Source organism: Panthera tigris, chromosome C1 (assembly GCF_018350195.1).
Source record: "Panthera tigris isolate Pti1 chromosome C1, P.tigris_Pti1_mat1.1, whole genome shotgun sequence".
Taxonomy (NCBI): domain Eukaryota; kingdom Metazoa; phylum Chordata; class Mammalia; order Carnivora; family Felidae; genus Panthera; species Panthera tigris.
Window position 1 is genome coordinate 200770929 of NC_056667.1, and position 284633 is coordinate 201055561.

The window sequence follows — 284633 nt, forward strand, 5'->3', positions numbered from 1 at the left end:
AGAGTTCAACTCAACCACATATATCCGCATTTCCAGGGTGCCAGGCACGGTGCCAGGGCCCAGGGACACCCCATGACTGGGCCATGCTTCTGCTCTCAAGGAACTCACACCCTAGTGCAGAGAAAGACACCTGAGCAGGCTAAAACCTGAAAGCCTGCAGGTGCACTGAGACAGAGAGACAGAGACAGGGAGAACACGGAAGGCGGGGAGCACAGTGGACACTTCACCCCTCCTGGGTTGGTCTGGGAGGTTTGGAAAATGCTTCCTGCTGGCTTGCATCTCAGAGGAGTTTGGGAAGGAGGAGCAAGTCAGGTAAAGGTGGCCTAAGCAAGGAGGTGCACCCGGGAAGGAAGCAGAAGCATCAGGGGCCTGCCACGGTAGGGAGTGTGGGAAATGACCATTTGGAATGGCCCACAAGGGAGGAAGGACAGGAAACGAAGCTGCAGAAAGCAGAAGAGGTCACATATTGCAGGTCTTTGGGCAGTCCAAGGGAGTGGCTTTCTTCTTGCAGGCCGTGGGTGTCATTGAGGAACACTGAACGGGAGGGCACAGTGCTCAAAGCCAGCAGGTGTACTTTAGAACCTAAACCAGGGATACGGAGGAGAACGGACAGGGAGATCACAGTCATGGTCCCGAACATGGAGGGTGAAAGCCTGAACTGAAGCAGAGGCAGAACAAAGCAAGAAGAGGGTAGAAGGGATGGATGTGAGAGAAGAGAGAAACTTGGTGGGAAGCTATGGCTGGCTGGCTTTGGGGGTGGGGGCAAGGATGGCCTGGAGGGAAGAAGGCTTTGGAGATGCCAGCTGTGAAAATGTATCTAACGGAGCCTGGTATGGGCAGATATTCACTATTTGCTTGTTACACACACAGGAGTAGAGGGTGTAGGGCAACAGGCACCAGATAAAACGCTGCTGGCAGGGGTGTGAGCTGGTGCAGCCCACTCAGAGAATGATTTGACGGTCAACATTATTTTTTAAATGTTTTTATGTTTTATGTTTTTGAGAGACAGAGCACAAGAAGGGGAGGAGCAGAGAGAGAGGGGGCAGAGGATCTGAAGCAGGCTCCTCACTGTCAGCAGAGAGCTCCATGAGGAGCTCGAACTCACAAACCTTGAGATCATGACTTGCACCAAAGTCGATCACTCAACCAAATGAGCCACCAGGCGCCCCTTAAAATTATTTTTTAAATGCAGATACTCTGATCCAGCAATTCCACTTTTAGGAATTTATGCTGTATATAGAATATATGAACATAAGGGTGTTAATTGCATCCTTGTTTGTAATAGCAAAACACTTGAAATAACCTAAGTGTCCATCAGTGAGGGACTGGTTACATATTGCTCTATCACAGAGAACACCACGCAGCCTTGAAAAACAGTAAGTTGGAACTACTCAAGCAGATATAGGATGATCTCCAAGACAGACAGCCGGTAAATGAAACTATTAAAATCGAGTTCTAACAATGGTGATCGTGTATTCCCACAAAGCAGATGTATAAAAACAGACACAAACATATGCGTACTTTGGGAATGCTAGCTGGTGCAGCCGCTCTGGAAAACAGTATGGTGGTTCCTAAAAAACTAAAAATAGAACCACCCTACGAACCAGCAATTGCACTACTAGGCATTTATCCATGGGATACAGGTGTCCTTTTCGAAGGGACACATGCACCCCCATGTTTATAGCAGCACTATCAACAATAGCCAAAGAATGGAAAGAGCCCAAATGTCCATCGATGGATGAATGGAGAAAGAAAATGTGGTAGGGCACCTGGGTGGCTTAGTTGGTTAAGCGTCCGACTTCAGCTCAGGTCATGATCTCACGGTCCATGAGTTCAGGCCCCACGTTGGGCTCTGTGCTGCCAGTTCAGAGCCTGGTCCCTGCTTCAGATTCTGTGTCTCCCCCTCTCTCTGCCCCTCCCCTGCTCATGCTCTATCTCTCTCTGTCTCAAAAATAAAGAATTTAAAAAGCTAAAAAAAAATGTGGTATGCACACACACACACACACACACACACACACATATACACAATGGAGTATATATGTGTTGTGTATATATATATATATACACACACACAAATATATATATATATATATACACACACAATGGAGTATATATGTGTTGTGTATACACACACACACACACACACACAATGGAGTATTACTTGGCAATCAAAAAGAATGAAATCTTTCCATTTACAACTACATGGATGGAACTGGAGGGTATTATGCTAAGTGAAATTAGAGAAAGACAAAAACGATATGACTTCACTCATATGAGGACTTTAAGAGACAAAATAGATGAACATAAGGGAAGGGAAACAAAAGTAATATAAAAACAGGGAGGGGGACAAAACAGAAGAGACTCATAAATATGGAGAACAAACTGAGGGTTGCTGGAAGGGTTGTGGGGGTGGGTGGGCTAAATGGATAAGGGGCATTAAGGAATCTACTCCTGAAATCATTGTTGCACTATGTGCTAATTTGGATGTAAATTTTTAAAAATAATAAAAAAAATTTTTCATAAAATAAATAAATAAAAGTTCTTTTTTGAAATAAACCATTTTGAGCCTTAAAAAAAAATATATGCAGGGGCGCCTGGGTGGCTCAGTCGGTTAAGCGGCCGACTTCGGCTCAGGTCATGATCTCGCGGTCCGTGAGTTCGAGCCCCGCGTCGGGCTCTGTGCTGACCGCTCAGCTCAGAGCCCGGAGCCTGTTTCAGATTCTGTGTCTCCCTCTCTCTCTAACCCTCCCCCGTTCATGCTTTGTCTCTCTCTGTCTCAAAAATAAATAAACGTTAAAAAAAAATTAAAAAAAAATATGTATACTTTCTTGCACTTTCTTATCCTCCAGTCGGGTACACAAGAAATGAGAGCTGCTGCTAGTCCTGGGGAGCAGGGCTGGGGGACTGGGTGGAAGTCATCTAAGAGGAGAAGGACACATTTTATTATACATCTGATTCGAATTATTTTACCAGGTATATTTATTAACTTTAAAAAATAAATTATTTTAGGGGTGCCTAGGTGGCCCAGTCGGCTGTCTGATTTTGGCTCAGGTCATGATCTTACTGTTGGTGAGTTCAACCCCCACATCAGGCTCTCTGCTGTCAGTGCAGACCCTGCTTCGAATCCGAATCCTCTGTCCCCCTCTCTCTTCTCCTCCCCCACTCATGCAAGGTCTCTCTCTCTCTCTCAAAAATAAACTTTAAAAAATTATTTTAAAAATTAAAAAATAAAACTCAGTTTAAAACTTAAAACACAGCTTCCTAAATATAATGTCAAAGATAGAAATCATAAATTCCATTTCTTTCCTTCAACATTCATCACATGCCTACGGTGTACCAGGCACTAGGATTCAACAGTGAGCACAACAGACACTGTGGGGAAATCAGACATTAAAAAAGTACAGAAGTAATATTACAAAAGAAGAAAAAGGGGCGCCTGGGTGGCTCAGTCGGTCGAGCGTCCGACTTTTGATTTCAGCTCAGGATCCCACGGTTGTAGGATCGATCCCCTGAGTAGAGACTGCTCGGGATTCTCTCTCTCCCTCTGCCCCTCTACCCCACTCTCTCTCAAAATAATAATAATAATAATAATAAAAGAAATAAAAAGTGGTAAATAAAGAAAGCAAAGTTTTTGTGCTTCTAATACCAAACTGTCACCCCAAGATGACTTCTCATTGCAAAGGAGGGAACGTGCCTTTACAGTGGGGATATCTGGCAGTCACCATTGTCACCAAGGGGTCAAACTTCACACCACTCATGCTAGGACAACGTGACGTTTTATACCTCCTAATGCCACGCAATGTGAAACAACAACACCTTTGCCCGTGCTACTCAAAATGGGGTCTGTGGACCGGCGTGGCGACATCACTGAGGAACCTGTTAGGAATTCAGAGTCTCAGGTCCTAGACCTATTGAATCAGAATCTGCATTTTAAATAGATTCCCAGGTGATTCTTATAATATTACAGTTTGAGAAGCACTGACCTTTTCCAAGTATCCTTGAAAAGAGTGTTTAACCAGAACCCAGTCAAGACTTTAGATGTACTTTCGGTTTGTGGGAAATATAGGGGAAAGAGGAACAAATTAAGTAACACACAAAGAAAGATTCAGACAAATCCACAGTGTGAACACACAACAGGGCATCTGTCCTGGACTCAGGTAGGTCAATATAAAAAAAAAAAATTGGAAGACTGTTCTAGATTTACAAAATACTGAAGAGTCATAACACTCAAAGGAAATGCATGATCTTAATTTGATCATGCGTCAGTAAAACCAGCCGTCAGAGTCGTCGTGGGGACGATTGGTGAAATTTTAACTGTGGACTAGATAGACGATATTAGAAATTATTCTCAGATGTGAAAATCATATTACAGTTATGGAGAATGTCCTCATTCTTAGGATATGTGTGATAAATATTTTGGGCTCAAGTATCATGATCTACAAATTACTTCCAAGTATAATTACTTTCACTAATTCTTGAATCCATGAGCGTTTATTATTGTACTATTGTACTATTATTTATGTGTTTCTATTTGTTTGACATTTGCCATAATATAGAAATTGGAAATGATTTTTTTAAAGGGGCACCTGGGTGACTCAGTCGGTTAAGCATCCGACTTCGGCTCAGGTCATGATCTCACAGCTCATGAGTTCGAGCTCTGCAACAGGCTCTGTGCTGCCAGCTCAGAGCCTGGAGCCTGTTTTCAATTCTCTGTCTCTCTCTTTCTCTGCCCCATCCCTGCTCATGCTCAGTTTCTCTCTCTCTCTCTCTCAAAAATAAATTTCAAAAAATTTTTTTAATTAAAAAAAAAAAAAACATATGTTCTCCCAATAGGAACCCTCGTGCATTGTTGGTGGGAATGCAAACTGGTATAGCCATTGTGGAAAACAGTATGGAGGTTCCTCAAAAAATGAAACATTGAACTACCCTATGATCCAGTAATCACGCTGCTGGGTATTTACCCAAAGAATATGAAAACACTAATTCAAAGGGATCCCTATGTTTATTGCAGCATTACTTACAATAGCCAAATTATGGAAGCAACCTAAGTGTCCATCGATAGATGAATGGGTCAAGAAGATGTGGTATATCTATACAATGGAATACTATTCAGCCATAAAAAGAATGAAATCTTGCCATATGCAACCACATGGATGGAGCTAGAAAGTACAAATGTGAAGTAAGCCAATCAGAGAAAGACAAATACCATGATTTCACTCACATGTAGAATTTAAGAAACAAAACAAATGAACAAAAGGAAGGAAAAAGGAGACAGACCAAGAAACAGACTCTCACCTATAGAGAACAAACTGATGATTACCAGAGGAGAGGTGGGTGGGTCGATGGGTGAGATTGGTGAAGGGGAGTAAGAATCCACTTATCCACTTATCCTTATCCTTGGTGAGCACCAAGTAGGGTGTAGAATTGTTGAATCACTATATTATACACTTGAAACTAATATAACACTGTATGTTAACCACACTGGAATTAAAATTAAAAAGCAAACAAACAAACAAAACATATATTCTCCCCCAAATCTTGAGGTTAAATTAAAAGGCAAGAAGCAAACTGGAGAAAAATACAGCATTAATGACAGGCAGGTTACCAAACTCAATACATCATACATGTAAACAACGAACTCAACAAATTAATAAAAAATTCGCAAAAGAAGACATAGCCAATAGGTATATTTTTAAGTGGTCTATTTCACTGGTAATCAAAATAACATAAATCAACGCACACAATGATTTTTCTTTTTGGCAATCAGACCGACGAGAGATTTTCTTAAAAAGCCGGAGCCCAGTGCTGGAGAGGACGTGGAGGAACAGACACTCTTCTGTGCTGCAGGTGGTACTAGAAATTAATGGGACTTTTCTGGAGGCCGATTTGCCTGTTCTCATCTTCGATCCAGCAGTCCCAGTTTTAAGAAAGAAAGAATAAGGGATATAATCGAATGGTAAAGATACTCACCACAGCATTCTTTGTAGTATAAAATAAATGGATGTAATTTGGAAGTCCAACAAAGAACTATCGGTTATATAAACTATGCTATCTACTTCGTGGATTGCCGTGAGATGATTCAAATGCAGTCATGGGGGGCCTGGATGGCTCAGTCAGTTAAGCGTCCAACTTTGGCTCAGTTCACTATCTCACGGTTCGTGGGTCCGAGCCCTGCGTCAGGCTCTGTGGGGACAGTTCCGAGCCTGGAGCCTGCTTCGGATTCTGTGTCTCCCTCTCTCTCTGCCCCTCCCCCACTCTCTCTCTCAAGAAATAAACATTAAAAAATTATATATACATATACATATATATATATATATACACACACACACATACAGTCATAAAATGACATATAACCTGTCACAGTAAGGATAGATGGAAAAATAGATACATGTAGATATTATACACATAGAGTGTACACACACATTATGTACTGAAAAATGAAAGACCTACTTCAAAATAAATCACTAACTGATTTATTTGTAGATTATTTCTGTAGTGAAATTATAAACGAGTTTTTTCTACCCTTCTCGCTCGTCTGTACAACTGAATGAACACAGACTCCTTTTTAGGCACAAAAGATATTCTTTAAAAACAAAGTACTCCCCAAAAAAGGTTAAAAATATATAAATAAAAAACCAAAGTAGAACCTGCCGTGTCTTTACTCCTTTTCCCAGACTGGGCACGAGCATGCTCACACGTGCTCACGTGCATGCACACACACAGACAGCGGGTCTCCAGAACTCCTGGGAAGGTGTGGTCAGGAGGAGGGGCTGCCCTCACCCAGCCTGCTTCATCTCGCCCTCCAGAGGACCAGGTTCAGAAGGCCGGAGAGTTTCCGCAGGGGCGGGAGGCTCGGGGGCAGCCGCCCGAGGTGCTGAGTTTGCAGGCAAAGCCAACTTCAGAGCAAGACCCACAACCGAAAGGGCCGTGCTTCTTTTCAGTCCTCAAGGAGATGGGCCCCCTAGGATCAGGGGTCGGAAATCGAAGCCTTTGGCATCTGGGAGAAAGTGGCAGAGCAGAGTCCAAAGGCACTGGTTTATGGCAGCTAATAAAAAGTCCAGGTGGAGCCAGTGCCCTTGAAACAGGGCGGCGGGGGGGGGGGGGCAGATAGGGAGAGCACCTGTGCCCCCTCTAAGAAGTGTCATGCCCAGTGAAAGAGACCTCTAGGGGTGCCAGGGTGCCCATCTGTCCAGGAGGGGCCGCAAGTGTGAACCCCCCCCCCCCCCCCCCGCCCCACTGTACTGTGAGCCATTCTCCCGGGGAAGGAGGGAGGACAGCTGAGCCTCGTTGTCTGGGTTGGTAGGAGGAAGGGTCCAGGCTCCCCTGCCTTTCCTGGCTGGTGCTGTCCACCTGCAGTGAAGGCCTGGGCCTTGGGCAGAAACGTACCCTATCCCTGGGAGTGTGCTCACTGGGTGTCAGGGGTGGGGCACATTGGCTCCTGCTGTCAGGCTGTCGCTGGCTCCGCTGGCTCCCAGGGACCAGCGTCCCTGGCGGGCACCTGCGTCCCCACCCCCTCACCCATTCTCACTCTCTCTGGGGCCCTATCTTCCCTTATATGGTGAAGGCAGTTCCTAAGGGGGGGGGTGGTGGGGACAAAGGTCGCTCTCCTGCCGCCAGCTTGCCACAACTCCCTGAGACCTCCCAGGTGGCAGCTGCCTCCCCCTGACAGGTAAGGCAACCCTGCCGGACACACCAGACGGACACGCTCGGACGGGACGGTAGGTGCAGGAGAGGACGGGACAAGGGCCCCTGCTTCTTGCTGGCAGCCTGGGGCTTCCTGTAGCACCTTGGAGCGGACGTGAGGGAGAGGCTTGGCACTCTGGAGCGTCTGGAAAGAGCAGGGAGCCCAGTGTGGCTTCCTGGGCCTCCAAGGAAAGAACTGTACAGGCTCCACTCCAGGCAGCTGCTCTTTCAGACTCGCACCTGCCGTTAGCACCCACCTGACTTCAAGTGTCAACCATCCCGGATTGCCCTCAATGGGGAGATTCTGGAGACACTGGGCTTTTAGATTTAAAACTTGGATACTCCTGGGCAAACTGGGACTAGCTGGTCGCTCTAATCTCATTCTGCCACCCCCTTCCTGCACCTCACCCCATCTCTTTGCATATTTGTTCCTCATATGAAATGGTTTCTTTCTTTGTGCGGTCATTCCCCTGACACTCCTGGGGCCTCGGGGCTCCTGCATCCTAGGGCGTGAGCAACAGCCATCAGGAATTGAATGGGCAAAGGCAGAGAGAGGCAGGGGGCTGGTGAGGCAGGGCCCTTTTGGCCCCAGTCCATGCTCCCCGGCCACCCTAGCATGCCCTTCTGTCCCCAGGTCCAGTCCTCTGGCCTTACCAGCCACTGTGGCCCCATTCAGCTGAAATGGGGAGGAAAAGAAGTGGGAGCCAAGTCCAGACCAGGGTCTTGGGATGTACTGACCACCTCTTCCCACAAAGCCTGCAAAGACATTCTCAGGGCTTCGAGAGACAGAGTCTGTAGGATGGGATGCTGGGTTGTGTCCTCTCTCCCTGCTCTCATGGGCCTGGGGAAGCGGGAGGGTGTCCTGGGTTTCAGGAACGGCCATACCCCTGTCCAGCTCAGACCCGCATGACTGGGGACTGAGAGCCGGGATGACAGCATCCCGCAGCTCTCTGGAGCTGGAACCCTGAGGACAGGACAGCAATTAGAAAATGAAAGGTGGGACCTGGATGGAGCAGGAGCCCTAACTCCCGCCAGGGCTCCAACATGGTCCACCCCTTCCATCCTACAATTTCGTCTTTAAGTTTTATGAATATTTATTGAGCATCTACTATGGGGGCTACGCAGACCAACTGTCTAGGTCTTTGACCTCGGAGACCTGGGATTTATAAACAGATCCTTTCATTGCCATGTGGTCAGGGCGCCAAGAGAGGCACAGGTCCAGGATGCTCTGGTGCCCTCGAGGAAGGGCCTCATCTAGCCTGAGGATTCTGGGAAGGTCTCCTGGAAGAAATGAGACCTAAACTGAGTCTAGAGGGGCATCTAAGTGTGAGCCTTGTGAAGACAGGTGGGGAGGCCATTGGGTAAAGGGAAGAACAGGAGCACAAGGACATGGCGGGGAGGGGGAGAAGGCGCCTGGGGGGCAGGGCATCACTAGAAGGCAGCTGTGAGCAGAGAGGGAGGGGGGTGTGGCAGGGGGCAGATAGGAGAGAGATTCTGGTGGAACAGAGGGGCAGGAGAGGGAGGGGTCCAGGGTGTTGCACACATAGCCGTATCTGGGGTCTGGGAGTAGTGGTGCCCATCCTCAAATTGGGGGCAGAGAATACTGGGGATCAGGAGTGAGGGGGGCAGCCAGAGAACTCAAGTTGAGGGAGAAGGAGGCACACATCCAGACCTGGGGCCATGCTGTGCGTGTCGTGGGTAGTGAGGAGCCCATATCCCTCCCACCAGGAAGGGAGAGACAGCCTCTCTGGGGAGAGCCCACCAGGGTTGGGGGGGGCAGAGGCATCTGCTCTGACCAACATGGATAGGAGCAGGAGCAGGGCAGTATCTGTGGGGATACCATTGCGGTATGAGTATACCGCTCAGGGCCATCCCCTTTCCCCCGGTTCCCTGGCCCAGTGGAGGTTCCCCCTCCCCAGTTCAGGCTGCTGGAAGTTCCAAATCTAGGGGGAGGAGCATGCTGGCCTTTTCAAGTCCCTGCTCCCCCAAATGTCCACTCATCTGATGGGCAGGAAGTGTCTCTTCCTGTCTACCCTCCATCCTCTTGCTGTTCACCCCTAAAAATCAGAGCCTGTCCCTAGAGATCATCTAATTGACCACCTCCCACATCATAGATGAAGAAACAGGGCTCATGTTCATACAGCTAGTGGGTGTCAAAGAGTCCGTCTCAGAGAAAGGAAGATGTAGGCCAAGGTGGCAAATGAAATAACACAGAAAACATTTTTCTCCTTTGTACCAAAACTGGTCCTACTGACCCAGGTGTCCTGGGAGCCCTGGGGTCTCTGTCGGTTGAGAAATATCTCACGAAGGGGCCATGGCCAACAGGGCATCAGACAGGGCCCAGGCACAAGGGGCTCCTAAAGGCACATGGAAGGTGACCCGACATAGCCATGATCTGCCAGAAGGGCCGCTAATCAGAGGCTGGGCAGGGAGACCTTGCCCCAAACTCCAGAATGCCCGGGAGAGAGGTCACCCCTCAGGACTCAGAAGAGGGAGTTTCCCAACAGTAAAATGCCAGGTCATTGTTCCAAGAGGTGATTCAGAGTCAAGGTGCCATGAGAGATTAGATAGCGAGGTTTCAGGCTGACAGCTTGTGAGGCCTGACCCTCTAAGCCACACGACCTTTCATTTATTGTTCATCAGTTCAAGGAGCATTCCTGGAGGGCAAATCTGTGCCAGGCTGGGTGGTAGGCTCAGTGGGGAATGGGGGTGGCCTCCAGCCTGATAGGGAGAGGCAGGAAACCAGGGAGGAGAATCACTGGAGGCAAGCCGTTCTCTGCCCTCACTCATATCAGAATCTCTGGGAAGTTTTACAAGCACCCATGCTGTGCTCCCAAAAGTCAGAAAATAAAGTACCCATGCCTGGGCCTGCACCCAGCCTAATTAAATCAGAATCCCTGGGGATAGACCTGAGGAGCAGCAAAGCATTGGTATCATTTAAAAGCTCCCTAGGTGATTCTGATGAGCAGCTGGAGTGGAGAACAGTGAAATGTTCTACGGGTGAAAATGGAAAGAGCCATAAAAGATACCATAAAAGAAGCTTGGCAAGGGGAGGTTTCTTTCAGTTCGGTGGCTGGAGCCTGGTTCACACTGGAGAGTTCACTCTGTCATTCACTCACTCATCCATCTACCCATCCATCCATCCATCCATCCATTCACTCAGCAAAATGCCCACATGGTTTTAGACGCTAGGGATTTAGTACTGAACCAATAAACATGGTCCCTCTCCTTGTAGGATCTCCTTGGGCGCCACCAGAACAGTGACTGGGGGGTGTTTGGGGGCAGCTAGAAGGAACAGGAAGCCGCTGCACAGACTTTTTCTATTGTGGTAAAATACACATAAGATTTACCATTTTAACCACTTTATACAAGTCAGTGGCATTCAGTACATTCACAACATTGTCCAGCCATCACCACGGTCTAGTTCCAGAATTCTTTCATCATCCAGATGGAAACTCTAGTAGGCATCCTCCCTTACCCCTCCCTCCAGCCCCTGACAACCACTGCTCCACTTGCTATGTGTATGGATTGGCCGGTTCTGGATGGTTCATAAAAATGGACTCATCAATACATGGCCTTTTGTGTGTGGTTCCTTTCACCAAGCGTAATGTATTCAAGGGTCATTTGTGTTGCAATGTGTGTTAGCCCTTCATTTCTTTTCATGGCTGAATAATATTCCATTGTGGGGATATAGACCGCCTTTTGTTGATGGACATTTGGACTGTTTGTACCTTTTGGTTATTGTGAGTAGAGCTGCTATGAATTTCAAGTTCCAGTTTTTGTTTGAACACCTGTTTTTTCTTGGGGTACATACCCTTTTGGGCCCTTATTTATTCTTTGCTTTCTTTTAAAAATTTTTTTTTAAAATTGGGGGCGCCCTGGTGGCTCAGTCAGTTAAACTCGGGTTCAGCTCAGGTCAGTTCGTGAGCCCACATTGGGCTCTCTGCTGTCAGCTCAGAGCCTGCCTTGGATCCTCTGTCTCCCTCTCTTTCTGCACCTCCCCAGCTCATGTTCTCAATCTCAAGAATAAAAATAAATGTTAAAATTTTTTTTTTAATTTTTAGTTTAGAGAGAGAGAGCACAAGCAGGGGAGAGAGGGCAGAGGGAGAGAGAGTGAATGTTAAGCAGGCTCTCTGCTGAGCGTGGAGCCCAACATGGAGATTGATCCCAAGACTCTGGGATCATGACCTAAGCCGAAATCAAGAACTGACTCTCAACTGACTGAATCACCCAGGTGTCCCTGCTTTCCTTTTTTTTTTTTTTTTAAGTCCGTATGAATTTTTTTCAGTCAGCATGGCTTTGATAAAAAAAATTCTTAAAAAGAAAAATTGGGGCTAAACAAAGGGCCTTGAATGGAAAGCTAAAGAGTGAGGGCTTTATTCAGTAGGTAATAGGGAGTCAGGGTAGGGGTTTGAGCAAGAGAGTGACAAGATCAGAGTTGGGTGGGAAGACTGGACGCTGGGCCCTTGGCCAATCAGGGCCCAGGGTGGAGCGCCAACCCCTCCCCTCCCCAAGTTCCTGAGCCCTGGCCTCCTGGTGGTGTTGGGAGCTCTCTGGGGCTGTGCTGGAAGGGCAGCTCCTGAAACCCAGGGCGCTCCCAGCTCCTCAACCCTTGTTCCCGCGTCCCCCTCCCCTAGGCTCCTCACCATGACCACACTGAGCGCCCAAGTCAAAGGCTCCCTCAACATCACCACCCCAGGGGTGCAGATATGGAGGATCGAGGTGAGGCCCGCCTGGGTGTGTGTGTGGGCAAGGGGGGCGGGGGGCCTGCAGGCTGGGATGGAGGGAGGGAAGGAGGGAGCCTGAGATTACTCTGTCCTCAAATCCTGCCCTCTGATGTGCGAGCCCCTGCTGCCTGTCCCCAGGGCCACCCTCCTCCTGCTCCTATTCCTCCTCCTATGGTCACATCCCTTCTTCTGGTCCACTTCCTCAGGCCCTCCTCCTGCTGGTTCTTCGCCTCTCCCAGCTCTCCCTGGGGTCAAGGGAGGCGGGGCAGCTGGGGGTTCTGGGTGGTCCGGGGCAGCCCTTCTAAGCTCCTTCCTCTCCCTAGGCCATGAAGATGGTGCCTGTTCCTTCCAGCACCTTCGGCAGCTTCTTCGATGGTGACTGCTACATAGTCCTGGCTGTGAGTGCGGGCGGGTGCCAGAGGGGCCCGAGCAGACAGCAAAGCCCACTGTGGCATTAGGGAGGAAACCTGAAGCTGGGGGCAATAAGGAGGGCTGGCCGGGCTTCACCCCTAGACAGTATTCACTGGGTGGGCCCAGGTGCCCAGCCTTTGGTAGCTCTGCAGGGTCAGAGATATAAGAGGCTCTCCCTGCCCTTGGTCACTGAGCTCCAAGGTGAACGTCTTTGAATGTACAGTCTTGGGGACGCTCTGAGCCAGCGGGATGTCACCCGACCTCAGGTGCACATTTCTGGAATCCATAGTCCCCTTCATGTTGCCACCTTGGTTTTTGCCACATCCTGTACGATTAATGCATTTTTATCTTTCCTTACACTGACTCGCTTTTGAAATTTAAATCTATTGACTAAAAACATAACTCTATATCAGTACCATAAGTGGAAAGCGGTGTCCCATGTCAAAAGCAGAAAGTAGCTATACAGTTTTTACATAATCATTTCCTATGTACATTTGTACACCCCAGTTCATCACCTCATAGACCTGTGATGGTCCATACACATCACTTGGGACGATGCTGCTATGTGCAACCCACTTATTTCCAAGACCCAGAGGGAAAGCTACTCGCCCGATGTCTCAGCGAGTCTGTGGCAGAGCTGGGGTCATTACTCACGGTTCCTGACCACCAGTGCCGTGCGCTTCCTGGATACCAAGCTCACCTGTGGCCCAGGCCCCTTGTGTGTGACAGACCATGCAAAGCAGGGAGGCGGGGAGAGGGCTGTGGGAGCCCAGGGCCTCGGGCACACTGCACCTCCCCTCTCCCTAGATCCACAAGACGGGCAGCAGTCTGTCCTATGACATCCACTACTGGATCGGCCTGGCCTCGTCCCAGGACGAGCAAGGGGCGGCTGCCATCTACACCACACAGATGGACGACTTCCTCAAGGGCCGGGCCGTCCAGCACCGCGAGATCCAGGGCAACGAGAGTGAGGCCTTCCGAGGCTACTTCAAGCAGGGCCTCGTGTATGGAGGGGTGCACTGCTGGCGGGGAGTGGGGCCTGGGCTGGGGAGGGAGCCTGAGGCTGTCGGGGAGCTTGTGAGGGGGACCCACCATGGGCTTTTGGTGATTTTCGTTCTTTCCACTTCCCCACCCCCATTTCTGTTGCTGCCCTGTCCTTGGTCTTCATCCCTCTGAGTGTCTTTGGCTGCCCTAGGGGCCATTCGGCAATTAGGTGCACCATGAATTTTCATAAATCAACCCCTGTTTGAATGTCCTGGAGAGCTCAGTGCCAAAGGAAGCCTTCCAGGGCCTCACGGTCAAGTCTTCCCTCTGGCCAACGGGCAAATAACTGCTCCTCCATTCTCTAAAGCAGGACTTTCCCACTGAAAACCCAGGTATCTAGCTTTTCTTGAAAAGTCTGAAGCTCTGGCCTTTGGGCTTTTCCCATGGAAACACGGTCAAGAGCCATGTTGCTACTGACCAGTAGGATAGGCCAGAAGCTCTCTGGTTAGCCACAGCCCCCACCCCTCCCTTTGGTCTTGTTCCTCTTCTTCCTACACTTCTAGCAACAGTCCGCCCCTTTGGCATTTGAGCTGCCACCTCTCCTGTCTTAGTGTCCTTGGGCTGCCCTAACAAAATACCGTAGAGTGAGTAGCTTAAACAACAGAAATTAATGCTCTCACAGTTCTGGAGGTTGGGAAGTCTAAGATCAAGGTGCCAGCTGATTTGGTTGCTGGTGAGAGCCCACTTCCTGGCTTGCAGACAGCCACCTCCTCACTATGTCCTCGCATGGTGAAGAGAGTGAGCAAGCTCTCTGGTGTCTCTTCCTATGAGGACACCAACCTCATCACGGGGGCCCCACCCTCAGAACCTCATCTAAACTGTATCATGGGGCGCCTGGGTGGCTCAGTCCGTTAAGCCTCTGACTTCAGCTCAGGTCATGATATCATGGCTCATGGGTTTGAGCCCTCTATCAGGTTCTGTGCTGACAGCTCAGAGCCTGGAGCCTGCTTTGGATTCTGTGTCTCCCTCTCTCTCTGCCCCTCCCCCACTTGTGCTCTCCCTCCCTCTCTTTCTCTCTCTCTCTCAAAAATAAGCATTAAACAAAATTAAACTGTATCAAAATCTACTACCTCTCAAAGGCCCCTCTCCAAATACCATCACAGTGGGGTTAAGGCTTCCATACATGAGTTTGGGAGAGGACACAATTCAGTCCACAGCCTCTCTCCTCTTCCCCTCCACTGTGGTCCCCATCCTCGGAGTCCCGTTCTGTCCTTCCACATTTCCACATTACCACACACCCGTCTTAGTGGGCCTCTCAGCAGGGCAGGGAGGCAGTGAGTGAGGCATCTAGGGTGCAAACTGTGGGCTCCTGAGATACCTCGCGCACCTCAGCCTAGTCCCAGGCCCAGCCCTCAGGTGGCCCCAGTGGCAGCGGGCACCCGGGCTCTGTCACACCTCCCAGCCCACTCCCTTGGGTCAGCTCCCTCTCTTCTCAGGATTCAGAAGGGAGGCGTGGCTTCTGGCATGAAGCAAGTAGAGACCAACTCCTACCAGGTCCAGCGGCTGCTGCATGTCAAGGGCAAGAGGAACGTGGTGGCCGGAGAGGTGGGCATCAGCCAGGGCCCTGGCATGTGGCCTCCTGTCCTCCCTACCTGCTCCCCCCTCTGCCCCCGGGTGCCGGGCAGAGGCCCAGGAGGGGTGAGGCGGGGAAGACATGATGGACTGTGGAAAGTATCTGAGTAGAGGCCACACCTGCCCTCTGGCGCTCCAGGTGGAGGTGTCTTGGAAGAGTTTCAACCGTGGGGATGTTTTTCTCCTGGACCTGGGGAAGCTTATCATCCAGTGGAATGGGCCGGAGAGTAACTGCATGGAAAGACTCAAGGTAAGCCCTGCCCATGCACCGCCCCACTCCCCATCCCACCCTGCCCTCACCTGCCCCTGCACACCTGCCCCTCTCCTACCAATTGAACTCGCCAGACCTCTGTCGCCAGTACCCCCCCCCCCCAGCCCAGTCTCCAGGTCTCAGCTGACTGCCCTGGATGGTGTGTTGGAAGGTAGATCTGAGTCTCCTTGTGTATGTGGAGAGGCATGCATGTTGGGATATGGGTGTGTGTGTTCTCATGGCTGATCCACTGAGGTTTAATACATCCCTGCTGTGCGGTAGACCCTGTGCCAAACGTCAGGGAGCCAGTGGTGAAGGAAATGGGCAGAGCACCTCCCTGGGTCTGGCTGTCAAGTGGGGGAGACCGACAGGAAGAGGGTAATTGAGAGATGAGGGGTGGGGGTGGCAGTGGGGGTTCTGGAAAGACTTCTGAGAGGAGGTGGGGTGGGGCCGGAAGAAAGTGGCTGGTTAGGGGTCTGCCAGCAGAGCCAGAGCACAAGATGGGGATTACAGGGAGTTTGGAGAACAGAGACCTTGGAGAAAGCCTCGCTCGCAGGGCATGTTACACGGCCAGAAGGCTGAGTAAGAGGCTTGGGTTTTGTTCTCGGTGCCCAGGAGGCCACCGAAGGTTATTCTGACTTCTGAGTGGAGAAGGGGTGTGGGGGCTGCGGGGACGCAGGGCGCCCTGTGGCCATCTGGGTGAGGATGGGAGGAGGCGCCCTGGCCCCTTGGAGGGATCCACACACATTATGTGGGTGGCGATGGGGCTGAGGAGAGAGGGGCGTTGCACTTGAGCGGATGGGGTCCCATTGCCCGAAACGAGCAAGACCAGGAGCAACAGATTGGGGGAGGAGCTCAAGTTCAGTTTGGGGCATCTTCGTGGATAACGTGAGATGACAGCAGGGAGCTGGGCTGGAGACAGAAATACGGCCTCCACAGTCTGCAGAAGCCCAGGGCCTGGGGCTGAAATGCCGGTACCCAGAGGTACACAGACATTGGGCTGAGGAGGGGGAGCCAGGGTGTGTGTGAGTGTGCGCGCACATGTGGGCACATGAGGAAGTGTGTGCACGTGTGTGTCTCTGCATGAGCACATGTGGACTGTCCACCCTGGGGGGGGGTGTGTCTCCGTGTGAGGACGGTTGTCTCCGTGTGTGTGTGTGAGCACACGTGAGGCCGTGTGTGCACGTGTGCATGGGTGCACATGTGAGCTCGCTTTGGGGCAAAAAGACCGAGTGCTATGAGAGCCAGGGCTCAGCTCTCGTCCAAAACTATGAAGGAAAATCACAAGTTTCAAACGCACCCCAAACCCCCTCTTGCCAACGAGAAACCTGCTTTCCCCATGGGGTTCACTTGGTCTCCTCACATGTACCTTAAAAGCCTGGTCCCCCCCGCCCCTGGTCACCAGGGTAAAGGCAGGCAGGCACCTCACCCCTTGGGGCCGTGGCAGGGTGGGCTGGGCTCTCCCGGCAAGGTGTGGGGTGGCAGACACGGCCCTGTCCCCCACCAGCCTTCATGGGTCACCGGGGTCTCCCTGCAGGGCATGAACCTGGCCAAGGGGATCCGAGACCAGGAGCGGGGCGGGCGCAGTTACGTGGGCGTGGTGGACGGGGAGAACGAGAAGGAGACCCCGAAGCTGATGGAGATCATGAACCACGTGCTGGGCCAGCGGAGGGAGCTGAAGGCCGCGGTGCCTGACAAGGTGGTGGAGCCGGCACTCAAGGCCGCCCTCAAGTTGTACCAGTGAGTGTCCAGCTGGGCTCTTCGTGGGTGCGGGGGCTCCCTGGGGGCAGGGCACCTGGGTGACAGCTGTGAGAACCCCGCTCGTCTATGCTGTGCCCTTCGTCCTGCAGCGTGTCTAACTCAGAGGGAAAGCTGGTGGTTACAGAAGTTGCCACGAGGCCACTCACCCAAAACCTGCTCAGTCACGAGGTGAGAGGGTCTGGAGACCCCCAGCCCCACCGCCTGTCCCCCTGCATCCAGCCTGCTCTCCCCCCAAGCAGGTGAAGCGCTGGGGGCCTGGGGCTGGCCTGGAGGGAAGGAGTCAGTTTTGTGCCTGAGACTCTGTAGCCCCGCCCCGCCCGCACCCTCAGGCTCCCACCCTGGGTCTTTCTCTCCCACCTGTAGGACTGTTATATCCTGGACCAGGGGGGCCTGAAGATCTATGTGTGGAAGGGGAAGAACTCCAACACCCAGGAGAAGATGGGGGCCATGAATCAGGCACTGGTGGGCATGGGGATCGGCGGGGGGAAGGGGAGAGAAACAGATATAGCAGGGAGAGAGAAGGGGGATCAGACTGGGCGTCCCACCAGGCAGAGGCCTCCAAAGCTCTGGGCCCAGCTCAGCTGGGGGTGCTGAGGGTCTGCTCTGTAGCCCCCTGCGGGGGTCGCTGCCTGCTACCAGGGGCCCACCAACAGGCAACCTGGGGGCCTCCTCAGGATGTGAGCTCCCACCTCAAGCTCAGTTCAGAGAAAGGAGGGAGAAATGGAAGCTGACCTTTTTACAAGAGGGGATCGGGTCAGCAGGAGGCTGGGGCTAAGTCAGAGTTTGGGGTCATTACTGGGGTTGGAGTCAATAACCCTAGCTGGCTTGGGGTCAGAGTGAGAATGGGGATTGGGCTCAAGGTTGGAGATGGCAGCTAGGGGTCAGGGTCAGAACTGAGGTCTCATTTGGTTTTGGGGCTGAGGCCAGAGCAGGCCTTAGCTTTGGGTCAGCCCTGGGACTGGGGTTGGGTTCTAGTTTGTGCTTGGGACCTGGGGTAGGTTTGTGGTTGGGTCTGGTTGGGGTTAGAGCCAGGCTGTCACTTGCATTGGAGGGCTATGGGGGTTCAGAGAGGGACACAGACCCAGCCACCGCTTTCTCTTCCCAGAACTTTATCAAAGCGAAGCAGTACCCCCCGAACACACAGGTGGAGGTGCAGAACGATGGGGCCGAGTCAGCTGTCTTTCAGCAGCTCTTCCAGAAGTGGACGCTACCTAATCAGACGTCAGGCCTGGGCAAAATCCACAATGTGGGCTCCGTGGGTGAGGGCCCGCCCGAGGCAGGGTGCCCCCTGTCCTCCTTCCCAGACACGCCTCTGCCGTGCGCGCTTTTACCCTGGCTCTGGGCTCCTGACTGGGGTGGGGACATGAGGCACACGGGTAAACTTCGGAGCTGTCACAAAAGGGGAGCTGAGAAGCACCTGTCTCTCCTTTGGAATGGGATCGAGTCTCCCTGGGAACCAGACGGCTTCAGTCTCTCGCCAGACAATAGTTGCTGAAGGCAAGCTCAGTGCCAGGCACCTGCAGGAGGGAAAAAGTGTTGTCCCTCTCCTGGCTCCTCTGGGAGGCCCTGGCGAAGCCGGAGTCTTAGGGGTGGGAGATAGGGTTTCACATTATAACTGCCACTCTCTAGCTCTGTGACCTCTCTGGCCTCGGTTTCCTCACCTGTGAAATGGATCTAAGAATTCTAGCTATCGGGGTTGTTGGGAGGACCTGGGGATCTCAGTTGGTGACGGCCGGTGTCACGATTCCCCCCTCCCTCCAGCCAAAGTGGAGCAGGTGAAGTTTGATGCCATGTCCATGCACATCCAACCTCAGGTGGCCGCCCAGAAGAAGATGGTAGACGATGGCAGTGGGGAGGTGCAGGTATGGTGAGGGTGGAAAGTGGGTGCTGGGGAGGTGGCGGGGGCGGCGGAGCCCGTCCTGGACCTCACGCCGGTCTGGTGCTGGTCCCAGGTGTGGCGCATTGAGAACCTAGAGCTGGTGCCGGTGGATTCCAAGTGGCTGGGCCACTTCTACGGGGGTGACTGCTACCTGCTGCTCTACACCTACCTCATTGGCGAGAAGCAGCACTACCTGCTCTACATCTGGCAGGTCAGGCCCCACCTCTCCCTGCCCAGAGCACAGCCAGCTCAGTTCCCACCCTGCTCTACCCCTTCCAAGTGGCCATCGCCCCTGAGTTGAATACCTCTGGTGATGAGGAACTCACCCGTTTTCCATCCTGGGACTGCTTTGGCTATGAGACCCCAGTGGCACAGAGTACCCCCATATACAACCCTTTCCCCTTCTCTGAGTTCTCAGAGCCTCCGATTTCCATGGCTTCCAGCACATTCCCTTCATCTGGGCTTCTGTGTCCAGATGTGAGTGAGCAGGGAGATGCTTGGGTGCTGGGGTAGTGGTATGGTAGCCATGCTGTTTCCCCCAGTAAGAAGGAGAGGAGGTCTGGGGTTAAGGCCGGGGTTGCAGGGGAACTACGGGTAGGGGGTTGCTGGGAAAGGATAAGGCATGGGGATGAGACCAGAAGAGGTCTGGGGCAGTTTGGGTTTGGGCTGTGTCCAGGGTAGGGTTTGGTGGGGAGGACAGTTGGGTTTGGGGCCGGGTGAGAAGCAGGGATGGAGTTGTTGCTGCAGCCGGAGACGGGGTCAGAATTGGAGCTGACTTCATCCCACCCCTTCCATCGTGCTCGTCCCCAGGGTAGCCAGGCCAGCAAGGATGAAATAGCAGCCTCTGCCTATCAAGCCGTCATCCTGGACCAGAAGTACAACAATGAACCGGTCCAGATCCGGGTCCCGATGGGCAAGGAGCCACCACACCTCATGGCCATCTTCAAGGGACGAATGGTGGTCTACCAGGTGTGGTTGCCACCTGAGGCACTTGGCAGTCCCCGCATTTGCGGTGGGGTGGGCGTCAGGAGATGGGGGAGGGGCTCTGGGGGGGGCCGGCCTGGAGGTGAAGGGCAGTCTTCATGGGGGAGGACTGTTTGAGGCCCCATCAGCCATGTGGAACCGGCGATAGAAACAACCACCCAGTACTTTAAGAATACGTAATGAGTATGTGACATGTGCAAGTGCTGTTTCTCTGCTCACCCATCTCCCTGGATCCTCTACATGAGAAAGGCAGTTCTTGCGCCTAGATTCGCCCAAATGATGAGCCTGTCCAAACTGCACTGGTGCCTTCCAACGTAATGGAATAGACACCTCCTGTTTGTTGAGCACCTATGAAGTCTGCGGCCCTCTGCAAAGGGCCAAGGCTGGAGAAGGCCACGCATTACTGTTTATGGTCCTGTTAGGAGAGCAGTGAACTCACGGCCCGAGGCCCTGTGTGCTTAAATGTCAGAAACTCAAGCTGAGTTCACAGGAGAGTGTGAATACAGTAATCTGGGATAGGCAGGGAGTTCACGGTGGAAAGGGGGTTTGGAGGAGCCCTTGACATCAGGGTCGGAGCAAAAGGGCTCAGCAGAGGTAAACTGTAGGGCAGGAGGCACAGCAAAGACAAAGGCCCAGAGGAGGGGACCCACATGGGACAGTGAGAAGCCTGGCGAGCTACATGGGAGGGTTTGGAGAGAGCAGAGTGGGTCTGGAAGGGTAGTTTGCGCCTGAGTCATGTGGGGCCTTCAAAGGCTGGGATGAGGAGCTGGTTCTAGTCTGTAAGCAGTGGGGAGCCACTGAGGACTTCTGAGCAGCGGAGTGCCATGACCCAAGCAACGTTTTGGAAAGGCTACTCTGGTGATGGTGCATCAGAGGACCTGGGGGCGGGCAACCGCCACCCCCGCCCCCAGCCTCTCTTCCTCTCTATTTTCTGTGCCCTTCGAGAATCTTCCATGGTCTCTACTAAGTTGCTCCCCCTCTTTCTCTCTGCCGTCTCCCCACACCCTGCAGGGAGGCACCTCCCGAGGCAACAAAGTGGAGTCGGTGGCCTCCACACAGCTGTTCCAGGTCCAGGGAAACAGAGCCGACAACACCAAGGCCTTTGAGGTCCCAGCCCAGGCCAGCTCCCTCAACTCCAATGATGTCTTCGTCCTTAAGACCCAGTCCTGCTGCTACCTGTGGTGTGGGAAGGTGCGTGCAGGGCCTAGTGGCCTCCCCCGCTCTTCAAGTGGGTCTTCGGGATCCCCCCGCCTCAGGGAGCCTCTGGCCAAGTAGGTCCTTCTTGTTAATTTCCTAGTTGGTCTCCTTCCCCTGCAGCTCTGGGTCTGGCCACCCTCACATTTTCTGCCTCTATGTCTGGGTCAGTCTCTCTCATTCTGTTTGTCTCTGGCTACCCCTGGCTGTCTCAGTGTTGGTCTGTCTTTGTGTCCAGGCTCTCTCTCACTATCCCTGTGCCTGTCGCTGCCTCTCCATTTATCTCAGCCTCTTGGATTCCTTTTCCTGCCCTGTAAGGATTGTGCAGACTCCTGTCCCCTCTGCCATTCTTTGGAGTGTCAGACAGAGGAGGGGTGCACATGGGGTCCTGATCCAGGCAGAAGAGCCCTCTCAGATGCAGGAGCTCTGTGCCAGTGAATGTGACACTAGAGATGTTCTCCCCCAACACAGCTGACCCCTCTTTCCCCAGGGCTGTAGTGGGGATGAGCGGGAGATGGCCAAGATGGTTGCTAACATCATCTCCCGGACGGACAAGCAAGTGGTGGTGGAAGGACAGGAGCCGGCCAATTTCTGGATGGCCCTAGGTGGAAAGGCGCCCTATGCCAGCAGCAAGAGGTAACTACAGGGTCCCTCTGCCTCTAGCTCACCTTCTGAGGTTGGAGAGCCTCCCAGCATCTCCATCCCATGGCCCAGAGCCTGCAGCAAGCATGAATTGGGGACTCTGTATACCAGGTCCCCAGGGCTACAAGATGAGTCAAGGGCAGCCCGTACCCTCAGAGCCTCTTGAGCAGTGCAGTGTCTGTGTGGGTGTGCCTCGGGCCTGGAGGGAGTGTCTTCATGGCAAAGGGAGTTCACAGCCATAAGAAACAACTCAATGAGAGGGGCAGGCTTGCCCTTTGGGAAGAAGATGCCAGAGCCCCGACCTTTAGCGCTGACACAGGACCTGGATGCTGAGAAGCCCCAGCTGTACACACTCTTTCAAATGGTTTTTCTGAAGAATACCCGTGATCCACCATTCCCCGGTTCAGAAGCAAAAGGGCATATATTGCAGTAGCCGTAGGAGGGCACGGAGGGAAGACAGCAGAAAGAATTTCCCAGTGGGCCCATAGAAGAGCCACTGGAATGGATGTCCTAGAAAGGCAGTGGGGATTTCTCCCTTGGAGCACTCTTAGACTCTTGGGAGGAGGGGGGACTTTATGTGTGAGCAGAAAAAAAAAGAGTATTTTCCTAGAAGTTAGGCTTTCCATGCCAGAGTTCTGTATCCTCTATTCTTCTGTCCCCCTACCTTCTTCTTGGCAACACAATTTTCTCTCCATCCTGCAGATTGCAGGAGGAAACCCTGGCCATCACCCCCCGGCTCTTTGAATGTTCCAACAAGACCGGGTGTTTCCTGGCCACAGAAATCCCTGACTTCAATCAGGATGACTTGGATGAGGATGATGTGTTCCTGCTAGATGTCTGGGACCAGGTAGGACAGAGGCCTGGGGAACCTCCCTTCCCACCATCTCCATCTCCAAAGCCAAGAAATAGTGGCTTAATGGACAGGCTCCCTTATAGATTCTTCCTGGGAGTAGTATTATGAACAACAGGAGCCTACGGAAGAAGGAGGCAGGTAGAGAGGAATGTGCCCAATGGGGCTGCAGGGCAGGATGTATTTTCCCAAAGTCCAATTTTTTTTTTTTTCCACGTGGCATGTCTATAGCTCTGGAGAGGCTGGGAGTCACACATTGGCAGAATATCCCAGTACAGGACATCTGTCCAACCTCTTCATTTCCCAGATGCAAAGTCAAGACCAGACGGGACCTGCCCAAGGTCACTTAGCACGACTGTTGGTCATCGGAGCCTGGGTGAACCGAGGCAGAGCCCTGTGGGCCAGGGAGGACGGGAAGGACCGCCTGAACCCTGGATTCTCCACAGGTCTTCTTCTGGATCGGGAAGCGTGCCAATGAGGACGAGAAGAAAGCCGCAGCCGTCACGGTGCAGGAATACCTCAAGACCCACCCCAGCGGCCGTGACCCCGAGACCCCCATCATTGTGGTGAAGCAGGGATACGAGCCCCCTACCTTCACAGGCTGGTTCCTGGCTTGGGATCCCTTCAAGTGGAGTGTAAGTGGCCAGCCCACCCTGATCCTTATAGCCCTTCACATCCTCCTCCAGGTGGCCGCTCGTGGTACACCACAAGGGCAGGGCAGACTCCCAGGCTTTTCTGTTTACTGCGATAGATGACCAGTGATATATTTGTAAAGGGGTCTGAGGGGGCCTAGAATAAAAAGTAAGGCTGCATAAAACCATTAACCCCCCTGGTGAGGGAGAGGAAAGAAGGCTATCAAAAACCCAGGCTCACTCAGTTCAGTGCCTTGCCTTATGGATCCAATGTAGCTGAAGGCTGTTGGACATTATTGGTTAGAACCGTACTATTTAAACTTAACTGCAGTTAAACAAAATTAAACATTCAGTTGCTCACTAGCCACAAGCTAAGTGCTCTGTAGCCCTATCGGACAGCACAGAAAAAGAACATTTCTATCATCACAGAAACTTCTCTGAGGCGGTGTTGGTGGATCCGTAAGCCAGGTGAAATGAAACCTGTCAGTTCTCAAGGACAGATAAATATCTTCCCGGCACTGAATTCTAAGCAAAATGGGTCATACACGTGGTCCTTACCTGAGGGACAGGGAGTCAGACTTCCACAGGATTCTCTGGAACTGGTCGCACATAGAAGCAGAGGGCAGGTCCTCAAAATGGAAGGTTTTCTGCAGGAAGGAGGAAGGCTAAAGTAGAGAGTGCCAGCCCAATGGCTTTGGGTGCACTAAAGTGGCAAAACAGATGAGTTTAGGGAACCAGAGCTTAATTTCCTCAAATACATTTCCTCAAATACATTTTTTGAAAGCATTCTTTCAGTGGCTGATGGGCTGAATTTAGTTTTGAGGATAAACAAATCTCAAGGCTGCAAATTTAGATGCCAGAACTTTTCTTTCTTTCTTTCTTTCTTTTCTTTCTTTTTTTTTTCTTTTCTTTTTTTTTTTTTTTTTTATGAGCAGCAGGCAAAAGTTTATGAGAGTATAAGATCAGAAAGTAAGAATAGTAGGAAAGCTCTCTTTTACAGAGAGGGGACATTCGAAAGTGAATGCCCCGACTCTAGGCGAGGGTCCTTGTTTTATAAGGTTCTGGTCAGCCCCCCTCCCTTCCCCCTTGTTCCTTCTCAGGTCCTACCCTTATTGGCTGGATAACTCTGCGTTGTCCAGTCCTGATTGGCCCGATTCCATCGTGTGAGGGGTGGTCTATGGCCATATCATTCCTTGTGGGTCGTCTGTTTTATGGTCTACTACTTATTTTTAGTCAGGTCTTCCGTCAAATTCCTGAGGGGAACCTGAGGGGGAGCACATGGTGTCTGATACACTCTTAAGAGGAAACTTATGCCTGAGGGGGTAGATGCCAGAACTTCTAAAATTCCTATCAGTGTCCTGAGTCAACACCTCTGACGGCCCTCCCCTCGCCCCAGTCTGGGGGGCTTCTCTCAGGCTCACGCGTGGGCTCACTCCTTCACTCAGCATAACTCCAGTAGGGTGCGCGATGCTTGGTGCCAGGCCCTGGGGATATGGAGACGGGGCTCCTCGTGGAGCTAAGGTCCCTTCTAACTCCCTTTGCTCTTTGGCGGCAGGGTCCCCCCACCAGGCTCTGGGAGGAGCACCCCCCGCTCTCCAGGGCCCCCATGTTCCCCAGAGCCTGCAGGGTGTAGGCAGGTTCTCAAGGCTGCATGTGGCTGCTTGCACTGCCTCTGAGTGTGGCCTCCGGCCCCACGTGGGGCTGAGCAGGGCCTCTTCTGACTGTCAGCCCTTTGGGTGCCCATCCTCGCCATCCAGCCTCCTTTTTCAGGGTCCCCCCCCCCTCCAGCCCCTGAGCCCCCTCTTCCCCCTTCCCACGCCCAAGCCTTAGACCAACCTTCTTCCAACTCCTGAAGGAAAAAGTTCTTCCATTTCCTCTGCTGAGAACCGGGTCTAACTTGTTATTTACTTTCTGTGCAGAACGCCAAATCCTATGAGGACCTGAAGGTGGAGCTTGGAAACTCCAGGGACTGGAGCCAGATTACTGATGTGAGTACAGGGCAGGTGGCCGGCTGACGATGGCCAGCCCTGCGGGAGCTGAGAAAGCTCCAGAGAGGACACCAGCATCCTGGGCTTTACTTTCCACCATGAACCGCCACCCCCCCCCCCCCCCCCCCACTGGAAGTCCTTGCTGTTTAACTTCAAGGCCTCTGGCTGTTTTTTTTTTTTTTTTTTTCTCCTCCATTTCCTAGTGTATGGTTCCCCCATCTGATCATACATGAATCTGATGGGAGCTGGGAGTGAGGGGCGGGGGCAGCTGATTAGAATGCAGATCCCAAAGTCCCACTCACTGCCCCAAATTCTGGCTTGTGGAATTGGGTTGAGACCCAGGAATATTTGCCCGTTCTAAACGAAGAGCCCAGGTGATTTGATGCAATTAGGCCATGGACGACACTTTGAGAAAGAATGATTTCTCTGCCGTGGTCATCCTGGGATAGCCTTCTCCAGATACAAACTGCAGTCTCTGAGTTAGTTAACAGAAACTCATTTAGCCTGTCGGCCTGGTTGATAAGGAAATCTGAAAGCGAAACCTTTCCTTCAAGAAGTTCCCAGGCTTGCAGGGGAACTGAGTCCAAGCAGACTCTGCAAAAATGTATCCAGAACATGAGAGCAATTCCACAAGCATGCTGGGGTAATCAGATAATACACCTGGCTCCTTGGCCCCACCCTCAGGCTGAGTACCTCGTGACACTCATTAAGCCCTTCTCGGTGGACTGATGGTGTACGTTGGAAGGCATATATAGGTCAAGGCTAAGTGAATTTACTGATCACAATTTCATAACCGATAAGAGAAAGAGGATCATAAATGTCCAAGGTGGACCTCAAGCATCCACCGTGAGAAGCCATGAAGAAGTTTGTAAGTCAAAGAACAAAATAATCATCTCGGACCAATTGGCTTTGGTTGGACACAATCCACCAAGTTTTAGCTCATGGGTCCGATCAAACGTTGTGTTCTTATGAGGAGTGTGTGTGGGTGGTGGGGTCATGGAAGGCTTCAGGAAGGAGGTGCCCTAGAATCAATGTTGACTCCAGAGAGATAAGCAGCCTGGGAGGTAGCCACAAGCCAGCAGAATTAACCGGTGGTTTCCTTTTCTTCCCTAGGAGATCACAAACCTCAAACCGGATGTGTTCAATGCTAACACCAACCTCATTGTTGGGCCTCTACCCATCTTTCCCCTGGAACAGTTGGTGAACAAGACTGTGGAGGAGCTCCCTGAGGGTGTGGACCCCAGTAGGAAGGAGGTAGGTCAGACTGGAAGAGGAGGATGAAGAGATACGGCTTGCCGGTTGCTGGACAACACTAATTGAAGCCCAGATTGTGCCCTGCAATTGATTAGGTGCTGGGGGGATGCCAGAGAACAAAAGCAGACCTGGTCTCTGCCTTCATGTGAGGTGACATCTCAGTGGGGAGAGAGGGCTCAAAGGACCCTGATTACACTGTTATTTCATTTCAGTGATGATAAGTACCACACAGGTGAAGTACAGGTGCCATGAAAAGTATTCCCAAAGGAAACCTGTTATAGTCAGAGCAGAGTTCCTTCTGAAAGGTGGACAGGAATTATTCAGGCAAAATGGGTTATTCCTGGAGAAGGGAACAGCATACATGAAGCCCAGAGGCAGGGAATAAGTGTAGCATGGGGGTGAAACTGCAAGGTGGCCAGAGTGGCTGTGGTGTGCAGAGCTGGGGAGTGGCAGGCCAGGGGGCCAGGGGCCCAACTGAGCAGTGCATGCTACGTCACCTTAGGGAATGTGGTGTGTTTTTTTTTTGGGGGGGGGGGGGAGAGCACAAGTGGGGGAGGGGCAGAGAGAGGGGGACAGAGGATCTGAAGTGGGCTCTGTGCCGACAGGCTGACAGCAGTGAGCCCGATGTGGGGCTTGAACTCACAAACTGTGAGATCATGACCTGAGCCAAAGTCGGATGCTCAACCCACTGAGCCACCCAGGTGCCCTGGGAATGTGGTGTCTTTTTAAAAAGTGGACAGGAACCGGGGCGCCTGGGTGGCTCAGTCGGTTAAGCGTCCGACTTCAGCCAGGTCACGATCTCGCGGTCCGTGAGTTCGAGCCCCGCGTCGGGCTCTGGGCTGACGGCTCAGAGCCTGGAGCCTGCTTCCGATTCTGTGTCTCCCTCTCTCTCTGCCCCTCCCCCATTCATGCTCTGTCTCTCTCTGTCTCAAAAATAAATAAACATTAAAAAAAAATTAAAAAAAAAAAAGTGGACAGAAACCATTATGGCTGAAGCAGGGGAGTAGCAGTTAGATTTATGCTTTTAAAAGATTACTGTAGGGGCACCTGGGTGGCTTAGTCAGTTAAGCATACGTACAACTAATGTTTTCGGCTCAGGTCAGGATCTGATGATTTGTGAGTTCGATCCCTGCATAGGGTTCCGTGCTATGTCAGCATGGAGCCTGCTTGGAATTCTCTCTCTCTCTCTTTTTCTCTCTCTCTTTCTCAAAATAAAGGATTTATTCTCAAAAAAATTTAAAAAAGAAAGATCACTATAGGGCCACCTGGCTGGCTCCGTTGGTAGAGCATGTGACTCTTGATCTTGGGGTTGTAAATTCGAGCCCCATGTTGAGTATAGAGATTACTTAAAAATAAAATTTTTAGGGACACCTGGATGGCTCAGTCGGTTAAGCGTCCGACTTTGGCTCAGGCCATGATCTCATGACTCGTGAGTTCAAGCCCCACATCGGGCTCTCTGCTATCAGCTCAGAGCCTGCTTCAGATCCTCAGTCCTCCTTTCTGCCCCTCCCCCACTCATGTGTGCACGCGCGCTCTCTCTCCCTCTCTCTCTTTCAAAAATAAATATTAAAAAAATAAAATGAAACCTTTAAAAAAGAAAAGTGAAGAATGGAAGGTGCAGAAGCAGCAGCCCTGGGCAGACTGAGTGTGTGTGTGGGGGGAGTCTACAATAGGTGGTGGCTGGGGAAGTAAGGGAAGGAAGTGGTTTAGAGAAATATTTAGGAGGTAAAGTCAAGGACACTAGGTAATTACTGGATGAAGGGGGTGAGAGAGCGGCGGTGGGGGGAGGGTAGGAATTGTGTCATTTTCCGAGATAAAAAAAAAAAACACACAAAACCCTGGGTCAGACTGAGCTTAGAGGGGACAAGCATGAATTGGGTGGTAGCCATGCCATTTGAGGCCCCCTCCGCCCCCGCCATGAGACATACGAACAGATGCACGTTTGGTGGGCAGGCAATTCAGAGGAGCGCCAGGGAGAGACTCACCAGCGCTCGGTGCCTCTGGTGGCTGCAGCTGTAGGCCCGCGCTGTCACCTGCAGGGAGGGAGTATGGCAAGAAGAGCTTGTTAAAAATACATTTCCAATATTTATTCCCACTACAGGAAGATCCAAAAGACATGGCAAATCTAGCTTGATGGGGGTATTGAGAGAAAATGTACTCTGGGTATAATAATAATAAAGTCTTACACATGAATTAAGGACTCTACAGAAGAGAGATGCCTGATTTCTCCAAGAAGTCTGTTAGCGATCTGGGCCCGATATACGTTTAAGTATATTGTTCCCAAAGCATTTGTATCCTGCCCTTCACCTTGGAGACCATGTCCGTGCATTCTCTCCCAGATCTGCCCACCATCCGTGTCCTCACTGTAATAGTGGGATGATCCTAATATATTTTCTGTAATAGTAATACTACAAATTATTATTTGCGCAGCACCTGGTACATAGAAAGCGCTCTGCAAATGTAACCTGCTATTTTCACTGCCTGCTCTACACCTGAGAAAACTGAAGAGTGGGGAAGTGACTTGCCTTATGTGACTGGCAAAGCTACTTAGTAGCCACGTCAGAGCAAGAACCAGGTCTTTTGGAGCCCTGCTGTTACCCTCGTATCATCATGTGGCACCAAGTATCTCTAAAAGGAGGGGCAGCCAGTGTTATTGAACGAGGTGATCAATGGGAGGCTGCAGGGATTGCAGGTTTTGAATGGGACAAACAGCATCAAAACAACCCTACCACGGTAGACACAGTCTACAAAATCTAAGATCCTTTTTAAAAACTCAGTTGTCTGTTGCCGATGTTTTTAATCATGGGAGTAACATACATTCTTGTGGGAGAGCTATAGGTTCATGGTCAAGTGGGGACAGTAGGAGAGGTCTTGAGGCCTCGCTGGCTGCTCCGAAGTCGGAAGGGGAGCCAGAGACAATGGACAGTGGTGTGGTGGGTCTGGCTGCAGGCAGTAGCAAGAGGATAATCCAAGTGTTTGAGCGCAAGTGAGTAAACCACAGAGAGGCGGATGTGGGTATGGGTGAGGCCAGTAATCAGCTGGCAGGACCACAGAGTCCAAGAATAGGACTAGGGAAAGATACAAGGCCACTGGGATGGGCAGTTCCTGCTATCTAGCCTAGGGGTCAGAGTCCAGAAGTCTCCACCAAGCAGCGGAGCCAGCCTGACTGGGGCTGAGAGGGCACCTGCATCCATAGCTGTGAGGGACCTGGAGCGGGCGTTTGCTACAAACCAGTTTGGGGTAGGCAGCTCTTCCCCATCCACTGATGCCCAAACCGCCCACCTTTACTCCCTTCCTCCCTGCCTGGGGGAGGGGGCAGTGCTCTCAGGATCCTTGAGGACAGAATGCCCAGGGGTGGGAGGCAAATCTAAAGACAGGTTAGAGAACTGAGGCATCAGACCTACCTGAGCTTGAGGTCCATCTGCGGATGTTTGCCAAGCGGTTCAATTAAGGGCTCTCTGCAGGAGTGGATAAAACACTCTTCTGGGGTGGCAGGGTGGGCTAAGATTGAAAAACAAAAAACAAAAACCTTGCTCTCACCACCCCTCCCCTCTGGGTGCCTGGGGAGCAGAGATGAAGGTTGGGAGATGCTGTTTTATAGCAGCTTCAATTTGGGGTTCTCACATTGAGTGTGCCTTGATAGCACTTAGCTTGCCTTAAGCAGCACCACTATTATATTGTATCAGCTGGGAGCAACAGTCATTTCAGGCAATCTCCTCATCTAATGGAGAAAGATACATACTCCAGGCCTAGAAAGGTGTCTCCCAGTCATGATCTCCAAGCTGAGAGTAAAAAGGTAGAATTGTGCTAACCTTCTAGACCCTTCATAGGACTGGAGAATATAGGGTAAGTCATCCAAATGTTTTGTCTCCTGCTCAAATTAGCCAGCTGTTTTGTAAGTGCCACGGCTGTACACGCTTGCTCACTTTGCCCATTGGGGTGGGGCGGCTGCCGGGTGAACTTGAGCCTGAGCAAGTCAGGGCCCAGGAGGGCAAGCCCTCAAGGGCTAGGGGCTTCTGCCAGAAGAGCTGTGCCTCCTGTGGTAAAGACAACTTGGTCTAGATCAGACCCGGGTAGATTCCCTTCTGCAGCTCATCTGCTTCCTCCATGGGCCAGACTCACAGAAAGAAGGGTCCCCTGGCTTAGGTTCACTGCTTAGTGAGACAGATGAACAAGATACTTTCTTAGGGAAACATATGCCCTTTCACATGTAATGTCACTTTCATCCCCATAAAAACATTACAGAGAAGCAAATATTGGCCTTTAAAAAATTTCCCCCATTCTACAGAGAGGAAAACTAAGATGTTCCCCCAAGTTAGCAAATTCTTAACCAAGCTAAGCCAAGTTCTTATTTCAGATCTAGGGTCAAAAGAAAGGAGCTCAATCTACTTCATCTTGAACTCGTTCCAAATTCAGGGATCAAACCTCTTGCACCTCAAAATGCCACCTGACTCCTCCCATTTCTTTCTTGGTTCTCCTGACGTTGCCTGTATTTGCTTTTCATGTGATCGCCACCCCACACCCATAAGACTCATCAAAGTAAACCCTGGGGAAGAGTGTGACCTTTGTCCTCTGCTTCCTCTCTCCTTCTAGGAGCACCTGTCCCCCGAGGATTTCACCAAGGCCTTGGGGATGACGCCCACTGCCTTCTCTGCCCTCCCTCAATGGAAGCAACAAAACCTCAAGAAACAAAAAGGCCTGTTTTGAGAAGCAGGGGTAGCTGCTAGCTGGAGGGCAGTACCCTACCCTGCTTGGTTTTTCATGACCGGGATGGGAGTCCTACACTAATTGAGGTGAAATTTTAGTTACCGGTGAGCGGCCTTCTGTGGCACTGCCACTTTTATCGAGTAACCTACCTATTCCAGAATGATACCTCCGTAAAGACACTGTGATCCCAATTTGAGACATGAGGGTGGGGGGTCACGTTGTTTCTATCCTCAGGTATTGCATCACTTTTAGTATCCTGTTCTAGAGCTTTCCCTCCTGAGAAGAGCAGGCACTCCACGGGACATCAGAATTCTGAGGAGCCGTTGCTAGCTTTTCCTCTCTTGTGACACTTTTATCTACAGGAAGTGGGCTGAAGACCTTTCCCAGCGTAATGGCTTTTCCTCTTCACTTTCCTGATTTAGGCGAGACGTTAAAGGGGACTCCTCCTCTGTAGGAGTTGAATGGCCTGGGAAAAGGACCTGTTAGGCAATCTCACAACACTAACGGGTACCCAGTGAGAGCAACATATCCACTGGGTTTTAAATGCAGGCTATTTCATCCCCTTCTTTGGTACTAATAAGGCAAAAGAGCTTAGCAAAGGCCAATGCTGAGTTTACAAACGGTTATCCAGAACCTCTGTAAAGCTTCACCGGCTCCTCAAATGAAAACGAGAACTCCGTGCCGACCACAGCCACTGGTTGGGTTTGCCCTTCCGTTTCCTTTAAGTTGTAATGGGGCTGCACGGAAATCCAAGTCAGAAGGCCAACAGAAAGGGATCTCAGAACCTCAACACGTGATCGGTTAAGAATGCAAGTGTCTGCAAGAATATGTCCTTTTTAGAAATAACAGTCGAACCAACAGAAGGTTAATAAAGGCTTTAATTTCACACACACAAAAAACTCTATGCATAATTTAAAAAGGAAACAAAAACAAGGAAAAACCGTAAAGGATACAGAGGAACAGTTCTGCTAAAACACAGATAAAGTGCCGCTCCATACAAAACAACATAAAGAAATCAGAATCAAGTCACTCTGAGCACAAAGAAAATCACCTCACAAATAATGTGGCCAAAGCTGCCAGCAAATCTGGTAGTGGCTCAATTAGGCAAAGTGTAGGACCTTTCCTTTTCTGTCTTCCTCTCTACAGCGTAAGTAAGCAACACTGACAACAGGCCAGAGGAGTTGGGATGCAAGGACAAAAACTCAAGAGAGGGCGGGAGACCTGGGGAGGGGATGTGTGTGTGGGCTCAGTCCCCGCAGCCCCTCTGCTTTTGAAATAGGCCAGTCAGTTGATTGCTCTTACTGTTTTGGCATTTGACCTACTGAACTTGGGTCCTGATCCAGACCCTCATTCCCCTCTATTGTTTTGCCAGTAAACATGCCTATACTTTGAATCTCTTAAGGTACTTCAAGAAAAGTTCAATGTTACTAAAATCAACTGCTTATATTCATACTGGCACACTGTTTTAATTAAAAACTTCAAAACCTCAGACATATAGCACACATGGAAAGAAAAATTTACTGTGTATAAATATGATACAACGGAAAAGACTGCCTGAAGTCTAGTAATCAAAGCATGCCGTAAAGGAGTCAAGGATTGTGGTGACACACAGCAAAAGAATTGTCACAAAACTCTCAAGGCCTAACAAACTCTAGTTTCCAATCATATATATGTTTTTCAGATGTTAATAAGACATACCAATAGAGACAGAATTTTGCAGTGATACATGAGGAAGATGTTAGATGGCAGAAATCTGTTCAGGTTTGGTACACACTTAACGAGAGCATTACTCAGTGTTAAAGCAAGACGGAGAGGAGGAAAAGGACACACCTGTTTTGGGGGGACACTTATGTGACTTGCATCTGGTACTGGGTTTTGATTTTTCCAAAAATCTCATATATATACAAGATTCAAATATACTTGGGAGATGTAGCTGTTTCTCTGATTTAAAACAAAAGACCTCCTGAGAGAGGTCAGTTAAATCAGAGAGAAAAAAAATAAAGTGTGGATGACTGAGAGCGTCCACTGCAGTCACTTCAGAGGACAAAGAAAGAGGGAGAAGAGTCATATTTATTCGTTTTAATATAAACTCTTTTCAGATCACAAACTCTTTTCAGATCACAAAAAAACAAACTACTTTTCTCCTGTAGGTTTCCAATCCCCACTCCCATGCTCTCTCTACACTCCTAACACTCAAATATAGTGACATGGCCAAGAGATCTTCACTTTAGGTGTTTCCAAATAATTTTCATTATACAACCGTATCTGTAGCTGTACATGCGTCAAGCTATGTTTACATAGTTACATAATGGTAACTGCAATATGGAGGAATAAGTAAACTCACAAATTCACCTGCTGAGGTTTTAATTCTTAAAGTTTCTCTTTTGGAAGAATTCTACACTTGAACAAGGAGAGAAGTAAAGAAATGTATAGTCTAGTATTTGCCTCCCAGAGTTAATCAGCTGATTTGTAAGTATCACTGTATACTTTAAAAAATGTAAACACATTTACATTTGTTACATCTGTTACTGAGCCATTAAATTAGGCCTGCAATTAACAGATCACCTCGAGTAAACATAGCTTTTGGAATCAAAATATAAATAGAAGAACAATTCATGGACTTGCCTCCTACTCTATCCTGCTGAGACAAAACTTAGATTTGAGTGTGCACACACATATAAATACCCCCACAAAACAGAGGCTATCTCCTCATAGGCCTAAATTACAGTCATGGCTACTAAAGGGACAGCAGCCATCTGGCCACATGCAACTTCCAATTCTCCATAATATTAGGTGATAAGAGTCAGTAAGTCTGGATTTTAGGTTAGTTTTCTATTCAAAAAAATTTCAATTAAGATCAGTTGTCTGCAGAACTAAGTGCTGTCGAGTTCTAATTCAATGTCGTTTAAAGTAGTGTAACCCTATTTGGTAATTTTCAACAGAAAGGTTACTGTGTAGGCTGCCTGGGACTGAAGCACTCTGTCCCTATCTAACTTGTCCCTTCCGGCCCCAACACCCCAATGCCCCATCCCCCTGATTGTGAGCAAACTGATCAGACTGTGCAAAAAATATATATATATATATATATATATAATATATTATTATAATTTTTAAATATATACAGCCAGCTCAAAAAACCAATAAACCCTTTCAACGTGGTCCAGCTGAAATCTCCATCTGTAGTCATGAACCCTTCACTGAACCTGAATGAGAACACGTAGTGAAAGGGGGGATGGATAAGGAGCGCAGGGGGAGGGGAAGGCCGAACAGGCCATAACAACGCACAGCTACCAAAGAAAATTCAAGTCCAAAACTTGCAAGTGTACAAGCGGTGAGAGAAGTCATCTACCTCAGTAACCTATTTCCAACTAACAAGTTCAGCCCAAGAAATGAAGATCAAATCAAATCAGGTTTCTGAGCCACGTGTACTTCTAAACCACACACACACACACACACACACACACACACACACACACACACACTACCAAAACAAGTCAAATGAGGGCACTTCATGGGCAATCAGGCTTATGGCATTTCTATTTTTTTTATGCCCTAATGCATCCATCCCCCATTTCAAATCATTTCCAACCATTTTTAACAGTACCTCTCAAAGCTCTCAAATACAAACACATGGAAGAGAAGTCCTAAATAGCTACAGAATTTGATCACCACTTCACTCATTTTTGAGAAAACCAGTTATTTCCCAGCAAAAGCTATAATTTTTAAAACAAATATTTTCCTCTGCTCTATATTACTCTTGCACAACTTACTGGCATACCATTTTGGAACGTTCACTATGGTAATGCATAGGTAAATGGCAGGAGGCAAAGCTTTCATTGGTAGTTAACCAAAAGTGCTGGGGCCGTTTACAATTTGGAAACTGAACATTTTAGAAACAGGTTACTATGTCAGAACACGTCCAAGCATGGGGCTGCAGCTCTCATAAGGCCATCTTCCAGAAAAGATGTTGCACCTTCTGTGATGGCGGACTTTAACATGTTTACTTCCCTTGAAAAACTGATGTTTTGTCCCTACCTGAGAGCTAAGAGTTACCTCCTTGTTTATAATAAAAGAAAAACATGAAAGAAAATACTGAAAGTTTCATTTTGCTATACTTAACTGTGTGAACCTAATGATTCCTGGGCTTACAAAAATTATTCTGTGGACAGAATTCTCCTCTGAAACTCATTCTTCACATGGTTTCACAAGCTGCTTACTAACCAAGCTGGTTGTGGCAGCCGAGCGACTAATGCAGCACTTAATACTGCACTCCCATTCAGCCTCAACTCAAAGCACCTAAAAAGATAAATCCATTACACACCTTTGTTATTTGTTAGCTCTTGGGATCACCTAAACCAATCTCATTCTAACTCTCACCTGGTTTTAAGGGCAAAGCCAGGCAGCAAATGATTTAAATGTTCTTTACCCAATAGCTCATGTACTTAATTTCCCATTTGCAGCAGGGCTTCTAGGGGTCCAGAGTTTTTAGATTTCACGCAAGAATCCTCATCTTGACCTATGGATGAGGGACAGATGCTAGCGTTCTTTCTTATCCCTAAGTATCCTTGCTGGGGAATCCCAACCTCCTAAAGTTTTGGTTGCAATCTTTTAGGGTAACGTTTGCTCCATGGAAGAATGACACGTAAGAAAAAGAAAAGATTCTATCTTCACTACAATAATATAGATGATATACAAAGAATATACCTTGAGAAGGAAATTTCTTTAAAGAAAATGCAAAGTGTAGAATGAATACCAAATGGGGGACCACAACACATTCCAAAGCACCAACAATCCATTTCTTGGGACTGCATGTAAACAGCAAAAGCATTACAAATCCATGAAATAATTTTTTTAAAAAAGCTCCTCATGTCAGGTGGCAGAAATGCCTCTCCTTCCCAAGGAGGACACACTGTCATTAGTGTAACATGGAGAGCTGGCTTTCCAGTGAACTTTACTAATAAGAAACAAACATGAAAGAGTGTAGACTCGAGTGAAACTACTCAAGGAACAGAAAAGCTAAATGCCAACTGATATGTATATCTTTACACATTTCTCAGGTGAATGGACTCTTTGACGCCTTCATTTCTTCTCAGAGTGCTGTGCTATTAACTTTGAGCAGGCATACTCTGGTGACTCATCCTAACTCTTTAAGGCTCCATTCACTCCACATATATGTGTGTGTGGATGTGTATGTACATATGTATATATTTACAACACGTATCCCTAAGACAAAAGGAAGCGCCACTACTGTAGGAGAAAAAGAGGATAATCAGCTACAGATGTGAGACCAAAGTTTCCATAAAACAATTAGCAACGGAGCGTTCCACATAATTGCAGTTTTCATCTTTTGGTTTGGCCCTGAGCTGTTTGTTGCTCCCGCATCAAGTAGAATTCCGAATTCTCCTCGGGCAGAGGAAAGGTGAGGCGGGCGGCAGTGAGAGGGAATAATACTCAGTGCGCACTGCCAACCCACGAGTTTGTTCCTCACAAGGCCTGACGAGCGGTCTTCCCCACTTCCATGCTAACTGCCTGAGAGTTCTTTTCCGTTTCCAGCAGCTCATCGAAGATCTCCCTTAAAATAAAACAAACAAGAAATAAAACAGGACATTTAGTAAGTAAAGCCAAAGGATAGAAGACAGATACCGACAGAGCCTGCACAATCCCATTTGGTGCCTAAATTTTATTGAACAAGCAGCTCGTTCATTTGATCACTATCTTAACCCCATGTGCCAGTTTTTGAGAAAGCTGGGTGGCGGTGGGGGCGGGGGGCGGCAATGGCACTAGCTAGCCTTGACAACAAAGCCATGTGATTCCCATCTGTAATTCAGATCTTCCAGCTGATATAACTGGAAGACAGACCAAGGTTTACGATAGGACAACTTTATCATATAGAAGTCTTAAGTTCCATACTTAGATGCTACTGTGAGATAATTAACATGAAGTTAAGATATCAAGATATAAGCCCTAAGCAAAGAAAACAAAAATCAAAAACTGTCAACCAACAAGTGATGGGAATACTTTGTCCTTACAGGGGGAAAAAATAGTTTCAGAGATTTGTAGCCCACAGCTCCAGACCTGGCAGTTTCTTACTTGTGCATATAAAAGAAGATGTAACCACTCCGGTCCCGATCACTCTGCACGGAAGCCTCTTGGATTTTAGATACCTCGAGATCATTGTAAGTAAACCATGCCTGCTTCTTAATGTCGTACACATCACTAATGTAATGACCTAAAATAAATAAAATCTTAACATGGTTTGTTTTTTTTAAAGCCCAACGCGGGGCTTGAACTCACAATCTTGAGATCAAGGTCAAGAGTCAGACACTTAACTGACCGAGCCACCCATGTGCCCCTTAAAATTGTGGTTTTTAGAACACACTGCATTTTTCTCAGGTACAGGAAGTTTTGGAGAGAGAGAAACAGCCTTCCCATCGACCCTACCCCCAGCAATGTTTCTAAAAACCATTCCGAAAACATGTACAGAAACTCAAGGGAGTAATATAGTACAGCAGGACAACTTTTTGGATATAGATATATGTATGTATATGGAAATTTGGGTCATTTATAGAGAAATTAAAAAGTTGTACCTTTAACACAATTCATATTTAGTGTGATCAAAGAAAAGATTTAAAACCTTTTCTTGATGCATTCAACCTACAGCTCATGATACTGGGCACAGAGCCAACTAACAGGGAGTAAATGCTGGCAACTTCATTTATAAAAAACTGAAATCACAATGTTCATTTACCTGAAGATGAGGTGCTACCAATGTGGCTGACAACACTAATGAGCCGGTAAGAATGAGGAAGATTCCCTGTCTGGAAAACAGAAGTGGGCGTGATTTTTAACTCTTCATTTGAATAAAAGTGAAACACTAAATTTAAATGTACTATCAAAGCCGACATGACAGTTTCAGTGTGTGTAGTCAAATTCAATAAAAAAAATCCAGTGGTTCTATTGTTCACATCTTTTGACCCAAGAATTCTACTCCCAGCTAAAATTTATTCTAGGAAAATAATTCAAAAGGAAAAAAGAATACGTGTGTAAAATTATTTACTGTAGCATCACCTATAATAATGAAAAGTTGGAATTAACGAAAGACTCAAAACTAGTTAAATGATCAGTGGTATACCAACTCAGTGCAATATTATTCAGTGGGTCAGCAATACGTTAACTTGTTTTCCCAACCCACATGAATGCACACAATAATTACAGCTCTATAAAAACAAGCATGTTAATGATTAAGTACTGGAAAACAAAATGAACAAAATGAAAACAGTTGCAGTGGTGCTGCTGGGATCATGGGTAAACTTTTACATTTTTAAATATTTTTTTAAATGCCCTTAAAATATTATTAATAGAAAAAAATTTTAAAAACCCTGAAAAGTGACATTCATGCACTGCAGGGAGCACCATAAGGTACAATGTGGGGAAGGAATACAGCTGTATGTAAACCAGAACCATTAAAATGTTCATAAACTTTGAGGCAGTAATTTACTTCTGGGGATTTAAAGAAGAAAATTCTAAATATAGAAAACACTCAATCATACACAATTCCTCAGTGTATTATTTATCACAGTGAACAACAGAAACTTAGATGCTCATGGTTAAAACCTAAATGAAATGAACAGTATGTTGATTTGAGGGAATACAGTACATACAACAATTAAAAATAAAATGCTTATAACTAATCTTTAATAAGCAAGCAGGATAAAAACTGTACTTATGACTTAAAAAAAAAATTTTTTTAACGTTTATTTATTATTGAGAGAGAGAGTCACAGAGCATGAACAGGGGAGGGGCCGAGAGATGGAGAGACACAGGATCCGAAGCAGGCTCCAGGCTCTGAGCTGTCAGCACAGAGCCCAACGTGGGGCTCGAACCCACAAACCACGAGATCATGACCTGAGCTGAAGTCGGACGCCTAACCAACTGAGCCACCCAGGTGCCCCTACTTTTTTTTAAAGCACACTTGGAGGCAGAGATGACAAAGTATGTCAAAATGCTAACAGTAGTTGTGTTAGGACAGTGGACTCCTAGGCAATTAAAATTACAAAATTGGAAAATGGAAAAAAAAATTATTTCAGAAAAAAAGAAGGGTAAGAAAAGGTTACAATGTGCTCTAGTTTAATAGTGCAATAGTTTTTACTGAGTAACAACCAGCTAGTTTTGGTATATAACTTTAAACACAATATAGTTTTGGGGCGCCTAGGTGGCTCAGTCGGTTGAGCGTCCGACTTCGGCTCGGGTCATGATCTCAGTGGTTCGAGCCCCATGTCGGGCTCTGTGCTGACAGCTCGGAGCCTGGAGCCTGCTTCGGAATCTGTGTCTCCCTCTCTCTCTGCCCCTTCCCCACTCGTGCTCTGTCTCTCTGTCTCTCAAAAATAAATAAAAATGTTAAAAAAATTTTTTTAAGACAATATAGTTTTGGCAGAACTAAAGGTGAGTTAATATTAATATATGACATCAAGAGCCATGTTACTCATTTACTACCTAACATGTACACGAGGGAGTCAGTTTTGTTTCAGTCTGTTCTGAAGCTTGTGTGTAAGAAACGAGGAGCAAAGGCAAGAGAAAGTGAAGGCCATCGGACAGCTGCCACAGGGCACAGATGAACCCGCAAGGGACATGGACAGGGAGGCCTTTGAAGACAAACGGCAGGAGGAGTAATCCTGACAATGTGACCAGTTCTACTCATGGAAGAAGGTCACCTACCTCAGCATTTCTTTTCAGCTCCTCAGCCTCAGCTTCTGTGTACTCCATATCTAAAACATCCTCATTTCCAGAGTCCTCATCAGAACCCAATGAGTCCAGAAAAGAGTTGTTAAACTCTGAAGAATACAAAAATGTTGTAAAAGTTCTTAGAACAGACACAAAGAGATAGGATTAGAAAAGTAAAAAAACAGCTTGGGGTACACATTTTATCATCCTATGGAAACATACAACATATTATCATTAGGGTTCCAATTTACCCAGCCCACTCTGAGGAATAACAATTCAGGTACCAGGTATCTATAAAAGAAATGTCCCTTTTTCTTTTAAATATATTTATATGAAAGGGATAGGACTCTAATAAGAAAGGAATAAATCTGAAAAAGAGAATATGATTTTACAGATAACCCAATTTCACTACATTCCACATTCTATAAACTGTATGTTAGGTTTGAAGTACTTGGTGCATATTGTGGATGCCCCAGCAAATACAAACCACCTCACAGAAGAGAGACCATAAAAAATTAGTATCCTTTCACATTCTTCAACATTAACTCTTTTGAAATTTAATATAATGGTATCTAACCTTGAATTTAAGGTTCACTTAAAATATACTACACTAATAATTAAATCCAAGATCCACTTTTTTCTTTAATGATGAGTTTCTACTGAAAGAATCCATCTTTAGTAATGACTTAAATAAAGAGTCCCAGAAGCATTCGTAGGTGTCTCTTTGCTTTAAAATACAATTAATCCCACTTAAAATCATAGTATAGAGTTATTTAAAAGACACGAACACTTATGAATGGGAAGAACAGAGAAAGAGACTATAGAATCAGAATCCTGAAAACTACAAAGTAGATGGTGACTGACTTAGCAGACCTAGGAAAGCCAAAACCAAATCTTAAGCCAGTAACAGAAAAGTTGAGAACCAATCCAATTTAAATCACAGACTCTTGTTCAAAAGACATACAACCTGCAAATATCATGTACCCCTGAAATTGGAGGCTAAGGAGGAAATAAAAAAAAATAAGGATTTGGTTAAAAGTGTTTTGAGAAACAGACCCCCAGGATCCCCTCCCCTCCACTTTATGCTGCTAAGCAGTGACAGAAATCTGGAGTTTCATCCTCTGGAGGGGGTAAAACACTCTCTGGACTGGGGGAACTCCAGGCACACACAGCAAATGGGGAAGCAGGCCACAATTTGCAGAGCAAACCCCTCTACCCCAGCCCTATTCCTATACGTGGCTCTCAGAACTCTGACAGCCTCATCTTTTACCTTTAGGCAAAGGCAATAAATGAGAAAACTCTTTTTTTTTTTTTTAAGTTTATTTACTTATTTTGAGACAGAGAGAGAGCAAGTGCACAAGTGGTGGAGGGACTCAGAGGGAGACAGATAATTCCAAGTAGGTTCCACACTGTCAGTGCAGAGCCTGATGTGGGGCTTGAACCCACGAACTGTGAGATCAAGAGTCGGCCGCTCAACCAACTGAACCACCCAGGCCCCAGAGAAAACTCTTTTTTTTTTAGGAATCTGACCAGCCCATGACAAAGTCCTAAAATATTAACATCATCTTCAAAACAGTCCCACCCTCTAAAACTCAGAGTTGATGAACCCTAACTATTCATGTGCTCAGAGCTTCCAACCATCTTTTTACTTTTTTTTAAGTTTATTTATTTATTTTTGTGTGTGTGAGAGAGTGCACGCTTGAGTGAGCATGTGAGTGGGCAAGGGGTAGAGAAAGAGGGGGAGAGAATCTTAAGCAGTCTCCATGCTGTCAGGCTGTCAGCAGAGCCCTATGCAGGGCTTGGACTCAAGAACTGTGAGATCATGACCTGAACCAAAACCAAGAGTCGGACACCTAACTGACAGCCACCCAGGTGCCCCCAACTATCTTTTTAGTCTCCTTTTCTTAACAATGAACGAACAACCAAAGATTACTAGACACTGAGGAAAGCCTCTAATAAGTAATATAAGACCATAAGAACCACACAGGACAGGGCAGTTGGAGGAAACAATCTATTCAGGGAGAAGAAACCTTCAAATAAACAAATCAACTATATTTAATATCCTCAGAGATTTGAGATGGTATTACTTCCATGACCACCCCCCAAAAGCTTACGAAAAAGAGAACATACACAAATCAGTTCTTGAAAAGTAGAAATATGATAGAAATAAAACACTCAAAAGAAGGTTTGGAGCTAGAGATAATGTTAGAGAACTTTCCCAGGAAGCAGAGCAAAATTACCAAAAGATGGAAAACTAGAAAGAAGAGATGAGAAAATTTTAAGAATCAGACCAGAAAGTCTGGATAACAGAAGTTTCAAAAAGAGAAAAGAGAGTGAAAGGGAGGAAGTCAGTGAAAATTTCTTATAATTGAAGGACACAAGTTTCTCTATTAAAATGATCTTTTAAGTGCCCAGTAAAATGGATGAAACAGACCCACATCAAAGCACATCGGTATGAAACTTCATCATAGTAGAAATAAAAAGATCCTACAAGCTTTCAGACAAAAACGGGGTCATATCAGGATAAAGAATGGCTTTCATACGGCAACTCTGCAAACAAGACTTCTATCACTGCTCAGCAGCATGAAGTTGGAGGGAAACAATGCTTTCACAATGACTGCAAACCCAGAATTCTATACAGCCAAACCATCAAATACTAGGTACAGTGAAACTTGCAAGGCTTCCAAAAAAACCTGAGTCACAACCCCTCTTTTCTAAGAAAACTACTAGGACATTCTCCATCAAAGCACAAGTAGAGGGGTGCCTGGGTGGCTCAGTTGGTTAAGCATCTGACTTCGGCTTGGGTCATAATCTCATGGTTCATGAGTTTGAGTCCCACATCAAGTTCTGTGCTGTCAGTGCAGAGCGCACTTTGGATCCTCTGTCCCTGTCTCTCTCTGCCCCTCCCCCGCTTCACGTGTGTTCTCTCTCAACAATAAACGTTAAAAAAAAAAAAAAAAAAAAAAGCACAAGTACACAAGTAGACCAAGAATGAGGAAGGGTGAGATACAGGAAATGAGAGATTCAAACAAAGGAGAGAATCAGAGGGAATCCCCAGGAGAATGGTTAGGGAGCTCTCAGGGTATCTGTGCATGGATGTAAAGGGCAACCAGTCCAGACTGGAGCAATGTGACTTGTGACAGCCATTAATGCCACCACTATACCATCTTTCTAATAGAGCACAGAATGCCTGGGTGAAATCTAGCTTCAATTCTTATTTGTAATTGCCTCAACTATGTGCCAGCAAAATTCAGGCTCTCTGCTCTATGCCCTGGTGTCTAGATCAGCCTAGAGCACTCAATTTGTACCAAAGTGTTCTGTTTTGATCTATTTCTGAGAACCAGAGAAAGACTAGTGATCTTGGAAAATAAAAGTGAGCCTGCTTCCCATGACTACATGTCCCTATGGACCTCTAGTATCTGGTCCATATATTAGTTCTGCCACATGCCACAACTATGGTGAGCATTATGTTTCTAAATACTCATGATTTTGCCCACTGATTTGCCAAGAGCGAACTCTTGTAAATTCACAGGGAAACTGAGGCCACATTATCTTCTAGTAGTTCTAATCATGGCAAAATGCTCTTTCACATGTCCTTGTTATGTAATTTTTCAAAAAAAAAAAAAAAAAAAAAAAAGGAGGGGTGATATGGATAGAGATGACAAATTATTTTTTTTAAAAAAGCTACCGGGGTGCGCCTGAGTCACTCAGTTGGTTAAGCGTCCGACTTCGGCTCAGGTCACAATCTCACAATTCATGAGTTCAAGCCCCGCGTCGGGCTCTGTGTTAACAACTCAGAGCCTGGAGCCTGCTTCAGATTCTGTGTCTCCCTGTCTCGCTGCCCCTCCCTCTGTCTAGTTCTCTGTCTCTCTCTCTCTCAAAAATAAGTAAAAACATTAAAAAAAATGTTTTTTTAATAAAAATATTAAAAAAAAGCTACTGATGGATACAAACATTAGAACAGTGGTTTTCTCTTGGGGTGGAGGGAAGAAATGGGTACACAATTTCTAAGGTTCTATTTCTTTACCTTGAAGGTGTTAAAATTTGTTATTGTCATTAAAATAATACTTTACATGTTTTTCTGTGTGCAATACAGTTCACCATAAAAACAATGTAATTAAAATAATCTCCACACCTTGAAGACTTAACTCTGTTGCTCTTTTGAGGTCATCATCTTCTTTCTGTTCCCAAGCTTCCTAAAGGGACAAAAACAAAACTAAGGTATTTAAAAAGGTACTGATTAAACTTATTTACCAAGGATGAGATCAGCCACGCTAGAAGCATTTGCTCACAATGTTTTCCATAATCTTACAAATGTATGGAGTATGACCTTTCGAGGGATGTGGAGAAATCCTTTACTTTTTTCAACCCTGTTTTCCTAAAACACAACCTCGGGGGTTAAAAAGGCTTACATGTTATCTCTTCTAGTCAGTCACATTTGGCTTGCTAACCAAAAGCTATTCACTGTGACAGTGTGATCTAATTAATTCCCTTTCTTCTTGTATGTATGAAATGCCTGGCACACAGCAGAACCTACTTAGCAAGTTGCTCTGTTTTCTTTCCTCTGATTTACAGCATCTGCCCATTTCCGTGGTATAAATACTCCCACTGTGGCAAAGTTTAAGCTACCAACGTGATACTGAGTGCACAGCTGGGAAGAGGTGGGCACGCCTGAGCTGACGGTGAGCTAGTGTATTGCTGTCCCTAAGTCTATGACAGCAACAGAAACAATTTCCACAAGATCATTATTCAAACATTCCTATTTTATTCTTTTTTCTATTTTTTTCTTGCTTAAAAAAAACCCCGACACACGTAACAGATACTTGGTGAATACTAAATGAATGCTGCTGTTACTTTTCTAATACATCTGAGGTTCTCTTAGAAAGACAAGAACCTGTGAAAATGTCAACCTGATGACTAATTATAAAAATAGGGAAATGTTGACCCTAAAAAATTTTTCCCTCTCATCTGCAGAGAAATTTATAAACTTCATGCATAAATGAAGAAAAGATGTAATTTAAGCAGAACCGTTTTATACTTTTCCCAAGTCTAGACTTGTTTTTAGTTACTAAAGTATATAAGAAGCTTAGAATGAGCTATTCTGCATTACAGTCCTGGGAGCAATAATACTGTATTCAGGAAAGAAACAGATATTCTCTAAGAGGAAATATGATTACTTAAACTCATCCAGCATATAAAGTCTGTGCTGAAACCCAGATGGTAAAAGATACTTTTAGCTATTAATAGAATGATGCAGGTATACCAAACTGAAGAGACCTCATATTCTATTCTCAGATGTGAAGATAGGTTCTTAAGATAGTTTTAACTGGGTAGCTGACAAGAAAGAGGATATATGTCCTTTGTGCATGAAAAAGAGGTATGCTGAATTTTTTCTTTCTCTGCACTATAAGGAACTATTGTTAAGAAATCAGACCTTGGTCTTTTAGATGAAAAATAAGTTTTCTAAAACAAATGATTACTATCCATTATTTGCAAAATAGCTGACATAAATACATCTTGATGATGAGGCAGCTAGGGAGATACTTCTCACAAATAAAAGGATACAGAACAGCTGGTTCTGAAAGCATTTTAAAGCAGCAGTTCTCAGCCTTGACTGAACACCAGAATCACTGGGAGGTTTTAAAAAATGGAGGAAGAAGTAAGGAGGAGGGAGGAAGCAAGGAGGAAGGAAGGAGAGAAGGGAGGCTGAGAGAAGGGGGAAGGGGGAGAGAGAGGGAGGAGGGGGAGAGAGAGGGAGGAGGGGGAGAGGGGGAGGGAGGAGGGGGAGAGGGGGAGGGAGGGGGAGAGGGGGAGGGAGGGGGAGAGGGGGAGGGAGAGGGAGGGAGGGAGAGAGAGGGAGGGAGGGAGAGAGAGAAAAGGAAAGATATCTAGATGCCCAGACCATACCCCAGGATCCATTATATCAGAATTCCTGAGGGGAAGAACAATGCAAGTATCAGTATTTTTTAAAGCTCCCCAGATGATAGTAATGTGCAGTTAAGAATGAACCCCACTGTTCTAGAGAAATCAGATTTTAAGATTTTATTTTTAAGTAATCACTACACCCTATGAGGGGCGTGAACTTACAACCCGGAGATCAAGAGTCACATGCTTTACTGACTGACCAGCCAGGTGCCCCCAGACAAATTAGATTTATTAATCTGATTATTTGTAAACACTAAAATGGTGTGCTCATTCTAGGGAGTTTTGGTAAATTTTTATTACTAACATGACGTGGATTGCATAGGATCACACAACCATGAAAACATCACCTTTTAGTCAAGATACCTTCGGCAACTGCAATACCTCAGGCAAAAGCAACAGCTTTGGCAAATATAAGTATGAAGAACTAGAAATTTAAGATTAGATTACTATATAAGAAAAGAGCGGATAAATGGTCATCTTTTCCAGTCTATGACTGAAAGCTGAAATTTCAGATATTATTCAGATAATAGCCCTGAGAATTTTATGCTCAAATAATTCACAGGAAAGAATTCATATTGTGAGAAAGTGACCAGAACAATGCCTTAAAATATTAAAAAATCATGGTGGTATGCTGGCTATTTCTAAAGCTTGTAAAATAAAGTTGGACAGGGGATGATGTGTAATAACCCATCCTGCCTTAGCATGCAACGAATTACACTAATGGGAAGTAATCAACAATACATTTTGTTGCATTTGGAATTTCAAAAAAAGAAAAACTATCACTGTTTCTGTTTCAGAACCAAGGCAAAGTTCCAAACAAGTTTGTGTGTTTTGCTGGACCAATGCCTTAGTGTATGTAAATCACCTGGAACAATGCTTGGCACACAGTAAGTGCTTAATGCATGTTAGTTGTTGTTATTGGGGAAGACAGGTAAGGAGAAAACAGCAATAGAAGTATCTCTTACTTGTTCCTGAAGGCTCTGAGCCAATGCCTGCTGAAGTTCTTGCTCTTCCCTTTCACGTTCCATATCATACTGCTGGAGCCAATCAACCTCTCCTTGAGATCCTTCTGGAGTTTTATTTTCTTTATTCTCATCACAGTCTTTAGTTATCTCAGTAAAACTGGCAGGATCTGAGGAAGCAGAACAAGACGTAACTGGGAAATCCTCTCTAATAAACTGAAATCTCTGGACTAGAGTGACACCTACTGTTCAGAGAGTAACTGACCCGAACCTCATATATGACTTGCTTGGGACACACAATTTCATCTTGCTACATTTAGATCATGGTTTCTCAATCTCAGCACTACTGACATTCTGGGTGGGATAATTTTTTGTTGTTTGAGGGGGCTGTCCTATGCACTGCAGAATGTTCAGCAACATCCTTGGTCTCTACCTACTAGATGTCAATAGCAACCCCCTTCCCCAGATGTGACCACCAAAAATGACAGACATTGTCAATGTCCCCTGGGGGGCCAAAACTGTCCTTGGTTGAGAACCACTGATCTACAGCAATGTTCTGAAACGTAACCAATCAGGAAGCACTATGGCTGAGGATGGAGAAAAATGAACAGCCATATTCATAGCCGGTCACAATGTCACATAGCCAAGTATTAGGAATAAAGCATTGTTTAGACTAAATGAAGAATTAGGCTAGAATGATTAAGCTAACATTGAGATTTTTTCTCATTATTAAATTAGGTCAAATGAGTGTGTGTTTTCATTAATAATCAAATAAACCTTGTACATATCCTAAATCAAAAGAGCTACATGAAATACGTAAACACTTCATGTACTGCACAAGTATATGACTATATATGTTTAAAACATCCACACAAGGAGATAAGAAGAAAAAATCTTTCATTTCTTTCTGTTCCTTCTCAATCTCTAGACCACAGCTAGCTGGGATAAACAGTATGGTCATGATTTCGTTCTGGTTATTTGAACTGTGAGAACAAAAACATCTCATTATGATTTTTAATATAGGTAAGAGTGGGTAGACAGAGTTCAATGCTTTCTTTTTCTCAAACACTACAAAAGCAAATATTACCATCTTAACAAGTTAGGGAAAGTCTCATAAAAAGAATTTAACTGGCAAACAAGAATTACCTTTACAGATTCATTTTATATAGATTGTGTTAAAATTAGCATATGCTCTTTATCTGCCCTAATACTGTATCTTAACCACTTAAACGATAGATTTTCCACAGCACTACCAATTAATCTAAGGTTTACAACATCTTGACTTTAGACTCTAAATCAGTAAGTTGTCATCATTTTTTAATTGTATCAAATTGTTGACTGAATACTTACCATTAAAACTCTGAATACTCATTAAAAGAGAAAAACTCTTCGAATATATTAAGTGCAAAAGCAATATGATCCCAATTAAAAAATTATATAAAAGATGTAATTTCTGGGGCGCCTGGGTGGCTCAGTCAGTTAAGTGTCCGACTTCAGCTAGGTCACAATCTCGTGGTCTGTGAGTTTGAGTCCTGTGTCAGGCTCTGTGCTGACAGCTCAGAGTCTGGAGCCTGCTTCGGATTCTCTCTGCCCCTTCCTCGCTCACATTCTGTCTCTCTCTCTCTCTCTCTCTCTCTCTCTCTCTCTCTCTCAAAAATAAACAAACATTAAAAGATATAACTTCTTCCTTTCCTCTATTCTTGGAGAAAGTCATTTCCACAAGCTGGAAGGGGGAGCTCTGAAGTCTCTCTGACCCTGCCTGTCCCTCTGGCCTTAGCTTATTGGACCAGGAATGGATATTTGAGTCAACCAATCTGATTACTGCTGGAAATGTGGAACTGAGACATTCAAAATTAGCTGATGTTGAACATTTTAAGTGGAAGAAAGATTTGGGAGTTGAGGCTGCTATTTTAGACCTAAGATAAATATTATTACTTTTATTACCAAAATATACTCATTAAAAAAAGGTAATTTTTCTTAACCAATAATTTTCTGCATTCCAGGTACTGATGTGCCCCACAAATCCTAAAATCATACTACCAATTAATCCACGTGATAGAAAACCAAAGCATTACTTTGAGATGCTAAAATCAAGATAGATTTGTTATCAGGACAAGATTATCAGATGGATACAAACATTACTTAAGATCTATGGGAACAAATATGACCACGGAATAATAACACTCTTGTAAGGAACTTGATCAATGGATAGAAGGAAAGCCACATGTCAGAATTTAACATTTTTACACTGAACACATATCTTCTGCTTCTTCCCCTACACCAAATGAAACCTGCTCCTTTCCTATAGTCTATGTTTCAGTGAAAGGGATCACTATACACAGTTTTTTTTTTTTAAGGTTTATTTTTATTTTTTGAGAGTGAGTGGGGGAGGGGCAGAGAGAGAGGGAGATGAGGATCTGAAGCAGGCTCTACACTGAGAGCAAAGAGCCCAATGTGGGGCTCAAACTCACAAACTGAGATTGTGACCTGAGCCGAAGTCAGAAGCTTAACCGACTGAGCCACCCCTGCACCTTATGTGCCTTTTTTAAAGACAGAAAGCTGGTGTCATTTTTTACTTATCCCTCATATCAGGTAAGTCATTATTTCCTAACTATCTCTTCAATCCATCGACTTTTCCTTCAAATGCCAAAACCTTGGCCTAAGGCATCATTAGTTTTTGACCTAGACAACTGAAGTAACTTCTTAACAGGTCTCACAGGATTACTTTGAATTTCTTCTCTCATAAATGTGCTATAGTGCAGCCAGAATGGTCTTTTTATTTTTTTAAACTTTTTTTTTTTTTTTTAAATTTTTAATGTTTATTTATTTTTGAGAGAGAGAGAGAAACTGAGTGGGACAGGAACAGAGCCTGACATGGGGCTCGAACCCATGAACTGCGAGATCATGACCAGGACACTTAACCAACTGAGCCACCCAGGCACCCTTTTTAAAATTTTTTAAAAAGTTTATTTATTTATTTTGAGAGGGAGTGAGAGCGAGTGAGAGCGACAGAGAGAGAGAGAGAGAGAGAGAGAGAGAGAGCGCGCGCGCGCGCGGTCACATGCATATGCAAGTGGGGGAGGGCAGAGAGAGTGGGAGAGAGGGAATCCCAGTGCAGAGTCTGATATGGTGCTCAAACTCATGAACCATTAGATCATGACCTGAGTCAAAGGTGGATGCTTAACCAATTGAGCCACCCAGGTGCTTTGAGAATGATCTTTTTCAAATATAAATTTTTATCAAACACTTGTTTGCTTATAACTATTCAATAACTTTCTAATGGTTCTGAAATAAAAGTCCAAACTTCTAAAAATGGGTTTAGGCCATGTAAAAACTAGAGATGCATAGCTTTTTCTCTTTTGCTTTTCTTCCTCAACACTATGCTCCAGTCATGCAGATCATTCTGAACTTTTTTGTTGCCTACTAACTTGCCATGGCCTCTCTCACATCTCAACCTCTGCACATACTCTTCCCTCTGGCTGGTGTCCGGAGACAGTGAAACCTTACTTGGCAGTCTTCTTGCCCCTCCTCAGTTGATTCATGAGACAATGTGCTGGGCCCCAAATAATTACTGAGAATCTACTATGCACCAGGAATTGTTGTGGAAGGTGGGACTACAGCAACAATTAAAGCAAGATGGCCCTTGTCCTCAAGTAGCTTAAGTGCAAAGACTCTGAGACGAGAATGAACTTAGCATATTTGTAGGAACAAAGAGAGACAAAGCCAGTATAGCTAAGTGGAGTGAAAGAGGGGGAGAGTGGAGACAGGCCATAGTAAGAAGCGTGGATGGGGGTGCCTGGTTGGCTCAGTCAGTTAAGTGTCTGACTTTGGCTCAGGTCATGATTTCATGGTTCGTGAGTTCGAGACCTATATCCAGCTCCCTGCTGTTAACACAGCCTGCTTTGGATCCTCTGTCTCCCTCTCTCTGTGCCCCTCCCCAGCTTGTGCTCTCTCTCTCTCTCTCTCAAAAATAAACATTCAAAAAGAAAAAAAAGAAAGAAAGAAAGAAAAAAGAAGCTTGCATGAAGTGTAATGGCAAATCATAATAAGTTTTAAATGTTTACTTATTTATTTTGAGATGCAAGGGAGGGGGGGAGGGGCAGAGAGAGGGAAGGAGAGAGCATCCCAAGCAGGTTCCACCCTACCAGGGCAGAGCCCAAGGTAGGGCTCAATCCCATAAACCATGAGATCATGACCTGAGCCCAAATCAAGAGCTGGGTGCTTAACTAACTGAGCTAGCCACCCAGGCGCCCTGCCAAGTGGACATTTTACGTAGGCATCTCAATACCAAAATTTAAAGCTCAGCTGAGAGATCCAAGCTAGAGGTATGAATTTGGTAGTTCATCGGTCTGTGAGGCTGTGGTAAAATATGAGATCACTCAGGGAGAGAGCTTCAGTAGCAAAAAGACAGCTAAGGATGGTATTCTGGGAATACTCCGACAATCAGAGTTCTGATGAGGGGAGGGAAACTAAAGTGACTTGGTTTAGTAGGAAGAAAACTCCCTGACAAGCATGGTGTCATGGAAGCTCAGAGAAAAAAAAAATGTATAAAAGTTTTGAATGTTAAGGAAGGAGTGGTGAATTATGTGAAATACTGCTAATGTAAACTTGATAAACCATTTCAGGGGAGTGATGGGGAAGAAAGCCCACTTGCAGAGAGCTGGTGAGAGAATGGGTGGTGGTAAGAAAGTAGAGAGAATGAATAAAACACTTTCAGAGAATTCTGTTGTGAGTGGAGCAAAGAAAGAGAGCAGTAGCAGTAGGGGAATGTATGGTAACAAGAGAGTTTTTTAAAAATGGATTTTTACCCCATAACCAGTAAGGAAATCGAATTCGTAATCAAAAGTCTCCCAAAAAACAAGAGTCCAGGGCCAGATGGCTTTCCAGGGGAATTCTACAAACACTTAAGGAAGAGTTAACACCTATTCTCTTGAAGCTGTTCCAAAAAATAAAAATGGAAGGAAAACTTCCAAACTCTTTCTATGAAGCCAGCATTACCTTGATTCCAAAACCAGACAGAGACCCCACTAAAAAGGAGAACTATAGACAAATTTCCCTGATGAACATGGATGCAAAAATCCTCAACAAGATATTAGCCAACCGGATCCAACAATACATTCAAAAAATTATTCACCACGACCAAGTGGGATTTATACCTGGGATGCAGGGCTGGTTCAGTATCTGCAAAACAATTAACATGATTCATCACATCAATAAAAGAAAGGACAAGAACCATATGATCCTCTCAATAGCTGCAGAGAAAGCATTTGACAAAATACAGCATCCTTTCTTGATAAAAACTCTCAAGAAAATAGGGATAGAAGGAGCATACCTCGAGATCATAAAAGCCATATATGAACAACCCAATGCTAATATCATCCTCAATGGGGAAAAACTGAGAGCTTTCCCCCTAAGGTCAGGAACAAGACAGGGATGTCCACTCTTGCCCCTGTTATTCAACATAGTATTAGAAGTCTTAGTCTCTGCAATCAGACGACACAACGAAATAAAAGGCATCCAAATCGGCCAGGAGGAGGTCAAATTTTCACTCTTCGCAGAAGACATGATACTCTATATGGAAGACCCTAAAGATGCCACCAAAAAACTGCTCGAACTGATTCATGAATTAAGCAAAGTTGCAGGATATAAAATCAACACACAGAAATCGGTTGCATTCCTATACACCAACAATGAAGCAACAAAAAGAGAAATCAAGGAATTGATCCCATTTACAATTGCACCAAAAGCCATAAAATACTTAGGAATGAATCTAACCAAAGAGGTGAAAAATTTACACACTTAAAACTATAGAAAACTTCTGGAAGAAATTGAAGAAGACACAAAAAAAATGGAAAAAGATTCCATGCTCCTGGATAGGAAGAACAAATATTGCTAAAACATCGATACTACCCAAAGCAATCTACATATTCAATGCAATCCCTATCAAAATAACACCAGCATTCTTCACAGAGCTAGAACAAGTAATCCTAAAACTTGTGTGGAACCAGAAAAGACCAAGCAATCTTGAAAAAGAAAACCAAAGCAGCAGGCATCACAATCCTGGACTTCAAGCTATACTACAAAGCTGTAATCATCAAGAAAGTATGTTACTGGCACAAGAACAGACACTCAGATCAATGGAACAGAACAGAGAACCCAGAAATGGACCCACAAACGTATGGCCAACTAATCTTTGACAAAGCAGGAAAGAATATCCAGTGGAATAAAGACAGTCTCTTCAGCAAGTGGTGCTGGGAAAACTGGACAGCAACATGCAGAAGAATGAACCTGGACCACTTTCTTACACCATACACAAAAATAAACTCAAAATGGATGAAAGACCTCAACGTAAGACAGGAAGCCATCAAAATCCATGAGGAGAAAGCAGGCAAAAACCTCTTTGATCTTGGCCGCAGCAAGTTCTTACTCAATGCATCTTCGGAGGCAAGGGAAACAAAAGCAAAAACTAACTACTGGGACCTCAACAAACTAAAAAGCTTCTGCACAGCAAAGGAAACAATCGGCAAAACTAAAGGCAACCGACAGAATGGGAGAAGGTATTTGCAAACGACATTATCAGATAAAGGGTTAGTATCCAAAATCTATAAAGAACTTATCAAAGTCAACACCCAAGAAACAAATAATAATACAGTGAAGAAATGAGCAAAAAACAGGAATAGACACTTCTCCAAAGAAGACATCCAGATGGCCAACCGACACATGAAAAAATGCTCAACTTCACTTATCATCAGGGAAATACAAATCAAAACCACAATGAGATACTACCTTACACCTGTCAGAATGGCTAACATTAACAACTCAGGCAACAACAGATGTTGGCGAGGATGTGGAGAAAGAGGATCTCTTTTGCATTGTTGGTGGGAATGCAAGCTGGTGCAGCCACTCTGGAAAACAGTATGGAGGTTCCTCAGAAAACTAAAAATAAAATCACCCTATGACCCAGCAATTGCACTACTAGGTATTTATCCAAGGGATACAGGTGTGCTGTTTCGAAGGGACACATGCACCCCAATGTTTATAGCAGCACTATCAAAAACAGTCAAAGTATGGAAAGAGCCCAAATGCTCATCAATGGATGAATGGAAAAAGAAGATGTGGTATATATATACAATGGAGTATTACTCGGCAATCAAAAAGAATGAAATCTTGCCATTTGCAACTACGTGGATGGAACTGGAGGGTATTATGCTAAATGAAATTAGTCAGAGAAAGACAAATATCATATGACTTCACTCATATGAGGTCATTAAGAGACAAAACAGATGAACATAAGGGAAGGGAAACAAAAATAATATAAAAACAGGGAGGGGGACAAAACATAAGAGACTCATAAATATGGAGAACAAATTGAGGGTTACTGTAGGGGTTGTGGGAGGGGAATGGACTAAATGGGGAAGGGGCACTAAGGAATCTACTCCTGAAATCATTGTTGCACTATATGCTAACTAATTTGGATGTAAATTTTTAAAAAATAAAAATAAAAATGGATTTTTAGGGGCACTTGGATGGCTCAGTCGGTTAAGCATCGCCTTCGGCTCAGGTCATGATCTCGAGGTTTGTGAGTGGTTCATGAGTTTGAGTCCCACATGAGGTTCTCAGCTCTCTGCTGTCAGCACAGAGCTCACTTTAGATACTCTGTTTTCCTCTCTTTGCCCCTCCCCCTCTCCCTTCCTCCCTCCCTCTCTCTCTCAAAAATAAACATTAAAAAAAAAAAAGATGGGTTTTTAATCATTTTAGAGATTAAGGCACACGAGAGTAATTTACAAGAGAGGGAAGACTTGATGCAGAAGAGAAGGTATAATTTCAAGACAGAAGGTCAAGAAACAAGTGGATGAAATTCTGAGTATGAATGGAGGGACTGGCCTTAAAGAGCAGGGATATTTCCTCCATAACAAAAGTGAAGGCAGAATGTTCATCTGATTACATCTATTTTCTTTCTTTCTTTTTTTTTTTTTAAGTTTATTTATTTTTGAGAGAGAGAACAAGCCTGAGCGGGGAGGCGTGGAGAGACAGAGAGGGAGGGAGAGAATCCCAAGCAGGTCTGCACTGCAGTGCAGAGCCCAAGGCGGGACTTGACCCCATGAACTGTGAAATCATAACCTGAACCGAAATCAAGACACTTAACCAACTGAGCCACCCAGGTGCCCATGACTGGAAACCGTAATGAGATCAAGTCATCACTGACAACAGAACAGGACACTAGGTTAAGCTGGACGGAGAGAAGGTATCTGAAATCAAGATTTCAAAGGTGGCACAGTTACTGATGACGACAAAGTCAAGGGAAGGGTTTCTCAAACATTAGCATGCATCAGAATGACTTGGGAGTCAAAACACAGAATGCCAACTCCTACATCCAGAGTTTCTTATTCAGTAAGTCTGGGGTGGGGCCATTAATGGCATTTCCAGCAATTTCCCACGTGATACTGATGATCTGTGAAAATACTCTGAGAACCACTGGTCTAAAACAGGACTACTGTCAGTGATCAAGATGGGGTAGGAAAAAAGATCTTTGGAATTAAGATCAGGAACTGAGAAACCAGGATTTTGAAAGGATCATTTATGAAGATGCTGAGGGCTCTACGATGTTGATGAGAGAACCTGAAAGGTAAAAGACAGCTATAGGAAGAGATAGATAGGTGGCAAAGTTTAATGTCTTACACTTCGAGAAGCTGGGATTTTTGTAGAATAAAAAGAGGCAGAGGTCTGGTGATGGCAGTGAGTAACAAGAAAAAAACTCATCCCATCTCCAAGGTCTGAAGTTTTATGGTATGGGAAAAAACGACTTATGCTTAAAGAACAGTAGGGCAATCCACAACGGGAGCCTTTCAAAGAAAAAACTGGCCGTGAATACATACTAAAGACACCTAACAATCAAATGCAGTGGGTAAACTCTGGGTTCTAGGTGGGGAATAAAGTATAAAAAATATTTTGGAGAACAACTGGAGAAACGTGTGTGGCCTCTACACTGGAATTATATATGGACACAGCGTTAATATTGCTAAGTGAGATAACTGTTACGTAAAATAATTTCCATATATTTAGGAGACTGAGGCTGAAGTGTTTTAGGGTGAAGAATCATGATACCTGCAATTCCAAACAGTTGCTTTAAAAAGGAAAAGTGCACAGGGCATCTTGGTGGCTCAGCTGAACGTCCAGCTCTTGGTTTTGGCTCAGGTCATGATTTCGGCTCAGGTCATGATTTCATGGTTGTGGGTTTGAGCCTCACATTAGGCTCTGTGATGACAGTGCAGAGCCTGCGTGGGATTCGTACTCTCTCTCTCAAAAATAAAAAACAAAAAACTTAAAAAAAAAAAACCAAAAAGGAAGAAAGAAAAAAAAGTGCATACATACATGTATGTAGTCTGCAAAGATGGCCTCCAATGAACTACGCAGTACTCTTACTACCAGTATTCTTTACTCTGGTGTAGGCACCCCCACAGTGAACATGGGAGTGCTTTAAGCAACAAAATGTGGTGGAATTGATTCTGTGCTGATTTTAAGCTTAAATAAAGGAGACCTGGTAGCTTCTTCCCCTTCTGTGCTTTTGGGAGCCCTGAACTGTAATGTAAGAAGCTTAGCTATCTTGCTAGAGAGAACACAAGGAGAAGGAGACGCCCTGAGATTACATGAAGAGATGAAAAGATGAAGAGGGGGAGGGGAAAAAAGAATGGAGAGGATATCTAGCCATCCCAGCAGACTCTTCTAACCAACATCACCAAGGTGCCTAGATGAGCCATCTAGGATGTTACAACCTAGTCAAACCCCAGCCAACATCACAGGAAGCAGAGGAGCTACTAGCTAAGACCAGTCAATCCAAGAGTTATGAGAGATAATGTTATTGCTGTTTTAAGGTACTAATTTTGGGTAACTGCTGCACAACCATACACACACAGACACACACAATGACACAATGACACACAAACAGATAGACACACACACACACACACACACACACACACACACACACACACACACTGTGAGGGAAGAAAGCAAATGTGACAAAATGTTAAATAATGTATCTATTCAATTTCTCTCTAGATTTGAACATTTTTTTTCTTTTTTTTTTTTCAACGTTTTTAATTTATTTTTGGGACAGAGAGAGAGAGACAGAGCATGAACGGGGGAGGCGCAGAGAGAGAGGGAGACACAGAATCGGAAACAGGCTCCAGGCTCCGAGCCATCAGCCCAGAGCCTGACGCGGGGCTCGAACTCACGGAGCGCGAGATCGTGACCTGGCTGAAGTCGGACGCTTAACCGACTGTGCCACCCAGGCGCCCCTAGATTTGAACATTTTTAAAGCAAAAAACTTATGGAGAATATGATCATATTTCATACTGCTAATTTTTAAAAGTATGATAATGGGATTGAGGATATGTTTTCTTAAAAAGGAGCTCTTTTAGAGACATTGAAATCTTTACTGATGAAATGATCTAATATCTTGTAGATCTAGGGGTGCCTGGGTGTCTCAGTCGGTTGAGCGTCTGACTCTTGATTTCAGCTGAGATCATGATCTCACGGTTTGTGAAACTGAGCCCCATGTCAGGCTCCATGCAAACAGCGCAGAGCCTGCCTGGGATTCTCTCTCCCTCTGCTCACGCTCTCTCTCTCAAAATAAACATTAAGAAAAATAATCTAGGGGATGGGGTAGAGAAGGAAGATAGGGTATAGATGAAACAAGATTGACTTTTTGATAATTACTGTTGATAATGGGTACAAGGGTGAAGATTCATTATACTCATCTCTCTACTTCTGTCCTTGGTCTATATTTTCTAGAAATTAAAAAAAAAAAAAAAAGTTTGCAGGAAAAGCAAGGTCTTTGGGTTTCGGTTATAGTAAGAAGGTGAATGGAACCATGACATTAAAGAAACGGGAAACACAACAAAGGCTTGCCTCCAATTGGGGAAGACAGGAGCTAGAGAACAGACAGTTTTACAAAAAGGATATAAAGTACTTACTAACAAGTTTGCTCTCCCCAAAGCTCCTATACAGTTGCAAGCCACCTGTGGTTATTAATGATTTTGATAACTCAGTGTTCTCCCTCATTGGCACAGATAATAAGGTAGAACTAATTGTATAGAAGAATAACTTCCTTTGTTAATTTTAGGGAGATGTAAGACGGAGCAAAGAAGTGGAAGGAAGAGGTGAATGCAGGAATTACTGGTGAAAGGTAAAAGCACTGATATTAACCAATAATATGTAAGGGTGGTGACTATGAGTTTAAGAAAAGAAAGGGATTTCCTAAGGATACTTGCATCAAGAAAGGGAAAAAAAGGGAACACTCAGATCCAAAAACCATCAGCTTTTTGTTTCCATTTAAACTGAGAATATACTAATTCTTATTTTCACTTGCACATAAACTCAGTTGATGAGACTTAACCCCAAAGAATACAGAAAATAATTATGATATACTACTGTTCTCTTCATCTCCAAAATTTCAGGCTTGATGTACTGAAACACATCAGCTACACAGATATAGATAATGTGGATATCAGGAGAAAAATATTAGATTGTTACAGGAAGAGACAGTAAAAGTTTTTACACCTATAACTGTTAAAATACCCACAGTACAAGGCAAGGAGGCTCAGCTCTGTTGTTATCATTGACAGATTTGAGAAATAACAAAATAGAAATAATTAGTACAAAATAATTTTCTATCCATATAGCCCTTTACAATATATGTATATTTGATCTAACATTCTAATCACAACTTTCCAAAGCATGCCTGGTGTATCCCCATACAGTGATCAGAAAGCTGACTGTCAAAGTGGTTAAATCTCCTATTTAGAAATTCATAGCTAGTCAGTGGTACAGCCAAGATTAGAGGCTCAGGGGTGCCTGGGTGGCTCAGTGGGTTAAGCATCTGACTCAGGTCACGATCTCAAGGTCATGAGTTTGAGCCTACTTGGGATTCTCTCCCCACCGCCACCCCCCCGCCCCCGCCCCGGCCTTCTGCTGCTCATAGGTGCTCTCCTTCAAAATAAATAAGCTTAAAAAAAAAAAAAAAAAAAAAAAAAAGATTAGAGGCTCAAAACTTGACCTCTTAGTTCAGTGGTGTTTCTATCATTATAAAGGGATGAACCCAAAGAATGGAGAACTCAATCTATACACTAAAACTCAGTACAAATTCAAATACAGAAAAATGAGGAAAGAATTATACAAATTTCTGAGAGAGCAGTGGTGAGGAAAAAAGTGGCCAAAAAATGACACATTTACTTATGTGCACAAAGGAATCCTAACTTTTCTTTTGATGTACACTTAAAGGGATAAGGCATACTTTACCAGCAGCCTCTGGATACTACTCAAAATATTTACTCCTCGTTTTTTAAACTGCTTTGGGGGGGGGGGGGGGGAAGCATGAAAATATTATTAGCCTTATTACACAGATTCATTTCACCTCCCATTATTGAGAAGCCGCTTGTCCCGATAAGGCTACAGAACACCGCTGTGCCTTAACAGATGATTCTTTTCATTAAACCTACCAGGCTCTGCAAGTGTTTTGGGCTTCTCCGTTTCCACAGGGTCTTGATTTTCAGGCATTTCTTGAATATCATCTTCTGCAAATCCAGTATCTGGGCTGCTGGTTGGTTTATCATCATCTTCATGACTCAGGGATGGTGAAGCTTCTCTCTTACTTATCTCTAAAACGGCTGCTAGAAGCTCTTCTTCACTCATCCCATCAAATCCAGAGTTTTCCAATTCAGACTTATCAGGCTCTATTCTGCATGATTTGGAATCCTGAAGAAGAGAGTTACTTTTAGAGGAAACCAGAATGCCTATGAATATAGCAGTCTTAGAGTTTAAAGTGAGAAGTTTATTTCTAAAAAGTTTCCTTTCTTTGAAGTTTTAGGTTATTTAACAATCAATAACCAATATATAAATTCACTGGCAAGCCTAATTTTCTTTTAAATAAATACACGGGCATACAGGTTTATTTTATTAAGTATGCTCTTTGTAGAAATTTAGAAAATACCTAAAAATAATAAAACAAATTCACTCAAAATTCATCACTCAGGGATAATTCCTACAGGTATCTTTGGTGTATTTTCTTTCAGTTACACGTGTACTACACTAGAAATGTTTTCACTACACCTCATATTTACTTTTATTCTTATTATAATTAAAAACTTTTTTTCACGTTTGAGAGAGAGTGTAAGCGTGTGCGCATGCACAAGTAGGGGAGGGGCAGAGGGAGAGAGGGAGAGAGGGAGAGAAAGAAACCCAATCAGGCTCCACGCTGTCAGAGCAGAGCCCAAGGTGGGGTTCGATCCCATGAATCATGAGATCATGATGTGAGCAAAAATCAAAGGCTTTCATTTCTCATTCTGACTTTCATTTCTCATTCAGGGTGAGCAACCACAAACTATCTTTAGCTTTGAAATTAGATGGGAAACAAGTCAATAAAAAATAACTATTAAATTAAGTGTTACCTAACCAAAAGGGAGATTTAAAATCAAACATTCACACGAGATGATGCAAACTCCTAGAGAAGCTTCAAGGTATTAACTATTATTATGTGTCAAGATTGAAAATGATGAAGTTACACCTTCTCACATCCATTATTTAAACCTTTAAATTAAAACAAAAAAAATTTTTTTAATGTTTATTTTTGAGACAGAGGGAGACAGAGTGTGAGTGGGGAGGGGCAGAGAGAGAGAGGGAGACACAGAATCTGAAGCAGGCTCCAAGCTCCGAGCTGTCAGCACAGAGCACAATGCGGGGCTCGAATTCACGAACTGTGAGATCATGACCTGAGCCGAAGTCGGACGCCTAACCGACTGAGCCACCCAGGCACCTCAATTATTTAAACCTTTAGATGACCTGATTGGCCTGTTGATGTAAAACGTTTACTAGAGTCTCCCATATATTAAAAATTAGTATTAAAAAAAATGAGTAATTATTTCGGGACCAGTATGTGAAAGTAGCTCTGAACCTGTAACAACTTTCATTTCTTAAGTCTCAATCCTGGAAACAACTTAAGTGTCCATCAATAGATAAGTAAAAATGTGGCATATACAATGGAATACTATTCCACCACAAACAAGAAATGAAATCTTGCCATTTGTAACAACATGGATAGATCTTGAAGTTATTACACTAAATGAAATAAGTCAGAAAAAGACAAGTACCATATGATCTCACTTACACGTGGAATCTGAAAAACACAAAAAACTTCCCACCAAGCTCATAGATGTAGAAACAGACTAGTGGTTGCTAGGGACCAGAGGTGGTGTGTGCGAGTGTGAGAGAGAGAGTGTGTGTGTGTGTGTGTGTGTGTGTGTGTGTGTGTATGCACGCGCGGGTGCTGGTGTGAAGTGGGTAAAGCAGGCCAAAAGGTACAAACGTCCAGTTATAAAATAAATAAGTCATGAGGATGTAACGTACAGAATTAGGCTATTGTTAATAACCTGTTGTGGGGCACCTGGGTGGCTCAGTCAGTTGAGTGTCTGACTTCAACTCTGGTCATGATCTCACAGTTCGTGAGTTTGAGCCCCGTGTTGGGCTCTGTGCTGACAGCCCAGAGCCTGGAGCCTGCTTTCAGAATCTGTGTCTTCACTAGTCTCTGCCCCTTGCGTACTCACACTCTGTCTCTCTCTCTCTCTCTGTCTCAAAAACAGATAAACATTAAAAAATATATATATTATATGCATATTTGAAAGCTGCATAAGAAAACAGATCTTAGAAGTCCTCATAAGAAAAAAAATTGGGGGGAGGTAACTGTGTATGGTAACAGATGTTAACTAGACTTACTGTGGTGATATTATTGCAATACATACAAATATTGAATCATTATGCTGTATGCTTGAAACAAATATGTCAATTATACTTCAAATAAAAAAAAAATCCCAGGGGCATCTGGATGGCTCAGTCGGTTAAGCATCTGACTTCAGCTCAGGTCATGATCTCAGTTTGTGAGTTTGAGTGTCGTGTCAGGCTCAGTGCTGTCAGCTCAGAGCCTGGAGCCTCCTTCGGATTCTGTGTCTTCCTCTCTGTCTGCCCCTCCCCTGCGCGCTCTCTCTCTCTCAATAAATAAATAAACATTAAAAAAAAAAAAAAAAGAATAACTTAAATCCCAATCCATTTTTAAACAGACTGGTTTTATAGTTATAGAAAGTACACTCTTTAAAACTAGTGTTTCAACAGATCCATTAAGTTTATGATCTACCCTGTGTATTTATTATGTTTGCTGATGCTGGTTATAAAGGCACGTGTTTGGACAGTAAGAGCTATACAAATATTTGCCAAGTATTTTGATGAGAAATTACTTACTTTTTCTAAGTCTTCCTGCTGTTGTTCACAGCCTGACACTTCACAAAGTCTCTGGCTAAGGGCCACAGAGCGTTTTAGCTCATCCTCACTGTCGGAATCAAGGCATAAAGCCAAGGAACTCTTGGATTTGAAGGTGAAATTCCTGTAATTTAAGAAAATAAAAACCTATATGAGTCTGATAAATAAATACTTGTCCTTGTTATTTCCTTGATGCATATAATACCAAAATAAAACAAAAAACTTTTCCATTATGGAATGATTTACAGAGAAAAAAGGATACAGAAGAGATATATTTAAGCATTACCTTTGCCCCACTCCAAAACAGCCATGCTTTGAAAATTAGACAATTCTTACGCTATTATATATCATCCGTAAACCAATCACTTTGTGCCTTTTTTCTTTTAATGATCAACCCCAAAGTAGTTTTTGTTTTTATAAAGCAAGTACTCTACTGAATGCATGCAGACATGGCAATGAATAAATGTTTTTGACAACTTTGTGCATGAGGACTAATTTTTGATCTTTTTAATTATGATCCATGTATTCTAAAATTAACAGTAACATTCCACTTATCCAATTATATGTAAGTCAGACTTCCGGCAACCTCTAGTTTCTAGAACGCAGGGATTCAAAACTAAGAAAAAAGGCTTCTCAGGAAAGCAGTAGTTTCAAAGCCCATGCACTTTACTCTTTAGACAGGGACCCTTTCTTTCCCAGGAAATGGTGCATAAAATAAGGTAGCAAGTTCATCAAGAAATGAGAGCTAGGAAATGAGAGAGAATAACCACAAAAAGGGCAATAAAGAACTATAAAGTCATTTAATATAAACTGTTTTGTAAGAATTAAAAGCCTCTGAGGGCATGATCATATTAAAACACAGTGTAATAGGTGATACTCATAATGCTGATTCTAAGTCATTAAAATATATTTAAATTACCTTCAGTTTATTTTATTTAAGAATATAAAGAATTCTGTAAGGTTACAGAGTACAGAACCATCTAAAATGGCTAAGCATTTTAAAGATCGATGCTTAAAAAGGCAAGCTTTGGCTACGTAAAATATCATTCTTCAATGATACCAGATAAGTAAGGTGTTACTGCATTGTCTTCTAAGTGAGCTGAAAATAAACTAAAAGAAAAAGTGGAAAAGGTCAAAGAGCACGAATTTTCTTTGATGAAGGTTAACGTAAATTTGTATACTATACTAAAAAAAAAAAAAAAAAAGTAAAATGGAAATTGGAAAAATGCAATTCATCTAAATGTAAAAATTGTAAATAAACATATAGAATGATGGCACCAAGAAATAAGAGGCCACAATGGAAACCAGGAGGATCGCATAGCAATGTAGATCAAAGAAAAGAGGCAAGTGGTCAGTGATAAACCCAAACATAGTCTGTGGCTGAGAGCACCCAGGATATCACTGCACTCCAGCCTACACACTTGAATAGCCTCCCATTAGGTGTTCAAAAGGGTTTTTAGCATAACTTAGAAATAGCCAATCAGCCGTCTTAATTCCTCATTTCTGATTTCATGCTCACCAAGCAAAACTGAATGTATTAATTTGTTTATGCATGTAAATACTTTGCTGAAGGAGGGTGACACCTGGCCACTAAAATACCAGGGTCAAATGTGACAAAGGACATTGTAGAGGAACCAATGGTATTCTTATTCATAACTCAGCCTCTTTTAAGTTTGATCGGCATGACAGGTCTTCTAGGGCCTAATTAATTATCCTTTATTGATCAGCTCTCAAATTCTCATACCAGTAGACCCTGGAGAACAGATGACCATGCCAAATATAATGATGCCCAATGAAACCATCTCTTTCTTGAAACTATAGTGACTTGGTACATAAAGAGTGCATTCCATTAATAATTACTATATTCACAGAAGGCAGCTTGCCTGTAGTAAGGAAAAATATTCATCCTGTAAATGCATCACTTGCTCACTTTCTAAGCAGCCAAGTGGTATTGCTCATTTGTATCTTGAGAACGGGCAAGAGTATTCATATCGGTACCATTTCAGATTTCTAGTCATGTTAGTCATCTGGTTTTAATTGCACTGAAAAATAATTAACAGGAGGAAAAGAAAATAGCAGTTCCCAAATGTCATTTTATGGTTATATTAGCCCCCCAAAGCCCTTAAACAACAAAGTGTTTAATTTTAAAGATAAATGACAACCAAGTCATTTAGAATTGTCTAATCAGGAACTGTGGTTCTAGTTAAATCACAGAGGAGATATATTTAAAAAAAGTATTTTCTTCTCTTCTTGGACAAACTTTTCCATTGTAAGTAAAAAATATAAAACATTTGTAGAATAGCTACATTTCACTGTGTGTTTGTTTTCTTGCTCCCTATCAGAACTGCGCCAGTTAAGTGTCTAAAACAAGGAAGTCCCAGACTGGCTAGCAACAGGCGAAAGATAATTTGGGATTTCCAGGTGTATTTTTGAGGAATAGTGCTTTACACCAACAGGGGTTATTTTATCTCTTCAATCCTTAAAATTCCTTGTCATCAGTTAATTTCTACAGTTGTGGGATGAAAATATTACATATTAACAGATGACTTAAGTTTAAAAACAAAATTTTGAGAGGCTCATCTGAATGTGCTTCACTATTAAAGACTTTGTTATACCCTACATTACAGTTTAAGGCAGATTCAGGAAAATTACAAAGTATAGTAATACAGAGCAGTTATCATGCAAAGAGAAACAAAGAAAAGGGGAAGGGATAATCTCAGAAATTAGGGCAAGCCAAATCCTTAAAAATACAAATTTTGGGTACACAAGAAATATAACTCACTTTGAAGGTGTAGAAGGGCTGGTGATGCAGGAATTCACCATTTGAGAGGCTTTCAATGGTCTAGAACTATCAGAAAATTAGAAAATATATAATGTATATAATTACATTACTAAAATATATATTTAACTTACAAAACGAATTATTCTATACTATAGTCCCTTATGTATCCTTTTGAAAAGCAAAAAACTATAATACTTCTACTAGCAATAGAAGCCAAAAGAGAAAACAAGATACCATCTCTAGGCTCTTCCTGATCCAATGATCTAAATAAACAGCATTGGAAATGAAGTCAAAGGGAATGCATATGAAGAGGACAACTTTGGAAAAATTATCTTGTCTCAGTTCTTTACTTTTAAGCAATAAAATAATAATAGCTCTCATTTATTGAGGACTTACTGGCTATCAGACACTGTAGTAAGAGCTCACGTGTATTACCTCATTTAATGTTCACAACCATCCTGGTATATTCCCTACAGACAGGTCAGAGAATGTGTCCAGTCTTAAAGCTATTCAATTGTGGAGTCAGTCATGCAGCCTGGTTTCAGCCTGTGAAATAAACCGCCTATACTAATGGCCAGAAAGAGTAACAGTTCTACCAGCAGTGGGCACTTTGCATGAAGCAGAAACAAATTCTGAAGAAAGGCCGTAAGAGAAAATCCAGAAACACTAAGACTCTGGGAAAATGTCTTTATTAGTAAGTAGACCCATTGAGGCCTTTAGGATAAACTTCTATGATGTGGTATATATGTCCATTTCTAATCCAAGGGAAATACATTTTATAAAAAGGCATCAATTCATGTTAGCAAACGTTCATTCACTTTCTGAAAGGTCTATTCCACTTTAGCCAAGAGACCTGGTCCTTCCAGTTGCTAACTGCATAACCTTAAGAAAATCACTTCATCTTCTTGGATCTTCTCTGTAACATTAAAAATTTAGACAAAATCTCTACGATCCTTTTTCACCTCTAAAGTTTGACAACTTTATGATTCTACCAAATTAGAGTTCAAGCATAAAAAAGAACTACAGTACATGGCTCCAAAGTAATCCAAGTATGCAGAAGGAAGAGCTACATTCAGAGAAGTCCTATGGTTTTCCCAGCATATGTGATGAAGCAAGATCAAAAGTAAAGGTTACTACTTTTCTCATGGAAAAACTTCTAGGAGCCACAAAAGTTCTTCACTCACACTGGTGACGATACATTTATGAAGACCCAATCAATCTGGGGGGCCCTGGCATAACATTTAGTATACTGTTTCTCAAACTTGCATATTCCAGACAGTCAGCAAAGGCATTGTTAAAAATACTGATTTTCTCAGATCTACTGAAACAGAACTTCTAGGGAAAGAACACAGGAATTGGTTATTTTTTATTTATTTTTTTTTTAGTGTTCAGGTGACTTTTATGAACATGCAAATTCCAATTTATATTCCTAAAATGTATCAAGCTTATCTTCTAGTAATCTAAGAGAGTAAGTGTACTCTCTAAAAAGGTAACTTTTTATGAAAGGCAATTAATGCGCTTGGAAAAATTTTGTTTAAGCATTTTATTTAATTACTTCCATAAGGAAGTAACTTAACACAAAATCCTAAAATAAAGCAAAATTAAAATCTCCTTCTTGGTCTGATTTTACCGGGGAGTCATGTTATCTAGTTCAGTCACTGTTTTGATCAGATATTAAAGCCCTTTAACTTCAAAAGGGAAGAGAAAGAAATTCTCTCTCAAGGACTTACATTGCCGTATGTGCACTCCAACCAAGGGTGAAAGGCGGTTTTGTACTTTCAGTGCAATGAGAGGACAGGGTCAGGTATCTTGGAATGAAGACTTGCTGCCCAATCTTGTTGTTAAGTGAGAGAGTGACGTTGAAGCTGTATCGTTTCAAATGAAGAATGAGAATCCTGAAAAACAGGACATGATGACATTACTAGCTGACACCTAACAGATACTAGCTAGCTCTCTTATAGGTGAAAAGAGATCACTGTAACTAATCATGTGACATAGCTTTTGACTTAAAGAATACATTTGGCTAAACTAAAGATCCTTCAAAAAACATTTACTGAATATCTGCCATGTGCCAGGCACCACTATATAAGTAAAAATAAAACATGGGCATAAGGTGGATAAGTGAGGTTTGGGTAAAATATTTATAATGTTCCCAGAAAAAAAGAAAACAAAAACACCAAATAAAACGCATTTTATTTTAAAATGTGGTACTGGGTTAAATCCTTATTTACTTCAATGTGATGTAGTTTACAAAAAAAATAGGTGTTATATAACCATTACTGGTAATTTAATTAAAGTGTTAAACAGCCCTTATGTTTGAGGGTGAACATTAAGTTTTTCAAAATGATTTCTGACAAGAACTACTCTTACTTCAGTGTAGCACCTTCTCTGGAGAGAGCTAAGAGAGAAAAAGTTTTCTCCACTTTTTTCTCTGCAAAAAGTTCTACAAAACGTACATGCCAAATCTGGCTTGTGGGTCTGAAAAGGCTTTTTAGCTCTGTAGAAGCACTTCTTTGTAGTTACTATTGTGCCAACCTTTTCACCTGTGATACAGACCATAATCTCTGCTAGATGGACTAAATATATCTCACAGCCCACAAGAACACTTAAAAATTTGAATTTCAGAACTCTTATGGGAATAAACCTCAATTTTAGGCAAAATGTCTGATTTATGGAAATCTGTTTTCTTTCTTACCGTACATAGTTTTTCACGGAAGCCACAAACTAAAAAAAATTATAAACTGAAGTTACTGACTGCATTCCTCTTTAAAAAGTATGCTAGAACTCATAATCTTCAAATTCATAACCTAAGAGAACATAAGGATCCAAATGATACGAAGAAATTAAAACTCATGTCATATGTCAAATATTTGGACTAAAGTTTCATATAATCCTACCAAAAAAAGGTACTATGAAACAGATAGATAGATGATAGTCAAAATCACTGATCTATAAAGTAGACTAAAACTGAACATATTTGATAAAGACACCAGGCACATCAAGAATAAAAGTAGACTGGGGCGCCTGGGTGGCTCAGTCGGTTGAGTGTCCGACTTCAGCTCAGGTCACGATCTCACGGTCTGTGAGTTCGAGCCCCGCGTCGGGCTCTGGGCTGATGGCCCAGAGCCTGGAGCCTGCTTCCGATTCTGTGTCTCCCTCTCTCTCTGCTCCTCCCCCGTTCATGCTCTGTCTCTCTCTGTCTCAAAAATAAATAAACGTTAAAAAAAAATTAAAAAAAAAAAAGAATAAAAGTAGACTGGATTTAATACTGAAATGAACAAAAACAGAGCAAGTCCAATAATCTGGATTTATGATACAAAGGCTTCTAAAGTTCAGAATAAATTATCCTGTAACATAAGTGACCTACCAGAAAAAATAGAAAACCAAGGAAAATAATTCCCGTATTTTTTTTCCCCTTAAAAGACCAAACAGCTAGCCACTGGAAAAGGGAACAGACATTCAGCTTGCCAGGTCAAATGAGTATTTAAAACTATACACTGCTTTCCTTAGTTAATGATAACTGATAACAATCAATCCCTTGCCTTAAGGTTTGCTCCCTCCCACCTCCTGCCTCAAAACACTCACAAATAGGAAAAGACTAAATCTCTTGAGTAAAAAATGGTCAACATAACAATACTGCTGATTTAGAAAGTCATTCCTTTAAAAGAAATTCATTTTCTAACAAGAAGATTATGGAATGTAAAAGAACTAATCTCTAGTCTCTAGGGGCTAGGTTCCAGAAATCCTATGCTTACAGAAAAGAGAAGCTAATAAAAGAAAGTAATGCACTCTGCAGGCAAAGTGCCACATAAATACTTAATAATAACCTTGTTTGTGGTTGAGATCTATTCTTGGAAAGAACTAAAAGCTGCACTATCATCACATCACATTGTGTCTAACTAGTTTGGTTTTATGTATGTTTACACAGAGCTGATACAAGTTAATTTCGTTCCTAATTCAGAACTGTTTAGATCATAGGAAACTTACTAACTTACAAGATCCTTTGTAGAAAATTACTCTTCTTGTTTTATGTTCATGCACACCCTATCATACGTTTGTGGCAGATTTTCACTGAAGGCTCAGGATAAGAGAGGGAGACTAGCACATAACCAAACAACAAATTACAACTGAATGTTATACATTACCAAATTAAAAATGTACTAGCTGATCCCTACCACTGGTCCAAAGTCTCACCAGCCACATCCTCTTCCTGCCATCTTCTGGGGACTCTCAAGTGACTTCCCTTCTTCAGCATTCCAAATATTCTTCCTTTATAATGGAAGAGCATTCTAACTTCCCTCCCCCTACCCTCTCACATCTCCGCTTTGCTTTACCAATCCATTCTGGTGAGCCTCGCTTATTCAGTAATATCTGTAAATACTTCAAAGAAGAAAAACTGAAGAGCAATTAATTTTACCTGGGTAGCCTGTTAAATTTGTGCCTGACAAGAGCACACTTCCCACCACACTTCTCACAGGAATACTCAAGTTCTTCTGCCTGTAAAAAGACGAGAGGGAAAAATAAAGAAGCATGAAGTTGAATCAGCATTACCCCATTCAATGCTAATACTCTTCTCTAGTCATACTACTAGTTCAGTGCAATGACAACTCCGACCAGTTTAAATTTTGTGTCTAGAGCCACAAGCCTTACTAAATTAAGACCTAATCCTCAAAACAGTCATCTTATAATATCATGCCCTATTTCAGAATTCCTAATTTCCTTTTTTACCATGGAAACATCTCAATTTATGATAGCAACTAGACTCTACAGTAGCAGATTCTCAACCTTTTCCCCATGGATGCACAAGAACCACTGCCAAGAGTATATCCAGATTTTAACATTTGGCCATAGCAGAGATAAGATCACCTTCAGGTTAGGCGGAGTTCCTGGTCTGTTAGGTGTAACTCTACCCCTTTCTTATAATGGAACTCAATCTTCTGGTGACAGCCCACTAAGAACAACTGCTCTAAAAGGACCAAAGTTTGGGGTGGATATCATTACCTAGAGAAAACTGAAACAAGAAATCCTTAAAAAACGGGGGTAAAAGATACACAGGAAAAGCTTCAAATTCTATGATAATAACAGGAATAGTAAGGAATGATAAAACAAAAAAAGCAGAGTATTTATCTTTGGGTGGAGCTGAATGTTCATCATTTAAAGAATAGAATTTTTTTTTTTTTAACCTTAGGAAGACAACGCTGCCCATTTGCTACAACAAAACAAGAACCACTATTAAATAGACAAAGGGTGATCCTGGCAAATTTCCATCAGTTATAAGGACAGCTACACAATAGGTCCAATTATGCCCCCAAAACTTGCTGAATATCTCTAAGAGTAAATCACAGAAACATATTTATCTATAGCCTTGGATATATATGACTTTTCCCTTTTGTTTCTAATAGGGTACATACCACCTAAGGAAAAGCAAAGAGTATTTTTTCATTCCTCAGATCTTAGATACAAACTTACACCGTGTCTCCAATTTTTACCGCTACTACCAAATTTTAGCATATGCTTCAAGTTAGTACTTGTTTACAAGTAACTGCTTGTAAGGTGATCTAAAACACCTGCTATTGAGTTAAATGTATAATCTACTTAAGCAATCAACAGTCTTCAACAAATTAACAACTAGGTTTATCAAGCTTTTAAAAATACTTTTTATAAATATTTCTTATTTGTTTTCCCTTCATATTTGTTGAAACTCTGCCTTAAAGAAACCAATTTCAAATACTATTATCTATGATATATAAAATTTAGTTATGTGAAAATACCAAAAGATATTACTTACCCTAAAGAAAAGATCAAGAGAATCTTGAATTGAACGAGGAGGGAGTGGCTTTTTCCTTCGAGGAAGGTCAATGGAGAGGTCATTAAACTGTTCTCTTTTGGGAATAATCTCTCCACATCTGTATGAATAAAAGACAAATGGAAGCATTTAGAAGTCTAACTATGCAATACAAAATAAATACAACTAGACTTCAGAAACACTGTTTCCCTCATCAGGTACCAATAGACTAGGACTAGGCATAAGCAATGTACAACACAGTGGACTTCACCTTTATGAAATCAACACAGGAAGAACCTCAACTGCAAGTGTTTAAATACTGCATTAGAACGCTAAGTTTTTACATTTTATTTTTTTTAAAAAGCCCCAAAAGTTAAAAAAAAAAACCAAAAAACTGAAGTATAACATATAGAAAAGTGAAACAAAGGTGTACAGTTTCATGAATGATCAGTTAACACCACTCAAATCAAGAAATAAAATATTATAAGGTCCCTAGAAGCCCCCTCACATGCTCCTTCCCAATCACTATCCCTTTCTCCCAAAAGGTAACTATTATCCTAACTTCCAACACAACAGATGAGTCTCGCCTGTTTTTGAACCTTATCTAAATGGAACCATACAGTACGTTTTCTGTAGTCTCTCTTGTTCAACATGATTGTAAGTTCAATCATGCTTACTGCATGTGGTTATAACCCATCTTTATTGCTGGCTCACATTCACCTGTTTTGAGCATGCCACTATTTATCCACAATACTACTGATGGACATTTGGATTGTTTCCAGCTTTTGACTACACAAGCAGTGATGCTTCAAAAATTCTATGTGTTCGGATACTCTTTCTGCCCACAGGTCCTGTCCCTGTGCTTTAACAAAAATACCTTTTTGCACTGAAAAAAATAAATACAATAAATAAAAATTCTATGTGTTTTTGGTAAACTTCTGTCAGACCTGTTTGATTATTGGATATATATGTGTGTGTGTGTATATATATATATATATTAATGTTTTTATTTTATTTGCGGGGGGAGCAGAGAGAGAGGGGAGGGACAGAGGATCCCAAGTGGGCTCTGCACAGACAGCAGAGAGCCTGATGTGGGGCTCGAACTTGTGAACTGCGAGATTATGACCTGAGCCAAAGTTGGATGCTCAACCAACTGAGCTACCCTAGGTGCCGCTATTATTGGATGTATTTCTAAGAATTTTTAAAAATGGGCTCAGAGATCAAAACTCTGTATCTAATTTATCTGGAAGTAAATTCACTTCCTTTAAATAGTTTTAGCTGATGTTTTTCCTTCTATCTGCATATCAGCATTTTTAGTAATATTCAATCTCCTACCCTAGTTCTCTACTGCCATAGTTGAAGACTGGAGATCATCAGAATATATTTGTTCATTCAACAAATATTTGAGTCCCTCTCTAATAGGCAGAATTCTAAGACGACCCTTGCCTTTGTATAACTCCATCCCCTTTAAGAGAATGTGTGACTGTGATGAGCTATCACTCCCAAGATGATGTTACTTTACATGACAAAGGGATTTTACAAATATGATTAATGTTACTAATCCTAATGTTGAGTTGATAAAAAAGGAGATTATCTGAGTAGCTCGGATCTAATCACATGAGCTCTTTAAATCTGGATCTAGAGATATGAAATAGAGGAAGTCAGGGATTCAAAGTCAGAGACACTACTGCTGACCCGAAAGAAAGCAACTGCTATGAACTGCCTAAGAAAGCCACAGAGCTTGAAACTACAGGCAGCCTTTAGGAAATTAGTAGTTCCAGCCAACAGCCAGCAAGAAAATGGGGACTTCACTGCTACAATCATAAAGAACTAAATTCTGCCCACAACCTTAAAGAGCTTAGAGGGGGATCCAGATGAGAACATGGAACACCTTGATTTCAGCCTCTGATACCATGGGCAGAGAACATGGACACACCTTGCCTAGACTTCTGACCTATGGAGCTGTGAATTAATTAGCAGATATTGTTTAAAAGCTGATAAATTTGGGCAATTTCTTATGCATCACTAAATATGCCTATCTGCCAGAAACTGTTCTAGTAGCACTGAAGTTGCAGCAATGAACAAACCCAAGATAGAATACCTCCTGCACAAAGCTATACTGGAGGAAAAGGGCAATAAAAAATATGTAAGTAATATGTATAGTATGTTAGTGATAAATGCTAAGGGAAAAAAAAAAAGTAGAGATCAGAGTAGATGGTTAGAATTTAAATAGGGTAAATTCCTAGAAAATGCCTTACTGAGCAAGTGGCCTTTACATAAAGATATAGAGGAAAATATGGGGAAAGAGAATTTGAGATAAAGGTAAGTGAAAAAGGCCCTTAGGTCCCAGGATCCTGGTTTTGGGGACAACAAACAAACAAACAAACAAACAAACAAACAAGGAAGCTAGTTTGGTTGGAACAGAATAAGCAAGGGGAAAGACTGGTAGGAGACAAAGCCACAGTTAACTGGGGGAAAAGGGGCTGCTGACAGATCATATGGGATTCTGCAGATCACAGTGAGAATTTCAGCTTTTATTTTATAGGTTATGAGGAAAAGCCTAACATGAACTAACTTACTTCTACTTCATATGGATCACTTTGGCTAATGTGTTTAAACTAGACTACAGGGAGACAGGACAGAAACATAGAGACCAGTTTAGAAGGTACTCCAACAATCCCGGCAAGAGATGATGGTGGCTCTGATCAGCTGGTGGCAACAGGTCAGATCCTGGATGTACTCTGAAGGAAGAGCTGAAAGGATTTCCTGACACATGAGATGCAGGGGTGCAAGAGAAAGAGAAGAGTTAAGAAATACACCACCCTTTTGGGCTGATAAACCCTACGTATGGAACTGTTACTACTGAGATAGGGAAGACCACAGAAGGTTTTATAGAGAATATTAAGTACTTAGTTTTATATAATTTAAGTTCTTTGAATGCAGAATTCTTCATATTCAATATTACTATATTGAAATACCTTATAACTGAAAACAAGTCAAATTAAACTACAACGGCTTAAAAAAATAAGTACTTTTGGTAAACTGGCCACACTAACTTACAGCAAGATGTATCAGAGGCTAAACAATGATAATTACAATCTGAGGTGCATGCAGTCTTCCTTCAGCCACAAACTATTTTGTGTTTAAAGAATGCTCTTGGGGCACCTGGGTGGCTCAGTCAGTTAAGCCTCCAACTTCAGCTCAGGTCATGATCTCACGGTTTGTGGGTTCGAGTCCCGCTTCAGGCTCTGTGCTGACAGCTCAGAGCTTGGAGCCTGCTTCGGATTCTGTCTCCCTCTCTCTCTGCCCCTCTCCTGCTTGCACTCCATCTCCCTCTCTTCAAAAAATAAACATTAAAAAAACTGGAAAAAAAAAAAAAGAAGTCTTAAAGAAAAAATCCTAATAAAGCAACTAAAGCAAGGCCTTCAAGGAAGTAGTACCACAGCTGTTGTGGCCTCATAGAGCCTTTCTGCCTCCCAGACTTGCCACATTCTTGGGCCACTGTTCAGCCTGGCCACCTGGCATGTCTACATCCCATGAAATATGTCACTTCATGCATGGTGCACACACCCCAAGTGTACACCCAACATCTGGATGCTGCACAAGCGAAGTGCCTGATTGCTGCCATTGGCACAGTGCAGTAGCCACTGCTCTGATATGACTTCTTTCTTCTTGTGCTACCTGGAGCCATTTCTATCAGAGGCAACTGAAATTCACCTATGAAAAGAAGTTTGGTTGGCACCCTCACAATTAAATGATACAATCACAAATAATCATCAAAATTTTATTTCTTTAACTTGAACAGATTTTGTATGGAAGTGCATTAGAAGAAAGAGAAAGATGACTGGCTACCATATTATTAACTGCTGGTGGGGCTTCCAGTTTGTAAAAAGAGATGGGCTGTATTTATAAGACCTGGACTTTTTCTTTTAAAATAATTTATCCACTGGGGGAAAAAGATTGAAGAAATTACGATGGCAAGAAATGTCACACATACTAGTAATATAAATTATCTGTATAGTGTCCATCTGAATGTTCAAAATTCTAATCCAAATTACTGGAATGTTATAGCTGGAAGAGACCTCATGAACAGTCTATGAAAAACAGAGATATGGAAGACAGAATGGATAATGGACAGCCAATATATGGGTGTTGAGTATTTCTTTTTTTTTTTTTAATGTTTATTTATTTACTTTTGAGAGAGACAGAGAGAAAGGGAGGGAGAGAGCACTTGTGCGCATGCATGCACGTGCATGAGCAGTGGAGGGGCCGAGAGCGGGGAAAAGAGAGAATCCCAAGCAGAGAATCCCAAGCTCGATGCAGGGCTCACTCACGAGATCATGAGTGAGATCATGACCTGAGCTGAAATCAAGTCAGATGCTTTAACTCACTGAGCCACCTAGGTGCCCCAGGTATTGACTATTTCTAAAGAAAACTCCAAAACAGATGGAAGAGAAGCACTATTTAAAGAATAGTTTCCTTGAGTCGAAGAAAATCCCAAATCTTCAGATGAAAAAGCTGTATCACGTTTAAGGGAAAATTAAACAAAATATTTAGATGTAAACTTGTGAAACTGAATTTCAAAAATAAAGAACACCACGGGTTTTCAGAAGAAAAACATTACCCACAAAATCAGGTTTCTCCCAAATGTCACAGAGTAATAGGATATGATGGGAAAGTGTATAGAAGATATTAAGGGGGAAAGGTTATGTGTGATTCAATAGTTCTGTATTAAGTCATGTGCGAAAGCCACAAAACTAATTCTTACCTATATAGAAGAATTCCACTCTCTCTGAAAAACATTCAGAGATGTACTATCAATAACTAGGAAACTAATCAAAATAGAACCTTTTGATGTGAAGTGCAAGGTACAGAAGTCCTGACAGTGAGCATGGAAATTAATTAAATGTAGAAAGTCTGAATAATGAATGGAAAATGGTTAAAAACCACTGCAAAAGTTAAAATAATTCAAATTCTGATCCTGTAAAAAAAATCCCATTTTTAATACAAACAATTTGGTTTAATAAAATAAGCAATAAGAGGGAGTCTTTCCAGGGAAAAAGAACAAGTACTCCCAGAGTACTCAGTATTCCACGCAAAGATTAAAAAAAAAAAACAACCAAAACCAAACTTACAGATCAAAATTAAGTGCTTAGTCAGCACTAAAGCACATGACAAAATAGTCCAGTTCTCCTTAGTTCTCACCCTACAAAGCATTTTTACAGAAGATAAAGACACTGAAAAGAGATGTTTGGTAGAATCTATGCATTTATGTGTCCTTATGACATAGAAAGGAAGAATTAAAACCTTCTCAAAGAATTTTAATCACCTGCCATAAAGAATTAAAAAGGCGGGGCGCCTGGGTGGCTCAGTCGGTTAAGCGGCCGACTTCGGCTCAGGTCATGATCTTGCGGTCCGTGAGTTTGAGCCCCGCGTCGGGCTCTGTGCTGACAGCTCAGAGCCTGGAGCCTGTTTCAGATTCTGTGTCTCCCTCTCTCTGACCCTCCCCCGTTCATGCTCTGTCTCTCTGTCTCAAAAATAAATAAACGTTAAAAAAAAATTTTAAATAAAAAAAAAAAAAAAAAAGAAAGAAAAAGGCAAAGAGTTTTCCTAGAGACTACTTACGCTTTACAGATGATGGAGTGCTGAACCTCAAATTCCAAGTTAGTAATAACAGGGCAAGTGTATACCCTGGTAGCTGAAATATCTGATGAAGTTTCTTCTCCAGGAACAGGTTCAGTCTTCCAAGTTTTATTTAACTTTTCCATGTCCTCTTTCAGCTGGTCTAAGCACTGACTTAAAAATTCATGAGCATCCTAAGAAGGCACAATATCTTTAATTATAAGATCAAAGCCTTTCTTGTCACAAAAATAGCTTGCTAACATTGTGATCTATACAACTAAAGCATTTGGAGGTTAATTAACACAAAAAAGGTCAGATTTATTCTAACAATTTGGGGGTACATATTTTGCGAATAAGAATAAATGACGGATTTTATATTTTTAACTACCAGGGGGACTAGCATGAATAAATAAATGAATCACTCCTACTTTAAGAAAAAGTATGTTAGCTTTTGTAGCTAAAATAGCCCAAGTTCCCGTAATGGCAAACGATATCTGTATTATTAAAATACGATAAAATACACAGAAGAGTCATATTAAACCTTACCCTAAGTCCTCAGGTTTTACAACCTGTGATGAACACATGTACACAAATCTCATTTTAAAATAAAAATCAGGTAACACACTGAAATCATTTCAATTTCCCTTATCTCTAAAGTGTTTAAAAACAATGAGTACTCACATTCTGCATATAACCAGAGAATCTCTCTGCTGTGGCTGAAATGGCATTTTTAACCTTCTTGAGTAAATCTTTTTTGGTCTCTGAATTACAGATATCTTTTTTAACAAGCAAGTGTGCAAAGCGTCTGTTAAAACAAGAGACAAATTTAGTGAAGTTTTACAAAAGTTTGGATAGCATGATATCTGAAAGACTATTACCAATAAAACTTTGAACTTTAACATTTATTTTTGAGAGACAGAGCGTGAGTGGGGGAGGGGCAGAGAGGGAGACACAGAATCCAAAGCAGGCTCCAGGCTTTGAGCTGTCAGCCAGAGCCCGACACGGGGAGCTCAAACCCACAAACTGTGAGATCATGACCTGAGTCGAAGTCAGATGCTCAACTGACAGCAACCCAGGTGCCCCTAAAACTTTAAGCTTTAAGTGTCTAAGGCACATAAAATTTTAAGTGTCCGCAACTGTTATTCTATAATTAATAAGGTAAAAGTTTATTTAGTAAATATGTAACAATTACCTGATAAGTGCATTGAGTGGAATTTTCTTCCATGGGATACCTTGCTTAAGCAAGTCATTTGCAAATGATTGGAGTGAAAACAGAGATTGTAAAATAGCATTCATGTAGCAGGTATTTCCCAAATTGGAGAAGCTGAAAATGAAAAAAAAAAAAAAAAATAATAATGCTTTTGAAGACAATAGTAGTTCCTGACATATGTTCATTAAAGCAGGGGTTCTCCACTACAGCATGCTTCAGAATCACATAGAGGGCTTGTTAAAATACATATTGCTAAGCCCTGTAGGTCTAAACAGAGAGGGTGCAAAACTGCATTTCTAACAAGATTCCAGTTGATGCTGATGCTGCTGGTCTGAGGACTATACTCTGAGAACCACTGCATTATAAGATTATAACAAGTAAAGCTGTACATTTTCAAATGAATGTTAAAAAGAACTGGGGACTTATTCAAAGAGTAATCTGTTCTTATTTATAATTTTAATTTTTCATTGAGATATAACTTACTCATTACTCTTCAGGATATGCCCAGAAGTAGAACTGCTGGATCACAGGATATATGTATTTGGCTTTAATGGGCATTGCCAAACATATTCTAAAGCACATATTTTAAAAAAAAACTTCTATTTGAAAATATTCCCAAACTGTCAGAAAAGTTGCACAAGAATATTCTTTGTCCAGATTCATCAACTGTTAACCTTTTGCACTATATGCTTTGCCATTTAATGCATCTCTCTCTGTATTTCTTATGACGCATGTGAGAGTAAGTTGCATAAATCGTAACTCTTAAGCCCTATATACTTCAGGGTGTATTTCATAAGAACATTCTCTTATATAACCAAGGCAGAGTTACCAGCATTATAAAATTTAATGCCGATATACTCTTATCTAACATACTTCAATCCAATTTTGCCAACTGGCCCAATATGTTTATAGCATCCGCCCCCTGACCCCTGGGCTAAGCACAAGATTCAGTCCAGAATAGGATGATGCATTTAGTACTCGTGTCTCTTCAGTTGTTTTTTTTTTTTTTTTTTTTAAATCCAGAGTACTTCTTCAGCTTTCTCTTTCACGACATTGACATTTGTGAAGAATACATCCTCCCCCCCATCACTATTTTTTAATGGACTGTTCTTCATGTTGGGTTTGTTATTTCTTCATGAGATTCAGCCCAGGCTGGAAAAACACAGTGACATATAGTGATACTGTCTCCTTCCAAGGGTATCACATTCAGAGGTACATGATATTACTGTACTATTCATTGGTGATGTCAATTTTGAATACCCTGAAGAACTTCCACTTCAGACTATGAGAAAGTATCAGGGTCTGGAATTATCCTACCACCATAAACAATGGGGGGGGGGAAAGGACAAAATATTGGACAACAGGCAGCGCAGGACTGTGACTCTTATGAGAAGGGAAGCAGTGTGAATCCTACCATTATGCAGGGTTTCTGGCTGCAGGCAATTTGTGAACTGCAGTCCAGGGAGGCATACCCAAACAGCCCAGGAATTAAGCTGAACTGAGTTGAAACAAATCAGAGTTTGATAGGCTGAGATTGCTTAGATGTCTGGGACAGAGTACCTGAGGGGAGGGAGCTGTGCAAAGGAAAAGCTCCAGAAATAGGCACAGTCTGTTGAGTATTCAGCTAAATACCAACCTGTGCATGTTTAGGGTGAAACCCTGTGACACCAGGCAAGAACTTCAAGGAAAAGAATGATTATTGGGGATTTTTTTTTCTAATGTTTACTTTTGACACAGAGAAGAGAGAGAGAGAGAGACAGAGAGAGAGACAGAGCATGAGCGGGGGAGGGGCAGAGAGAGAGGGAGACACAGAATCTGAAGCAGGCTCCAGGCTCTGAGCTGGCAGCACAGAGCCCGACGCAGGGCTCAAACCCACAGACCACGAGATCATGACCTGGGCCCGATGTCGACGCTCAACCGACTGAGCCACCCAGGTGCCCCATGGGGAACTATTAGCAGAATAATTTCCAGAGCTCTTGCAGGACCCAAAATTGGTTGAATTCCAACCAGAGGAGAGAGATCTAGATGAACTCAGAGGGCATTAGCAGAAATACCAGAAGACCCATGCTTTAGGAAATGAATTACATTAGCCTTAGAATAAAGTCTACTCTAGGTTTAACACCAAAGAGCTTAAACAAAAGTCTCAGAATAATCAAACCCAAGTTGCAGATATTAAAATAGCTATTATAAATATACTTTTTTTTCACATTTTTAAAAATTTTTTTGAGAGACAGAGAGAGACAGACAGACAGATAGAGTGCAAGTAGGGGAGGGGCAGAGAGAGGGAGTCACAGAATCCAAAGCAGATTCTAGGCTCTGAGCTCTCAGCAGAGCCTCAAGCAGGGCTCGAGCTCACAAACTGCGAGATCATGACCTGAGCCGAAGTTGGATGCTTAACCAACTGAGCCACCCAGGTGCCCCGCTATTATAAATATGCTTTAGAGGTGCCTGGGTGGCTTGGTCGGTTAAGCGTCTGACCCTTGATCTTGGCTCAGGTCTTGACTTCACGGTTTGTGGGTTCAAGCCCCACATCGGGCTCTGTGCTGACAGCGTGGAGCCTACCTGTGATTCTCTCCCTCTCCCTCTCTCTCTGTCCTTCCCCTTTCATGCTGTCTTTCTCAAGTTAAATAAACTTAAAAAAAAATACTTCGTGTGATCACAGGTGCAGAGAAAAACATAAATATAAGAGGAAAGAAATGAAAAATATAAATAAGCCCCAAACTAATTTTAGACATAAAAAACACAATAAATGAAAATATTATTGAATGAGATTAATAGCAGATTAGACACTAAAGGAAATACCACTGAACCTGAAGACACACCAACTTAAAACATATTTAAATATAGTATTATATTCCAATTTAAATAAAATATAATTTTACACATTCTATTTTATATATTTTAAAAATATTTTATGTATACATATAAGCAAACATGTATATTTTTATTTCTTTTGTAAAAACAGAAGATAGATGGAATGCTATATGGTATATACTTAGTAACTTGTTTTTTTAATTTACCAACACATACTTCGTTATTTTCATGTTTCTTTTTTAAATTTATTATTATTATTATTTTTCATTTTTAGAGACAGAGTGAGTGAGTAGGGAAGAAGGATAGAAGGAGGGAATCTTAAACAGACTCCACCCTCAGCAGGGAGACTGACTTGGGGGCTCAATCCCCACAATGCTGGGATCATGACCTGGGCTGAAATGGAGTCAGATGCTCAACCAATTGAGCCACCCAGCCACCCCGGGTTTCTTGTTTACCACTACTAGGTGTGAAACAGTATTTCATTTTGGCTATGAGTTTATATACCTTCTTCAACTTTTTACACTTTTTTTTCATAGCTGCACAATTCTCCTTTGTTTCTAGAAATCTATCCATTTCATCTAGTCACCTAATTTATTGATGTAATCATAGAACGGTCTTAAAATCCTTTTTATTTTGGTAAGATTGGTAGTAATGTACCCACTTGTGTTTCCGATTTTAGTTATGTGAGTCTTCTATTTTCGTCAGTTTAAAGGTTTGTTGATTTTGTTGATCTTCTCAAAGAAACAACTTTCGGTTTGGATGACTGTCTCTTGTTTTTCTATTCTTTATTCATCTCTTCTCTAATCTTTATTATTCTCTTCCTCCTGCTAGCTTTGGGTTTAGTTTGCTCGTCTTGCGCTAGTTCTTTAAGGTGTAAAGTTAGATCATTGATTTGAGGTCATTTTTAAAAATATCATGAGAAAATATACATAAAACTTACCATTTAACCATTTTATACATTTTTTTTAAAAAGCAAACTCTATGCTGAACGTAGGGCTCAAACTCACGACCCAGAAATCAAGAGTTGCAGGCTTTGCCGACTGGGCCAGCCAGGCACCCCACCATTTAACCATCTGAAGGTGTACAGTTCAGATGCCTTAAGTACGCTCATGCTGTGGTGCAACTATTACCACCATCTATCTCCAGAACTATACTGTTTTCCACAGTAGCTGCACTATTTTACATTCCCACCAGCAATGTATAATGTATAATGTATAATGGGTTCTAATTTTTCTACAGCCTCACCAATGTTTCTTTTTTAATGTAAGTGTTTCCTGCTATAAATTTCCCTCTGGGTACTGCTTTTGCTGCATCCCGTTAATTTTGGTATGCTGCTAGGGCTTTCATTCATCTTTAAGTATTTTTAAATTTCCCTTGTGATTTCTTCTTTGACTTCATTAGTTAAGAGTGTGTTGTTTAATTTCCACATATTTCGGGTTTTCCATCTGTAACTGATTTCCAGCTTCATTCTACTGTGGTTGAAGAAGATACTTTACACGATTTCAAACTTTTAAAATGGAGACTTACTTTGTGGTGTAACATATGGTCTGTCCCAGAGAATGTTTCATGTGCATTTGAAAAGAAAATATATTCTGTCGTTGATGGGCAGAATGTTCTATATATGTCCCATACATCTAGGCAGTTTATAGTGTTGGTCAAATCACATGTTTTCCTTAGTGATTTTTCTGTCTATATGCCCTATCCATTACTGAAACTGGAGTATTGATGATACTTAGCTATTATTTTATAATGTTTATTCTCTCTGGTTTATTATTTATTTAAAAAAAATTTTAATGCTTATTTTTGAGAGAGAGTGAGCAGGGGAGGGGCAAAGAGAGAGGGATACACAGAATCTTAAGAAGGCTCCAGGCTCTGAGCTGTCAGCACAGAGCACCATGCGGGGCTAAAACCCACAAACCATGTGATCATGACCTGAGTCGAAGCTGGTAGCTCAACCGACTGAGCCACCCAGGCGCCCCTCTCTAAAGTTTATTTAAAAATTTTGTCTATTAAGTCCAATGTCTATGTTTCCTTAGCAATAGTTTCCATTAATTTCTTCTACCAATGGGCCATACTTTCTTATTTCTTTGCATGTTTTTAAGTTTTATGCTGAACATTTTGAATATTATAATAATTATGGAAACTGGATTCTTAACTCTCCTCAGAATTTGTTTTTGTTATTTACTGTAGTTACATGTTTAGTCAGTTTTCTAAACTTTTTGTAAAGTCTGTAATTATTTGTCATGGGTGGTCCCTGAAGTCGCTGTTCCTTTGGCTTGTGTCCAGCTAATGTTCTGACAGATTTCCTTGAAATCTGGATGAGAGAAAGTGAAGAAAAAAAGGAGAAAGAGGGAAGAAGGAAAAGAAGTAGAAGAAACAACAAAATGAAAAAACTTCTCCCAGGCTTTGAAGATTGGCATTATGCTGGGGCACACTTTGAGTGCTTATCTGGGTCATTTATAAACTCTGTCTCAGCCTTCACTGCCAGCTTGCACTGATCTTACAGACTGGCCAGAAGTGAAAGCTTCATGTCTTCTTAGGTCTTTTCTGAGCATGAGTCTTGGGCATGTGCATGTTTTTCAAAATTCCTCAGCATACACAGGAGTTTTAAAAAGTCCCAATTTCCTATCGTTTTTATTTTTAATTAATTTTTTAATAAAAAATTTTTTTTAAGTTTATTTACTTTGACAGACAGAGAGAGCACAAGCAGAAGAGGGGCAGAGAGAGAGAGAATTCCAAGCAGGCTCTGCACTGTCAGTGTGGGGCCTCATGCGGGGCTTGAAATCACTAACCTTGAGATCATGACCTGAGCTGAAGTCAGAAGCTCAACTGATTGAGCCACCCAGGTGCCCCCTATCATTTTTTTTTTTAATGTTTATTTATTTTTGAGAGAGAGAGAGAGAGAGAGAGAGAGAGAGAGAATCTGAAGCAGACTCTAGGCTCTGAGCTGCCAGCACAGAGCCCAACATGGGGCTCGAAGTCACAAACCGTGAGATCATGACCTAAGCTGAAGTTGGATGCTTAACTGACTGAGCCACCCAGGCACCCGCCCCGATCATTTTTTAAATTGCCTTTTTCTTGATTTAGTGTTTGCTTGATTGCTGTAAACCTCTGTTTTCCACAGAGTTCTGACAAAGTTGATTCTGACAGTTTTGCTTGATTTTTCAATGGCTTTGTGAAGCAACAGAACGCGGGACCTCTACCACTTTATTGAGATCTTCTTCCCCTGTCAAGTTTTTAAATTCTTTGTATTTCAGAAAGATCAGCATGATATTTATGATACATGTTGCAAATATTTGCTCCTAATTTTTCTTAGTTTATGCTTTTGGCCATGAAAATTCTAATTTTTTTTTTTTTTCAACGTTTTTTATTTATTTTTGGGACAGAGAGAGACAGAGCATGAACGGGGGAGGGGCAGAGAGAGAGGGAGACACAGAATCGGAAACAGGCTCCAGGCTCCGAGCCATCAGCCCAGAGCCTGACGCGGGGCTCGAACTCACAGACCGCGAGATCGTGACCTGGCTGAAGTCGGACGCTTAACCGACTGCGCCACCCAGGCGCCCCGAAAATTCTAATTTTTTTAATGTTTATTTTTGAGTGAGAGAGAGGGAGAGAGATTTAAGCAGGGAAGGAGCAGAGAGAGGGAGACAGAAGATCTGAAGTGGGCTCCGTGCTGATAGCAGAGAGCCTAATGTGGGAGCTTGAACTCACGAACCACAGATGGTGACCTGAGCTGAAGTCAGATGCTTAATGGACTGAGCCACCCAGGGGCCCCAAATGTAATTTTTATGTACACAAATTTATCAATCTTCTACTGAATCTTGATTTTGAGTCACAGTTACAAGCCTTTCCCTACACTAAAATTATAAAGAAATTCACTCCCAGTTTCTTTTAGTATTTAAAGTTTCATTTTTAAGGGTGCCTGGGTGGCTCAGTCGGTTGAATATCTGACTCGGCTCAGGTCATAATCTCACAGTTAGTGGGTTTGAGCCCCATGTTGGGCTTTGCACTGACAGCATAGAGCCTGCTTCAGATTCTCTGCCTCTCTCTCTGTCCTTCCCCAGCTTGTGCCCTAGCCCTCTCAAACATTAAAAAGTTTTTAAAAAGTTCCATTTTTAAAATTGAGGACTGTAATTTTGAATTTATTCTTGCATACAGTTGAGATGAATCTAACTAAATTTTTCAAAATAGCCATATAGATATGTCAACCCCATTTATTAAAAGAAAAATACTTCTTGTCCCTGGACTTTCTATTCTGTTCCACTGACCTGTCTATTCATGTATCAGTACTAAGCTATTTTATTTTAGTCTAAAAAACCACTTTTTTAAATGTTTATTTATTTCTGAGAGAGAGAGAGAGAGAGAGACAGAGTCTGAGCAGGGGAGGGGCAGAGAAAGAGGGAGGCACAGAATCCGAAGCAGGCTCCAGGATCCGCACTGTCAGCAAGCACCCAACGCGGGGCCCAAACTCACAAACTGTAAGATCATGACCCGAGCTGATGTAGGACACTTAGCCGACTGAGCCACCCAGGTGCCCCAGTACTGAGCTATTTTAATCATAAGGACTTTATAATATTACAAATATAGTAAGACTATTTCCCCCTTTATTTCTTCCCAGTATTTTCCTAACGTTCTGTGTTTTTCCATATCAACCTTTTTTTTAAAAGTAGGCTTCATACCCAGTGTGGAGCCCAATGTGGGGCTTGAACTCATGACTCTGAGATCAAGACCTGAGTGGAGATCAAGAGTCAGACTCAACCAGCTGAGGCACCCAAGCGCCTCTCCATATGAACCTTTGCACACAAAAACATCAACTAGCCTAGCTCCATAAAAAAGCTTTTCAGTCTTTTTATTTGGATCACATTAAACTTACAAATCATTTTAGGGAGAACCATATCTTGATCATGCTAGGATGTCCCCCACCCCAAGAACATGGATGTTTCACATGTATTTAAGTTTATTTTATATCTTTTTGAAGCATTTTATAGTTTCCTTCATTCAATTTTAAGTAACTCTTGCTAAGTTTCTTTCCATGTATACACACACACACACACACACACAAAACCTTTTTTTGTTGCTACTGTACATGGGGCCTTCTGTTCCATTATCTTCCATCTGATTATCTGTATTAATATACCAAATTGTTCTGTATGTTAATTTCCAATCCTGTTCTCTGCCTAAGGCTTTAAGTTAGTTTCACCATGGTTTATAGGTCTTTCTTTTCCAATGCTTATGTTTCTATTTCCTTTCTCTTGTGTAACTGCATTGGTTAGTACTTCCAATACAAAATTAAATAGAAATATAAATAGCAGGCATCCTTGATTTCTTCCTTACTAAACACTGGTTTTAAAAGTGAGGTATATATTTATTTATTTTTAATTTTATTTTTAAAGTTTTTATTTATTTTTGAGACAGAGAGAGACAGAGCATGAGCAGGGGAGGGGCAGAGAGAGAGGAAGACACAGAATCCGAAGCAGGCTCCAGGCTCTGAGCTGTCAGCACAGAGCCTGACGCGGGGCTGGAACCCATGAACCGTGAGATCATGACCTGAGCTGAAGTTGGACACCCAACCCACTGAGCCACCCAGGCGCCCCAAAAGTGAGGTATATATTTAATCAGGTTAAGGAAGTATTCACTGATTCTTATGTTTTCAAGTGTTTTTATCAGAAATGAGTGTTATATTTTGTCAAAGATTTTTTCGGTATCAACAAAGAAAGTCATATGATTTTTTCTTTGGCCTAGTAGTACAGTAAATTATAATAATAGGTTTCCTAATATCGAACTATCTTGCAATCTTGGTATGAACTTGTTCGGTCACAGTTTATAGATTTTCTATATTTTTATTATACATTTTATTATATTTTATTATTTTATTTATATTATATTTTATTATATTATAATATAATATATAATTAATATAATAATTATATATTATATATTATATATATAATATAATATACTATAAATATATAGTATATATATTTAATATTATATATAATGTATATTATATATTACATATAATTATATAATATATAATATACATTATATATAATATGTAATATATAATATAATATGTATTATATTATTTATATTATATTTTATGTATATTATAAATAAAATATATATTTATTATATTATTATTATTAATTAATTATATAATATAATATATAATAATATATAATATTATTATATATTATTTATTATTTATTATTATATTTTCTTAATGTGATACTGGAATAGAAATATGTCAGTATTTAACTTAAGGTTTCTTGCATCAGTATTCATAAATGATACTGGTTTGTAACTTTTTGTGTGTACTACTTGAACAAACACATACAGTAAAACCTTGGATTGTGAGTAACTTGTTCTGCAAGTGTTCCAGAAGAGTGAACATTTCTGATAAATTTTAACTTGATAAATGAACGATGTCTTGCAATATGAGTGGTACGTGATGCCGAATCTCACATGATCACAATTGAGCTAATGGTTCTCTCTCTCTCTCTTTCTCTCTCTCTCACACCGCAGGATTGTGGGTGATCATCCCCCATGCTCAGATGCTCAGGTCCAGGCCCTGGTGTTTGGCAGAAATCAGTGATTTCAGTGATTTTTCAGGATGTTGGAAGGTGCCCACAACTGGCACTCGTGTATTTTTTGTCACATCAAAGCACCTATGGACAGTCCTTTGCTTTTCCATACAAGAGTAAGCTCAGGAATGCTTTGCTTCATTCTAGGTCAGGCTGTCTGCGGATATAGATCCTTTCCTCTGCAGCCTTATTGCCAGTTATATTAAATACAGTATATGACAAGAGTTTATTAATACTGTACTGCAGTCAACATCTGTTACTGAAAGTTGTCCTACACAACAGTCCTCCTCTCTCTTATCTCCCTCACACCAGCCACAAAGGTTTTCAAAGATAAGTGCAGGTTAATTTATTTTTCTTTATATTTTGTATTTTCTTTATTATTTTGTATTACAGTAATCATTTTTTTAAGTTTATTCATTTATTTTGCGAGATACGGAAATCATGGGTGGGGTAGGGGCAGGGAAAAAGAGGGAGAGAGTGAGAATCCCAAGCAGGCTCTGTCAGCACGGAGTCTGATGTGGGGATTGAACTCACGAACCATGAGATCATGACCTGAGTTGAAATCAAAGTCGGGCACGTAACCAACTGAGCCACTCAGGTGCCCTTATTTATACTTTTTTATGGTGCCATTAACTCTTACTTCTTAAGCTTTTTCTTTTACTATCTAGTCTGTCCATTTTAAAAGGCAACCTTTGACTCATACCTATTACCTCTGACACAATTATTTTATTCTACTTTTTCTTTTCTCTCCCTTTCCATTTCCTTTCAGATGCAATCATACTCCTTTGACAGAAGACGTAATGTTTATATACCATCTTTCCATGTGTTCCCACCATTGTTTTAGTCTTAGCTCTACAACCAAATACATGAAAGTTCATCACCTATGTCTTGTCAATGTCTCCCTTGTCACCTCTCGGTTGGGCGAAGCTCACACTCTGCAGATTCCTCATGAAGAGCATATGTATACAGTTTTTGGAGTTCTTCCACTTCAAAGCTTATTTTCTCTAGCCTGCATACTTGGCCGCTTGGATTGGCACAATCTTTGTGCATCCTTTCTTTCCTCAAGTTTCTTCAAAATTTTGTTCTTTTCTTGTCTTGCTTTGAATGATGACTTGAGAAGTCTGGTATCGGTCTTCTCTTGCCCTTGCAAATAATTTCATCCTTTTGACTCAAGCACTGAGGATTTCTCCGTATCTTTGAAGTCTAATAAAACTTAATCTAAAGTCTAACAGTTTTCTTATCTTTAAAGTCTAGACTGTTAGACTCTAATGGGACCTTCCTTGCCTGTTTCCGAGTTCAACTCTTTCTCCCTGATTGTTTATTATTTACTTACTTATTTATATCTGATTGTTCATACTTCTCCATCTCATCTCCACTCCCCCTTGGGTGGTTCTTCTGTTTTCCTTCAAAGCCCCTTATTAAATTTTCATGTAAACTTATTTTCCCTTGGGGACCTTTAATTTAGCCTTTTGATATGATGTCTTTCTTCTTTTTTCGGAGCATAAGCAACTGCCATTTCTTCCTGTTTGCCCATTTTGATTTAGGGTTTGAATTCCTGATCCATGGTGTTTTCTTCATACCTTCAAATGCTTGTCTAAGGACATTTAATTCAGTTTTGGGTGCTATACAACAGTTTTCTCATGGTTCACGGTGATTGCAGGGGTACAATTTTTTTTGGTCTAAATATTTTGAATCATGTTTTTTTTCCTTATAATTTTGTATGGCAGTGGCCTGCTTTTTACATTCCTGTTCATTTCATGGACAGGGTTCCTAAGTATACCTTCTTCTGTTAGTTTAGGAAAAAGCCATTTCTTTAATGGAAGATGGTAGTGGTGGTAGAAGACAAGGCAGGGTTGGCATGTCTTGTTTGCCCTTTATTTCAGCACAACTCATAATTTTTCTCTCATTTTTTTCTTTTGCTTCTAAACCAAGTCTCCAGGTTTGGATGATTCCTTCCCCACAAGTAATGCTTCTTTGAGACTGTTACTTCTGACACCAATTACTTGCAAGTTCCTTTCCTGTAACCAGAGCTGTGAACTACCAAGATCCAGACTTATATTCAGTATTTCAGCAGATGGTATCTGAATTTCTCTGACAGTGATTTTTCTTTTTTCCTATGCTTCATCTAAGCCTTCTACCGCCTATATATTTTTGTTTCACGGAATCTCTAAAGCCTCCTATCCCCAACTCAGCACTCACAGGCTTAAAGCAGTAGAAAATAACACTACTGGCATTTGGTTTGCTTCTCTACCCAGAAGGTAGTTTGCAGGTGATAGTATTCTTTCTCTCCTAGTAATGTTAATGGTTATGTGTGCTTTTCTTTGCACTACTCATTCATTTTATATTTTTTTGAGGATTTGTAAGGAACAATGGAATTAGGTGGCCTCCTTTAACCTCTAGATCTGGCAGTTTTCCACTGTTTGTTGTTGTTTTTTAATTTTTTAACATTTATTCATTTTTGAGAGACACAGAGAGAGCGTGAATGGGGGAAGGGCAGAGAAACAGGGAGACACAGAATCTGAAGCAGGATCCAAGCTCTGAGCTGTCAGCACAGAGCCCGACGTGGGGCTTGAACTCACCAACTGTGAGATCATGACCCGAGCCGATGTCAGACACTTAACCGACTGAGCCACCCAGGCACCGCTGTTGTTGTTGTTTTTAAGGAGTCCTTAGTCCTGAGTACTTAGCCTACTTGAAACCCTACAGTCTAATTCATGAAACAAGTCTGAAAAAAAGAAAGCTATATTCCTAGAGATGGGTATAGGTATATACCAAAATTAAAGAAACACTAGAAGTAGACAGGAAGTCTGGAGCATCAACAGTGGGTAACTCATGAGAATTTCAAAGGACTCTGCAGGAAGCAAATGACAGAGACCAGAAATGGAAACAAAGACCAGAAAACAAAGACCACATAAGAGAAGACAATAAGAAAATGAGACAAATATGATGAAGATAGAGACAAGATCTGGATAAAAAATGGTCACAAGAGGGGACAGGTATGACTAATATAACAAGAATGTTGTCTAGTAAGGAGAAAGCAGGGTAATAGTTTGAGGCAGACCAAAAATTTGGTGAAAAAAGCACAGGGGAAAAAAAGCTCAGAGAAAAGGAACAGGAAAACAGAGAAGAAAGTGAAATGTCTTCACTGTAAATTCTATATTATTATCTGCTATGACATGAAGCATATAAATCACTATGGATAAGCCAAATTGGGAGATGCCACTCATTCAAGTAAAAAGATTACCTTAAAGCGAGTACAAAAGCAATAATTTGAGCAACACTGAAAACAAACTGGTAGATGTGAGGAAAGCAGTTTGGTAAGAATAATACAAAAATTTCAAAACTTCAAAATTGTAGTCTTAACAAAAATACACTTCCAAAAATTTATACTAAAGTTCCAATAAATATTAAAAAGATACGCATGAGAATCTTCATTCTAGCCTAGATGGTAATGGCAAAAAGGGAAATCTAAATGTACACTAACATGGTTAAAGGTTATGTCATAATATAGGAGGAAGCCCATGATTAGTATGGAGTGAAAAAAAATCAAGGAACAGAGAAGTAATAGAGCACAGGGGTTAAGAATGCAAGTGGAGCCCAACTGACGAAGTTTACTACTGCTGTACCACTGACTATATCACCTTGAGAAAGTTAGTTACCTTATCTAAGCCTTAGTTACTTCATTTGTAAAAACCGATTTTTTAAGTTTATTTATTTTGAGAGAGTGTGAGACCACCTGTGCCAGTGGGGGCGGGGGGGGGGGGGCGGGGGGGGAGGGAAGATCGAAGAATCCTAAGCAAGCTCTGTGCTGTCAGTGCAGAGCCCAATGAGGGGCTCGATCCTACAAACCATGCATGAGATTATGATCTGAGCCGAAATCAAGAAAGAGTCAGATACTTAACCAAATGAGCCACCCAGGCACCTCTAAATGCAGATATTTCATACGTCTATCTCACAGAGCTGCTATGAGAATTTAAAGAAAAAAAATCTATTTAAACACTTAGTACACAGTATTTGGCATGTAACAAATACTTTAGGTAAGAGCGCTACAATTATTATTAGTTATTACATTGTGATCTCTCTCTCCTTTTAAGTTTATTTTGAGAGAGAGTGCATGTGCAAGCAGGGGAGGGGCAGAGAGAGAGGGAGAAGGAATCCCAAGCTGGCTCTGGGAGCTGTCAGCACAGAGGCAGAGCCTGACACAGAGCTCGATCTCACGACCGTGATAATCATGACCTGAGCCAAAAGCAAGAGTTGGACGTTCAACCAACTGAGCTACCCAGGCGCCCCTATGATCTCCTTTTTATGTGTTTAATAAAACTCTAAGCATAAAGAGGCTGGGGAGCATATAAATAAAATTTAGTGCTGAAATATCTCAGGAGAAGGATGAAGTGCATGTGATTAGAAAATACACTTTTTTTGCCTTATGATTAGTATGTTATACGTATGAATTTTTTTCAAAGTTCAAAAACGGGAGATCAGATAATGGCCTGATATATCATTACTAATGGATATGATAAATCTTTAATAAGGGAGTATATATTTTAAAACTGTAATTAATATGACTCCTTTCATTCTTTTTTACACCAAGCAATATATACTTTAGTTAATCACTTTACAAAAAGAAAGTAAAATACAATGAATTTACTTACCCCTGCAGTTGCTGCTGTTGGTGAGAGGAAAGGGGCACTCTTGGTTTGTTCCAGCCAGCATAATCCTGATTACACCTCAGCTTTTTGACAGAAAGAGGAGCTGGCTGTGGAAGAAACCCCAAACTTCTTTTGGCAGAGGGAGTTTGGCTTGAAACATTAGTCCTATAAAAAAGAACAGACAATGAGGAAAGCAAAACAATTTTGAATATTATTTTCCCCCCTAGTAGATTCAGAGCAGTCAATGTCTGAAAAAAAAAATCCTAAATTTGGGGAAATATCCATAATGATGATCACTTGGAAAAAATTCCACAAATGTAAATTAGCAAGTCTGTCAATAGCTGAAGAAGCCTGTGACACTGTACCTACTTAACCTATAATCAAAATAATCCAAGTTAATGGCTTGAAAAAAACTATAATACAGTTTTACTTTACTATTTACTTTTATTCACTTAATAGATATATTAATTTACCCAGTCTTGAAAACATTTAGGCAGTTAACTTTTTCCACTACTGCAAATAATGACACAACAAATATTCTTACCCAGTTTCCTGGAGAACTTCCTTTAGTTTACATGCTTAGAAGCAAAAATGTTAGGAATAAGTATTTTCAATTTTTAATTTTTAGTCTTCTGAAATCTTGTCACTGTTTTCCCAAAAGGCTGTACCAATTTCTATTTTCACTAATAGTGAATTTCTATTTCTTCACATGGTCTCCATCACATTAACGAGTGAAACATGATCTCATCGTTATTTTTCACATCTTTCTGATTACTACTGAGGTTGAACATATTTTTATAATTGTTCTTCTCTGAACTGCTTTTGCGTACCCTTTGTTTTATACGGGGTTCTTAATGATTTGCAGTTTTTTAAATATTCCACATTCTAATTCCCTTTTTTTTTTTTTTTAAACGTTTATTTATTTTTGAGACAGAGAGAGACAGAGCATGAACAGGGGAGGGTCAGAGAGACGGAGACACAGAATCTGAAACAGGCTCCAGTCTCTGAGCTGTCAGCACAGAACCCGATGCGGGGCTCGAACTCACGGACCGCGAAATCATTACCTGAGCCGAAGTCAGCCGCTTAACCGACTGAGCCACCCAGGCGCCCCTCTAATTCTTTATTATATATTCTAAGTGTCAAGCTTTGACATAATCAAATTTATCAATCTTTTGTAGTTTCATATTTTTTTCTTTCATAACTGAGTTTTTATTGGTTGTTCTGAGGATCAGTACAGACACTTCAATTTGTATACAATTCTTAATGTATATACCAAAAATCTAAAAAATCATGTAGCTGTGATTCTTTTCTAAAAGTTATTCCAGTGACCTTCCAGCTTAAAATTTGGAGGCAAATTTCCCTTAACAGTATATCAAGCACCAATATCTTCAAAATGTTGATATGCTGTTACATTAAGTCCTATTAACTCACAATATCATATACACTACATACTTAAATTTTGAATCCTATAAAAGCTCATTAACAAAGTTACTAAGAAAACTAGACTACTATGACCAAGAAGTTACAGAGTACACAATTCTGACAGGGAGAGCCAAGATCAAGGAGTGGTTTTCTTTAGGAAATAATTCCACCAAAGACAACATGGGAATAAAAGTAATTTTAAAATGTTCAAGCAGTGCCTGGATGGCTCAGTCGATTAAGTGTCCAACTTCAGTTCAGGTCATGATCTTGCGGTTCCTGAGTTTGAGCCCCGCGTCGGGCTCTGTGCTGACAGCTCAGAGCCTGGAGCCTGCTTCAGATTCTATGTTTCCCTCTGTCTCCCTGCCCCTCCCCTGCTCGCACTCTGTCTCCCTCTCTCTCTCTCAAAAATAAATGTTAAAAAAAAAATTTAAATAAATAAATAAAATGGTCAAGACAGGGGTGCCTGGGTGGCTCAGTTGGTTAAGGGACCAACTCTTGATTTTGGCTCAGGTCATGATCTCACGGTTTGTGAGATTGAGTCCCACATCAGGCTCTGCACTGAGAGCACTGGAGCCTGCTTAGGATTCCCTCTCTCCTGCTCTCTCTCTCTCTGCCCCTCCCCTATTTGCACACTCTCATTCTCTCTCTCAAAATAAACATTAAAAAAAACGTTCAAGATCTATTAAAGGCATATCTGACTCCAAACTGCTATTTAGTATGCTTGGTATCATAGTATATAAAAACTACCCCACCTATGGAATGTTAAACTGACACCCAAGACAATCAAAGCCTCTCAAATTTAATATCCTATTATTTTCTGGTTATACCAAAAAATAAACAACCAGCAAATTATTTTACCTCTTACAAAAAAGCATTTATACTTTAAAAATGGGTTGAGATGGGATTCCCTCCTTCTTAAAAATATTTCCAGAGGTACTAAAAAATTTACATTTACAAAACAGTTGATAAAAATATTCCTCTGGATTGTACAAGAAGGGAGACAGGGACCACTGATAAGACATGGTAATGATACTAATACAGACTTGGCTTCTTTCTCTCCTGCTTCATCAGAGGCTGGACTCTCATTTTTATTTTCTCCATTTTCTGCAGGTAAGTCTTTTGTTTCTTGGTTAGCCACTTCAGCCTGTTTTCCCTTTGCTGCACTTCTGTCTGAAGACTTATCCTTTCCTCCCTCTTTGGCTTCGTTTCCACTTTTGCAGAAGCAGGTTTCTCCTCCTTTGCTGCCCCCAGTGTGAAGCTGACCTTCCTCTGGGCATCATGGCAGTGGGCCATGGCACACCGAGAGCCTTCGTGAAGCTGGGCTGCCTGGCCACTGTGCTATTAATTTTATAAGTCTATAATTTAAGGTCACAGAAATATTTTCCTATTATTTTCTCCGAAAAGTCTTAACTCTTATTTTCTTCCTATTTAGGTCTTTAATCTGCCTAGACTTTTTTTTTTTTTTTTTTTTTTTTTAAGGATTTTAAGTAATCTCTACACCCAATGTGGGACTTTAACTCACAAACTCCAAGATCAAGGGTCACATGCTCTACTGACTGAGCCAGCAAGGTGCCCCTACCCTAAAATCTATCATTACCTTTCCATCAGTTGTATCTCTTACGATGCATTCCTAAACACTGTAGTTTGAATAATGCAAGGTGTATTTGTTTCCATCCTTTGGCTCTCAACCTTTTTTCATCTTTATGTTGTATTTGTTTCTTTTAAATAGTATATAGATTATTTTTCTTCCTTTAATATCCAGTCTTTTTTAACAACAGTTAAAACAGTTTGTATTTATATTTAATGTCATGACTGATTCGGACTAATAACTTTTAATTTCCATATGCTAATTCTATCACCTGTGTCAGTATTTATTAACTTTTCTCCTCCATAAAGGCTGAATTTTCCTGCTTTTTTGTATGCCTAGTAAGTTTTCTTTGGTGCCAGACACTGAGAATTTTTTAAGAGAGAAAGAGCATGTGTGAGTGGGGTAAGCGGGGCTTGGTAGGGAGAGAGGGAGAGACTCTTAAGGAGGCTCTGTGCCCAGTGCAGAGCCCAATATGGGGCTCGATCTCACGACCCTGAGATCATGACCCAAGCCAAAATCAAGAATCAGAATGTCACCCAGGCGCCCCTGGATATCTTTGGTTTTTATAAACATTCTTGAATTTTGCTCTGGGATGTAATTAGGTTACCTGGAAACAGTAAGATCTTTTTGGGTCTTGTTTTTAAGGTTTGTTATGTGTGAACAGAGCAGCAATTAGTCCAGGGATGGTTTTCCTCACAAATGAGGCAAGGCCTTTCTTAGCACGCACACTGCTGCTATCAGAAACAGGAACTACCTCTAACTTTAGGTGAACTCCAAGTATTATTCCCTTAGATGCTTGGGGTGATTCTTTTCTAGGCCTTGGCTAGTTTCCTCACCTGAAAAATTGATCAGCAGTCAACTGAATACTCAAGGGGAACCCTCTGCAGATCTCTGCAATTCTTTCTCTGTGCAGCTATCCTCTCTGCTCGTCTGCTCTGTGAATTCCTGATGTCTTGACCTCCCAGAACTCCTAGCTTCATTTCCTCAACTCAGGAAGAGCACAGGGCTCTGACTGGTTTCCCCTCCTTGTGTGGCAGCCTGAGAACTTTCTCCACGAAGCAAGGTAGGGCAGTCATAAGGCTAACTTCATTTGCTTCCCAACTTTCATGGATCACTGTCTTTCACTGCCTCATGTCCAATGTCATGTCCATACTGTTTCATATATTTTGCCCAGGTTCTCAGTTGTTTCATGACAGAAGGCAAATCTGGTCCCTATAACTCCATCTTGGCCAGAAGCAGAAGTCATCTTTAACTTTTTATTATGTATAACTTAAGTTCTCAAAAGGAACTTAAAATGTTTTAATTTCCCTATATTCTTCCCCACTCTATTTCTCTTTAGTGTCTAAAATTTTATTAATTTTTTGCTTTCAATCCTATTGTCGCCTCATTTTATAAAAACTACCGAACTGTATTTAGATGTACAGAATAACCCTGAAAGAATATTAGCAATAGTATTTGCCTCTGGAAAGATAAAATAAACAACTAGGAATTAGAAAAGAAAGGGAGATTTACTTTTCACTGTTTGCACCCTGTAACTTCTGGAGTTTCTATATACATTTAGCATACAAATGAATAAATTTTAAAAGTATTTAGATTTTTAAATATGGTTTTATAATTTTTTGCTCAGGTATTTATTTTCACTCCTTCAATTTGCTTCTTGCTGAATTGTCTCTGTATATCTAAAAACAGCATTACTTGTCTGCATTTTTTTTTTAATGTTTTTAAATTGTATTTATTTTGAGAGAGAGTGCGAGTGTGCACAAGTGGGGGAGGGGCAGAGAGAGAGGTAGAGAGAATCCCAAGCAGGCTCTGCACTGTTAGTGCAGAGCCCAACACGGAGCTCGATCTCACAAACTGTGACATCATGACCTGAGTCGAAATCAAGAGTTGGGCTCTTAACCAGCCAAGCCACCCAGTTGCCCCACCTGCATTCTTGAATTATAATTTAGCTGGGTAGAGAATTCTTTGATGCTATTACTCCAGTGTCTTCTGTTTCTATTGTTACTAATGTCCATCTCCTTTCCTTTTATAAATGATGTAATTCCTTCAAGTAGCGTTTACAATTTCATCTACAATGTAGATTTTTTTTTTTTCAGTGTCTGCTGTTTGGCATTTGTTGAAGCTTTTCAACATGTGGACTTTCATCACTTTCATCCATACTTCTTTGGCAAATTCCTTGTCTTTATTTTCCTCAGTCTTTTTTTCTCCAAAATGCTACTGAGATGTGGAGGATAGACCAATGGAGCCCAACACAAGTCTCTTCATTTGATTTACATTTACCACCTTCTTTCTGTGCTGCATTCCACAATCCCACATTCTTGACATGTTTAATAGCTGCCTCACTGTGGGCCTTTAATCTGCATGGGACTTTATGTTAGAGATTCAGAATTCTTGCCCCAGTGCAAGCAACACTAAAACAGACACCAATCACTAAAATTCCCATTTCTGTGTATTTGATCTCTGCTCAGAGAGCATCAGGCAAGCAGCACATTTTTGGTTCCAAACCCAGGTAGTGCTACAAAAGTGTTTTGCCTTGGTTTATTAGCACAGAAAGCAGTTCTAGATATGTAGCTTCATATAACAAACCAAGTTCTGGCCTGGAATTATGTTCAATTCCCAATCCCATGCTGGTTTTGAAGACCCAGACCTAAATACTTGACTCTAATCTGTGTTTTCCATGTGCCCATGGCTTCAGCCTATTTACTCAGTATTAGTTTTTTTCTCAATGATTTGGAAATCTTCACCTCATCGTTGAATTGCAGCTTTGCCTTAAAAATGTTTTTTCCTTCAGTCATTCCTATGTGTAGTAAATATACACATTCTATTATCTTGAGAAGAAACTTGTACTATAATTAATTTAGGATTTTTAAAAACTTGGATTCTTTTAGGATTCTTCTAATAAGCAAAAATATGTCTCTCTTTTAAATTCAAATAACTTAGTTATCACTGTAGTTATAAAGTGTCTGAAATAACCACCCAAGGCTGAATATACCTAAAGATACAGGATCAAATTCTTTACTTCACCTCATTTTATCAAATAATCAAAAAAATTTTTTACCACTTTGAATTAAATTCTACTAAAAAAACCCAAAATGTCACTTAATAGGTCATCATATAGCATATCTATTATATACCACCATTACCCACTACCCTTACCTTTTACATTTACCACTGCCCCTCCAGGCTACATTCCAAGATAGTGCTTTCTTGACAAGCACTTACCAGTTGTCTAATATATTTATGTTCAGTAAATCTCAAACAAAAAAAAAAAATTTTCAATCTCTATAGGATCAGCAATTAAGTTTCTGACTAGTCTTTCCCAGTAAAAAATACTAACGTGCAACTTGTTTTTTAAAGAAAATGTCCTAACTTTTGGTAGTAGCTGAATACACAGGCAACGAAGGCAATTTAAAAACGTCTGAGGAGGCACCTGGGTGACTCTTGATTTCACCTGAGGTCATGATCTCACTGCTTACTAGTGAGTTCAAGCCCCCTGTCAGGCTCTGCCTCTGTGCTGACAGCGCAGAGCCTGCTTAGGATTCTCTCTCCCTCTCTCTGCCCCTCCCCTGCATGTGTGCTCTCTCTTTCATAAATAAATAAGTAAAAAGCCTAAGGAGAGATCTTGATATGTTCATCACTAGGGATGATGGAAAATACACTGGTCAAGAATCTGATCACATAGTCACCACCTGTGGCCTCAGCACATTTATTCATTTGTCGAAAACATTAAAAAAAAAAAAAAAAGCATCTGAAAACTAAAACATTTCCAGTTTTTAAAATAATTTTTTAAAAATTTATTTATTTATTTTGAGAGAGAGACAGAGAGAGAGTATGCGAGTGCACACACATGCATGAGAGGGAGAGAGAACCCAAGCAGGCTCCATGCGGTCAGCACAGAGTCTGATGTGGGGCTGGAGCTCATGAACCATGAGATCACGACCCGAGCCAAAATCAAGAGTCAGATGCTCAACCAACTGAGCCACACAGGTGCCCCTCCAGAATACTTTCTAACTAAAATATCGTGAGTCATGATTCTCAGCAATTTTGTTATTTTAAATTAGGATATTCACTTAAGACCTCACAGCCTAAACCATCATTCAGTATTCTGAAAATGAGAGCTCTTCAAGTTCTTCACGAAGCATAGAGCCAACGCATACCTGTCTAGGTTAGTGCTACCAGAAGAGTAGTCCTTGGATCCAGCTCTGCTGCCATAAAACGATGATGACTGTAAAGGTAAAAGCCCTAAAAAAATGAAAAAAACAGGGAAATGTTAATTCCTAAATCAGCCAAATTCATTTAATAATAAAATTACGCATTAGGCCTGTTTATATTTAACTGTTTCTCCCCCTTTCTTTGCATCGAAGTAGTATATATGCATGTTAAAAGATCAAACACTGCAGAAAGGTTATAATACCAAGAATTCTCTCCTGCCCTAAAATTTTGCTTCTAATTTCTGACCAGTTTTAAAACTTAGTTTTCCTCATTTCCTTCATAATGCTAGATAATGTTTCTACTATTTCTTGCTTTATTCATTATAAGTAATATCTCCCTGTTATGAAAAATTAGCAATTTCTCCTTTACATCACTCGTTCTTGTTCTCTTCTCTCCAAGTATTGGTTGTGTTAACTTTACTTTTACTGATTAACTCTGTAACTTTAACACACTTAAAACTTCTACATTTTGTTCCATGAACCTTATCACTTGACTACTTCATTCTTTCTCTCTCCTCCTCTTCCCCATCAACTTTTCTAAGACACACCTTAACTTCAACATTGTCAAGGTTTATTACATCTTTAAGCATTGTTTCCTAACTATAGGTTGATTATAAAAGCTGAAAACCAGTAAGTGGATGTTACAAAATATATTATTATTTCAGAGGTAAGAATTATATTGGAGATACTTCTTTCTCTAGGAGTCCAATGTCATAACCCTGAACCACTAAAAAAAAAAGAACATTCCTGAAGTCCTGATCAAATGAATTCTCTTAAACTCAACACCTGGCCATATTTTAGCTTGCTTCAATTTAATTTCCAGTTGACATAATATTCAAATCAATACCACATAGCTGATTCTCTAAGGAGTTGAGAGGATCAGAGAGATATTAAATGTGGGAAACACTGACAACAACTCGTGGACAGCGTAACTTTTAGTTTTTGTAAAATGGGGTACAAGCTGAGCTTAAACAACTGCTTCAGGCAATAATTCCAAGACCTTCTGGAACTTGTAACAAGCAGCAACACTGATAAAATTCAGTTTCAACCACTTTAACTCCTTGAATTCATTCTATGGTTCAGGTACTTTGACAACGAAAAAGCTTAACTGTAGGCAGTGAAATAGGGAAGAAGGTAAAGGTTAGAGTCTTTCTTAAAAGAATAAAAATCCCTTATATCTAATACTTTCGCCAAGTACTGGATACAAATTGGCACCTGATAACTAGCACTGAATCATGCACCGAATAATGTAGAGATACGTCCCAGTTTAGGTTTTTATTTCTAGCATAATACGGTATGTCATATAATAAATTAGCATTTTATATGAAGACCAAATACTTACCTGATGTTCTATTCTCTTCCGACTGTTTCAAACTCAGCTGCTTCTCTCTACTGCTGGTTAAATACTTTCTGGAGGGATCTGTCATAGCCTTGTTGTTCCTACAGTTAATAATTTAATTCAGTGTGTGTGTATATATATATATATATATATCCATATATATATCCATATAGATATAAAAACATACTTCTTAATTTTAAATACTTATCATTTCAGAAAATTTACATTTCACACACAGGTCAAAATTTCTTAAGTGGCATTTCCCCCATCTATTATTCCCAAATACCTAAACCTTTCCAGTGGAGTGGGTTCAGTTGGAGATATGCTCATGCTTTGATTAAAAGTACTAATTTTAGGAGATCCATCATGCATAAAGCCTGTAGCACATAACACAGATGGCTCTACCCAGATTCCCTCTGACCCGGTTTTTGTGTCTTCTCTTCCACACCAATTTAGGTTATGTTTTTGACAGCCAGTACCTAGGGTTCTTTTTCACAGGTTAACCTCAAGCTACTAGAGATAATTTGCTTGCACTTTGAGAGACACAAGTAAGGTCAAGAAGCCAAGCTCCCTTGCTTGGATGAGAGAACAACTTTAAGGTGAATTTTATGTAACAGGTTTTCTCTCTGGAATTAGGATGAAGCCTAACCTCTGCTTGATTTTTGTATGAGACCACACTCAAGCTTCATTTCCTGCACTCACTGACTTGCTTTCCCTACTCCCCTCCTGGTATCCCCTGGGAGTACTTTCTTAATAAATAACTTGAGCACAAATCTCCATTTCAGCGTCTGCTTCTGGAGAACTTGATCAACAACAGCTAGTTCTAGAAATGGGCCTAGGAAGCACACCTCTAAGGCCAACATTCTGGAACTGAACCACTTGTTTGGCAATGGCAACAGAAATCCCACTGCTGGTGATAATACCTCTGGGACCCTATCAACTGTAATTATTAAGATTTTCATTTGTAGTGAATTGGGATGGGATAAACTAGAAAAGAATATGGCTCATGCAATATCTCTAGCATTTGAGAAATATGGTAGATTACACAATGGATCTTACTGGGGTTATAGAAACATTCTAAAACTAGATTAAGGTGATGGTTGCACAACTCAATACAATCACCCAAAATTATTGAATTGCACATTTAAAATAAGTGAATTTTAGAATATGCAAATTGTATTTCAATAGTTTTTAAAAATGTGTCCCAAATCATTCCTTTCCTTGTACCCAAATCCCCCATCAAGAAATGCAGTCTATTTTCCCATGCCTTAATGGGGCTGGCTTTGCGATTTCCTTTTCCTAAAAGAATGCAACAGACACAACAGTGTATAAGTCCTAAGGCTAAAGGCACCTTGCAAATTTACACTCACTCTCTTGGAATCCTGACACTGCTATGTGAATGACTCCAGACTAACTTGCTAGATGATGAAAGACACATGGCCCAATCACCCTCTTTACCCAACCAGTAGGAAGCCAATGGCAATCATGAGTGAGGCCATTCTGGACCAACTAACCACTAGCTGCCTCAGCAAGTGACCATGGATGCATGAGAAAATGAGAGTACCCGGAGACAATCGGCCAATTCTGGCCCAGATAAAGTAGAATCACTTAAGTCACCATCAACTCACAGGCAATAATAGTTACTATTTTAAGTCACTAAGTTTTGGAGTGGTTTGCTATATAGCAACAGATAACTGATCCAAGTGATACGGAATAGTAATCATAAAGACTATGGAATTGGTTGGCTGTTGCTATGAGTACTGATCTGCTCAAGAGAAAAAACAATAGAGTCAGTTGAGCCATTGAGCCAATTACCAACTTAAGACACCATGTAGAATTGCTCACCCAAAGAGAATTGCAGCCTGCATCTTTAGGATTTGAGAGCAAGACCATGCTGTCTGCAGCAAAAAAAGTATACATTACTTATAAAGTATCACACACTACTCCTGGCATGTTACTAATGCCTGGAAGAGACCCTTGAAGTCATCAGACCAGACAGTTACAGCAGCAACCCATCATAAAGTGGAAGTAATTTATCTAGGATGAGTTCTAAGCAAGCAGGAATAGATAAGAGGAATAGGCCTATGAGTACTCTCTATAACCAACCTGGCCTGATTCACAGACAGATCATCTGCTATCTTGGTACAGGATAAAAATGAACTGTTGCTGCACTATAGACCCATTAGGGTACTGCCCCAAAACAGAGTGGTGAGAGGAAATCCTCCATGGTGCAGAGTTTGAGAGGCACACTTCTTTATCCACTGTGTGTGGAAAAAAAAGTGGGCCATGATTTCCGGGACAGCAGCAAATAGTTTGGATGGATAGTAAGAAGCCAGCAAGTAGCAAGTCTGGAAGATCAGGGAGAATGATTTATGGAAGAAGTATATGAACAGCCATACAGAAGTGTGTACAAACAGTGGGGATCTGTTTATTAATGCACACCAGAGAGCTCCACTAAAGAGACATTAAACAATCAAGTCCTGGTTCCCAGAAGGGGAACTTTTTCAACCGTGGGGACAGTAAGAGTCCCATTTAATCTAAAGCTATGGTTGCTACTCATCTTGGGCTCCTCATGTTGGCAGAGGATCAGGCAAAGAAAAGAACTGCTATACTAACAGGGGTAACTGACTTTGGTTTTGTTTTGTTTTGTTTTGTTTTGTTTTGTTTTTTGAGAGGGAGAGTGCGCGAGAGCGGGTACACACATGAATGAACGGGGGAGGGGCAGAGAGAGGGAGAGAGAATCTCAAGCTAGCTCCACACTATCAGTGCAGAGCCCGATGTGGGGCTCAAACTCATCAACGGTGAGATCACGACCTGAGCTGAAATCAAGAGTTTGACACTTGACCGACTGAGCCACCCAAATGCCCCGACTCTGATTACTATAAGGAGGCAGGGTTGATACTATACAATGAGGACATGAAGAATATCTTTGGAATAAAGGGGATTTACTAGGGAATTTCTTAATGCTGTCACGTTCAGTTTTAACTACGAATGGGCAATTTTTGCACCCATGGACTGCACAAGTACATAGTGACCAGGGGCTCATCCCCAGAGGGATGAGGACTTTAGTCATACCACTAGGCAAATCACCAAGACCAGCAGAAGTATTAGTGGAGAATGCAGCAAGTCTAGAACGGATAGCAGAAGAAAAAGATGACAATACCAGTTATAGCCTCAAGGCTATTTATAGCAATAAGGACAAATAGCAGCTCGTCCCTCTAACCCTCTTTTGTAAGATTTTCACCCAGAAATTGAGTAGCATCAATGTGAAGAATCTGTGATACCATGGAATGAACTTAATAGTTCTGCTCCATCAGAGCCCCTCAGATCCCTTTTTATACTTTTCACACATCCCAGTTGTGTGTTTTCAACAGCCAGCACCTGCAGTTCTTTTTCAGAGAACTGCCTTTGGGCTACTTAAAATATTTTGCCCATCGGGGCAGAGCCACAGAACCAAAGGCTGTGCAGTATGGGAACATGAAAGCCCATCTTCCTTGCTTCAAGTTGGAACAGGCCCAGAGACCCTGCTGGATCAAGATAAAGTCTACTCTCTGTGGGACTTTTCGCTAAGATCACACCCCTGGGTGGCTTCCTCTCCTTCCCTGTCCTATTTCCTCACTCTGGTCTGTCCTATAAGCACCTTCTTAACAAGTCACTTATACAAGTGTAGTAACCTAGAGTCTCCTAGGAAACCCAAACTCCATACAATCTGACTGTGATGTGTTTAAAAGTATTATTAGCCCAAAACAAAGATCAGAAATTTAGGGCTCACTACACAGAATTCTAAGTAGAAAAAGTGAGATGTCCCACAAGTACAGTGAATATGGTGAACTGACATGCAACAGTCCATTAAAACCACCTTTTGGTGTATCTGTCCTGTAAAAGCCAAAAAACAAAAAAACTACATTTCCTAGTTAGTGTTCAGGATGGGAATTAAGATAAATTACATGTAATTGTGTAAGATCTGAAAAGTGGAAGTAAGGCAGAGGTAATGTGTTCTGCTCCTTGTGATGACAAACATCATTTTAGAGGCATCCGGTTTTTCTGTAGAGATTTCTAATCTTGGCAATGGCAGCATGGTCCCAGAGGTGACAGCTTCCAATGCAGCTATTAGCTTCAGCAACAGCCAGGGGCATCTTTGGTAACCTGATCCGGGGGCATAGCTCTTAAAATCATTCTGAAAGCTTAACCTAAAGCCTATCTTTTCAGCTCTCCTAACGATTCTGTAAGTCTGTTAATACTCTCTGAAGGCAAATACCTTTGTGTATATAAACTAGCTGAAATGAATTTTGTTCCCTACAACTAGACACTGAATACACAAATTTTGTTACTAGAAGTATGGTACTACCCTAACAAACCTAAAATATATAGCACTAGCTACAGTTGGAAGGTGGAGGGTCAGGACACAGGTATTACAGACTGGAAAGCTGGTGAATATTACTGCTACATCTCAGCAAAATGTTCATAAAACTGTTACTGTAATGTCTTCGTATCAAACCTATAACTCTAAGTGAAAAGACTGAAGACGATAAGAATACTGGTCTGTGTTTCAGCATGGTCCTATTCAAGACAGGTTAAACCAGGCAAGGGGCTAGCCAGCTTACAATCAGGGATGAAAAGGAATATAGCCCTCTGTGCCAATGGCCTAGAATTGAAATCGTCTAGTAATTTGAGACCATATGGAACCAAAAAAATCCAATTGCTTTTGATTGTCAAACTGAGGCAATGATAGAAGGTTAACTAAGGAAATAAATTTATGAAAAAAACAACTTGATGTTACTATTAGGAGAAACTGGGTGAAGGGTATACAGGAACATTCTATATTGCTTTTGCAACTTTTCTGTAAATCTAAAATTATTTCAAAACCTAAAAAAAAATTTTTAATGTTTTATTTATTTTTGAGAGAGAAAGAGAGTAAGTTGAGCAGGGCAGGGACAAAGACAGAGAGGGAGACACAGAATCCGAAGCAGGCTCCAGGCTCTGAGTTGTCAGCACAGAGCCAGACACGGGGCTCGAACCCATGAACTGTGACATCATGACCTGAGCCAAAGTCGGACACTTAACCGACTGAGCCACCCAGGTGCCCCTTCACTTTTTTTTTTTTAATGTTTATTTATTTTTGAGAGAGGGAGAGAGAGGCAGGACAGGAGCAGAGAGAGGGAGACACAGAATCTGAAGCAGGCAGGCTCCAGGCTCTGAGCTGTCAGCACAGAGCCCGACGCGGGGCTTGACCCTATGAACCACGAGATCATGACCTGAGCCAAAGTCAAATGCTCAACTGACTGAGCCACCCAGGCACCCCACAACTCTTGATTTCAGCTCAGGTCATGATCTCATGGTTCATGGATTCGAGTCCCACGCTGGACTCTGTGCTGCTGATGTGAGCCTATTTGGGATTCTCTCTCTGTCCCTCCCTTCCTTGAGGATGCTCTCTCTCTAATAAACATTAAAAAACAACAACAACAAAACCAAACAACAAAAATATTGGCCCAAATTCTTTCTCAAGTCTATAAAATCTTTGTTCTATATTTAAATAAACTTTTGGACTTCTAAAACTCCTAGGTTTCTGGACACTTCTACACTTGATCTTCACCAAAAGGCTGAGAAGCAATGATTTCTGGATACTTCTAACTCCCAGAACTTTTATCAGCATGAAGCAGGCTACAAAAGCTGTACAGCCCCAAGAAAGAACACAGTCTTCAAAACCCATTTCAGCTATGGCCTTGAAAGATAAAAGACAAAGGAAATCTATTAGGGGGCAAAATCAGGAGTCAAATGAAGTACAATGAGGGAGTTTCTCCCAAAGGACAGAACACAGACTGCTTGCTACATGGGCTAAACTGCCTTCACTGTCTTCATACCTTCAGCCTACCAAGATTTTTTTGCTGCTGTAGAGCAGTGACTCCTTCAGTTTCCTATTCTTGTCTTTTCTAAATAGAAATTTTTATTGTGGTTATAACTATGCCAGCAATGTATGATAATACATGTATAGACTTGGGAGTGGGGAATACAGGTTAACTTGCCTTTTATTTTTTTAGGTATCAGACCATGAGGCACATGGTCCAAGGCACACTTAGACATTATGGAGAGAAATGCACATCACCCAGAGATCCTGGGCTCTGAACTGGATACAATGACTAAATGTATGCGAAGAATGATGAATAGGTATATTTCTATGGCTAGAGAGGTAAACTACAGCAGACTATTAACTGTCCCCAAATAATCATTGTACACTTCTGCCATAATAGTATAATTTGGGCTAGGCTAAGCATATTTCCCAGAGTTCCTCATAATTTGGTATAACCATATGACCAAATTCTGGCCAATGTGCACAGAAGTGGTGTGTGCGATTTCCGGCCTAAAGGAAAGCAGTATGCCTTCCCTTTGTTCTTTTCTCCATTCCCATCAACAGGCATGCAGACATGAGAGTGGAGGCTGAAGCATCTATCTTGGTTCACAAAAAGAAAGCTATTTATTAAGAATTGTAGACCAACAAGATAGAAGGAAGCTGAGTCTATGGTGATTGTAGTTTCAGATGCCACACCAGTCCTATATCACCTACCCAGTTTTCCATCTGTTATAGCAACAGAACCAAGACCCCAATAAATATATAAAGTTTCTTTAGCTTTTTCTCAACTCTCTTCTGCTGACCCTTGACCTTGAGTATCAGTTAATTGATTATCAACTGATTTCTGTCAAGGTATTAATTGGCCATTTGCAATGATGTGGACGGAGCTAGACACTATTACGCTAAGCAAAATAAGTCAGTCAAAGAAAGACAAATACCATATGATTTTACTTGTATGTGGAATTTAAGAAACAAAACAAATGATCTAGGGGGAAAAAAAGAGAGAAAACAAAAAACAAACTTTAAAAAAAAATTTTTTTTTTAATGTTTATTTTTGAGACAGAGACAGAGTGTGAGTAGGGGAGGGGCAGAGAGAGAGAGAAAGACACAGAATCTGAAGAGGCTCCAGGTTCTGAGCCGTCAGCACAGAGCCCGACGCGGGGCTCGAACTCACAAACTGCAAGATCATGACCTGAGCCAAAGTCGGCCACTTAACCGACTGAGCCACCCAGGCACCCATTCTTAACTATAGAGAACAAACTGATGGTTACCAGAGGAGAGGTAGGTCGATGGATTAAACAGGTGATAGGGATTAAGGAGTGCACTTGTGATAAGCGCCGGGTGTTGTACTGCTAAATTGTACACCTGAAACTGACATTACACTGTATGTTAACTGACTGGAATTTAAATAAAAACTTTTTAAAAAGGCACTAATTGAAGTATTTCATTAATTGTGTAATAACTATTCTCCCCCAAACAACAAAAAATAAACAAAAACCCTCCATGATGAGGAAGAGACTGTGAGCTGGTGACTGTCCTGTTGCAGGTCTATTCTCTTTTGTTGAAGCCAGAAAATACCTCTAAAAAACTGAAGCTCCTTGCCTAGACCCTATGTCAGGTTCACATCCTTTTACTCCCAGGCTAACTTTTCACATGAATAGGATTAAAAAAAAAAAAAAAAATCACAGATAAAGGGAAGGAAAGAATTCACACCAAAAAAAGCAGCCAACAAGAAACATCTGTTTAGAGTTCTTCAATCTTATTCTTCCTCTAAGTATTGCAGATAATAAAAAAGGCTAGGATGGGAGAAGGGCAATGATCAAAGCAACAGCAATGGCCAAATACTCTATGGAGTCTATAATCTACTGTCACCAAAATACTTTAAATTCTGTTCTATCTTTAGAATTCTCATAAACTGAACACCTCTCCCCCAATCTTCCTTAGCGACCGTAATTACCAATATATAAGAAACACTGATCTAGTGCCTTAAGTGTTCTTTAAGCAACTTACGATGATGAATCATTTTCCTTAGGGTAATCTTCATTCAACTCTGAGCCAGATGATAGCATTCTTTTCCTCTTTTCAGTCCTGTAGAGGACAAAGAAAAAAAGTTATTTAAAAAAGTCATAATTCATACCATTAAGAAATATAAACCAACATATTCAAGGACAGGAACTATGACTACTACTGCTTAATTCTCTAAACCACATTTTAATTAATATACTGTACATCTGCATGCTCAGTATGTGTCACTGATGTAAATCATAAAAAGCCAACACTAATTACCTACTAAAATAAATATATGCTCTATATGTTCTTTTTCTAACATATTTTACTCACTGGACAATCTCTTTTTTCTCAAAGTCCCTGTCTTTCTAAAAGGCCTAAAAGACATTTATAAACAGGCACAGCTAATGACTAAGAAAAAAAGTCTTTCATACCGATTTTCTAATGACCCTGATCTAAGAGGTGTTGATGTAGATGTCAAAGAGGGAATTGTTCGGGTGACAGCTATTCCACTTCCTGCTGCAGTCTTAATTGATCCTCTACCTGGATTACCAAGAACTTTTCGAAATGGAATATCATCTTTAGTTTCCAAACTTCCTCTTTTTGAAGGTGTCTGTAGGAATAAAGTTTAACATAGCTAAGTATTCAAATTAATTGGCATGCTTTTAGATCATATTCTCACATGGAAAACTTTTTAAATTTTTTTAAAGTTTATTTCTTTTGGGGGGGGAGGGGGAGTGTCGCACAAGTGGCGGAGGAGCAGAGAAAGAGAGAGACAGAATCTGAAGCAGGCTCCAGGCTCTGAGTGGTCAGCACAGAGCCCTATGCGGGGCTTGAACTTACAAAGCGTGAGATCATGACCTGAGCTGAAGTCAAACGCTTAACCAATGAGCCACCCAGGCACCCCTCATATGGAAAATTTTTATGAAAATAATTCACAACTAGAAACCCATCTCCAGAGAGTCGAGCCTAATTGGCTTGGAGTGAGGCGCATTCACCAGTAGGCTTTTTTGAAGCACTCTAGCTGATTCTAATGTGGAGTCTGCATCAGAAATTGAACTTGACACTCATTTTCTTCTAGCACTCCCATCAACTTAAAATTTCCACACTATAACTGGAGGCAGAAAGGAATTTGCTTTGAATACCGGACTTAAAAAAAAAAGACTCAGATACATAAGATGTGATTCTAGTGATTAGCATGAAAATAAATCTTCAGAGAAAAACATTCAATGATTATGATCATGTGACATAAGTATGAGAAAAAGAAGCAATGATGATATTTCGTTGCCATAACTTAAATACCAAGTCACATATGCCTCATATGACTTTTGAGGGGTTCTAGTCTGGAGGAATCAATGAAACAAATACATCATGATGGGGAGAATGAGAGTGAGACAGAGTCCACTGGCAGAAGATCACTCGAAGAGTCTACCCTAAAAATATAGCAAGAACATTCAAAGTGAATACAACAATTTAAACATCTTAGTTGGGAAGTAGTGCTTTTGGCCAGCATTCTGCCAGATAAGTTCTACAACTAGATTAAAAGCAATGTAATTTCTCTGTGGAAGAAATTTCTAATTTTTTTCTTTCTACAGAATTACAATCTTAGGATAGGAAAGAAAAAAATCTCTGAGATCATCTGAATGAACAATTTTAAAAAGTTAGAATTTATTTTCAAATGGGTGATACATTCTTAAGACTCAAAAATCAAAATACTAATATAAAAGCCATACACTAAGAAGTCTCCTTATCATCCACTGCCATCCATCCAGTTCTTCCGCTTGCCATTCTCTTATCCTCTAGAAGTATTCTTCTTTATGTAAATGCAAACCAACTTCATTCTTTTTGTTACACAAATGGTAGTATACTATACAGTATACATATGTATACTGTTTTGCATTTTTTAACCCTTTTGACCATGATCTCTACTTAGAAATATTTTACATCATAAACTATGATACATACATAAAATGACAATAGAAATTTCAGAAATCAATACTTATCCTTACTATGTATAATACTTCCTCTATTATTTTCTATTTTGTTCCTTTTTTATTTAATGCTAGTTATGACCCATAAAATTGATTTTACAATCCCACTGACAGGAATCATTACTTGTGAGAGTATAAATATTTGTTTCTGCTACGTATGTTAACATTTACATATTTAAGTATTCTAACAGTTTGAATTTCTATCTATATGTGAATCTCCAAATAATTATGCTAAATGAAAAAGACAAAAAATATATACACTGATTCCACTTATATAAAACTCTAGAAAATGCAAACTAATCTACAGCGACAAAAAACAAACCAGTTATGGTTTAGGGGATAGATGCCAGAGAGAAATCAGGAAGGAAGGATTACCAAGAGGGATGAGGAAACTTTTAAGGGTTATGGCTTATGTTCACTTGGTTGATTATGGTGATGATTTTATAGGTATATACCTAAGTCAAAACGTGTCAAATTGTACACCTCAAATATGTGCATTTATAGCATGTCAATCATATTTCAGTTAAAACGTAAAGAAAAAAAACCACCCATAACCTATTAAAAAAACTAACAAAAATAAAATCTCACTGCTTAGTCCAGCAAATGGACTAAGTAATCACCTCTCCCAGCCAAACAGAACTCATCTATTTACTTACAGAATAGTTCAAAGCTTTTCTTTATGTCTGGTTTCCATTTATGAGATAAATTTTAAAAGACATAGGACTCCTAAGTTGTAATAGTACACAGCAAGACTCATGGCTATCTGAATGTTTATGAAACAAAAACTACTTAAAAAGTAAATAGAGAACCTCAACAAAGCAGGTTGGTATCATATAGTATAGAGGAAAAGTTCATAATGCAGAACAAAATCAAAGGACGTCACAAAAGTAATAGCAACAAATATTTATAGGATTGTTAGTATATGGTACCATGAGCTAAGCACTTTTACAGGACTATCTCACAGCAACCCTTAAAATACTACTTCTGTCTCAATTTTACCGATGGAGAGTAAGGTTCAGGATACTCAAGGAACTTCTCCAATGACCCAGGACTAGTAAGCAGCAGCACCAAATCTCAAACCTACATCTAATACCAAAGCTATGTTTGTAAAAACTACTCTTTGGGACACCTGGGTGGCTCAACTGGTTGAGTGTTCAATTCTTGATCTCAGCTCGGGTCTTGGTCTCAAGGTCGTGAGTTTGAGCCCCACATTGGGCTCCACGCTGGACCCAGCCTACTTAAAAAAAATACATATATATTAAAAAAAAAACACACTTTACTGTGGTTCACGATGACCATGAGACACAGAGCATAGGTCACATTGGGTTCAGTAAAACTACATGTAAGAAGGGGAATTTGTGATAAATTATGGAAAAAACTTGCATAATAATAGTTGATTTTAACTTTTTTTAAAAGCTAGAAAAGTCAAATGAACATACCTGATTGTCTGAGTAAGAAAGCTGCCTGTTGGTTTCCTTCTGTGAGGTCCTGCTGCCCAGAATAGCTCCAAAACTACCAGACCCCTGAGGTTTCATGGCTGGTGGGGGAAAAAATAAATGAATAAATCCCAAGTCATTTACTTTAATAAAGAGATTTACCATTATTACAGAATACTGAAAAAAAAAAAAAAAAAAAAACCAGAAGAAACATTAAAAAATCAAAGTGCTGGGGTGCCTGGGTGGCTCAGTGGGTTCAGCCTCTGACTCTTGATTTCAGCCCAGGTCATGATCTCATGAGTTTGTGGGTTTGAGCCCCAATACAGGCTCTGCCCACTGAGAGTGTGGGGCCTACTTGGGATTTTCTCTGTCTCTCCCCCTCTCTCTCTGCCCCTTCAGCATACTTTTTCTCTCTCAAATAAACTTAAAAAAAAAATCAAAGAGCTTATCAACCGATTCTTTCTGAAAATATATCTGCTATATATAGTAATTGAAATTCCAAGCTAGAGTCTCAAGCAAAAAATGAAATAACATGCAAAAATCTGGGAAGATGTAATAGAAAAATAAATTTAAAAAAAATCTTTTTTAACGTTTATTTTTGAGAGAGAGAGAAAGACAGAGTGTGAGTGGGGGAAGGCAGAGAGAGAGGGAGACACAGAATCTGAAACAGGCTCCTGGCTCTGAGCTGTCTGCATACAGCCTGACATGGGGCTTGAACTCACGAACCATGAGATCATGACCTGAGCGACAGTCGGATGTTTAACTGACTGAGCTACCCAGGTGCCCCAAAAAATAAAATTTTAAATGCAAAATCAAAGTGCTATAAAGTCTCCTCTATAAATATTTGGTAATTAACACTACAGAAAAATTAGTCACTATGTGTCAATGGCATGAACACTGACACTGGATGCTAAGGAAACATGTTAGAACCAGTGACAGATATACTTCCAATAACCTATATACTCTATTAAGTTCAGCAAGCAGCATAAATGGTTTCTATTCCAAAGAAATCAGTGCTAGCTTAAAATACATATGGTACTGGGGCACCTGGGTGGCTCAGGTGGTTAAGCATCTGACTTTGGCTCAGGTCATGATCTCACAGCTTGTGAGTTTGAGCCCTGCACTGGGCTCTGCCCTGGCAGTGTGGAGCCTGCTTGGGATTCTCTCTCTCTCCCTCTCTCTCTCTGCCCCTCCCCACTTGTGCTTGCTCTCTCTCAAAACAAAAAAAAAAAAAAAAAAAACCATGAGGGTACTGCAGAAGTGTGAATTTGTATATACTTTAGAAGTATTTTATACTTCAATTTCCCACAGACAATCCTTTGAAATGTTTTAACTTTTAAAAAATGCAAATACTGAGCATTTGCATATCTTCTTGCATGAATAAAATTGTTTTTGTAGAAAAGGAATTCTAAGAACTTGTTAGAATAAGAATTGCTGGAGTAAAGGATGTACAGTTTTTGTTTTGTTATTTTTTGTGAGAGGGAAAGAGAAAGAGAGGAAGAGAGAGGAAGAGAGAGGAAGAGAGAGGGAGAGAGAGGGAGAGAGAGGGAGAGAGAGGGAGAGAGAGGGAGAGGGAGAGAGAGGGAGAGAGAGGGAGAGAGAGGGAGAGAGAGGAAGAGAGAGGAAGAGAGAGGAAGGGAGGGAGGGGGGGGAGGGGGAGGGGGGAGGGGGAGGGGGAGGGGGAGGGGGAGGGGGAGGGGGAGGGGGAGGGGGAGGGGGAGGGAGAGGGAGAGGGAGAGGGAGAGAGAGAAAATCCCAAGCAGGCTCTTTCCTTAGCACAGAGCCCAACATGGGGCTCGATCCCACAACCCTGGTATCATGACCTGAGCTGAAATCAAGAGTCGGACCCTTAATGGGGCATTGGGTGGCTCAGTCAGTTAAGTATCCGACTTTGACTCAGGTCATGATCTCACGGCTCATGGGTTTGAATCCCACACACGGCTCTGTGCTGACAGCTCAGAGCCTGGAGCCTGTTTCGGATTCTGTGTCTCTCTCTCTCCGCCCCTCCCTCGCTTGTACTCTGTCTCTCTGTCTCTCTGTCTCTCTCGCTCTCAAAAGTAAATAAACGTCAAAAAAAATATTAAAAAACAAAAAAAGAGTTGGACACGTAACCAACTGAGCTACCTAGGGGCCCCAGGGAAGTGGTTTTAAACTAAACTGGTATTACCAGTTATTCCTCCAAAAAATATCTCTAAGTTCCTACCAAATATATGAAACTATCTTGTTCTCCTCATACTATTGCTGATGTGATACTAAGAACTTGAATTCAATTATTGGTGAAGTTGAGATTTTTTCATGTATAAGAGCCATCTGTTTATCTTCCTGAATTTCCTATATACAGTTTCTACTACTCTACTGAATTGTCCTTCTCATACTGATTTGGAAAATAGGTCTTTGTTTATTAGCAACATTAACTCTGTCACTGTGGCTAATATTTTCATTGTTTTTTTTTTTTTTTTTTTACTCTTGCCTCAGAGATCATTTAAGTTTTTTACAGTCCATTATTAATCTTTTCCTTTACTGATTCTGTTTTTATATCATAGTCAGAAAGGTCTTTTCCATCTAGATATTATGTTAAAATCCAGTGTTCCCCTTTAATAACACTTTTATCATTTTACTTTTTTATATTCAAATCCTTGATCAATGTAAAATCTATTTAGATGAATGAAGTGAGATAGGGAGCCAGCTTTATTCTTCTTAAATGGTTAGTTATCTCATTTATAGATAACACGTCTATCAAATTTAGTCTTTTTTCCACTGATCTGAATTGCCACACATTATATATTAAATGTGCTATACTTTTCAAAGTATCTTTACACTCATTATCCTACTCTAGTCTCTGTAAAGTACATATTACTTTTGGGCAGCAAAGGCAACTAAAGTCAAAAGATTAAAATAACTTGTCCAAGAGCAGCACAAGACAATTCAACTCCACAGCCTGCTCCTTTTGACCTAATTACTAAGTGTCTCTCATACCAGTCATGCTTTCTATTTATGAGATTTTATTCTTTAAGACCTGAACTTAAGGTAATATAACCTTCATTTTAGAGATGAGAAACTGAAAGTCGTTAAGTGACATATTGAAAATCACACAGGAAGTAAACAGAGGTAGGATTCAAACCCAAATCTGTTTAGGTCCAAAATTCACATTTCTCCACTATATCATGTTGTTCAGATTTAAATATGGATTTCCAGAGAGTCTATTGTGCTTTCCATTCCAATTTATTTAGAGACATGCTTTTCTTACACGTGTCAACTTTTAAAACAGTGGGTCAATTAACATGATGGGTACAATGAAATAAAACAAAAACAGAAAGGTATATAGACATAGTCCCTGACATATTCTAAAAATTTTAAACAGTATTCAATTCTTTGATTCTAAAATTCAACAGTTATTTAGTAAATTGACATAGCTCAGATTTGGTAACATGAACATATGAGTAGGTACTACATAGCAATCAATTTTTTAATTTTACAAGGAATATAGTGTATCAAATAGATATTAATTAAACACAAGCAAAGTAGCACTCCTACATCTTCACCTTCTAACATTTTTATGTGTCATATTTGAGTTAAAAAACCCCAAAATTTGTCAACTATAAAATATTAGTAATGAAGTTTTGATGAGAATATAGCTGAACACTAATTGTAATAGTGGAAAACTCATTTTAAGCACTAGATTATTCCTTTAAAAATGTGTATAAATACATTTTTTAAATCAAAATATTTTAAATGAAAGGGATTAGGAAAGGGCAGGGGAACCTAATCATATTGTATGATTTTTGTATAGTACTTGCTATCTTCATAGCAAGAGTAAAACCTCAGAATAAGTCTCATGTAGAGAAACACAAATACCTAAGATTTAAATGACAAGGTAACTCTTCCCAATAGTTTCTCTCCTCCTTTGCTAGCCATAGTCTTTTGTAGAATCTTTAAGGTTTTCTACATATAGCTTCATATCATCTGAGAACAGATATAATTTTCTTTTCTTTTTAAAAAAACTTTTTTTTTCTTTTAAAGTAAGCTCTACACCCAACATGGGGCTTGGAACTCATGACCCAGAGATCAAGACTCATACACGCTACAGTCTGAGCCAGCCAGGCACCCCTACTTCTTCCTTTCTAATTTGCATGCATTTCATTTCTTTTTCTTGCCCAAGTTCTTTTGCTAGAACTTCTAGTATTATGTTGGGCAGAAGTGGTGAGAGAAGGCATCCTTGTCTTGTTCCTTATCTTAAAGGAAAACCTTTCAGTTTCTCACTGCTGAGTATGTGAATTGTGTGTTTTTCATACATGGCCTTTTAGGTTGAGGTAGTTTCTACTCTTAGTTTGTTGAGTGTTTTTGTCATGAAAGGGTTTTGAATTTTATCAAAGCCTTTTTCTGCATGGAAAAGATCATGTTTTTTTTTTTTCCTTCATTCACTCTCGGTGTATTACATTGATTTTTCATATCCCAAACCATCCTTGCATTCCAGAAACAAATCCCACTTGGTCATGGTATATAACCCTTTTATTGTGCTGTAAAATTCAGTCTGGCAGTATTCTGCTGGGGATTTTTATATCAATATTCATCAGAGATACTAGTATACCATCTAGTAATATTCTTTTTTAATTGTTAATGGCAAACCCTGGGAAGATTTAGTGCTCACCTGTATGAAGTCTGTTTTGATGGACTGCATCTAGAAACAACCTCATTTCCTCTGCATCCTTACTTGGTACTTTGTCAATAGACAAGAAGCTATTATCTTGTAGAGTTAACATTAAGCGGCTTTGTTTCGCTCCACTTGGTCGAAGCACCACATTTTTAATGTTATGACTTAGCTAACCAACACAAAAGGAAAATTACATTATTATTAAAAATGCACAATAAAGTAAAATAAATTGTATAAGGAGCACTTTACTTCATACTTTCTAAGTTAGATTTCTTAAGTCTTTCCCATATTAATTTTAGGGTTTTTTTCCCACCAACCGAAAAGAGTTCCCATTTCTTGATACACTTAAAGATTTCACTTTCAGGAGAGGCAAACACCTACTATTAAAACTTATTTTACAAAGTAATCCTAGAATTCTTGATTTTATGACAGGGAATTGAATATTTTCACATATAGTTATAAAGCTATAAAAGCTAGTGAGTTAACAATTAACAGAGCCTAGGTGGATATACCAGCACTACTCTAGAAAGCCACATTATGTTAGAGGCTTTCTTTTTCTCTCTTCCTTTTCTTAAATAAAAGCTTATAAAATATCTGACAATTGGTTTAGGTAGCTGTAATGTAAAAGGATACATTAATCCAAACTATAATCTTCAAAAGAATTCCACCTCTCAAAAACATGGCAAAATAAAATTTACCAATTTGAGACGTCTTTTTTTTCTTTCAAATATATATTTTAAGATTTTATTTTTAAGTAATCTCTACACCAACATGGGGCTCAAACTTACAATCCTAAGATCAAGAGTTGCATGCTCTACTACTGAACCAGCCAGACACCCCCATCTTTCTTTTCTAATTATCTAAGCAGGTTCATTTAACTTTCTTTCAATCAGGAAGATCATGAGTACTCTGGAAACCCTCGTAGCTTACTTCTTCCACTCCCCAGAATGGTCCAGTAATTTGTCCTATAATTTTCCAGACTCTGGATATGTGTTATGAAGTGATAACATTTATTTTCTCTTGGCTGAAATTTTTCCAAGACTAAATTAATAAGTCTTCCAGTTTATTACCTAAGTAATTCTTGCCAAATAGGCATCCTTATTCTCTAATGTTCTCCCTCAGCAGGCACATACAAAGGTTTCAAAAGCTGCCTTTTGCTGAAGATATACCCTTTGAATAGCAGAAAAATGTAATAGTATTTCATAATTTTTTAAAACTAGAATTGATCTTTGTCAATTTTTACATAAGATTAAAAATATAATTTTACCAGACTTCATTTACATTCAAATTTTAAATAATATATATACACACACACACACACACAAATATATATACATAAAAGCTTCCTAATAGGTCTTAAACTCATGTCCTTCAGTAAAAATCCTATCATAAGGGGCACCTAAGTGGATCAGTCGGTTAGTGTCCGACTCTTGATTTCAGCTCAGGTCATCATCTCAGGGTTCATGGCATCGAGCCCTGCATCAGACTCCTTGCTAACAACGCGTAGCCTGCTTGGGATATTCATATTCTCTCTCTCTCTCTCTCTCTCTCTCTCTCTCTCTCTCTCTCTCACTCTCTGCCCACCCCCCACCTGCTCACACTCGCACACCGTCTCTCTCTCAAAATAAATAAAAACAATTCTATCATAGAACACAATAAACAGTTTCAGAGGCTTTAACTCTGAAATATTTAAACAAGGAGTTTAACATGCAAAAAAAGAGATCACTTAAAACCATTATTTCAGTCCACATACTACTTTTTAAAAATCAAAGTTAACTACAAAAGGGAAAAGTTTATTCACTAACAAACAGGATGAGAATAATCTGAATTTGATGTCTCTAACAAGTGAAAATCCTATTAGCCCCGCAATTTTTGTTATTACCCATATGGTGAGGCCTTCCAGCTTTAAGCTGAAGTACTCTATTGAAGCCTTCCAGTACTCTATTGAGGCCTTCCAGACCTCTCTGCTGGAGCTCCAGTCCTGTTTACCTAATGCCTACTAGATACCAATATCTGAACGTCTGACGCCTACAACAACTCATCTCTCCCCTCCCCACCCCAGTTCTTCCCCTCTGCTCCCTACCAAGACATGAAAGGGACTACCATCCACTCAGAAATCTGGGAATCTCCCCAGGGTCTTTTCTTGCTTCTATTGACTTTTCCTTTGATTAGGACATTCATTCCTCACCTAAACTCCCACAATGACCTCCCATATGTCTTTATTCTCCCACTATCTCTTGTAATAAACTCATCTGCCTAGCCCCTAAATGAATTTGAACTTGAGATTCTTGGCTTCTTAGAATCTAAGCTCCTCTTAGTATGACAAACAAGATACTTCAAGATCTGGTTTCTATCTAGCTCTTCAGCCTCTACTTCTGCTACTCATTCCTTACTGTCCGTTTATTTTAAAATACTTTTCTGGTTCCCTGAGTGTCGATTCACATTTGCATGTGTTTGTCCATGTATAGAAATCACCTCCGCCCTACCTCCACTTGTTTGGCAAACTCCTATTTACCATCTAAATGCTCAGGGCACAAACCATTCTCTTCTTTGTGTTACTTCAGTGTGTCTGGAATATTTTTACATCTGAAAATGCATTTGATTATGCTTAAGTTTGAGAAGAAAAACAACTCATTCAGCTCTGTATTAATAGCCCTTAATACAGTATCCACCACATTAATCTGTAGGTGGTTAACAAATGAATGCTGAATGCAAATTGATCTAGAACTGAGATGAGGCCGGAATAACAAGCAGAATCTTCATGCTCCTAAAGACGTAAGTTTGCTTAAACATTTAAGTATTTACTCACTGCTAATTTGGGCTGAAAAACTGAATCTCCATTTGAAAAGGAATCATTTCATCGAGATGAACAATTAGTAGATATACATTTGTGGGAGAAACTACCACTGTTTCTATTACCCATGTTACCACCTCCAATCTATTTAAGAATATCTTTAATACACTAAATCATAAGCAATTTATTTTCACAGTTCAAAACCAAACAGGAATGGAAATTTTATCCCAGGTCTAGGGTTCTCAAGCATAATATTTCATAAATTATTATTCAATAGAGTACTTCAGCTTAAATGAATATTATACTTTTGTATTATGTAATTAACAAATACAGAATTTTAAAGTGCAGAAAATGTTGACATTATTTTCTTAAATTTAAATCATAACAAGATGAGTAATTCAGGATAAAAAGTATAGAAGTGAAAACAAAATTTACTATTTTCTGCAGTGATGAAATAATGAAATTCTTCAAAAGTTTACAGCTAGAAGAAAACTGCTGTAAATATGACTTCGAATAATCATCCTTGAATGGTCCATACTATAACCTTTGGTAAGACTATTTGGGAAGTAGACATTTGGTTTTAGAAGATACTAATAAGTTCTCTTAGAAGCTAATACTAAATAGTGATGAATCTATCATTTTATGCTAAGGAAAAAAAAGGAATAACTAAAGTTATCCTAATGTGGTTTTCAGAATAGCTTAGAAATAGTATCCAAACCCAGTTCCTCTCAGCTTCCTCCCAGTTTTCTTTCCAATAATGGTGACTACTTCCCGCTCCTTATTCTACACCATCAACAATGCTGTTGAATAATTGATAAAAGATATACACAGAACTATAAGTGTCCTAGAAATAAAAAAGAAATATTAACCTAGGAGGAGGGCTACCACTATACTTACTATTATACAGGGAAGCTACTCACTACAGGGTGTGAGTCAAGATCTATTCCACATCAAAATCTGGTAATACCTGAAATATCCTTGGAATTCCTCCAGTATTGTAGTGAACTACCAGGCTGACTTTATTCTCTTTTTCCACAATTTCAAAGGATCCTTCTTTCCATTTTGTAATTCCAGTCTGCATACTTCGAATTCTGATAGGACCGTGAATCTTCAGAGGAGACATACTTTCTTTAAAAATAAATTGCTTCTAGCCAAATTAAAAAGCAAAAATACACCTGACAGATTCTAAGGAAGAAAAATAAAATAGTAAGTTACAATTTATTAAGAGTGATTAAAATAAGAGTCACTTAAAAGAGAGCATTTAATAAACCATCTTGTACGTCCTTTTCTCTGTTTCAGTAAACCACTTTTTATTAAGCAACCTCAAAGGCCTTGATTAGCTAGCTGGTAAGCAGAAGAAAGACAACTAAAGCAGTCACTGAGTTCAGTGACTGAGTCTACCTACATTTTATTTCTTCTCTACCACATTCCCTTCTTTGCCATGTGTCCGGTATCTGTGCCCTAGCAGTGCATGAATTTTGCATCTGGCACCAGTAACAACCATATTGCTGCCACTAAAGGCATGTCAATCAGGAATACTAAATTGTCAATGTGACTGCTCACAGCAATATAACCAACTTTTACCATCCTTCATGAATGTGAAAGGGTCTTGAATTTCAAATGTAAGTAAAAAAAATATTTTCAGTCAGCTGACTCCATTTCTTAGAATGGAGTACCTCTGAAAATATCAAATCATATCATAAAACAATTCCTTCTACCAATCAGTAGTCTAAGCATATCCACATGTATAGACATTAGAGGAATAAAAAAATTGTAAGAATAATCAAATGAGTTTAACCTTCAGAATTATATTGAGAAAATAATTTATTCTTTAGGCAAAAGAAACACACACTAAAAACCTCTCTTCCTAAGAACCACCTACCATTTGTTTAATATTACCATAAAGCGGAAAGAATCTTTACCAATTTTATCTTTGACAAATACTCAAATTTCTGAAAGAACTTCTACTTAAAAATTGCTTACAGCAATAACAGAATATCTAAAACTTTCAAACTAGCTTACCAAATGTCAGCAAGTAAACACAACTGTAATAGTAAAGAATGTTAGTGTTATGTATTATCTACATGTATGTACACACATACAATCATCTAAAATTAAAACAAATTTTCTGTATACTGTTTTCAAATCTCTAAAAACATTGCTAATACAGATTCTTGCTTATAATTTAAGAAATTAAAAATCATCATACTTTGCCTAAACAACTCAACTGGAAAAGCTTAAAAAAAAAAAAAAGTAGTATACAAAGGAAAAACACAGGAGGCCTAGATATCAGGAGCCAGCTGTCACTAATTTATAACTTACCTTTCTAACCATTAGTTTTCTCAACTGTAAATAGGAATAGCAAATGCTATAGCTTTGCAAAACTAAATGAAATAACATACATTAGGCACTGAACAGACAAAAGCTTTAATATGAATGGAATTAGTGTGTACTTTCTGTATTTATTCCTTGCCCACAACACCTCTTTCTTGAAAGACTTCAGATAAATAAGCTGTTAAAAGGGGTCAAAGTCAACCGCCTATAGGAGTCATGCAGGTGACATGACTTAGGCAGGCAAACTCTGAAAACTGCTACTGAAATCTAGCCAATTTTACCATATACAATTAGTGAACCCAGCTACTTGCCTGATCATCTAACTTTTCAAGAAAACGAGCTCCAAATGTTTATGTAAAACTGCCCATTGTAAATTGTGGGCAATGAATTAAAATTTATTTTTAAAAGCTACAAATCAAGCAAAACCCACCTATAGGTAGGATACAGGCAAGATAGACCCTGGAGGGCCTCTAGTTTAAGGCTTCTAGGTAGTATATATCAAATAACAGAACAAAATTTCAAAAGAGATGTGAAAACACTTTGAATAGTTAAAAGGTGTAATGCATTTTAAGTCCTCCATTATTATTCACTCACCTCATCAAAATTTTTGAATGCCTACTGTGGTCAGATTTAGATAGTGTAATTTGGTAGGTACATGAATCCATCAGAGTAACAGAGTCCTGCTACTGTTTATAGACCTATTAACATGGCACTGCTCAAAGTAGTAACTACAGAATTTTGGACCAGCAATGTGTGTTTGTAATACTTTTTTTTTTTTCTTTTGCAATTAATAATTTGGTGCTTCATTGTTTGGACAGGTCCTTGAGACTTTCTTCCACTAGGCTCTCAACACTGCCAAGAATACATGACCCCTCTCCTACCCCAGTTGCCCTTGCTAGAAACATGAGAGTTATCTTTGACTTCTCTCTTGATGATTATTGGTATTGGATTGGAAATGGAAGATCACAGTAGAGTCCTGTCAAGTCTATCACCATACACCTTCCAGACATCTTTATGATGAACTGTAGATCAAATCACATCACTCTTCTCCTTAATATCATTCAACAGCTCCCCATTGCCCTCACAATAAAATCTAGACTCATTAACATGACATAAACACTCTTCATGATCCAGGCCCTATTTACCTCTCTATCCCCACAAGCCCACCAAATCCATCCATCTGAATTTATAATTTCCCCCCAAAAACTATGCCAGTATACTTCTGCATACACTGTGGTCTATCTCTGGAGGATGTTCATGTATTCTCTCCATGCCCCCACAACCCCACTTAATTTCTCTTGGCTATAAAATCAAGGCTTAGCTTAGATGTTATCCTGTTTAAGAAGCCTTTCCCAGCTACCTTTCACTTTTTCTCTCAGCTCACATCCACAGAGACAGTTTCATGCTTCTGTATTTTCCTGTTACATATGTTGTGCTTACCACTAGTGTAACATTTGTCACATTGTATCACAAATTGTTCACTTCTTTGTCTCTATCTAGATTTTGCTATTTGAAGATAAGGAATATATTCTTTAATCTCAGCATCCCCATTTTGACAGTGTCTGACACACAAGAAACGAAATGATTAAGAATGAACAAATCAGCACTAACAATTTTATTCGATTTGCTGTTAATATATACAAAAACAGAGGGGCACCCAGGTGGCTCAGTCGGTTGAGCTTCCCACTTTGGCTCAAGTCATGATCTCATGTTTTGTGAGTTCAAGTCCCACACTGGGCTCACTGCTCTCAGCACAGAGACTTCTTCATATCCTCTGTTTTCCTCTCTCTGCCCCTCCCCCACTGGCACACACGTGTGCTCTCTAAAAAATAAACATTAAGAATATATATACACATATATGTGTACATACATATATACACACAACAGCAGATACTGGAACCATAAATCCCTCTTATGTGACCAATATAGGATTATATTTACTAAGCTCTTTATAAGTATCACTATGCAGTGGACGACATACAAGTCATCTTTTGAACACTGCATGTAAGTCTTTTCTACGGGCACCTGAACTTCACTAAATGCAAAGCTGTCCTCACATCTTACCAAGATTCAAAGACAAAAAATCATTTGTGGAAGAACAAAATTAATATGCAATTACAGAATACATTAAAACAAAAACATTAGTAAACTTGCCTAAACTAGGATTCATATTGTTCATTGCTCAATGGAGAAACTCCATTTTCAGAGTTCTGTCAAATTCCCTTACCTTTCCTTATATGTCATTATGGATCAGGGTACCAAATTGAAAGAGAATAATACAAAACCCCATTATCTTAGCGTTTTCTTCACAGACCAAAAGTAAGGTCAATGACCCTGAATTCCTCCAACAAATTTTTAAAAATTAACATTATTTAACAAAATTGGAAGTATAGATTTCAAAGTTCACTAAAGCATATGAAAAATTAAAAAAAAAAAAAAAACCTTTAGTGTTATTTCTGTTTCTCTCTATACAATTTCTCCCTATACAATTCTAAAACATTTTGATGCAGTTTGGATTAAGTACATGAAATTTTACTTCAGATATTGAACATTTCCTTAACCATTTCTACTAGCCATCTCTCTTTCCTCTAAGGAAAAAAAAAAACAAAACAAAAAAACACCCTGACAAAGTACAGGATGTAAAATTTGCAGAACCAACAAAACTTTTCTTTAATCCCTCAATTTAGTCCATTCCCAGGTCTTGCACTAAACAAATTAACAATTATCTACTTTTGTACATTCATCATAGTATCAAGGTTTGCCCTATTCTGTTAAGAGGAAAAAAACTAAGTTTCTTTTTCAGTATGTAGCACTAATCAGTAACAGTTAAACTTTCTATGAATGTAGGACAATGAGGTTTCTTTGAACTCTGTAATGCTAATTCCCTATCAAAGGAATATTGGTAAGACAAGGTATAACAAAACCAAATTATTCTTTAAGCATATCCAAAGAGATTTCTCTTTCCCTAACTTTTTTCACAATTATTAAAATTACTGGTTCAACTTTGAGAATTCTATGAAACTCAATCAATAATATTGGTAAAAATGTTTCTGTACCCTGTACACTTATTTACATGCACATATTTTAGGTACTGCTTTAAAAACATCTTCTCTTTAAAATTTTTTTAATGTTTATTTATTTGAGAGAGAGAGAGAGAGAGAGAGAGAGAGAGAGTGAGGGAGGGGCGGGGAGGGGCGGAGACAACAGAATCTGAAGGAGGTTCTAGGCTCTGAGCCGTCAGCACAGAGCCCAACGTGGGGCTCGAACCCACGAACGGTGAGATCATGACCGAGCTGAAGTCGGATGCTTAACCGACTGAGCCACCCAGGCACCCCTGCTTTAAAAACATCTTTATCTAGAGGGTGTTCTGTGGTAAAGAAAGCATGCTAAAACATAAAACCACTACTATAAAATAAAAGAAAGAAAACTGTTAATTCCTGCCAATTTGCATACTCTTGGAAACACACATCCAAAATAAAAACATTACTTACTTTTCAGTGACTTTTACTGAAAAACCCTATGTAATAACAATTCACCTTTATTCTGATCCTTGTGCCAAAGGCAATGCACTCTTCTTGGGGAACTACTCATATTCTGCAGCTATGCCCGTTCTCCGGAAGCCATCACCTCAGCTAAAGAAAATATAAGTGTGCCTTTTTAAAAGAATCCAATTTACGAAGTTAAAATTAAAAAAAGAAAGCAATCATTTATACAAAAAGATAAACTCTTTTTGATTATTTAAAAACCACAACGTATCTTACTGAAAACATTTAAAATGTAACGCTCAAGATACACACATATACACACAATCAAAATGAGGGACTTCAAGGCCTACACCTTATCAATTTGTGTCTTGGGATAGTTCTCTCTGCTACATTTTGAAACTAAGAAGGCAGTGAAAAAGAGTATATTCTTTGTTTACTTTATAAACATTGTTACATAATGATGTCCGAAGTCTCAAAATACCATTTCCATGATGTGTTGATACACATTTTGAAAGGTGAGTAAATCTGGAGTTTTTACTTTTCTTACAAAACTAACTTCATGGGTTTGTTTCTCAAATTTAGGCTAAGCCTCAACTTTCCCTGAAGTTCTACCCAAACATCTTTCACGATCTCCTTGAACGCTAGCTACAGTACCAACTGTAAATTCATTTGTTCCCTTACTAAAAAATGATTGAGCCACTTTAATTTGATGGCACCGTGGTAAGAATACAAAATGAAGATGATACCATTCATGCCCTCATTAAGAGGCTCCCAGGCTTCTCTACATATTCCTTCTATACTCATTTAGGCAAAAAAATTTAGAATCAGCTTTACCCTCAATCTCACTCATCTAAAACCCAGCCTTTTCATAGCTGCTATCCTAATTCAGAAACTCCTCATTCTGCCATCACTCTCACCTAATATTTATTATGCAACACTTACTAACCATAGTGCTAAGTGCCACGCATGAATTATCTTATTTAATTTTCACAATAATCTTAAAGGCAAGGATTATTATCTCTATTTTACAGATGAGGAAACTGAGGCTTAGAGAATTTATCCAAGGATACAGATTCATTAAGAGACAAAACAAAGTCTAACACCAAAACCCATGTTTTGTTTTGTTTTTTTTTTAATTTTTTTTAACGTTTATTTATTTTTGAGACAGAGAGAGACAGAGCATGAACGGGGGAGTGTCACAGAGAGAGGGAGACACAGAATCAGAAACAGGCTCCAGGCTCTGAGCTGTCAGCACAGAGCCCGACGCGGGGCTCGAACCCACGGACCATGAGATCATGACCTGAGCCGAAGTCGGACGCTTAACCGACTGAGCCACCCAGGCGCCCCAAAACCCATGTTTTTAACCACTATCACAATGCATCCTCATCAATGATTTGCAGCAACAATCACTTTTCAGTCTCCATTGTCTCAGGATTTCTCCATCCAATGAATCCTCTACTCTATAAATACCTTTTGTAAAGAACTACTCTTTATTTCTTAACAAGTAAAGCATGCACTATTTGTCTCCTTAACTTTCTCCTGGGGCGGGGCGGGGGGGGGGGGAGGGGGGAGATGTGCAAGGAACCTGTCTTACCTTCTTTTGTACTAGAACAAATACAAGCACTTAGTAAGTGCTAAATATTTACTATTGATGCCAATTCCCTATCATACATTTTTTGTAAATTTTATTCTACCATGGTAAGAATACTTAATATGGTAACAAAACGAAGTGTACAATATGATATTGTTAACTATGGGTACAACATTGCACAGCGTATCTCTAGAACGGCTTGTCTTCATCTTGCTTAACTGAAACTTTCTCCCAAACATTAACGGCTCATCACTAAGTATAAAATAAATCCAAATGTTTTTCTGTATCTGGTACTCATATGCTTCCTGTATTTATTTCCTCTTTTTCAACACAAATACTGTTCTACACACACAAATTATTAAATTTTAGTATTTTCTCCCACATCCACCACCAACTTACTTAAATATGGAATTTTCCTTTAGTTTTTGAAACCTCATACCCTCCAGTCTCGTAGTTTAACCTGCTGTTAAAATATATAAACCACTTCTAAGAGCTTTCTTTCCTAAAAAGATCTATAAAACAAATGCACAGAGATAAAATTAATGTGTGACTAAAAGACAGGAGTTGACCTAAAGTTTATCTCCAACTCAGAGTCTAAAATCTGAATGATTTTATAACTTAAGAATGAGTAAAATCATCCACAGCTGGAAAACTCTTGGGTTTTTTTTTCTTTTGTGTCCTTGAATTTGCCTGAAGAGTGAAAAGGTGCTTGTCATCAGATGACAAGGTATAAGTAAGCTGGTGTTTCTGAAAGACAAGATGTTCCTAAAACAAGCTCCAGTTTACTTATTCACTCGAATTCTTGAGAAATAGAAATGAAATACCTCCTAGCATATGTTCTAATAAAAGACAGGCTTTAAATAATCACACAATATATAATTACAAGTTCTAAAAAGTGATACAAATATAAAGCACAAGGCATGATGAGACATTATAATAGGGTACCTGATTTAAGACTTGGGGGTAGAGGGTAGAAAGCATCGAGCAAAAGTTAGGCTAATACTGAAGAACGACTTAATTGGGGATGGTCATGCTCGAACAAACCAGGCAACTACAACAGCATGTGCAAGGGCCCTGTAGTGGAAAACAACTTGGTGTGACTAAGGAAATGAAAAGTAATGTAGCTAGAGTTTAGTGAGAAAGAGGAGGCTAGAGCAAGATGAAGCTGGTGAAGCTGGAAAAAATCAAATTATACAGAATCCTGTAGACCACAGGGATTTTTAATTTTACCCTAAATTTAATAAACGTTTAGTGACAGGAAATCCACAGAAGAGTTTTAAGCAGAGAAACAACATGTCACTGTTGAATGCAGAAGTGATATGGTTTATTTGGGTTCAGAGAGGAGAGCAAAAGAAGGAAGAATGAAAGAAAATAGGGCAGACAAGAGAATACTGAAATGATTCAGCTTATAACAATTACAATAACAATACTTATTAGCTATTTATCGTGTGTCATGTGCCATTTAATTTTCAGAACAATACAATAAGGTGATTATTATTCCTATTTTACAGATGAGAATACAGGGAACCAGTGACATTAAGTCCAAGTGAAAGAAGATTGTGGCTTGAGGGGTGCCTGGGTGGCTCAGATCATCATCTTGCAGCTGGTGGGTTCGAGCCCCATGTTGGGCTCTGTGCTGACAGCTCAGAGCCTGGAGCCTGATTTGGATTCTGAGTCTCCCTCTCTCTCTGCCCCTCCCCCACTCATATTCTGTCTCTGTCTCTCTCTCTCTCTCAAAAATAATAAATGTTAAAAAAAAATGTTAAGATCGTGCCTTGAACTGGAAAAGTGATACTGAAGATGTACAGAAATAGATTCGGACATACAGATGACCCTTGAACATAGGTTTGAAATGCACGGACCTATGTATACGTGGATTTTTTTGATAAGCACGGTACTGTAAGTGTATTTTCTCTTTCTTACAATTTTCTTAATAACATTTCTTTTGTCTAACTTTATTCCAAGAATACAGTATGTAATAAACACAGCATACAGAATATGTACTAACTTTATGCTATTAGCATTCCACTCAACAGTAAGCTATGAGTAGTTAGGTTTTGGAGAAGTCAAAAGTTACACATGGATTTCCAGCTGGAAGGAGTCAGTGCCCTCCACCCTTGCATTGTCCAAGGGTCAACTGTATTGGATATAGAATAAATAGAACTTAAAGATTCATGGGATGAAAGTCAAGAATGGATCTCAAGTTTCCAGCTTATGTAAGTGAATAAGTGAATATGCCGTTAATGAAATGGCATACTGAAAGACAAAGAATTTGGGGAATGGAGATCGAGACTTTGGTTTTAGATATATTATATTTGAAATTCCTAAGAAAAAAATCCAGTGGACATATCAAGCAGACAATTGGTTATTTAGATCTTGAACTGAAAATAAAGGGAAAAGCCTAGAAGTTAAAATTCTTAATCATCAATATATAGATGGAATTTAAAGCTTAGGGCAGAAGAGGTGAATAAGACCCTAGCACTAAACCCAGATATTCCATTTGACTCCATCGAACATCTCTCACTAATCATAGATTACTCTGATGTCACCAGGCTTTTTAGTCCTCATTCTGTTGAATTCAACAGAATTTAACACTACTGATTGCTTCTTTCATCTCGTTTACAAAAGACTTGTCCTCCTCTATACAGTTATTAAACACCAAGAATCCCTCAGTGCTCTACCCTAGATGCATTTTTTTTTTCCAGTACTACACTCTCCATAGGCAATTTCATCCATATCCATAGCTCCAGTTAACTATCAACACGCCAGGTGACATATATACATTAATTCACATATTCTGCCCAGAACTCTCCTCTGAGCTCCAACCCAGTACATCCAACTGCCTCCTTGACACCCTGTCTTAGACATCTTGTACAGTTAGAGACTTGTAGACTTGTCACATACTGCCACCCCAAAAAGGCATTTACCCAGAGCCAACATTTTGAAAAGGATTACCACAAAACCACTACAGGCCAACTCTCCAGAACACAGGATTTTGTTATCAATGATCATTTCCTTTCACGGATCAAGACCTAAAGCAGGTAAACCTGACAACCTGATCTGATAGCTAGAAGATGGAGAGCAACCAAATGCACGACAAAAATACAATTCATGTCTTTTAGCGAGAGATGGTTAGCAGAGAGAAGAAGATGAAGAATGGTCAAGAGTGAACGTCCAAGGCCTGATGGGTGTACGGCAACGGAAGTCACCTGAAGAGACAGCAGGCCCTGCTAAGGGGCGAGTGGCGGACGACGACAGCCCCCAGCGAAAAGGGGCCAGGTTTGGATTGCGGAGGAAGAGCGTGACAGTAAAGACCAGGTCAAAGGAGAGGAAAAGCCTGGGGGGGAACCCAAGAGGAGTACCTGTGAGGCCCAGGGAGCGTCCTGGGGGTGGGGGTGAGCTAAACAGCAGCGGGGCGAACTCCAGAAGAGTGAACGCCGAGTGGGCGGACCGCAGGGGGCGGGGGGAGGAGGGACCTGGGGAAAACGGCTCAGTTGAGAAGCTCGCCGCCGGGCCCGCCTTACCTGTGCTTGCGGGTCCGGAGCCCTGCAGTAGCCTGCCGGAAGCACAGAGTCCGCGCGGAGGGGGAGGAGCCGGGGGGAAGGAAGGAAGGGACACCAGGCACGAAGGAGAGGGGCCGCTCGCTCCCCCTACTCAGGGAGAGCGGCTGATGGCGGGAACTGTGACCACACGCAAACACGCACGCACGCACGCACACTCGACGCGACCGGACGAGGCGCGTGCGTGCAACCCTGCAAACTCCGCCTTCCCTACGCCTTCGCCCCGCCCTAGCACGGAGCGAAGTCTCGCCGAGACAGTCCCGCCCCCGCCTGAAGTAGTACGCGTGCGCACTTTCCGCTTCAAGCACTTCGGACTTTCCGTCATTTCCCCTCCTACACAGCCCAGTTGGGCATGCGCACTGCTTGTCCTCCGAGACGGCCAGGCTTTTCCCGCCCTTCCCTGGCCTCCGGAGGAGAGTCAGAGTTCACGCTCCTCTCTGGGGCTACCTGCTCGAAGCCAGAGGATGCGGGGACTAGTAGGTGGCGGACGTCCTTCTGGCCAAGAATCTTAAGGGGCAAAGGACAGACTTTGGGACTATTAACTCCACCAAGAGCCAGGAGGCGGGAAGAGGTGTGTGGGCGGGGTCAGGGGTGAAGGGTCACAGGGCTGCGAAGGGGGCGGAGCGAGCCGGAGGCGGATGGCGGCTGCGGCGGCTCTTCATCTTTGGCGGCAGAGTCACTGAAGCGGGGACGCGGGTCAGGAGCGTCCGGCAGTGGGAGAAGAGCGGCGGCCGCTCTCAACATGCACAGCCTGGCGACGGCTGCGGTGAGTGGCTGGGCGTTCCGGCCTGGGCCCAGACCCCGTCCTTAGCCCGGCTTTTCGGCCTCCTCTCCCAGGTCCCCGTGTCGGGCCCGGTGTCCCAGCTCCTCCTGCCCTCAGTCTGCGAGGCCCGGGCCCTTCCCTCTTGGCGCCTTCACTCTGGTGGAGCCGGCCCCCACTTTCCTCTCCGGTCGGCTCTCGCAGCCTCCTGCGCCGCGTATCGCGCGTTCTTTTCCGGCCCCGGGGCCTGGTCCCGCGCCGGAGCGCCTCCCTCGCGGCCGGGGCAGGCCATTCATTGATTCATTGCGCTGACCAACAGTCTCAGGGTGCCGGTTGCGTGCTGGGCGTCGGCGGGGATGAGGGGGAATTCCGTGGTCAATCTGACACGGCCCTTGCTCTCGGAACTCGCTCGCTGCCTGGGCGCTTCGCAGCGGGAAAGACATGGCTTCTAGCTCACACCACTTGTTTTACAGGTGGAAAATCTGGGACCGGGAGAAGTGAACACCTATTACGTCTGACTTACGGCTCTCTGCCCTTAAAACCTTTTTCACACATCTCATTTAACCAGGGCGATCTTTTAATAAGAAAAACGGATCGTGTAATTCACCTGTCTGAAGTAGTTCTTGGACTTTCCACGGCGTTTAGATAAAATCCAGACTCTTTGCTGTGGCCTATGAGGCCCTGCCTATACGATACGGCCCTTAGGTTTGCGGTCTGGTCTTATGTCATTTGCTCCGTAGGCTCCAGCTGCGTTGGCCGCCTGCCCCTTCTTATACCTGCGCTTTTCTACTTCACTTGCAGTTTCTGATTCTCTATTCTTGGGATGCTCTTCCCACGTACCACCCCCCATTGCGCGCGCACGCACACACACACACACACACACACACACACACACAGCCGGCGGGTGTAACTGGCTCGGCTTCCTTGGGTCTCTGCCTAAATCTCCCCAGAGTATCCTTCTCTTGATCACTCTCCTTAAAGAGGTTTTGTAACCCCTAACTTTTCTCTCTTAAAATATCCTTCTCAGCGTTTATCTCAATTTGTAATTTTTGTATTAACTTACCTGTTTGTCGACTGTCTACTTCTTGAGGGCAAGGACAGAGATCCTATGGATCTTGTTTACATGGTTACCCCAAGTGCCAAGACAGTTCCTAGCACAAAGTTTGGTCTCAAATACTTAAATGAATGAAAGAGTATAGATGAGGGAGGTGACTACTGAGAGCACATAGCCATAATGGGGAAATGAGATCATATGATTTGAGCACACTCTTCTGAATACCAGTTGTACTTTTTTTGTTCCACTAGGGTGAAGTGACTTAAGATGATAATACACTGGAAGTGCATTATCAGGCAAAATGACATAAGTACTAAATAGAGAGCAAAAAAAAAAAATTGCTTTAACTTTAAATATAAAAAGTGAGGGGTGCCTGGGTGGCTCAGTCGGGTGAGCGGCCAACTTCAGCTCAGGTCATGATCTCGCGGTCCGTGAGTTCGAGCCCTGCGTCGGGCTCTGTGCTGACAGCTCAGAGCCTGGAGCCTGTTTCAGATTCTGTGTCTCCCTCTCTCTGACCCTCCCCCATTCATGCTCTGTCTCAAAAATAAACATTAAAAAAATTTTTTTAAATAAATATAAAAAGTGAAAAAGTATGCTGAATGTGACTCAGCTATAGTAAACATTGTCACTTCTGGGGCCAGTGACATCTCTGCCTCCTCTCACTGTGTTTCTAAGCATTTGTAACTACTCAGAGTATCCACTCTCTGCGTTACATCTTTCTATTAAGTGATTGCAATTTCCCCAGCTTTTTTGTTTCTTCTCCTAAATTACACATGTAATTTGGGAAGAAGCAAGTCAGAAGATAAGGTTGCTGCTAGTAGGGGAGGGACAGGTTACCCAAGGGATTCTTGTAAGTTTGGCTTGTCCATTTCCCACAATCTGTGTCTTCTCCAGGCTTTGGTACCAAACTGCTCTTTTCTCTATGACTATCCAAACTCTGTACCTATTCAGTTCCTTTTATTTTCACTTATCCCCTAATGCATCTTTTGAACAATGATTAAGGTTGTGATTCATTACTTATAATAGACACTAAATATATGTTTCTTCAAATAAGTTACATTGCTTTACATTGATTTAAAATCTGAGCTTTTAGGGGCTCCTGGGTGGCTCAGTTGGTTGAGCATCTGACTTCGGCTCAGATCATGATCTCACGTTTGTGGGTCTGAACCCCATATTTTTGTGAGTTTGAGCCACACATTGGGCTCGGTGCTGACAGCTTGGAGCCTGAAGCCTGTTTCGATTCTGTGTCTCCCTCTCTGCCCCTCCACTGCTCGTGCTCAGTCAAAAGATAAAATTTTTAAATAAGTTAATAAATTTAAATTTAATTTAAAATTTTTTAATTAAAAAAAATCTGAGCTTTTAGATACATTTTCATCTGTTATGCTATTGGGAATCACACAAAAGATCTGACAAGTTGCTTTGTACCACTCATTCACTAGACTGTTTGATTACTGAGGAAACTGAAGCATAGAAAAGTTCAACCACCTCTTTCCCAATCTTTCATGCCTTCTATTAGACTAAACTGCCTGTATTATTCTGATATGCGTAAAGGAATAGTCATGGTGTATATTACTGGAAATTGAGAAGAGTTTAATGCAACACTACCTTTAATCTAAGCCCACTGAGAAATTTTTTTTTTGCTGAATGATGAAAACCTATACCTGTGTATGCCTTTATCTCTTTTTTAAAATAACAGGTAAAGCATTAGTTCAGCTAGGGAGATAGTACTATCAAAGGAGAATGTGATCACATGTGAATGCAGGATTTTATTCACTAGAGGGAAGAATTGAGATAATTTGGAAAGTATCTTAAATTTTGAGTCTTCAGTAGTGTATTATGCTAGAGATGTACAGTATGGTATATTCTTGTCATACTTTACAGAATACATTTTAACATTGTCATTATTGCCACCATAAAATATAATTTCTTTCTCACATCTGTGAAATAGGGACAGAAATGCCACACAGGATTATTCTAAAGATGAAATGCGAATAACAAAGTGCTCAGTTGTTGGCCAGATACACTCATTGGTTAAGTGACTTGCTCCCAGACTTCAGCCTTGGGACTATAATTCCTGCCTCAGCAAAGTAACAAATCACCTTGTTGTGGACCTTGGAGGTTGTTTCAGATTAGTAGAACTACAGATTTTCACATATTGTGGGTCTTTGATGACTGTTACGCTAGTGATCTAAAATAAAATAGCCAAAGGTAAGCCTTTATTTGAGAGATGCATTGGGTATGAATTTTTTTAAAAATTTCTCCACTAACTTCCACTGGTGGTCTTAGTATCCTTAAACCCATGTTTTTCCCCTCACTTTCCACGTAACCAGTAGCATCATCAGTCAGTTTACATCTTTTTGTTGAAGCTGTGCTGGATTCCCAGGTGCTCTCCTGTTTGGCCAGTAAAAGGAACATTGTGCACTCTGAGGGATCTGATTTAAATGCTGTCTCCTCCCATGTCTCCTGTTGAAGTTTTAAGCAAATTGCCTAACTTCTCTTTGCTTATTCACTTCAATTTTTAAAGGGGTGTTTTGAAGAACATCCTGGCCCTTCTAAAAATATGAAGATAATTAAGCTAATTTAATATTTCCTTTGGCACTGTTTAGAAAGTGTGTTTTCTTGGAGTATCATCATTATGCAGACACCAAAGCCACATGTTAAGTCATCTCCAGATTTAGGAAAGTAATCTCTTTCAATCTTGTGACATTTTTCTTTATTCACTGTCCCATAATTATTGGTAGCAAAACCAACAGGTACTTTGGCTCTTGAATATAAAGTTACATTGAGAGGTTTGGTTATTTTCTGTTTTAAAAAGCCATCAATACCAATTTTTTAACTGATGATGGGGGAAAGTCTTATTTTGCTCCCACTTAAGGATAACGTGGGTCTTTTTTTTTTTTTTTTTTTTTTTTGAAGTCTGAAATCTCTTTCTCCTTTTCACGTGGAGTTAAGATCTTTCAGAGATAGATGACGAACTATCAGTACCCTGTGTGACACTTAAGAGTTTAGCCTTTGATGACTGACTTTGGTAAGTGTCTTGCCTTGTTAAGCTTTGTTGAAAGGAAAAATTTACTTGAAATACATTTTTCATATCCAAACCATTAAACAGAAGAGAGGAGGGTGATTCTCTCCTAAATTTTGGTAATATAAACATTTTTTAAACTAATCTGTTGAAAGGACCACTAACTTTAAGGAGGTTATACCTAAAAATGTACAGTTCTATATGATTTCTAATCTTGGAAGTAAGTGTTGAGGATGATAACTAATAGTCCAAATCATACTTCTCATAAATGACTTTCTGGTTTCTGTAATTGAACCCACTGTTTATCCAAGTCCAACTATTAATGACCTGTATTAGAATAGAATGTTAAACTCAAAGTTCTGTATTGAGTTCTTAAAAAATAATTTCTTCAACTTGGAAGGATCATTGTGATTTCAATCCTACAGACTAGGGTAGGGCTTACTGATTGTATAAAGAAGTAGACTACAGTTTGAGTTTAATTCCAGCATACACTCACAGTGTGAATTTGAGTCTGCTAAACCTCCCTGAACCTGTTTCCTCTTTGAATTCTGAGGTAATCCTCAGTGACTGGTACATTGGTATAAACATACTATGTTTTGGGGTGCCTGGGTGGCTCAGGCAGTTAAACGGCCAACTCTGGATTTCATCTCAGGTCATGATCTCTCCGTTTGTGAGTTCGAGCCCCTGTTGGGGCTCTGTGCTGACAATGCAGAGCCTGCTTGGGATTCTCTCTCTGCCCCTCCGCTGCTCGTGTGTGTGTGTGTGTGTGTGTGTGTGTGTGTGTGTGTGCGCGCGCGCGCGCGCTCTCTTTCTCTCTCTCTCTCTCTCTCAAAATAAATAAACTTTAAAAAAAGTGTGTTAAAAAAAACCAAAGTATGTTTATGTTCAATATATGTTACCTCCTCTATAATTTCTAGAAAAGGCAACCCTATTCTATAGTGGCAGAATGCCTATCTGTGATTGCCTAAGACTGGGTGTGTGGTTTACTGAAAGAAGTACCAGAGAACTTTTGGGGATGGTGGAAGAAGTCTGTCTACATGTATATATATATACTGTTTATTTTTGAGACAGAGACAGAGCATGAGCAGGGGAGGGCAGAGAGAGATGGAGACACAGAATCCAAAGCAGTCTCCAGGCTCTGAGCTGTCAGAGCCACCCAGGTACTCCTAAAGAAGAGGTCTAGATCTTGATTGTGGTGGTGGTTACTCAGGTATATAAAGTTCTCAAAAGTCATTGAAACATGGGGTGCCTGAGTGGCTCAGTCGGTTAAGCGGCTGACTTCGGCTCAGGTCATGGTCTCGCGGTCCGTGGGTTCAAGCCCCACGTCGGGCTCTGTGCTGACAGCTCAGAGCCTGGAGCCTATTTCAGATTCTGTCTCCCTCTCTCTGACCCTCCCCCGTTCATGCTCTGTCTCTCCCTGTCTCAAAAATAAATAAACGTTAAAAAAAACAAACAAACAAACAAAAAAGTCATTGAAACATACACTTAAAATGGGTCCACTTAAAATTTTATGGAAATTAACCTCAATAAAATTAACTTTTTAAAAGAGCTCTTAGATTAGTTTCTCAGCAATAACTAAGAGCTAAATAAAGTAATTTCCAAGATTTGAGAGCTGCCTGGGACTTTATGGTAATTGTTCCCTTATTTTGCCAATGATAAAATTAAGGCTTGCCAAAGTAAATGACTTATACTAGGTCACACAATTATAGAAATGGCAAAACTGTATTTTGAAGCCATTTCTGGCTTCCAGTGCAGTGTGCATTCCACTTATTGTGCTTGTGTAGTTACATGTAAATTGGGGTCTTTTCTATTCTTTCACTTGATAAACAAGTTCTTAATTCTGGATCCATGCATAGGTTACATGGGGTCTATGAATTCTTTTAAATTGTGTGTAAATTTTGTGTAGAAGAAATTATGTGCAAAACAATTTGCAATTGCATGTTTTCCTGAGGAAAAGATCCATAGATTTCACGTGATCCAAGAAGTGTTGACCTGGTTAAGTAGCTGGCTTCAGTTCAGGTCCTTCAGCTCAGGTCATGATCTCACGGTTTGTGAGTTCAAGCCCCACATTGGGCTCACTGCTGTCAGCACAGAGCCTGCTTCTGATCCTCTGCCCCCCATGCCGTGCCTCTGTGCCCCCCACTCTCTCTTTCTCTCCCCCCACTCAAAAATACATAAACTTTAAAAAAAAAGTGTTAACTTCAATTCTTGTGGCAGTATTCTGCTATTATTTTTAATGTGTTTAAAGTAGTCTACAGTAGAGAAGTTATGGATGAATGTGCTTATCTACCACTGGACAGTGTATGCTCCTAGATTGAGTTCTATATCATCCACAGCCTCCGAAATGGATTAGTAAATTATAAAAGAATTGTAGCAATCGCTTTAGGAATCTTTAGTGGTGATGTTTAAATAGAGAATGGCAGGAAGAGGAAACCTACCATCCTTTACTCATACTTTCATCAGTTGTAAAATGAGGATAATAACCGTGTTCTGTTCAGTAAATGAAACCATGTTTTAAAAAATGTCCAGTACAGGGGCACCTGGGTGGCTCAGTCGGTTGAGCGTCAGACTTGGGCTCAGGTCATGATCTCACAGCTCTTGAGTTCAGTCCCGCATTGGGCTCTGTGCTGACGGCTCAGAGCCTGGAGACTGCTTTGGATTCCATGTCTCCCCGTACCCTTCCCCACTCACACTCTGTCTCTTAAAAATAAACATTGAAAAAAAATTTTTTAATGTTCAGTACGGTTCTGTCTCCTTATCTACCCCACCCCTCTTTCACTTCCCACACTCTTAGGAAGACATGACTTTTCAGATTCTAATATTTTTGTGAAAGGTGTGCCTAAATGATCCTTGGGATTTAGAAAGAGGGTAAGATACATATTGGGGTTTTATTTCCATCAAGATCTACTGAAATGCTAGAATTGTGGTTTGGAGTTTTATTCAAGGATAATGTCCAGAGGATTTTGTCAGTCATCTGATAATATTAATACGGATGACCCTTGAACAGGGTAGGGGTTAGGGGTGCCAACCTCCCCCATGCACAGTTGGAAATCTGCATAAAACTTTTGATTCCCCCAAAACTGAATTCTTAATAGTCTGCTCTTAACTGTTAGCCTTACTGATAACAGTTGATCCACACATATTTTGTATGTTATGTATATTATATACTACATTCTTATATAGAAAAAAGAAAATGTTAAGACAGTCTTGAGGAAGGGAAAATACATTTACAGTACTGTAGTTACTGAAAAGAGTCCATGTATGAGTGACCTGTGTAGTTCAAACCCACATTCAAGTCACCTGTACATATATCAATATGTAAATCAAAATGTAAAAATATTTTCCCTTTTATTCTCCACAATAACTAAACTTCTGCATGTGTTATAAAATTCCCTGTTGATGTGTGTGGTGGAGGTGTGTGTGTGAGAGTGAAGTAGCTATCCCTAGCTAGATTATTCCTATGAGAACCATGATTTGACATGGGGAATTAGGTCCAACTATCTCACTGACTTTCTCATTAAAATGATGGTTATTGAGGTGCCTGGCTGGCTTAGTTGGTAGAATATGAGACTCTTGACCTCTGGGTTGTGAGTTCAAGCCTCACGTTGGGCATAGAGCTTACTTAAATAACATTTAAAAAAAATATTTTGTTGATGGTTATCATGTGCTTTGTAGTCTCAATTAAGTCGAGAATATCCCTTCACATCGACAGTATTGGGTATTGTTCATGGTGCTGATTGTTTTTCAGATTCGGCTGAACTAACAGCAGTAACATTTTAAGTTTTTGTCTGAGCTTTTTATATATATGTTCCCTGTCTCTATTGTCCAGGTCACAGGACAAAGCTGTTTTGAGCATCATCTTTATTATTTTTTTAATGTTTATCTATTTTTGAGCGAGAGAGAGCGCGCACGAGCAGGGGAGGGGCAGAGAGAGAGGGAGACATGGAATCCGAAGTACGCTCCAGGCTCCGAGGTATCAGCATAGAACCTGACGTGGGCCTTGAACTCAGGAGCCGTGAGATTATAACCTGAGCCAAAGTCAGACACCTAACCGACTGAGCCACTCAGGTGCCCTTTGAACGTCATCTTTAGATCAGACCTAATCTTTCAGTCAGGTGAGAAACAGCATTAGCAAAGCAAAGAGTATGGACTCTGTTGCCAGGCTGCCTGGATTCAGATTTTGGCTTTGGCAAAATAACAGTGTTTCCTCCTCTATAAAATGAGAGTAGTGACAAGTATTTGTTTAGGACAGTGCCTGACAGAGTAAGCACTATGTGTGTTAGCTCCCATTTTTGTTTTAAGAAATAATTGTATTCAGGGGTGCCCGGGTGGCTCAGTTGGTTAAGCGTCCGACATCAGCTCAGGTCATGATCTCGCAGTTTGTGAGTTCATGCCCCGCCTCGGGCTCTGCAGACAGCTCGGAGCCTGGAGCCTGCTTCAGGTTCTGTGTCTCCCTCTCTCTCTGCCCCTCCCCTGCTCGCGCTCTGTCTCTCTGTGTCTCTCAATAATAAATAAATGTTTTAAAAAAATTTTGTTTTAAAGAAATAATTGTATTCATCCCATAACAAATAGATATTCAGTAGGGTTAAACTAACTCCTGTTAAATTGTAGGCAAAATTCACTGGGGGTGATGAAAAAGAGGGTTCTTATCCCAAGTATTTCCTGGCACCAAACTGCCCTCACTGCCTTCCCTTTGCTAGAATGGCTACAGAGCCCATAGGTCCAAGCTAGTGCCTGAGAGGACATTACCACCCACCTGACATCCCTAGCTCTCTTAGAACCAAAGCCCCACAGAGGCTGCAGCTCCCACAAGTAGCCTTAAAAGTTGGAGTATTGCTGGCAGCAGGTGGCCATGACGTTAGATACCCAACTAGGCACCAGGCCCTCTAGAGTGTTAGCATCGCTCCAAGGACACCATCTCCTTGCTGAAGTTAGGCCAGCTCTGGAAATAGAATATGTGGGGGTGGGGCCTGGTGTTCAGAAGCCATGATATGCTGATCGGTGGCTACAAGTGCATCCTGCTGTTATACACCCAGGGCTCCCTGGGGCAGCATGAGGCATAGGAGTTCCAGATACAGGTTGCAAACTGGCTGTACTGGGGGCAATGGAGCTTAGTGGTTTGGGGCAACAGGACTTTAGGGGGAGTTGAATGAGTAAAGACTAATCAGTATAGATACTGTATTAATGGAGCAATGAGTATCTCTGAGACCCCTTTAGTTATTGGATTGTGGGTCATCCAGGAGACTGTGGGCAGGAAACTCAAAGCTAAAATTTTAGCCCTTGTTTCCGCAGAGCTTTTTAAGGTGATATAATACTCTATAAATAAACATACCCTGTCTTCCTGGTGGGAATTACATTTCCAAAAATAATTTTTTTTAAGTTGAGGGCCTATCTGTAGTAGCCTGGAAAGGGCAAGTGCTTGGACAATACTGCTTTTGCTATTGGGGGGTGGGGAGGTAGGACTACCCTGTTACTTCTTCATATTGCTGCTGTGGGAGCCTGGGCTTCCTTGAGGACCACCACTGATGGGAGTTACAAAATACCTTTCAACAGATTGAGGCACTTAAAGAAGACTTAAGCTGCATGGTATTTCAGTCCATTTAGCAGAACACTTTGTGGTTCATTCTGTCAAGCAAGTGAAATGATAAACATTAAGCTAAAAGCTTATAATCAAGCTTCCATTTATAGAAGACTGTTCAGCTTGGGTACAGTGATTGTGAGTGCACCTCAAAGTCTATCTTAGACTTTTGTTCTTCAACAAAGACAGTTGTCCTTTCTGTGCCTCATCTTTCCATCTGTACGATGGGTAGGTCATTCTATCACACTAAGCTGTAGTGGGAACATATAAATACCATGGGAAGCTGTGTAATGCAGTTCAGGAAGGCGCTGGAATATGCAAGTTCATACTTGGGTGAATTGAGCAGGTTAATCCTCTGAGTGATAGTGATCTCATCTGTAAGTATAGTTCTTTTTCTTTTTTTTTTTTTTTTTTTTTTTTTGCCTACCCCTCCTGCCCCCCATCTACCCAATAATTCCCCTGGTTGGGGTAACTAAGTGAGAAAATATTGGGCATAGGGATCGAAATCTTGAATCTATTAGGACTTTAGAGCTAAAAATAGCAATGGTAATCATTTTTCTACTCTATCATATTTTCCAAAGAAGAATAATTAAGGGAGTTAACCGAAGGCACAGGCTGTTTGACAGGTGTGGAGAATTATAGAAATCCTCAAATTTTTTTGAACATTGTGATGCTTTAGTGCAATAATAAAAGAATGTTGTCCATCTTGCCCCTATGTGAGTAAGTAATGGATGATTCTCAAAGGGGTAGAGGTAGAGTATGTATAAGAATCATTAGAAGGGGGGCTTTTCCAAATTACATATGTTTTCTGCTCCGTGGAAGGGGATGCCAGAATTAATGGGGGAAGGACCAGAAGTGGGTGGGGAGGGTGTAACTTTTTTCCTTTCAAAAACTTACAGGGGCACCTGAGTGGCTCAGTTGGTTAAGTGTCCCAACTCTTGATTTCAGCTCAGGTCATGATCTTGTGGTTCATGAGATTGAGCCCCGCATCAGACTCTACACTGACAGCGCGGAGCCTGCTTGGGATTCTCTCTTTCCTCGTCCTTCTCTCTCTCAAAATAAATCAGCATTTTAAAAATATATCAAAATAATAAAATCAAATAAACTATTATAGATATATGCTTAAGAAAAGTAAACTATGCAGAAGATTTTATTGTTTACAAGGAAAAGTAAATTTCCCATGTAGATTCCAACCTTGGCAGTAATTACTGTTAAGCTTCTTTTTTTTTTTTTTTTATTGTTACTGTTAAGTTTCTTATGTGTCATTCTAGAAATGTTGTATGTAAATATATAAGTATATTTACGTATATAAGTGGAAGGGTCTATACTATTCTGTACGCTTTGTTTTTTGGTTTTATTTAGTATCAACACATGTAAAGCTATTTATTTAAAGACCTACATAGTATTACAAATAAAGATGTACCCATAGGTAGCTAACAGTTCCTAGTTGATAGATTTTTACAATTTCAAGTTTTCTGCTTTTATAACAGTGCAACAGTAAACATCGTTGTATGTCCTCAGTACAGCCCAGGTATACCTCTTGGATAAATTTCTAAACATGAAATTATCGAAAGGTGTGTGTGTGTTTTAGATTTTGAGAGATTGAATTTATTTACATCAAGTGTACGGATATAGAAAAGCTCCCCTGGTATTTATAAAAAACACATTCCCTCTAAAGCAGAGTAAAACTTGGTTTGACTCTAACAAAACATGTTTACTTTCTTTTTTCCACTTGAAGCCTGTGCCTACTGCACTGGCTCAAGTAGACAGAGAAAAAATCTATCAGTGGATCAATGAGCTGTCCAGTCCTGAGACAAGGGAAAATGCTTTGCTGGAGCTGAGTAAGAAGCGAGAATCTGTTCCTGACCTTGCACCCATGCTGTGGCATTCATTTGGTACTATTGCAGCACTTTTACAGGTGGGTACATACCAGTGAGTTGCAGGTCATTCCTGTTTATCATGCCTCTCTCTGTCTGCTCAATTGATTTCGAAGACTTTGGTAGAATAGTTCTTTAAATGTTAGCATTTGTAAGAATCTGTTTTAGAAAAGTCTAAGGTGCTTGTTAAAATGCAGATTCTTGGGTCTTACCCAAAAGATTTATTTGGTCTCAGATTAAAAATCTTTTTTTAGAAAGCACCTGCCCTGCTCTCAGGTGATTCTGATGCAGGTAGTCTGAGAACTACACTTTGAAAAACACAGCTTTAGGAATACTACAAGACACTTCTACATGACAGAAGAAAAAAGGTAGAAAGTAAAGTATAAGAACTGCAGGGTATATTCTGGCAAAAGGAAATATTAAGATAAAGATATGATAGCTATAGGATTAGAGGTAGGTTACATTAAAGGGTAAGTAACCAAAATTTGGTTCTGACTATAATGATCATTGGTGGGAAATAAATTGATATGGTATAATCTTACAATACCAAGATAATGGAATAATCATCCTTTAAAGTATTGTCCAAAATTCCTAATAATTAAATTAGTTTTTCAAGCCTGTTAAGTAAATTTGCATTCATTTCTTATATCATGTAACCAAGAAACTAATCTTTCCTTTTTTTAATGTATAATTAACATACATACAGTGTTATATTAGTTTCAGGTATACAGTATTACAATTCAGTGATTCAACAATTCTGTACATTACTCATTGCTTATCACAATAAGTGTATTCTTTTTTTTTTTTTTTTTTTTTTTTTTAATGTTTATTCATTTTTGAGAGAGATTGCAAGCAGGGGAGGGGCAGAGAAAGAGAGACACACACAGAATTCCAAGCAGGCTCCAGGCTCCGAACTGTCAGCACAGAGCCGAACGTGGAACTCGAACTCACAAACCACAAGATGTCATGACTTGAGCCAAAGTCAGATGCTCAACCAATTGAGCCACCCAGGTGCCCCACAATAAGTGTGTTCTTAATCCCCAAAACTAATCTTTCTTTCAGGAACTTTTCCTATAAAAGTTTTACAATTTAAAAAAAAAAAAAAAAAAAAGGAATTGTATACAGCATATCATCACCTTTTGACAGAGTACATATGTTCACTGCTGTTTGAACATATCTCTATGTGTATACCCACATTCTTTTTTTTTTTTTTTTTAACGTTTATTTATTACTGAGAGACAGAGAGACACAGAGCATGAGCAGGGGAGGGGTAGAGAGAGGGGGAGACATAGAATCTGAAGTAGGCTCCAGGCTCAGAGTTGTCAGCCCAGAGCCCGATGCAAGGCTCGAACTCACAAACTGCGAGATCATGACCCGAGCTGAAGTTGGTCGATTAACCAACTGAGCCACCCAGGTGCCCCATCCCACGTTCCTATCTCTCCCTTTTTGCAGTTGCTACCTGACCAAATTTAGACTTCTTAATGAGTCACTGTGGTTGATCTACTGACACTTGCTATCTGGCCAGTTATCACTATAACTTAAAGCAGGGTACTGACAAAATGGAGGATTATAAATATAAGAGCCCCTCAAGTGAAGGCCTCAACAGATGCTGGATATAAAGAGGGAAGTGTAGGTGACCACAGTTGCCTCCAGACAAATCTTCTAGAAACCTATGTAGAAATTTCTCATAGTCTCAGGTATCTTTGGGATGAAAAGATAGCATTGTTTATTTCTGCTCCCACTTTGATAGTTCAGTTCTTACAGGATATGTGGAATCAAAAGTTGTGGGAGTTTTGGGGGGCCTGGGTGGCTCAGTCGGTTAAGTGTCCAACTTCGGCTCAGGTCATGATATCACAGTTCGTGAGTTCGAGCCCTGCATCGGGCTCTGTGCTGGCAGCTGAGAGTCTGGAGCCTGCTTTAGATTCTGTGTCTCCCTCTCTGTCTGCCCCTTTCCCGCTCATGCTCTGTCTCTCAAAAATAAATAAATGTTAAAAAAAAAATTTTTTTTAAGTTGTGGGAGTTTTTAGGGTTTTTGCTTTAATACCATGGGAATTCATTTTGTAATAAGTTCTTTATTCATCTGCTGCTGGTTTCCATTTTTTAGGAAATTGTAAATATTTATCCATCCATCAACCCACCCACCTTGACAGCACACCAATCTAACAGAGTTTGCAATGCTCTGGCATTACTGCAATGTGTGGCATCACACCCAGAAACCAGGTCAGTCCTTTGATGCGTCTGTTGATGGAGGTTGTATTGAATATGGTCTTTTTATGAATGAGAGGAAGAGGCATGCAGTGGGGTGCATGTGTGTGGGTGTGGATCTCCAGGATTCTCATTTGCTTTGCTTTTCCTGAAGAATTTCTGGTCTCTAATTCACCAAGTTTTCATGTAGTAACAGCATAGTATTGTTTAATATGTTCTTTTATAATTTTTTTTGCCTTTTTAAAATTGCAGTAAAGTATACATAATATAAGCTTACCATTTCAACTATTTATAAGCATAGAGTTCAGTAATAAGAATACCTTTATAATTTGCAACCACCACCACCATCCATCTCCATTACTCTTTTCATCTTGTAAAACTGAAACTTTACCCATTAAACCATGACTCCCCATTCCCATAGCCTCTGGGAACCATCTTTCTACTTTCTGTCTGTATGATTTTAACTACTCTGAGTATCTCATTTAAGTGGAATCATTCAGTATTAGTCTTTTTGTAATTGGCTTACTTCATTTAGCATAACGTCTACATTGTAGTATATGTCAGAATTTTCTTTTTAAGGCTGAATAATAATCCGTTGTCTCATTTACTTTTTACTCATTTATAACACTGAACTTTAAAGGAATGGCATTCACGGGGCGCCTGGTAGAGCATGTGGCTCTTGATCTCAGGGTCGTAAGTTTGAACCCCACGTTAGAGGTAAAGTTTATTTAAAAATAAAATAGGGGCGCCTGGGTGGCTTAGTCGGTTGAGTGTCCAACTCTTGATTTCGGCTAAGGTCATGATCCCAAGGTTGTGGGATCAAGCCCCACATCAGGCTCTGTGCTGAGTGTGGAGCCTGCTTAAGATTCTCTCTCCCACTGCCCCTCACCCCCACTCGAGTGCATGCGCGCGCTCTCTCTCTCTCTCTCTCTCTCTCTCAAATAAAAAAATAAAAATAAAGGAGTGGCGTTCACATCTCAAGAAAAGTCAGGTATGTAGATACTTCTCCCCCCTTAACCCATGGTAGACATCACTGTGCCATATATGAGGCACAGTGCATGGCATTTAGCAGGAGTTCAGTAAATATTTGAACCCAGCATTTTTCCCCACTGAACCTAGATTTGGCTTCAGAATCTTTCTTAACCAAGGATTCTAGGCAGCCTTGTAAAAGATTAGAATTGGCATGCAAGTTGGCCTGCTACATCTGACAGGAAAAGGAAAATCCTGTTCAGGTATCTGCTTTGTGACTTTTATGGCTCTGAGGCACTTAATGACATCTTATTGAAGTCTTTCCTCTTTTTCTCAAGTTTCCTTGTGAAATCTGAGTGCTAGGTTGACACGTTTTAGAACTCTAGAGAAGTTACTATGAAAATTATTTTTAAGCACTTAAGAAAAATGCAAGAGTACTGTGTTAAAAATTTAGAGTGTTTGCTCTCCCATAAGGTGTAACTATAAATAATACAAAGTAATGGATTGGTTCCACATTAGTTGCCTGACATATTAGCTTCAGATTACAATGTTTTTAGAATATCTAGTGTATCTGAAATGCTCTAACAAAAAAAAGAACAGTGTGCATTTAAACATAGCAGATAAACCTGATAACGGCTCCTTTGTTTTCCTGTCTCGGTTTATAAGGTTTTGTGTGACTGTACCTGTGAATAGGTGAGGGAAGGCATCTAGGAGAATTTCTCGGGCACTTAATAGCATTTTATGACCTACTTTTTTAAATCTGCAATTGGATATTTTATCAGTTTTTCAGGTACTTGATACTGATTACAGGGAAAATGGTGTATTCTCTTAACCATTGATCTAGACTAGGTTTTTTTTTTTAACCTTGACATTGCCATTTTGAGCTAGGTTTTGTGGTGGGAGGAGGGGAGTGAAAGGGGGCTGTCCTGTGCTCTGTTGGATGTTTGGCAGCATCCCTGGCCTCTGCCCACTGAATGCCAGTAGCACCCCCCTCAGTTGTGACAACCAAAATTATCTCCAGACATTGCCGCATGTGCTCTGGTGGGCAAAATCATCCCAACTGAGAACCATTGGTCTAGACTAATGACCGTTGACCCTTTTCTAGAGGTTTCTTGGTTAGGCAATGTTATAGACCTTACAGAATGAACTGCCTGGAAATTGAATGTTCACAATCCTTAGAAATTGAGTCTGGGCTCTGAATGTGATTATCTTTTTCTTTCAGGTCAGCATTTCTTGCAGCACACATCCCACTTTTTTTGTACCCCTTTTTGCACACTGTCAGCAAAACGCGTCCCTTTGAGTATCTTCGGCTAACCAGTCTTGGAGTTATTGGTAAGTTATTAGGGTTGTCTTACAAGCCTGAAATGCTCATTCATAATAGCAATCTTAACTTCGGTGTTTTGTTTTGTCTTTTATAACTTTTGTTCACCAGTTGTTTGTTTTTTGTCTTTGAGGTTGAGTCTGTTTTCACTAATAAATGAGGATATAATAACAAATAATAATAAATATTTGTTAAATAATAAGTAAATAAGTCATATAATGGTTCTTATCAAGTACCATTCTGTGTGTTGTTAATAAGGGTATGAAGCCCAACATTTGGGATTAAATTAAGCCTATATGTAGAAACATTTATTGGAATTGTAGGGAGAGTAAAGAACAAGAACTGCAGTCAACAAAGAGTATTATTACAGGGATAAGAATTTGAGCTGGTGTTGTGTTTTGTTTGTTTCTCTTTTCTAACTTTTGAGCTGTTCTCCCATAACTGCAGATGTTTGTCTTCTGCTTCACCTAGTTGAATTTTTGCATGCTACAGTTAGTGTTTCCACATATATTTACTATGGGAGATGTGTCTAAAATATGTTTTGCTCAGGAAAATAATACATTAGCTGTTTCAGATCTCAGACTCCCAGATAATAAAGAACTGTCTTTGGATTTGTGAAAAGTAAATACATTCAAGGTTTCTTTCCAGGGGTGCCTGGCTGGTTCAGTCAGTAAAGCATGCAACTCTTGATCTCAGGGTCGTGAGTTCAATCCCCATGCCCCACGTTGGGCATGGAGCCTACTAAAAGAAGAAGAAGAAAATTATTTCTTTCCAAACTCACCCTTCAGTATCTTTTTCCCATAGTTTTTGCTCATGTACTGACCAAACAGTAAGAACATTGATTTTTTTAATAAACTTTTTTGTTTTAAGTTTATTTATTTATTTTGAGGGGGGGAGGGGCAGAGGGAGGGAGAGACAACCCCAAGCATGCTCCACACTGGTAGCACAGAGCCCAATGAGGGGCTTGAACTCATGAAACCGAGAGTCAGACACTTAACTGACTGAGCCACCCAGGCGCCCCAATAAGAACATTGGTTGTACAGACTTTGTTTTGTTTGTTACTGTTTTTATCTTCAATTTGTGTTCATATCCCTACAATTATAAACCATGGAACAGGAAGTATACTTCAAAAGTTTGGTACTTTTAAGGCACCTGGGTGGCTCAGTTGGTTAAGCATCCAACTTTGGCTCAGGTCACGATCTCATGGTTCCTAAGTTCGAGCCTGCACATCAGGCTCTGCACTGACAGTGCGGAGCCTGCTTGGGATTCTTTCTCTCCCCACCTGTCTCTCTGCCCCTCCCCAACTCATGCTTTCTCTCTTTGTCTTTCAAATAAATAAACTGTAAAAAGATAAAAAACAAAAAGTTTGGTACTTCTGAGACATATTTCTCAGAGACATTTTATTGTATGTTTAAGGAGTAGCTGTTAATCTCATATACAAGTGAATGTTACTCTTTTTTACATCCCCTCTCAAGTGGTACTCTAATTAGAAACTTTTTCCCCCAATATATTGTTTTCTACTTTTAAGTTACAAAACTTTCCCATGGAGGATTTAAAACATGAACAAGGTACCAGCCAAAAGAAAACATTTATATCCTTAATTCTGATTTAAATTATACCCTACTTCTGCTGGTTTTTAAACCACTACAGTTAGATGATGCATTTGGGATCTTGGGATAAACTTAACTGTAGGGGGATAAAAAAAAAAAATACTGAGACAGTATAGAGCTAGTTGTTTGCCCTTGCATATATTTTCTGAAACTTAATTTCTCCAAGTCAGTTGAGAATACAAGCAGAAGGTAAATGTTGGGCCTAGACTTTTTGCTTACAGTTCAAAGGTTATCACAAAAATTTGAATATAAATGAAATGATACATGAAAAATTAGAAAATACTTGAAAGTGAATAAAATAAAAACAGCATATCAAAGCTTACAGGGTGCAGCTAAAGCAGGGCTTACAGGGAAATTTGTAGCATAAAATGCTAATACTAGAAAGGAGGAAAGGTCTTCAATGTTCAAACCTTTCCACTTTAAGAAAATAGAAAAAGGAGCAAATTAAGCTAAATTGAACAGAAGGAAGGAAATAATAAAGAACAGACATCATTGAAAATGAGAACAGGACAACAATAGATAAAATCAATGAAACCAAAAGCTGACTTTTTTTGAGATATAATTGACTCATAACAAACATTGTGTTAGTTTTAAATGTAAAGCATAACAATTTGATACATGTATATATTGCAGAATGATTACCACAATAAGTTAAAATCCATCACTACACACAGTTATAAAAATTTTTCTCGTGAGGAGAACCTTTAAGATCTCTCTTAACAACTTTGAAATATGCAATACGATATTGTTATTATAGTCATTGCACATTGCAGTCCCAGTACTTACTTATAATTGGAGGTTTGTACCTTTTGACCACCTTCACCTATTTCACCCACCCCCAATTTTTTACTGAAAAAAATTCAGTGGAATTAATAAACCTGTAACTGGATAGACTGGGAGAAAAAGAGAAAACACAAATTATAAGTACCAGGAATGAAAGGGTGTACGTTACAACAGACCATAGACACTAAAAGAATAATAAGAGAATACTGCTAGTAACTCTGTGCCCATAAATTTGATAACTTAGGTGAAATGGCCAAATTTTATGAAACTTTTCCAGAATATAGAAGGCTTCTAAATTCTTAGTAAGGCCAGCATTACTCTGATAATAAACCAGAAAAAGACATTGTAAGAAAACTTTAGGCCAGGAGCCCTCAAGAACATAGATGAAGAAATTCTCAACAAAATGTTAACAAAGCAAGTCCAACAATATATAAAAAGGATCGTCATGACCAAGTGGGTTTATCCCAGGAGTGCATGATGGTTTAACTTTCAAAAATCAGTCAATATAGGGGTGCTTAGCTGGCTCAGTTGGTAGAGCATGCAACTCTTGATCTCAGGGTTGTGAGTTCAAGTCCCACATTGGGTGTAGAGATCACTTAAAAATAGAATCTTAGGGACACCTGGGTGGCTCGGTTGAGCATCAGAGTCTTGATTTCAGCTTAGGTCATATCCCAGGGTAGTGGGGTTGAGCCCCACGTGGGGCTCCGCACTAAGCTTGGGGTCTGCTTGGGATTCTCTCTCTCTCCCCCTCTGCCCCCTCCCCTGCTCACATGTGCTGTTGCTTTTTCTCTCATAAATAAATAAACAAATCTTTTTTAAAGAACGGTCAATATAATTGACCATATCAACAGACTAAAGAAGAAATATTGGTTGTTTCTTTCATTAAAAAAAAAAAAAAATAGCGGACAGAATTCAGCCTCCCTTTATGATAAAAACTCCAGCAAAGTAGAAATGGAGAGAACTTTCTCAACCTGATAAAGTTAAAAAAAAAGAATCCTACCATTAAGATCATAGTTAATATGAAAAACCAGGCATTGTCCCCTAAGATTGAGAACAAGGCAAGGATGTTTATTCTCACCACTCCTATTCAGTATCATTCTGGAAATCCTACCTGGTGCAATAAGGCAAGAGAAAAGAATAAAGGGCATACAAATTAGAAATAAAAAAGTAAGACTGTTTATTCACAGACAACAAGGTTAACTACATAGAAAAATCTTGAAGAACCTACCCAAAAAAAGCTACTAGAACTAGTGAATTTAGCAAGGTTGCAGGATATGAGGTCAGTATTCTAAAACGAATCATTTTATGTGGTAGCAAAAACAGTCAAATTGAAATTTTAAAAACCTACCATTTATAATAGCACCAAAACATGAAAAATTTGGGTGTAAGTCTTACAAAATGTGCAAGATCTGTAGGTAAAAAACTACAAAACAATGATGAAATCAAAGAAGTCCTAAATAAATGCAGAGATATACCATGTTCATTGATAGGTATATAAATGATTCAATGTTGTTGAGATGTGAGTTCTCCCCAAACTGATGTATATGGACTTAGAGCAATTACAACAAAATCCCCGCAGGATTTTTTTTTTAATATAGAAACGACAAGCTGTTTCTGAAATTTATATGGAAAGGCAAATGAGCTAGAATATGCAGATTTTAAAAAGAAGGACAAAGTTGGAAGGCCTGCACTACCTGATTTCAAGATCTACTGGAAAACTGTGGTTGTAAAGACAGTGTGGTATTGGAGAAAAGCTAGACTTGTAAATCAATGGAGCAAAATGGGGAGTCTAGAAATTGACCCATACAGATATGGTTAATTGATTTTTGCAAAGGTGCAAAGATAATTTCATGAACAAAGGATAATAGTCTTTTCAATAAATGGTGGTAGGACAATTAAGATATCCATATGTAAAACCATGAAGCACAATCTATACCTTGTCCTCTATGTAAAAATTAATTCAGAATGGATTTTAAACCTACGTGTAAAGTGAAAATTAAATAGTAATTTGATATCTGCTATAGGCCACATTAGTAAATTCTTCTATGTGCTGTTTGGTATGGGGTTTAGAGATTGTAGCATTTATAGATTGCCAGCTCTTATTTAAGTAAATGCTATTACTTTCTAATCGAAAGTGATTAAGTTATTATAGATCTAATTGAGGCCTTTCATACAAAAACTGGTTGATGCGTTGGACAGCTCAGGGATCAGTCATTTGTTTAATGAGGCTCTGCTTCCCTATGTACAGAATAGAGAAGATATCACTGAACTGTGTCTGTTACCTGGTCCGTGGTGTCAGTTTAGAACTCAACAGAATTTAATTGGGATGAATTTCAAAAATCATTTGTTCCAACTCTTTTTTCTATAGATAAAGAAACAGAGACCTCTAAAGAGAGGGTAACTCTACCAAACTTGATAAACTAGTTGCGGGACTAGGATTAAAGTTCAGGTGTGTGTGTGTTTCTGGTTTGGGTACACCCTTCCATGATTGTGCTCTTTGGGGAAAGAGTAACAATTAAGTAACCAAGAAGTAATGTTTGTTTATGTCCAATGTGAAATAGGATTCAAATTGACACCATTTCTTTGCTACCTGGGGATATCCTTTAGTACTGATACAGAACTCTTCTCTCCTCCCTAAAATAAATGGAAAGTAGATGGTGATGTCATTGTGTAGCCAAGAATGATAGAAAAATGATTTAGATGGCTGAACTGCTGCTCACTATGTGAGGGACCAAACCTGGTACCTGATCTTTCAGATGCTGCCTGATAACAGTCAACCTCTGCTTTCTCTTCCCTTTTTTTTTTTTAAACATCAGTATGAATCTGATTCTCTGACGTGAATGAACCACAATGTATCTTCTCTCTGTTATTTAAGTTCCACAACTAGTTGAATGAACACTCACTCCAAAGTTAATTTTAATTAAAAACATTCACTCTGAAATAATTTTGTCCGTATTTTCTTTAGGGGCCCTAGTGAAAACAGATGAGCAGGAAGTAATCAACTTTTTATTGACAACAGAAATCATCCCTTTGTGTTTGCGCATTATGGAATCTGGAAGTGAACTTTCTAAAACGGTATGTGTTTTTCAACTTAGATTTTATATTTTGTTGGCTCTTGGACTACTTTATGGTTCTGGGATCATTTTCTGCCTCCCTTCAGGCTTTTTGAAACTTATATGAATATATTTTCTCTTTTGGGTAAAAATTGTTATAAAATGATCATTTAAAAATCCAGACCTGGGGCACCTGGGTGGCTCAGCCAATTGAGCATCAGATTCTTGATTTCAGCTCAGGTCATGATCCCAGGGTCATGGGATCGAGCTCCCAAGTTGGGCTCCATGCTCAGCGTAGAGCCTGTTTAGGATTCTCTCTCTCTTTCTCTCTCCCTTTCTCCCTCTGCCCCTCTCCCCAACTTGCTCTCTTGTGTGTGTGCACTCTCTCAAAAACAAACAAACAAACAAAACAAACAAAAAAAACCATATATATATATATACACATATATATAAATATATATGTATATATATATGTTTTTTTTTTATCAAGCCCTTCAGAAGAATATAAAGTTAAACACTGAATTTTTCAGTTTTCTCTGAACCCACTTCTCACCACAAATGTATATAATTCCAGGGGCACGTGGGTGGCTCGGTCAGTTAAGCATTCGGCTTCAGTTCAGGTCATGATCTTGCGGCTCATGAGTGAGCTATGCTCGGAGCCTGGAACCTGCTTCAGATTCTGTGTCTCCATCTCTTTCTGCCCCTCCCCACCCCTCAAAAATAAATAAACATAAAAAAAATTTTTTTTAAGTGTATATTCCACACATTTTTTTACGCATACTCAAGTGTATATATGCCTTGGGCTTTTGCTTACTTTGCACTTTAACTATGAATGACAGCCCCCGATTGGGTAGAAAATTCTTATCTCTCCCTATCAGAAGTATGTTGCCATAGCCCTGTTGTCTTCTGATATTGAATGTACAATGAAATCTTGGGCCAGCAGCGTAAGTTAATCCTTTTGTTGGTGAACTTGCCTTTTCTGTGTGGATGTCTGTAAGCTTCTTTTATTATTTTTAACTTCATTTGATGATTTTGTATCAATCTTTTTCTGGAAGAACATACTCCTCGTGTTTCTTGTTAGTTTTTTTAATTTTTTTTTTAACGTTTATTTTTGACACAGAGAGAGACAGAGCATGAACGGGGGAGGGTCAGAGAGAGGGAGACACAGAATCTGAAACAGGCTCCAGGCTCTGAGCTGTCAGCACAGAGCCTGATGCGGGGCTTGAACTCACGGACCGCGAGATCATGACCTGAGCCGAAGTCGGCCGCTTAACCGACTGAGCCACCCAGGTACCCCAATAATGTACTACTTTTTAAATTTCATGTCATGTGATTTTTCTCAAGGCTACTTTTCCATGTTGCTATTTTTAGCAACATCAAACCTCGGCTCCTAAAGTATGCTTAGTCACATCGAATTAATTTAATTCAATGAATATTTTATTGCTGGGTTGGATGCAAGCAGATGTAATGGTTTTAAATTTTTTTTATTTTAAACATGCAATACAGGGGCGCTTGGCTGGCTCAGTTGGAAGAGCATGCAGCTCTTGATCTCAGGGTCATGGGTTCAGACCCCACATTATGGGTAGAGATTACTTTAAAAAATAAGTAAATAGGATGCCTACATGGCTCAGTCATTAAACATCTGATTTAGGCTCATGTCATGGTCTCAACAGTTGTGAGTTTGAGCCCCGAGTCAGGCTCTGTGCTGAAGGCATGGAGCCCACTTGGGATTCTCTCTTTCCCTCTCTTTCTGCCTTTCCCTTTTGTGTGCACGCTCTTTCTCGCTCTCTCTCAAAATAAACTTTTTTTAAGAAGTAGTAGGAAAAGTTTTACTTACCTCATTTAGAAGAGATAAGGCACAGCTAAATTTCTAAATTCCTCTTGGCCCATGGAAAAAAGAAAACTAGGTTTTCAAACTAGGTTTGGATCTCAACTCTACAACTTAGTGGCTTTGTCACTTGGGACCTTAACCTGACAAGTTATTGATGAGCAGTTATGCCTGGCACATAGTACATGTTAAATAACTGGAAAAGTATCTACATTTTTTAAAATTTATTTATTTTGAGAGAGAGTGTGCATGAGCAGGGGAGGGGCAGAGAGAGGGAGAGAGAGGATCCTAAGCAGGCTCTGCACTGCCAGTGCAGAGCCCGATACGGGGCTCAAACTCACAAATTGTGAGATCATGACCTTGGCCCAAACCAAGAGTTCAGATACTTAACTGACTGAGCCACTCAGGTGCCCCCATATATCTATATTTTTAAGAAATTGTTAGTTACCCAGACCTGCCCTTTTATATAAAATGTGAATAACAGTAGGACCTACCTCACAGGTTTATTGTGAAAGTAAGACAAGGCACGTTATGCCTATAGGACAAACTCTGGCACATAGTATTCAATATGGTAATGTTTATTACAAATCTTTTTAACTATGCCTGTCTTGGGGAGTAAGTTGTACATAATGTCAGGGTCTCTGCTTAATTTTCTGATTCACAATTATTCCCGGGAGATGAATCAACATTTGGAAGACAAATCTGAGCAACGTTTTAGACTCTTTAATTTTGTTTTACTCCAGGTTGCCACGTTCATCCTCCAGAAGATCCTTTTAGATGACACAGGTTTGGCATATATATGTCAGACATATGAGCGTTTCTCCCACGTTGCCATGATTTTGGTGAGTTCTTTCATCTATCTCTATCCCCCTTACGGTTACTTCTGATTACACAGCTTAGTCCCTTTTGCAGTTGACATTGAACAGCATCCTGGAACCTTATATAATGATTCTTGAAATATCTGATCTCTGATGTCAACTAGAATTATTTTGTATTTTGTGTGTTTTTTCCTACCCCACACCATTTTGGGGGAAAATAGGGTAAGATGGTCCTGCAGCTATCCAAAGAGCCTTCTGCCCGTCTGCTGAAGCATGTAGTGAGATGTTACCTTCGACTCTCAGATAATCCCAGGTAACTAAACATTTACAGGATTTATGGGACTTTGGGGAAATACTCTGGTGAATGGTTGCCCTGTCTCATGGCATAGCTCTTAATATCTTTAAGGTAGGCAAGGGCTATAACTTTAAGTCAGACAGAACTTAATTAAATCCTTTTCAAATCTGAAGTGCTGAATTTAAAAATCCATCAGAGGGGGTGCCTGGGTGACTAAGTCAGTTAAGCATCTGATTCTTGGTTTCAGCTCAGGTCATGATCTCACGGTTCATGAGTTTGAGCCCCACGTCAGGCTCAGCACTGACTGTGCAGAGCCTGCTTGGGATTGGGATTCATTCTCTCTCTCTCTCTCTCTCTGCCCCTCCCCCCATCTCTCTCTCTCTCTCTCTTTCTCTTTCTCTCTCTCTGTCTCATAAAAATAAATAAACTTTGAAATAAAATAGGGGCGCCTGGGTGGCTCAATTGGTTAAACGTCAGACTCTTGATCTCAGCTCAGGTCATGATCTCACAGTTCATGAGTTCAAGCTTCACATCAGGCTCTACGCTGATGGTGGGGAGCCTGCTTGAGATTCTGTCTCCTCTCTGCCTCTCACCTGCTTGTATGCTCGCTCACTCTCAGAATAAATAAATAAAAACTTAAAAATTCATCAGAGTTTTGGGGGTGCTTGGCTGGCTCAGTTGGTAAAGCATGCAGCTCTTGATCTCAGGGTCACGAGTTCAAGCCCCACGTTGGGCGTAGAGCTTACTTTGGGGGAAAAAAAAAATCAGTTTTGTCTCCCCACTGTAACTCTGTACCCTCCTCTAAAATTTCAGAGAATCTAGTCAGTTTCCAGCAAACCTTATGATACATTATTCCTGTGGTTTGAGCTTTCTATTGCTGCTTCAGGTGGTCAGAAAGAGAAGTATATTTTCAAAGATCTCTTAAGAAAGGAATGGAGCCCAGAGGACTCTTGAATTACATTTTCAGTTTTCTCTTTGATTCCTGTAAAGTCCTTGAACTAATTATTTTATCTGCCTGTGTTCATAATCTTTCTGTCAGAAATCATACATTGTAGATATGATGCATTTTAGAAATGTTTGACCTTTTGCTTTGTAAATCCATAATTCATGCTGAAAGCCACTTGCTCAGGTTCTGCTAAACCACATAATGGGGCAATTTCTGTGTTCCTAGGAATGGGGATAACTCGATTTAATGTGAACGCAGCCTTCTCCCACTGAGGTTATTCAAGCCCTAGCTATTTCTTCAACCATTTTGTCCTGTTCTTCAGTGGTTCCTGTTCCCATCAGTTTGAAAATATGTTTATTTAAAATTCTACTTGTACAAAGAAACCAGCCTGAACAAAAGCCGTAACTTTATTTAAAACAGCTTTATAAATCATTACCGTTTACCTGTTTAAGGTTTTCAGATTTGCTTTTTCTGTGATTATCTTTTAAAGAAAATGATACATTTAAAAGTTCATCTGATAATGTTGCCACCATTGTTTTGTTTTTACTTCTCACCTTTTATTAAACCTTTTAACTATGAAGCTGAAGCAGGGGCGCCTGACTGGCTTGGTCAGTAGAGCATGCAACTCTCGGTCTCAGAGTCCTGCATTCAAGCCCCACATTGGGTGTAGAGCTTACTTTTAAAAAAAAGGTGGGGGGGAGAAATAAAGAAACTGAAGCAGTTTTTGGAAAGACACAAGTTTATACTGTTCAGAATTAAAGTTCATTCATTTATCATAATGAGTCAAGTCATCTCCCCTGTTCATGCACTGACTTTAGAAATGTTTCATTTACCATAACCCATCTATTTCTGTCATGAGCGTATTGACAGTATTTACTGTAATGAATCCGAAAGCAGTTGGAATTCAGGTGAACTCTTGCACCACTTCATTCCATTTTGCTTTGTCATGAAATTCCACATTGAGGCATCATTCTGAAAATATTCACAGACGACAGATCCTGGAGACCTCTGAGCCCATGCCTAATACAAGTTTTAAGGAATTTTAATGGATTAAGATACCTTGACTGAACTGCATATTCCCAGGATTCATTATGTGTGTATCTAAGACAGAACTTCTTCTCTGTCCCCCAAATGTGGGTTTATTTGCTGGTCTCCCCGGTTGGCTTGTTTGTCTCTGATGTAGGGCACGTGAAGCGCTCAGGCAGTGCCTCCCTGACCAGCTGAAGGACACGACCTTCGCCCAGGTGCTAAAAGACGACACCACCACGAAACGCTGGCTTGCACAACTGGTGAAGAACCTGCAAGAGGGCCAGGTCACCGATCCCCGGGGTATCCCCCTGCCCCCTCAGTGATCCTCCCCCGCCCCCTTCCACTGCTCCCCCAAGTAGGGGACAGGAGGGGGAACCTGCGAGGAAAACAGCTCAGGTTTTACCGCCGACCGGGAATAGACAACCTCAACGCTGAACTGCACTGGAGAAGAGGGGCAAGGTGACCCCGCTTGAGGAGTGTGGGCTGCCATCTCAGGCCGCCTCCAGGACCTGGGCTCCCTCCACTCCTCCCAGGAGATGGGCTCCTGACACAGCAGTCTGCCACCACAGCTCCAGGAGGGTGTCCACACCAGCAAATGCTGTGTCTGCAGCATGCCCGAGATGGCCCTTCTCCCCCACCTCCACCAGCCACTGGCGGGGAGGGGAGGCAGGGTGGTGGCAGCAGCACTGTAGGCATGCTGAGCGCCTGGGACCAAGCCAGGTGGCGGTTTTTTATTTTGCCTTCCTGGAAGACTCAAGATGTGTCTCTTCATCCTCTCTCTCAGTATTTGTTTACTTTGGTCTTTTGTTTTTAATGTCAGAGAGAGGTGTGTTTAGTGGACACAAGCTGTAATACTCAGCAAAACTTTGTCAATTGGCACTGTTTACAAGTCTGTTAGCTGCATAAGCTTAATAAAAAGTTGGTCTGGGCATTACATCCCCTCTAGCAGGCCAATAGCTGCATGAACTGTGGGGAGGAATGGGAAGCAGGGGATAGAGAAAGCCAAAGGACAACAGGACCCCACCTCCTCTTTCTGTTCCCTTTCTGTTCTTCCACCCCCCAGTTCCAGATGCCACAAGGACCCTAACCTTGTTTCTGGCTCCAGCTGCTAGCTTTTCCAAATCTCAGTGCTTTTCTCTTTTTTACATCCCTCGTATTAAAACTTTAACAGACGTCTTAATTCATCAGGCTGTCCTGGGAGGGTATTGTACTGGGGGAGGAGAGACAGCAGTGGACCTCACCTTGAATTCCAGTCCTTGGAGAGATTTTCTGGGTGACTTAAAGGGGAGGTGCCTGGGATCAAGATGATAGGCTACTCAATCCCGTTCTTTGCTTTAGTATGAGTTCCTGTAGCTCCATCTGTCTTCATAATTGTACTTGAAGTGGTATAAGCTGAATGAACTCATGTTATTCAGATTTAAGATGGAGGACTGGACTCTGCTTCTTCACTTAAGTCTCCCTTTTTTTTTTTTTTTTTTGGACACATTCCCTATTGGTCTATGGGAATTACAGGGTTGACACTAAAATATTTCCAGCTTGTTCATATTGTGTCAGACAGTCCCCCTTCTATCTTTGGAGCTCTAGATAACTCTTCACACTCCATTGGCTTGAATCTGTAACGTGGTGTAAACTGTCTTGCTTTCCTCTAGTCCTTCCCCCTGCCAACACCTGCTTGCTGTCTCTCATCCCCATCTCCAATCACAGATGGGGTTACTAGTCAAGTCTAGAGAGAGACAAAGTATTTTCTGTCCACATCTTACACAAATGAAGGTGCCTCCAAACAAGTTGGGCCAGGAGGCGGGGGGCTGTCTGCAAGCAGCAAGCTCAGAGAAACCTTTGCAGAGACAGTTTTGCCAACATGAGGGCTCTTTCAAGCCGACTTTCACCAAGAGAGCCGGCCTTGTTAGTTGGCTTCTGTCTCTTTAGAACCGAGAAAGTAGTAATTGAGTAGCCTAGATGTAGAAAGGGTAGAATAAGCACTTATTCCCCTGCCTTCCAAAAATGAAGAGGAGAATCAGGTCAGCTCTCAGTCTCAAGCCTGAAGAGAAGAGGTCTTGGAGAAAGCAGAGAACAACATGGACCAGATAGACGTCTGGACCTCCTTCAGCCCTTAGTTTGTGATCTGGAGAGTCCAGCTAAGATATCCCTTATTTTTGCCAACTGCCTTCCTGCTGAGCCAAAGTTTCTCATTCCCCCTCCACTGAGGAAGCAGCTGAGGCCCAGGGCCTTGCTCCCTGGGAGATTCTCTTCTCTCTCCATCTTTTGGTGCGTTGGCCATGTTACTGTGCCAACAGTGTCTTAATTCCTGTTCCATCTATTCTCAGCTGGTCTTGGACCGCACACAGGAGTTGGGGGAGGGGTGGAAATGGGTATTATTCCTTGTAGTTGATCCTGATGCCTTATGTGTATAAAGAGACCCCTCCATTTTTTGTTTTCCATCCCTCTCACACCCTAACAGGATTGAAATAAAACCTGTTTCTGATTTTATAAAAATAATTTTTCCTTTAAACTGGAGACTTGATTTTGTCAATATCTAGATATCTAGGCACTCTGGTCACATGATCCTTGTCACCCCTGCCCCTACCATCTGTTCAGCTACACAAACACACTGTTGTGCCAAGAGAGCATTGATGGTTCCTTTGTGGATAGGTCCCTTGGGAAAAGTCCTGCGGATGTATCAAAGCTGTTTGGGAGGCTGGGGTGGTGCCCTTTATCTGGTAAAATATCTTCCTGAAACAGAACCTCACTCCTACCTGTAGTGGCCAGAACTTAATATGGGAGAGACTTCTATAAGTAAAGAGGTAGTGCTTGAAACATTTTATCACAGACTTTGATATTCATTTCCTTCTGAGGCTCAAGACTTAGCACACGTCTCCTTAGTTTCCATGCCTGTTTCTGGCTCTCAGTGAGATGGAGCCAGCCTCTGCTTCCAGCTTTTTTCCAAGGCACTGGGGGACCTGTGACCGAGTGGTGGAACAGGGCAAGGAGACGCACTGGCTGCCTTGAGAGCACTCTTACCTTACTGTCTGCATAGCATTCCCCTGCTCACTACCCCTGCTGCTCAAAGGCTGAGAGGCGGAGCAGATAAAGTTCTTGCTGTCAAAAGTCCAAGTAGAACATTTGGAATAGGGAAGAATAGAATGAAATGAGATTCCTGAATGCTGTGGAATTTTTAAACTATTTAAATACATTTATTTCAAAGCTGATCTAACAGCTAAGTTGAACAACAACATTAACAAACCTAATGACATACAGAACACTGCACTCTAAACCAACATTATACATACTCTCTTCAACTACACCAGAAGCATTTACCAAAACTGGTCATAGCAGACCACCAAGCCTCAAAGTTTTTCAAGAAAAAATTAGAATAATGTTCTCTGAACACAGTGGAATTAAGTTAGGAAAAAGAAAACTGGAAAGTTCCTAACTTTAAAAAGCAAGCAGTGCAGTTCTAAATGGCACAGAAGAAATCACAAACGTAATTAGAAAAAAAGATAGCCGTATCAAAACCTGTGACATGCAGGTAAAGTAATACTTAAATAAATACTACTTTAAATTCACATGTTCCGAAAGAAAGGATGAAGTGATCTAAGTTTTATGTCAAACTGGGAAAGGATAGCAAATTCAAAAAACAGTAAGATACAAAGAGCAAAAGTCAATGAAATAGAAAACGTGCAATAAAGAAAATGAAGTGGGAAGTCATTCCCTTGAAAACGTCAGTGTAATTGATAAACCCTTAATAGACCTTAGATCGGGGGGAAAAAATGTTAGAAAAAGTCAGGGTGGGGGGAGCACCAGGGTGGCTCAAATATCCGACTTGATTTTGGCTCAGGTCATGATCTTGTGGTCATGAGGTCAAGTCCCCAGTCAGGCTCTGCACTGAGCAAGTGGAGCCTGCTTGGGATTCTTCCTCTCCATCCCTCCCTAACTCGTGTACACACGCTCTCTCAAAGTAAACATTAAAAAAAAAAAAAAAAAACTTACAAATTACATTTTGGCTTTTAAGAAAGGAAAAAGGACATCACTCCGATCTACACTCACGAATCTTCCATAAAGTTCCAGAGACTATAGAATAAGGGAACAGGTTCCCATTCACTTTTGAAGCCACCAAAATCTATCAAGGATACCACAAAGGAAAACCAGGGACTGAACTCTACTATGAATGTAGAAGGAAAATTCCTAGGAAAAAATAGGTCTAGCTATATATATATATATATATATATATATATATATATATATATATATATATATACATATGCATGCAAATGATAGTGCACCATACCTAATCTGGGTTTACTATAGAAGACTGATTTAACACTTGAAAACTAAATGCAATTCACATAATCAACAACTGTATAAGGAGAAAACCCACACAATTGTCTAGACAGATGAACAAAAGAATACTATGAAATTCAATACCTATTCATGGTTAAAATAACAAACTGAAAACCAGTAACAGAAGGGAACATCCTTAACTTCATAAAAGGTAGCAACAAAAATCCTACAGTAAACTACTCAATGAAAAAAATACTGAAGTCCTCCTCCTGACATGATTGAGACAAAGATATCTACTCTCACGCCTCCCAAGCCTGTGTGCTAAGCCAAGAAAATAAAAGGATAGGAAAGTGGAAAAAATCTGCTGACAGCACAACTGTATACATTGATAACCCAAAAGAATCTCTAAACTCAGAATTGAATGGATTTAGCAAGGTCCTAGAATACAAAGTCAATATGCAAAAATAAAAATACATCAATTACATATTTCTAAATATAAGAAAAAAGTGGAATTTCAAAAATATAATAGGGGTGTCTGGCTGGCTCAATCAGAAGAGTATGTGACTTTTTAAGTTTATTAATTTTTGAGTAATCTCTACACCCAACATGCGGCTTACACTTTTGGGGCTTGCCCAAAATGAATAAACATTTAAGAAAATTTTTTTAAAAAGGGCACCTCGGTGAGTCAGTCAATTAAGTGTCCAAGTTTGGCTCAGGTCATGGAGACACCATTTGTATTTTTTATTCTAACTTCCCTCATTTTGTCCTCTGGTTCATTTTATACCTCCTTGTTCCCCTTCCCCTTGGTTTTTCGTTTTTAGTGTCAGAATAGAGGAATGGCTACATATCCTCCAGCTTTTGACTTTATGTATCCTGGCTTTTAATTAAGTGGTCTCATATTGATGATTTTTAAAGTGGAATTTAATATTTTGAGAAGCGTTTTTGACCACGAAGAAGATGGGCTTCATTTCAGAAGTTTTAGTTAGGCTGGAAGGACTGGGGAACTGACTCTAGTCCTGAGAAGCAAGATGTTTAGGGCATCTCCCCTGTGTGTTAGAAGGGTCTGGATTTGTCTGTGTGGCAGCAGGAGAGGACAGTGTTTACGTCTCCCTCTTTGCCAGCTGCCCCTTCATTTCAATTTAGGGCTTCTGGGCCTTTCCTGGGCATGATTCCCAGAAAATCCCTCTGCTGCTGCTGCCCTGATCAAGTTTCTGGATCTGTTAATAATAGACAACAGGGGGGGAAGGGCCAGGATCATTATGGAAATAGGAACGATCAAACCACAGGGACAGTTCCTGTACCAGGGCCCCATCTGTCTGCTCCCTCCCTGGGTCTATATAGAGCATCCTGTAGCAGGCATGTCTTCTAAGCCACTGTTTGGAGCATTCTAACCTTGTGAAGGTCTCCCATGTGCCTGCCCCAAAAATGAGAACACATGATCTGAGGAACATTAGCATGAAAAAAAAAAAATCTGAGATCTGAACTCTCCCAGAAAATACAGGAGGAATGATAATACCCCTGACCAAACCCCCAGAAGGGAAGAAATTCGGCAGCAACTAGGTAAGGCAAATAGAAACAGGCAAACCATATATAACCCAGGAGTGTAGAAGTGAGGAATGTGAGGCAGAAGTGTGGAAAACTAAGGACGTGATGATGTTAGGGGAGTAAAAATGGGGGAGGAAGATAAGCACATAAGACAGGTCCTCTATTAAGTAAAACCTGAAGCCTGCACCATTTAATTTGTGGTGCTCTCTTAATCTGTTTCCCTTAAATGGCCTCCCTCTTCAGCCTTCCTAGCCTGTATACTCTTCCTTTATCAAAACCTGCTCTCAGGGGTGCCAGGCTAGCTCAGTTGGAAGAGCATGTGACTCTTGATCTCAGGGCCCTGAGTTCAAGCCCCACATTGGATGTAGAAATTACATAAACAAACTTTCAAAATCAAAAACAAAAAACCTGCTCACTGGAGAATATGGAAACAGCTTATAAATTGTGGAAAAACAATAAAACGTCAGAAATTAACACCTGCCCAAACTGGAAACCCTGTTATTGTAACAGATATAGAAAACTACATAAAGAAAACGTATAGTTAGGGGTGCCTGGCTGGCTCAGTCAGTAGAGCATGTGACTCTTGATCTCAGGGTTGTGAGTTCGAGCCTCACATTGGGTGCTGAGGTTGCTTTAAAAAAATAAAATTACTGGGGCGCCTGGGTGGCTCAGTCGGTTAAGCATCTGACTTCAGCTTAGGTCATGATCTTGAAGTTTGTAAGTTTGAGCCCTACGTGGTCGTCGGGCTCTGTGCTGACAGCTCGGAGCCTGGAACCTGCTTTCAGATTCTGTGTCTCCCTCTCTCTCTGCCCCTCCCCCGCTCGTGCTCTGTCTCTCAAAAATAAACATTTTAAAAAAATTTAATAATAAAATTACTTAAAAAAAGAAAAGAAAAGAAAAAAGGGTACCTGGGTGACTCAGGTACTAAGCATCTGACTTCGGCTCAGGTCATGATCTCATGGTTCGTGAGTTCGAGTCCCACATCAGGTGAGCTCCAGCCCCACATTGGGTGAGCTCCAGCGCTGTATCAGGTAAGCCCTGCTTCTCTCTATCTGCCCCTCCTGGCATTCTCTGTCTCTCTGCCCTTCCTCACTTGCGCCCTTTCTCTCTCTCTCAGAAAAGAAAAAAAAAAAAAATGTATAGTTGAATAAGTTAGAAAGGGAAGACTGTTGTTAGCTCCCAGGACTAGAACTAGAACTCGGCCAATCATTTCAGAAGCCAGCTATGAGCATGATCCCATCACAACTCCCTCCTCCCAGAAGTAACCACGATCCTGACATTTATGGTAATCACTTAGGAGGATTTTATTTTAATGGGACTAAAGTTTTAGCTATAAATAATCACTAATGGTAGAATATTAGGCACTTGAGGGGTGTTTAGGGGAGCCATGAGAGGTAGCCAGATCTCAGCACACTTAAAATCACATCATTTCATACAGTTAGTTCCCTTTGTGCCTGTGATTAAAACACACCTCCCTGGAAAAGGATCCCCAGAAGCCTAAGTTCAGCGCTGTGCCCTGTGCCTTTAGCTGCCTGATTCCCATCCACCGGTCCAGAAAACTCCATATCCCATAGTCTTTCCAAGGCAGAGCAGAAGTAGGTCCCAGCTCACAGTGCTTGGGAGAGTGCCAGGACCTGTTTGTCTCTGACGCTGATGTGTGAGTCCAGGACATGGCCTCAACTTCTCTGGGCCTCAGTCTCTCCGTGTGAAGTATGGAGCCATAATAAAACCTTTTAAAATTTAGGGGCACCTGGGTGGCTCAGTCGATTAAGTGTCCAAGTTGGGCTCAGATAATGATCTTGTGGTGTGTGGGTTCGAGACCCGTGTCGGTCTCTGTGCTGACAGCTCAGAGCCTGGAGCCTGCTTCAGATTCTGTGCCTCACTGTCTCTCTCTGCCCCTCCCCCCGCTTGTGCTCTGTCTTCGTCTCTCTCTCTCTCTCTCTCTCTCTCTCTCTCTCTCTCTCTCTCTCAAAAATAAACATTAAAAAATTTTTTTAAAAAACGCATTTTAATAAAGCCTTTTACAATTCCTAAATTGGTCCCCTTGCCTCAGTGTTGGTTTCTATTTCAGCCACCTAGTCATTCACCTTGCAAGAAGCTCATTACCTTTCTTTTCCCTGTGGGTGTCTCTCCAATCTTGTGCTCCACTTTTTTGCCCTTGATTCGTACGTACCACAGGTCCATGCCATCTCTACACACATCTTTATAAACGCGCATGCATGTCCTTGCACATTGGAGGCGCTGAACAAGTGTTCATAGCATGGAAAGCACGGAAAGGAAGCATGGAAAGGAAGAACAAATGAACTGTTCGATGCATTTATGCGTGCAATTCCTTCAATGTTTAGCAAGGGCTAAACATAGTCAGAGATATTAACCTGTCCCTCGACACTCTTTTCCTCTCCTCCCTTTCTCCTCATCTTCCTCCTTTCCCATCCTATTTCTTTTTGCCTTTCCCAGTGCCACAGAGCTAGGCTGCGCGCCCCACAAGGCGGGATGCAGAGACACAGAAGCAGGCCGGTGGAGCAGACACCCTGGAAAGGAGCCAGATGAAATGAGGGCAGAGACAGCCGTTCACCATGCAGGGAGAAACTGTGCGGAATGAAAAGCAGCGATTCACGGAGCACCGCCACGCAGACACTCCTTGGGTTTCACTTTGAGAGCTACTGCAGGATTGGGGTCAGTGAGGGCTGGCATCTAGATGAAGGGCAGCCAGGCTCCTCCTCCCTTAATCCCTCTCTACCCACCCCTCCCCCAATATTCCCTCCTGATGACCCGTGTCCTGGGCCTTTAAGAGTTGGAAGGGCTGGACCAAGGAGAGAGCTCACACCTCTCCCCACCCTACTCCTTCTCTTTGGCTGCAAGTCTGCCAGTCACAGCAGCAAACTGCAGTAGAAAAGGGGAGGAAGCCAGCGGAGCAGCGAGAGGAGCACAAGAACCCAGCTGGGTTTCCTCGTCCCACAGGAGAGGGCGTCGCAGAGCTCACAGACAGGACTGCTCTCCTGCTCGCGGTAAGGGCCCCAAGGCTCTAACTAGCCTCTGCTCCAAGCTGTGCGCTGCCTGAGTCCCAGCCTCTGCCCCCCACATGCTTATCCACCCTGATTAAATTGTACCCCGGACTCCTTAGCCCTAACAGATCTCCAAGGCTCCCACCTCCTGGTTCTCCCTAGCTCATCCCCTTTGATTTACAATTTTCCTCCTTGGCTGTGGCAGTCAGCCCTTTATATGGGGACCTCTTAGCCACCCAGGGCTGACACTCAGGGTTGAGCCCCACCCTTGTAAGGGAAGAGAGAACTGGAGTAACCATGCTTTAGCATATATGCATTAACAGAATGTTGAGGATTACCAAAGACCCAGGGAAGAGTATAGAAACTATAGAGTTAGGAGATTTCCTTAGAAAGAACCCAGGTTTGAGTCCGTACATGTCCTTAGCCTGCTCGATGGGCCAGGGCAGTTTGTTGGCATGCCCAAGTGCTGTGCTAGGAAACGCACCTGCTTCTAGTCCCAACTCTGCCTTTAACTAGCTCTGTGACTTTGGACAGCAGCTTCCTGAGCTGGGATAGGAATTCAGGGTTTCCCAGACTTGCTTGTGTATTGGGGGTTCTTTTTAACAATAAATATTCCTGAGCCCCATCCTTTCGAATTCTGATCTGGCCGATTTGGGGTGGGGCTCAGGAGTCTCTATTTTAAGACACTCCTAGGGATAGTGATATAGCCAGGAACCTGTGGGTTAGATGAGTTATGAAATTCTTCGAGCTCTAACATTCTGCGAGCTATGACCTATGACCAGAGCCATTCTGTCCTCTTTATATGAATGAGTTCAGGCAATAGTTCTGCTCAGAAGCAAGAGAGTGGACAAATGATTCTCTTCCTTCCTGCCCCTCAGAGGGCCCTGAGACACCCTGAATTTCACTGTCATGCCTTTGGCACTATTGGCACCCCTGGCAAAGTCCATCTCTAGGTGACATAAGCCACCTGTAGGTTGAGGACCAAATCTTACTCTGTAGCCCTGGCCACTTCCGACCTTATTTTGCATCTCTGCTCTCTCCTCTGTATTGTAGAGGTAATTATCTGCAGCCTCGAGGATCTCTACGTTCACCTCTAGGAGTGAACAGTCAAGACCTACTCTCCTCTCGGGCTTCCTCCACTGTTCCTTACCTTGCTCTTGCTCCCACTTCCGATCCTTTGTCCCTTCTTTCCTCACTGCACCTGCATCAGCTGTGACCTTCCTTCCCATCCTACCTTCAAACACCAGAGGAAGCAGCAACACCTAGAACACCTGGGTTCTAAGTTGCGTTCTCTGGGCAGTGTGTTCAGTCCGTCTCCTAGGATACGGAGAAAGTGAGCCTGAGTGGAGGGGGTGCACTCCTGAGTGTCCTCCTCCCTCCTGGACCCCAGTCTCAAAATCTCCACAGGGGACAAGAACCAGAGGTATTGGGAATTAGAAGAGAAAGAAAGAGAGGAAGAGGTGAGCCTGGGGGGAGGGGGGACACAGGGGGGAGGCGGGGAGAAGGAGGAGGAAAGGAGAGCACAGAGAGGCTGACAAGGAGGCAAGTAGGGAGGCAGACAGGAACAGGAGAGAAGGGTGAGCTGAGGGAAGGGAAAATGAAGGTGTCAGGATGGGGGAGGAGAGAAACTGGAAGAAAGAAAAGAAAGGCTACTAAGTGGGACATGGTGGAGGCAGAAGATGACAGAGAGGAAAGACAAAACGCCCATGTCCCCCATGGATTCGTAGCCCTGCCCTAACCTGCTTCTGAGACAAAACCCTTCCTAAGGGCAGAGCCTTGGTGAAATCTCCAAGCTGGACATATGGAACCATGGTTCTAGTCCCACTTATGCTATTTAGTTAATTCATTCGATGACTCTGGCAGTTCAGTTAATCTTTCTAGTCCTCAGTCCCCTTCTCTATAAAATGAAGCCCAGTTCTGATATCCTGGGGCTCCCTGAGTTGGAATTGGCCCTCGTATGGCCACATGTTGCCTGGATCTAGGTTTCAAATAGCGAGTCAGGAATGGGAGCAGAATTGGAAGAGCAAGGCAAGCCCTGGGGTTGGAGGAGTCTGACAAAAAGCCTTGGATAAATTTCCAAAGAGGGACACCTGGATGGCTCAGTCAGTTAAGCTTCTGACTCTTGATCTCAGCTCAGGTCTTGATTTCAGGGTTGTGAGTTCGAGCCTTGTGTTGGACTACTTAAAAAGAATTTTTTTTTTTTTTTCCTAAGGCTCATTTGAGAGGAGATAGGCTCAAAACTAGGAGTGTCCCAGCACTGGAGCTTAGGCTTCCTGTGGGCTTCCCATGTTTCAGGACATTCTGGTGAGGCTTCTGGACACAGGTGTAAGGGAAGGTAATTCTGTCTTTTCCCAGGGCTGAGACCCACCCCATCCCAGAGTCCCTATGCCCCAGACATGGAAGCTGAAATTCAGTGAGGAGAGAAGGCAGGATGTTGGCAAAGGGGAATTAGATCCCTGTCCCCTAGAGTCTGAGGGAGGACCTGAGACATTTAGGAGAGCACCTATTACTTCAGTCTTCGTTCGGCTTTTGCAAGCCTCAGATTCCAGACTGCATCACCACCCAAAAGAGCAGAGCTGTTTTTCTGCCTCTCGTGAAGCACTCTGGGCCCCTTTGTCCATCCAGAGGCTTCTTCTGGTCTCATCCAGGCTCACATATTCAGCTTCAGCCAGCAAAACCTTTGCTTTTTGGAACTGTCTCGGGGTTCTGTCTCTCCTGAGAGCTGCCTCAAGTTGTCCTTCCCACTTAGATATGGATTGGTTGCCAACCTTCTCCTCTCCCTCTGGGCCCCTGCATGTTCGCTAGTCCTTTAGAAAGTCTTCTGTAGGGGCGCCTGGGTGGCTCAGTCGGTTAAGCATCGGACTCTTGATCTCAGCTCAGGTCTTGGTCTTATGGTTGTGAGTTCAAGCCCCATGTTGGGCTCCACACTGGGTGTGGAGTCTACTTTAAAAAAGAAAGAGGGGCTCCTGGGTGGCTCAGTCGGTTGAGTGTCCAACTTTGGCTCAGATCATGATCTTGCAGTTCGTGAGTTCCAGCCCCGTGTCGGGCTCTGTGCTGATAGCTCGGAGGCTGGAGCCTGCTTCGGATTCTGTGTCTCCCTCTCTCTGTCCCTCCCCAGCTCGTGCTCTCTCTGTCACTCTCAAAAATAAATAAACATTAAAAAAATTTTTTTTAGAAAGGAAGGAAGGAAAGAAGCCTTCATTGTGTCTATCACATTCCTGGACTTCAGCTTTGGGTCCTACAGTCAGGGAAGCTGTATTTTCAGTGACCCCCCACATTTTCCCTAAAGATTTATAGGCTCTTCCAACTAAACAGAGATACGGCACTGATAGGCCATGTGACCTGAGACAAGTCACATCACATTTCTGGACTTCTGCTTTTCATTTATGAAATATAGGGAGTTGAACTTCACGATGTTTTAATGGAGCACTATCTGACTGATTTTAGAGATGCTTTTCAGGTTTTAGATACTCACCATTGTCAAAACTTTTAACTTATCAATTAAAAAACACAACAATTCTATTCAAGTGCAGCTCCTTTGCTTATACAAAGCATAGAGCTTTATGCTTCATGAACTTTGCCAGTTCCAGAAAGATTTCGTCAAGAGTTGATAATTTCTTATAGGGGCTACGTATCAAGTCTTCTAGTTCTTTTCAAGGGAAGTTTGTTGTTCCCTACCCAGGTCCTAAATTAGCATAGATCTTAAAGAAGGTTATCTTTTTTAGTAGGTAGAGAGGACTTGAAAACGCAGTTCTAGGACATCTGGGTGGCTCAGTCGGTTAGGCGTCTGACTTCAGCTCAGGTCATGATCTCACAGTCCGTGAGTTCGAGCCCCATGTCGGGATTTGTGCCAACAGCTCAGAGCCCGGAGCCTGCTTCAGATTCTATCTCTGTCTCTCTTTGCCCCTTCCCCACTCACGTTCTGTCTGTCTGTCTGTCTCTCTCTCTCTCTCTCTCTCTCTCTCAAAAATAAATAAACATTAAAAAAATGTAACAAAATGCAGTTCTGAGACTACATAACTTACCTGGTCCATTAAACTGAGAATAACTGTTAGGCCAAGGAGTATAAAATATGCTTTACTGTGTGAAGGCAGAAGGAGATGGCTTATTTTGCAAGTATGGCACTAAGTGTCACAGAAGAGACAAAAGAGATGCTCTGCCCTGGTCCCCAGGAGCTGGTTGATCTGTACAGGAGCGTGGAGAGGGCTCCCAAGATAGAGAAGCTGGGGTGATTCCATCTGGAGAAGAGAAGACTAGGATCTAGAGAGATTCCAGGTTCTTAAAGGGGGCAGCCAGCTTGATGGTAGTCCCTAATAATCAGGAGCTAAGAAGGGTGATGCAGGTTACCCAGCGGAATGTGGGGTATTGGGCAGAAAGCTCTGGTGTAGCCCTCTCTGGAGCTGGCTATGGGAAACAGCAGAGGCTTTGGAATCAGACATATTTGGCTTTAAATTCTGAATCTTATGTGATCTGATGCAGGTTTCTTAGCCTCTCTAAGCCTCAGAGTCTAACAAACTCGAACTGGAAGTAAAAAGAGCTGAAGGGTCTGTAGACGAGGTGCCTAGCACATAGTGGCCAGTCAGGGCACACTGGTTTCCTTCTCTTCCTCCTTTGATCTATTATTCTAAGACCACCAGTATTAACCCAAAGCTTTTTGTTCCTCCTTGCTCCTTTAGGTGACTGGCACCAGCTTGTGGAGCAGTAGGCGATGGTGTCCTTGATGCAAGGCCGTGAGTACCCCAGCAGGAGAGGAGGGCTTGGGGACACAGCCCAGGGAAGGGGAGGAGTCTGGACCCCTGTCCCAAGAGCTCCTCCTGGCCCTCCACCCTCCCTGCCAGCTACCCACCCAGCCCCTTCTTCTCCTGGCCCAGGGCTGCCCATCAATCAAGATGTGCTGCTGATGCAGAAAGGCATGCTGGCGCGCAAGGTGAGGTCCAAAAGCTGGAAGAAACTAAGATACTTCAGACTTCAGGATGATGGCATGACAGTCTGGCATGCCCGGCAGGCAGGAGGCAAGGCCAAGCCCAGCTGTGAGTCACGTGGATAGCTAGGGGTGGGCGTGCTGGGTAGACAGGACTCTGAAGAGGCCAGCAGCTAGAGAGCAGGGGAGGGACCGGGATCCTACAATGTGTCCTTGTGCTGTCCCTCTTGTGTCTCTCTCCTAGCCTACAAAGTGGAAATTATAACAGCACTTGCCTCGTAAGGCTATTTATGAGGATTCAACCAGTTATTGCATGTAAAGGGCTTAGGAGAGCCCTAGCATATAATAAGGCTCAATAAATCACAGGTTATATTTTATTACTATTAAATTAAGGCATGATCTCAGGCATCGGGCTGCTTGGATTAAAACCCTTGCTCTGCAGCTTTCTAGCTGAGTGGACAAGTTACTTAAATTAAGCTTCAGTTTCCTCATCTGCAAAATAGGGATTAAACACTACCTGCCTAGATGGTTACAGGGACTAAATGAGTTCATGTATAAAGCACCTAGCATGGGACCTAAAGCCAGGATGCATTTAATGCATTAGCCACAATGATGAATATTTTTAAAAATCATAAATGCAACATAGCAGTGTGCATCCTATTGGCCAGAGATGCCTTATGAACCCTCTAAAAATCTGATCACAGGACACATCTAAGAGAGTCTGCTTTAGAGATATAATCAAAATTCACCAGCCACACCACCTCCAGCTGAGGAAAGGGGGTGGAAGAATTTCTCTGGCTCTCCCCTAGACATCTGGAAAGAGGAAGCCCTCAAACCTGGAACAGGGGAATTGAATTTGGGCACATCACGATTCGGTGTAACTGCTACTATGTATACTTCAAGAGTGTTTCCTTCTGTCAGCCCTGACAGTCCTCCTGTGATGCCTCTACATGGGAGCTGAAATTCAGAGAGGAGATAAGGCAGGATGTTGGTAAAGGGGGTTTAGAGCCCTGTCCCCTAGAGTCTAAGGACCTGAGACATTCTGTGGCCCGGCCACGGAAGGGACCACCCCTTATTTCAGATGAGAGCACAGAGGGGTTAAGTCATTTTGGTCTGTGTCACACTGCCAGCTGGTGGCCAAAAGCCAGGTCTTGCCACTCCCAGCACAGGCCCCTTACCATGCTGCCTATGAAAATGGCCGTGACTCATGGGGAATCTTGAATCCCAGGGGTCTGCATCTCCCTGTACTAAGGATTCAGGGGTTTCATCCTGTGGAGGTTGGAGTTCCTCTTCCCTATGGCTTCACAGAGAGGAAGGGAGTACTGGTCCTTGACCCTTAGCCCCTGCAATTTGGTGGATTCTCTTCCTCAGTGCCCCACTCGTTTCTTCTCCGGCAGTCTCAATCTCTGATGTGGAGACAGTGCGTGAGGGCCATGAGTCTGAGCTGTTGCGCAGCCTGGCAGAGGAGTTCCCCCTGGAGCAGGGCTTCACCATCGTCTTCCATGGCCGCCGTTCCAACCTGGACCTGGTGGCCAACAGCGTTGAGGAGGCCCAGATATGGATGCAGGGGCTCCAGCATTTGGTGGACTTTGTCACCAGCATGGACCAAAAGGAGCGGCTGGACCAGTATCAGCAGGATGGAGTCAGAGTGGGGACCAGGGGTCACTGAAGGAGCTGCAGGGCTAAGGATGGGGGGGGGTGGGTGCGGGGCATGTAGGGATAGGGGGGTCTAAGAGTCCAGTTGGGGTGGGCAAGGGCAGCTCAGGCCAATATGAGGCAGAGGATATTGGAGGAGTAATGGAGGCTTGGGACAGCAAAAAACAGCCAGGCAGAGAGTGGGCAGAAGTTAGGCCCTTCAGGATTGGGACAGTGAGAGGCAAAAGGCCAAACAAGGTACTGATCTTGAGAGCTGAACAGAAGATCCCAGTGGCATTAGCTGGCATAGGACTGGGAAGCAGCTTTAGTGGTGTTGACTGATTCAGGTTTCCTAGATTGTATTCACCTTCCATGCCAGTTTGTTCATTCATTTACTCATTCATTCATTCATTCATTCATTCATTTGCCATTTATTAAGCAGAAGGTGTCAGTCACTATACCACACTTTAGAAGTACAAAGATCAGTGAGACTCAGGCATTGTTTTGGTCGTTGGAAAAAAAATGGAATTGTGTAAGTAACCTAAGTATCTTAGAAGTGTTAGGGGACTTAGATTATTTGTGGGTGTTCAAAGGAAGGAGAAATACTTAATTCTAGCTAAGAGAGCTCTAAGAAAACGTTAGGCAGGAAGTTGCATTTGAGCCGAGCCTTGAAAAGGAGTAGAATTTGAACATAAAGAAGGAGGGAAAGGCTCTCCTGCCTGAGGGAATAGCATGAGTAAAGGCCCAGACATAGAACATTGAAGAGCAGGAGGGAGAGTGGGACATCAGAGAGTGGGGGGTTTGCTAAGTCTGGCCAAAGTACAGGGAGGATAGAGGTGTGGCGAGAAGATGGGTGGGGGCCAGCTCATGGGGGTGAAGACCTTCATCTATGTTAAGAAACTTGGGCTCCTTTCTGCAGGCAACAGGGAGGCCCCTGCAGGCACGTAAGCCATGCAAGGACAAGATAGATCTCTGGGGAGATTATTCTGGCAGCTAATGTGGAAAATGCATTGGCCATGGAGGAGAGACTGGGAAGATGATAGGGGAGAAGGTGTCAGTGGATGAACATGCACACTCATCTGCACACACAGACACACACATGGTGCTTTTGCCTTGACTCACACCTGGGTGGCTGAGTGACTGGTTCCAGCGTGGAGACAAGAACCAGGATGGTCGCATGAGTTTCCCAGAGGTCCAGCGGTTACTACACCTGATGAATGTGGAAATGGACCAGGAATATGCCTTGCAGCTTTTCCAAGTGAGTCTTTTGGGGAAGGGTTTTCAGAAGCCAGGCAAGGCCACATTCTCAGTTGGCCAGAAGTACTCTGGCCCCATCCAGCATCGCTCTTTGTTGAATCTCTCCTATGCACCCTACCACTATGCCAGGCTCGATGGAAAGTGTCGGGCATGCTTCTTACCCTTCGGTCTTCTTAGAAAGATGATTCATGGGGCACCTGGGTGGCTCAGTCAGTTAAGCATCTGTCTCTTGGTTTCAGCTCAGGTCATGATCTCACAGTTTGTGAGTTCGAGGCCTGCATCGGGCTCCACACTGACAGTGTAGAGCCTGCTTGGGATTCTCTCTCTCCCTCTCTCTCTTTCTCTCTCTGCCCTTTCCCTGCTCACACTCTGTCTCTCACAATAAATAAACTTAAAAAATCTTTTTTAATAAATTAATTTAAAAAAGGAAAGATGATTCATAATCTTATGAAAGGCAAACAATACATTACTATGTCGTAGCTCAAGGACCTCTCTGTCCATAGCCAGAATTTCACAGGTGCCTGGTATCAATGGAAAACTCCAACTGGAATGTGAGCAAATAGGAGGAGGGATCTTTTGACCTTGTTGGGGGGGATTTCACTCTTTCTAATTGAAGTTTTTCTCTAGTAGCAAATGGTGTGGCTGCCATTTTGCTTTTTACTTACCAAAGTGTCTTCTATGAACACTAAATGTCAGGAGTTCTGTGGGCATACTGTGGAAATGTGTTTGTATCCATCTGTCAGTAAGATTGCCCTTACAAGGCAAGTTGAAGCCATAAAATTTGCTCTTAAAAGGATTTGTCCACAGTCCTCTAAACCCTCTCTTGCAGGCAGCAGACACATCCCAGTCTGGGACTCTGGAAGGAGAAGAATTTGTAGAGTTCTATAAGGCGTTGACTAAGCGCCCTGAGGTGCAGGAAGTGTTTGAAAACTTTTCAGCTGATGGGCAGAAGCTGACCCTGCTGGAATTTGTGGATTTCCTCCGAGAGGAGCAGAAAGAAGGAGAAAGAGCTTCAGACCTTGCTCTGGAACTCATCGACCGCTATGAGCCTTCAGATAGCGGTAAGAGGGCCAGAGGGTGGAGAGGCACCGGTCATGGGGCGGGGAGGGGGACCAGGATTACAAAGGTCCAGAGCCAAGCTGCCTTCTGCCTAGCTCAGGGAAGGCTGAGTCTACCCGTATGCCAGTCCCTGTGCTATCATTTTCCTCTCATTCAACCACTCCCTGGGAAGGAGAGCAGCGATTTCCTTCCCAAGTAAGACAGGAGTCTCCCATCGTGCTGGATCTCTCCAGAGGAAGACCCTTCCTTAAGTCCCCTCTCTTCCACTCTGCTCCTGCTTCACTTTCAGAATAAGTTCTTCCTGGTATCAACGTTTGTCCCCAGGGGAAAAGGGAGATCCTTGGTCCTCTTGCCTTGGCTTCTCCTCTAGCACATATGATTCCTCTTCCTCTAGCTCCTTCATGGTCCCTGTTTGTTGTTTCTTTAAGTGCTGGGTCTCTGCCCTTTCCTGAGCTCTCCAAATTCTCCGAGTGGTTCTTGAGTCGCTAAGCCCCTGGGGAAGGAAGCTAGTCAGTCCCTGGCTGAGGGGGCGTGATGAGGAGGCCAGTCACCTAGCTTTTAGTAAGCACCACTAACATACGCCCTCTGCCTTCAGACATTTCTCCCTGCCCCTTCAGTGGACATCTCCCTGCCCTCCATGCCCTTCAGAATAGCAGGAACTGACATTAATAATAGGTGATTTACAAGGCACTTTCACATCACTTGCTTCATTTAGTCCTCCCTACAACCTTGTAAATCAGAAGCATAATCTTTATTCAGCTTCTGCTAAGTATCCCGTCATGTGCCAACATTGCTACATGCCTTTTCTCTCCTCATCCTTCCAATGGCCTGTTGAAGTGGGTTCTGTTACTAAGTCAGTTGTGCGAAAGAAGAGAACTAGAGTTTAGAAAGATCAAATGAGCTGCTCAAAGCCAACAGCTAATGAGAGGAAGAATCAGGATTCAAACCCGAGTCACTTGACCCTTTCCTCATACCTCTGTGGAACATGAGGATTAGAGATGAGATGAACGAGAGCTGGACAAGGGACCCACATTTCCAGGTCTCAACTCCCAACGCCCTTTCATTCATTCGTTCACTCACTACGTCAGCCAATGCTTATTGAGCACCTGTCATGGGCCAGGACCTAGGCTCAGGACCAGAAATACAGCAGGAGGAGGTTGGACAAGGACACTGCCCTCATGGAACTTAGAGTCAAACAGAAAGGGCTGGAATCGCTGATTCCAGATACCTGTTCATGCTCAGAGAAGAAAGGGGGCTATAAAGAAATCATTTCAGAAAACTAAATAGAAGAAGACTGCCGAGGCTTTAGAAGTGGGATCTTCCCTTTCCAGTGCAGGATCTGGTAGACATCAGTTACATTTATTCTACTGCCGGTCCTTCTGGATGTTCCCTCCCCTGCGTTCACCTGGCAGTTACTATACTCTGGCTGCAGAGCATCGTATCAGCCAGGAGACCTGGGCTCAATTCCCCACTGTACTTCTTTTTTTTTTTTCTTTTTCCTTTTTAAAAATTATTTATTTATTTTTAAATTTACATTCAAGTTAGTTAGCATATAGTACAATAATAATTTCAGGAGTAGAGTCCAGTGATTCATCCCCTACATATAACATCCAGTGCTCATCCCAACAAGTGTCCTCCTTAATGCCCCTTGCCCGTTTAGCCCATGCCCCCACCCACAGCCCCTCCAGCAACCCTCAGTTTGTTCTCTATATTTAAGAACCTCTTATGTTTTGTCCCCCTCCCTGTTTTTATATTATTTTTGCTTTCCTTCCCTTATGTTCATCTGTTTTGTATCTTAAATTCTACATATGAGTGATATGATATTTGTCTTTCTCTGACTGACTTGTTTCACTTAGCATAGTACCCTCTGGTTCCATCCACGTTGTTGCAAATGGCAAGATTTCATTCTTTTTGATTGCTGAGTAATACTCCATTGGATATATAAACCACATCTTCTTTATCCATTCATCCATTGATGGACATTTGGGCTCTTGCCATACTTTGGCTATTGTCGATACTGCTGCTATAAACATGGGGGTGCATGTGTCCCTTCGAAACAGCACACCTGTATCCCTTGGATAAATGCCTAGTAGTGCAATTGCTGGGTCATAGGGTAGTTCTATTTTTAGTTTTTTGAGGAACCTCCATACTGTTTTCCAGAGTGGCTGCACCAGCTTGCATTCCCACCAACAATGCAAAAGAGATCCACATCCTCGCCAATATCTGTCATCATCTGAGTTAATTTTAGCCATTCTGACAGGTGTGAGGTGGTATCTCATTGTGGTTTTGATTTGTATTTCCCTGATGATGAGTGATGTGGAGCATTTTTCATGTGTCAGTTGGCCATCTGGATGTCTTCTTTGGACAAGTGTCTATTCATGTCTTTTGCCCATTTCTTCACTGGATTGTTTGATAAGTTCTTTATAGATTTTGGATACTAACCCTTTATCTGATATGTTGTTAGCAAGTATCTTCTCCCATTCTGTCAGTTGCCTTTGAGTTTTGCTGATTGTTTCTCTCACCATGTAGAAGCTTTTTATCTTAATGAGGTCCCAATAGTTCATTTTTGCTTTTGTTTCCCTTGCCTCCAGAGACATGTTGAGTTAGAAGTTGCTGCAGCCGAGGTCAGAGAGGTTTTTGCCTGCTTTCTCCTCTTCCCCACCGTACTTCTTACTAACTGAGTAGCCCTGGGCAAAGTGAGACATGGTTTGCTCATTTGTAAAATAATTGGTTACCGAATGAAATGATGAACATGAGAAGTATCTGGCAACTGTGGATTTACCCTCGTGATTTAAGTTATTACTGTCAAGAAGAAAACTTCCTGCCTGACTTCCTGCCACTGCTTTTCTCCATCTCTAGGCCTTGTCAAAGCTGGAGCAAGGAAGCTGGGCATTAGAGTCAAGTTGTTTGGCCTCCCAAGAGAACCCCCCCTGCAGTGTTGTTAACCTCAGTGAGATGGCACAGCCCAGTGATATGGGTGTGGCTCAGACACCTGGCTGCCTGGGTTCAAATCCCAGCTCCTTCACTTACTAGTTATGTTACCTAACCTCTCAGGGCGGGTTATATTATATCTGCCTCATCATGTCGGTGAGAGCATTAAGAGAGATGCTGCATGGAACGTCCCAGGTATAAGTGCTCAGTATTAGTTGTCATTGTTGGTATTGTATGAAGCCCATGCTGAGATGGGTGAGGGCTATGGAAGGAGTGACAGGACCCTACCATCAAAGAAAGTGTAGTGTAAGGTGATATTGGACAAATACTTTTCAAAATACCATCTAAGAATTGATGATAGGAAGAAACCCTCAGGTCATGGTCGGCAGCAGCTACGCAGCCCAGGGAATAAACCACAGGTACCTCGGTCATGCCACTGAGTCTTTGACTTTGTTTCTCTCTGGTCCTCAGCTTCCCCATCTATAAAATTAACCCTTTGCACTGAATACTATGCTGTCCATTATGGTAACCATGAGCTCTGTGTGACTATTTACATTTAGATTAACTAAAATCAGGGTGCCTGGCTGGCTCAGTTGGAAGAGCATGGGACTCTTAATCTCGGGGTCATGAGTTCAAGCCCCACACTGGGTGTAGACATTACTTAAAAGAATAAATAAATTAAAACTTAAAAAATAATAATTAGCTAGAATCAAAATTTTAAATTCAGTTCTTCAGTCACACAACCACATTTCAGGTGCTCGGTAGCCATATGTGTTTAGAAGCTACCATACTGGATGGCACAGAATAGAACATTTCCATCATTGCAGAAAGTTCTATTGGATAGCACTGGATTAGAATGATTAAAATGATTTGTTTTTAACTAATACTTTTTTTTTTAAGCTTATATATTTTTGAGAGAGACAGAGAGACCATGAGTGGGGGAGGGGCAGAGAGAGAAGGAGAGAGAATCCCAAGCAGGCTCCCAGCTCAGCACAGAGCCCGACGTGGGGCTCAATCCCACAACTGTGAGATTGTGATCGGAGCCGAAATTAGGAGTTGGATGCTCAACCACCTGAGCCACCCAGGCACCGCTGGACTAGAATGATCTTAATGTTTCTCCTTGTAGCTTTAACTTTCTCTGAGGGTGGCGATGATCGAAGTGACAGTGGGTGGGGCACATTTTGGGATCTAGAGGCTGGGAGTGGACACCACCTATAAGTCAGGACTCTGGAAGAGGGGGTGGGGTGAAAGACGGGCTGGGGATGTGCTGGGATGCTCTCACTCAGAGCTTCTCACTCTGGCATTCCCCTGCTCCCCACCTTAGGCAAAGTGCGACATGTGCTGAGCTTGGATGGCTTCCTCAGCTACCTCTGCTCGAAGGATGGCGATGTCTTCAACCCAGCCTGCCTCCCCATCTACCAGGATATGACTCAACCCCTGAACCACTATTATATCAACTCCTCTCACAACACCTACCTAGTGGGGGACCAGCTTTGTGGCCAGAGCAGCGTCGAAGGATATATACGGTGCAGCGGGAAGGGCTCCAGCTCATGAGAAGGGGCCATCTGTGCTCTCAGTAGCTAACAGGGATTGAGAAGATGTCCTGGGGGGGGGGGGCTTGGGGCTGAGGATCCATGGATCCCTGGGAGACTTGAAGGACATGTTGAAGACTGACAGGAGACTAGTATTGAAACTCTATGGGTATATAGAGCTGCTTTCTCTTTCATAGGCTGTGAAATGCTCCTGGAACCCAGAGGTCCTGACAGGTTTATTTTGAACAAATAAAGTAAATGTTACACAAAAGCAGTAGTGCATAGAAGTTAGAAACGTATGTTCTGGAGTCGGACCATTTGAGGTCAAATCCTAGCTCTCTCAGAGCTTGGTACTCTGATTCTAAGTACTTAACCCCTCTGTACTTCAGTTTCCCCTTCTATGAAATAGGGATGATAACAATGCCTATTCTGAGTTGTGAGGACTTTTTAAAATGTTTATTTATTTATTTTTGAGTGGGGCAGGGGCAGGGGCAGGGCAGAGAGAAGAAGACAGAGAATCCCAAGCATGCTCCACGTTGTCAGCACAGAGCCCGATGTGGGGCTCGATCTCACGAACCTCAGATCATGCATGACCTGAGCTGAAATCAAGAGTCGGACACTTAACCGACTGAGCCACCCCGGCTCCCCCTGAGTTGTGAGGATTAAATGAGATAATCCACGTGTTAATAGCTAATAAGTGGTATCTGCTTTTATTGTGATTATCTGTGGTTAGATTGAATAGTCAAGATATCTTGACTTACAGTGCCAGCAACTGAACTAGCAGCTTCAGGGTATACAAAGATTAGTGAAATATATTGTTTCTGCCCCAGGACATTCAGTAGAGAAAATAAAGTATAAATTTACTGAGAGTTTGAGGGGTGCTTGGCTGGCACAGTTGGTAGAACATGCAACTCTTGATCTTGGGGTCGTGAGTTCAAGCCCTATGTTGGGCATAGAGCTTACTTTAAAAACAAACAAATAGGGGCACCTGAGTGGCTCAGTCGGTTGAGCGTCCAACTTCAGCTCAGGTCATGATCTCACTGTCCGTGAGTTCAGGCCCCACGTCGGGCTCTGTGCTGACAGCTCAGAGCCTGGAGCCTCTTTCGGATTCTGTGTCTCCCTCTCTCTCTGCCCCTCCCCGACTCATGCTCTCTCTCTCTCTCTCTCTCTGTCAAAAATAAATAAACATTAAAAAAATTTAAAAAAATAAAAATAAAAAATAAAAACAAACAAATAGGGGTGCCTGGGTGGCTCAGTTGGGTTAAACATCCGACTTTGGCTCACGTCATGATCTCGCAGTTTGTGAGTTCCAGCCCCACGTCAGGCTCTGTGCTGACAGCTCAGAGCCTGGAGCCTGCTTTGGATTCTGTGTCTCCTTCTCTCGCTGCCCCTCCCCCACCTGTGCTCTGTCTCTCTCTGTCTCTCAAAAATAAATAAATGTAAAAACAAACAAACAAATTTCCTAAGAGTTTAAATAACTCAGGGGCTGCAGAACGGTACACAACCAGAACACCAGAAGCATCATGAGGCAATATGTGATGACTTGCTGAAGGCAGCCTGTGAGTTAGGTGGGCTGGGGGTGGGGGGTGGGGGTGGAGGTGGTGAGAGCTGTAACAGTGTTCCAGTGGACAGAGAAAGGCCCACGGAGATGTAGCATGAAAGGGTCTTAACAGATAAGTGCCACCGAGCACTGTTCTCTCCAGAGTGGGTAAGGGTCCCTAGTCGGAAGAGGAGACCTTGACCTCTCTGTCTCTTGGTGTTTGGGGTTTTTTGCAGGGCCCTGAAGAGGGGGTGCCGCTGTGTGGAGGTGGATATATGGGACGGACCTAGTGGGGAGCCTATCGTTTACCATGGACACACCCTGACCTCCCGCATCCCGTTCAAAGATGTCGTGGCCACTGTAGCACAGTACGCCTTCCAGGTAGGAGCCCCGGGATGAGCATACTGGTGAGGGAAGATGATCTGAGGGAGGAGCGGCTGGCTCTGGATCTGCAGAGGGTAGAGGGATCCAGGGGAGGTCATATCAAATAGCATATATGTGTAACTGAAACATCAGGCGAATATTAAGGGATTATGAATAAGGGTTGGGTATGTCACCAGTAATTAGTAGTCAGAGAGGCTATTGCTAGAGGTCAGTAACTAGTACCTTGAATAACTGTCACCTATTTGGGAGAGGGTGGATAAGGAAGCAGAGAAGATGGTGGGTAGGGCTGGGGGAAAGAGGAATCGGGAGATGAGAGTGTCACATGAGCACATAGTTAGGGGAATGGCCTAGCCTTCCCACTCTGAGGCTAAACACTCAAAGGTCCCAGAGGGACCTGGGTCAGACCTGGTACAAGTCTCAGATTTGGGATCCCAAGAATGACTTTTTAATTTTTCTTCTTATTTATTTATTTATTTATTTTTATTTTTATTTTTTTGAGAGAGAGAAAGAGCATGCACAAGTAGCAGGGAGGCAGAAGAGGGGCGGGGAGAGAATTCCAAGCAGGTTCCAGACTATTAGCCTGGAGCCTGACACTGGGCTTGAACTCACCAACCGTGAGATCATGACCTGAGCCGAAATTAAGAGTCGGGCACTTAACCGACTCTGCCACCCAGGCGCTCCCCCAACAGTGACTTTTAAACATGGGGTGGGCCCCAGACCCAGAAAGACCTCCTTGACACCTGGAATCGGGTCAGAGGAGTTTAGCCATCAGGGTACTCCGCTGAGTGAGTCACCAGGGGAGGCCTGGAGATGCAAGGAAGTTACAGGCTATAGAACTCTGGCTCCAGCGTCCCCTCCCTTCCCTATCAGACATCAGACTACCCAGTCATCTTGTCCCTGGAGAACCACTGCACGTGGGAGCAGCAGCAGGTCATGGCGCTTCATCTGACTGAGATCTTGGGGGAGCAATTGCTGAGCACAACCTTGGACGGGCTGCTGCCCACTCAACTGCCCTCGCCTGAGGTAGGCGCCCTGTTCCCCGAGCCCGGGCTCTACCGTGGCTTCCATACCCTCCCCATCTCGGCTCCTTCCTCCATGCCCCTCCTTTCCCTTCTCCTCACCCTCAGATGGATTATCCTTCTCTTTAATATCTTGGAGACAACTTTTTTTTAATTAAAAAATTTTTATTTTAGAGAGGGAAAGAACATGAGCAGGGGAGAGGGACAGAAGGAGAGAGAGAGAGAGAGAGAGAGAGAGAGAGAGAGAGAATCCCAAGCAGTCTCCACACTCACGTGGAGCCCAGCGTGGGGCTCAATACCATGACCCGATGTCCCAACAATTTTAATTTTTAAAAAATACAATTGAATACAGAATTGTTTATAGTTCTCTAAATTTTAAATCAATTATTTACTTATTTCTTTTTTCAATGGAAATATCTTTTTTTTCCTGATAGTTCATAATTATTGTAGACTATACAAATAATATACAGAAAGGGAAGTCCCCCACCATAATCTCAGCCTCTCCCAAAACAGCTGTCAATAGATTTTTAAGGTTCATTTATTTTGAGAGAGAGAGAGAGAGAGAGAGAGAGAATATGAGTGGAGGAGGGACAGAGAAAGAGGGAGAGAAAATCCCAAGCAGACTCTACGCTCCACAGTAAGCCTGATCCGAGGTCGATCTCACGACCCTGAGATCATGACCTGAGCTGAAATCAAGAGCTGGAAAGCTTAGCCGACTAAGCCACCCAGGTGCCCTGTCAATAGTTTTTTTTAAATGCTTATATAAACATGTGTGTGTATATATATTTATGTTTTTAAAAACGTGCATGGGGTCCTTTTCTATATCCCTTTTATATTTCACATACCGTATATATCATGGATGTCTTTTCATGTATAATTTTGCTCCTTCTAATAGCTATTCTATTTCCTATGTGGTATTCTATTTTCTGTTATGAACCATCGTTTATTCAACCAGTAAATGGTAATCATTCAGGTTGTTGCTAAGTTTTCATTTTTACATACAGCTTTGTCCATTTATTCTTTCTGTGAGATGGGTTTCTAGAAGTAAAATTGCTGGGTTGGAGAGTTTGCATGTTGATATTTTGGTAATTATTACCAAGTTGCCCCCGGAGGAAAAAAACCAAATTGCATTCCAACCAACAGTGTAAGAGAATGACTACAAACAACTCCAGTAGTGAGATGATTCAGAGTGGCAAATGTGGAAAAAAAAAAAAAAGAAAGAAAGAAAAGTTCAAGTTTTTAAAAAAGAAAGGTCTATATTTTCTTCTTTTGGATTAATTTATATTATTTACCCACTTTTATTGGGGTTTATAATCTTTTTTTAAATTTTATTTTAGATAGAGCTCATACAGGGTAGGGAGGGGCAGAGGGAGAGAGAGAGAGAGAGAGAGAGAGAGAGAGAGAGAGAGAGAGAGAGAGAATCTTAAGCAGACTCATGCTCAGCATGGAGTCTGACTTGGGGCTCAATCCCATGACCCAAGCCAAAATCCAGAGTTAGACACTCAACTGACTGAGCTACCCAGGAACCCCAGGTCACCCTGGGTTTGTAATCTTTGTTGATACATAACAAATTTGTTTGTTTTACAGAGATGATTCCTAAGCAAGAAACTGTAGTTGCGGTTTTATTTATTTATTTACTTACTATTTATTTATTTATTTATTTAGGAGAGACAGAGGGAGAGAGAGCGTCAGCAGGGGAGGGGCAGAGAGAGAGGGAGTCACAGAATCCGAAGTGAGCTGCAGGCTCTGAGCTGTCAGCACAGAGCCCAATGTGGGGCTCGAACACTTGAACCATGAGATCATGACCTGAGCCAAAGTCTGATGCTTAACTGACTGAGCCACCCAGGCGTCCCTGTTTGTTTGTTTGTTTTATTATTTTTAAGTAGGCTCCATGCCCAATGTGGGGCTTGAACTCACGACCCTGAGATGAAGAGTCCCCTGCTCTCCCAACAGAGCCGGTCAGGTGCCCCTATAACAAGTTTTTAAATGTTAAAGATATAAATGCTTTGGAAAATATCTGTTTTTGCAGTCTTTGCTTTTGGACTATTGCATCTTCTGCCTTATTGGGGATTTTGTTTTTAATGTTTATTTATTTTTGACAGAGAGAGAGAGAGAGACAGAGCACAAGTGGGGGAGGGGCAGAGAGAGAGGGAGACACAGAATCCGAAGCAGGCTCCAGGCTCTGAGCTGTCAGCCCGACGCAGGGCTCGAACCCACAAATTGTGAGATCATGACCTGAGCCGAAGTCGGACACTCAACCGACTGAGCCACCCAGGCGCCCCATGCCCTATTGGGGATTTGAAGCTTTATGTAGTCAAATCTGCCCGTCTTTTTTATGTCTTCTGAGTTTTCATCTCCTGTTTTTTTTTTCTTCTTTTTTCCACTTCCTGTTTCTAAAGGCTTTCCCACTGAAAGATTATTCAAAAAGATTCTCTATTTTTTTCTGATACTCTTAGTTCTTTACATTTAAATCTTTAATCTGGGAGAAATCTTCAAATGTGAGGTAGGGGTCCCATGTATTGTTTTCCAAATGGATAGGGATGTTACAAGTTGGCTTAAGGATAGGGAATCCCTACTGTATGTATCATGCAGCGCCCCGCCCCCCACCATGGGCACTCCTGACCACCCACTTCCCCTGTCTTTGAGGTGGTCCCATCAGAGCAGTGGGCACTGCATGGTCCCCAGGAGGGGCCCAGAGCAGACAAGTAAACAAGTCCCTTCATTTCCACCCCCAGGAACTTAGGAGGAAGATCCTGGTGAAGGGGAAGAAGCTACAGACCCTTGAGGAGGACCTCGAGGAAGAGGAAGAGGAGGAAGTGCTGGAGTCTCAACTGGAGGGAGAGCAGGAGGCTAAGCCAGAGCTGGAGGCCCAGTTTGAGTCTGAGCCCCAGGAGCTGAGCCCCCGCAGTAAGGACAAAAAGAAGGACAAGGTGGGCCAGGAGGGTGGTCTTTCCGCTCTAGCACTGGGTCGGTCTGTACCATAAGCTGAGTTCGTGTGTGGAGAGACTAGAGCCAAGCAAGGTGGAGAGCCAAGGAGCAAAACGCCCCTTACCCCCAGAAAACGAGGTGTAGAGATGGCACCACTATATATGGTCAGAGAGAGAGAGAGAGAGAGAGAGATTGCAGTGGCTTTCCAACTTCTTTGGGCCATGAAATCTTTTTCGAATGAAATCTTATACGGGTGCTCCGTATACAAAAGAGATAAATGTGGAGCTGTCCTAGGTGGAGCACCTATTTGGCTCTCTCCTGGGTCCCCCCGCTGACTCCTGAGATATCTTTTTAAAATAACCATTTTTTAATGTTCATTTTTTGAGAGCAAGCAAGCTCAGGTCGGGGAGGGGCAAAAGAGAAAGACACAGAATCCAAAGCAGGCTTCAGGCTTTGAGCCATCAGAACAGAGCCTGACATGGGGCTTGACCCCACGAACCAAGAAATCATGACTTGAGCTGAAGTCAGATGCTTGACCGAGTCATCCAGGCGCCCCTCCTGAGACATCTTTGTACTAATTCTCAATCTTCTTAAAGGCCAGATTGAAAACCACTGGTGTGGGGAGAGCAGGGAGAGGAGAGGGAGGGAGGGAGGAAAGGAGGGAGGGAGGGAGAGAAAGAGGACAAAAACACGCTCTACTGTATTGGGTAAGTAGGGCTTAGTGGAGGGACGCCTGTGGCCTCATCTAAAATGAGCTTAGAGAAAGCTTCTTGGAAAAGGTGACTCTGAGAAGGGGCCGGAAATGACCAAAAAGAAGGAACAGAAAGTCAGGGAAGGCGAAAGCTTCAAGAAGGCTGTGCCAAGGTGGTCCAACTCCCTGTGGGGAAGGGGTGCCATTGGTGGGTCCGCCAAGATCCTGGTTTGAAGCCTGCATTTCCTTCTCATGCGCTTCCTTGACTTAGCTGACTAACTGCTGGCTTACCCTGTCCTCTCTGGGGCTGTGGTGTCTAACCTGCTACCATGTCCAGGGAAGGAAATGGGAATTCAGGAGACAAATGTAACGCTATTACTCTGGGACCCTCACATCCTTCCAGGTGTGACTTCCATGCCCATTTGCATACCTTGCATCTGTCTGGGTTTGACCAAAATTCACTATTGTTTTAAAAGATGAGAGGTAGGGAGGATGACACCCCTCTGCTTAAAAATCATTACAAACCTGTTGCCCAGAAAGTAACAGTAGAGCAGACCCTTTAAGCCCAGAAGTTGAAACCAGTCCCATCAGTGTATGTAGACTGCCTTTATTCCCATTCCCATCCCCAGGTTGTGATGTGTCCGCCGTTTTGTACGCCTATCTGTTGTCAGATTATGGTTCAGGCTCCTAGTTCCAAGCATGAGTCCCTTCTCTTTCCCAAGCAGGTGAGGCAGGAGGGGGAATGCAATGGGGAGGCAGTGGGCAGAGGCTCAGGCTGGGTGGGGAAATTCAGATCCTGGCCACCGGCCCCTTCCTCTCAGATCGCTGAGGGTTCAATTTCATCTTCCTATTTTCTCCTTTTCCAGAAATGCAAACCCATCATGTGTCCATCCCTCTCTGCCCTGGTTGTCTACTTGAAGGCCGTCTCATTCCACAGCTTCACTCACTCGAGGGAGCACTACCGCTTCTATGAGACATCATCTTTCTCTGAAACCAAGGCCAAGAGCCTCATCAAAGAGGCTGGTCAGGACCGAAAGGAAGGGCCAGGGAGGGAATTGGGATGAGTAGGGTCAGGCTGCTGGGCAGGCAGATGAGTCCCAAGAAAGAGGACAAAGGGACAAAGGAGAGACGAGGGAGCTACGAAACTCCTCAGAGTAGGCACAGGGACAGGAGTTATGAGTAGTGGGCTCATGGCTCCAGGGATAGGGAACCTGGGGAGACGGGTCAGGATGGAACAGAGAGGCATGGTGAAGCCTTCCGGAGCTGGCCTTGTGAGGTTCTGGGCACAAGAGTGAAGTACCTGGGGCCAGGGAAGTGGTGGAATACACTCCATTGCCATCTCCCTACTATATCCCTTTTGCAGGCAATGCGTTTGTGCAGCACAACGCCTGGCAGTTAAGCCGTGTGTATCCCAGTGGCCTGAGGACAGATTCGTCCAACTACAACCCCCAGGAACTCTGGAATGCGGGTTGCCAGATGGGTGAGGGGGCAGCAGGGACAAGGAGGAGGGAGGGGAAGGGCCACAGGTGGCAAGAGGGCCGGGGAATGCTTGAAGTGTGCTAGGCTGAGAAAGATGCTAAGGGGGTGTTCCCAGCAGGCCCTCTTCTACCCAACACATTTCCTTACTCCCCTGAAAGAGGGCCTAGATGGTTCCTGAGATACATCCTTCCTTCCTATTCTCCTGGGGCTCTCAGTGGCTATGAATGTGCAGACTGCGGGGCTGGAGATGGACATCTGTGATGGGCTCTTCCGCCAGAACGGTGGCTGTGGCTATGTGCTGAAGCCAGACTTCCTGCGTGACACCCAGAGTTCCTTCCACCCAGAGAGGCCCATCAGCCCTTTCAAAGCCCAGACCCTCCTAATCCAGGTACCTTGGAGAGGAGAAACTGTCAGGCAGAGCCTAGGGTAGCTGGGATAGAAGCAGGGGGAGGAGATGGCTGGGCCTGGTGGGAGCGTGATGGGTGAATTCCTCACGAGGCAGCACAGCCCAACTGTGAACAGTGTGGTCTTTGGGGACAGTTGCCTCGGTTCAAGTCCATTCACGGGCTGTGTACCTCTGGGCAGGTTCCTTAACCTCTGGCTCCTCACCTGCAGAATGGGGGTATGATACCACCCACCTCACAGGGTTGTTTTGATTAACATAAAGTGCCTACAACAATGTCTGGTGCAGAGTAAATGCAGGAAAGGGGTTGCTGACGTTAACATACCTGCTTCCAAACCTTGTTAAATTTCTACTTGGATGCATTTTAAATTGCAGGTAGATTACTAGAAGAGAATGTATTACCCAAATCCAGAAGCCGTAGCGCAAGGTCCTGTGTACCCCCGCCCCCCTCCCCTGGGTGTAAGAGTGAGCTGGAGCGGGGCTGGGAACAGGAACTATTGAGGTTCCAAGTCCTGCTTACAGGTGATCAGTGGTCAGCAACTCCCCAAGGAGGACATGACTAAAGAGAGGTCCATTGTGGATCCACTGGTGAGAGTTGAAATCTTCGGTGTCCGCCCAGACACAACCCGGCAAGAGACGAACTATGTGGAGAACAATGGTGAGACTGGGCAGTGCTGGGGGGAGAGGAGGAACATGGCCGTTTTCCTACCATGCTGCCCTCCATGAAGCACAGTCCTGGTCACCACCCCTCTCCCACCCCCAAGAGGAGCAGTGTAGAACGGGACAAAGAAGGGCTCGGACATCTTGGGTCTGAGTCCTGGCCCCTTACTTATAAGCTCTGACAGTGTGGGCAAATTGCTCACCCACTCTGGGCCTCCATTGCCTCACCTCGACTCCCTCACACTGATCGCTCTGAAAATCACAGTGGCCCAGGATGGGGTTAAAGAAAACTGCCAATGATCTGTCCCTTCACTCCCACCGTCTTTCACCCCCTCTTCAGGTTTTAATCCATACTGGGGGCAGACACTATGCTTCCAGGTCCTGGTGCCTGAACTGGCCCTGCTGCGTTTTGTGGTAAATGATTACAACTGGAAAACCCGACACGACTTTATTGGGCAGTACACACTTCCTTGGACCTGCATGCAACAAGGTGGGCCGGTCCCCCAAGCCCTGGCCAGCGGTCCAGCTCCGGCTCCCTTCCTAATGCTGTCCTCCTGCCCCTTTCCAGGCTACCGCCACATACACCTACTCTCCAAGGACGGCACCAGCCTCCATCCAGCCTCCATCTTTGTGCATATCTGCATCCGGGAAGGACTAGAGGGGGATGAATCCTAAGGCGGGCACTTCTTGGGAAGGGTGGGTGCGCTGGCTTGAGACGGTAAGAAAAACCTGGAAGGATGCTCCAGAAGGCAAACAGAGGTGGTAAAAACCAGGTTTTGGGTTGTGCATTCCTAAGCACAAAATTACCTCACCTTTCCTAACAAGCAAATCTAGGACCTGATCTTTCACTCTCTCTCTCTTCCCTTTCTTCGTTTTTCCACCTGTGGTATCTTTTCTGCCCCTTTCTTCGCATACTCTCCGCTGGACTTCCTTCCTCTTGCCACAGCCTCAATCCCATACCTCAGTCCCAAAGGATGAATCTCTTTCATCAACCCTGGCTCAAACGATGGTTGCCACCAGAAACCCAGAGATGGCTTGGAGCAGAGAAACACCAAGAGGCATTATCCCCTCCACACTAACTTCCTTAAAGCTCAGAGCCAAGGAAAGGATAGACCAATCCTCCAGGTTCCCCAGGCAAAGGCTGGGGAAGGAGACCTGACCCCAAGACTACACGGACTCTTAAGAGAACACTCCACAGCCGAGTCCCCACTGGACTGCTCTTCCCTAGTCCCACTTGTATAAACAGAGCTTTTCTCCCCAGTTGTGCTTGAGTATGGTCTGTCACTGTCGGGCAAGAGGAAGTATGAAGGTTGGGAGACATTCAGGTAGACAGGTGGGCTAGGGAAAGGGTAGGAAAATAAGAAATTTCCAGGGGCCCCTGCATGTGCTACATAATGTAGAAAGGTTCATTAGTATAGCTTCTAAGGGCAAAAGGAGGAGACAAAGGGTATGTGATCCCAACCCTGCTGAGGTTTATAACTGGAATCATCCTGGTTTACATCTGTTGTCCCAGCATAATTACTAAAAGTACCCTTTCATTTTCCCAGTGTGTCCCAGTGTAGATGATTAATCATCCAGTCATTGTAAGGTCTGGATTAGAGATTCACACCAGCCCCCATTCCCCCAAGTCATCTGCATTTCACACTACCTTGTACTTTAACTCTAGTGTCGCTGCTGAGCCAGGCTGAGGACAGATGCTGAAATAAACCTGCTTCTAGGAACAGGCTTAGTGGGGGGCAGTCCTCCCTCTATAGGTAGACCAAGGGACTTGGCAAGAAGGAGCAAGGTAGAGGCCAAGACAGGTTCAAGGACAGAGAGAAAACAGACCTGGCCCATTTCAGAATCACACAGTGAAAATGGAAGGAGACAAAGGAGAGGCAGAGGTCTGAGAGGGAACAGGGCAGATCAAGAGGACAACCTGGAAATGGTAAGTCAGGGACGTGGACGAGTCTATAAGCTAGTAATCACTCTGTTTAACATGCTTTAGAGAGCATCAGGCACAACAGCACATGCAGGTAGATACAACTGTTTTGAGGGCATTGAAAGAAAACAGACTTGACAGCAAGAAGAAAGGGGATGACAGAATGGGTAAAACCAGCATCTTAGAGCCAGGGACTTTGGGGGAGGGATGGTGAAGAAAGCAGGAACTCATGGGTTAAAAACACAGTGTGCCGCAACAGGAAATCAATTTGTGGTCCATGTTGCTCTTTTATATATATGGCCATCAACTTCAAAGTATTAGAGCCTGAGTCCCAGGAGGCCTGCAGCCCCCTCCCCGGGCGCCTCGAAGCTAGGCCCTCCTCTGGCCCTGAGCTCCAGGCTCGCTCTGCCTCCAGTCAGTCTGCACTGCACGTCTTGGACCACACCCTCCAAGAGGTGAGGTAGGCTCTCAGCCCTCCGGTCCAGTTGGAGGAGCAGCAGGAGCAGGGGGGCTGGGGTCCTCCAACTGCACGTCATGCAGGTGCACTGTGGGGGTGGTGGGGTCTTTGCCCACTCCTTGGTTTGGGTCGGCCTGGTCGGGGTGGTGCCTGCGCACATGCTTAACCACCTGGAACTTCTGCTTGGCCTTGTAGCTGCAGAGGCGGCAGAAGAAGGGGTGGCGGTCGGTGTGGGTGAGGGCGTGATGGCGCAGGCCGGCAGCCCAGCGGAAAGCACGGTGGCACACGTTGCACACATAGGGTTTGGCCTCGCTGTGCTTGCGGAGGTGGGTGCGCAGTAGGAAGCGGGTCTTGAAGGCCTTGCCACACTGCTCGCACATGAAGGCCCGGGCTTCCCGGTGTCGCGTCTCCTGGTGCACACGCAGCGCATCAGCCCGGTTGGTACAGTATTCACACTCGGGACACTGGTATGGCTTCAGTCCTGGGGGACAGGGCGAGGACAAGGAACAAATTACTGCTGAAGGGAGTCGAACAATGCTCAGTGCGCCGGAAGAGTCGCCGTGATCCCGGGACACAAAGAACACAAGCAGCATGGTGACTAACGACTGCATCTTTGGAATGTTCCAGTCTCCTCTGACATTTCTATGCCCTTCTCCCAAAACAGCCCCTTGTATACAGCGGGTGCTCAATGGATGCTGATAACTGATTCCCAAGTAGCCACCTGACAGCAACGAATATTCACTCAAATATGACAGGGTTTCCAAATGGGAGATTCTAACCCCCTTTTGATCATGGGGTCCTCATGCAACTTGGAAATCCATTTAAATACAACTCCTTGCCCAACCCAAACAGGAAAATAAAATGTTTAAGAAGGAAGAGCTAGAGGCAAAAGAAGTGTCATTCATAGATGCAGAGTGCCTTGAAATGCATCTGGTTACTTCCTTTACATGAGGGGATCATACACAGTAATCACAAGCACGGCATCATTAAGTCTTTCCTGAGAAGCCATAGTTCATGGACTCCGTACCCAGAAGAAAAAAAAGAAGTTAAAACAAGTGAACCCTTCACATTCTCTTTGTTACCCATGACAGCCCATCGTGTCTGCAGGAACCAACGAGACCTCCTTCAGTCACATGTTTGAGTTCTCAATGGGAAGTGGGTAACCTAGGGCCATGAAGCTTTTACACAGTGCAGACGCATAGGCTCCCAGGTTCACCTCTCTTCTGATTCTGATAGGTCTTCAGTGGGCAGGGAAGCTATTCTGGCCATTCAGCCTCCCTCCCTCCTACCACCAATGTGAAAAACTGATGTGCGCCCTGAACCTGACGAAGGACACCCACAACCTCAAGGAGGCTGGGTGTGCCAGAGAATGGGGGAACCCCTTGGGCCCGTCGAAACCGCACAGACTCACCTGTGTGCTTGGTCATGTGGTACTTGAGCTGGTTGACCCACTTGCACTTGTAGCCACAGTCAGGGCACAGATACTTGCGTTCTTCCTTGTGGATCCGCATATGGTACTGGAGGAGGGAAGAGCAGAGTATGCCCAGAAAATGCGTACCCTTGACACTCAAAGGATGTGCTCCCATCCCGGCCATACTTCTGTTACCAAGCAGGCTCCCCAGTCTGGCCATGTGGACACCAACCTAACCCACTGGGCCTACCTCTTGGTCTGCCCTATCTCAGCTCTGCCACTTGCTACCTGTGTCTTTGGGGGCTTAACCTCTACCTCACAGTTTATTAACCTGTGAGATAAACTGCAGAAGAAATAGCAAAAGCAACTCTATCTTGTGTTTTGGAAGGACTAAAATTAGTATCCAGCATACAATAAGTGCTCAATGTTAGCCATTATCACGGAGATTACCACCCAACTATTACCTGCCTTCATCACATACCAAGCACGTGTGACGGAATTTTATCTCTGTAACAACTCTGTGAAGTATTCTCTTCCTTTTACACACGAGGAATCTCAGGCTTGGAGAAGTTAGGGGGCTTCACGAAAGTCCCAGAGCTCATAGCTGCGAGTTGGGATCAGGGAAGTCCCCAGGGCCCCAACCTTACCTTGAGTCGAGAAGGGTCAGCACAGGCATAGGGACAGAGGTGACAGCGGTAGGGCTTTTCCCCGGTGTGGATGCGGCTGTGCCAGGTGATCTTCTGCCGGTTCTTGGTGCTGTAAGCACAGTCGGTGCACTTGTAGAGCCGGGTGCCCCCGTGCCCTTTCACGTGGTGGTCCAGCACGAGCTGATGGCGGCACGTAAAGTCACAAAAGGGGCAGCGCAGCGGGGGCTGGCTGGCACCTGCACCGCCCTCCGAGGCCGCTGCCGCCTCATGCTGTTCCAAGTAGTGCTTCACCAGGCCCGCCCGCTCCCGGGCAGCGAAGTCACAGAGCTGGCAGCGGTGGCTGAAATGCTGCTGTCTCCGGTGCTCATCCAGTGCCGGCCGGCTGGGGAAGGCCTCCTGGCAGGCCCCGCACTCCAGCCGCGGATGCTGTTTCCGGGTGTGTCCTCGCAGGCTGGCGGGGCTGGGGCACAGCAACCCACAGCGGGAGCAGTGCAGGGGGCCCTCGGTGGCCTCCGCAGGAGAGCCGGGGGCGGGGGGCGCAGGTTCAGGATGTCGGCGCAGGGCATGCTGCTTGAGTGCCGTCTCGGAACTGAACTGGGCCTCACACCGGGGGCAGGCAAAGGCAGGAGTGCCCCGGTGGCAACTGTTGACGTGGCGAGTGATGTCATGGCGGAGGTAGCCACTGTAGTCACAGAGGGGACAGAAGTGGGTGGGTGTTTTGTCATGTACCCTTAGCCGGTGCAAGCGCAGTTTTGAGTTGGTACCAAATGTCTGGGGACAGGAGCTGCAGGGGATGCGGCCAACACCTGTGTGTCGCGACTGGTGCGCCTCCAACCGGTACCGTCTGGTGGTGGAAAAGTCACAGAAGGGGCACTGGTGCGGCTTCACTCCCTCGTGCTTGAGCCGCCGGTGCTGCTGTAGGCACCGGCCCTGCTTACAGGTGAAGCCACAGTCCCCGCACTGCAGAGGGGGCCGGGGCCCGCGGGCGGGAGCCGTGCTAGGGTGCCTCCGCTTCTGGTGTAGCCTCAGGGCGGCAGCGGCGGCAGTGGTGAACGTGCAGAGGCCACAGTGCAGCTCGCCGGACCCCTCGAGGGGGCAGCCCCGGGTCTGGTGAGTCCTCAGAGCCCGCTCCTGCTGGCAGCTGAAGGGACACGTGGGGCAGGAGAAGCGCGCCCCCTTCTGCTTTGGCACCGCAGTCGTGTCCCCATTCCCAGGGCTGCGCTCTGTGCTGCCACTGTTTAGGGGAGCGGAGCCTCCATCGCTCAGGAGGGATGCAACGGGCTGGGTCTGGGCGGCCCCCCGCTTTCCTCCCCCGCCACGTCCCCCCCGGCAGCCTTCGGCCACGTGAGAGGTAATGGAGGAGAGCCGAGAACAGAGGAACGTGCAGGAGTTGCAGTGAAACTTGCCCTGCTCGAAGTGGAACTTCTCAGGCGTCTCTGCGGGTGCGGGGTTTCCTGCAGGAGGGACTGCAGGGACACACAGTGTGCCAGGAGGCTCCTCTACTTCCGGCTCCCTGGGAGGCACAGAGGGAGCATCTTTTGGGAGCACCTGCTCTACTTCTAATGGCGCAGGTGGGGGCTTCCCACCTTCTGCATCCCCTGAGTCCTGGGTGCCCGGGGGCGGAGGACGCAGAGGGACGGGTGAACTTGGTCTGGGTAAGCCCTTGTTCTTTCTGAGCAGAACAGGGCACTTCTTCAGCAGGTGGGTGCTGAGGCCACGCTGTTGCTTGAAGCTAGCCCCACACTCAGGGCACAGCAGGGGCTCTCGGCGGCCCTGGCACCCAGTCCTGGAGTGCACACTCAGGGCCTTCTCCCGGCGGGTGATAAAAGGGCAGTGCGGGCAGCGGAAGGCCCGCCCCTCTCCCTGTATCACAACCATCTGAACCCGCCCCTCCAGCACCAGAGCCTCTGCTTGCTCTTTGTCCTGTCTCCGCAGGGCCTTGAGTAAGGACTCTGACTCCGGGAACTGGGGGAGGGGAGCGGTCTCAGCAGGCAGAGCTGCCTTGAAGGTTCCCACCCAGCTGTCAGGGGGCTCCTCTGAGGAAGGGGGGTTTCTGGGGCTTTCAGGGGCTGGCTTTTCCAGAACGGGCTCTTCTTCAGCATCCAAACCAGACGTCCCAGCACCTTCAAAGGTAGACAGCTCTGTCAAAGTTGCACCTGGCCCTTCCAGTCTCAGGGGCCCCGAGGGGTCCAGGGGCCTGAACTCCGCAGGGGCGGGTTCAGTGATCTCCTCAAGGGGCGGCTCAGCCACGGGCTCCAGCTCTACCCCCAGGGCCTCGAGGTGCAGCGTGCAGCCACCTTCATCTGCCTCGGCCGGACTGGGGCTGCTACCCAGGTCGTCCCCCCGCGGAACCTCGCTGCCAGCCGGTCTCCCGGCGCGGTCCTCCTCACCGGGCTCCGGCGGGGCCCGGTCCACGTTGGGGTCCACCACAGTCCCGGGGTCACGGTCTGGCGCCTCAGGCTGGGCAGACAGCTGGCTCGAGGGCTCTGAGTCTGGCGGGGGTGTCGGGCACTGCCTGGCCCCCTCCGGCTCCTGGCTGGCAGAGCGGAGCTGCCACACCTGGTCCCCGGGCACGTAGCCGTGGGCCTTGCGCTTGTGGAAGAAGAGGGTGGTGTTGCTGAAGGTGCGGTAGTCGCAGAGGGCACAGCGGAACTCCCGGAGGCGGGTGTGCTTGCAGTTCTCGTGGCTCAGCAGGGCCTGCTTGTGGCGGCTCTGGTAGCTGCAGTAGCGGCAGGGATAGAGCGGGGCCGGCGCGCCCGGGTGGTGCTGGGAGGCCATGTGCTTCTGCAGCTCATACTTCCGCTTGCAAGCGAAAGCACACACCTCACACATCAGGGACTTGCCCTGGTGGCGCAGCTTGTGGCTGCTCAGCTGGTCAGCCCGGTGGCAGCGGTACGAGCACTGGTTGCACTGGTATCTGGCGAGGAGGACAGGGGTGGGGTGGGGGGCAAAATCACAATTATTGATCTCCCTTGACAGGTAAACGAGCACTTACTGTGGACAAGGCTCTACACTCGGTACTGTACACGCATCATTTTTTCTTTTTTTCCACTGCCCTGTGACGTAGGTATCTATTTGCAAGTGAGGTCACTAAAGCACGGAAATTAATAACTTGCCTAAGGTTAAAAAGGAAGTGAAGGGCAGGGACAGCCTAGCTTCAGGGCCTGTGTTCCAACCCCTCCTCTGTATCGCTTCCCAAAGGGAAGAGAGCATAAATCAGCAACCCGCCGTGGACTCCAAAGGAGCTGACAGGGCTACAGCCTCACGGGGCAGGTTTCTGTGCCTAGGTCCCATTCTCCCGTGGAGGCATGGAAGCTAGGAGAAACCCCCTGGCCATCTGTGCCACAGCTCAGCGGGAAACATGCCTGGGTTGGGGTCACAGGTGCAGCCTCCCTACTTTCCCAGGACCGGACTCAGAACCCAAGGGACACCTTCGTGTGTAGGCCTGCGCTCCCTCCCCTGAGCCCAGACAGCTCTCACCATGCACACTGGGCCACAGGCACAGAGGCCAGCTACAGGCAATGGAGCTGAGGCGAGAGGAGCAGAGAGGGACAATAGGAGGAGTCGCTCTGGGGCCAGGAGAGCAAGGTGAGTTCAAGAGGAGGCTAGCCTGGCATAAGGTCCTTGGGAACAGGGACGGAGGCATGTGTGTGCTCATACCTGAGGTCCCCTGCATGTTTCCGCATGTGCACACTGAGGTAGTGCTTCCACTTGGTGACATAGCCACACTCGGTGCACATATAATCCTTGGTGTTGGAGTGGGTCAGCATGTGCTTGGACAGGTAGCTCACGTCTCGGCACGTGAAGTCACACAGCTCACACTTGTGAGGTTTCTCGCCTTATGGGGGAGTGGGGGTGGGAGAGGGGAGAGGACACAGGTCAGACACGGACCGAGCGAGCACAGACCATCTTCCCCAGCAAGCTTGCCCTGATGCCAAGCAGAACGAAAGCTTCACGCGCGGCCCGCGGCGTGGCTCACAAGTCAGTGCTGCTCCCCAGCCCTCGCAGACGATTTCTCCACTCTGACACGGAGCAAGCCCCGGAGGAAAGTGAAGACCATGCTTTCCAAAACCAGCTTGGAAGTCTACCCTTGATTTGTTGTGGAGCTTGTTGGCACTGGCTCCACTTACCCTAGTTCCTTCCAGTTTTGTGGAAGAGGAGAAAAAAATCAGGCAATACAAGAAGTAGTTAAGAATTTGAACTCTGAAATCCGACACAGTAACAAAGACGTCAATAGCCAACATGTATAGAATGCTCATTATGTACCAGGTCCCCTCGTACTGACTCCTCCCAACAGCCCCCGGAGGAGGACTGCCCCATTTTACAGAAAAAGAAGCCAAGGCAGAGAGAAACCACAGAGCTATCAAGTGGTGGTTCAGATCCCAGCTTACTACCGTATGGCTTTGGAGAGGTCATTTAACCCCTCCAAGTCTGTTTCCTTGGCTCCAAAGAGGGAGCAACAAAAATACTGACTGCTCATGGTTGACAGAAGATTAAATGAGATGTCCCAAAGTCCTCAGCAGTGCCCAGCAAGGACTCAAGGAAGAGCTGTCTGTGTAGTTGGTCAAGACCAGGTCCTTCAGGACCCTTCCCTGTGATCCCTGCCTACCCGCTCAGCCCATTTCCCCGCGGTCAAAAGCAAGCAACGTGGTGGTCTGGCTCTGGTTCTGATACTAGCTGTGTGATCCTGAAACAGGCCATTTAAGTGTTCAGTTTCTCTTTTTCACCTGTCTTCCTTACAAGATTGTTATTATGAGTTAAATGAAGTAATCTATCTAAAAGAACTCTAAACTATAAAGCACCGTAGAGATGAAGATTTTAGGAAAGGCCGCAGAAAAACGAGGCTTGGTGACCAAAGCATGCGTAGAAATGACCTGTTCCAGGGAAACAATGGCTTTACCCCAAGCTACCTAAAACCTGGCCTCCCAAAAATCTTTGATGAGATTTTTTTAATATCTTGTCAACCCACTGATGCTTGCCTAGAGAGCACAAATGGGGTGATGCTGTAGGAGGAAGCCTGATGTGGCTGTGTCACTCAAAGCATCAGCAATGCTGGTAAGCAATTTAGACTCTGAGTCGGCTGCCAAGGCTACAACATATGTAGATGGTTCAGTCCCCTAGCCCCATCTCTCATAGCACACCTCAAAACTCAAATTGCAAAGGAAGGTATCTCCCCCCGTCTGGGTTTCTTCGCTCTAATAGGCTGGGTACTGACCCAGGCAAGCCTGACGAAGGGCAAGCAGAACTGGACGGGGCCTTAACGGTGAGACACAGCAGCACAGCAGTGAGAGCACAGTCTTTGGCTCAGTGGCTTAACCACCGTATTAGCTGAGTGACACTCGGCTTAAGGCTTGATTTATATCTAGGAAGACTGGGTCCAACAAGACAATGCACGCAAGTCCCTTCCTGTGTCTTGTACACAGTAAAAGCTCACTTCTGCCGCCCCCTCCTCATCGCCACCCTTACGTTATGGGAAGCAGGGAAGCCAGCTCACCAGTGTGCAGCAGCATGTGGCGGATGAGCACCCTCTTGTGGGCGGTGGCAAAGCTGCACTCAGGGCACTGGTGGATCTTCTCGTGGGCGTGCATCTTGCCCACGTGGTCCTGGTAGGCCACCGGGTTGAAGGTGGCAAAGGGGCAGAAGGTGCAGCGCAGCTCTTCACTGCCGGGGTGGCCCTGCTTCTTGTGTTTGCGGAACAGGTGCTTATTGGAGCAGGCAAAGTCGCAGTGTGGGCAGTGGAAGGCATAGTGGCTTTTGTGATGGGCCTCCATGGCTTCGGCCGTGGCGAAGAGCATGGGACAAGAGTGATGGCGGCACTCCACGGCCCGCACACCATGGGTCTCCTTCAGGTGCTTTATGAAGGCCTTGCGGTCGGGGGCCGTGTAGCCGCAGCCTTCCTGAAAGCAGCGGAGGGGCAGCGGCTCTGCCGCCGCCGCCGCCGTGTGGCTCTTGAGGTGCTCTTTGAGGGCCTGGCTGAGGCGGAACTCCTCGCGGCACACGGGACAGGTGTAGGTGTCTGAGTAGAAGTTGGAGATGTCCTCGTGCATGCTGGCCATGTGGCGGTTGAGCGCGTTCCTCTCCACCGCACTGTAGTGGCACAGCGGGCAGCGGTGGGCCTTCTGGCCCAGCTCCCGCAGCAGATGGGTCTTGAGCTTGCTCTTGCTGGTGAAGAACTTCTGGCAGTTGGGGCACTGGAGGCTGGGGTCCGGGAAGTGGAGATGCAGGTGCTCCACCAGATGGGTCCGCTTCTTAAAGCAGCGCTTGCATTCTGGACACATGTGGGTCTTGAAGAGGGACTCGGTGCCAGAAGCCACATCCCCTGGGGGAGGGAAAGGCACAGAAGGTAGCTCAGCGGCTGGCCAGATAATGGAAGAACCACAATCTGCCCAGACACAAACATCGTGTGGCCTTTCCCGTTTCTCTCCAGGAAACCGAAACAGTAGCACTTCAAACACTGTAGTCTCAAAGAAGAGACGAGAAATTCAAGTATTGAAAGAAGCAATATCACAAGGATTTCTCAAGCCTTGTGGCAAACCTATTTGAAGTGCTTCACCCAGCCACCTACTGTTCCTAAGCCTTTGTCTAGAGCTGCTCGAGAGAACAATCCGGATGGACCATTCTTGTTCTTCCTTGTCCTCGTTCACGGAGGTAGGCAGTGGGATCAGCAGGGTTGGTTGGAAGGAAAAAAACCCCATGGAGTGTGGAGAAGGGAAGTGAAGAAGGTAAAGCACTCCCACTTCCTAACACTGGTTCACTGAGTTCTAGATCATAGAGAACTGGTCATAAATACAACCAGATCTTTTCTATTCCCTTGACAATAAATGTGCTCCCTGTGGGCTGGATGGGTTTCAAATGTTCTAGTGAGTTAGAAAACTGGGAAGTAGGGTTTCGGAAACAAAATCTCAGTGGGCCCAATGCCAGACATGTCAGGCTGCTGATCAATAACCTCTAGCATCTTTGTACGATGAATATCACCCTCTCCTTCCCTGCAAAAAAGCTTTCTGCCCAAGGAAAACCAGCCCAGGAGAGCAAACTCTATTTACCCCGGCTCTGTTTCTACAGTCTTTACTCATTTATCATTTTCCCACTAGACATGTCAAAGTGGAAGGGTAGGAACAAAGGGATATGAGTCAAAGCCCAGGAAACCAAACCCCAGAGCCTCAATGCCAGGCTCCCCTCAATCCATTCCGCCCCACCACCAGGAGGTTCAAGCCTAACCATGTCATTACCTTCTAACTGCTGAGCCCCCTGGGCTTTCTCTGGGGCTTTCTGGGAGTCCTTTAAGGTGCCATTCCCCTCTTCTTCCTCTACGTCCTCCTCGTCAGCTGACTCTCGCCTGGGCAAGGGCGTATCTGCTTGTTCTGAAGGCTCTCCCTCTCTACTGGGCAGTTTCGGAGCTGGAGACACATAACATTCGATGATGTCTATAGAAGCCAATGCCAGCAGTGAAGGCTTGGACTGCTCCTCTTACTGGCTGGCAGAATCACCCCCTCCCCATTTAGTGTAAGAGATCTCGGATTCTAAGTCTATACATTTATTATCACTCAAGACAAGGACAGGAAGACCAAGAGCTAAGCTGTCATTAATGCTCCAACCTAGAGTAAATCAAACCTCAGATAACACCATCCTCAGACCCCTGAAAGGTAAGAGCTTTGAGATCACTGCAGTGGGGGTAGGAGACTGAGAGGGACAGAACGGGTACAGAGCCCTTCCCTGGCTTGGGTTCCCAGGGCTAATGGCTGGTGGCTCAACGCAGGGTAACATAGTCTGTCCTCTTAACTGCTCTACTGAGAAGCCTAATCAGCAAGACAGGGTCACACCAATCCAGCCCTTCTATCCCTCAACAAAGGGAGATGCCTCAGGAAGGCAAAGATACAAGACTGTTTCCCAGGAAAAAGGGGACTTCTCTTTAGGAACAAAGCACCAACAGGTCTTAGCAAGCCTAAGTCTCTCAGCAGAATCCTGACCTTCCAGGCCTGGTTTCTCTATTTTCTCCTGCTCTTCTATCCACCCCATGCCCGTTTTTTTTGCTGTTGTTGGTTTTTTGTTTGTTTGTTTTTGTTGAGACTGAGAGGAGTAAGGATCAGTGAGGTTCCACCCTCCTAGAAGGTGTCTTTTTAAAAGAATCCCGGCTTCTCTGGCCCAATCCCACGTGCTCTAAAAAGAAGTCTACAGGTATTCTACCAGTGGCTACGGCCACGGATGAACATTTTAGCTTCTGCCCTCAGAAAGCTCTGAAATGGATCAAAAAAAGGATACTGGTTAAGTAACTTCAGGGCCACAGCACAGCTAAAGCCAAATATCACTCACTGTCATGGACAAAGACTTGCTCTTTGTCTTATATATTCTGACTGGTCCAGGGTTTCTAGATGCCTTCCACTGTCAGTCAGTAATACTGGCCTCCTGAGCCACTGCTCCACGTTCCCTTGCATTCACATATGCATTCACGGCACTGGAATCAACGGCCTGTCCTGTAAGACTGACCGTGGCTGCATTCCAGGCAAGGCACTGCTGGGCCTTTGGCCTCATACCTGGCAGCAGCTCCTGGGATGGAAGACCCTGAAGGGCAGACAGTTCTCCCTGTGTCCCGGCCCCATGGCTCCGCTGATGCTGCCGGAAGAGTTTGACGTTGGAGCCCACGAAGCTGCAATGGTTGCAGTGGAAAGGGTAGTGGGCCTGCCGGTGCAGCTCCATGCCCTGCTGGCTCCCAAAGAGCAGGGGGCAGCCCCGGAAAGAACAGGGCACGGGAACCGTGGCGTGGGCCTGCCTCAGGTGGTGCTGCAGACCCTTGCGATCTTCAGCGGAGAACACACAGCCAGACTCTGGGCAGGAGAAGATGTCGGGAGTGGCCCGGTGAATCTTGAAGTGGCTCTTCAGGGCCTGGGGTTGGGCAAACTCCTGTCTACACACAGGGCATGGCAGGGGGCTATCTGGTGGGCCCTGGCCCTGCAGAGGGCCAGAGAGAATGAGGTTGCCGGGGGTCAGCTCTACAGAGCATGGAAGGCTAGAGAGGCCCTGCATAGGCTGTATAAGGGTCTCAGTACACTGGTGCAGGGCCAGCAGAGTGGGTTCTGCGAAGCTCTGCTCACAGCGCTCACAGAAGTACACCTCCACCACCTTTACCAGGACACCTGCAGGCAGAGGACCGACAGAGAAAGGCACAGAATCAGATGGAATGAGACTCACAGGAGTTAGCTACTAGTAGAAAATGTAGGTGAATCTTTTAATATTAGTAGAGTGGAGATGGACCTTAAGTCTGGTTCTATCCCTGGACAGTAAGCTCCATAAGGTCAGGGACAGTCTATTTATTTGCACATACATTTGGATTCCCACTGTCAAGTGCTCGCTTCGGCAGCACATATACTAAAGTTGGATTCCGAGTATCTGGCCCAATATTTGGCACAAAATAGGTATTTAATATTTGCTAAATAAATACAACAAGCATTAACCAATCAGGAAAGCATAGGAAAAGGCAATACATTTTGCCCAAATGAAAAATTAAGAACTTCCAAGAGAAGTAAACAACAATCTGCGGAAAACATCTACAGTATAAGTGACAAAGTATTACTTTCACATTCTGTAAAGAGATTTTTCAAAGGCACAGTAATTTACAAAATGGAAAATATCCGTTTCCAAAAGACCCAAATCACGTTCACAGTAATCACTGCCATTTCTTAAGCAACGGGCAGGACCTTGACAAAGGTGTAGGAAACACTCACTTGGTGCTCCAGTTGCCCTACGAGAAGAGGGGCCTGGAGTTCTAAGGTTAAGGCCATGGTGCCTGTTAATGGTGGAACCAGGACTCAAGCCCAGGTCTGTGCCACGTCTACCCTGGGAATCCTTTTTTTTTTTTTATCATTTCTTTGTTTAAATAAAAGTGCAGTGTGACAACTCAAATAACATAGATGTATATAAAGAAAAAATAACCCCCCCACACTCTCACACAAAATTTGGTGTATATTCTTATTCTTTCAGGCCTTTTTCAGTCATTTCTCTGCAATTTGCTTCCCTCCCCGCCCCCGCCCACCGCTTGCTATATATATATCAGATACTTTTTTTTCTGAGTACCTTTAGCTCTACCTTATATTTTTTTTTGTCCAGTCCAGAGTACTTCCTGGCATGAACAAGTCAAAATGAAGTATTGCCCTTACTGATGGACATTTGGGTTATTTGCAATCATTATAAATAAAGCTGCTCGGGACATCCTTTTACCCCTGTCTCCTTGTGCATGTGTGTGAGTTTTCTATAGGACAGAGGCCTAGAAATGGAATGATTGGGTCAGTTTAAAGTTTGTTATACAGGGGTGCCTGGGTGGCTCAGTCGGTTAAGCATCTTTAAATAACATTTATTTAAAGTAAATACACATTAAAAAAAATTAAAGTTCATTACATAAAATGACCTTCAAAAGATTATGCTAATTTATACACTCCATAAGCTATAAGGCAGTTACCTGTTTTTCTACCAACACTAAGTATTATAAAAAACGTTTAATTTTTGCCATAGCTGAGAAGCAATATGGGCATTTCATAACTTATTATTTTTTTTTAAGTTTATTATTATTATTTTTTTTTTTAGTAATTTCTATACCCGACGTGGGGCTCAAACTCATGACCCCGATATCAAGAGTCACATGCTCTGGGGCACTGGGTGGCTCAATCAGTTGAACGTCTGATTCTTGATTTAGGCTCAGGTCATGATCTCACTGTTTGTGGGTTCAAACCCCACATCAGGCTCTGCACAGAGCCTGCTTGGGATTCTTTCCCTCCCTCTCTGCCCTTCCCCCCATAGGATCGCTCTCTCCCTCTCAATAAATAAATACACTTAAAAAGAAAAAAAAAAGTCATCTGCTCTTCTGACTGAGCCAGCCAGGCACCCCTCATAATTATTTTTAACTGGAACTTATTTGTGTGTTAGTGAGATTATGCATCCTTATGGTTATTGACTATTTTTACTCTTCCTTATTGAAGTGCCTGTAGGTTTCTTTTTCCCTTTCTAAAAAAAAAAAAAAACAAAACCCCCAAAAAACACCGTTTCTTTTTCTTATTTCATAGCTCTTTGAATTTTAAAGATATTAACTCTTCCTCATGTATTGCAAGTGTTTTTCCCAGGTTTGTTCTTTGCCTATTACTTGTTTCATTACACAGAAGGTTAGAAATACTCTACAATCAAATTAGCTAATCTTTCCCAGTAGTTGCTGTCACTATACTACACTGCCAAGGGAAGTTGTGACAGCCATAGCTGGAGGATGGCAGTTAACAGCAGGGAAGTTACCTAAAAATAAGAAGTTGTAGATATGGGAAGAATAGAGGGGAGAGTCTTTTTTCTAGAATAAATATAAATGTTCAACTCCCACTCTTGACAACATGCCTCGGATGAGTTAAGTATGTTATACACAAGAAACTAGGGCAAGGAAATACCAGATTACCTCTGGGAAGCCCTGCCAAGCCCAGGGTGGTGGAGGCGCTGGGCCTGTTGCCTAATCCCTGGCTGCAGTTCCCGAGTGGGAGGGTCAATATGGGGGAAAAACTCCCCGAGGGCTATAGGAGTAAGGATTGGGCAGAGGTGTCAGAAAGGTCTTCCCTTCTGGATTGCTGCCTAGCAGACTTGAAGCCCTCACAGGGATAGACTCTGCCAAGAGCTCGGTACCAGGTTGTGAACCACCTTGCCAGCCTTCAATCAACATTCACCAACTGCAAATCAAATTACAACATCTCTAAGAATAAAAATGTTACCTTGTGTTCTCATCACATTTATATAGAAGGGTCAAAAATAGCACAGACAAAACCTCAGGGCTGACTGTCCCACTGGCCTGGTAGCAACTATGTTTGTACCTGGGGGCTCTCCAGGAGCACCTGGGGACAGGTTTCCAGCTACTGCTTCCACAATGATCTCCATGTTCCCTGTGTCCTCTTCAGTTGCCGTGGACTCTACCAGCAGGCAGCCTGGGTCAGCAGGCAAAGGTGTGGGATTCCCAGCAGGACAGGGGCTCTGGACAGGCTCCAGGATTCCACGGTTAGACAGAGATGGGGGGATCAGCAATAGCTCAGGGCACAGTCCATCCATCTCCCCAGTGCTGTCGGTTGGCTGTGGGTCCAACACGGGGTCTGTCATCACCACTGACCGGTGTTCTGTGGTTTTTATGTGCTGATAAGCCAATCAGAAGAGAACCCAAACAAAATATAGTTAGAGATCTCACTCACTTTCTTCCCAGCTGATGTGGGTGCACGGCCCAGTGCCTGCCCACTTAGGCATTTCCTTGCATGGCAGCATGCCACACCTAGTTAACCTAGAAGTTTTTACAACAATGCTCAGAACGAGAAGTATACAAATGTTAATAGGGATCAATATTAGAAGAGAGCCAACAAGTTTTGGCCAATATACTAAAGACTGAAGGTTAAGTTTCTTGGATCTAAGTAACCCTGGTGAAATCATAAAGCAATCTGGGTCCCAGTTTTCTTATCTGCAACAAAACTTGGGCCAAGGGATCTCAGATGTCCCTTCCCCGCTTAACATGTTATGATCTCACTACTCCTCTGTATGGGTATAAGGCCCTTCCTTCATGACCTGGCCCCTGCTGACCTCTCCAGACTCATCTACCACCTCTCCCCTCAACAGATTTCTGATCCAGTCATACCAATGAGTTGCCATTCTCCAGGCTCACCAACTTCTCTTTTGCTCCCATACCCTCACACATGCCTCTCTCTCTCTCTCTGGGCTTGATGGGCCATTTCCCCTTCTCCATCTCTCGTCTGGCTAACCAACTCTTCACTGTCCTTTAAGAATCTGCACAAATGTCACTTCTGCTGTGAAGACTTCTTGACACTGTTTATGTAAGTTACTCTCTCTGGGGTCCTCAGGGCCTTGTACCTTGTACCTAACTCTATCAGAAACTGTCACACTGCACTGTTGTTTAGCTATCAGTCTCCCTCTGTAGACTTAGAGCTTTCTGAGTGCAACTGACTGACTTATCACTTCACTGAACACAAACCACAACAATCTATGCAAGTAAGACAAATGAGATTCTAGTGGAGAACCGCAGACATGGAGATGCATCAGAGGGAAGCTAGGTCTCCTACAAAGATAAACCAGTGGTTCCTTACATATGAAGGAACACACCTGGAGAAATTTCAAACTCATTGACTATGGCCTCATATTGAAAACACTAGAACACAACTGAGAAATGAATACCAACTAAATTGCATATCCTGTTACACATGGCTAAAATTAGCGTAAGCTGAAGAATAAGTAATGTATGACAGTAATTACTCCATGAAATTGAGTCATGGAGGTCAAGTAAGGGCCTTAGGGATAGGAAATCAGGTTGCAGGGGTGAATCCTGCAACTCAAAACCTCAGATCGGGGGATTCGGAAGGTAGCTGGGAAGTGCATTTCCACGGTCAGAGGATTCTCTGGAAACCACAGCCTCCGCTCACAGAATTTTATCGCTGCTCTGCGGGGAGCCAAGGAGGACACAGTGCCTTCTAGATCAAGAACCTGAAAACCTGAACCTTCAGCGGCTGGAAAGCGGGTGAGGTGGGAGAGAGGCGGGCACAAGAGGAGAAATGAGCACATCTTTGGGGCAGAGGCACTGAGCAAGAAAAGGGACAAATTAATGCAGAGAGAAGGGCTGGGGAAAGAATGTGACCCGGCGTGGGGACAAAGGCACCCGGGTTTCCATGTTTCTTTGGGCTCTGACTCACCGCGTGGCCTCTGACAGATACAGTCACCTCGCTTCCCAGGGCCTCAGCTTTCCTATCTGTAAAGTGGAGGTGATGACAGCGTCCACATCGTTGGGCGGGAGCGGCAATCACAAGAGCCAGCAAATGGGAAAGCCGTTTTGTGACCTGCAAAGCTTGGGATGGAGCATCGTCATGATTATGGTCCTGAGGAGAGGCAGCGGGCAACCGGGTGGGATCCAAAGCAGTGACGCGGCTGAGGCACCGGGACGGCTGCTGTGATGCGCCGGGGCCCCGACCGTCGGCGTGCTTCTTTCAGCACCTCCTCCAGGGGATTCCCACCGCCCAGGCCCACCCTCATCCTGGGGTTCGAGAAACTTTTGCCTCCGGCCCGCTCCACAAACACTCCCTACTAGTTTCCGCCCTGCAGCCACTAACTCACCTCCCGGGCCAAGGCCGGCAGGAGCTGTGTCTCTCTATGGTCCACCAGCTGCTGGAGCGGCCTCCCGGGACTCCTTTTGTGCGACCGCCTCCGGCCCAGCCGCCTCTAGGACTTCGGGCCGATGGAGGCCGCTCTCTCTTCCTCTCGTCGGCTGGCGGTGTACTCTATGGTTTTCTCCGGCGTTTTCCCTTTGCCCCTTTTCCCAGCCGAGCGGCCCAAGGAGTACCATCGAGAGTTGTGGGGCAGAGTGGCACGGCCCGCTAGGTGGGTGTGGCGGGAAGTAGGTGAAGGAACGCCGGGGCGGGGCCGAGCGGCGCGTCCCTGGAGTGCCGGGGGCTGAAACCATCGAGAGGGAGGGCCAGAGAGTCATGGCGGTAAGGGGGCGGAGTGAGGGGTTACTCCGAGCCACGCTGCTGGAGGCGCGAGCTGGGGTGTGGAAAGGGTTCGGGAAGGGGCTTCTGGGCGTCAGACAAGGGCTGGGAGGGGGAAGGGCTTTGTCTGTGGCCTTCCACGCATAAGTATTTTGGCATTCTGGATTCTGCTCTGAGCCTCAGCCGTGGTCTCGGCTGTCAGTTCACCGTCCCGCGTGCCTCGCGCACAGCAAAGTGGCAGGGGTCGGGAAGGTGTGCTAGAAACGATGTGACTTCCAATCCCTCGGGACCTTACAATCTAAAATTAGACTGGGTCACGTTTTATTGGGGGAGAATTCGGGGAAAATGTCCGTGGAGGAAGCAGCAAATGGACAGGTGTTAAATTGGGGGAGAAGGAAGAGTCAATTAGAATGGGCATTCCGAGTAGAGAAGACCTGCCTGAGCAGAATTATACAACAGAGATTATTAGGCGCTAAGCAATGAAAGATAGGTAGGCCCTGTGTTGTGAAGGGTTTTGAGTACCAGGCAGAGGAGTTTTTACCTAATTCAGAGATGTGTTCAGAACAAGCCATTGGATTGAAGCAGACTGTATGAAGAAAGATCTGGATCCCTGTGTAGCAATTTGGTACGCCAAAGCCAGAGGTGGAGGCCCATTAAGATGACGTTTTAAGAACTAAAATTAATTTTAAAGAGACAGTTTAGTCGTGAGGTAATAAAGGCTAACTAAACAGGACATTAGGAACTGAGCGTGTAAAGGAGACGATATTTGAAGGGTATTACTCATGGTGGTAAGGCATGGGGTTACTGACAGGTCAGTGGAAGAGAGTAGCTTCATCCTCTGTTAACTCTGGGCAGTGGGCCCCTTTCTATCTCAGCTAGTCCCAGGGACCACAAAAATTCTGCCCATTATCCTGATGAGAAGATGGTTACATTGTTCTCTCATGTTTAAGGAATCTTTAGACCTCGTCCTCTGGCAGGAAATTGAACTATGAACAGGATAATGAAGGGCAAAATGGGAAGAGGGGCCTGAAGTCTCAGCCCTTGCATTCCAGCAGGACCTCCATCCCACAAAGGGAGGATATGGAAACACACGGTAGAACTGACCTGTCCTTCCTGCACCTGGCCTCTGTGGGAAGAAGGGATGAGGGTGACGAGGAATTGCAGAGTCCTTTCTAAACTAATCTGCTTTGTCCCATCTCCACTGCTCTCCACCCCCAGGTTTGAAAATGCGTCAGAGCCTGTAAGGTTCAGTGTTTCCCTCTCAAGATGCCCCTTTCAGACTTTATTCTGGCCCTGAAGGACAATCCCTACTTTGGGGCTGGATTTGGGCTTGTGGGTGTGGGCACAGCCCTGGCCCTGGCCCGGAAGGGTGCCCAGCTGGGCTTGGTGGCATTCCGGCGCCATTACATGATCACACTGGAAGTCCCTGCTCGAGACCGAAGCTATGCCTGGTTGCTTAGCTGGCTCACCCGCCACAGTACCCGTACTCAGCATCTCAGTGTTGAGACTTCATACCTTCAGCATGAGAGTGGGCGCATCTCCACTAAGTTTGAATTTGTCCCCAGCCCTGGAAACCACTTTATCTGGTAAGGTTGGGAGCCAGGGAGGGCTCTAAGAGTAGAAAAGGAGAATGAGGGGAGCTGGATTTGACCCCCCATTCATTCACCTCATTGTGACCATTTTTATTCAGGTACCAAGGGAAATGGATCCGAGTGGAACGAAGCCGAGAGATGCAGATGATAGACCTGCAGACAGGGACTCCTTGGGAATCTGTCACCTTCACAGCTCTGGGCACTGACCGAAAGGTTTTCTTCAACATCCTGGAGGAAGGTGTGGGATAGCACAGGCTGCCTTTATGGCGAGGGGGGTGGGGGGGCAAGTTGCAAGAATAGGGGCATATGACGTCAGAGGAAGAGAAGCTTGGAGAGGAGGATCTTAGCCCATGGGACCAGAGGGAAGCTGTTTTGGCACAGGTCTGCCTAATAGCATGGCAAAGACGAATTACTGGCTTCGTCTTATTTCCCCCTCTTAGCTCGAGAGCTAGCCTTGCAGCAGGAGGAAGGGAAGACGGTGATGTACACAGCCATGGGCTCCGAATGGCGCCCTTTTGGCTATCCACGCCGACGGCGGCCACTGAGTTCTGTGGTTCTAGAACAGGGTCTGGCTAACCGAATTGTCCGAGACATCCGGGAATTCATCGATAACCCCAAGTGGTACACTGACAGAGGTGAGAAGCCGCTGGGGTCTTGGCCAGGCTGTTTTTGATGTGGTGCTATAGTAAGGGAAAACAGGCTGGTCTCTGTGGTCATATGGGGTGACTATGAAGCTCTAGCTTAATTCCCAGAGATGAAAGTTGGCCCCTAGGGTTAATTTCTTCCAGTACTGAGGTCATCAGGCCACTAGGGGGCAGGGTTGGTAATGAATGTGGACATTTGAAGTAGAGTACTTGAATTCATTTTAGGTCCTGATCATCTTGGCTGTATTCCTAGGCATTCCCTACAGACGTGGCTACCTGCTTTATGGGCCCCCTGGTTGTGGAAAAAGCAGTTTTATGTGAGTAGGGTCACATTTTCTCTTAATCCTTAAACTGGAGAAAAACTGAGCTGTGGGGTTGGAAAGGGAAGTAAATGTGGAGACCCGGGAATATGATACACGTGGGACATGAGATGGCTTAAGATGGGGTGATAGAAGGGTTAGGTCTCTGAGACCCCACCCGTTATGGGGAGGACAAGTATTTGGGCCCAAGGACTGATTCCAGGTTGCCTGCCTGCTGTCATCCTGTCCTCCATAGCACAGCCCTGGCCGGGGAACTGGAGCACAGCATCTGCCTGCTGAGTCTCACGGACTCCAGCCTCTCCGATGACCGGCTCAACCACCTGCTGAGCGTGGCCCCGCAGCAGAGCCTGGTGCTCCTGGAAGATGTGGATGCAGCCTTTCTTAGCCGGGACCTAGCTGCAGAGAGTAAGTGAGGGGAGCTGAGGAAATGGGGAGCATTTCTAAGGGACGGTAAAAGAGGTACAGGAGTGAGGAGCAGTGGAAGAAAGTGGAAATCCAGAGGGCTGATGGAGGACGCCTGAGTTGGCAACGAGTTCACAAGAGTCACTGATAAGTAGGGGAACGTGGTGGGGAGTAGAAGGTTTGAGTAGGGTTATGATCATCCACGCCTCTTTATCTCTGCCTTCCTCTAGACCCAGTCAAGTACCAAGGTCTAGGTCGTCTCACCTTCAGTGGACTACTCAATGCCTTGGATGGTGTGGCTTCCACTGAGGCACGCATTGTGTTCATGACCACCAACCATGTTGACAGGTAAGAAGGGATGAGGCAATCTGAGACTGTGAGGCAGGACTCCCTGCCCCCTCGGTGCCTTGGGAGATCAGGAGGTTCGGAGAAACCATCATTTTAGGGGGTAGCAGTGGTACTTGTGCCTATGATCCTGCTTTTGCTGCTCTTAGGCTGGACCCTGCACTGATCCGCCCTGGACGAGTAGACATGAAGGAGTACGTGGGCTACTGCTCACACTGGCAGCTGACTCAGATGTTCCAGAGGTTCTATCCAGGGCAAGCACCTTCCCTGGCCGAGGCGTTTGCAGAACGCATCCTTCAAGTTACAACTCAGATCAGTCCTGCCCAGGTCCAGGGCTACTTCATGCTGTATAAAAATGACCCTGCAGGGGCAGTTCATAATGCCGAGTCTCTGAGGACGTGACAGGCTGGCCATGCTCAGCTCTTCTCTAGCTCAATAAACACCTGCCACACCGCTCTGGTCTCTGACCCCCTTCCTACCTCCCTGTATTGGTACTTGAATAAAAAGCAAGGACCTTCAGGCATCCAGCATACACAAGTGTTGGGGCATAAGCTAGAGCAAAGCAGAAAGAAAAGATACTATGGCAATCAGGGAAGTAGAGTCTTCCATTTAAAAGGCATTCAATTAAAAAGAATGCACATGCATAAAAATGTGTGTGTGTACATAGTATATATATGTTATGTTCCCATATATTCTGCTTAAATGCTGGCTGGCCTCTACTAGTTTTCCTGAAGCTCACACTAGCGGAGACGTCAGACCTGCCTTTACTCAGACCCTGATCTCTTGGGAAAACAGACTTTAGAGCAAAGTTAGGGCTATTCTGTCACACTCCAGTCTTGCCAGGAAGTCAGAAAAAGCCATACTGCACAAGCTAGGCGCTACTAAACAAAGAAGCCAAACAAGGCCAGATCTCTTTATTGCCCCCTGCCGCCCCAAATCCCTGTCCCCCCACAGTACTGCTAGGAACCATCCTCAGACTCCAGGCTCAGGGGCTCCCTTCGAGTACCAGGACGATAGGCTCCCCGACCCCGAGGCAGGCGGGGGTAGGAAGAGCCCGGAGTCCGACCCTTGGAGCGCTCCCAGCGAGCACAGTCCCGAGTCCTGCGGGGTGGGGGACCCTGCCAAGTGCCAGGCCCCTTCTCTTGGGGAGGACCTTCAACCCCTTGGCTACAGGGTTCTGGCTTTAGGTCCATGGGCTCCTTGAGGGGCCCCTCGGGAGGTGGCAGTTCCTGGGTGTCATTGGTACCTTTGTGGGCATTGCACTCCCCTCCCTTTAGGTGCCTCCGTTCAGGCTGTCTCCAGGGGCCTCGACCGGCCCGGGGAGGATCTAGCATAGTTTTCGGGGTCTCGCCCAACCTTTGCTGATTTGGCCCAGCCCCTGGAATCTTCTCACACGTGTGCTGGGAGGCCACAGGCAGAGGAGCTGATAGGTTGGGTTGGGCAGTTGATGAGGTGGACAGTTCTGTGTCAAGGGCACTGGGTGGGTGGGATCCTCTGGAGGCATCTACAGCTGACTCTGGTTCCAAAGGGGCAGGAGGCTAGAAAGAAGTGAGCAGATACAGTGAGGGAGATGCAGTTCCCCAAAGCAGGGAACTGCAGGCCCCTTGCTCGCTACTGGAGCTGACCACCATCAGGGTAGAAGAGAGCTCACCCTCAGGGCCACTGTGGCAGACGCGTGCTGGTGGGAAGGTAGGTGGCATTAACTGAGGAATGAGAAAGCCTTTCCTCACCTGCTGGAGGCTGATGAAGTACCGATTACGCTCAGCCTCAAGGTCGATGATACCCCCCCGCTCCTGCTGCCTTTGGTAGAGCCGCTTGCGCTCTTCTTGCTGGCGCAAGCTCTCTGCGTTAGGCTGGTACAGCTCCTAGATGGAAGCGAGCAGAATGACAAGGAGGAAAAAATAAACAGTAGAAGGCAGACTTGAACCCCTGCTCTTTCAGGATTGCCTTAGGAAATCTGCACAAGGTTCCTTTTTTCTCTGAGAGAGAGAGGGGATGCGAGCTAGAGAGAGGCAGAGAGGATCCCAAGCAGGCTCCACACTCAATGCAGTGCCCTGATTAAGGGCTCAATCCCATGACCCTGGGACCGTGACCTGAGCTGAAATCAGGAGCCAGGTGCTCAACCGGCTGAGCCTGTTGCCGAGCCTGTTGCACCCCCTGTAGAAGGTTCTTGGGCTTGTCGCTCAGATGGGGCTCCCAAAGACTTAGCCTAGTGGGGGCTACGGCTCTGCAGAGAGGTCCCAGGCTGGTCAAGCCCAATTCCCAAGATCCCATTCGAAGCAGACAAGATGCCATCCCTCCCTCCTTGGAGAATGCCATTATTTCTGGCTCAGATAAGAAGGGGGTTCCCTTACCATGGGCTGTTGAGGTTCAGGGGCTGCTTTCAGTGAGGCAAGATCATACACGAGGGGCTCTCTGCACACCGGACACTGCACACCGACTGCCTTCTAAAAACAGAGGAGCAATCAGAGCCCTGCTTCACAGCCCATGGTGCTCGCCAGCTGCCTAACCCAGTCAGCCAGCCTAATCCACACGGGGCTGGGACCAAGGGCAGAGGTACACCGTTCAGTAGAGAAGGATAGGACAGGAGTCGTCTCCCCAGATGGAGATGTGGGAACTCTCTGAAACTATAGCAGTACATAGATATGTTTAAAAGAATGCCCTTTTTTTCTGGACAGAGGTGAGCTTTCATTAATCTCAAAGGTATCTGTGACCCTAAAAAGGTGAAGAGCCCCTGGAGTGGAGAGACAGAAAGGGTGTGATGTGGGGGGTCAGGGGGAGCAGGGGCTGGGGAGCTGACCTGCTTGGTTGCGGCATGCTGTCGTTCCTGCTCTTGTCCTTGTGCCTGGAGCTCATGCTCCATGTGCTGGATATACCGAGCAAGGCAGTGGCAGTGGAAGTAGTGGTAACAGGGGGTTTTGGTAAAGGCCTCCTTCTCCTGAAGGCAGGACAGACATCCAGCATGACATCAGAGCTCTCATGAGCCCTCCACTGCCCGTCCCAAGCAGACCCCAGGTCCCAAGAGAGAAACCCACCTGGAAACCGTACAGGCAGATGACACACTGGCCATGGGGGATGTTGTTATCTGTGAGAATTTCCTTCCCTTTCTGAAAGGAGAGAAGACACTGTTCAAACAGGGAGGCAGGGGCAAGAACTGTGAACAAAGCCTGTCTATTATTCCCAGGAGTGACTGGAGGGACTGTCTCCTACCAAGTCAATGTTACTTTGTGTTCATGCGTTTCTGTCTTGGTGAGGAAGGGAGGATTCACCAAGGGAGGAATCAATCCTCCGTGGCCCCGCCCATCCCCCAGAATCTACCCAGCTGCAAAATCCAATTTCATTATTTTTCCACTCATTAAATCACTTTTAATATGTCTCGGGGATGAAAGTAATACACCTTCAGAGAACAAAATGTTCAATTAAAACGTATCTTCTGGGAGGTGTTCCTAGGTTAAACCCCTCTGAGTATCACTCCCACCCAAAAGTCTGTTCTGGAGTCAGCCTTCGGAAAGAAAGTCAAAGCATGGACAACCCAAACAGACAGAGAACTCAGGCATCAAGTCAGGCAATGAACTAACACATCTGCACTGCTGTCTGAATAGCTAATACTCTGGAATTCTGCAAAGTTCAAAGTGGCATTGCGGAGGCCGGGCTCAGGAGCGCTACAATGGTCTAAGCCCACTCTCTGACTCTGGGCCGCCCACCTTCATTCTCTTCTAAACATTTTTTCTCAAAACTCGAAGTTAAGGAAAACAAGACTGTACTTATTGTGTGTTTTTAATCTCAAGCAACAGAAATTATCTGTGTATGTGAACGTGTAGCTCTATGTGTTCCCTGTGTGTTGTTAATTTCATCGGGGTAGAAACTCTGAACCATGATTTACTCAGTCAGTTCCAAGGGTAGGTGAGCCTTCAAATGTTCATTTGTGGCTAGATCCTCTAAGCAAGGCCCCTATCTCTTGCTACTTTCAGCCACCAATGCCAAGCGAATGCACTGAAATGGAATAAAAAAATCCAAGTTAAAGAGAAAAAGTAATTTTCAAGATACTGGCATAGGCAACTTGGGGAAGCTATAGAACTGTCTTTTTTTGGGGGGGGGGGGGGAGGTATTCTCAGAAACAGAAGAAAACCTTATTTTTCTGGATTTAGGCCTTACCTAAACAAGGACTAAATTAATGACTCCAGACATATTTAAGATTCTAGGCCCATTACCTCCCTTGAGAGAAACTGCTCTAGCAGTTTCCCAAGCCAGCACACCTCTTACCTCAATGAGTTCATAGAGCATAGCAGTTCCCAGCCCAGCATTGGCCACATGGCTCAGTGCCTGCGAAATCCTAAAAAGGGCAAAGCAAACATTAGGCCTGCCCCTTCCCCTCACCAGACTGAGCTGTATCTCCTTTTCCCTCCTCTGAACTGTCCAACTTACTTGTGGATCTGTTCATCTGAGAGTCCTCGGGGGTTACGGATAGAGATCTGTGGCACCTCATTGGGGTACTAGTGGGAGAGAATAACAAGTTACTGCTAAAGCACTCCACCTCAGGGTCTCTCCCCTTCCTCTCTTTGCTACCATAAAGTAGGGGCCTCACCTGTGCTGGGACCTGAAGCACCAGAGTGAAGCAGACATACTGTGAATCCTGATCTTCTGCCGTGGCAGGGTGCAGGGTAATGTAGATTTCCCATGGTGAAGATCTGCAAATGGATAAAGTGGGGACCTGGGATGTGACTAGGCAGGAGTTTGAGGACTGGGGAAAATGGAGGTGAGACAGTAAAGTGGGTGGAGGAAGTGAGCACTGGGCTCTTTCTTTTGGAGATTAAAGGAATAGTCTTTGTCTCCAGGAGAGCAACATTTTTTCTGGATCAAGGCTCACGGATTCTCCACGGAATCCTCTCACTACTAAGGGGACTCCTGCCCACCTCTAGTTGAATACGTACCTTCCATTTCCTTTAACCACCTGTAGTTCATCCAGATAGATAGACTCTAACACCTCGACTTCAGAGGGAAGTACCCTAGAGAGACAGGGGGAGATTGACTCACCATTACAGCTCTCCCTGTTAAAGCCTGCTAAAGCCAATGAAGGCTGGCTTTGTAGAAAACTGGCACTCTACCTGAGTGCATTCTCTTGCTAACCTCCATAAAAATGGGGGAAATATGTTTTAAGCTGTCAAGTGGCCAGAAAGGAAGCATGGAAGTTATCCTGTCAACAGTTGAGGAAATGGATTCCCAGGAAGGTGAAATAACTAGCTCAAATATCAAAGTTTAACAGGGGCAGAACTAGAACCAGAGCCAGGTTCCCTGACCTCCTTTTTAAGTTCCATCGCACTGTTGATTGGCCATCTATCTGACCCAGAAATATCACATCCATTGATTACCAATACCGCTCCTGGATTTCCCTACACCACTGTTCACATGGGTCCCAGTGTCTACACATACTGCCAGTATCAGTCACCCTAAGCCTATTCAAAAAGAGATACCAAGAAAAAGAGATAAAGGCCATGATACAAAAGAGCCACCAACTTTGGAGTAACAGGTACCAGTCACTTACCAGTTACATGATCTGAGTAATTATCTCTGTAAGCTTGAGTCAACCTACCGTATATAATACCACCTACTCTCTAGGGTTAGAGAATAAAAGGTTATTTATGTAAAGTATGTAATAATATCTTGGCCACAGTAGCTAGTCTATGTCCTCTTTTCTCCTATTGGTATATAACTTTCTCCCTTAAAAGGAAAGAAGGAAGGATGTAGTTAATATTCAATGTATTCATGACCCTTGTTGTTTGGCTGATCTAGATCAACCTGTTTAGGTCAGGATCTGGTGGTCAAATGTAAATGAGAGGACATACATATTTAATCCTAGAAACAGCAGTTGAAATGCCATTGAAGATGAGTGGCTGGGTTGAGTCCGTAGCTCTACCCAGGCAATGCATGTAAAAATGCATTCTTGGTTTCCTTTCTATAGTTATTGTTCCCTCTTCATCAAGAGCAGGTCTGCCCTAGCATGACCTATATATTACTGGCTCTCAAACTTTCTTTTTAAGTCTTAGAGGCCTCAAAATACAAAATAGGTAACAGTGGAGTACTTTGGTTGACATGAGTGTGGGAGTCTCAGAGCATCACAAGCCAGCTGTGCAACCACTGCTACCCTTTCCATGGCTCAAAGTGTCTCCTCCAAATCTTAAAGTTCTCCTGAAGAGGGTTGAAAAACCATGAGCCTAGATGGTCTCAATAAAGGCCAACACAGGCTGGGCTCCCTGAACCAATGAAACACTGACGTGTAACCTCCATTAAGAGGCCCTTCAATAATACTTCACCCCACCATAGCTGTGACTTGCCCTGGATGTGAGGGATGGGATGGGATGGTGGTAAGGTGGTGGCCAAAAAAAGGGCGGGGGAGATTATAAGAGTGCTAGTCCTAAAAACATAAGATTTGGAGTCAGATAACTTGGATTCCTAGTCATAACTATGTACCTTTTTAGCAAATCGATTTGCCTCTTCAGGCCTCATCTAGTCCCACTAGATGCCCCATCTAGTGCCCACACCTCAGTTATTAATGAAAAGAATCCTCTCAACTATTCTATGAGGTAGATGCCACACCCACTTTTTTACATCTGAGGACACTGACTCACAGAAGCTAGGTGGCCTGGTTAGCATCACCCAGCTAATAAAATGTGGAGTGAACCCACATTTATCTTATTTCCAAATCCCAGAGTCCTTCCAGGTTTTGGTCTCTTGTTGAGAACGTTTGAGAGAGAGAAGGACTAGGAGAGCATTTTGTGAGGTGTAAAGCTTTATTCAGACAATAGTCCTCATTAGTGCTGGCGGGGAGGGAGAAGGTCGAGGAAAGCCTCGGCGGAACTAGGCTGATCCAAGGGGAAAGAGGGACGTGAGCTGGAGGACATCATTCTGGGAAGTAAAAAGCGGCGGTGTGTGTGTGTGTGTGTGTGTGTGTGTGTGCTGATAAACAGGCATCCTCTGGGACCCTGGGCAAATCCACTTCAGGGGAGAAGAGGGGATCGAGCCAGACAAGGCGCAGCCCGAGCTGGCCTGGGCGGCGCAGATCCTGTCTCCTCTCCATCAGATCAGCGCCCCTCCACCCTCCCGCTCCCCAGTGCAGAAGCTCTCTGAGACATGTCAGCGTCTCTGCCATCCCTTATCCCTCGCTCCGCCCCACGCGCCCGCCATACGGACCGTCCGCGGCCACTGCCAGTCCCCCGGACCGGATCCAGGCGGCCAGCCAAAGCCCATGCCCCAAAAGTTACCAGTCCTCCTCCCCGGCAGCTGCCGACGCAGACGCAGCCATGTCTTCTCCGGCCCACAGCCGGAACCGGAAATACTCTCGGGGAAGTCGGAGGCGGCAAGTTAAGGGAGGGAACGAGGGAGGGTGGCTACGGGCCGTTTCTAGGCAACCATAGACTCCAGGTCCTTAGTGGGTCCTGATGGCCAAGAGAGGGATCGGAAGTGCCCTAGAAAGTGCCTATGGGTGGTCCGACGACTCTCCAATACTTCTGAACGCCTTTGTCCTCTGAACCTCTCTGACCAGTTCCAGCGAGCACATGTGGTAACAATGGGAGTCTAAAGAGAAAGGCAGCGGGGGTGGAGAAGAATTATAAGTCAGGCAAAATCCACAGGCAGCCGGAAGGGGCGGGGCTGAAGGCCAGGGCCTGCATCCCTCGGCCTGAGGAGCTTGAAGCTCCTAGGCTGGGGGTGAGAGTGGGGCTCCGGTCTGCGAAGCGCGCGGGCAGGTGGCACTGGCGGGGGTATTGAGGAGGTTGGCGGTGGCAGGAACCTGGGGAGACTGGAAGGGGCGGGGTCGGTGGGCGAGGCTGGATGGAAGGGGCGGGGTCGGGTGGGCGAGGCGGGACGGAGGGGGCGGGGCCGAGGGGAGAAGCTGGATTGAAGAAGAGGGGGAGCGGTCGAGTGGGCGGAGCTGCGTGGAGAGGGGCGTGGGGCACGGGTTTCGGTGGGAACGAGGTTGGGTTGGGGGCCAGGAGGAGGTTGAAAAGGAGGGAGAACAAGAGGCGCTCTGTTTGTTCCCAAGATCTCATCTTTCCATCCACTCCACCCTACCATGTTTTTGAGGCCTGGATTATTATGAAAAAGGAAAAGGCAAGGTGGCTAACATAAACCTTTCTTTTATGTCCAACCTAGGCCTCCTAGATGTGTGGAGCTGTCCCTGGAGCTGTAGCCCTTCACCACCATCTCTACCTCCTTCCATCTGAAGGATCCTGAAACCTCTGTCATGGAGAAGTACCACGTGTTGGAGATGATCGGAGAAGGCTCTTTTGGGAGGGTGTACAAGGGTCGAAGAAAATACAGTGCTCAGGTGGTGAACAAGGAGGGATATCTCTTGGGTGGGATTCTACAGGGACCAGAATACGGACCTGTATTCCAAAGGCACTGACTCGGTCATTCCTCTTGTGGAGTGTGTGCTCTAATATTGGATTACTAGGTTCAGACCCTAGATCCACCATTTCTAGCCTTAGAACTGTGGATAAGTTACTTAAACTCTCAATGTCTCAGTTTCCTCATCTGTAGAATGAAGATAAGAACAGTATCTGATTGATGGGGCTTGAGGATTAAATATGATTCATGCTGAATCACTACATTAGTATAGTGTCTGGCACCTAGTAAACAATAAATTTTATTTTTATTATTGTTATTGTCTGTCATACCACGCAGGAAGAGATAAACCACCTTAACTTTATTCTTCCTTCTTCATTTTTTTTCTTCCTTCTCTTTCCCCTAAATCTCTTAAATTTTTACCCAGAGTTCTTTACCCAGATCAGAACACCTCTCCCAGATTCCACCAAAGGGATCTGTCTGGCAGAGGCTGTTTTCTCCTAGGGCAAGAGGTGGGGGGAGTCTGGATAAGGCCAGGGTACTGTAAGGAAGAGGAGTAGGAGACTAGCAGGTAATGAGAATTTGCCCAAACAATCTGAAGCCTGAGTTCTGGAGCTCTGAGGTGAATGTTTCAATAGCATGGTTAGGCCTTGACTCTTCTTACCACTGACAGGTGGTGGCCCTGAAGTTCATTCCAAAACTGGGACGTTCAGAGAAGGAGCTGAGGAATCTGCAACGAGAGATTGAAATCATGCGGGGTCTGCGGCATCCCAACATTGTGCATATGCTTGACAGCTTTGAAACTGACAAAGAGGTGCACTTCAGTTTTGGGTCACCTCTCCCCAGGAAGAAAGGTCCCCCAAATTTCCCAGCCTCAGAATGCATAAATCTGGAGCCATCAGTACCATTGCCTTCTCCCTGCAGGTGGTGGTGGTGACAGACTATGCTGAGGGAGAGCTCTTTCAGATCTTGGAAGATGATGGAAAACTTCCAGAAGACCAGGTATGTTTCCTGGCTCAAACTTGTCCCCTACCCTGACCTCTTTTCAGATTAAGGACTGGTAGCAAAAGCTAAGGGCACTGAGATTCTCCATTTTGAAAACTCCTGAGGAAACTATAAGAGTCTAGGTATATATAGAGACAGTGTGTCATGTCAGTAAAGTAGGTGAACACTGGAGCCAAAATCTCTGAGTACAAAGTTGTCTCTGCCACTTTCTAGCTGGATCCTTTTGGGCGAGTTACCTTAACTTCTTAGCACTCAGTTTCCTCATTTAAAAATGGATGTCATCGGGGCGCCTGGGTGGCTCAGTCGGTTAAGCGTCTGACTTCAGCTCAGCTCACGATCTCGCGGTCCGTGAGTTCGAGCCCCGCGTCGGGCTCTGGGCTGATGGCTCAGAGCCTGGAGCCTGCTTCCCATTCTGTGTCTCCCTCTCTCTCTGCCCCTCCCCCATTCATGCTCTGTCTCTCTCTGTCTCAAAAATAAATAAACGTTAAAAAAAATTTAAAAAATAAAAAAAATTAAAAAAAATAAAATAAAAATGGATGTCATTTTAATGTCTGTCTCATGAGACTATTGTGAAGATTAATGAACTCATGTAAAGCATTTAAGTCTTTAAAATTTTTTTTTTTAATTTTTGAGAGAGAAAGCTTGAGCATGGGAGAGGCAGAGAGAGAAGGAGAGAGAGAGAATCCCAAGTAGGCTCTGCACCATCAGCATGGACCCCGATGTGGGGCTCAAACCCATGAACTGTGAGATCATGCCCTGAGCCAAAGTTGGATGCTTAACTGACTGAAACACCCAGGCACCCCTCATATAAAGCATTTAAAAGAGTGCCTGATGCACAGTATTCAACATTGCTGTTATTAATGCTTTTGCTGTCACCAGATAGCACGTGTGGTGGTACCAGAGAGGGCAGGAAGGGAATAAGAGTTGTTGTTAAGGCAGGATTCACCACCAAGATCTGCTGGTTGGCAGTGGGATTTGGTGGAACACATTCTCCAGCCACACTCATTCTAGGGATTTCTCTGTACTCTAACAAGTAGCCCCCCTCCCCAGGACTTCCTGTTGTAGCAATCCATTTCTTTCTAAGCATTGTCATTTGTAAGTCATCATCGTACTTATTTTGTCTGTCTTATTTATTGCCTGATTACTTGTCTTGAGAAAAAAGACTTTGTCTTGTTTAATAACAGCTAATGTAGAGGCACCTGGGTGGCTCAGTCAGTTGAGCATCCGACTTCGGCTCAGGTCATGATCTCCCGGTCTGTGAGTTCGAGCCCTACGTCAGGATCTGTGCTGATGGCTCAGAGCCTGGAGTCTGTTTCTGATTCTGTGTCTCCCCCTCTCTCTGCCCCTCCACCACTTGTGCTCCGTCTGTCTCTCTCAAACACTAAATAAACAAAAAAAATTTTTTTTTTTTTTAGTAACAGCTAATGTATATTGAAGGCTTACTAAATGCCAGGCACCATTCTGAGCATGGCATGCTTTGACTTGTTTAATCCTCACAATAATCCTATAAAGGAGGTGGTATTATTATCATGAGCTTACAGATGATGCGTATGAGAGGCACGAGATAATTTGCTCATCCCAGGTCACAGCTAGTGAGACTCGATACATTTTCCTTGAACGAGTGAATGAACAAATGAAAGAATGAGTGAATGGGAGTCAAGAGCTAAGGAAGATGTGGGAAGCTCTGGAAGAAAGAGCAAGAAGAGAAGATCTCATCAGTAATTTAGGGAAATGTCTTTCGGCTCGTCAGTAGGCTCCTTCCTCTGGCCTCTCCTTTCCTTCCCCTGCCTGTTTGACCCCTAGGTTCAGGCCATTGCTGCCCAGTTGGTGTCCGCTCTGTACTATCTGCATTCCCACCGCATTCTCCACCGTGACATGAAACCTCAGAACATCCTCCTTGCCAAGGGTGGTGGCATCAAGCTCTGTGACTTTGGGTGAGGACCCTGACCTTCTGTCTCAGCTTCCAGTTCTGCAAGGAGTCTTCGACCATATGCCTAACTTACCTGGACCTCATTTTACAACCCGAGCTAAAAGACTGGGGGTTCCTGTTGGGTCTTTGGAAGGTGTTCTCTGTTTGAGTTTGGGATATCTCACACCATGATAGGCCTTGTTTTTACTGAATATGTTTTTTCTCTTCCCAACTCTGTTCCCTCATCTCCTGCAGATTTGCCCGGGCAATGAGCACCAACACAATGGTGCTGACATCCATCAAAGGCACACCACTTTATATGTCTCCAGAGCTGGTGGAAGAGCGACCGTACGACCACACTGCAGACCTCTGGTCTGTGGGCTGCATACTGTATGAGCTGGCTGTGGGCACCCCTCCCTTCTACACTACCAGCATCTTTCAGTTGGTCAGCCTCATTCTCAAGGACCCTGTGCGCTGGCCGGCCACCATTAGTCCTTGCTTCAAGGTAATGAACGTCGAAAGGGAGATTACTTTTGCATTAGAAACCTGTCTTCCTCTGCCCTGGTTCCCTTTTCCAAAATCTGGGGCAAGACTCTGCAGTTACTGAACTAATGTGGGAGCTGGGCCAAGCTGCGTTACTTTTCTGCTGCAGGGGCTTATTCTGGGAGGCTGTTCTAAACTCTGCAGAATTTGGGAATACCAGCCAGCCCCTCCTTGGGGCGGGCTATTCATATACATAGTGGGCTATTCATATGTATGTGTGTGTGTGTATATATGTGTATATGTATTCATATGTATGTATGTGTGTATATATGTGTGTGTTTTTTTAAGTCTATTTATTTGTTTTAAGAGAAAGCACGTACGCACGGTGGGGAGGGACAGAGAGAGAGGGGAGAGAGAGAATCCCAAGCAGGCTCTGCTCTAGTGCAGAGCCCAATGTGGGGCTTGAACTCACGAACCTGTGAGATCATGACCTGAGCTGAAATCAAGAGTTAGATGCTTACCCCACCGAGCCACCCAGGTGCCCTCGGGGCAGGCTATTCTTTATCACAATGGTAAGGTAGTTTCAAGCCACCAGAGACAGAAACTGTCCTTTTACACATCCTCTCTTCCACTTACTTCCTATCAGATGCAAAGTCCTCATGATATCTAGATTTGCCCACAGACTTCTTAGTCTTCTTCCTGAAAGAAGGAATCTTCAGAAATCCAAATGGCCAGAGCTAGTGGGGCTAGATCAGCGATTAGGGGCAGATGATAGAAGTGATATCTGTTGATTGCAGCTAAGTCTCAGGAGGTGAGGGAGGGAGGGAGAATAAAGAGTTGACCCTTTTTATTTCTTATCTAGGGCAAAATTTGGTCCCTCAATGGAATTTAAGTGCAACCTTTTCCCAGAGTGCAGTCTCATTATAACTTTCCCTTGGCCTGTCTAAGATGAAAAGGGACAAGTTTCTCCCTAACCTATTTAGTTGGGGAGGCTCAAATAATTATCAAAAAGAATCTAAGCAAAAGAAATTTAAGTGGGTGATCTACGTAGGATATTCATTCTCCCTTAGAGCAGACAGGCAGGCATCTTGAGCAAGAGCCACAATATACTAATCATCTTGTTTTAGAACCATGGTCATAATCGACCAGTACCTTCTATCCCTATTTTAGGCCCAACTGGGGATTTTCCCAAGGATACACCATAACAGATACACCCTTTTCAGAGGCAGTCTCCCTTCCCTTCTACCATCTCAAGACTTGCTGAAAGATTTCTGTTTTTCTGTGCTCCCAAACACATCTTTACACAATGACTTGTGTGTGAGTGTGCTTTTAACCACCAATGCTTCTGGTCCTACCCAGCTGCAAACAAACCCGCAATCAAAGGGAGGGCAAAGTGAGCAATTCGGACTCTTTTGAATGTTTGCTTTCTGAAGATGATTGTGAAGGTGACAATAAGTCTCTGGACAGGAATTGGGGCTCTGCAGGAGGTGAGGCAGAGAAGTCTGTCTCTGAAGCCAGCTAAATGAAGCCTAAGGATAGGATTAGAGAGGGCATGATCAAGACCAGCTAGTTTGCTCATGGAACGGACTCAGGAGTCTTGGTTTCCTAGTTCTGCTGGTGAGTTAGAGGGAGTCTGTAGGAAAGCGATGACCCATGGGGTATTTTTTCTCTCCACAGAATTTCCTGCAGGGACTGCTCACCAAGGACCCTAGGCAGCGTCTGTCCTGGCCAGATCTCTTACATCACCCCTTTATAGCTGGTCGCGTCACCAGTGAGTCATTGGGGTTCCCAGGGCTTTTACACTTCCCTGGTGCTCTTTCCAATCTACCCCCTTTCCCCAGTGTCTGGATGTAACATGTCTGATTTACCCTACCAGCTGGAACTTTCTTCCTAACCTTTTGCCTAACCTTTGGCACTTCTCTTGCAACCCCACTCCCTCTTTGTCACATTGTCAAAATGGTCTCCTTCCACAGAAGCCTGAGGACACTGAAGTTGTCTCTGGCCAAGTGGAGATGGTGGTGCAGCCCCAGTGTGATCACATATTCTCCCTCTTCTTCCCTACAGTAATAACTGAACCAGCAGGCCCAGATTTGGGTACCCCATTCACCAGTCGCCTACCCCCAGAACTTCAGGTCCTAAAGGACCAACAGGCACACCAGCTGGCCCCCAAGGGCAATCGTTCTCGAATCTTGCAACAAGCCTATAAACGCATGGCTGAGGAGGCCAAGCAGAAGGTATGTGGACAGAAGGGAATATGTGACATGACCAGCCTAGTGACTGAGAGAATTGGAGAAGGAAGGTTGAGAAAGGGCCATGAATAGGTTTCATTCTGCCCTCTGAGTAGGTACCGTTCATACCTATGAATGATTTTGTTTTGTTTTTAAAGTTATTCATTTTGAGAAAGGGCATGCGCAGGGGAGGGGCAGAGAGAAAGAGAGAGAGAGAGAGAGAGAGAGAATCCCAAGCCGGCTCCACACTGTCAGCTCAGAGCCTGATGCAGGGCTCAAACTCAGGAACCACAAGATCATGACCTGAGCCAAAACCAAGAGTCAGATGCTTAACCCACTGAGCCACCCAGGCAGCCCACCCCACAACCAAATAGTTTTGATTCAGTGTGTCTCCTGCCCATTTCCCACAGAAACACCAGAACACAGGACCTGCCCTTGAGCAAGAGGACAGGACCAGCAAGATGGCTTCTGGCACAGCCCCTCTGCCCAGACCAAGAGCCACTCCTCAGGAACCAGGCCTCTTGGCTGGGATCTTGGCCTCAGAAATGAAGAACAGCTGGGCTGAGTGGGGGGCTGGAGAGGCCCCCCCTGTACCTCGGTGAGGAGGGGCTAGCCAGGGGTTTATAGATGGAGGTCCCTTGAAGATCTTTGGTTTTAGTCAAAACAAATACAAAATGGTGCCTATCACTAGCCACCACCTAAGTATGGACAGGGCCCTCGGAATCCAGGTCCTGTGTTCTTGAATTCCGATTCTGGATACTTTCCTGATTCATCAGTGGTAATGGGAATTTTCCTTTCTTTATGCCTCAGTTGTACATTAACTGAGAAGGAAAGAATTGTCTCCATGTAAAAGGGAAGATATTTGAGTTGAGAACTACAGGTGAAAACTGCCAAGGTAGGCTTGAGAGTAAGGTTCAAAGTGGAAGGGCAGTCAAGGATATGTGTAGTGGTCAACATCCTGTCCTGCCATATCCTAGAAGAAAGCTCTCTTCTATCCAGTCCTATGTGGCTCGTTTTTCATTCGTATCTTGGGCCTAGAGAGAGGAATATGTAGATGAACCCTAAGCCTCACAGGTCTGGAATTCTTCCTGTTCCCTGTTCCTCTGGCAGGGAAAACCAGATCAGCCAGGATTCTGAACCAGCTGTCCTAGAGCTGAGGCCAGAGGTGGTGAGCCAGCGGAGCATTGATGCAGTGGACCTAGAAAATGAGGTGAGCTGTGGGGGCCCCTCTTGGCCTTGACCTTGCCATCAGATGTTGGGTCTGGGTACATGTTTTTCTAGAACAGTGATTCCCAACCATCCAAGAACAAGCTCCCCTGGTGTTAAAAATTGCTTTCTTACTATTAATTTGTAGATTTTTAATTGCACAGTATAAACATGTAATTATCAAAAATTGGAACACATGGGTAGAAATGAAAGTCCTTCTTGCGTCTTACCCCAGTTCCAGAGGTGTCTGCCATTATTAGTTTAGTCTTTCTTTTTCCAAACGTTTGCACTTATACGCGTACGTAGAAATCTGTAGTTTGACTATTTTAATGTTATTGAGTTCACACTACATGTACTGTTTTACATCATGCCTCTCTTACCAGATGATCCATTTTGGAGATCTTTCTACATCTGAACATATAATTCTACCTTAATCTTTTCTGGCTTTTTTTTTGGGGGGGGGTAGTTAACTTTTTATTTTGAAATAGTTTCAAGCTTCAAGAATAATTGTGAGGATACCACAAAGAATTCCTGTATGCCCTTCATCCAGATTCACCAACTCTTCAAATTCTGCCACAGTGGCTTTATGAGTTTCTCTCTGTATATGTCTGCTTATATAAGGGTGTATCCTCTTTCTTGAGTCCTTTTAGGGTAAGATGCAATCATGTCCCTTTACCCCTAAGCACTTTAGTGCACATTGGTTAAGAACAAGATCCTTGACCTACACTACTACAGTACAATTACAGAAGCCAGAAATTTAACATTGATATAATTCTGCTACTTGATCTATAATCCATATTCAAAGTTTGCCAATTGGTCCAGTACTATTCCTTATAGCAAAAAAAATTTTTTCCTGGTCCATGATCCAATCCAGGGTTATGCATTGCTTTCATTGTTATAGCTCGTTAGTTTCCTTTAATCTGGAATAGTTCCTAGTCTTTCTTTGTCTTTCATGACTGACAGTTTTGGGGTATACAGGCCAGTAATTTTGGAGAATGTTCCTCAAATTGATACTTTCTCGTGATTAAATTCATTTATGCAGTTTTGGTCAGAATACTACATTAGTGATGTGTCCTCAGTACTATAATCTTTTTTTTTCTATTTTTTTTTTGTTTTTTTAATTTTATGTTTGAGAGAGAGAGACAGACAGAGCATGAGGAGGGGAGAGGCAGAGAGACAGAGACAGAATCCGAAGCAGGCTCCAGGCTCTGAGCTGTCAGCACAGAGCCTGACGTGGGGCTTGAACCCACGAACCATGAGGTCATGACCTGAGCCGAAGTCGGACGCTCGGATAGTTAACCGACTGAGCCACCCAGGCGCCCCAGTACTATAATCTTTTTAATAACTTCATCATATTTCTTAATATGGATGTGCCATGATTTATTATTCCCTTACTGATTGCCTTTAAGACATTGCCAATTTTTTTAAATTATAAATGGACGTATTGTAGGTACCTCTTTATGAACACATGCCAGTGTTCTCCAAGAGACTTTTCAAGACCCCTCACATACTGCCAAACTATACCTTTTTAAACCGGCGGTTGAAGCAAATACATCTGTGTTGAAGGATTCCCTGGTTCTTGCATTTACTCCATGATTCTGCAGGTTGAGGGCTACTACCCTTGAACCTTACACACTTCTGACCTTGTTCGTTCCCCTATGCCTCAGGAGCCCGACAGTGATGATGAGTGGCAGCACCTGCTAGAGACCGCTGACCCTGTGCCTGTCCAGCTGAAGGCCCCCCTCACTCTGCTGTGCAATCCTGACTTCTGCCAGCGCATCCAGGGTCAGCTGCGCGAGGCAGGAGGGCAGGTAACGGGCAGAAGGATACTGTGGATGGGATTAGACTATTTTAATCACAGATGAGGTATTAAAAAAACATAAGGAGAAAAAGAAAGCTTGTCCCTTTCCAATTCTCTTGCAATCATCCATCTATTTAATTCAAGATTTGCTAACCTCCTTTAGTGACACAGAAAGAACAGGCCTTAGGTTTCTCTTTCTTTCTTTTTTTTTTTAATGTTTATTTATTTTTGAGAGAGAGAGTGCAAGTGGGGGAGGGGCAGAGAAAGGGAGATATAGAACTCGAAGCAGGCTCTAGGCTCTGAGCTATCAACACAGAGCCTGACGTGGGGCTCAAACTCACGAACCATGAGGTCATGACCTGAGCCGAAGTCAGATGCTTAACCAGCTGAGCCACCCGGGTGCCCCATTGGGTTCTCTTTCGGAAGGGAAGAGCATTCACCTAGAGCAGGGGTCAGCAGACTGATGGTAAACGTTTTAGGCATTGAAGAGCAAGAGGCAAAAATGGAGGGTATTATTTAGTACTTCCATAGTGAGAGAAAGCGCTTTTCCACGAAATCTTTCCTGATTAAATTTAAAATCTTAATTAAATCAGAAAATTTTAAAAAGTTTAAATAAGTTAAAAATAAGTATACAATATTTTCTAGTATAGTATACTAATGAGAAGAATGAGATTCTTTTTTAAGGAATAATATTTTGCTTAATTGGTATTCATAGTGTTCTCTCTTACAAAGCCTTTCCTTTTTTTTAATTTTAATTTTAATTTTTTTTAATATGAAATTTATTGTCAAATTGGTTTCCATACAACACCCAGTGCTCATCCCAACAGGTGCCCTCCTCAATGCCCATCCCCCGCTTTCCCTTCCCTCTCACCCCCCCATCAACCCTCAGTTTGTTCTCAGTTTTTTAAGTCTCTTATGTTTTGGCTCCCTCCCTCTCTAACCTTTTTTTTTTTCCTTCCCCTCCCCCATGGTCTTCTGTTAAGTTTCTCAGGATCCACATAGGAGTGAAAACATATGGTATCTGTCTTTCTCTGTATGACTTATTTCACTTAGCATAACACTCTCCAGTTCCATCCACGTTGCTACAAAAGGCCATATTTCATTCTTTCTCATTGCCACGTAGTATTCCATTGTGTATATAAACCACAATTTCTTTATCCATTCATCAGTTGATGGACATTTAGGCTTTTTCCATAATTTAAGCCTCTCGTTTTCTGAAACACCATGATCTTCCTTCCTGGGAACTCGCCAGAATGTTGCCTGCATTTCTTTCCTTTTATTTTCTTTAAAGTTTTTTTTAATGTTTTTTTTTTTTAATTTATTTTTAAGACAGAGCATGAGTGGGGGAGGGGCAGAGATAGAGGGAAACACAGAATCTGAAGCAGGTTCCAGGCTCTGAGCCATCAGCACAGAGCCCGACATGGGGCTCGAACTCACTAACTGTGAGATCATGACCTGAGCTGAAGTCGGACGCTCAACTGACTGAGCCACCCGGGCGCCGTTTTTTGTGTGTTTTTTTTTTTAATGATTTTTAGGAAATTTACCAAGTTGTGAAACCATCACTATAATCTAGTTTTAGAACATTTTTATCTCCCCAGTAAGATCCCTCATACCCATTTACAAGTCATTATCATTCCCAAAGCCCTGGTCCCAGGCAACCCCTAATCTACTTTCTGTCTCATATATTTGCCTGTTTCAGGTAGTTCACATAAATGTAATCATACAGTACACAGTTTTGTTTTTTCTTTGTTGTTTTTTTAATGTTTATTTCTGAGAGAGAGAGCGAGAGAGCACATGCACGCACCAGCGGGGGAAGGGCAGGGAGAGGGAGACAGAGAATCCAAAGTGGGCTCCACACTGACTGCAGAGAGCCCAGTGTGGGGCCCAAACTCACGGAACCACAAGATCACAACCTGGGCCAAAGTTGCACACTCAACTGACTGAGCCACTCAAGCACCCCAATACCCAATTTTTACATCTGGTTCCTTCCACTTAGCGGAACATTTTTGAGGTTCCTTCTTCTTGTGACATATCAATACTTCATTCCTTTTTATTGCTCATTCTCATTAGAATTCTGTCATATGGCTATATCACATTTCGTTTCTTCATTCATCAGTTGATGGGCATTTGAATTGTCTCCACTTTTTGGCTTTTATGAATAATAATGCAATGAACATTCATATGGAAGTATTTTTGTGGATATATGTTTTCATTTTTCTTCTGTGGATACCTAGGATTGCCGGGTTGGATGGTAATTTATATTCAACATTTTAAGAAACTACTAAACTATTTTCCAAAGTGGCTGCATCATTTAACATTCCCGCCAGCAAATGTATGAGGGGCCCCATTTCTCCACATTCTTGCCAGCTTGTATTATTGTCTTTTTATCACTGCCACTCTAGTGAGTGTGAAATAATGGCTTATTGTCATTTTAATTTGCACTTTGCTAATGACTAATGTGGAGTGTCTTTTCATGTGCTTATTAGCCATTTGTGTATCTTTGGTGAAATAGCTCTTCAGTATTTTCGCTCATTTTTAAATTGGGTTCTGTCTTCTTGAGTTATAAGAATTCTTTGTATATTCTGGATAAGAGACCCTTATCAGATATGTGATTTGCAAAAATTTTTTCCAGTCTATGATTTGTCTTTTTATTTTCATAAGAGTGTCTTTTGAAGCACAAAGGTTTTGAATTTTGATGACATTCAATTACCATTTTTTCTTTTTGTGTATTATGCTTTTGGTGTTATGTGGAAGACATCTTTTCCAAACCCAGAGTCAGAAAGATTTCCTCCTATGTTTTTTCTAAAAGTTCTTTTTTAATGCTTATTTATTTATTTTGAAAGAGAGAGAGAGAGGGAAAGCACTAGTGGGGGGAGGGGCAGAGAGACGGAGAGAGAGAGAATCCCAAGCAACCTCTGCGCTGTGCTGTCAGCACGGAGGCAGATACAGGGCTCCATCCCACGAACTGTGAGATCATGACCTGAGCCAAAATTGAGAGTCAGACACAACCGGCTGAGCCACCCAGGCGCCCCCATCTGAACTACTCTTTAGCTGTGTGATTATTGACTCCTTACTTAACCTATCTAGAAGCTTTAGTGCAAAATGGTTAATTGCATTTCCTGCACAGGGTTATTGTAAAGAGTAAATGAGCAAATAAGTGAAAAGATTTAGAAACACTGAATAGCATATGATAAAGCACTTGATGTAAACAATACTCTCTTTTGAAGAGTATCCTTTTATTTTTTAGAAATTTTTAATTTATTTTTGAGGTGGGGGGACAGAGAGACGAGAGAGAGAGAGAGAGAATCCCAAGCAAGCTCCGCGCTGTCAGCACAGAACCCGACACGGGGCTCAATCTCACGAAACTGAGATCATGCATGCCCTGAGCCGAAATCAAGAATCGGATGTTTAACTGACGAGCCACCCAGGCGCCCCTAAAGAGTAACCTTTTAAAGAATAGCCATTTCAAAGTATCATACTGACCCTACTTTGTAGGCTATATGAAAATAAGTGGCAGGCTAGATTTGGCCTGTAGGTCATACGTAGTTAGTCAAGTCCTGATCTAGAGTTGGATGATATTGCTTTATCTGTCTGGAGTTGAATGACACTGTTTTGCGTCCATTGTTTTTAATCTTTGGAAGTGCGTGTGGGCACGTACATATGTTTTTTAAAGTTAAAGGCTGGAGAAGGGAGGGAGGAGATAGGAATGGCACTGGGCCTGACAGATTCTGAGGGAGGTCCCCTGTCCCTTGGTCACCACTGTTGTAAGTCAAGTGACCTGACCATCTATATCTATATTCTTTTTCCTTGTTACTGCTTCCCTTTTTTTCTCTTCTCCTTCTTTGGGTTTTAGAGTCCCAAAGAAAGGAATGAGAACATTGGTCTGCTTTGCCAACTCCTTGGGGACAATTAGTATTTGTGACTCCTTTTCCCTCTGATAAGATCGATTACTCTCTCTTTCCCTCGTGTCGCCCAGATCCTGAAAGGCATGCTGGAGGGTGCTTCCCACATCCTTCCTGCACTCCGGATCTTGAGCAGTCTTCTGTCCAGCTGCAGAGACTCTGTTCTCTTGTACTCCTTCTGTCGTGAGGCAGGGCTCCCCGGGCTGCTGCTCAGCCTGCTCAGACACAGCCAGGACAGCAACAGTATCCAGCAGGTAAGCAGTAGGCCAGGAGCCTTGAAAGACTTCCAGGACTTTCTGCTCCTTGGATTTCTCTTCTTCAAAGTGCCGTATCTATTCGACCCACTGCCTTTTCTTTTCTTTCCTCCTCTCTGGTTAGTAGACCACAAGTTGCATACCCCACTGCCTTCTGATATCAGGCAGATCCCGTCAGTCAGGGAGGTAGACTCTGTGTGACTGTATGAGAGTAGTGGGGAAGACGACAGACCGGAGATCTCGTGCCCAGTCTGAATGGGACATGCCCTCAGCTTCAGCTCACTGTTGCCACATGAGAACACGGGCCCCGTGTTGCCAGATCTTCCAGTTTTCCAAGAGAAGCTAGAAATCCAGATTTTTATGCTCAATTTCCCAATAGTTAGAGCACTGTGGTTTGGAATATTAAATCCTAGGTTTTAATTGACCTGCTTTTATAGAACAGAGTACTGAAATTCAGGGATTAATCAACTTATACACCAGCATTAGCTTGTAAATGGCCACAGGGACAATAATGGAGGAGGTAGGATAAACAGAGGAGGTAGGCATGAGGCTCAGGGTGTCTGAGGCCAGATCTGTGCTACCCCACGCTGCATTCTGCTGTGGCTGAGCTGAGAGGACAGAACACTGAAATGTTTAACGGGAAGCTGCATCCTGCTGGTGAGTGTTAACCTTGAATGTTTCTAAGGAATTTAGAAAGGAATTTGAGCTATTTGAAAAATAGAGCCTCCTGAACTCCTAAATGCTATTCTGGCCAAGCAAGATACAGGCTGTTTACAGCCCCCTGGCTGCCCCTTTGTTACCTCTAGGTTTCCTCTTTCTGTCCAGAAGCCTCCCTGTTTGGTCAGCCTGACTGGATATCTGACACCTTTTTCACTGCCTTTTCTCTTCGTCTACATTGCCCTTATTCTCCGTCCTCTTCCCTGGCAGCAATGTTGGTATGGGACCTTCTTACGGCACCTGATGGCTGTGATTCAGGCCTATTTTGCCTGCACCTTCAATCTGGAGAGGAGCCAGACAGGTGACAGGTGGGATGAGAGCCAGCTTTGCTCTGTTGGCCACTTCGGCTTCAATTTCTACCCCCAATTCTTCCTTCCTCTATTAGGAAGAGGCTAAGTAAGGAGAAAGCAACAGGTTAGGGATCCCCTGATTCTCTTAAGGACCGAGACCACTCTAAGTTCACCCCAAGACTTTGAGGTTCTAAGGGTCACCATACACTAAATGGAAGGGTCACAATTTAAATAACGTAGAGAAAATGGCAAAGAAAGGTCTTGGAGGGTATGTAAGACTCTGTGTGTGTTTAGTGGGGGGAGGGGAAGGAGCATTCTGATATATTCCTTTGCACAGATTCTCCTACCCGCAGAACTGACGTTTACCACACGTGGGCTTTTAGAGAGATGGGCTATTTTTTCCCAGCCTACAGGTGTTTCAGGAGGCCGCCAACCTCTTTTTGGACCTGTTGGGGAAACTGCTGGCCCAACCAGATGACTCTGAGCAGACTCTAAGGAGGGATAGCCTTATGGTAATCTGCTCCCTTGTCCAGATTTCTGTCTCTGATATCTTTCCATGTTTCTCCCTTTCCCTTTCTTATAACTATAGAGGGTTAGATCAAAGTAATAGAACAAACATTTATTGAATACCGACTGTGTGCCTTATGCCACTTGAGTACGAGAAGGTCCCCATTGTCAAGGGACTAGTAGTCTAGTAGGAGAGATGAAAAATGATCAAGGACAACAGCATGAAAAGTACATTAGAACTTGTATAAAACTTGTATAAAGTACAGAAGCACCACTGAAGAAGATATGATTAATATTACTTGGGGAGTCATAGAAGAAATCTCAAAGGAAATCATCTTTGCTAGGATTCGAAGAATGCATAGAAGTTTGCCGGGTGGGTGAGACAGAAAGTAGGGAAGACATTCTAAGCAGAAAGAGCAGCATTTACAAAGGCCCAGAGGCATTAAGGACTGTGGCCTGTTTCAGGGAACCACAAATAGAAGTATTTCTTCTTTTTTTTTTTAATTTTTTTAATGCTTTTTAAATTCATTTTTGAGAGACAGAGAGACAGAGCATGAGTGGGGGAGGCGCAGAGAGAGAGAGGGAGACACAGAATCTCAAGCAGGCTCCAAGCTCTGAGCCGTCAGCACAGAGCCCAATGAGGGGCTTGAACCCACGGACCGTGAGATCATGACCTGAGCCAAAGTCGGATGCTTAACTGACTGAGCCACCCAGGCGCCCCTAGAAGTATTTCTTTTTGAAGAGACTTGCAGATGGACTAGTATTTCCCAAATGTATTTGCCCTACGACTAGCAAGCTAGTGGGTTCTCGCCCCTGGACTCTGGAAATGAGGGACAGGAGAATAGAAGATTGAATGAGAAGATAGCGGAGTTCTGACTGATCTCCAAGGAGACACTTAGGGAGGAACATGAGCAAGGAAATAAACAGTTGCCTAGCCATTGTTCAGACTGGCAATTGGGAACACAGATCTGGGCTGCATTTCTGCCTCCAGTGAGCAGTCCATTCGAACTCTTCTAGTCTGAGAGCCTATTTTAACCTCCCTCATCCTTTCAAGTCAGGAAGCTTTCAACGTCTAACCTAAACTTTGGCCATCAGTGACTCACATTATTGGCCAGCATTTGTCATATGTCACTGTGCAGTGAGTGCATAGGAAGTTTGGAATGAACACCCCACCTCCTGAAATTCTGAATCAGTAAGACTGGGTTGGAAGGGACCCAGGAATCCCCAGGAATTCTCATACTCATGGACTACAGATAACACTTTGAGAAACATCATCTAGGAAGCAGCTGATCAGAGAATAGGATTGATAACCTAAAATTGCCATCCTTGAAATGTGAAGGCAATTAATTATAATGCATTTTCTGTGTGAGGAATACTTAGAATGCCACAGCTGGTCCCCTGGGTTTTCTCCTTTATTCTCAGGTTTTCTGGGGGGATTCTTGCTCCTTACCCTAAACCCAGTCAGTTTTCTGCTGCCCTAATGTTAATGCCGCCCTTGTCTCCCTTAGTGCTTTACTGTTCTGTGTGAAGCCATGGATGGGAACAGCCGGACCATCTCCAAAGCCTTTTACTCCAGCCTGCTGACTACCCAGCGGGCTGTGCTGGATGGGCTCCTTCATGGCCTGACAGTTCCCCAGCTCCCTTTCCACACACCCCCAGGTAACCAGAGTAGGGAGCGGAGGTTCTCTTGCCTTCTGAGTAACTCCAGCTGTGCCCTCCCGACTGCCATTGCCTCGAAGAGTGCCTGGCATTTAGTAAGGGCTCAGCAACTAACTATGCACTGAGAGAATGAATGGGGATCCGAGACAAACAATCAGACCCCACCCTGCGTTCTTTGCTTTTCTCCATAGGAGCCCCCCAAGTGAGCCAGCCACTACGGGAGCAGAGTGAGGACCTGCCTGGAGCCATGTCCTCTGCACTGGCAGCCATATGCACTGCTCCTGTGGGGCTGCCCAGCTGCTGGGAAGCCAAGGAGCAGGTCTGAGCTGCAGTTTCTGATTTCCTCTCATCCATGTTGCTGGAGATGAGGCTGGCCTCAGCTTCTCAGAAAGGCAGAAAAACAAGCATTTTTGCTTCCCCTTACTCTGTACTTCCAGAAACAGATGCTTCCACCTGGGTCTGGTAATCTGGCCACTCGTTGAACACGATGTCGCCAAAATCCCAGAACCCTTGGCCAGCTGGCTAGAGAGCTCATTGACAAACTGCCCATGTGGTAGGGTAGCTGACCCGAAGCCACCTGTGATGCTGCCTCAAGGGCTCAGGATTTAGATTTCCTGCTCCCTTTTGGCCAGCAACACTTTCCTCTATACCTGTCTCTACTAGGGCTAAACTAGGCCATGACTTTTGGTTCTTCTTTGGCCATGAAGACTGGGAATAGAATGGGATCTGAGGTTCCTGGTGAACCTGAGGAAGAGTGGCTAGCAAGGGGTTGAGAACCCTGAGTAGTTGGAGATATGATAGGAACAGGATTGGAATATGGGAATGGGGTTGAGGCTTCAAGTATGTCCCTACAGATCTCTCAGCATTTGGCGAATCAGCTCACCGAGGACAACAACCAACTGAGACCGTCCCTTATCTCTGGCTTGCGGCATCCCATCCTGTGCCTACACCTTCTCAAGGTACTGCCTGTCCAGAAATCTTGGGACTTCAGATTTCTTTTTAACCCCCAAGACCAAGAGAGAAAGACACTGAGAGAGACAAGAGACCCCAGAGGGTCCCTTCCTGCTTTTCAGTCTGTTCAACCTGAGATGACCCCACTGTTAGCCAGTCCTCACTAGAATAGAGCAGTAGCCCTATCTCACCGTCTTATAGCAAGAAGAGGCGGAAGTTGACCTAAACTTCTCGAATTGCCCCGGTGTGGACACTAGATCTGCGGAGAGGCTAGCCTGCTTCTCAGCTGAGCCTTCTGATCCAGGAACCCAGGGGCTGCTCGGCTTCACTGACAGACTCCTTCCCACTCCTTTAGGTTCTCTACTCATGCTGCCATGTCAGTGAGCGCCTGTGCCATCTGCTAGGGCGAGAGCCCCTGGCCTTGGAGTCACTGTTGATGCTGGTCCAGGGCAAGGTAGGCCAGGAACACAGGCAGGTATATCGTGGTGGCCCTACTGTCTCAATCAGAAGTTGCTCTGATATCTTTGGTTTCCTTTGTAGGTAAAGGTAGTAGATTGGGAAGAGTCTACTGAGGTGGCACTCTACCTCCTCTCCCTTCTTGTCCTTCGGCTGCAAGATCTGCCGTCTGGGTAAGCCTGAAGTAGGGTCTCTCCACTGGAATCTTCCCTCCCGATAGCTCACCCTGATGTAGAATATGGGGAATGGCACCTTACAGCCTATCCTCAGAAGGGATGGGGATAGAAGGGATGGGGATGTTCTCTACACAGAACAGAACAGACCTAGATTCCTACCAACTTTGTGCCTTGGGGCAATGGTCATGCAGCCGTGTGGAGAGTGCCATCCAGCGGGGAGGGAGGCCACTCCCTAGCCTCCTTTCATTTGGTGCATCCTTTGATGAATCTTCTTTTTCCAGAATGGAGAAGCTAGGCAATGAGATTGCTACTCTCTTTACCCATTCACACGTTGTCTCTCTCGTGGTGAGTTTTCAGTTTTCCCCTTCTTCCCCTTTTCACCCTGCCACCCAGGCCTGCGGGGTGCACGGGCATCACTCTCATCAAGAGGTGGTTATGAGGCATTCTTCTGGGCCAGAGACATATATCTTCTCTGCCTGTCGTGACTACTGTGCAGATTCAGACATTCCTTCTCTTCCTCTAATTCCCCAGAGTGCAGCAGCCTGCCTGTTGGGTCAACTTGGTCAGCAAGGGGTGACCTTTGACCTCCAGCCTGTGGAGTGGATTGCCGCAGCCTCACACGCTCTGTCTGCCCCTGCAGAGGTGAGGTATACCGGAGAGGGCACAGACAACATTTTCACTGAGTCAGACCCAGGACTCCACTTGGGGGCAAGACTGAAGCGCCAGCATGGCTGGGGCAAACTAAGCAGTCGTTCCTTTCCTCCCTGTCTGCCCCCAGATGACAGCTTCTCTGAGCCCAGACTGGGCTGGCACTTCCAAAGAGGGACAGAGGGAGGGGGGACCTGAGTTACCTACTGGAGGATGAGATCTTCCTGCCTACTTTAGTCTCCTCCCGCAGAAGCTCCTGCTCCTGTTGTTAGGGTCATTTCAAAAGCTTAATCTCTTCCCCTCTGACTACAGTTTGGCTTCCCTGTCCCCCCTCCTTCTCCTTAACTGAAATGGAAAAGGTGGCTGGCATCCTGAGAACTCTTGAGGAATCCAGTCCATTGGGTAGCCTCCTTTCTGCTTTCTCCTTTTCCGGGCCTTCCCCCCGCCCCCTCCCTCTCCTTTTTAGGTACTTTGGAACCCCTATTTCTTTCATTTTGTAATAAGGATAGACTTCATATTCAAATGATCATCATCCTTATAGATGCAGAATTCTTTATAATTTGGAAAGCACCTCACATCTTATCTTACAACACACTTGAAAGAGAGACGCATGAAATGTAATGAGACTCACCTGCTTTTTCTAGATAAAGTTGAACTTCAGAGAGGTGGTACCAGTCGTGATGACACTCACATTCATCCAGGAGCCCCAGTCAGAAATCTGGGAGTCATCATAGACTGTGTTCTCTGCTCCATTATTCCCCCATCTAGATGGTTCCCCCAGGTCCCATGTGTTCCGCCTTCCTGTTGTGTCAGATCTTTTTTTACCTGGCACCATCACTGCCCTGCCTTAGTTTGTGTGCACACCATCTATCTTGCACTGTGGCACTTGCCCGCTGAAGGATCTCTATTCTAGGCTCTCTCCTCTCCAGTCTATTCTCTTCACTGCCACCAGGGTGAGCTTTCTTAAAAGTCTAGTCATTTGTTCAAGTATTTAGCACAGAAGTATCTATTGAGTACCGAACACTATTCTGGGTTCTGAGACTACAGCAGTGAATAACAGAGATGAAAATCTTGCCCACGTGGAGCTTGTGGAGCTCAGTGGCTTCCCATTGCTTCCAGGATAAAGTCCAGACTCCTTTACCTTCTCCTCAAAGCTCATCTGTTACCTCTGGGCTCTATAATCCTGCTATACCAGGAGTTACCACTTCCAAAATTCACTATCATTTTTCATGACCTGCCTTTATTTATGCTACAAGGAATGCTGTCCCTTCCTGCCACCTCCTTCTCTTGACTGCTTTTTGAACTTTTAATTCATCGGTGTTCTACCTGCAGAAGGCAGAGTTAGGCACTCTCAACTGTGTCTCCACCCCCACCCCAACCCCAGCCTCTTGTGTGGCAAGTGTCTTCCGACCTTACCAGATGATGTGTCTTTAGAGCAGAGGTAGTCATTGAATGAATAGTCAGGAACCAGGACTTGTGTAAGTCCAGGAGAGCTTTCCCCACTACACCAGGCAGAGGACAAGCTCTTTCTGCCTGACCAGGAATTAGTTGCAGGCATGGGTTTGTGAGGCCTCTTCATCTCTCTTGGGGATCTGCATTCTTCCTGCCTCTCTCTGTCAGGTCCGGCTGACTCCACCAGGTGGCTGTGGATTCTATGACGGCCTCCTCATCCTGCTGCTGCAGCTTCTCACCCAGGTACAGGTGCATCCTAGGTTGGATGGGAAGGCAGGAGAGACAAACTAGGCATTTTGATGAACCGCTAGACGATAGGAATGAAGAAGCAACCCACACTTGCCTCTTCTGTCAAATATGGTGGCCGTGATTACCTTCAAAAGGGCCCCCCCCCCCCGGCCTCATCGTGGACCCTTTCTGGGGAATCCCAGCTGCATCCCAGGATTCAGTGGGGAGGAGAGCTGTAATTCCCTGGTTTCTAGCAGACACTTGCGTGGGTTAAGATGTGATAAGAAAGGCAACTAAGACAACAGGGAAATCCCACGTTGTTGGGAAAACGGAGGAATTATTTCTGGGACTCCCTTTCCTTAGAGGTCAGGGATAAGAGTGAAAAAAAAGAAGAGAAAAGAAAAAGGCATTTTGATACCTGACTTTGACTTCCCTACCCACCCTCCTTCAATTTCATCTCCAGCCAGGGAAGGGTAGCCCGATAAGGGACATGGCTAGCTCAGAAATGTGGACCATTCTATGGCACCGCTTCTCCATGGCTCTAAGGCTCCCCGAGGAGGTGTCTCCACAGGAATCACAGCCATCACAAAGCCCAGAGCCAGACTGGACGCTGATCTCACCCCAAGGTATCTTTCCATAAGCATGGCCTCCTTTGATCCTTTTCAAGAGGAGGCAGCCTAGAACTGGGTTAGCCCACAGAGATTGCAGCCGCTGCCCCCTGGGGAGAGGATGGCACAGACTGCGCTGGATGGGAAGGGGACTAAATAGGTGGGGGCCCTGGAGAAGCTGGAGCATCCGGGGCCCTTCCTGCACCACTGGGTCTCCATTCTCGGTGTTTCCAGGCATGGCAGCTCTGCTGAGCCTGGCCGTGGCCACCTTCACCCAGGAGCCCCAGTTATGCCTGAGCCACCTGTCTCAACGTGGAAGTATCCTCATGACCACCCTGAAGCACCTGCTTTCCCCCAGCTTCCTGCGTCAGCTGGGCCGGGCGTGAGTTCGAGCTAGAGGAGGGAGACCAGACTGTCCAGACAGTCTGCAGTGTGGCGGTGGGGAGGGGTGGGCAGGAGAGCCGTAGCTGACAGCTTGAGCTATGAGGCCAGAAATAGGACTGGTGAGGTTGGAGAAGGGGCGCTGGACTCGGGGATTTGAGAAGGGGGCAGAGAATAATAAAGGGTGGGTGAGTAAAACCGAGTAAATCCTTCCACGCTGCCCTCCTTAGGCCTCACGGGTCTGGGTTTCTGCCCGTCGTGGTGCTCTCTGTGTGCCAGCTCCTCTGCTTCCCCTTCGCCCTGGATGTGGATGCCGACCTCCTTGGAGGTGTGTTAGCTGACTTCGTGGACTCAGAAGTCACAGCCCGCCTGCTGCAGGTATTTGGGAAAGCCACCAGGCGTGAAGGTGGAGGAGGAAGATGGCCGACCTCGTGTATTGTAATTCACTTCCCAACAGCTCCAGGGCTCCCCTGAGCCCCTGGAAGAGTGGAGCATCTGGCTTGATGTAAGCATTGGAGTGGAGAAAGCATTCAGGCCTGAGCAGAAGCACTGGTTGGAGCTGGGGCTGGCGCCTCCCGTCTCCATCTGTCCCTCATCTGGATCTGTTGAAGCTCTGCGGGGAGGACATCCCAGTCTGGGCAGGGAGACTCAGCTCCTCAGCCAGGAGTCACTTCTGTGCAATCCTTGGCATTCAGCAGTGGGTTTTTGAAGGCAGAGAGCCTGAGTCCTTGCAGAGCAAGGAATGATCCTGCACCTGTTCTCTTGGGCTCCACAGTCTCACGTGGAGGGCTCGGGTCAGGTCTTCCAGCTCTCTGTGGTATTTCTCAGCATAGCTTGGCTTTTCTCTTGGCCAGAGCTTGGGCCCCTTCTAGCTACCTCGCTGCGGTGAATTCTTCCTCTCCCTGAACCACTTTGCCTGCTCCTCTATCCCTTCTCCCAGGTCTGCTGCCACCATCTTCCGTTGACGCAAGTTGAGTTGCCGGTCAGCCTCCTCACACACCTGGCCCTCACGGATTCCACCTCTCTCAACCAGTTTGTGAACACAGTGGCTGCCTCCCCTAGAACCATCATCTCCTTCCTCTCAGTTGCCCTCTTGGGTGACCAGCCGCTGCTGACCTCTGACATTCTCTCCTTGCTGGCCCACACAGCCCGAGTACTGTCCCCCAGCCACTTGTCCTTCATCCAAGAACTCCTGGCTGGCTCTGATGAATCCTATCGGCCCCTGCGCAGCCTCCTGGGCCACCCAGAGAATTCTGTGCGGGCCCGCACTTACGGGCTCCTGGGCCACCTACTGCAATACAGCATGGCTGTGCGTGGGGCACTGCAGAGCCAGGCTGGGCTGCTCAACCTTCTGCTGCTGGGGCTTAGAGACAAGGACCCTGCCGTGCGGCGCGGTGCCAGCTTTGCTGTGGGCAACGCAGCCTACCAAGCTGGTCCCCTGGGACCTGCCTTGGCAGCCGCGATACCCAGTGTGACCCAGCTACTTGGAGATCCTCAGGCTGGTGTCCGGCGCAATGCCGCGTCAGCTCTGGGCAACTTGGGCCCTGAGGGGTTGGGGGAGGAGCTGTTACAGTGCCAAGTACCCCAGCGGCTCCTAGAGATGGCCTGTGGAGACCCCCAGCTAAACGTGAAGGAGGCCGCCCTCATTGCCCTCCGGAGCCTTCGACAGGAGCCCTGCATCCATCAGGTACACCCCTGGGGACTTCCGGACCATGACGATGGGGTTGTATTTCATGACATTTTTCTGAGATAGCTTTAAGGAATTGGGATGCTGCGAAACCCATGGGCGGTGTCTTGGAGATGGGTGTGCCATCTACCATCTCCCACCCCGGAAAAGGGAAGGAATGTGGGAGAGGGCTCTGATGAGTGGCAAATTCCCAGGATCTCCAAGCCCAGGGGTTCTCTCTTCTTGAGGCTATGTGGGAAGGAGGTGAGGCCAGATGAGGTGATGTTGAGGTCTAGAGGGATTTCATTCTGGGGGCTGGGAAGGGGCTATCTTTTTTCTTTTTTTTCTTTTTAGCACTTACCACATGAAAAGCACCATGCTAAGCATTTTACCTTTATTACCTGGTTTAAGCTATTATATTCCTCATTTTGCAGGTGAGGAAACTGAGGCACTAAGGATTTAATAACGTGCCCAAGTTACAAAGCTAGTTTGGGGGACTGGACTTCTGAGTTCAAGGGTCTGAGTCCTGAGCCCATACCTTAACCACTGCTTTATTCTGCTTTTTGTGCTTGTGACATAAGTAGCCTAATGGGAATCACACATCTACCTATGATAAGGCTAAACCTCCAAATTATAATAAAGCAGTGTGGGAACATTGGCTGGTTCATGCAGAACAGAAATTTTGACGGGATGGTGATGATGTAAATTATGGGATTTTCTGGCAATCCATATGGGGAAATAATATAAGAGACTCTTGGTGGTACTGAGGTTAAGACCCATTGGTCAAGATTCATGACTAGGAATCACACTTTTTGACTTACTGTCACTGCTGCATTTATGACCCCTTCCTGGGACAAATGCATGGATCCCTCGGTGCCTCAGTTTCATGGTGTGTAACCGAAGAGAATGGCAGTAGACCTCCGGTCTCGATGAGCCCTCTCTCCAAAGTTTCTCTTTCCCCGCAGAATGTATATTGATTCCCCAGGGGCCCATTGTCTTTTTCTTTCTTTACTAGAGTGGGAATTGCCGGGCCAAATGAGAGTCCTCTGCATGTCCTATTCTGTCATCTGCTGTCTGTCTCACAGGTGCTGGTGTCTCTGGGGGCCAGTGAGCGATTAGCCATGCTATCTCTGGGGAATCAGCTCCTGCCGCATAGCAGCCCCAGGCCTGCCTCTGCCAAACACTGCAGGAAACTCATTCACCTCCTGAGGCCAACCCACAGCACGTGATCTCAGATTCCTACGGTCCATCCACCCACTTTCGTTACCCCTCTATTGCCAACCTTTTTCTACTATTCAAGCCACCAACTCAACCAAGAACTAAAAGGGACTAAAAAAAGAGATAAGCTACAAGTCAAATGATTTAAGAACAAGAAACTAGAAGAGATTTATGTATAAAGCTCCCTCCTTTCCCCAGATTCAGGATGATTTCAATCAGTAAACTTCATTGCTGTTGGTGCCAGAGAAGATTCCTTCCTTTTCTACATGCAGGGGTCTTTCTCCAATAATGTGCCTTTAACCCCAGGAGCATACCTCCCAGACCTCAGGGAGGTACCTTCTACCTGAGAGGCCGCTTCCTTTCTAGAGCTTGTATAATCCTCCCAACAGGTTCTTGCTTTTGTGCACTGGCCCTAGGACAGTGATGAAGACTGAGCCCATCTCAGCTCTAGGCTATGGGAATAAGTGCTGCTGTGGATGGTTTCCTGACCCATAGCCCACATTCCCATCCATGGGTTATGGTAGAGAGTCTTTTCTTTTTTCTTTTTACTTTCCCCTTTCTCCCCTCCCCTTTCCTCTCCTTTCCTTTATTTCTTTAACTTTCTCCTTTCTTTCTTTCTTTTTCTTTTTCTTTCTTTCTTTCTTTCTTTTTCTTTCTTGTTTTTCCTTTCTTTCTTTTCTCTCCTTCCTTCCTTCCTTCCTTCCTTCCTTCCTTCCTTCCTTCCTCCCATCCACCCATCTTTTCTATGTAAACTCCTGTAGTAAAAGGTATACCTCACCTTACTTGGAGATACCAGGGTAAGAGCTTGGGTGGGGGGTCAGCTCCTCTCTTGGCTGCTGGTTGGTGCTACAGCTCTTGTGTCCCGTTCACACAAGACCATGGTTTGGGACCCTATTTATTTATATCTGTTCCTGCCTTCCAGCTTCCTGCATCTCAGCTGAGCTACATGTGGTCACCTACTTCCAAGCCAAGACCAGTGGAGCTGAAATAGGGAGAGATAGGATTAAACAGAGCCGTACATTGGATTGCTTTGTGATCTCAGGCTTAGTGATGAGTTTTGATGTTTGATGGAGTTTCAATGTATAGGGAAGCCCAATTGCTTGAGAAGGGCAGCTGTTTAGGACATCGTGCATTTCACCAGAAAGAGATGTTTGGCAGACCCATTAGAGTTGAGATCCAGCTGGAAACATACTACAAAGTTTCAACCCTGACTCACCGGATGGCTTGCGACAAGCTTCCCGGAGCCTTCCTTGGTTTCTCTATCCATAAAATGGGGGTATTACTTTTTGTCCTTCCTTAAATTCCAATTGTTTTTTGAAATGAAAGATGAATAAAGTGCCTTAGTTTTATAAGGAATTTTATTTAGCATTCATCTTCATTGTCTGTGTTTATATTTTAGCAAAAATAACATTTTTTTCTAGAGACCACTGGAATTTCCTCCTGTCCAGATTATGGCAGTTCAGTTCAACATTGAGTTCTTTCTCTGTGCGAGATACTGTTGTAGGCACTGGAGATAAAGCAGTGCTTGTTTGTCGTAGAGTTTCCATTCTAGCTGCGGAGTCAATGAACTTACCAAAATAAGTGAATTCTGTGCAGGAGGTAGAGAGGTGATAAAGCTCTGGAGAACAATGAAGCAGAGAAAGAGGATGAGGAGTGCTGAGTTGGATGGTTAAGGTAGGCCTCACTGGGATGACCTTCGAGCGAAGACTTGATGGAGATGAGGGAAATGAGCAGTGTAGCTATCTGAGGGCAAAGTGAGGCAGAGAGAATAATCACTTCAAAGGTCCGGAGATGGAAGCTTGCCTGGTGAGCTTGAGGAGCTATGATGAGGCCAGTTTGGATGGCAGAAGTGAAGAAGGGGGAGAATAGTAGGAAATGAGGACAGGAAGGTAGTGAGGACCAGATGTAAGCCTGTAGTAGACCTTGTACTTCGAGTAAAGTAGGGATATATTGGAGAGTTTTGACAGAGAAGTGATGTAATCTACTTATGTTCTGAAAGATTACTCTCCATTCTGGTGTTGTGCATGGACTGTGAGGAGTGGGGGAGGCTGGGAAGCAGGGTGAGGGCTTAGGAGGCTGTGGTGGTACCAATGGAATGGTGAAAAGTAGTCAGATTCTGAATATATTTTGCACATGAAGCAAGTAACATTTCTTACCTGATTGGATGTGAGGGTGTGAACGAAGGAAAGCAGACAAGGATATTACTCCAAGGTTTTTGGCCTAAGCAATTGGAAGAATGGAATTGCCATTAACTCAAATGGGGGAGGCTATTAGTGGAGTGGTTAGTTCAGTGAATTCCATTACTGTTCCAATAGCTACCATATCTATTCTTTTTCTATTCAAGTATTTTAAAACACATCTTGGGAAATATATAATGTAACCCATATTACCTTGGTGTTTATCTTTAACAGATCAGAACTTCTGTTTTTGTTTTTAACAAAGCCACAGCTGGGGCACCTGATTTCGGCTTAGGTCATGATCCCAGGGTCATGGGATGGAGCCCCTTGTCAGGCTCCGTGCTGAGCGGGAGAGATTCTCTCTCCTTCTGCCCCTCTCCCCAACTTGAGCTCTCTCCAAAAAAAAAAAAAAGAAAAAAAAAATTAAAAAACAAAAACAGAAACGCACAAAGCCACAGTATACTTCACTAAGACTTGTCTGGATTTAGACAAATAAGTATTGTGTTTTAAAATCTAGATTTTTTCCCCCCTAAAAGATAAACTAGGAAGAATTACCTTGGGAAAGAATTATTCTTTTTATTTTTTTAACGTTTATTTATTTTTGAGAGAGAGACACACACAGAGTGCTAGCGGAGAAGGGTCAGAGAAAGAGGGAGACACAGAATCCAGAGCAGGTTCCAGGCTCTGAGTTGTTAGCACAGAGCCCAACCCAGAGCTCAAACTCACAAACCGTGAGATCATGACCTAAACTGAAGTCGGACGCTTAACCGACTGAGCCACCCAGGCACCCAGGAAAGAAGTATTCTTTAGGAAACAATTATTCCTTCCCCCCCCCCCAAATAATTCATTAAATACTAGCTAGAGATACCATGCTTGTCTGGCATATAAAACACTTGATGTAGAGAAATTAAATATACAGACTTTTTAGGTTATCACATAAAGCAATAGTTAATCATTTTATGAGGAAGCATAATAAGAAAACATATTTCCATCCTTGTGAGCATACAATCTAGGGGATTAAAAATCTATAAACAATCTTACACCATTTTATATCATTGCACAAAGTGCTGAGAGGATTAGAAGTGAGTGCTGTGAGAAGTGTCTGGAATTCACAGAACGTCTGGAAGGTTTGAGCACTTGTGCCTGTGTTTCATTTTGCGTATGTATGAGTGCATGTCTGCTTTAACTCTTTTGGTGGGAGAGGCAAGTTAACGTTTTCAAACATAAAAATAGAATAGCATAATAAGCTCCCAAACTCTGATCTCACAGATTCAGCTATTATAAACATTTTGCCACACTGGTTCTACCCATTTCATTAAAAAAAAATTTTTTTTAACGTTTATTTAGAGAGAGAGTGAGAGAAAGCACAAGCCAGGGAGGGGCAGAGAGAGAGAGAGAGACACAGAATCTGAAGCAGGACACTTAACCAACAGAGCCACCCAGGCACCCCAATAATGGTTTCCTAACATCTGTCTTTGTTCTTAATGTCCCCAGCCCATATTCAGATTTCTCCACTGTCTCAAAAATATCTTTTACAGTTGGTTTGTTTGACTCAGGATCCAAACAAGTTCCACTCATTGCATTTGATAATGTCTCTTAAGTCTCCTACAATCTAGAACACCTTTTTTTAATACTCTGAAGTCGTTGAAGAAATGAGGTCATTTGTCTGTACATTGGCCCACCTTCTGGATTTGTCGGATTGCTTTCTTGCAGTGTCATTATTTCTCTTTACTGGAAGTTGGAGACAAAAGCTTGATTAGATTCAGATTCAACTTTTAAAAAAATGTTTGTTTATTTTGAGAGAGAGAGAGCATGAGCAGGGGAGGGGCAGAGAAAGAGAATCCCAAGTGGGCTCCATGCTGACTTGGGCTTGATCTCATAACACATGAGATCATGACCTGAGCCAAAATTGAGAGTCTGATGCTCAACCGACTGAGCCACCCAGGCACCCCAGATTCAACAATTTTTTGACAAAAATTCACTACTTCCTAAATATTGTGTAGTTTAAATTGCATCACATTAGGAAACATAATTATAGCTGTCCCACAATACACGATCTAAGATTGGTTAAAATCTATAGGGGATCCCCCAATCAGTCCTCTAACGGTTTTAGCATCTGTCATACTGTTGCTGAAATCAATGATTTACTACGCATCCTTGCTCTGGTCCAGATTGTTTTCATTAGGTTAGTCTCACCTTTTATTGTTCCCTTTATTTCTGTAGCCTACTGTTTAGAAAAGATCTTTTCACCCTCCAGCTCTCTTTCGATTTTCAAATCCATTAAGTCTAGGGTCATTTGGGACTGAGGACATCTCGGGCACCGTCTGTCTTGCCTAGGGAGATAATGAATTGGAGTCAGTGTTTCCTAAAGTTCATACCTGAAGCTCATAAAGCAGGAGGTTGTAATAGTACTCCGAGTGGAATGGAGTTAGGGGAAAGTGGGTTGGAGGGAAACAAGGGATGTGGCCGCGTGTCCTTTACTGGAGTCAAACTCAAAAGGCTTTTGCTGAGAAATAAGAAAATTCTTCAATAAAGCCTTAATTCCTTGATTTTAGAGGAGCGAATTAAGGCACGGCCCAAGTGAGTCCATAGAGGTGAAGTGGAATCAGGGCCCAGAAAAGGAGAGAATCCTGGAATCCCAGAATATAGTCTTTCAGGGACTCAATCTCGGGACTACAACTCCCAGAATTCTGCTCTCCGGGTCTCACGCGCACTGAAGCGACTGCGCTTGCGCGAGGCTGGTGACGGCCGGCCTTCCCAGGTCCCACAACCCCCGAGATTCCGCGCGCCAGCCCTCCTCCCTCCCTGCCGAGATAGCCCCTTCCAGGCCCTCTGTCCGTCCGCTGGGGGCGCGCGCAGTGCGTGGCAGGCGGCCGCGGCGCCGGCGGCTGGGAGCGCGGGTCGCGTGGTGGTGTGTGGTTGCTAGGGGCGTCCGAGGCCGCCCGCTCGCCCCAGCAGGCCGAGGGAGGAAGCAGCGCGGAGCCGGCGCCGAGCCGGGGCGAAGCTCGGTCCGCTAGGTGAGTGTGGCGGTGAAGCCGGGGGAACGACCCGCCGCCGGCCCGACTCTCTTGCCCCTCCCTCTGCTCCGGTTCTTTCGCGCGGGTCCCCAAGCTCTCCGGCGGCTCCCGCCCCAGCCCTGCTTCCTGCCCGCCAGCTCTCCATCTCCGGGTAGGCGAGGGGGCTGCGGCCTTCCACCGGGCCGGGTCTTCGCGCGTCCTGGGGACCCTTCTCCCCCTCCGCCACGCCCCGTGAACTTAGTCAGCCCCGCCTCTGGGCGCCCGGACCCTGCAGCATCCCCTCACCCTGGGCCTCCGTGCCTCCTCTTTCCCGCCGCGCTGCGGTTTAAATTCTCCTCGCCTGTGTGTGAGCCCAAGCTACCTCTCAGGCTTCATAGGTGAAGTGAACACGGATATCCACTTTTTTAGTTCTCCACCTTCAGTAGGTGTAGAGAGATACTATTCCCAAACTGTAGAGTTTCAAATAGGGTTTGAGATCCTGTAAACGTTAACTCTTCATTTGTCCATCCCTTTATTTAATCATTCATTCAACAGTGTTTTACAAATATCGACAAAGATTTAATGAGCCAGGGACTGTGGAAGGCGCTGGAAGGGGGAATGGTGAACAAGGCAGGCATGTCTTCGCGGAGCTTGTAGTCTAGAGATTTTCATCAAGTAAACTAGCATTTGCCATACTGTGTGGTGTGTGCTCCGATAGAACGTTAGATTTTTAACCCAGCCTTGCTCGGAAAATTATACCATCCCCGTTCCCTGGTCTTCACATTCTCTTTCTGGATGTTGGAAATGTTTGAATCCTTCCTCCTTTATTGAGTAATCCTTGCTCCCCCAGATACTGCAGATCACATCTTCCTCAACTTCATCATCTGTTGGTTTAGCTAATCAACAAATAGCTGGGGGACCCTTTGGGACAGTGTTCCCCCCGTCCTTCATTTCTTGCAGTAAATATTGAGCCACTGTTTGCATAAAACCCACCCCCTTAGTGCCCGGAAGGCAACCAGCTGCTTATTGATTGGTGGAATGGAACCTTGAAAAGTTATCAAGTGTTTTCTGGGAATAAAGAAGTGAGAACACATTCCAGGTACAAAGTAACTTTAGAGAAAATACAGCAAGGCCTAAAAAGAGAACTGGAAGCAGTTTGACACGCCTGAGGTGCATTTGGAGGTAGCTATCCAGTGACAAATAGGAAAAGGAAAATTAATAGGGGTTAGATCACAAAGGGCTTTGGATGTTTTGTTAAAGAGAACAGTATCCTCAAGAGCAGTGGTTTTTCAAGCAGGGTAATTGGGGCCCAAGACTCCCAAGGGATACACCTGCGTGTATAGCTTTAGAAGGCTCCATTTCCAGATCCTCAGCTTTCAAATGAACTCTTCTGAAACTAACTTTACAAGAAAAGGCAGGTGGAGGGGGGCCTGGGGAGGGATGTTATATCCTTCGCACTTCCCTGTATTATCCCAAGTGTAAAAACCTCGGGTTGCCAAACAAAGCATTTGGAAATACTGATTTCAGGAAGGCCTCCTTTGGTGATTAAATTACTTTGAAAACCCAGAAGGCTTCCTCTCCCCCTAATACAGATTTGTGTTAGGGTGAAGTCTGTGATATGCTGAATTCAGAAGAACGCCACAGTTAAATGTGATTAGAATGTTTTTTGGGACCACGGGTTTTTCAAGCTATAGGATCAAACTTGGATGAAAAGCTTTTAAAGAGATTTCTTTTAATTTAGGTGTGTGTTATTCAATAAGATAGCTAAAAATTATTTTATTAAATCATGAAATGCTTATTCCAATTACGGTTAACTTAGTTCTTTTTATAAAATGTTTAGTAGTTTCTACCTCCTTTTTTTTTTTTAAGTTATTTATTTTGAGAGAGAATCCCAAGCAGTCTTCTTACTGTCAGCGCAGAGCCCGATGCACCCAGCTCTATTCCATGAACTGCGAGGTCATGACCCGAGGCTATGCCAAGAATTGGAAGGCTAACCTACTGAGCCACCCAGGTGCCCCTCTGTCTCCTTTTAACAGAAGAATAAACTTGTTTAAACTTGTGATGAAAAATTTTAGAATTAAACTTTATTTATTTTTTAAATGTTTATTTATGGTTTTTTTTTTTTTTAACCTTTTTTTTTTAATTTATTTTTGAGACAGGGAGAGACAGAGCATGAACAGGGGAGGGTCAGAGAGAGGGAGACACAGAATCTGAAACAGGCTCTAGGCTCCGAGCGGTCAGCACAGAGCCCGACGCGGGGCTCGAACTCACGGACCGCGAGATCATGACCCGAGCTGAAGTCGGCCGCTCAACCGACTGAGCCACCCAGGCGCCCCTATTTATGTATTTTTGAGAGAGACAGAGCACGAGCAGGGGAGGGGAAGAAGAGGGAGACAGAATCCAAAGCAGGCTCCGGGCTCTGAGCTGTCAGCCCAGAGCCCGATGTGGGGCTTAAACTCACAGCCGTGAGTTCATGACCTCAGCTGAAATGAATGCTTAACCGACTGAGCCACCCAGGTGCCACAAAGAACTTTGTCCTTGGGAGCCCTCAGGGGTGTTCTGGACAGACAGTGGTATTCTAGACCAGAGTGCTCAGACTTACTACTCTTAGGACTTCTTTATACACTTCAAAAGCTCTTTGGGATCTTCAATATATTTTTTAATTGGGATACATAATCTTGATAGTTACCGTATTAGAAATTGAAATATATATTAATTCATTTAGAAATAAAAAAGCCATTACAAGTTAATGTAGAATTTTTAAAATGAAAAATGATATTGTTTCAAAAAGATTAGAAGAGTGACATTTTTTCAAATCTCTTTAATGTCTGGCTTAATAGAAGACAGCTGGATTTTCATATCTCTTTCTGTGTTCAGTCAGATTTGTTGTTTTGGTTGAATTATTAAGAAAATCCAGCCTCACACGGACATTTAGTTGGAAAAGGAAGAGTATTTTTAATAGCCTTTTCAGATAATTGTGGATATTCTTCTTTGGTGTTACACACAAGTTAACAAGGGATGGTTTTATGAAAGTTATTACAGTGTGGTATCTGAAATGATAGCAGTGAACTTTTCATACTTTGTTACATTAAAATCCATTGGTCTCTCATTTTGACTGCGTCTTTTACCCAGAGAGGATTCTGTAGCATTGTGTGATAGGTATCTGGAAAATACTGGTTTCACTGAGTTACGTGGCTCTTCCAAACGTTGACACATTTTATTAACAGTGTCAGAAAAATCATATCATCACACTCTCATCAGAAAAAGGGTTAAGTGTTGGGAAGCTGTCAAGCTCATGGCGGCAGATACAGTTTTGCCAAAATTCTAATTTTCTCTCGGAAGCTCAAATTTTATCATTGGCAACAAATACTGTCAGTTGTTTTTTTCTTGAGTTGCCAGTCTCACTTTGTTTTATTTTCTAGAAAATGTTTGCCAAATGCCAAAGTCTGAATAACCCATCGCTTTCGTGTCATTTATTCTTCCAAGTGAGCATGATGTTCCACAGAAAAATTTTGCAATTCATACGCACAGTGCTTTCCTTAGAGGTAGCCATCATCTTCTGTATGCCACATAGGTGTTTTATATGTGCTTCTTGTTTTGTCACACAGAATATTAAAAAGATGCCCTCCAGAATTGAGCTTTAATAGAATTTTGACTCTGCCATCAAGGACATTCTTGGGAAAGGTGGCATTCTTTCACTGTGTGGTGAGGAAGCGTGTGGTGGCGAAGGATCTAACTTGGCGTGCCATTGTCTCCCTTCTTGCTTCGGCACCAAATGTTGACCCACCATTGCTTTTGTACCGTCAGTGGGAAGGCCAGCACAGTTAAAAAGGCGAATCCCATCTTAGTTTTGTTAGGAAAATAGTTTCGGCAGCAGAACCTGTGGACTATCCCCAGAGGACCACCGTCCACCCTCAGGAGGAGGAAAGAGGTTGCTTTCTGGTGATAAAAGCGAAGGCTTTAGGAGAGCTAGTCACCCAATTATGTTAAGCCTCCAGCAGTTTTCACTCTTCAGTAATTTGTAGATTTACCTCCCTCAGCTCTAGGTGCTCTAAGCTAGATTTTTCTCTCAGGTTGGCCAACTCCTTTTGCATTACTGAACTGTGTTCTGTAAAAGCTGGCTTTCTTAACTTGTGGTATTGGCCCTCCCTTCTCATAGGGCTACGGTATTGACCTTCCTTTCTCAGGAGGCCTTCAGGAAGTTCATTGCTCCTCCACATTTTTTGAGGGAGACATAGCTTGGGATTTATCTCATAAGAGAAATTGAGTCTGATTCCTATATTCCTCCCCATTCAGCTTGGTTCCAGATAAGACAGTTCTATCTTCTAACATATCTACTGAGCGATTAAAGCAGTCTCATTAGAGAGCTTTCGAATTGTAGACTCTGAGCCATTTCTGATGTCCTGAGTTCCCCCTGGTGACGGTGAGAGACAACCTAGGTGGAGGAGGAAAAGGGAAGTGCAGGTCCCAAGGGCCACACCCACTTCTGTAATATAGGAGAGTGATTTGATCAGTGGGTAATGAATAATTGCTTTCTGTAGAAATTGATACCTTGTCCAAGTTGGTCTGGACCTGGCCCCTGGAGACTTGATGGTTTGAAACAACAGCCATAGATTTTCTAGCGTAGGTTGCTCATCACTCACTCTCAACTAAGGAGGAAACTTGAGGCAAAATTACATCTCAAAGCGTGGAAGGCGGAATGAAACGGGCAGTTTGTGGATGCCGGATAAAGATGACAAAGCAGATTGGTGTGCTTCCTGAGACTGCTTGCTCTAGAAGAGCAGAGGCTGCAGCCCCGGACGGCAGTTGGGGATCTACTGCAAGAGCCCTGCGTTTGGTGAGGTGGGTGGGTGGGTGGAGGGGGTAGATATTGGGCTAAGCTAGCTCTGTAAACAGAAAGAAAGGGATGTTTGAAGTCATTTTGTTTAAGAATGTTTTGCAGTTCTTTATCCTTTTTATTTTTTAAATTAATTAATGTTTTTATTTATTTTTGAGAGAGACAGAGTGTGATCAGGGGAGGGGCGGAGAGAGAGGGAGACGCAGAATCCGAAGCAGGCTCCAGGCTCTGAGCTGTCAGCACAGGGCCTGACGTCGGGCTGGAACTCACTAGCTATGAGATCATGATCTGAGCCGAAGTCGGTTGCTTAACCGGCTGAGCCATGCAGGCGCCCCCTATCCTCCTGTCTTATCCGTTTAGTCAAGTTTTTTTGTTTTATTTTTAACAGCTTTTTTTTTTTTTTTAATGTTTGTTTATTTATTTTGAGAGAGTGCAGGGGAAGGGCAGAGAGGGAGGGAGAGAAAGAATCCCAGACAGGCTGGGGACATCAACTGTGAGATCATGAACTGAGCCAAAATCAAGAGCTGGATGCTTAACCTACTGAGCCACTGAGGCTCACCTATTTTTTTTTAATTTTTTTAATGTTTATTTATTTCTGAGACAGAGACAGAGCATGAGTGGGGGAGGGGCAGAGAGAGAGGGAGACACAGAATCCGAAGCAGGCTCCAGGCTCTGAGCTGTCCAGCCCCGACGCGGGGCTCGAACATACGGACTGCGAGATCATGACCTGAGCGGAAGCTGGCTGCTCAACCGACTGAGCCACCCAGGCGCCCCTGAGGCTCACCTATTTTTAACAGCTTTGTGGATGTATGAGTGACATTGAATGTACCCATCACCCCCAAGTCCATGGTTTTCGAAACCTTGTTCTAGGGAGCCTGGTGCCGGTGAGGTTGTTTGGGGAGGAGACGTGGGAGGCATTGCTGAGGAGGAGGTCAAACTAGGGCAGTGATCTGCCCCCTTCTGCCAGATTAGCTTTGCATTTGTCTGTTATAGGTACACCGGGATTCCCTATGAAGACCATCATGGAGCTTGTGAGGTATATCCAGGTGAAAAGAGAATAGTGTTGAGAGTAGCCTTTGCAAAGTATCACGTTAGAGGAATAAATACGCAAGAGATATTTATGGAGAGAGTGGGGCTTGAGTTGTGCCTGGAAAAGGTAAATAAAATATAAGGATTCAGAAGGAAGAGGCTTAGTGGAGTAAAGGCCTGCAGACAAGTTTGGAAGGTTTATTCCAGGAGTTTAGTGTTAAGACCAGCACAGTTCATACGGCAGTTCAAGGTAGAAGGAAATGGAAATAAGCCTTTCAAACCCAAGCTGAGAAATCTGGATTTTATTTATTGACTCATGTGAGAATCATCTGGAATGTTAAAAATGCAGATTCCTGGGTGGCTCAGTTGGTTAAGCCTCTGACTTGTGCTCTCAGCTCAAGGATTTGATCTCGGGGTCGTGAGTTCAAGCCCTGTGTTGGGCTGGATGTGAAGCCTACTTTAAAAAAAAAAAAAAAAAGCACAGATTCCTGGTCCTACCGAATCCTCTCTGAAGATGGGATTCGGGAATCTGCACCCCATGTTATTCTGATGCGGATGGTTGTTGGGCTACTGTGGTATTTAATGAGGACTCCTAGAAAATGTTTGAATCAGGAGTAACCCATTGAAGTAAAATCAAGCAAAGTGAATCTGGAGGCTTCCTGGAGGATGGAATTCAGAAGGGCAGGCCCTGGGAACACAGACTTCAGTCTGGATGTTATTGCAATGGTCCAGAACTGGGGTAGGGGTGGGGAAATGAAGCTGCTAAGGAAGAGAATCTCTTAAATTTTATCACTGGTTTGGCCATGAAGAATAAGGGAAAGGATGAAGTCCGAGGTGACTGACATATTCTTAGGTGACTGAGAGAAAGAAAGTTCCACTGAAAGAAACTGAAGGACAAGTGAGCAGGGCTGGCTTAACAAGCTGGATTGAAGTGATTGGAGACGCATGATGAAAAGGTAGAACAGACAGTTGGTGACGAGGACATGACGCTTGAGAGAGGTCAGGTCTGAAGAGTGGCTCTTCTGTAACTAATAGTTGAAATTGCAAGAGCAGAGTGGTTGGATGTGAGGGAAGGGATAAAAGAGGAACTTGGAGGACTTTGGAGGGGGCTTCATGGGGAGAAAAGGCACTGGGGAGGAGTTGGGTGTGGCTGTGGCCTGGTTCCTGCACTGAGTAAAGAAGTAGCAACAAGGAGATGGTGGTAGGAGCACCTGTGTGACCTGAAGAGAGTACACTCGTGGCTGTGCTGGTTTTAGCTGTTGTAGATACATTTGAATATTCAGCAAATATTAAATGAGCCCCGATTACATTTCCAGGGCTCGTCATAACACTATGTAAACAAGGTCCCAGTTCTCAAAGAGCTTTCATTCTGGAAGGGAAAATAGACAACAAAGGAATGCATAAATAATTGAAGTTTTTGTTTTAAAAATAAGGAATATGGTTTTTGACTACGTGATTCATTTTTATAGCCAGAAATTAAAATGATGGAAAAGATAGGTAAGTCTCACACCCCATTGGTAAACTTTAAAAAAAAGAAATCAGTTCCTATTTATTTTTCCACTATTTCTTTAGGCAGTTACAAGGAAATATTAACATCCAATTATTTCAGTTAGTGGAGGAGTGAGACTAAAACGAGGTAGTGTGATAGGGAAGGATCGGGGGTACTGCATCAGCGTAGACAGGCTTTTTGAGGTGGTGATATTTGCTGAACTCTAAAGATCTGAGTGTTTCAGAGAGAACAGTGGAGCCTCTGGGAGCACAGGTGGGAACACACCTAGTGAGGAGGAAGAATGGCTCTCATAGGGTCAGAGAAACAGGAGTCAGATCATGTAGGCCTTGGAACCACCAGATGGCTTTAAGCTACATTTTATTTTTTTATTTTTATTTAAAAAAACTTTTTTTTTAACGTTTATTTATTTTTGAGACAGAGAGAGACAGAGCATGAACAGGGGAGGGGCAGAGAGAGAGGGAGACACAGAATCTGAAACAGGCTCCAGGCTCTGAGCGGTCAGCACAGAGCCTGACGCGGGGCTCGAACTCACGGACCGTGAGATCATGACCTGAGCCAAGGTCGGACGCTTAACCGACCGAGCCACACAGGCGCCCCTAAGCTACATTTTAAAAAGGGCACCATGACCACAGTCTGGAGAATTGATTATAAAGAAGGCATAAGAGTTAGAAGCAGGAAAACCAGCAGGTGAGAAGTGATAGTGGTGTGGAGTAAGGTAATGGTAGAATTGGAGAATAGATGGCTCCAAGGGCATACATTTGAAGCTGGAAAGACTTGATGGTGGATTGAGTGAGTGGGAGTGAAGATCTGAGGTCAGGGTGAAATCATTGCCACAGGGCACGTTGGGAGTGTTGGTGTTGCATGAATACCAAAGGGACTTAGCCCCTTCTGCCTGGATGTTTTTTTTACTGAAGTCTTTTTGTGCATTTGAAGCTTATTTACTGCCTCTGATTCTACAAGGTCTCTAAAGGTGAGTCGGTTAAGTGAGGAATAGGATTGAAATGATTGATGGCATTCTGGTTTGTTTTTGTTTTTGTTTTTTGAATGTTTTTTTTTGAGAGAGAGAGAGACAGAGAGAGAGAGGGGGGGGGGGGCATCATGAGCAGGGGCGGGGCAGAGAGAGAGGGAGACAAAGAATCCAAAGCAGGCTCCAGGCTCTGAGCTGTCAGCATAGAGCCTGACACCGCCTGGTGCTGGAACTCACAACTGCAAGATCCTGACCTGAGCCGATGTTGGATGCTTAGCAGACTGAGCCACCCAGGCACCCCTGATTGATACATTCTTATCTCAGCCCCGCTCCCATTGTCCTTAGCACGACTTTACTGAAATCTGACATTCCCATCTAGTTTCAAGAAGATTAACAGAAAACATGTTCCCTTCTTGAGTAACAGTGGTTATAGGAAAAAACAAGAACAAAAAACCTTAAGCTTCCCATTGTCCCCGTGGTCCTTCGACCCTAGCCAGCCCTTATCTCAGCCTCTAGGTTCTTGTTTCTCAACTGGTGCTGACAGCAGCTGCTTTTCAGTTGAAGTCGGGACCAGGTCTTGTGTTTTGTTGGACAATGAGGTTTTGCTTAGAATCAGGTTTAAACAGCATTTCTCCCCTAAAAATCAGAGACCTCCCCCTACATGGTGTGTTGATGGGCCCCAGAGAAAGTGCTGTTGAACTTTATCTGCCAGGCTCCCGTGTTTGCCTTCTTCCTCTTACTCCCCTTTAAGCCAGGGTTGGCAAATTCCCTGGCAGGTTAGAGCAGAGTATGCTGGGTGACTAGTTCATATTAAGGTGGCTACCAGTGGCTACACTGAAAAGACTTATATACTGGGGAGGCCCTTCTTTAAGGCATGTGACCTCAGTTCTTGCACCTTAGTGATGGATCCCCAGTCAAGCCTGCTTCAGGTAATGGAGCAATGAGTGAGTCTTACTTCATTGGCTGGAATCATTCACTGGTAAAATTCATTCCTGCCAGTCTAATTTCAAACAAAAATTGAAGTTGATTGTGCACTGCCTACCTCCTGGTCTGAGGACAACCAAGCTTCCCTTTAAGTAGTAATAACCTTTTTTTTTTTTTTAAGTTTATTTATTTTGAGAGACACAGAGAGAGAGAGAGTGTGTTTGTGTGTGTGTGTGTGTGTGTGTGTGTGTGTGCGCGCGCGTGCGCGTGTGTGCAAGCAGGGGCAGAGAGAAGGGGAGAGAGAGAATCCTAAGCAAGCTCCGTGCTCTCAGCTTGGAGTCTGATGTGTAATGTGGGGTTTGAACTCGCCGTGAGATCATGACCTGAGTTGAAATCAAGAGTCAGACACTAGGGGCGCCTGGGTGGCTCAGTCGGTTGAGCATCCGACTTCGGCTCAGGTCATGATCTCACAGTTCGTGGCTCCGAGCCCCGCGTTTGGCTCTGTGCTGACAGCTCAGAGCCTGGAGCCTGTTTCAGATTCTGTGTCTCCCTCTCTCTCTCCTCCCCTCCCCAACTCGTGCTCTGTCTTTGTCTCAAAAATAAACATTAAAAGAATTTAAAAAAAAAAGAGCCAGACACTCAACCAGTTGAGCTACCCAGGTGCCCCCAGATGTTTTGCCTATTTTTAAAATTGCCTATTTAAAAATTTTTAAATTGGGTTCGTTTTCATCTTTTTTTTTTTATTATTTATTTTGAGAGAGAGGAAGGAAGAGTGCATATGCACACACCCATGAGCGAGCAAAGGAGGGGCGGAGGGACAGGGAGAATCCCAAACGGGTTCCATCCTGTCAGCTCAGAGCCCCACTCAGGACTTTATCCTATAAACTGTGAGATCATGATCTGAGCTGAAATCAAGAGTCGGAAGCTTAACCAACTGAGCCACCCAGGTGCCCTTCATCTTGTGAGAATTCTTAGTATATTCTGAATACAAGTCCTTTATAATTGCAGCTATTTCCTCCCTGTTCATAGATTTTTATTTTTCATTCTCTCAGTAGTGTTTTTCTAAGTTCTTTTTTTTATATATGTGTGTGTAGCTTTTTTTTTTTTTTTTTTTTTTAACTTTATGTGTTTATTTTGAGAGAGAGTGTGGGTGACCGAGAAAGGGAGAGAGAGAATCCCAGGCAGGCTCTGTGCTGTCAGCACACAGCCCAACACGGGGCTCGATCTCACAAATTGTGAGATCATGACCTGAGTCAAAACCAAGAGTTGGACACTTAACTGAGCCACCCAGGTGCCCCTTTCTAAGTTCTTAATTATGATATAATCCAGCTAACAGCTGGACTGTTAACCATACTTTCCTTTAAAATTTTTCAGTCACGATTTTTGTATCATATCTAATAAATCTTTGCCTTGCCCAAGGTCATAAACATTTTCTCCTGTTTTTTTTTACCGGAAGTGTTATAGTTTTGGTTCTTACATTTAGCTCTATGATCCATTTTGAGTCAATTATGGTCTAAAGTAAGAGTCTGAGTTCATGTTTTGTACATGGATACCCACTGTTCCAAAGTCATTTGTTAAAGATTATCCTTTTCCTCATTAAGTTGCATAGGCAACCTTATTGAAAATTAATTGACTGTAAATGTAAGGGTTTATGTCTGGACTCTGTTTGGTTCCGTTCATCTGTATGTTTATTATGCCAATACTTACATTGCCTTGATTACTGTAATTTTATACTAAGTTTCTAAATCAGGTAGTGTAAGTTCAACTTTTTTTTTTTTTCCCCTCTTTTAATTGTTTTTGGCTGTTCTGGGTCTTTTTCATTTCTGTATAAATTTTAGGATCGGCTTGTCAGTTTCTCCAGGAAAGCCTGCTGGGATTTTGATAGGAATTGCGTTTACTCCATAGATCAGTTTGGGAAGAATCGCCATCTTAACAATGCTGAGTCTTCCAGTTTATGAACATGTTATATGTCTCCATTTATTTAATTTTAAATATCTCTTGGCAGTGTTTTGTAGTTTTCAATGTACTTCTTTTGTGAAGTTTATTTAAAAAAAATTTTTTTTTTAATGTTTATTTTTGAGAGGGAGAGAGACACCATGAGCAGGGGAGGGGCAGAGAAAGAGGGAGACAAAGAATCCGAAACAGGCTCAGGCTCTGAGCTGTCAGCACAGAGTCCGACGTGGGCCAGAACTCATGAACTGTGAGCTTAAGACCTGAGCTGAAGTCGGACATTTAACTGACTGAGCCACCCAGGTGTCCTAAGTTTATTATTATTTTTTTTAATATTCATTTATGTTGAGAGAGCACACACATGTGCATGCACAAGTTGGGGAGGGGCAGAGAGAGAGGGAGAGTGAATACCAAGCATGCTCCACGTTCAGCACAGAGCACAATGTGGGGCTGGATCTCATGACTGAGATCGTGACCTGAACCGAAACCAAGAGCTGGATGCTTAACTGAGTGAGCCACCCAGGCACCTGTTGTTAAGTTTATTCTTAAGGATTTTATTTTTTCTAATGCTATTGTGAATGGATGTGTTTCTTTTATTTCATTTTTTCTTGTTAGTATATAGAAGTAAATCAATTGTTATATTTGATCTTGTATCCTATTATCTTACTAAATTTGCTTATTTAGAAGTTTTTTTTGTAGATTTCTTAGCATTTTCAATGTACAAGATTATGTCTCCTGCAAATAAGTATAGTTTTATTTCTTCCTTTGCAATCTACATACGCTTAATTTTTTTTTCTTGCCTTATTGCACTGGTTAGAATTTCCAATGCAGTGTTGACTAGAAATGAGGAAAGTAGACATCCTTGTCTTATTCTCAATCTTAGAGGGAAAGCATCTAGTGTTTTACTATTAAGTGTGATATGAGCTGTTTCTGTGATCTTACGATGCCTCTATCAAATTTTGAATGTTTCCTTAGTTTTTGCAGCATAAGAGATAGTCTGGGCTCATCTGATGCTTTTCCTGTCCCAACTATTTTCCAAGGAGCTCTAGTTCCTTTGTTCTTTTTATTGACAAATGGTATGTAGTGATCAGGGTCTGGGCACTAAGTGAGTAACAATCACTTTTTAACTCTTCACCCAGTGTTTTCAGAAATCCCAACCATCTAGTTATATAAAAACTGTAAGGGTATATCCCAAAGCATTTTTTTTTTTAAGCTTATTTATTTATTTTGAGAGAGAGAGGAGAGAGAGAATCCTAAGCAGGCTCCACACTGAGTGTGGAGTCCGACACGGGTCAAACTCACGAACTATGAGATCATGACCAGAGACAAAATCGAGAGTCAGAAGCTTAACTGGCTGAGCCACCCAGGCACCGCCCTTCCCCCCCCCCCCCCAAAAGCACTTTTCAATTGTTTTTTAGTGCCAAGTCACACCTGCAGGTGAAGAACCTAGTTACCAGTAATATAATAAATTGCACAGAAGTTTCCCAAATGACCAGACTACTATGTCTTTTTATACAAACATTATTTGTACTAGCTGAAATTTTGCAACGGAATACTTGTTGTGCTGCCTTCTCCATGTGTGTTTCCCCCTTCCGACCCCTCCCCCCCCCCTTCATTGATACTTGAGAAAAGAGCTGAGGGAAGAAGGTTTGACCATACGGTGCCAGTAATGAGCATGATAACTGCCACCCACCCCTTGAATGTTTAGTGTGGACTGTGCTTTATGTGAATTTTCCAATTTGATCTCACTGCTACCCAGTGGGGGTTATGATACTTCTTCTCTTGTCTTTTCTCAAACATTCCAGTTGTGTGGTTTCAGCATTGAATGAATTCACTATTCATCAGAGCTCTGTTTGATGTGAGTTATGAAGGGATGGTAACTACTGACCCAGCATGTCTGTGAGGGATCATAGTGCCCTGGAGACTCTTGGAATACTTCCCACAAGTAACATGTGGTTGGTTGTTGTTGTTTTGAAGGATTAGACAATACAGATGCCCATGAAGTAAACTGGAAAAATGTCCCCCTCCCTTCCCCTCCCTTGCCCCATCCTTCATTCCACTCTTCTCCCCAAGATACTTACCATGATAGTTTAGTGTATATTCTTCCAGCCCTTTGTTTTTGCTTAAACACATTCAAATGTCCTGAGAGCTGTTTCAAAGGGGCTTTTATTCCCAAGAACACGCTCCTCAGCTGATCTGCCCTAAACTAACCTTTCTTTTCAGCTGGGCGTGTTCCTGTGTGGATCTTGACTGAGGAACTTAATCAGAAACAGGCTTGTTTGCTTCTAAACTTGAACGCTTCTGGCAATAGCATAGTGTTTGTATCCCCTGTTCACCCCTTGAGTTCTCCTATTCCCCAGGGATAATCTGTAGGAGCAAGAAAGGTGTAAGATTAGTAGCTCTGTGAAATGTGTTAGATTGTTCAAAATCTAACAGATGAGGTCAGTTTATTGGTTCCTAAAGTAAGTTCCTCACAAGCTCTTGGTTGGAGGGTCAACTAATGGCGGACGCTTGAGAGAGAGTAAGTATGAGTGCCTTTACTTGTCTTTAAGTAGTGGATATATATGTGGCTAAAAAAATGTATGTAAATTGAATGAAAATAATGGGACTTGTGAATCCTTTTAATTTATATAATCACCAATTACTCTAAGTTTAGACTTGCTTGGGTTGGGTGTTCTTGTGTTTTGTTGTTGTTGTAGAAACAGACTCTTTTTCTTTTAATGTTTGTTTATTCTGAGAGAGAGCACACACACGAGAGCACACGAGGGACAGAGAGAGAGGGAGAGAGAATCCCAAGCAGGCTCTGATGCTGTGGGTGGGGGGTGGGGGGGGTGGTTTCATCTCAGGAACTGTGAGATCATGACCTGAGCCGAAAGCAAGAGTCGGATGCTTAGCCGACTGAGCCACCCAGGCACCACCAGTTGGGCGTTTTTGAAACAAGGCTTTCATCAGTAGCCTTTGTGAGGCTTCCTACGTGTATAAATACCTTTCCTTCTTATTCTTGCCTTCGATGTCTCATCCTATAACGTTTCCTGGGAGATGGGCAGCCTGTTTCTGAGATTCTAAAGACACACATAGACACACCAGTGTGTATCATCACAGTGTGCTTAGGAATCTGAGGGAGTTGGGGCGGGGTGGGTGGTGTACATTGTGTCAGGAGCCCAGGGTATACTACAAGGGACAGGTTTTATGACCTCGTGGGAAAATGGCCTTCTGAGTATATGCTTTCTCTGGGGTCTGGGTACCAGACACTATTTGTCCATCTAGGCTTTGACTTTATGGCAGAAACCACTATTGCAATGTGTTAGATTTTGAAACTATTTCCTCACTTCCTCTACTTTTTTTTTTTAATGTTTTTATTTATTTTTGAGAGAGAGGGAGAGAGAGAACAAGCAGGGGAGGGGCAGAGAGAGAGAGGGAGACACAGAATCCGAAGCAGGCTCCAGGCTCTGAGCTGTCAGCACAGAGCCCGACGCAGGGCTTGAACTCATGAGCCACAAGATCCATGACCTGAGCCGAAGTCGGACGCTCAACCGACTGAGCCACCCAGGAGCCCCTCACTTCCTGTACTTATATTTAAGCCTTCAAAGGCGTTTTTCTATTTTTTGTTTTATGTTTATTTATTTTGAGAGACAGAGTGGAGAAGGAGCAGAGAGAGAGGGAGACACAGAATCTGAACCAGGCTCCAGGAGCCGTCAGCACAGAGCCTAATGCGGGACTTAAACTCACAAACTGCGATATCATGACCTGAGCTAAAGTTGGCCATTTAACTGACTGAGCTACCCTGAAGCCCCTGGAAGGTTTTTTAAAGTTTGTCACTTCTCATTCCTATAGTCAGATGAAGTCATTCTTTGGTACTAGAGTGGCAGTGCTACTGAGGGTAGCATGTGGAAAAGGTGACCCATGGCCAGGAGTCAAAGGTCCCTGGGACCCAGGTTGCCTGAATTTTCTAGCTAGGTCTCTATTCCCCATCACATGGGGTTTTGATTTCATTAATGATCTCTAAAGAGAAAGAAGGTTGCTTTTAGCAACCATTATTTCCTGGTCTAAACCAGACACTACTTCTGAACCAAAAACTATGATACCAGGTCAGAACATTTGTACGTGGTACTGTTATGAGTGATACTGTTTACTTCATGTTCTTGAAGCTACTCGTGTAGGTTATCTGACATGCCAGATCGGTTTTGCTTGGCAGTTCCTGACACTGTCATCTTCGCCAACCCTGGTTATCTCTTACTAGCTCTGGAGCTGTTTCCCAGAAAGGGATGTGCGAAACCATCTTCTCATCTGTTTGACCCCTGTGTCCGGATAATGTGTCCTTACAAAGACAGGTGGCTCATTTCTAAGTTGCCATCCTACACATCATGGGGACTACGAGAGGAAACAAGGAGTGGGAAACAGCCATTGCAAAGACATAGGAGATCTGGAATCCTGTTAGAGGAGAACCCACTTTACTCTGGCGCATGCCCAGCTGGCCTGCTTCACACTGTGCCTGGGAGCAGGCCACCTGCAGCCTCTGAAGAGGGCAGAAGTATATTCTTTGCTCCTTCTTCCTCATTCAGATTCGAAGTCAAGTCAGCCAGATGCCAGGCCACTTGGTTCAGTATTCCTGGCACTGAGGATTCATGTGACACGATGCAGAGAGGCAAACATTGCGTGGTGTGGGCAGAAGGGAGGAAGAAGGGTTCTCTTCACCCAGCCCTGAGGCAGCAGGCAGTGGGCATCCATGGCTACAGGGGGAAAGTGGGATTGGCCGCGGTTCTGAGACGAGCACATGCTTTTACAAGCTTCGTCCACGAACGGACTCAATATAAACGGTGGGAGAGTGTTTCCAACCTGGGTTTTCTCTTGAACCTGAAGCTTAAGGATAATTGAGGGGACAGGGAATGAGTGTGTGTTTCATTCCTGTTTAAGAGCCATTTAGAGTCAGACAAACTCTAGTTTTAATCTAGGCACCACTCATTATCGGTTGTTTAATTATAGAAGAGTTACTTAGCTTTTCTGATTTTCAGATTCATCACCAGTAAATTGAATATAAGGTTTTTGTGAGGATTAAATAAGATAATAGAGATAAAATGCCTAGCACACTACCTGGCATTTGTTAGATGCCCAAATTAGTCTTCATCACTGCTAGCGTGTTCCCCTTCATTTACTGAACTTTTTCAGTGTATTCATTCATTCAGCAGAATATTGAGCACTTAACTATGTTCCAGACACAACTGAGGACATGGGCTAAAGGAAAACATGCTTGTCGCTTCTGGTCAGATGAGTGGTCCAGTAGACCGTCATTAAAGTTCAGCATAATAGAAACAGTGACGGTGGCATGCACACAGATGAGGCATCCTTTGCAAAGCGGAGAGTGCAGGAAGGCTCCCAGGAGAAGGGGATATTCGAGCTGATTACTTTTCAGTCTGGTGAAAAGAAGGAAAAGGCTCCAGGGAGTGGCACTTGCAAAGCCGTGAAGGTCTGAGATAGTGCAGTGCCCACGAGGAGCCACAAGTGGGGCATTTTTCAGGCATACCAGTGACATTTCATTTCCTTAGCCCTTTTCTCCAGTCACTTTGGTGTGTCTGTCGGGTCGCATTGGTAGGGCAAGACGTGAGGACTACGTGAGTTGGGACTGTGAATCTGTTGAGTGTACACAATGCACACGTGTGTGGTCTTGTAAAGTCCACAGCAGGCTTTGATATTCCCTCGTGTCTGCTTCTGTACCATAAGTGCATACTGTGTGATTGTCCCCGGCAGTATTTCCATAGTTTGGACTTGGTGGAGGTCCATTTTCTGTCTCCTTAATATGAGGCTACTGGCATCAAAATCTAGTTTTAGAACTTAGGCTGTTTTTAGCCCACTGCCATTTTGAATGTTGGCAGTAATGAGTTGTAGTTTTTGTACTCTCTCTCCTTGAGAAAGAATTCACATAGGTCAGCCTTTGCAGGAAAAGAGGGCGATGTCATGTGGCTTCTGCAGGCTTTCTGTTGTTAGACAACACCAACAGTTCCTATAGATGTAGATAGGAATAGTGGGTCTTCCTTGGCCATTAGTCTCTTATCAAAATACAAGGACCTCTCCCCGTTGAAGTTTGTGTTTTAGAAGTAACTTGAGCCAAAAAATTCTCTGCTAATTCTTTCCCTCTTGCCATTGCAAAAACACTTCCTTGGTAAAGATGCCAGGATTCCATTCAGAATTATCCCAGATGAATGACTTCTTATAGAAGGGTCTTATTTTTTTCCCCTTTGGATGCTGTCATTTGTGAAAATTGGAGATTATTTTGTGACTTTGATTTAGAAAGTAAGTGACCATGCTTAACAGACTGTTTGGAACTGAGAATTACTGGCTGGTTCAGAGGTTTTGCCTTAGAGGAAACATTGAATGAGGGAACGTCTGAGACAGGCCCTCCCTCCCTGAGATCAATCCCCAACTGATTCCTGGGGTTTGATGTAAGGAAAGCTCTCCTACTTCTTCCTCTATATTCTGCCCCCTGAACTCTCCTGTCCCACTGTGGCTGCTGGAAATGAGGTCACTTGAAGTAAAAATACCGTTGGTGTCCAGTTCCATTTTGTTTCTACTTTTTCCCACCAACAGCTGGCATGGGATTTAAGTCTATATAGTTGGCAAGACGCTTGAAGAGATGAAATCACTGTCTCAGCTTCTGAGCGAACTGCAGAGGTCAGCCCGGGAATTCTCTGCTTATATCTCAACTTGTCACACTTAACTATAAAATGCAGGCCACGCCAGGGGTGACTGAACGTTGGTCAGGGACTCCTAGATGTAAAATCTGTTTCTCAAGTGACCTTTGATCTTTCAGAATTGGTTGGTGAAGAGGAAGATACTGGCTGGTTTCTCTGCCACCCCCAGACTTGCCTTATTCCTTGCCACACTGGGGGTTAGGCGAGGGAAGGAAGCCACTCAGTGAAGTGGATGGTGACACAGAGAGATGTATTTTGCTTTGGAGAGAGAGGAAAGATCTCCCTGAGGGTGTGGGAACACGTGAGCAGACTCACTGGTGGAGTCTTAAAGTCCGTGTCCTTGATGAAGCCGGCTTTGATTGCATGAGGGTAGCAGGAAGACCACTGGAAGCACCCTAGGACTCTCGTGCTCTTCTCTCAGGGTTCTAAATGACAGCCATGGCCGGGTGCCCAGGAAGAACCGAAGGGGGGCTCTGTTGCCCGGGGTCTGTCCTTCTGGGACTGTGACGTTCCCTATGGCTTCTCTCCCCTTCAGGCTGACGGACTTCAAGGATGCAGCCACTACTACTGGAGGTGTGTGGCACCTTTTCCGAGTTGGGCCATGAGGCCACGTGGCCATGATGTGGGCCCCTCATGGCCTCAGCAGGAACAGAGCACTACAGCATTGGCCTCCGCCAGAGAAACAGCTTCAAGCAGAGTGGCCCCTCAGGCACAGTGCCCGCCCCGCCACCGGAGAAACCCTCCGAGGGCAAAGCCTGGGCTCAGGCCCATCAGCAGGTGAAGCCAATCTGGAAACTGGAGAGGAAGCACGTGGGGACACTTTCAGCAGGGTTGGGCCCAGGCCTCTTGGGGGTCCCACCCCCGCCAGCATACTTCTTTTGCCCCAGCACTTTATGTAGCTCAGGGCGCACGGCCGTCATTGCAGGCCACAGCACCTCCTGTTACCTGCACACCCTCCCAGACCTGTTCGGCGGCACCCTCCTGTACCGCCGCTCCGGCTGCAGGCACAAACCGTACCAGCAACTGGAGTCTTTCTGCTTGCGCTCGAGCCTGCCCGGAAAAAACACCTTTTTCTCTCCCTCAGAAGAGCCTCCCTGTCAGACTCACTGCCAACAAGGCCCCTTCTTACACAGTCTCCCCCATGGCTCAGCCCATGGCATCCTCATCTACAGATCCATACCTCTCACTGGGAGCGGCTGGGGAAAATCCTTCGGGGAAGAGCCTGGCCTCTGCCATCTCAGGGAAGATCCCTTCTCCATTCTCCTCCCCCTCCCCCTCCCCCTCCTCCCCCTCCTCCCCCTCCTCTCCCTCCTCTCCGTCCTCCCCCTCCTCCCCCTCCTCCCCCTCCAAGCCCACGCTGAATAACAACTCCTTCATGCGGCCAAATAGCACTAAAGTGCCTTTATCGCAGGCCACAGAGGGCCTGAAGCCAGTATCCTCACCCAAGATCCATCTTGTCTCCTGGCATCATTCGGGGGGTACTGGAGACTGTGCAGTGCAGCCTATTGAACACAAGGTCCCCAAGAGTACCGGCACTGTCCTAGATGATGCCCCTGCCTCTAGCACCCTGTCTGCCCCCAGCTCCTTAGACATGTCCACCACCAGTGTTGCCTCTCCCCAGTATAACCGGAGTAACTTAACCACAAGAGCAGAGCCACATCCCTGTGGCCTGGATGGCGACTTTGTTTCTCAGGCTCTGACTAAGGAGGTTCGGTTCACTGAGGCCGTGAGGAAGTTGACTGCAAGAGGCTTTGAGAAGAAGCCAAGGCAAGGCTGCCGGTTTGAACAGTCTTGTTTCATGAACTCCAGCTTGCAGTGCGATCTCCTCAACAAGAACAGGCTGTGGAAACCTCCCTCAGTAGGCCAGCAGTTCCCTCAGGAGGATGCTGGAGCAAACAGCAGGATCCTCCCTAGAGCCCGGGACACGTTGGAGTTGGACAGCACAGTCTTCTGTACCAAACGCATCAGCATTCACCTCCTTGCCTCACATGCCAATGCGCTCAGCCACAGCCCTGCCTGTGGGTCTACGATCGACTCCCCACCACTGGGAGAAGACAAAACTCCCATTCTGCCTTCTCCCTCTCAGCCCCTTGGCGTAGCTGATGTGGCCACCCGTCTCTCTTCCATCCATCTGGGCCAGCTTGGGATGGAGGGGCCTAAGGAAGCCAGGGAGCTGGACTCACCTGCTAGGGATATCGGGTAAGTTGGGGGACGTTTTTGATTGATTTAGAGCAGGAGAATGTATACAGCATAATTTAATGACACTGACCTTATGTCTTTGAAGGTGGTTTTATTTTTTGGCTGCCCCAGAATTTTGGTTTTCACTTTAGGGCAGAGGTTGGCAAACTAGACCAGTAGGTGGGCCAAATCTTGCCCACTGTTTGCTTTTATAAATAAAGCTTTATTGGAACACAGCCTTCCCCATTCATTAACTGCTGTGTATGGCTGCTTTCCTGTTACAATGGTAGGTTTGAGTAGTTGCAACAAACTGTATGGCCCACAAAACTGAAAAGATTTACTCTCTGGTCCTTCAGAGGAAGCGTTTGTTTTAGATTAAAACCAGGGAGAATAATACCAAACATCTTGTGTTGGGGCCTGTGACTTTTCTACTTAATTCCAAACCAGATCAGGCTCTTTGCCATTCCTGGTATGATAGCCATTAAAAAAAATTTTTTTTAATGTTTGTTTATTTCTGAGACAGAGAGAGACAGAGCATGTGTTGGGGAGGGACAGAGAGAGAGGGAGACACAGAATCAGAAACAGGCTCCAGGCTCTGAGCTGTCAGCACATAGCCTGATGTGGGGCTCGAACTCACAAACCGTGAGATCATGACCTGAGCCGAAGTCAGACGCTCAACCAGCTGAGCCACCCACGCGCCCCAATGCAGCCATTTTAGAGTTAGGGTATACACATGCTTGGCTTCTTCTCTTGTGCTTTGTTACCTCTCTGGAATCTTGGTCTACCAAATCCTTGTTCTGAATTCCCAGAAGTCTAGCGACCTTTGAAGTCAGTCACCAGGCATTCGTTGATGGTGTTTTTGTGTGCAGAATTGTGTACTTACGTGCTATGAGGGACTTCAGAGAAGATAGGAGACAGGGTAGCTCTCTACACCACAGGGGCTGTGGGCTTGAGGAACTGTGGCTAGACCTAAGCTCTGAGGGCAGGAGAAATGAGCAAGAGACAGCAGGTTGGTGAGTGGAGAGAAACACTGGGACATGATCAAGGAATGAGGATCTAACTGTGACCTGTCTTACTGACTGGGCTGGGGCATGATTCTTTCTTACAGTTCAGCTACACACCTCCAGGTAGACCTGGGTGAGGCTGAAGATCTAGAAGAAGAGCTGGTAGATGGTTTGGAAGACTGCTGCAGCCATGATGAGAATGAAGAAGAGGAGGGTAAGGACCCTCTTACCTCCCACTGGGAAGTGGTCACCACCTGCAAGGGAAGGGGGCTGACAGCTGTATGCTGGCTCCTTGACTCCCTTTATCACCTACAGTAATCATTTGCTTCGTGGGTCTAAGGGTGGTAGTGGCTTCTGGGGAATGGGTTTCCTAGCCCTCCCATCCCACCAGTCTTGCTTTCTCTGTGCTGCTGCCCAGCTCACAAAAGGCCGTGCAAGGCAACAGGGTGGTGTCCGTGGCTCTGCGGGAAGGCTGAGCCAACGTGTCCAAGGAAGAGCTGCCTAGGCTTGGTGAGTTTGTGTAGCAGCCTCTCCTAGTGGAACTTCTCTCTTTGCCCCCCCCCCCCCCCAGGAGACTCAGAGTGCTCCTCATTCAGTGCTGTCTCCACCAGCGAGTCGGTAGCAGTGATCTCTAGGTGAGTATTATGTTGATCATTGGCAGAGGCTCATTTGCTGTCTCTTTAAGATTATAAGGAGATTAATTACCTACGTCATTAATGGCCCCGTTAACTGTAACTCATTTTTACCAGAGTTTTACATTTGCGATTTTAGTTTTCAAACAAGGACCAGAAGCATATTGTATCATTTAGGCTTAAAAATAGTACCATGTTTCTTAGCCTACAGTTTGGTCTTAATTTCCAAGAAATTGTTCAAGTAAAAAAATGATTTCAAGAAGTGCTTAGAAAATTGGGCTACCTGGGTGTCTTAGTCAAGTGTCTGACTCTTGATTTCAGCTCAGGTCATGATCTGATGGTTGTGGGATCAAGCCCCAAGTTTGGCTCATGGAGCCTGCTTAAGATTCTCTTTCTCCCTCTGCCCCTCCCCCACTTGCATATGCGCATGCTCTCTTTCCCCCCCAAAAGGAAAAAAATCTTCTAGCTTAAATCTAGGTTATTTTATTGACTACCCTTGGTAGAGTCTGAGAAATATCCATGTCTAACCAGGGAACCAAAAAGTCAGTCTCTTCATGTAGGCTCTTCTTTTACAAAAACAGGTTGTTGGAGGATGCTGCGTAACTGAGATGGGGAACCCAGGGGAAGGAAGGAACGCAGGACTGTGAGGAAGTTATTATAAATGAGGGCAGTCATTCTGCTGAAGGTCTTTCAAGGACTTGCTGAAGGGTCACATATGCTGCCTTTCTGGGTAGAAAGTTAACACCTTCAACATAACCTTACTTGTTCCCCTCACCACTTACAACTTTGCCTTATTACATTGTTTTATTAAATATTATTTAAAAAATATTATAAAGAACCCCCCCGCCCCAAAGTACTAATTTCTTTTTTTTTTTTTTTAATGTTTATTTTTGAGAGAGACAGAGTGCGAGAGGGGGAGGGGCAGAGAAAGAGGGAGACACAATCCAAAGCAGGCTCCAGGCTCTGTCAACACAGAGCCCAGTGCAGGGCTCGAACTCACTAAATGGAAGATTGTGACCTTAGCCAAAGTCGGACACTTAACTGATCGAGCCACCCAGGCGCCCCTAGAGTGTTTTTCTTTTTAAAAATAACTTCTGGGGCGCCTGGGTGGCTCAGCTGGTTAAGCGTCTGACTTCGCCTTGGGTTGTGATCTTGCAGTTCAGGAGTTCGAGTCCCGCATCCGGCTCTGCGCTGACAGTTCAGAGCCTGAGTCTGCTCCGGATTCTGTCTTCCGCTCTCTCTGCCCCTCCCCTGCTCATGTACTCTCTCTCTCTCTCCCAAAAATAAACAAACATTAAAAAAATTTTTTTAGAAAAATAACTTCTACTGAAAATGTAAAAGGAACAAAATACAAGTATTGACAGTTGGTGTTTTGTTTTTTGTGTAAAATTTCTCTGCTAATTTTAATGAAAATCAAGCCACGTGTCAAGGCTAACATATACCTACTGTACAGAGCGCCCACACTCAGCTTGCTTTTGTCTGTGTCAGCTGTGCCTCAAATGAAGCAAAGAGGACAAGGAGCCTTCCATGCCTTGGTTGGTGCAGACCAGGCAGGCTGCGGCTCTGTGAGTGCGATGGTGGCAACGCCAGCACCAGTTTTGAAGCCCCAAACTAGCAAGGGGAGAGAACTGTTTGGAAAGAGAAGACACAGAACTAGAACTTTCTGTGAAGATGGATAGAAATCCTGTCCTAGGTAACCCTGAGTCTAGTGTTACTCAAAGCCTAACTGGTCCTCCTTCCAGAAAAACAAAGCCACATCTGGATGTTGACTTGAGGACCTCTGCTCTCCATAAGAGGAGGATAATTGACTTGGAGTCCCACCTTTTCCGTACTTAAGGGTGACCTGGGTTTGTCTTCAGGCCTACTTTGAGACAGCTGCACAGCCCTTTACTTAACCTTTCTGAATCATATACTGTAAAATTCACAAAAACAGTTTGCTCATAATTTGTTCACTGGTTAATTTAACTTCTACAAGATGTACAGACCTTCTTATCTATACAGGCTTAAAACATAGATTTTCAAACACATGGAGGTTGATGAATTCCAAACCACTTTGCATTTTAAGGATGACTAAAATCAGAAATACTTTGGGACTAGCTAAAATCATTTTTTCTGAATTGTGAGAGATTTATATATTTTATCTTCTCTGTTTCTCTACCTAGCAATAGTTTATTGCCTTTTCTGTTTCATATTCTTTTTTGAAGAATCACTTAATTTAATATTTTTTTAATGTCCATTTATTTATTTTGAGAGCAAGAGAGCATGAGTGGGGGAAAGAGCAGAGAGAGGAGAAAGAGAGAATCCCAAGCAGGCTTTGCACTCTCAGTGTAGAGCCCAACATGGGGCCCAATCCCACAAACTACAAGACCATGACCTGAGCTGTAATCAAGAGACAGACACCCAACTGACTGAGCCACTCAGGTGCCACAAGAATCACTTAATTAAAAAAAAAAAATTGGGGGGGCACCCGGGTGGCTCAGTCGGTTAAGTATCCAACTTCAGCTCAGGTCATGATCCACAGCTAGTGAGTTTGAGCCCCACGTCAGGCTCTGTGCTGAGAGCTCACTTGCTAGCTCGCTCTCTCTTTCAAAAAAATGAATACATGTTAAAAAAAAATTTTTTTTTAATTTGTTTTTTTAACGTGTATTTATTTTTGAGAGAGAGAGGCAGACTGCAAATGGGGGAGGAGCAGAAAGGGAAAGACACAATCGGAAGCAGGCTTCAGGCTCTGAGCTGTCAGCACAGAGTCTGATGTGGGGCTCGAACCCACAAACTGCACGATCATGACCTGAGCCGAAGACGGATGCTTAACTGATTGAGCCACCCAGGCTCTCCAAGAATCACTTAATTTTAGAGCTGGAGGTCATTAAAAGTCCAGTGTGTGTGTGTGTGTGTGTCTCTCTCTCTTTTTAATGTTTATTTATTTTTGAGAGAGGGAGAGACAGTGGAAGCAGGAGAGGAGCAGAAAGGGGGAGACACAGAATCTGAAGCAGGCTCCAGGCTCTGAGCTGTCAGCACAGAGCCCGACACGGGGCTCGAACCCGCAAAGTGTGAGATCATAACCTGAGCCGAAGTCGGATGCTTAACCTACTGAACCCCTCCGTTTTTTTTTTCAGATGTGAATATTGAGGACAGAGAAGTAACTGTTGCAGCGGCATAGTTTACTGCTAGCTCAGAAGCCAGGCCTCTTGAGGAGGCAGCTAACAAAGATTTTCTACCTTTTTTTTTTTTAATTAAACTTTTGATTTGGGGACAATTATAGATGCACATGCAGTTGTAAGAAATAATACAGAGAGATCCCCTGAACTCTTTACTCAGTTTTCCCCAGTGGTAATATTTGGCAAAGCTAGTACCATAGAGTACAATCAAGATATTAACCTTAGTGAAGATACAAGTATTTCCATCACTGCAGAAATCCCTCCTGTTGCCCTAATAGCCAAACCTCCCTCCCTCCTGTGCCTGTTTCCTCCTTAATGCTTGGCAACCACTAATTTGTTCTATAACTTTTTCACAAGTTGATTTCATCTTGATTTCATCAAGAGTATCATAAAAATAAGATGATTGCCATATGTAACTTTTTGGGATGGGCTTTTTTTTTTTTTTAACTCCGCATATTCTCTGCAGATTTATCCAGGTTGTTGCATGCATCGAGGTTGTTCATTCCTTTTTATTGCTGAGTAGTGTTCCATGGTGAGGATATGCCACAGTACATTTACCTGCTGAAGGATATTTGTACTTGGGTTATTTCCAGTTTGGGCTATTGGGAATAAAGCTTCTGTAAACCATCACATACATCTATTTTTTAAATTATTTATTTATTTTAAAAACGTTTATTTGTTGGGGCACCTGGGTTTTCAACAATCCTAAATTCTGATACTCAGTAAATTCAAAGCCTTTCAAGTAGACTGTTTTGGAAATGGGGAATTAAGAGTTGAGTTCAGTGACATTATTTCCTCGAGAATTAGTATTTAACGTGACCCAATAACATTCTTTAAAAATTCTTGATTTAAAATGCTGAAGTGTTTTACATATAGTGCCGATTTCTGGTGTGCTGTAAAATAACAGATAGAATGGCTGTTTAGAATCTAAAGGTTAATCTTAAATAGTAATGTTTGTGGATCATACCAACTCAGCAGAGAGAGTAATAACTATTTTTTCCACCCCCAATGCTATTTGAAGAAATGGTCTGCGTGTGTCAGCTTGTACCCAGTACATAGTTGAGGTGTTCATTTATTTGAGATCCCTTGAGATAGCCTTGGCTATCTTGGCTAGCCACTGTTGGAACAACAGTAGGGACTCAATAGCCCACTGCCCCAGATTCCCAGACCTGTGTTACCATACTGTTACATAAAAATCTGATACCACAAATCATTCCCAAAATGGAGAAAAGCATTAACTATCTGTGTATCTTCAGATTTAACCTACATATAAAATGTGCTAGAAGTATCACTCTTTTCTTTCGCTTTTTTTTTCCTTTTTCTTTTTAAAACTCTGTTCCTCTTAGGTCTTTTCTGCTCTTCCTCCTTTTTAATTATTCTTATCAATTTTTTTCTCTCTTCTTTGTCTCTGTGTAGCATATTCCTCTTGCATGCACCCAGACCCCATTACCCACTTGCAGAGCCACTCTTCAGGGGCTTCCCCTGCCTGTGACCTGTCACTAGAAATTTTGGAGCTGAATCACAGAAGGAAGTATTGGAAAATTTGGTCTTTAGGTGACATTTAATAGTGTGGCTTATGGGTTAGCCCTAGCACTTTATGGATTACTATTTGCAAAATAATTACTGAGCACTTGTCTTTGTAGACTCACAATTTAAAAGACAGCATCCCCAGGGCTCCTGGGTGGCTCAGTTGGTTAAGCATCTGACTCTTGATTTTGGCTCAGGTCATGATCTCACAGTTGGTGAGATCGAGACCTGCATTGGGCTGCATGCCTCAAGCACAGAGTCTGCTTGGGATTCTCTCTCTCTCTCTCTCTCTCTCTGCCCCTCCTCTGCCTGTGCACTCTCTCACTCTCTCAAAATTAATAAAGACAGCACCCCGAAAGAAAGTATATGTCATTGTAACAGCACTCCACGGTTGTGGACTTCCCTTTCTCTACCATGTGTCTGTTTTTCATCCTAGGAGCTGTGCAGAGATTCTGACCAAACCCCTTTCCAATGAGAAAGTTGTCCGACCAGCTCTCATCTACAGTCTCTTTCCCAATGTGCCCCCTACCATCTATTTTGGCACCCGGGATGAGAGAGGTAAACCTGGCCAAGTGGCTAAGTCCATAAGTACCCCCAGGAGAAGGATGCTAGCAAAGTTAGGAGGAGGTGGCAATAAGGTAGCAAGGGTTTTCCAGAGTGGCTTTTTTTGGCGCTCGGTACCTCACCTGGTTCACCAGTCTGATATGGGGAACTTTTCCTTGTCTGTCCTGAGCTGACCCTTGTCAGCCCCATAATCTCATGCCCCATTCTTGCCCTCTAGCCTTGTTTCTTCTCCCTTGCAATCTCCCTCCTTTCTGTGTTCCTCAACCCTGTGTAGCCCCCCTTACTCCACAAAGGACTTCTCCTTTGAAACTTTGGCCTGGAACAATACTTAGTGGCTTGTCTACCTAGGTGAAATTGAGCAACAGTGCCACCTTTTTCCTCTTCTCATCCTGACTCGTGTTCTTCTTCACCCCCATCCCTTTTCCCCAGTGGAGAAACTTCCCTGGGAGCAGAGGAAGCTGCTCCGGTGGAAGATGAGCACAGTGACCCCCAACATTGTCAAGCAGACCATTGGACGGTCCCACTTCAAAATCAGCAAAAGTGAGTCACCTGCCTTAATGCAAGCCTGTTCTTTGCCCCAACAGATGGTCTTAGGTAGGAGGAGAGCCCTAGTTACCTCCTGATATGTGGGGACCCTGTCCTGAAGTTTCCAACCTCAGAGGAAGACCTAGCTCTGAACTCCTTCTGGGCTGGAGCCTGTTCCTCAAAATTAGAAGACAAGGAGCCGTTGTTCTATTCCTGACCCCAGAGCCTCGTGTAGGACAGCTCCATGGCGACTCTCAGAAAACTGGGTCTGGGAGCTGTGCCCAGGCCCAGTGGTATTTCTGGGGCCTCTGAGCCTCTCCATCCCAAGGACTGAGCTGCTAACAGAACTGACTCCCTGATGTGCCCTCTGTAGGAAACGATGACTGGCTGGGCTGCTGGGGTCATCACATGAAGTCTCCTAGTTTCCGATCCATTCGGGAGCATCAGAAGGTAGGGGTCCTTTCTGGGGAGCAGGCGGGAGGAGGTCAGTGTTGGGAACAAGGAAAGAGGGGGGTGGCCGTGGAGAAGCCAGGAAGGTGTCTAGAGGAGCAGAGGCAGTGCTGGAGGAGGGTGCGGTGGGACCCTCACAGACCGCGCACCTCTAGCGGTGCAGGGGCGGTGTTCCGGGCAGTTTTAGACTGCCCGAGACACTTTTCCCTCTAATGTGTCTGGAGGTGCAGCACCTGTTTCCATTGATCATGTTTCTCCTGTAACTGCTGCGCGTCACCTCCACTCCCCCAAGCTGAATATGCATAAAGAGGGTGCTGGTCTAATGTTGAAACAAAGGAGTCCCTTGCCCCCAGACTTAATGAAGGCCATGTGCTTTCCTGTCTTTGTCCTACAGGCTGTCATGGCAAAAGACTTAAAACACCTTTTTCTTTGCACTTATCTGACTTAATCACTATTGTGCGGCTGTTCGTGAACTATCAACTCCTTGAGAGCACTACATTTTGGTGTGTTTTGTGTGTGCTTTCGTCATCTTTTGGTACTTATGTAACTGAGTACTTTCCATTAGATGGTGATGGTAAGATGGATCAAGGGCTCATGCTGTCATTTAAGGAAATTGGAACGGTACCATGAGTCTTGCTCTCTTCCTCGTGGCCTCACCAGGGCCATCCCCCTGCTCTCACCCTTTGTCCCTTCTGTAGCTAAACCACTTCCCAGGTTCATTCCAGATTGGGCGAAAGGACCGACTGTGGCGGAACCTGTCTCGCATGCAGAGCCGCTTTGGCAAGAAGGAGTTCAGCTTCTTCCCCCAGTCCTTCATCCTGCCTCAGGATGCCAAGCTCCTGCGCAAAGCTTGGGAGAGCAGCAGCCGCCAAAAGTGGATTGTTAAGCCGGTGAGTGGATCACAGTGGGTGGTAGGAAAAAATGGGGAACAGTGGTGTATTGGGCCGGGAGCACATCTCGTCTCCTTTCCACTTGATTTCTAGCCAGCGTCAGCTCGAGGCATCGGCATCCAGGTCATTCACAAGTGGAGTCAGCTCCCCAAGCGAAGGCCTCTCCTGGTACAGAGGTGAGCCTGTCTCTAGCTCACATCTGGCTCCCCATTCTCCCATCTCCTCAACCTGGAGATTCCCTGTTTATAGTGTTCTTCTGTCCTGTGTCCTCCCAGCCAAAGACCTCCTTCGCCAAATGTTTTAAGGTCTTTATCCCAGGGACTGTTCGCTGGCTTTTGCCATTTTATCCTGAGCCCTGTCTCATTGGTCATGTCCCTGAAGCTGGCCTTTCCTCATGTAGGTATCTACACAAACCCTACCTCATCAGCGGCAGCAAGTTTGATCTGCGAATCTATGTTTACGTCACCTCCTACGATCCTCTGCGGATTTACCTCTTTTCAGATGGACTCGTCCGCTTCGCCAGTTGCAAGTATGTGGTAGTGGTGAGGCCGCATCCTGACTCCTCTGGGGGGTTTGTTTTCCTGAAAGAGAGGAAAAACTGGAGGATGCTGAGCAGAAAAAACACACTTTGGTAGTTTGGGTTAACAAGAGAGAAGGAGGAGGGTATTTGGAAAACCCAGTCTTCTTTTCCTTCCTTGTGTCTCCTTTTACATGGAATGCTTCATTTCTTTTTTTCTTTTTTCTTTTTTTTTAAATTTTAATGTTTATTTTCAAGAGAGGGAGAGAGAGAGACAGAGCATGAGCAGGGGAGGGGCAGGCAGAGAGAGGGGACACAGAATCTGAAGCAGGCTCCAGGCTCCGAGCGGTCAGCACAGAGCCCAACATGGGGCTTGAACTCACAAACTGTGAGATCATGACCTGAGCTGAAGTCAGATGCTTTACCGACGGAGCCACCCAGGCGCCCCATGGAATGCTTCATTTCTGACACTTCTGGTCACGAAATGCATTGGGGCTTTTTCTAAACCACATGAGGCAGTTCTCTGAGACACTGGCTGGGTACCTGCAATTTAACTCTTGCCACTGTCCAGCCCCCAGAGCATCCAGTCCCCAGAGCATCCAGTCCTCCAGGTTGGGGCTCATTCTCACAAGGTTGCCTCTTCCTCCTGCTTCAGACACCAGTCATAAGTCCATGTGCCACCTATGCATCTGACAACCGGTGTGCTATTAGTCAGAGGTTCCTGGGACCCCCTTCTCAGGTTCCATTAATTTGCCAGAGAAGCTTACCATAAAAGGAGATGGTAAAGTTTGATTATAGATTAATATCCAGACAAAGCAAGGTGTCAGAGGAGACAAGGCACAGAGCTTCCCTGCCTCTCTGGATACCAATCTCCCAGCACGCCCCACGTGCTTACCCACCCAGAACCTGAACCCCTTACTTATAGAGTTTTTATGGGGGCTTCATCACATACACATGATTGATCATCAGTTCTGTTTTTAGCCTTTCTCCCTCTTAAGAGAATGGGGGGCGGGGTCGAAGATTTCAAGCTTTGGTCTGTCTGGTGATCAGACCCTATCCAGGAACCCACCCAAAGTCACCTCATTAGAACAAAAGACCCTTTTGTCGCCTAGGAAATTACAAGGGTTTCAGGAGGTATGTGTCAGGAACTGGGGTCAAAGACCATATATGAGAACAAAAGATGCTTCTAGTGCTCTTATTACTGAGGAATTCTTAAGGGTTTTGGTAGCTCTGTGCCAGGAACCAGGGGCAGGGACACAGAGGTCAGTTTCTTATAAATCGTGTTGTCACTTGGGGACTAGGAAATGAGAAAGTTCTCTACCTCATTGAATGTGGGTTGGGTCTTCCTGCAGGACCAAGGTGGGGATGAAGGAGAGGAGTCCCACATCCCTTGCCCTATACTTCTCTTCCACTTGGCTGTTCATCTGTATCCCTTGTCATCTCCTTTTATAAGCAACTAGTCAACATAAGTAAAAGTTTTCCTGAGTTTTGTGAGCTGCTCATGATAAAAGAGCTGTGGTATTTTAGAAACCTTACTGACGGATATACTTCTCAGACTCTCGTGCATCTGAAAAGATCTGTCCACTTGTCCTTTACCTCCTCAGGATTTGGGAAATGTTTGGACCCTTGTCTGCCTGCCATCTCTCTATCTTACCTCTGCCTTTTTCCTCACTCCCAGGTATTCCCCTTCCATGAAGAGCCTTGGCAACAAGTTCATGCACCTGACCAACTACAGTGTCAATAAGAAGAATGCCGAGTACCAGGCCAATGCAGATGAAACGGCCTGCCAGGGCCACAAATGGTACCCAGGCTGGGCCCCCATGAAGTGGAGGCCTAGAGGGGCACAAGGTTCTAGCCTTTGGGGAGGTTCAAGGGGATGGTGAGCGGAGTATTGATGTAAAGCCCAAAGGTTACTTAAACACTGGGCAGTTCAGAATTGGTCTGTTTGCATCTACGCTCCTTTCTTTCTTAATTGAAAACCTCAAAAGAAGAGATGTGGAGAAAACACCTTTGGACCTCTTACTCCTTTTTCTTTCTCTTTCCTTGATCACTCATTCATCGAATATAACCCCAAATACTACCCCCGTCCCACCCTTGCAGGGCACTGAAGGCCTTATGGAACTACCTGAGCCAGAAGGGAATCAATAGCGATGCCATCTGGGAGAAGATAAAGGATGTTGTTGTCAAAACCATCATCTCGTGAGTCACACTGCCACCCTGGGTGCAAGGCCTGCCACTGGATCCCCTTTTCTTATGGGCCTCCACGCTGCTGTGTCCTAGACATTGACCACGCTGTGTGTCAGTTTCTGAGGACGGGCAGTAGGAGGGAGTGGATAGAGTTCTGCTCTTCTACTGAACTTCCTCTCCAGAAGCTGGCGCTGGATCAGAGGCGTCTCTTGGGAGCTGCTTTTCCTGGGTTACTTCTGTTCTCCCATCTCTGGGCAACTCCCCTGGCAGGGCGGCCTGTGTAGGGCCCTCTGGGAAGAGCTGGGCTGAATACTTGCTCTTCCCTGTGACCAGGTCAGAACCCTATGTGACCAGCCTGCTGAAGATGTACGTGCGGCGGCCCTATAGCTGCCACGAGCTCTTTGGTTTTGACATCATGCTGGATGAGAACCTCAAGCCCTGGGTCCTAGAGGTCAACATTTCCCCAAGGTAAGTGGGATTCTCAGGGCCCTGAGTAGAACTCTTCTGTAGCTCCGTGATCCTCTACCCCTTTGCCCCCCATGCCTTGCTGACTTTGGGAAGACCTCTCCTTCACTAGAATTTGTGTTTTCCCTTCATGGTCTGTTTTTCTCATTCACTCATTCTTTGCCATTATCTCAAGAGTCTTTGAGGATGGAGAGAGATTGTTAAAAGTTACTCTTTTCAACTTGATCCCTACTGCATGCTTTTGCCCTAGCGGATGAAGGTCATGGCCAGGAACCCCCCCTGAGTGAGGTTATTCACTATCTGTGGGGCAAGAAGTCCCCCATGATGATGCACATGAGTTGGGGAGGCAGTGAGTAAATGGGGCTAGCCCTAACTTGGATGCATAACCAGAAACAGTTTTACTGCTCTTTGTACCCTTTCCCAAAGCCTCCACTCCAACTCTCCATTGGACATCAGCATCAAAGGCCAGATGATCCGTGACCTTCTGAACCTGGCAGGCTTTGTTCTGCCCAACACAGAGGATATGGTTTCCAGCTCCAGCAGCTCTAGCAGCTCCAGCACCAGGTCAGCCTCCCTGCTTGGCTGTGGCTTGCCTGGCAGCATGAACAGCCCCATGGTGACTGTGGGAAGGGATGATGTCTGGGCGCCCCCTCCTGATGGTCTCCTTTGCGACTCAGTCTGCCCCCACAGTCTATCCACACACCTTTCCCACGTCAGTGCCCCTCAAAAGCGTGTCTGGTTATCTTGTTCCCAGCTCAGGAATCTCCAACAGGGTGTGGGGAATCAGCTTTGAACTCCTCACAGGCACATTGGAGGCCACAGCCTCCTTTTCCCAGGTGCCCCTCCCTCTACTCCTCCCCCTGGCTCCTGTGCTCTGACAAATCAATCGCTCATAGGACCTCAAAGTTGGAAGGATCCTTAAGGATCAGTGAATTGAGTCTCCCCCCTGCAATGTATATGGCTTCTCGCTGTCCTCCCATAGTATCCCCTCCTCCGCTCATTGGGATTCTTCCTCCTGAAGTTCCCCTCAGTCAGACCTCCCTGTTGTGACCTCAGCCATCCATGAGAGCCTAGCTGAAGACAGAATCTTCATGAAGCCAGCCCTACATGGGCTTTCTCCACCATAGCCCCACACCACTTGGAACCACTCTTGAGGAAAGGGAGCTAGTATTTAGTTGGTACCTGCTGTGTGTAAGGAGAATCCTGTAACTTATCTCCACAACAACCCCATGAGGTTGGTATTAAGTATCCTCAGTTTACAGATGAGGAAACTGAAAATCACTGGGGTTAAGTAGCCCACCCATGGTTATTCAGCTACAAAGTGGTAGAGCTGGGATTCCAATCCTGATTTGCTAGGAACAAAACTTGCTTTCCCCACCATGCCTTGCAGACTCCTGTTTGGCTCTGTGCTGTGGTTGTCATTTGACACCTGCCGTCTTGTGAGTATTTTGGAGGCTATCTTTGTGTCTCTCAGCAGTAATCATAGTAATGTGGATGAGGAAACTGTGGTACAGGGAGGTCATGTGATTTGCCCAGGATAACACAGCCAGTAGGGCTGAGCTGGGTACTTAGGAAGTGTCCACCAAATGAAACTGAAGTATCCAATAATTATTTGGTGTTGGGGGGGGGGGTCCTCTTTTTTTTTTTTTTTGTTTAACTACTGAAATGCAACCTAATGAGGTACCTTATACTCTTTCAGTTTTCCATGGTAATTGATCTTTGGACGCCCAGACAGGGTATTGTGGTGTGATCTATTCAAGTAACAAATATTTCTCTAAACTTCTTTGTCTTCTCTTGAGAAGGATGTGACTCCATCCAACAAACCACTTAACCTTGGTGCCCTAGTGAGTCCCCTGACCCTGACCAAGAGTATCTTCCTTCTCCAGTTAAGCTAAGGGTCCTGGGATGGACCCTCTCTCCTCATGTCTTCAGGATGTGAAACTGCTGACCTTACCCTTTGCTTCTTTTCCATCCATTGCCTTAGCCTGCCCAGCTCCCCCAGGGACAAATGTCGAATGACCCCAGAACATTTCACTGCACAGAAGATGAAGAAAGCCTATTATCTGACCCAGAAAATTCCTGATCAGGTAGGAGATTACACACACACACACACACACCGAGTGCCAACAGAAAGTTTCCTCAGTCAAATATTTGGGACCCTAAGGCGACCGGTTTTCCCTTTCCCTAGGACAGGGTTTCCTAACCCTGGTCCATGATCCCTTGGTGTGCAGAGATCTGCTGGCTTATGTGTCGTTCCAGGAGAGAGTTGATGGCCTCTATCACATGGTCAAGAACCACTGCTCTTAGCAAAATGCTATACTAGCCATCCCTTGTTGTCAGAGCCATAGATCCTTTGGGTTTCTTTCCTTGAGGTGCGTTGAGCCCCTAGGAGGGTTGACATCTTCTCAGAGCAGATGAGGGAGCCAAATATGACAGTAGCAGACAAAAGGCTGCTACCAAATCAGAGTTGTTGGATTCTGCTCCTGACTCCAGCCAGCAAACCTCTTAAAATCTCTGTGTCCCAGAGGCTCCCGTACCTGGACCAATGGCGTCTTCCCCAGACAGCAAAGCTCAGTAGGCTTGGGAATAGACGAGTTCCAGAGATGACCCACTAGTCGGTCTTGGTGCTGCCTTGGGAGTCCTGGAGCCTAGGACCTCAGAACTGTGCTCACTGTCCCCAGCTTCTGGATTCTTTGCCTCCAGCTCACACTCTCTGTCACTCCCTCTTCCTCTCTGTTCTTTGGGCCTTAGGACTTTTATGCGTCTGTGCTGGATGTCCTGACACCAGATGATGTTCGGGTTCTGGTTGAGATGGAAGATGAGTTTTCTCGCCGCGGTCAATTTGAACGAATTTTTCCTTCTCGAATCTCCTCTCGCTATCTCCGCTTTTTTGAGCAGCCACGATATTTCAACATTCTCACCACCCAGTGGGAACAGAAGTACCATGGCAACAAGCTCAAAGGTGATGTGTCCTCCCTACCCACAGGAGGCCATGTTTAGTGAGTGATTAAATCTCAGTAGACCAAGAAATGGGCCTCCCTGGCAAGAATTGACCAGTTGATTCCACCCTCTTAAGTCCCACTCCTGCTAATCTTGTCCTAGGAGTAGATCTGCTTCGGAGTTGGTGCTACAAAGGGTTCCACACAGGAGTTGTCTCTGATTCTGCTCCAATGGTGAGTGACACCGTTGCGGGGGAGGAGACAAATTCAGTCAGTCCCTCACTCCACCTGAAGAGTGCAGCGAGAGTTGGATGGAGATCTAGACCTTCTCACTTCTCCCCTAGGCCTTGTCTCTGTGTCTCATGACTCTTCCTTCCAAGGGAGTAATGGCCTCCGGGACTCCCTGGATGCCTTTCTTTCAAGGGCCAAGAGTGCTTTGTAGCGTCAACTTCTTGCCTGAATCTGGAAAGAACAGAGATTTTTGTCCCAGATGGGCCCATGCTTGAAGGGTAGGGAAGAGGAGAGCCCCATGGTCACTCAGTGCTCCATAGAGCTGGGAAAGAGTCCCAAGACCCCAAACACTCCCTCCTGACTTCTGCCTAGCCCTTTTGACCTCACTGCTTCCTTTGCTTTTAGTGGTCTCTCCCAACATCACTTCTGACTGTCCCAAAGGGTGATGTGGCGCTCAGTGCTTTCAACAAATCAGAGACTGGCAAGCTGGGGTGAGTGCTGTCTGAGCAAGGGAACGGTGTTGGATGTGAGTTCAAGGAGTTTTCTTCTTCCTCCCTTCCCAGATTATGAGAAGATCAGCATTCTCCAACTGGGGGTTGGTGGGATATGCAGCCATATATGGGATATGCGTATCACAATAGGCAGCCAGTGTCCTCTGCCTGGTGACTCCCCTTCTGCCCAGCAAAGCTGAGCTGGAGCATGGGGTTACCTGCAGACACAGCCCCTCTTAGCCGTGCTCACTAGCTGTGGGCTCCTTGAACCTTCCTTCTCTCACACATTCATGTTTGCACCAAGCTCTCTAGCCTTCAGATAAAGAAGGTGTATTTTACCATTATTTGTATCTTCGTATAATCATGGTCTGTAGCGCCATAGTGTTGTGAATGTCTGGTCCAGACTCTAAAGACAAATCGTAGGCTGAAGTCTCAGCCACATAGCCATCTCTTTCTTTTCCCACCTGCTTCTTCAGAAAACACAGCTTCTCTGAGGGAAGCATACCACTCTCTGAAGATGGGACCATGCCCAAGCCCAAGAAGACCCAAGCTGGCCATTCTTCTCTTCCCAGAAAACCCAGTTCTTCCAGGGACAGTGAGGATACCAGCAAAGAGCCCAGCCTCTCCACCCAGATGTTGCCTCTGATCAAGTACTCTGGGCAGACTTTGAGACTCTCTGCTTCCCCCACCTCCCAGTCAACCGGTGACTCACTCCTGGCTGCTGTGAGCCCATGACTGGCCTCTCTCCATTAGCCCCTGCCTAGGAGCACCGGTGTTAGCTACCTCATGGGAATTGGCTGGCTGGCCAGCCAGCCTGAGCCCCGGCCCCTTCCTCAAAGTATTTTTTTGAAGTGGTTGAATTGCAGAAATGGGTTT

The 284633-nt window shown here is 44.0% G+C and overlaps 9 protein-coding genes across 32 annotated transcripts in view; 6 read left to right on the forward strand and 3 right to left on the reverse strand.

Moving 5' to 3' along the window:
• Positions 1-12330: 12330 nt before the first annotated feature.
• VIL1 (villin 1) lies at positions 12331-31733 on the forward strand. Its single transcript, XM_007086124.3, has 19 exons — positions 12331-12405; positions 12734-12808; positions 13629-13825; positions 15302-15410; positions 15577-15687; positions 17225-17427; positions 17538-17616; positions 17812-17910; positions 18554-18707; positions 19210-19310; positions 19401-19538; positions 20138-20296; positions 21323-21502; positions 21996-22141; positions 22850-22994; positions 23444-23632; positions 25549-25617; positions 26731-26871; positions 31465-31733. The coding sequence occupies exons 1-19, from the start codon at positions 12331-12333 to the stop codon at positions 31576-31578; spliced, it is 2484 nt and encodes an 827-aa protein (XP_007086186.2). The 3' UTR covers positions 31579-31733.
• A 705-nt stretch (positions 31734-32438) lies between these two features.
• USP37 (ubiquitin specific peptidase 37) lies at positions 32439-131822 on the reverse strand. 6 transcript variants are annotated; one of them, XM_042995329.1, is made up of 26 exons: positions 130160-130830; positions 127581-127709; positions 125051-125191; positions 120193-120410; positions 116429-116600; positions 111784-111881; positions 108788-108966; positions 108357-108434; positions 100502-100599; positions 99106-99190; positions 91942-92103; positions 77874-78005; positions 77363-77486; positions 76685-76875; positions 71063-71180; positions 69692-69771; positions 67005-67169; positions 65275-65340; positions 62475-62616; positions 59687-59942; positions 47190-47356; positions 44435-44495; positions 40294-40409; positions 38327-38396; positions 37669-37807; positions 32439-37150 (listed from the first exon to the last, which is right to left on the reverse strand). In XM_042995329.1, the coding sequence occupies exons 4-26, from the start codon at positions 120346-120348 to the stop codon at positions 37063-37065; spliced, it is 2943 nt and encodes a 980-aa protein (XP_042851263.1). In that variant the 5' UTR covers positions 120349-120410; positions 125051-125191; positions 127581-127709; positions 130160-130830; the 3' UTR covers positions 32439-37062. The 6 variants fall into 6 exon arrangements, with proteins under 6 accessions (XP_042851263.1, XP_042851265.1, XP_042851262.1 ...); XM_042995331.1 differs by lacking the exons at positions 127581-127709; positions 130160-130830 and adding an exon at positions 131563-131822; XM_042995328.1 differs by lacking the exon at positions 127581-127709 and having other exon boundaries at positions 125096-125191.
• CNOT9 (CCR4-NOT transcription complex subunit 9) lies at positions 130525-159839 on the forward strand. Of its 4 annotated transcripts, none has more exons than XM_007086125.3 (8): positions 130525-130766; positions 142348-142527; positions 144591-144706; positions 146883-146992; positions 152340-152449; positions 154999-155097; positions 155295-155386; positions 157498-159839. In XM_007086125.3, exons 1-8 carry the CDS (start codon positions 130548-130550, stop codon positions 157664-157666), a joined length of 1095 nt encoding a protein of 364 aa, XP_007086187.1. In that variant the 5' UTR covers positions 130525-130547; the 3' UTR covers positions 157667-159839. The 4 variants fall into 4 exon arrangements, with proteins under 4 accessions (XP_007086187.1, XP_007086188.1, XP_007086189.1 ...); XM_007086126.3 differs by having other exon boundaries at positions 156540-157591; XM_007086127.3 differs by lacking the exon at positions 130525-130766 and adding an exon at positions 130812-130961.
• Positions 159840-165483: 5644 nt separating this feature from the next.
• PLCD4 (phospholipase C delta 4) lies at positions 165484-189870 on the forward strand. Of its 5 annotated transcripts, none has more exons than XM_042995344.1 (17): positions 167465-167631; positions 168384-168475; positions 170848-170901; positions 171043-171201; positions 172490-172718; positions 173856-173985; positions 174814-175045; positions 179299-179500; positions 181283-181427; positions 182301-182453; positions 185185-185379; positions 186698-186793; positions 186935-187091; positions 187432-187548; positions 187763-187935; positions 188473-188608; positions 188951-189870. In XM_042995344.1, the coding sequence occupies exons 3-17, from the start codon at positions 170880-170882 to the stop codon at positions 189283-189285; spliced, it is 2481 nt and encodes an 826-aa protein (XP_042851278.1). In that variant the 5' UTR covers positions 167465-167631; positions 168384-168475; positions 170848-170879; the 3' UTR covers positions 189286-189870. The 5 variants fall into 5 exon arrangements, with proteins under 5 accessions (XP_007086191.1, XP_042851278.1, XP_042851277.1 ...); XM_042995345.1 differs by lacking the exon at positions 168384-168475 and having other exon boundaries at positions 167468-167631; positions 188951-189100; positions 189179-189870; XM_007086129.3 differs by lacking the exons at positions 167465-167631; positions 168384-168475 and adding an exon at positions 165484-166174.
• Positions 189871-190798: 928 nt separating this feature from the next.
• ZNF142 (zinc finger protein 142) lies at positions 190799-207391 on the reverse strand. 5 transcript variants are annotated; one of them, XM_042995339.1, is made up of 10 exons: positions 207165-207391; positions 206747-206890; positions 204878-205190; positions 201578-202177; positions 200276-200443; positions 198541-199365; positions 196707-196884; positions 193047-195963; positions 192400-192505; positions 190799-191469 (listed from the first exon to the last, which is right to left on the reverse strand). In XM_042995339.1, the coding sequence occupies exons 3-10, from the start codon at positions 205155-205157 to the stop codon at positions 191000-191002; spliced, it is 5544 nt and encodes a 1847-aa protein (XP_042851273.1). In that variant the 5' UTR covers positions 205158-205190; positions 206747-206890; positions 207165-207391; the 3' UTR covers positions 190799-190999. The 5 variants fall into 5 exon arrangements, with proteins under 5 accessions (XP_042851273.1, XP_042851274.1, XP_042851272.1 ...); XM_042995340.1 differs by having other exon boundaries at positions 204878-205130; positions 206747-206898; XM_042995338.1 differs by having other exon boundaries at positions 206747-206898.
• Positions 207392-207464: 73 nt separating this feature from the next.
• On the forward strand, positions 207465-211292 carry LOC102957048 (mitochondrial chaperone BCS1). 4 transcript variants are annotated; one of them, XM_007086133.3, is made up of 8 exons: positions 207465-207538; positions 208754-209121; positions 209226-209365; positions 209568-209762; positions 210025-210088; positions 210327-210496; positions 210724-210841; positions 210988-211292. In XM_007086133.3, exons 2-8 carry the CDS (start codon positions 208802-208804, stop codon positions 211238-211240), a joined length of 1260 nt encoding a protein of 419 aa, XP_007086195.2. In that variant the 5' UTR covers positions 207465-207538; positions 208754-208801; the 3' UTR covers positions 211241-211292. The 4 variants fall into 4 exon arrangements, with proteins under 4 accessions (XP_007086195.2, XP_007086196.2, XP_007086197.2 ...); XM_007086134.3 differs by lacking the exon at positions 207465-207538 and adding an exon at positions 207560-207595; XM_007086135.3 differs by lacking the exon at positions 207465-207538 and adding an exon at positions 207632-208160.
• Positions 211293-211717: 425 nt separating this feature from the next.
• RNF25 (ring finger protein 25) lies at positions 211718-218282 on the reverse strand. 2 transcript variants are annotated; one of them, XM_042995348.1, is made up of 10 exons: positions 218098-218282; positions 215770-215844; positions 215424-215526; positions 215264-215331; positions 215102-215171; positions 213874-213945; positions 213639-213776; positions 213193-213282; positions 212569-212703; positions 211718-212376 (listed from the first exon to the last, which is right to left on the reverse strand). In XM_042995348.1, exons 1-10 carry the CDS (start codon positions 218136-218138, stop codon positions 211798-211800), a joined length of 1371 nt encoding a protein of 456 aa, XP_042851282.1. In that variant the 5' UTR covers positions 218139-218282; the 3' UTR covers positions 211718-211797. The 2 variants fall into 2 exon arrangements, with proteins under 2 accessions (XP_042851282.1, XP_042851281.1); XM_042995347.1 differs by having other exon boundaries at positions 213193-213285.
• Positions 218283-218304: 22 nt separating this feature from the next.
• On the forward strand, positions 218305-243168 carry STK36 (serine/threonine kinase 36). Of its 4 annotated transcripts, none has more exons than XM_007086139.3 (27): positions 218305-218396; positions 218987-219161; positions 219852-219992; positions 220103-220180; positions 221987-222117; positions 222348-222597; positions 224253-224346; positions 224640-224809; positions 225214-225401; positions 225914-226013; positions 227677-227820; positions 231787-231966; positions 232894-232991; positions 233380-233485; positions 234989-235139; positions 235331-235458; positions 235994-236098; positions 236446-236544; positions 236631-236719; positions 237004-237067; positions 237254-237364; positions 238991-239065; positions 239514-239676; positions 239893-240040; positions 240270-240417; positions 240980-241726; positions 242791-243168. In XM_007086139.3, the coding sequence occupies exons 2-27, from the start codon at positions 219078-219080 to the stop codon at positions 242932-242934; spliced, it is 3936 nt and encodes a 1311-aa protein (XP_007086201.2). In that variant the 5' UTR covers positions 218305-218396; positions 218987-219077; the 3' UTR covers positions 242935-243168. The 4 variants fall into 4 exon arrangements, with proteins under 4 accessions (XP_007086201.2, XP_007086199.2, XP_007086200.2 ...); XM_007086137.3 differs by lacking the exon at positions 218305-218396 and adding an exon at positions 218473-218580; XM_007086138.3 differs by lacking the exon at positions 218305-218396 and adding an exon at positions 218480-218542.
• Positions 243169-247862: 4694 nt separating this feature from the next.
• The window catches only part of TTLL4 (tubulin tyrosine ligase like 4), a 36902-nt gene continuing 131 nt past the window's right edge, over positions 247863-284633 (forward strand). The window contains 20 exon segments of the mRNA XM_042995349.1: positions 247863-248117; positions 266535-267049; positions 267051-268198; positions 269286-269395; positions 269753-269816; positions 274935-275056; positions 275492-275602; positions 275961-276037; positions 276736-276927; positions 277021-277103; positions 277328-277456; positions 279123-279245; positions 279545-279643; positions 279965-280099; positions 280523-280660; positions 282081-282183; positions 282848-283058; positions 283199-283269; positions 283672-283757; positions 284234-284633. The exon segment at positions 284234-284633 is cut by the window's right edge and continues 131 nt beyond it. Coding sequence (XP_042851283.1) covers positions 266633-267049; positions 267051-268198; positions 269286-269395; positions 269753-269816; positions 274935-275056; positions 275492-275602; positions 275961-276037; positions 276736-276927; positions 277021-277103; positions 277328-277456; positions 279123-279245; positions 279545-279643; positions 279965-280099; positions 280523-280660; positions 282081-282183; positions 282848-283058; positions 283199-283269; positions 283672-283757; positions 284234-284492 — 3678 coding nt within the window. The 5' untranslated portion in view covers positions 247863-248117; positions 266535-266632 and the 3' untranslated portion in view covers positions 284493-284633.

Excerpts from the sequence above, each read along its gene's own strand:
- VIL1 (XM_007086124.3), top strand. The coding sequence starts at position 12,331 with ATGACCACACTGAGCGCCCAAGTCAAAGGCTCCCTCAACATCACCACC. Across the intron at positions 17,911-18,553 it reads GGGCCATGAATCAGGCACTG|AACTTTATCAAAGCGAAGCA; the intron begins GTGGGCATGGGG and ends TTCTCTTCCCAG. Across the intron at positions 22,995-23,443 it reads TGCTAGATGTCTGGGACCAG|GTCTTCTTCTGGATCGGGAA; the intron begins GTAGGACAGAGG and ends GATTCTCCACAG.
- USP37 (XM_042995331.1), bottom strand. The coding sequence starts at position 120,348 with ATGTCTCCTCTGAAGATTCACGGTCCTATCAGAATTCGAAGTATGCAG. Across the intron at positions 99,191-100,501 it reads GGAAGAGAATAGAACATCAG|GGCTTTTACCTTTACAGTCA; the intron begins GTAAGTATTTGG and ends TCATTTTTTTAG. Across the intron at positions 65,341-67,004 it reads TGGAGTGCACATACGGCAAT|TTCTAGACCATTGAAAGCCT; the intron begins GTAAGTCCTTGA and ends ATTTTCTGATAG.
- CNOT9 (XM_007086125.3), top strand. The coding sequence starts at position 130,548 with ATGCGCACTGCTTGTCCTCCGAGACGGCCAGGCTTTTCCCGCCCTTCC. Across the intron at positions 144,707-146,882 it reads GCATCACACCCAGAAACCAG|GTCAGCATTTCTTGCAGCAC; the intron begins GTCAGTCCTTTG and ends TTTTTCTTTCAG. Across the intron at positions 155,387-157,497 it reads CGACTCTCAGATAATCCCAG|GGCACGTGAAGCGCTCAGGC; the intron begins GTAACTAAACAT and ends TCTCTGATGTAG.
- PLCD4 (XM_007086129.3), top strand. The coding sequence starts at position 170,880 with ATGGTGTCCTTGATGCAAGGCC. Across the intron at positions 187,549-187,762 it reads GAATGCGGGTTGCCAGATGG|TGGCTATGAATGTGCAGACT; the intron begins GTGAGGGGGCAG and ends TGGGGCTCTCAG. Across the intron at positions 188,609-188,950 it reads GAACTATGTGGAGAACAATG|GTTTTAATCCATACTGGGGG; the intron begins GTGAGACTGGGC and ends CCCCCTCTTCAG.
- ZNF142 (XM_042995342.1), bottom strand. The coding sequence starts at position 205,157 with ATGACAGACCCCGTGTTGGACCCACAGCCAACCGACAGCACTGGGGAG. Across the intron at positions 199,366-200,275 it reads GGGGGCTCAGCAGTTAGAAG|GGGATGTGGCTTCTGGCACC; the intron begins GTAATGACATGG and ends TCCCTCCCCCAG. Across the intron at positions 192,506-193,046 it reads CTGACCCTTCTCGACTCAAG|TACCATATGCGGATCCACAA; the intron begins GTAAGGTTGGGG and ends TCCCTCCTCCAG.
- LOC102957048 (XM_007086133.3), top strand. The coding sequence starts at position 208,802 with ATGCCCCTTTCAGACTTTATTCTGGCCCTGAAGGACAATCCCTACTTT. Across the intron at positions 209,122-209,225 it reads CCTGGAAACCACTTTATCTG|GTACCAAGGGAAATGGATCC; the intron begins GTAAGGTTGGGA and ends ATTTTTATTCAG. Across the intron at positions 209,763-210,024 it reads CAAGTGGTACACTGACAGAG|GCATTCCCTACAGACGTGGC; the intron begins GTGAGAAGCCGC and ends CTGTATTCCTAG.
- RNF25 (XM_042995347.1), bottom strand. The coding sequence starts at position 218,138 with ATGGCTGCGTCTGCGTCGGCAGCTGCCGGGGAGGAGGACTG. Across the intron at positions 215,845-218,097 it reads GCTGCCGGGGAGGAGGACTG|GGTACTTCCCTCTGAAGTCG; the intron begins GTAACTTTTGGG and ends CTGTCTCTCTAG. Across the intron at positions 215,527-215,769 it reads GTGGTTAAAGGAAATGGAAG|ATCTTCACCATGGGAAATCT; the intron begins GTACGTATTCAA and ends ATCCATTTGCAG.
- STK36 (XM_007086139.3), top strand. The coding sequence starts at position 219,078 with ATGGAGAAGTACCACGTGTTGGAGATGATCGGAGAAGGCTCTTTTGGG. Across the intron at positions 232,992-233,379 it reads AGGAGCCAGACAGGTGACAG|CCTACAGGTGTTTCAGGAGG; the intron begins GTGGGATGAGAG and ends ATTTTTTCCCAG. Across the intron at positions 236,720-237,003 it reads CTGCAAGATCTGCCGTCTGG|AATGGAGAAGCTAGGCAATG; the intron begins GTAAGCCTGAAG and ends TTCTTTTTCCAG.